A 280,000-nucleotide genomic window follows, 5' to 3' on the forward strand; every position below is an offset into this window, starting at 1 on the left:
GTTCCACGAGCGGGCCCACGGAGGAAGCACCGAGGTAAACGAGGCGGCATTCGGGTCAGAATGAGGACGCAACCTTACCGTCCACCTCTGCCAAGCATCCTTCTTGCCAACATCCAGTCCCTGGAGAACAAGATGGATGAACTTCGAGCGAGGATTAAATTCCAGCGAGACACGAGGAACTGTAGCGTCCTCTGTCTGACGGAAACATGGTTGAACCCACTGGTACCGGAGGAAGCCATACATCCAGCCGAGTCCTTCTCCGTGTTCCGCGGCGACAGAACGGGGGAGTCGGGGAAATCCAAAGGTGGAGATGTCTGCCTCATGGTAAACAACCGCTGGTGTAACCCCGAAAACACCAAGTTTCTCTCCCACTCCTGCTCGCCGAACCTGGAACAGCTGACCATCCTATGCCGTCCATTTTATCCCCCCCGGGAATTGATCATCACAGCCGTTTATATTCCACCACAAGCAGACACCGACGCAGCTCTGTCGGTCCTGTACGATTTGTTGTGCGGATTTCAAAACAAACATCCCGACGCAGTTGTGGTGGGGACTGGGGACTTTAACAGGGCCAACCTTAAAAAAGTTCTGCCTAATTTCCACCAACACATCACGTGTGCCACCAGGGGAGATAGAACTCTGGACCATTGCTACACACCTTACAAGAACGGATACAAGACCGTCTCGCTACCTGCTTTCGGGAAATCTGACCACGCCACGATCTCGCTGGTTCCCATCCACGAGAACTGGTGGTGACGAGGGAAGTGAAGCGGTGGACGGACCAATCAGAGGCTGCGCTTCAGGACGCTCTGACTGATGTAGACTGGGACATGTTCCAAACAAGTTCAAGTGACTTCAGCGAGCTTACAGAGGTGGCAGTAAGTTTTGTGACTACGCTAGCAGATAATATCATTCCCACAGTGAAAGTTCGGATATTTCCAAACCAGAAACCGTGGGTTGATAAATCCATCCGCTGCGCTCTGAATGCTCGCACGGCCGCTTACAATGACGGTCTTGTATCTGTAAATATGGACAATTACAAAGCGGCGTCGTACAATCTGCGGAGGGCAGTGAGGGACGCCAAACGGGCGTACAGAGAGACCGTGGAGCTACAGATGGAGCGGGGGGACACGAGACGCTTGTGGGAGGTGCTGCGGACGATCACGAACTACAAGAGCAGCCCCTCCCCAGCCACGAGTGTGGACGCCTCCCTAGCCAACGAACTGAACTCCTTGTATGCGCGGTTCGAGTCTGGCAACAGCACCGCTAGCTCGCCGGCTAATTGGAGTTACACCGCTGGGGATGAGCGCGCACTCTCAGTGTCCGTGCACGAGGTCAGGAAGGCCCTGAGGCGGGTGAACACCAGGAAAGCTGCGGGCCCAGACGGCATATCTGGGCGAGTACTGAAGACCTGTGCTAACCAGCTAGCCCCGGTGTTCACCACAATATTCAACATCTCCCTGGCTGAATCAGTGGTCCCGTCCTGCTTCAAGAGGTCCACCGTCGTTCCTGTCCCGAAGATCGCCTCTCCAGCCTGCCTGAATGACTACCGTCCGGTGGCCCGCACCTCGGTGGTCATGAAGTGTTTCGAGAGGTTGATTAAGGATTACATCTGCGCCTCCCTCCCCCGCACCTTGGACCCGTTGCAGTTCGCGTACCGGCAGAACAGATCCACGGATGACGCGGTTTCCCAGGTACTGCAAACCACGCTCACGCATCTGGATGGCCAGAAGGGGGCCTATGTGAGAATGCTGTTCATCGATTACAGTTCAGCCTTCAACACCATAGTCCCCACCACACTGGCTGTCAAGCTGAAGGAGCTCAGACTGAATGCTCCGCTGTGCGCCTGGATCCTGGACTTCCTCACAGCCCGCCCCCAGGTGGTCAGGGTGGAGAAGCACACATCAATCGTCCTCACCCTCAATACAGGATCCCCCCAGGGTTGGGTCCTCAGCCCCCTACTGTACTCCCTGACCCCAAATGACTGTGTGGCCAGGTCCTGCTCCAACACCATCATCAAGTTTGCTGACGACACCATTGTCGTGGGCCTGATCACCGACTGCGACGAAAAGGCCTACCGCGAGGAGGTGGCTGACCTGTCACTCTGGTGCCAGGACAACAGCCTCCACCTGAACATCAACAAAACTAAGGAGCTGATTGTGGACTTTAGGCGAGGACCACAATCGAGGACGCACGTGCCCTTGGTGATTAACGGGATTTCTGTTGACAGGGTGAGCAGCTTCAAATACCTGGGAGTCCACATCACAGAGGACTTAACATGGACTTTAGAAACAGACACTCTGGTGAGGAAGGCGAGGCAGCGTCTTTACCACCTCAGGCAGCTGAGGAAATTCCGGGTCTTGGTGAGGATCCTCAAGTCCTTCTTCTGCAGTGGAGAGCATCCTGACAGGCAACATCACTGCCTGGTTTGGGAGTTGTACTGCTCAGGACAGACGGGCCCTGCAGAGGGTGGTGCGTTCAGCTGAACGTACCACTGGAACTACCCTCCCCCCCTTGCAGGAGTTATACACCAGGAGGTGTAGTAGCAGAGCCCGCAGGATCATGAAGGATCCTCATCACCCCAACAACGGACTGTTCCAGCTGCTGCGGTCAGGCAAGCGCCTCCGCAGTCACACAGCGAGAACAGAGAGACTGAGACAGAGTTTTTTCCCGCAAGCCATTAAAACTGCCAATGCTGACCTCACCAGGGGTCCTCATTGAGCCATACACATAGGCTCCACTACCTACTGTACTATATGTAGCATACTGTACCGCATACTGTGTCACTGTTCAGGGTTGTTCATGATGCCGTATTGCTGCGCCATACTGTTGTATACTGTGCTGTATTATCCCAAGCACTACCTCACTTTATCCACATGCCACTTTAATGCACATATCTGTATATACATAATTGCCTATTCCATATACATAAGAATATTCCTTCTATCTATTCCATTTTATCTCATTTTATTTTATGGTATTTTATTTTATTCTATATATTTTTACTTTATTCTATAAGTATTCGACTTACTGTATTACATTTTAGGAGTCAGTGGTCTATTAGAAAGAAATTTTTCCTAGGACATATTGTGTGTCATCACCAGGTACGTTGCATTACATTTCACTGCATATATGTATGAAAGTATGTATATGTATGTGACGAATAAACCTCTTGAATCTTGAATCTTGAATCTTGAATCTTGATAAAAAGTGCTCCGCCTTAGGGCTGCATGATATCCTGCTGAGAGAGAGGGAGAGAGAGAGAGAGAGAGAGAGAGAGAGAGAGAGAGAGAGAGAGAGAGAGAGAGAAGGCCAATGACTATGACTTGATTTACTTCCAACCACATGAGTTGATCAAAACACAAAAACAACAATAAAAGAAAGACAAAAATAAATGGGAACAAATTAAAAACAAACATAAAGGACATGATTATGAGGGAGTCACTTAAGCAACTATGGTGTGGGGATGGTGTGGTGAGTAGCCACACCTGACCTGGATCTAGGTGAGTGGGATCAGGGTGGCTGCATACCTGTTGCTCGTTGGTTGAGCTAACGAGCAACAGCTTAAAACCCCCATTCCCACACACACTCAGGATAGGAGCCTGTGTCATGACATGTTCTATCTGCGCCTAGGCTAATTCCAGCTAGCCCACTCTCTACAATATACTGGTGTTTACAACCCCCTGTCTTCTGTGTCTCTGTGCCTGAATGCCCTGAAAATGCCACTTGGAGCGGGGTGTGGTGGTGAAACTGCCACAGCAATCATTATCATTTTGCTGTCTATTTAAAAGTGGGAGCAAAAAAGATTTTCCTCCTCTACAGAACAAATTGCGTTGGAGTAGCACCGCTTGTTGTGTAAACTCATCAAGGCTGTTCATCAGTTTGTGGAAATTGGAGTCAACCCTGATCCGGGCCCTCACTAGAGCTAGAAAGAAGATGGCTGCTCCTGGGTCAGATGTGCACTCCACAATTATCCGTCTACTCCTACAAGAAATTCAGCAGTTGCCTGTTTTGTAGCAGTTGATTTTGTTGTATCCTCTACCATAAATAAAAGAGACATTGGACCATTTCTCTCTAAGGGCAACAAATAGTTATTTTAAAGTCACAAATAAAGGTTTTAGTCTCAAAGATTTAATGTAACAGTGAAAAAATTGTTCTGTGAAGTCACAGAAAGGACACTGTTTTGGAACAGTTGGGTTCAGAACATTACAAATCCCCAGGTACTCTCTCCACACTACTGTCTTGCGCTGTCTTTCCTTCTATGTGTTATTTTTGCAGTGTTTGTAAAGTACCTTACCCTTCACCAAGTACAAATCTATTCATTTTGTCATTTTAAAACCTCCTACTGTCTCTTTAAAACAATCTAAATCTAAAGCACTGAAACCAAGTTCTGGCAAAGGGTCATTATTGCTTGGAAGTTCAGGGGCCGTGGAGCCGTCCAGTCACCAGCACACCGTAATAAATTGGCACCTCCCCTGCGGAGTGGAGCAAGTTGAATTTTCCTTGAAAAATTGAGCCATAACTAACTGGACAATTAGCTCCTTGACATGGTGCAGCCGGTATGCGTTGAATTTTGACACCTCATTCACCTTTAGGTAGTCTACACAGAAACGGATTGACCCAGCGCGCTTACCTATATGTATAGGGCTATATAGGGCACTATAGGGCTACATCAGTCACTTGTGGACTCCTATCACCCCCATGTTGAGCATGGCCTTCAATTCTGCCTGTACAATTTTGCGCTTATGCTTGGGCAGGCGATACGGCCAGGAATGCACTTTTACCCCCAGGGTCGTCTGCACATGGTGGTTTATGAAGGATGTGCAGCCTGGCAGAGGGGAGAAGGTAAGAATTGCTGTAACGCTGCTACATCAGTGCTCTGGCTGGGGGAGACATGGTTACTGGAAAGGGCCGGGGTGGGATCGGTCACTTTTGGAAGCTCTGACCCCAACTCATCTCCCTCGATCACTGCGGTGGCCAGAGACACGGACCCCAGCTCCTTCCAATGCTTTAGGAGGTTAAGGTGGTAAATCTGAGTCGCCCCTCCCCTGTCCAACTGCTTGAGCTCATAGTCGACCTCCCCAACCCGCCGTGTATCAATAATGGGCCCTTGCCATTTTGCAAGTTGGACATAGGAGCAACACTCACACCTTGTCTCCCAGTGCACATTGCCTTAGTTGAGCCCCTCTGTTATATAACGGGCGCTGACATTCCTGGGGGCAAATTCTCCCATGAGTGGCGCCCCAGCATGTGTAGCTTTGCCCGCAGGTCCATAACATACTAAACTTTGTTCTAACTGGTACTAGGCCCTTTCTCCCAGTTTTCCTTAATTAGGTCCAGGATCCTCCAGGGTTTCCTACCAAAGAGGAGTTCAAGGGAAATTCTGCCTGGGCGCAAGAATTTGCCATTGATTTTAACTACCCACTCAAAGGCCACGCTTAGGGTATCGTCCCGTGACTGCTTGAGTGAAAAATCATCCCTGGAGGAGACCACTGGGACTAGGTAAGACCCCAATGGGTACTCCTCCGCTCCCGACCCCATAGCAACCACTAACGACCCCTCAGTGTCTTCACGTGCCATGCAACACTCACACCACTATCAACTGTGAGCACGCTCCCCCAGCCTTTCTCATGAAAGTGTCAAACCCTGGCCAATCTGTACCCAAAATCAGGGAATGCGACAGGCAGGAACTAACCGCAGGCTTCACCTTATGCTTTTTCCTCTTGTAACGAATTTCAAGCCGCATCATTGGATACGTGTGGATATCCCCATGCAAACACCGCTTCCGAGCACAGGCCACTGCAGGCGGTGCAGAGCCAGGTCCAATCAGGTCCTCCCAGGAGACGGAGGAGAGGGAGACCCAGGGGCTGGGAGCTTTACTTGCCGCCATGGGTCCGCCATGTCATCACGGGAGCTCACTCCAGCGATGAAGCGGTCCAACTGGCAGTAGAGGAAGTCGTGCTCGCCGTCTCTACCCACAAACACGGTGTGGCAGCTTCGCCACTATACGCCACCCAAGTGGCGTTTTCAGGGACCTCCGGCACAGAGACACAGACAGTGGGGGGGGTTGTAAACACCAGTTTACTGTAGAGATGAGGCTAGGCGGAATTAGCCAGGAGCCAGGGCACCCATCCTGACTGAGTGTGTGCACAGGGTTTTTAAACCTGATGCTTGTTAGCCCAACCAACGCGCATCAGATGTGGCTACTTAAGCCACCCCATCCACCACACGGATTCACAGAGGGTGACAAAGATGGTTGGGCAGTGAGGTGCCGACAAGGTGGGTTTTTATTTAGAGTCCAACAAAAAGGTCCGCTGCCCAATGTAAATATAAGGTAACCAAATTATTTAATCTGCAGGTTCAATCTGGTTGTGATTTGGTCTGCAGCCCCCTGCTCCTGCCCCACGCGATCCTTACTGCAAGACAGACACATATGAAAACCCTCCCAGCCGGGTTGGGCCTATCAGCGCAAATGGGACTGATTGGGCCGACCTGTCCCTTAACCACAGACCCTTGTCTAAATCGTACATCATAGCTGGTCTCACTACTGTTCTGTAGACCTTCCGCTTCACTCTTACAGGAACCCTTCTGTCACAGATTACTCCAGACACTCTTCTCCACCCACTCCACCCTGCCTGTACTCTCTTTTTTACCTCTCTCTTGCACTTTCCACTGCTTTGGATGGTCGACCCCAAGTAACTGAACTCATCTACCTTCTCCACTTCCACTCCTTGCATTCTCAGCTTTTCGCCACTCTCCCTCCCATTCAGGCACATGTATTCTGTCTTGCTCCTGCTGACTTTCATTCCTCTTCTCTCTAATGCATGCCTCCACTTCTCCAGACTCTCCTCAACCTGCTCCCTACTCTTTCGCTACAGATCACAATGTCATCCGCGAACATCATAGTCCACGGAGACTCCTGCCGGATTTCATCTGTTAACCTGTCCATTGCCACTGCAAACTAGAAAGGTCTCAGAGCTGATCCTTAATGCAATCCCACCTCCACTTTGAATGCCTTTGTCACGCCTACTGCACACCTTACTACTGTCTGACTGCCCTCATACATATCCTGTACCACTCTTACGTACTTCTCTGCCACCCCCGACTTCCCCCGACCTAATGCAATACCACACTTCCTCTCCACATGCTTTCTCTAAATCCACAAAGACGCAACTCCCGCTGGCTTTCCCTGTATTTTTCCATCAGCATTCTTCAAGCAAACATTGCATCTGTAGTTCTCTCTTCTGGCATGAAACCATACTGCTGCTCGCTGATCCTCACCTCTCCTCTTAACTTAGCCTCCACTACCCTTTCCCATAGCTTCATGCTGTGGCTGATCAATTTTATTCCCCTGTAGTTACTACAGCTCTGTAGTACACTTCTTCTCCACTCTTCCAGCATCCTCTCCCTTTCCAGGATGGTGTTAAACAGTCTCGTTAGAAATGCCACTGCTATCTCACCTAAATATTGCCATGCTTCCCCAGGTATGTCATCTGGGCCAACTGCCTTTCCTCTTTTCATCTTCTTTAATGCTGTTCTCACCTCATCCTTGCTAATTTGCTGCATTTCTTGATCCACTATCCCCACATCATCCACTCTTCTCTCCCTCTCATTTTCTTCATTGATCAACTTCTCAAAGTACTCCTTCCACCTTCTCAACACACTCTCCTCACTAGTCAGCACATTCCCATCATTATCCTTCATCACCCTAACCTGCTGTACATCCTTCCTAGGTTGGTCCCTTTGTCTTGCCAATCGGTATAAGTCCTTTTCTCCTTCCTTACTGTCCAACCTCTCAGACCACTCGTGGTATGCCTTTTCCTTTGCCTTTGCCACTTCTCTCTTCGCCTCACAGAGCATCAGCTTGTACTCCTGTCTACTTTCTTCATCTCTCTGACCATCCCATTTCTTCTTCGCCAACCTCTTCTGCTCTATGCTCTCCTGTACTTCCTCATTCCACCACCAAGAGTCCTTGTCTTCCTTCCTCTTTGCGCATGATACACCAAGTACCTTCTTGGCCGTCTCCCTCACCACTTCTGCAGTTGTTTCCCAGCCATCTGGTAACAGTTCATTCCCACCTATTGCCTGCCTTACCTCTTCCCTAAAAGGCATGCAACACTCCTCCTTTTTCAACTTCCACCATTTTATCGTTGGCTCTTCTTTCACTCTCTTCCTCTTCCTGGCCTCCAGAGTCATCCTACAGACCACCATCCAATTCTGCCTAGCAACACAATCCCCTACCACCACTTTGCAGTCGCTAATCTCTTTCAGATTGCGCCTCCTGCATAAGATGTAGTCCACCTGTGTGCACCCTCCTCCACTCTTGTATGTCACCCTGTGTTCCTCCCTCTTCTTGAAATACGTATTCACAACAGCCAATACATCCTTTGGTGAAATCCACCACCATCTGTCCTTCCACATTCCTCTCCTTGACACCTTACCTACCCATCACCTTCTCGTCACCTATGTCTCTGATCCCTTCGCCAACATGCCCATTGAGATCTGCTCCAATGACCACTCTCTCTCCCTTGGGGACGCTCTCCACCACTACATCCAACTCACTAAAGAATTCTTCTTTCGCTACCATCTCACACCCAGCATATGCACTGACCACATTCATTATCACCCCATCAATTTCCAGCTTCATGCTCATCACTCTGTCGGACACTCTCGTCACCTACAAAACACTCTTGACATATTCTTCCTTCAAGACCTACCCCATTTCTCCTGCCATCCACTCCATGGTAGAACAGTTTGTACCCGGCTCCGATACTCCTTGCCTTACTCCCCTTCTACCTGGTCTCTTGTACACATAGTAAATCTACCTTCCTTCACTCCATCATGTCAGCCAGCTCATTCTCTTTACCCTTCATAGTGCCACGTTCAAAGTTCCAACTCTCAACTCTACTCTCCTACCCTTCTTCCTCTCCTGCTGTCTCCGGACACACCTTCCCCCTCTTCTTCTTCTTTGGCCGACAGTAGCCCAATTTCCACTGGCAACCTGTTGGCTAACGGCACCAGTGGCAGTCGTTGTTAACCCGGGCCTCGACCGATCCGGTATGGAAATCAGATTTGTTGTCCGCATGTTTGATTTGGCATGGTTTTTACGCCGGATGCCCTTCCTGAATTTTCTTTAATTTGTACATCTTCTGATCACTTCTCACCACTTCTCTCTTTACTCCTCATCTGGGTTCTGACTGAGGCAACAAATAATTCCATGTATTCAAAATATTAATATATATTATACAATATATTATACAAAAGACTTTTAAGGTCTTCTGTTTTTTTTTGTTTTCTGCAGGAACTACTTAATTTTATCAATGCTATTAGTTCCTCTGGTCTTACGGTTGCATGGAACCTTGTCATCAGTGGTCTGACTCGCTCTCAACAAGGTCCTCCTCCATACTGCAGTCAGGCTCAAGTTGTTTTCCCTTTGCTTGTCCTGTCACTTCTTTCATCGCTGAGCCGATGTGCCTATTGTTTTCCCTATTTAGTGGAGGTACAGTAAGTAGGGACTCCTCCTCATCCTCACTGCCTCCTGCCAGCACTGCTCTGGCCACAGTAACTGCCAGAGCACCATCCTCCATTTCTCCCTACTTCCCACCTGCACCCTTTACCTCAGCAGCTTCAGATGAAGCTAGCGATGCTTCACCAGTTTCATCTGAAGCTGGTGATGTTATGGCTTCTCTCTGTCCTGCTGTTCACTCGCTACTTGCTTCTCCTTCCTGCTTTTCCTGACCCACCTCGGCCTAGGTCTGACCCTGGGCTTTCCCTCCATCTGTCCCTGCTGGTGCTCTGCTCTTCTCCCCAGACACAGAGGCCTTTCCTGGACAGGCTCTAATCAGGTGGCCCTCCTCACCACAGCCGAAGCACTTTGTGTCTCAGATGTAATGTACAGATAGTCATCAAAATCATCCACTCTCATTATAAAACATACATGGAGATCATTATTTTTATTGAAGATCATTTGAGCCTGTCTCCTGTTAGACACAACATGCTTAAGCTCAGATGCTTTTCATTCAGACTACACTTTTTTAATGGTGGAAACTATTTTTTCCATGTCATGACAGTTCCCTGAACAGAATGTCTGATAAATCGTGGGACACCTGTTTCACTTCAGTTGCGAAAGGCAGCACAGAAATGAACGCCATGTTCGCTCTGATGCCCCATTCAATTACCATGTTCACATTATCCACAGAGTTAAAAAAAATCACAACAGCACTATTCCTCCTGGCTGCAGATTTAACGCTGCCAGGAACGACAATCTGCGCCACAGCCAGCACACACTCATCCACAGTACATGGGGAAGCAGCTGAAATCTTAATGCCGTGCTTCTGTGTCAACCTAGTGAAGTCCACCATCCTGCAGACCCACACAAACCACCAACCCCAGCACCCCCCACCCACTGTATCTACATACCACGACTAATAAAAAACAATATCTGTCACCAAAATAAATTCAAAACATAGAGAGAGATGAAAAAAAAGTTTGAAAGTCACTCACTCCATAGAGATCACGACACACACTCATGCCCACATCCACCCATAGAGAGTGAGAGAGAGAGACAGAGAGAGAGAAAGAAAGAGAGAGAGAAATGAAGCGGTTTCATGGAAGAAAGGCCCCTGGTTTGTGTGTCCATGTGGGTGTGGTCAGCCCCCTTATCCAGTTCACATCCAGTATGTCTTTCTGTCGGACATACTGGATGTTAATGGTATTGTAATCATTTATATTGTCATCACACAAGCTCAAGGGATAGGGATGTGAAGACATGTTACAAGAGATTGAGAGAGAGAGTTAGATAGAAGGGGAAGTGTCCAGTGTAACATTTCCCCGCGGGGGTGATGGATGGTACAATTTGACTTCACTCCTGTGTGTAAAAACAGAGAATTACTCATTGATGTACTGCTGTCATTGGGGGCAGCGGTCAGCATCCACCAAAATCATTCAGTGTGCACGCAGTGTGCATGCTCATGTTTTTTTACATCTAATTACTGCTTCTGACTTTGACTTTTGCAGTATAAGCCATGAATCTCTCTGCAATTTGCTGAACAAGGATTCTGCAACACTGAGATAAAGGCATCTCAAGGCACTCTCTCTCTCTCATCTGATATGTCGGGAATTTTGTTGTTATTGCCTTTGTCTCATTTTATTAATATGCAGCATGATGAAGTGAGCAGTGGTTGAACCCTTTTTGAAATTATTATTCTGGTTACAGCGAGGAAGATTAATGAAATTATGACCTCTACTCTCACTCTACTCTCTTTCTCTCCCTCACGCTCTGTACAGATTCTAAAAAGAAACACACACACACGCGTGCACGCACACACAGACATATGGAAGCAATTACGCATACTGTCAAGCTATGGAGTGAGATTATGAGATCTGCCAGTAACATTAGATGGGTCACTAGAAAAGTTTATCAGTTCCTGTAATAATTAACCAACCGCTGCAGACCGGAAGGGCCCCAGACTGCCACACATGAGCATACGTTTAAATGTATTATGAAATTATAATTATTGGTTTAAGAATATATATTGTATGTCAAGTTCAACAGAAACTCACAGGAACCACCAGGACTAGAATGCAGCCCATTTTAATCTTCCCAAATTAAAAATCTGAGAAGATGCATGATACAGTGTTTTCTTAGAGTGCTGAGCATGTGAACCTTTCTTGGCAGAAAACCCCCTGACTCACTCCACATTATGTTTGAACGTGGGGGTTCATGGAAGTGGTTACTAAGAGCAACAACACAGAGGCCGTGATTACCACAGCATGCTGTGTTTCAAGCTGCTGTGGCTCCAACACAGAGAGAGCGAGTGGGAGGCCCATATGAAATAAATGGATTGGCACGCTCACTGTTTTCCTTGCGGGCTGTTATCCATTGTGTGCCCGTGGACTGGAGTGATTTAAATGCAAATATAGGGGATGTGGCTAATCTCAGCCCACAGTCCTAGACTGATGACAGTAAGCTTCCCTGACCACTGGTGGGAGAAGAGGGTGAGGAAGAGGAGTCGCAAACTGTGTAAGATAACATTTTATGAGGATGAGGAAGAAGGCGGAGGAGTGTAAGGTGTGGTGTTCTTTAAACTGGGATCAAAGGAATCTCCATGAGAATGCATTTTCTTAAAGGAATAGCTTGGATTTTTAATTGTATTCCTCATGTAGTATGTAGGTAGGTTTCATTTGTGTGTCTTAAACAATAGACCGGAACTACATTATGAACAGATAATGAGAAAACTTTATTGGACATGATTAAATTGCCTACGTTTCATTTATAACATCTTAACTATACAGTATAAACACTACTATTTTACAATATAAATGTGCTATATAAATTGTACTATCTAAAAATTGAACAACAAAATATCTTAACTCCTAACTTATCATCTTAACTAAGGAAACAACAAGAAGAAGAAAACAGGAAACTACTGTATGTTTAAATGGTAAATGTAACAAATCAACAAAAACAAAAAGAAAAATTCAGGAACTTAAGTTCTAAATCGTCACTTCAGCTGGAGTGTAGCTCCGCTCCGGTTAGAACTACGAACACAAGGCCTTCTTTTGGTCACAGGCATTTGTTTTGCACATCCATGCTGTCAAACATGCCGGGAGAACTACAGGTACTCCTCACTCCTCACCTACCTCTTTAACGACCGTTCGGACTAACGAACGATTGTGCGCTGCGTACAATACCGCAGCGAACGCTCTGCGTACGCGCAGCGTCTCAGCGTAGCATCTCCTCGCGCATCACCCTTTATACACTATATACACTCTATATATATATACTATATACAGTATATATGCTATATTCACTATATATACTATATGTACAGTATACACTGTATACATCTCATCTCATCACCGTTCTATGTCTCAGTCTCGTTCCCGCACTCTGTCAGTATTCACGGCACTAGGGTTCACAATTACCACTTCCCCTTACTGTGAAATAACTTGCTTATCCACCAATTTGTTTAACGACCTGGTCCTAGGAACGGAACTCGGTCGTAAGTGAGGAGTACCTATACATAAAACAAAATACAGAAAATCCCCAAATTAGTCCAGTGCAATACCGTTATTCACACAGAGACTAACCGTTAACACAGATATCTCACAAACACAAAATTTAGCTTTTATAATCCGTTAACTTTGAAAGCTATTAGCTGTTAAACTAACGGATAATCAGCTTGCAAAACTAAATTCACTGAAACGTAGCTATCACGTTGCTATCATGTGACCACCGCTAGCATGTGTGACCCATCAAAGACTTTAGGTACATTTGGTGGCTTTGACTTTTTTTCCACAGCATTTGAAAGTGAAGAATCAGAGCTTCAAAACAAGGTGTCACTTGTGCAAATCAAGCAAATATTTTAAAAGCTATGACTTGCTAATGACAAGGATGTGGAAAACTGTGTTTCTGCGATAATCACCTTCAAAGTTTTCCCCACACTTCATTCAGCCAGCTCCCAGAATGCAAATGGTGGAGGACCAACACAGCCGCATGGCTACTTGTCACATGGCCACTTGACACCCTGCTGAATGGGGACTTGACACCCTGCTGAATTGGGCAATCTCTGCATTGTTCTTGTGTTTCGAAGGAATATTGACCAGTGTCATCGACACACAACATCTTTTGTTTTTAAAAAAAGCTTTCATTTGACAGTAAGAATAAATGTTTTTTATAAAAGTGGAATTATTTAGGAGTTTAAAAGTGCGGACAACACGACAAAATGTAGAGTCTATCAATAATATGTATATCAGCCTCGGTGTGTAATTTAATTAATTAATTATATTTAATGTATATAAATGTGCGTATGCCAAATATCTTCAAAGTTCTTGGAGTTATTATGTGGGCTAAACTCAACCCTACTCAATTACACCCTGAGAGCTTGTTTGGGGCCTCTTCTCATTTTCTTTTCACCCCTGGCTGCATTTGCAGGTAAACTTGAGAATCTTGTCCATTGCTACTTGTTCATAATCTGCATCACCAACCTCAACGGACTTCATCACGTCATCAACTTCTTCTTAACAACAATGGGCATATCGTCAGTCTCCTCCGGTAGTTCTAGGAAATATTCAGTTTCATCATCACATTAGGGTTGAAATCCGCTATTTGAAATGTTCTTCAAGTCCGGGATAATTGCGGTATCGGATTCAGCGTTGCTGTTGTTCTCTGCGTCGCTGCTGGAGAACTGACTATCATCGCGGAAAATTTAGTCCAGTATGTGCTGTTAACACTGACTTGGCTCCATTGCACTGGTCAGATTAAGGTCTGCGATATGATTTACAGTAGATCCGCCACCCACTTCTCATAATCCATAACAACACAGAGATTAAAGTTTTCAAAGACAGTGAAAACCTGAATTTACATCAGCATAACTTCTTCGTTGGTACACAATAATGTCCCCGTGTGTGTGTGTAAAAGTAGTACGATTCAAAGGTTAAACTCTTTCAAAACGGTTTCACATTGTGACTTCACATCACATGTTGAGATATAAAAAAAACTACAAAGGAACACGAATCTGGAAAAATCAAATTTTCCTCCTAGAAAGGTTTTTTCAACTTATTTGGCTGCTCCTGGCAATTTAAAAAATGCGTAACATAGCAGATTTTGCTGAGGTGGGTCACATATTAGTTGTTAGCTAGACTGTTACATATCCAAAAGCTACAAGCACGATGAATTCCAATCTTCATTAACAACACTGTACAGCGACTTAAGACATTATCCTCCGCTCTGCATCTGTAGTGCGTAGTGTGCAACCAACAATAATGACCCGCCCCCACTGCCACACAATAACATTGGTATCGCTATGGAAATATTAAGCTGCTTCCCACATTGACATGGATGGATGGATGGATAAGGGATAATGTCCGGACCAGATTGTCCGGACAATGTCTGGGTAGCAAAAAAAACCCCGAGATTGTCTGTGTCAGATGCGTTTACAGTACCTGGAAATACTCTGTTTGGTTAAGACGAGGGTCAGAGCCTGCGTAGAGATTGCAGCTTAATTTTCAAATAGCAGGCAGGCTGTTGAAAGAGTGGGGAAGTGGGGAGTTAAGGAGGGGTCAGTGGAGATGGCAAGGCTATGAGAAGGGTTCCTCCATGCGTAATGTTACTAATTGGCACCTTGGAGTAACTGTTAGCTGGCAGACCCTCCATTAGATTGGCAAGAGATGGCGTAGGGACACGCCCACCCAGCGCTGCTGCATGCCAGACACTTACAGGGTTTGGGTGAGAGAGTCAGAGGGGGTGTGGATGAGATGATAGAGAAGGAACTGGGGATAAAAGAAGTCAAGCTTCTCTGTATGGATTTAATGAAGCTTTCCTTTTTCTTTTTTTAAATATTTTTATTAGGTTTACACAGAAGTACAGAAGCGAAAAACAAGGTGTCAATTGTGCAAATCAAGCAAATATTTTTAAAGCTATGACAAGGGTGTGGCAAACTGTGTTTCTGAGATAATCACCTTCAAAGTTTTCCTCCACTTTTGGTTCATTCAGCCAGCTCCCAGAATGCAAATGGAGTGGCAGACCAACAAAAGCCTCCTCCTACCTGTAGAGGTTTTTTTTTTAAACATTGCCTCTGTGTTATCAGGAGCCCCCCAGAGTTGATGTAAAGAGAGATGTTCTTTCTCTTTACATTGTCAATTCAAACATTGAAGAACCAGATCACATTTCGTCCTGTTTACCTCGTATGGAGATGAAGAATAACTCCAGGGGACCTTGAAAGATCATTGTAAGGGATATTAGTCTGCGTCTGCCACCAAACTGTGCAAGTACCTGTAAATTCACTGTTTGAGGGTCACTCCTGGAGAACACCTTTGGGGCGCAGTCTTGTAAATGACTTCTGACCAAGGTCACACCTTTTGTTTTTGCATAAAGCCTTCTTCATCAGAAATAGCAACAGACTGGTCAGAACACTGCTTTGGAGCAGTACTGAATCTTTCTCTTTATTCTGCAGAATAAATATCTTTAATATTCTCAGTTTTTGTTTTCTTGTAGCGGGCAGATTAACTTAATGCAGAATAATGCAGATAATGCAGAAGAATTTCTTCCACAATACGTCTTGGATACGAGTGATTTCTGATGGGATTTTAGAGTCAGAGGGTCATCCCCATGACTGGTTAGTAGGGAGGGAAAGGGCAGCATGGAAAAAGAGAGGCAGCATAGTGTCTAACTTGAATCCTAAGGGTAGACAGTACCACAGGGCTACTTGTAAGGCTGGTAGGATGAATGGAAGGTGAGTAGGGCCATTGGGGAAGATGAGGAACATGATTCAATCTCCAACTTATACCATAACGACCCCGGAGGTTTAAGGAAATTGTGAATACGTGCTGACCAATAGTAGAGCAAAAAACTGGGCCAGGGACGTCCACCACTGAATTTAAATTTTTGCAATTATGATCCACACCCTGGGTGACTTCCCACCCCATAAAAAGGTAGTTAAGTTGGTCCACATATTAAAAAAAAAAGTTTAGGCAAAAACAAAGGGATACATTGAAACAACAAAACAGAAATTTAGGCAAAACATTCATTTTTTACTGCAATAATTCTGCCTATCAATGATCTCATCAATGATGACCAATGATCAATCATCTATTTACCCTCTAGCCCTCTAGCTTTAGAATTGAAAGTTGAGTGAAAATGAACACCCACCCTTGGACAACTGAGTCTGAAAATATCTTTGACCACTTAACTGGATTGTATATACATTTAACATTTCAGCTCAAGAACAGGAACCAGTGACCGGATTTTGTGTGGATTAGTGTTGGGCATCTAAGCTGTGACTTCAATAGGAAATGGAAAGAGGGCAAAGCAACTGACTGAGTCACCCCCAAAAAGGGAAAGAGGAGAAAACAAACCAAAAATAATTAATACATAAATAAATAAATAAATAAATAAATAAATAAATAAATAAATAAATAAATAAATAAATACAGAGACATAACCCAACACCAACAGCCCACCCAAACCCTCCCCCCACCCGCACATCAAGCGTCCCCATCCCGAAATGATAGGAATAGCAGTGCAGACTCCGACAGGCAGCATCCTCCTAAGAGTGGTGCTTTCGACTATGTAGCTCAATCTAACAGGTATGTCCTTGCAGAGAAGTGAACTTTAAACATTAAGTGTAAGGCACATGAAATTAGCAGTGTGAATCAGTACAACTATTAAGAAGCTAGGCAATATAATATAGCAGTCTAAAGGGCATCATCACCTCTAAATCAGTAATAAGAAAACAACAAAAAACAATGATGTTAAACCTTTTTCACATTAAAAGAAAGAAACAAGTTGATGTAACTGCCCCCAAAAAGTTGACCGAACATTAGTCGACGAGATTGGTCGCAGGAAAAAAAAACCCTCCATTCGGGAGCTGCTCCTTCTCAAAATTAACCTCAAAACCTATATGGCTGGACGCTAGGGGGCTTTGAAACCTTTTGAAACAATTTTTAACAAAAATAAATGTCCAGTCTCCTTGCTTGTTGTTCCGAGACATTTAGAAGAATAATTACAGATTTGATGGGCGTCTTTTGCCAGTATTTAACAGGCGGCTCACTTCATGCATGCTTGCCACGCAGCAATTGTACATTTTATTTATATTTAAAGGCTGGTTATGAGTTATTGTGTTACTGATCAATCAACAAAATGTTCCCTTGCTAGTTGTTCTGAAAAATTCAGTATAGGGATGTTCTTAACAACTAATTTCCCTGACGTTAAAATTAAAATTTTAACTTAGACTAGTCGACTAGTCAAAAACAAAATGATTGTCAAAACAAAATTGTGTATATAATTAAAAACATTGTGTATATAAGAGCCATTTGAAACCATTCACAATCACATTCTACTATAACCAAATTGTATTTTAAATGCCCAGCCTGCCTCCACAACGGGAGGCCAGGACGGCGAAGGCACAGCAAGTATGCGAGTCCGCACCCCCAGGAACTGGCGAGGTCGGGGAGGAGGGGCGCAATAAAGCCACTGCCGGGGATCCCAGACGGGGATCCGCAGTCCCCGGAAATGCCCCCGACTAGGGGTCCCTAACGAGGGGACACTGACACCTCCAAACGATCTTCCTGTGGAACAATCTTCTGTATGTCATATTAAAGTGCAAATTATGTCAATATGTAATTAAAATGTGTACATAATAATGAAATAATAATAGGGCCGAACTGGTAATTAGGACGGCTCGCTTCCTGCGTGCAGCATTTGCAAATTAAATGTATATTTTAACAGTTATCACATTTTGTATTTATCTGTAATGTTGCACAGTTTTAACAATGTTAGTTATAACATTATTTCTTGGCCCTGGAACTCAAACCATTTTCTGATGCCCCAAAAACATACTTGGAAAAGTCCTTAGTCGGGGGCAGCCCTAGGTGTAACCGTAAATAAAACATTATCTTTACAGATCGGACACTTCGTAAACCAGTGTGAAACATATGCTGTATAATGCCTATAATAAGAATGATTTAGGTAACACAATATGTGAAATAAAATAACCATGAAACCAAATATGACACAAAAAGTGATATAAATAGTACAAATAATATTGAAAAACAAAGGGAAAATATTGACTGAGGTGTCTTGAGCTGTGTTATAGCAAAACCCAGGCAAAATGTCAGATGTAACAGAAAACCTGATGAAACAATATAAACAATGTAAACCCCTGGCCCCTGGCCCTAACCAATGGGTTTAAGTGTATCGCTACAGTCGGTGTAATAGTGCAGCTCGGCCGCTATAGCATGGGGGCGTTTGGGTTTAGGCATCTGTCCAACAGCAGCTCCTTCTCGAGTGTGAAAGCCTCCTTCAGGAGTTGAGACACGCTGGCGGTGGATGAGGAGGCGAGGTCGTCCTCTGGAACACCAATTATACAGATGTTGTGACAGCCAGCTCTGGACTACAAATTCTCACTTTTGTCTTCTAGCCTGATAACTTCTTTAGACAAATGTTCCACTCTGATTTTGAAGAGTACTAATGTTGTTAGGTCCTGCAAAGTCTGATTGCTGGTGGATATGCTGCCAGATAACTCAGTTTTCAAAGACAGTTGATTAGAAGATGAGTAGTTATTAGGTACTGGTACAAAGTTTTAGGAACATGCGCCAGGGGTCTGTTCTAGAAGAGAGCCCCAATCTCTGGGGGTTGGCTGGGTATATGGTCTCTGTGGTGACCTTTACTGGCAGATGTCACAAAAGGTGCAGTTACTGTCGATGGCGTAAAAGCCGAACATTGCTTTGTGACACAAGTTGACGTTCAACAAAGATCATGATGTTCGGACATCGTGTGCAACCTGCACGTAAGCCGCAGCACTGATTATGAGACTAGATAACACCCTATATGGTTACATGGAAAGTGAAAAGAAATGGGGGTAAGTGTGATGGTCCATCATTATTACCAAAAAATGGCATCATTTTACATCACAGTTCAGTCTTAATACAAGAGAGAGTATCGCCCAAAAGCTGCCTGAAGCTCAGCTTTAAATACTGCTGTGCCATCATGGCGAAGAGCAGCAGAGAGAAGTTTAGTTTTGAGCATGGTGACATCTGTAGCGGGAGGCAACATGCTGGAGCGGAACCACTGTGGGTCGGGGAGCACCCTGTGCAACAGGCCACAGGATTTTTATTAACCGTAGGTGGCATTTTAGTAGTCGAAAAGCGTAGTAACTATGTAAGATGAGAGTTACTTAAAATTTAAGCCTAATGGCGTCGAGAGAAATTGACTCAACGCCACTTATTCCATGTTTTGCTGTGAAATTGCTATGTTCAAGCAGCTCACATCAACACAACAGGCAAAATAAATGATAAAGCAATACAATACAAATATTAAAAAAAAGCATTTCCAGCACTCTTCCACCTCTGTTTACTACCTTTACTATCTAGTTTCAAGCGGTTACTACTTTAACTGTCTGCAGATATTTTAAATCGTGGAGGCCTCATGTTTAAGACCCCGATCATATAGTTTGTCTGAAGGTTGGTGGGCTTGTGAGACAAGGAGCCTTCAGTGTTAATTGTGTTCCATATGTTTGGACAGACAGATGCCCAAAACGGGATTATTTTTACTGTCACTACTTGTAGCCGGGAGCATCAGGACAGAGCCGTCACAAGCTGTCACACCAATCAGCCGTGTTGGTTTCTGATCTGCAATATATATATTTTTTGAACTTCTCTTACTCATCTCATCTTCTCTCTTCAGTTTTTTTGTTCTTATATTCTTTTCTAAGCTTTTCTCTTAGCTTATGTTTCCTCGCCCTTTTTTAGCACACCTCTCTCTTCCCCTTCACTCCTCTCTTCTCCTCAGACCTGCCAATCCAGCGATGCTTCTGTTAGGCTGTTTGCACACTATCATTATCTCAGGACGGTGTACAGATATGTGTGTGTTCTTGACCGTCTGTCTATTTGGCTGTCACCTGTTGGGAATAACTGCTAATAAGCCTCAGCTCACATAAGCACACAAACACACACACACACACACACACACACACACACACACACACACACACACACACACACACACACACACACACACACACACACACACACACACAGCCACAGAGACTTTGACACAACTATTGGCAAAAGTTATGGACAAATGAACACTCATGCAAACACTAAACACTAAGACACTAAGAAACAGCTCCCTTCTCCCTCTCTCTTTCTCTCTCACCCACACGCACACGAATGTTCCATCCAATCCAATTTTCCATCTGTTGTCTGATCGATTGATGACTATGGGCACAGCGGGGGTGTATGTGTCCCCCCAAGCAGTTACTGTGGCGACGGAAGACCCCAACCATGTCAGGCTGTCGCCGACTGCAGCTCCTGTTGTTTCGCTGGTCAATCCCTCCACAATTAGCCCAGACCAGGAGGGATCTATCTGACATGCACTCACACACTACATGGTCTTAATACGCCAGAACATGGAGAAAGGATGTTGCATGTTTGCGCTATCATGCATCGGTTGTTGATTAAGTGCAGTGTGTCTCACCTTAGTTTTTTTTTTGACAAGCTTGTTCTTTTTTAAATCAGAGGCTTGGTGACTTGAAATGGATGGAGTGTTAGAGAGAGAGAGAAGGGCCAGTGACGTTCAACTCCTGCACCCACGGCTGAGCCACATCACTGTTTCAATTGTGATTCTCCGACGATTTGCTGAATACTGATTAATGTGCAGGCACACTCCACAATTAAACAAGGTTGCTCTTCCTCTCTTTTTCACACGTCCCCTCTCCATCTCTCCCTCGCTCTCCCTCGCTCTGTATTTCCTTCTCTGAGGGGCTTGTGAAACAAAATCTGTGAAGAGGCCTGTTCAGACGCCTAGTACTTGATCTGAAGGAATACATTCAAATGAAAGCAATCTTTATGGTGGAGATAACGAGAGTCAACTTGAACTCAGTTATTTGGTACCGTAGATTTGATGGCAACAATTAACTGTGGGATCTTGAATAATATTCTAAGCAGCTTTTTAGATAGAGATAACCCATTATCAGACTATCTGGAAAATAATTGTAATTGATTGATTGCGTGATTCAAAATTTTATCCCGGTTCAGTATCAGTTGTTTTATTTTATCCACCAATTTGTTCTGTAAAGCTCGTTGTGGTAGTGACTCATGGGAACACTCTTTTAAGAGTTTAAATATATATTTTTTATTATTATTATTATTATTATTATTATTACTATTGTTCTTTTCAAAAGTACTTTTTTTGAAGGGTCCCGGCCATAGTGGATTAGCTGCTACTGTATGTGTTTTATTTGACCTTACTGTAGTGCCAAAAGCAGTAAAGTGAAAACATTCAGAAAGCAGCAGCCTTGAGAAGTTAATTTAAATAAGTCATTTGTTTTGGTTTCCAGACGGGGAGACGTTTGAGCTGCTGGATAATGAGACACCATTAAAAGGCTCCTGTGATAAGAAATACCAAGTCACTTCTTGAAGCTCATCGACATCTGTAGATGATTCAGAGTTGTCATTGATTGGTGTAATATTAAAGCTTAAAAAGTATTTTGCTGAGAAGTTCATGTGTCAGTGAGTAGTCAGAAACCCAACGAATAATGCGTTTACTGATTCAACACAGGCCAAGTGGGTCGAGTAACTGTTGAGTATTGTTGATTAACAGTATGAAACTATGGAGAGTTGATTACACACCTCTGCGACACCACCTTCTGTGAATTACGGTGAGAGTGAAACGGATAGATATTTCTCCCATCAGAGAGCCTGACCTATGTGTGGGGACGCCTCGGAGCTGTGTGGGAGGAGAGATTACCCACCACGGATCACCAGCGAGCATCAGCAAATATTTCGCACTAACTACGGACATCACTTACTGCAGCTCACTGCAGAGTAGGAGTAGGCATTTTGGAGCCATTTTCTGATGGCTTAAACCAAATCAATCAAGTTGAAAAATGACAGAAAAAGACTTCTTTCCTTGTTAGAGTTTACTGAGACACCCTGGATACTTTTCCCCAGTTTGTTATAATGCTTATCTAATGTTAATAGTTTTTACAAACCATCGATCGCGATAATGTGTGTATCGCGTGCGTCTAATGTGCGTCTTGTGCTGTAACTTGGAATGTCTGAACTGAAAATAATGAGTTTTCTAACATTATGGTTTTGTTGAAAACTTTAATTTCACCGACTGCGTCCACTGTTAACAAATCCCTCCCAGGCCTTCCCTAGAATCTCAAGAATGTATTACAATAAATAGCAAAGTCGCTGACACACAGTGCAGTGTTTTACATCAAATTATATAAATACAGCAGATTGTCACAACACAAATACAGGAGAATCTTTCTTTGCATGTTATGGTGTTATTATACCTATACATTATATGTATCGATTGTAATTTTATGTCATATCTTAACTCAAGTGACCTAGGAGAAGTTGTTTCACACAAACACATTCAACTCTCTTCCTCTCTCCCTCTCTCGACAGATGGCTAATAAATAATTTACCCATATCAATTATTCACCCTGGCCAAAGAGCAAACATTTAGTTAACTGACATATACACTACGATAACCGTCAAACACAAAGCTCGGCTCAGTGTCTTAGAACTTCCCACCGAGATAGCATTGAATGAAAAAAAAAGTGTGTGTGTGTGTGTGTGTGTGTGTGTGTGTGTGTGTGTGTGTGTGTGTGTGTGTGTGTGTGTGTGTGTGTGTGTGTGTGTCCCTGTTTGTGTGTGTGTGTGTGTGTGTGTGTGTGTGTGTGTGTGTGTGTGTGAGAATGATGCACACACTGATTTTTGTTTTGAAGACATACAGTATATAATCCCAAATCCTCCCCCCTAAAAAAACACAGTTGTCGTCGCTTGTGTATGTCAAATCAAGGAGAAGCTCTGGAAACATACTTCAGTTCTGTTTTTGTTTTTACTTCTCGAGGAGAAATTATGGCAAGTCAATCCAAAAATACAGTTCTGTTCCTCTATTGTGAGTCGTGCTACCACTGTTTTTCCTTTGGAGGATTTTGTTTTAGACAAGTCACATTGAAACTTGCTGAAGCACTTTATAAACGTTTACTTAGTGTTAAGTTTGTACTGTAAAATTAGAAAAATAATGTATTTAATTTACCGGCAATAGGCTTGATCAGTTTTTGATGTGATGATGAAATCAAGAGACTGTCTGAATTTATATTTCACACAAATGGAAGACCGAATCTGCTTTACATAAAATATCAATAAATATGCAAATAATAATATACATATAAATGAAAAAATGCACGAGAATATCAAACATAGAAAAGAAGGGAAAGAATACACTTTTTGTATTTGTTGACCTTTCTATCAGTTTTCTATATGTGATTCCGATTCCAATTATGACTACGCCGACCAATACTGAGACACCTCATGTTTTGTTGATATATTGTCATATTATCTCATATCTCATACTTCTCATATTAATGTGTTGCTTGACACGGACACGGGGCATAAGCCACAGTGTTAGAACTATCACGGTACAACAGTTGTCATGACAGATCAGTCACACGGAGAAGAGCTGTCACCTCCGCAGTATATGTCAACGTTACTGTTATCAGCACTGACAACACCAAATAAGGGACAAACTGAGCTTTCTACTGTGGCTTCCTGACTTCATGTCTCGAGAAAAAAAGAGGTGTCAAAGGAGTGAAAAAAAAATCTGTTTTATTTCTCTGTGGTGACTGGTGCATTGGGAATACCTGACTAACAGTATAAGGTGTGTGGTTTAAATAGGAATGTGATAGAAGTTAAATCTGCTCAAGGGGATTGGGTGTCAGTCAAAACCAAGTGGGAACCATTATGGCTGTTGAGACGTTTTAGAAAATACAGAAATTTTGATTTAGAAATGATTGTACCATGAAGAATATAATAAGGCTTGAAGAGGGTTATGTTTGAGGCTGCGGTTGCCTGAATTGACAGGTCTCTCGTTCTTGTTCGGGCGAGTTGGACGTGTCTCCTCCTTCCCCCAACTGTCTGGTGGTTTCACTGGCCCCGCTCCCAGCACGCCGAGGCTCTGCCCCGCTGCCCAAATTTTCCCAAAGTTTTGGTTGTCAAGTTCTCTGCCAAGATGCCGATGAGCGTAAACCCAAACTGGAGGCTTTAAATGGTTTGTTCGGATACCAATGGCTGATGTGTCACAAATGGCAGATTTTTTCCATCGACTATGGTTACAACCACTGACACCAGCTATTCAACCTAGTGTGTCTGTGGATGTGTGGATGTGTGCTTCTGCTTGTTGTAAAGGGAGAAAGATAGAGAGACAGGCCAGAGAGCGAGGGTAAGAGGGGCAGATGTCTTATGACAAACAGCAGATTAAATCTGGGAAGGCCATTTTTTTTTTCCATCACCTGGTCTCTATAACAACCGGAGGGCCGGCAGGACTAGCTAATGATTTTGAGAAAGGATTGGATGTGGAGTAAGAGAGATAAGGTGAGAGGTGGATTGGGAAGCCAAAAAAAGGACATAATGGAGCCAAGGGGAAGGCAAGAGGAAGAAAATAAGAGTGAGAAGGAGGAAAGAATGAGAAGGGGAGTGTGAGGCTGTACGAGTATCTCAGATGGGGTAATTCTATTTCTATATCTCATGACCGTGAACTATTTTAATAACTCTCTCTCTCTCTCCACCCCTATTTCTGTCCAAGTTTCTCACACTCTGTCTCTCTCTTCTCAATATCCCTCTTGTATGTATTTTAATTAAATGAGATGACACCCAACATTGCCTGACGACATGTGAATCTGACTGAGTCTCACCATGACACTACTAGAATGTAATTACGGCTACAGCTGTGTGTAGCCTAATTTGGGTCGATTTGTGCTGAAACACATTACGTACGAGGGATGACGTAATCCCCTTCTTGATCAACTACCCTATCGAAACATTTTTCTTGACACTGGAGGTCACTCAAGGTTCCCCTCTCCCATCAGTTTGGGAAATAAAAGCAATTGAGCTGCACTCACATCCTGAATGAAAATAGAGCAGCACATTCTGAACCATCAGTAGTTCAGACGAATACCTCCTCTGTATATCAGTAAATATACATATTACATACATATTTTTGGGGATGACTTAATGCTTTGATATATATTTAAATATAGATAAACATAAACATAAATATACGTACATAAATACGTAAATATGCATACTTGTAAATATTCACACACAAGAAATATTTGAGAATTCATTAGTATTGTGAATATTATGACCAAGCAGGAAGAGGCATTGGTTAGAACCGCGAGACCAGTCTATGAAGTTCATAAAGTTGCATTTCGGTAACCTTTCTGAAGCCTTAAAGACAATATTAAACTATATCATTAAATTACGATCTAAATCACAATCCCAGACATTATGTAGTCTCATATCACGCTATCGATGTTATATTGATATATCACCTAGCCCTACTTCAGTGTAAACTTTGTTGACAGCCAAACATGTCCATCTGTCCGTGTTCATGCATCTGCATCTGTGCTTGTTGAAAAGAATGGCTTGGCCTACACTTGCGATGTGCAGGCGTGTGTGTGTGTGTGTGTGTGTGTGTGTGTGTGTGTGTGTGTGTGTGTGTGTGTGTGTGTGTGTGTGTGTGTGTGTGTGTGTGTGTGTGTGTGTGTGTGTGTGTGTGTGTGTGTGTGTGTGTGTGTGTGTGTGTGTGTGTGTGTGTGTGTGTGTGTGTGTGTGTGTCTATCCCTGAGCCTCTTGTCTCTGCAGTCTTAGGGTGTTCTTCCTTTCCTGGATGAAGCAGCTTCTTTTGTTCCCTTCCTAAATAACAGTTGTCACAGCCATCCACCCACACACAGGGAAACAGACAAAAACCTAGAAAGCTTTGTTGCTTCCTCTGCTGGCGTGGTCACCCTTTCTCACTCAACTCATCGCTAACCAGAATGTGTATGTGTGTGTGTGTGTGTGTGTGTGTGTGTGTGTGTGTGTGTGTGTATGCTTATACCGTTCATAATAATTTGTGGATATTGATGTTTGAATAGATGAATGTATGTCCACACACAGCTTTGTGTGTGTGAAATGACAGGAGAGAGAGTGAAAAACACAAGATATCATGTTATGTCAATTTGAGCTTGATTCTCTCTGTCTGGTGTGTGTGTGTGTGTGTGTGTGTGTGTGTGTGTGTGTGTGTGTGTGTGTGTGTGTGTGTGCTTTTAGGATCCTGGCTAAAGCAGGAGCTCACATGAACATACCCGTAGACCTGAGGACGCTGAGGGCGGTGCGAGTACTGAGGCCGCTCAAACTAGTGTCAGGCATCCCAAGTGAGTACTTTACTGTATGTGAGGCTTGTAATGTTTTTATCCATAATTAATTTGTATTGCCTTTTTAAGAAGAAGAGGATAATCACCAACAGTGAAAACATCAACCATATGTACGAGGTTTTTCCAAAAAAACACAAACCAACAATATGGGAATAACAGTTATAACACTCACAAAGATAATTGAATATAAAATGGAATTTTGTTTTATGCACATGCACATTTGATATACTGCCCCTCGCACTAACTATTCATGAGATTATCTCTGCATATACTTCTTTCTAGATGTGATTACCCTGTATCTTAAACATTTGCTGCTTAAAAGTTGTCATTAACCTGCAGGAGACAATAAAGTGTCATCTAAGAGATAATTATATGTAATAATTCTAATCGAAGAAAATATGAAAATAAATTACTGTTGAATAAAAGAGCATATCTCCTTGTGAGTTTCATTGATAAGGATGGACATTTTGAGCACTAACTGTACTCTGATTAGTTCCTCTACGCTGTTGTCTGTTTGTTTCTAGGTTTACAGATTGTCCTGAAGTCCATCATGAAAGCAATGGTTCCTCTGCTGCAGATCGGCCTGCTGCTCTTCTTTGCCATACTCATGTTCGCCATCATCGGCCTTGAGTTCTACAGCGGCAAGCTGCACCACACCTGCAACCCCCAACCAGGGATACTGGGTAGGAGCTACTAGTGATACCACAAAATGATGTATACTGCAGCTCCATAGGTGATGTTTCCATACATACACGCACGCACGCACACATGCACGCACGCAGGCACATACGCACGCACATACGCACACATACATACATACATACATACATACATACATACATACATACATACACACACATATACAAACATACATACATACATACAGTACATAGATACATACATACATACATACATACATACGTAAGCACATAGTATACACAAGGAAGCACACATACAAACATTTGTACAAATTACCAGCTTCAATAATGTGAATTTGTTGATACAGTGGTGTATGCTTACTGTTCATTTTTGAGGTTTATTGCCATTCTGTTTACTGTTTAAATTTTAAGTTTATATTTTAGGTTATATTTTACTTGTTTTATCATTTAGTTTAGTGTCTAATGTCATATTTTCTTGTGCACAGTTTACTGTTTTTTCACATTTTTCCATATATTGTCATTTTGTTTTTTATATCTTTTATTCCATTTCTTCATTATTATTGCCTATTTTTCATGCAAGCTGTTGCTGACGCTGCAATTTCCCTCCTGGAATGAATAAGATACAAGATAAGATAACATAATATGGATATATACTGTATACACATACAGTATATATACACGCATACAGTATATGCATATACTGTATTTGTCAATATGCTTGCTTTTTGTGTGCACGTGTGTGTGTTTAAGCGATAGTGCTGATGTCATCGCACACTAACAATGGGTGTCGCAGGCTGCACCTGCCTTGATCAAACTGACCTTGCCTCTTGTCCAGTATAATCAAACACAACAATGCAGCGTGCCACAACAACACGTTGTGCCGTCCTGCTCGTCATTAACCTTCTGTGGCCGTCACTCCAGCGAATCTGCCCCTGGATTGATTGAAGTTTGTGTTTTCGCCATCACAAGATGATTGGGTTACAATTCTCATCTGTGCTTTGTTTTTTCCCCCCTGTTCCCCCAGTTGTTTATTTAGTATTTAAATATCCTTCTCATCTGACATTTATATTCCGTTCTATTATTCTAACAGAGATTGGGACATGGCGGTGTCGTTTATGGCTCTGACAAATATTACATTTTAATCCACATACTGTATACTACAAAGGGACTCCTGTGATTGTTATTGCTGTGGTCATATAGGAGCATATGGCTGAGAGCAATAAAGATTTTGTTTGTGTCTTCCCGGCCTGTGTGTGTTTTCAGTTCGAATAAAATTGCTTTGTGTGTTTTGATATCACATTCCAATATTAAAGAAACTTCTCTGGGTTTAACCTTCACATCAATCATTCGTCCATTTTCATTCCTTGTTTCTGTTGGGGGTAAAGAGACACTGGAGCCTCGCTTCAGGCAGCGAAAGGTCCCAATTCACCTTAAGATGAGAAAAACACTGAAACTCCAGATACAGTAGGAGCCTAATCATCTCGAATCAAACCTTTACGTTTTTATTTCGTTCTTGGGTCTGGTCAGAAAATGAGACGGTGGACTCGTCGGAGTCTGAGTTCCCCTGTGGCGTGCGGCGGTGTCCAGATAAATATGACTGCAGTGGCACCTGGATCGGCCCCAACGATGGCATCACGCAGTTCGACAACATCCTGTTCGCGGTGCTCACGGTCTTCCAGTGCATCACCATGGAAGGCTGGACGACCGTGCTCTACAATGTAAGCCACAAATACACACAATTATATATATATATATAGAAGTTTGTTGGTATCTAAATATGTTATAGTGTATAATATTATTTGTAATAATATACTGTATATATAAGGAAATCTACATATATATATTTTTTTTTTTTACATTTGGGACATCGTAGTTTAACACTGACGGTAATCTGGGAAATCCATTTGTAGATTATCTGATTGAGGATGGGCCATTATTTTTTTGTCCTTAACCATCATAACTCTGAATATTGTTTTAAGCCTATTAATTTCACTGAGGTGATTTCAAATATAGAAAATAAATTTAATTTAATTAAATTAAAAAAGAAGAACATTATATTTGTATTATTTGTATCCATGTATTCACAATGTCTTGTCCAGTAGGTCTGGAATGGACTGTAGTAATAATGGCTTTATTTTGCAATGCAGTAATTCTTCCCCCAGTGCTACAATGAAAGTATCTACTGGTGCAGAATACGTTCGCTGTGCTCCATGTCTTCTCTCCTCTTTCTTTTAGGCCAGAGCAGAACATGTCTCATGCCCGTGATGTCTCTGTTTAGTGCCTTAGCTTGTCCCCTGGCAGATGACTCTTAATAGTCAGCCAAACACAGACATTTATTTCTAATCAAAATGGGTCTTTGGAAAACATCTTTGGATTGGATTTCCATGATTGTGGTCAGAGGTGATTTTTTCTGACCAGAAATAATCTGTTCTCTAAGCCAATGTGTGTATTGGGCTGGCTGTTGGTTCGCCTCCAGTCTTCCTGCAATTAATCTGAGTTTTCAACAGCCTGGAAATTAGATTAACATTTTTGTTGTTTCAGGCCAACGATGCCTTGGGCCCCACATGGAACTGGCTCTACTTCATCCCCCTCATCATCATCGGTTCATTCTTTGTGCTTAACTTAGTGCTGGGAGTGCTCTCTGGGTGAGTTCACACTTAAAGCGCTATTTTATTATTCTTATATGTCAATTCATATTCCCTTTTCACATGTGATGTAGTCCGTCAAAATGATTTTCACGTTAATTCAACATTCATCAGCTATGAGATTTGTCCCGAATAGGCACAAGCTTCATACAGCTTCAAAATGAATACCTTTAGGTGCCTATTGTGGGAGGCTCTACCAACATACCCCCACCGCCCGACTTAGTGCCAACTAGCACTTCTCTGACCACTGGACCGGATCTGGAGCACCCTTTCGAGTTAAATCAGACGAAGGACAGATTAGCTCCAAAAAGTTGGGTACAAACCTCCTTAAGTAGTTGGCAAGCCCTAAGAACTGCTTCAATTCCTACTAGGTCTTGGTTCTCGGTGTGTTTGCATCCGTAGCGGCTTTATTAAGCTGCAGTCAGGCCTTCACCCAAGCGATATCCCAGATACTGTATCACCCTCCACCCCATTGCAAACTTCTTTGGGTTAGTGGTGGGCTCCCAGGTGTCGCTGTGAGTGATGACATTGTCTAGGTAAGCTGCAGTGTATGCTACATGCGGACGCAGGACGTGGCCCATGAGTCTCTGAAAGGTCACCGAACAACCCGAATGAAAGTGTGCAAATGTAACGCACCGCAGCAAAACCCGCTATCTGCAGGAGCAGCCAAATAAGTTGAAAAAACCTTTCCAGAAGGAAAATTAGATTTGTGTTCCTTTGTGGGTTTTTTTTTATCTCTCAACGTATTTTCAAAACCAATTTGATTCGTAAACTTGCATTCTTTTCCTTAAAGCAACCGTCCAGGTAAAGATCATTCCTCCATATTCCATGTGATGTGAAGTCACAATGTGAAACTGTTTTTATAGATTTCAACCTTTAAACCATAATACTTTTACACACACACTGAAGCATCATTGTGGAGGGGGTATATCCCAACGTATACCAACGAAGAAGTCATGCTGACGTCACTTCCGTGAACAAGCCGAGGATCCGGTTTCACTTTTCAGTGAAAACTTTCATCTCCGTGTTGTTATGGATTATGAGAAGTGGGTGGCGGAAGATCTAAACCATATCGCGGACCTTAATCTGACCAGTGTGATAGACACTTGTCACATAGTCAGTAAGCAGGGCATACTGGACTTCATTTTACGCGATGATAGTCAGTTCTCAGACAGCAATGCAGAGAACAACAGTGATGCTGAAACTGATACCGCCGTTATCCCGGACTTGGAGAACATTTCAAACAGCCGATTTCAGCTTGAATGTGACGATGAAATGGAATATTTTCAAGAACCACCGGAGGAGACCAACAACCACCCGTTGTTGTTACAACGGATGAAGTTGATGACGTGATGAGGTCCATTGAGGATGGTGATGGAGATTATGAACAAGTAGTAATGCACAAGATTCTCAAGTCTACCTTCAATTGCAGGCAAGAGCCTTTTGTGGTCATAAGGCGGTTTGTAGAGGTCAATTATGAGATTGAACATTCTGACAAGCAGGGGTGATGCAGATTTATCATCTGAACCTTTTAAAAGAAGGGAGGGAGGGGGCATCTGCAGCTCTGGCCATAACAGTTATTGAGCGGGATGAGTTGGGTCCGGAGGTTCCAAAGGTGGCCAATCACACCACGGCCCTGTCACACCCCCTATGGGTCCTGGGACCCAGGTATGGCAAACCCCTGATTATTGTCCTCTGGAGCGGACTCGGCACCTCCTCCTCCCTGTGGCGCTCCTGCCTCCCAGAAACTGCGGTAGTGCTATGGCGGCACCTCCTCAGGGAGACCCTGAGCCTGGGGCCGGGAGTTTTGCGGAGGAAGTGCTCCTCAAGCTTGGCGAGTCGCTTCTCCGAGTCCTTGATCAGGCGGCACCTGTGGGAGTCTACCCACTGGTAGGGGTTTAGGGAGGGAGACAGAGTCTTTCTGCATTGGGGCACTGACATGGCATGAGTTTTTATAACAGAGAGGAACAGAAAAGCTTGCTGGCCCAAACGATAAGCAATAACAATAATAATAATAGCAATCAGTCGGGCGCAGGAGGAATGACCGCTTCTCCAGGTCCAGGGCAGCTGACGAGCCCCGATCCCCCTCTAAAAGACAGACAAACATTAAAAAAGCGCCCTGCCCCAAATCCAACCAATCAGGCAATAATTTGGCCGATTCGGGAAGGCTGTGCAGCCGCAGGAAGGCAGCCCTGCAGCCACAGCTAAACCACGACCCTTGGTCCACCACACCTATAATGTCCCATTGGTCTATCGTAGTCTATGTGTTTTTCCTCACTCCCCTCTGTTTGGGAAGCAGTGTGTTTATTACACCCAAATCTCTATTTTGCATTTTTGTTGTCTGTGTTTGCCATGTTGGCTTTCACAATGTTATCTCTAGTGCCAACATACATTTACACCAATCGATCTGAACGGCTTTCAGGCTGGTTTGCTGACTGACTATCTCTCTGAGAGGCTGACACCGAACAAGACAGCATATCCTTATTTACTACGCTGCCAACTGCGTGACAGGCCGCTGTCGAGCCTAGCGGCTTTGTCTCCTCCACGGTGTCAGAGTCCATAGAAGTGAATGAGTTTAGCAGGAAAGGTTAATCCACCGTCATTATCTGCACAGAGAGAGGGATGAGATTCCCTCCCTCCCCTCCCCTGTCCTTTGTCTGCTCAAGGCTTTCTCTCTCTCTCTCTCTCTCTCTCTCTCTCTCTATCTCTCTCTCTCGCCCTCCTCTTTTACCATGCCATCCCTCTCTCTCTCTAGTTGTACGCCCTTCTCTGCTCTCCCTTTTCTTTCCCTTTTCCTTGTCTTCTTTCTCTGTTCTTACTCCTCTCCTCCTCTCCTCTCCTCCCCTTAACTCTTCTCTTGTCTTCTCTCCTCTCCTTCTACCTCTCCTTTTTCTCCTCCCCTCTCCTCCCTCTCCTGTCACCCCTCTCGCCTCATCTTTCTCTTCTCCTCTCTCTTATCCTCTCTCGCCTCCTCCTCCTCTCCTCTCCTCTCCTCTCCTCTCCTCTCCTCTCCTGGCCCTTCCCTCTTCCTGTTGAATGATGAGACAAGGTCAGTTCTTGACAACAATGGCTCCCTGCCTCACAGCAGATTATTAATCTAAATGCACTCACTCTTATAAATTCCAATGAGATCAGAAATAAATGATTGCACTGTTGGGTTTTGTTTTCTGCAGGGAGTTTGCCAAGGAAAGGGAACGGGTGGAGAATCGACGGGCCTTCATGAAGCTCCGGCGCCAGCAGCAGATTGAGAGGGAGCTGAACGGCTACCGGGCCTGGATTGATAGAGCAGGTGCCATTACGGCCTCTCACTTGGGGTCACTGGGAATTTATTAGAAAAGGATTTTTGATTGGAAAAACCAACACAAATCCATCAAGGGGTTGATGATATTAATTATGTATAACTCTAAATACACAGAAATAAAAAACGAATTGTGTCTGTTGTAAAATAATTATTAATAACAAGAATACAATATAAGAAATATATTTTATTTCATTTTCATGCAACACTATTTTCACCATTTAGTCAACAGTTGTATTCGACAAGAGCAGTTTTCTGATAAAAAAAGTTGAAATTGTTTCCATAATTGAATGATATAATTCATCACTTTATCAATATAATAACAGTGAATTCTAAATACACAAACGCATACTTTAATTTGAAATTGCAAACCCCTGTGAACATCAGTTTATGTCCTTCCTATTTTTTTTATAGTGAATTTCCCTCCCAATGAACCATTTTATTTCACCAAACTGAAACACCATAGAAAAAAGCTCATTGTCAAGTCAAGGACTCATATATATAAATATATATGAGTGTCCGATATATATATATATTGAACATTGTTATTCCTCAGTTTGTCTGAACCCCATTCATCAAATGTTTGTGTTTCCAGAGGAGGTTATGCTCGCTGAGGAGAATAAAAATTCGGGACCTTCTGCTCTGGATGGTAAGAGATGAAACCCCTGCTGCTTCTGCTTCGCCTGGCCAGTGTCCTCTATCTGCGCTCAGACTTCTAATCTATTTTATCGAATCTATCTATCTAATCTAATTTATGATGGTATGTTTAATATCTATTGCAAATCTGATTTTTATGTGTAGATCATTTGGTTATAGGCTATTGTATGTACAGTATTTTTGTATCGTGACTGTTCGGTCGACCATGTCTTTTAATTTTATAACTTTTTCTTCACATACAATATCTTTCAGATCACGATTCTATAGGAAATAAAGTGGTAGTCAAGGTTGTTAAGGCTAATGATTCTATTAATATTCAATTCCTGTTTATCTATGCTGTTATTGTTTATCCCAGAGGAACATACATGAAATTAAATCTTCAAACCTCGAATATCTTTTCCGTAACTGTAGCCGTACAATTTCCATCCATTTTCTACCAGAAACAAAAAAGTTATTCTGTTCCATCACAGCAATTGTTCATGTCAATCCAAAGCGCTGTTAAAGATATTGGTCGATTTTTCAACACGCCGCGCACGATAAGCACCGACTGTGAACCTCTCATCTCTAGTCTGACCTTTTGTTTCCAGCGAACCAACAGGGTTTTGTTTTTATTAAATGTTGATTGATTGACAGCTCTCAGGAGGCTCCCAGAGTGTAGTGCAGGTGGTAACTATGGTGAGAACCGTCTTTTTGCACGGCTACCACGCACGACCTCCACCGCACAATGTGACTCAGACACACCCACACGCGATGCAACGCAAAATGCATTCAAATTCAAATAATTCAACACACATGCATGACCTTCTGATAAGATGTTCAACAAATAGTTTCCTATCCCATGAAAATGAAGGGTAGTGTTACCCATCAAGGCTAAAATAAACATCTGTGCCCTCGTGCTGAATATCAAAAAATCCCCAGTAGAAGTAGAAGCAGACGCGGCAGCAGGCTCAACTTGTAATGGAAATAAATGCAGTGATTCTAATAGCTTTAATTAAAAAGAAAAGCGGCACATGCTGTTGCCTTAGCAACCACTGGGCTGAAATAGCAGCTGTGTGTGTGTGTGTGTGTGTGTGTGCGTGCGTGCGTGCGTGCGTGCGTGCGTGCGTGCGTGCGTGCGTGCGTGCGTGCGTGCGTGCGTGCGTGCGTGCATGAATGCATGCATGAATGCATGGGTGTGTCCATGTTCAGGTTGATAAGACACCATGTTCCTTCCTTTAGCAAACGCACCCTGTCCGCACCTTTGTTTGTGTGTGCTTTTGTGTTTGTGTGTTTGATCGGTGCCTTATTCAAAAAAGTGTCCGAGCAAATATTGACATCTCTAAATGATCAAAGGAGGGAGGGAGGAGGGGTAGGATGGGTGAAAGACATGAACTTTCAGCGAGAATGTATTTTAGTAGAGACAGTCAGGTATGCCTGCACCGCACTGCACTGCACTGAATGGGAATGATGTGACAACCAGGAAGCATGGCCTGCAAGTCGCCCGTCACTCAGCATGGTGTTGTCGTATTGAGATGTTGTCGCACAGTAACAGCAGATGGTTTGCGCTCAAATTCAAAATATCACGATACTAAGATCGAGTGATCATTTTTGACGTCATTTAAACAATGGGGCTGATGAGCTAAAGACTTTCCTTTTGGCTAAAACTTTGCTCCCGCTGTGTCTTCATTAACTCCTTCATCAGTTTTCTGAGACACCAGATGTGCTTAGCGCTGACTTAGTAACTGTGAGGTTGACTCTGAGGTGGCAACACATTGGGAAATCCTTTGGGCAAAGCAGGTATGCACCAGTGCGACCAGCAAAAGATGACTACTTTATATGTGTGTATGAATCTATTTATTTTGTCTTACCCATATTCAATATGTTTGTATGTGATCACAGAAAAACACAAATGCTGGAGGAACTGCTTTACCCAAAACAAGTGCTGAAGTGTATCATGACCTTTGTACTGTACTCCATCTATCTCGTATAATAAATAGAATAATCACAACTTTCATTAAAGGAATGATCACGGATCTTAGATAACAATAATGGATTTGTTATTTATTATAATTATTTGTAACTGAGTAGTAAATTATGAGAAACTTCCCTGATTTGTAATTGTATACTTTCATATCTTGTTTGATCATCTTTTTTTTTTTTTTTTGTTTTGGTAACACTTTTTGTTTATTTAAATAACGCCTTTTTGTACACAGTTTTCATCACGTTTTGGAGTAATGGGATTATTAATGATGTACTTCTCAGATGCAAATATTTGTAGTACGATAACTTGTTAATTAATTGTCATCTAATTCATCACAAACTATTCATTTTTTCATACATGCAAACAGGCATTATCCTCAAGTGTGACAAAATATTGTTCCTTAAGATTTTTGTACTGAACTGTTTGAAGCTGCACATTCAGAGTCGTCTGTGTTTAAAAACACTCCATCCACAGTGATAAAGCGAGCCACCACCATCAAGAGGAGAGGGATGGACATGGTGCGCGGGGACCCGTCGGAGGAGGAGCAGTACGGAGACATTTCCTCTGTGGGTGAGTGTCTGAAGGCTCGGGAAAAAAAGCAAAACACTCGGTGTGCAATCGACCAAAGCCACATGTTCCGATGTTGTTTTACACCTGGAAGGACGAGTGTTACAGAGTCACTAAACACAAAATTTAAAAAAGCAGCCCTACTGCAGTCGTTGTTTGTTTGAGGAGGTCGTTTATGTGGTATTCCCAAATCCATATCATTTATTTGTTTATTAATTTTATTTGTTTTTATATTATTTTTTGCTGCTGCGACACCCGAATTTCCCCACGGGATAATTAAAGTTTTATCTTATCTTGTCTTGTCTTATCATTTTTATAAGCATGCTCAACAATAGTGTTGCTGGTGCATTGTTTAACACAAAGTTAACAAAGGTACTTGTACTTTGTTACTGTGCATATCTATATTTTTTACAATCAATCCTCAATGCTCAATACTCCTCAATCCTTAATTCTCAATAATCAATACTTCAAACACTGTCATGTTAATTTAGTTTCAAAAAAAAGAGGGGGGTTTATATTTCAAAAGCAAGATTTGGTTTTCCCTCCAGCTTTTACCTATGACACCGCATGAATATTTTTTTAGTAAATCAGGATAGCTATATCAGAACTCTGAATATGACGATATGTACTGAAATACTTTTAATACTTTAAGTACAAGTACTAAGTTCTTTTGTAATTTTTCTTATATACTATTAATTGCTAATATGTATCTTTCTCTTGGCTCTCATTCTGATCTCTATCATGATTGTCCATGTAACTCCACCACCTCTCTCTCTCTGTCGCTCTCCATTACCGCCAGGCGTTGCCATGACCAGAGCCAGCACCAGGAGTTCTAAGCGAGGTCCCATGACATATTTCCGTCGTAAGGAGCGGCTCTTGCGCATCTCCATCCGCCGCATGGTGAAGACGCACACGTTCTACTGGACGGTGCTCGGCCTCGTGGCACTGAACACACTGTGCGTGGCCATCGTGCACCACAACCAGCCGCTCTGGCTCTCCACCTTCCTGTGTGAGTTGCACCTCCTTTCAGCTCCGCACGTCCTGTGGTTGGAGGGTCACGTGGGCAGTGGGACATGCTCAGGAACATATGCACAGCAATTTTTACCTCTTCATTATAAAATTTTGTATTGTGTTACCACTTTGAAAGACATTCCTAAGACAGTCCTGTATTTTAGAAGGGCATTCTGCATTTTATCATAATTTATATATTTTATGATTTATATCGACTAAAGATTTTTGACCTGCTGTTTTCAAGGCAATGTGTGATGTCAGCCTTGACAAACATGCAATGAAAAGTAGGATATGTATCTTTCAAATGTCAGGAAAGTGAAAGGCAAAGGTTACATACAGATACTTGCATAGAAATGTACTCGAGAACAAGGTCTATCCTGTATTTCCTCTTGTATCCCAATCCACTGAGACAGGATGTGGTGTCTGGACTTAAACATGTGGAGGGGGATGGGGATGCCATTCTACCTCTCTAACAAGCCATTTGAAAGTTCCACCTCCAGAGACCAGTGTGACTGTATTTTTCCGCCCTGCGTGTCGTTGTATCTAGTGTGTTTGTGCTGATGTTTAGTCACTGTGGCTCCAGACTATGCAGAGTTCCTGTTCCTCGCCCTGTTCCTGATCGAGATGTTCCTGAAGATGTATAGCCTGGGACCTCGCCTCTACTTCCATTCCTCCTTCAACTGCTTTGATTTCAGCGTCAGTTCTCCCTCTCGCTCTCTCATTCCCTCTATGTTGCAACAGCAATGCTAAAAATATGCAAAATCAGTTTGTGTCACCCGTGGGTGTGTTTACACATTAGAAGCTTCTTTATCTGAAGCCTTTTGAGGAAAATGATATGTACAATTGTTGGAGCATCAATGAATAGACATACAATAGACATACAATAGACATACCCTCCAGAAACAATTCTATCAGTATTTGCTTGTTTACGTACAGTTGGATCCATAAAGATAAATAATATGATATATATATATATATATATATATATATATATATATATATATATATATATATATATATATATATATATAAAACATGAGCCTGCGCGTCCTGTCAGTTGCATTAAAGTGGTTTTCAATTTGTATTTGGCATTTAGCATTGCAAAGTAACTCACCATCATAGCCGGTGGGGAAAGGGGAAAAAGATAAGTTAGTTTGGTGACCCATAAGTGCAGAAGTGAAGTTTTGTTCTGTACTTCTGTATTGGAACGGACGTACAGGTGATGATGGGAAGCATCTTCGAGGTGCTTTGGGGTTTCTTCAGGCCCGGGACCTCATTTGGTATCAGTGTCCTGCGTGCCCTCCGTCTGCTCAGGATCTTCAAAATCACCAAGTGAGTCCCACCGTGGAACCCTGTAACGACAACGTTTCCTTGCTTTACCTTACACATTATTCCACTAGAGCTTGCCATTAATACAATATTTGCCCTTGTTCCTTTTTTCGTCGTATTGTACTTGTCAAGGTACTGGGCCTCTCTGAGGAACCTGGTAGTTTCTCTGATGAACTCCATGAAATCTATCATCTCCCTCATCTTCCTCCTCTTCCTCTTCATCGTGGTCTTTGCGCTCCTCGGCATGCAGCTCTTCGGGGGGAGGTAACCTTAAATACAGATACAGGAATGTTTTTATTGTCTATGTAAGTATGTTCCCTTTTTTCAACACTGATTGCACATTTGAATGATGTTTAAATCTGTCTGGAGCCTGGAAATTACAATTTAATTTCCTAAACAGGGACAGTAAAATATAGAATAAAATTGAATTAATTAGCAATAAATGTAATGGCATTGAACTGAATTGATCTAAATGTAATTTATCCGAGGAGATTTATTTAGTCCAAGGGGAAATTCCCTTAGAAATGTTGCTTTCCTCCAGAAAATCGGGTATATACGTATCTACTAAGGGCCAACATCTACACATTGATTTACACGAAATTGGGCTGTAATGAAGCTTAGGCAATAGATTCACACAAATACGTAGGTGTGAATTCAAATAAAGGTGCTTCCATTAATTTTCTAAATCCTAATTGTAGACCCCAAATCCATTTCCAGCCCTGTGTGTGTGTGTGTGTGTGTGTGTGTGTGTGTGTTCCTATTTTCCACAAAACGACTCTCCCGCAGTTGGCTTCTGCTAGAATCAAATATTTACCAACAAGAGGTTATTCTTTTCACACCTACCAATTTTTGTGTTCTCCTTGAATTGAAGGCTCTTTCTGTGGAATTGTCACTTCAGTAAAGGCCAAGCGAGGCAGACAAGCTTGGCTTTGTGTTTGAACAGACCTCCAGATAGAACGCTGAGCCGCACGGAAAATTGAGCCGCACGGAAAAAACTCCATCAGCCTGCCAGCCGGAGGAAGAGGAGAATCTATGTGTTTCACAGAGAGAAAATAATCGGAGATCCAACACCTGCCTCGTGTGTCATGTGCTTCTCCCAGGTTCATCTTTGAAGACTACACTCCCACCAACTTTGATACCTTTCCTGCCGCCATCATGACTGTCTTTCAGGTTTGTCTCTCTAATCCTGTTTGAAATTTGCTGTAGTAAACTAATCCCACACAGTCAAGTAGGAAGTACATTTACAGAAAAACGGGAAAGAATGACTCTAAAATTTGAAATGAAAATTTCCATTGTTATTCAGCGCCGTGTTTTCTTTGTGTCTGCATATTAGGCTATTTCCCATTGGATACAGGGCAAACTGGGCTATTTGTGTGTGTGTGTGCGTTCTCCCAGATCCTGACTGGGGAGGACTGGAATGAGGTGATGTACAATGGGATTCGCTCCCAGGGGGGCGTTAAGTCGGGCATGTGGTCTTCCATCTATTTCATTGTGCTCACCCTGTTTGGAAACTGTATCCTTCTTCATGACGTCTCACAGCAAAACACAAGTTCAGACTCAAAACTCAACTCAACTGCCCACACACAATCAAGTGTGTGATCCAGTCATCATTTACAGTAACTTGACGTATATTCAAATGGTTTCCTGTTGGATAAATCTGTTTTCATGTACATGTCAGGGGTTATGCACTCCTTACGTGTCCGTGTTTATGTGAACTTAATCAGGACATAAAGCCACATCTGTTGAGCAAAGTTATATTGACATGAAAATACCATTCATTTGTATTTGGACCAATAGCGATAATACCTACCTATATTATCTACCTCATTGAGAAAGAAAGATTATTGTAATGAAGTGAAAGCAGAGATATTCAGATGCTTGTGATTTTTTTTGCCTATTATCCGTGTGTGTCCTTACCAGCAATGACCAGACACTCTGCTGAATGTCTTCTTGGCCATCGCAGTGGATAACCTTGCCAACGCACAAGAACTGACCAAGGTGAAGAAAAACAATATTAATGACCCGCTGCAGATTTTTTTATTTTCTTAAGAGTCAGCATGTCTGATTCCCTTAACAATATTTGAGGTGTTACATTTTATAGTAATTTGCTTTTCTGCTCTGACCTGCTTTAAACAATGTTGTTTTGTTCCAGATATTTTCAAAATCCCGCTTAGCTCTGTGGGGTCTAATTTTCTCTCATTTTTAGCAGGTTGTTGCCCCATTGATGTGATATTTTTGTGCTGATTTTCGTGTCAGTTGTTCTTTCCTGACATTTTTTAATTTTGGCTGGTTCATATGTATATCTATTTTTTTCAAGGTATTTCCCAAGGTACTTTCACTTTTGGAGAACTTCATACGCTGCTGGAAGTATTTGTGAAATTCGGGTTGATTAGTTGTATCATCGACTCATGAATATTCTATTGAATCTCAGACTGTTGTCTCTCCTCTCTTATCACCCCCTCCTCCTCTGAGCCTTCTCTACCCTTCTCCTCTTCTTCACCCCATCTCCCCTACTCTCAATCCTCCTCATCCTCTCCTCTGCCCAGGATGAAGAGGAGGCAGAGGCAGCATTTAATCAGAAGCACGCCCTGCAGAAGGCTAAGGAGGTCGGACCCATGTCCTCCCTCATGTCTTCAGAGTAAGTGTTGTATGTGCAGCCACTCACCTCGCCTGGCCTCCTTCTCCATCTCTCTCTTCCTCATTACCTCCCTTCCTCTCTCCCTCCCTCCCCCGGGGAATATCTATTTAACATTACCTAGGGCCACTAACCCTGAGCAGGAACGACGGTAGCCTCTGGGCAAATGGCAACACTATGGCTTGATGCAGCCGTTTTGCTCGCTGCTGGAATGCGTCACGCGGGCAGAACAGTCAGGGGTGGTATCCTCGGGTCAAACGTTTAGACCAGTTGTAAAGGGTTGGAACCAGAATCGGACTCTTCTATTTTTTAACGTCAATAGATTGTGCAGATCCATCCGGGTGGTGACTGGGGTTTCCACAAGAGTGGTATTGATGCTTCTGCTCTGACAGGTCTACTATCTCCGCTCCTTCTTCACTCCCAGCTCTATAATTTGTTCTAAATTGAACTCTTTGTCGCTATGGTTACTGGCAGGCTTCCCAGTTTCAGCAATGGGTTTGGGGAGGGAATGGTTTGCTTATATCGTCGCCATGGAGCCAGAATTACTTAATGTCCGCATTAATATCGTGGATCAATTACGGTAATATGGCTCTGCACATAGCGAAGACCCGTTTCTTCAAAGGGAATTTGTTGCCAGGACACAGAATAATGCAGCAGAACAAAGTCTGACTGAAGCTTTCCTCTGTGTCCCCTTTTCCCCGACAAGAGGCTGTAAAGAATTGATCTTTTAACTTATCAAACAGACTGTTGTCACTGGGTTAGTGTGAATCACACGACTGCACAGTTTTAGTGCAACAGCTTTAGGTGGGCATGCGGGGTCATGGACAGAGGAGAAGCCAGGTGGTTCTAAATGCAGGGCCACATGTTTCGATGCATTATGCACTTTCAACAAAGCAATTGATTGCACTGGAATTCAAGATGAGGTTTGGGAAGGTTACTACTGAAATGTAAATCGTTGGAAATTCCCGATTGCCTCCTTAAAATGGTAATTTGTGATGATAAATTCTCAGATAACTGCAATTCTGTAACATAATCTCAAAATGTTGATGGATTGATACGGTGGGGGGAGGTTTAAATGCTCTGTAGACCGGACGGTTTCAGGTGTCGATGCCTTTATCTGCATGTAGATTCTCTTTTGAAATGGACATGTAGGCTTGTGCTGACTGTAATTGCAATGCTAGCAGGTACAATTTGGGATGCACATTTTGCATTTGAAGCTAAGTAGTAAGTAATTACTTATTGAGTGTCTTTATTCACCTGTGTTTTTTGAGGGACCACAATCTTTTTGAGACGACATTGACTATAATCCATGTGTAAATAACGTAAGGGAACATATTGAATTCATAAGCCATTTCTAATTTGTGTACGCAATAGTGGACATGGCACTCTTAACCAAACTGCAGCCAGAATATAATCGCTGACATAGGTCTGTTTTGCTTTGATTGGCTCTGGAAATGAAATCTCGGAGTAATGTTGAAGTACTTACTTTGTAACTGTCTGATACTTCATTATAAAAGAACACAAGTTAAAGTAGTGTAGTACAGAATTTTTAGTTCTTCTCAATAGAGCACATTTTCAGGTGAAAACACTCAAGGGCTGAGAGTAGTTGTGACTAGTTACTTTCCACCGCCTTGTAGGAGGCACACGTACGGTAAACAAAATCAAATTCAATTTCTACTGCTTCGACCGGGGATTGCTTTTTTTTCTCTTTCTGTTTGATGTCATACCGCTATCAGAAACCTCTCTGGTTTGAACGAGGCAGGAAGAAAACGATAGGTGTGTCTTCTTAAAGAAGCTGGCATCCTGAGGGTCAGGCACTTGTCAGAGTCGATAGAGGGGAGTAGGATATCACATGATGCTCTGGGCTGGCATTGGTATTCAGAGAGGACGGCGTCTGAACATTGGGGGCTCCCGCTCTCTCATCTCTGAGGTGAGGGATGAGAAGATCTGCCCCCGTTGGCCTCGAACAAACCTGCATGAGGACGTGACGTGTGCTCGGCGAGAGCTGGGAGCGGCATGTCAGCGACTTGTGGTGATTCAACTTTGGCAATGCGTGCATGCGTCCGACCTGCATGACTAAAGAAAGAAAACTTGTGTTTTACCCTTTACACCCCAACTGAGAATGCTTTTTTTTTGTATGTGATTGCAAGTGATTAGCACTCCTGCAGTGACATATCTGGGTAATGTGTTCAGAGAGTGGAGAAGCTTTTCTTCCACCGTTGATCCAATTCTAACGAAGTATTTGGTGATGCTGAAGCATTCCCAACTTTGAATTATTTAACATTGCAGCACGTTCACTTTTATATTCAATCGCTGGCATGATCAAAGCAGAATGCGAGTGCAACACGACTCTGAGGTGGCATCGGTGCTCAGAGATGCATCCCGACATGGTTTTTGCTGTTCAAAGGATTTCTGAACGATGTGTCTTTCCCTTTTGGCCTGTTCGCCGATGGAGCCCATTTCTCTGTGTTTTATTCCTGTGCCATACTGTAGCTTTAACTGTTTGTAACATCTCAGTCTGACTGAGGACAGTCTTCGTCTCAATGTTGCGCTTGTTGTTTACTGTCGATGAATGTTGTTGGAATTGTTCTAACTCTGCGAACTTGTTTGTGAGTGTTTTGCTTGGCTCCAATGAAGACACACAGCAAAGGATCAAGAGTCCCAAATTGCTGACAATATTGACAAAATTATGAAGCCATTTAAAAAGAGATACCAATATTTTATCTTTTACTGGCCATCTTAATGCCATTTTAGGCCTGACTAAATCTATCACGCCCAGTCACTCAAGTCAATATCCCTTAAAAATATTTTTTAAGGGGTATTTTTATTTATTTTGTTTATTTTTTATTTTTTAACATATATCATATTTTCCTGACTGTTTTGCTGTGTGTCTCCCGGCTTGTTTTGTCTCTGCTCACAAAAGCACTAATGTCTTGTTTTCAACCAATCGCTCATTGATAACACGGACCGCACAAGAGTCCAGGCACCAGTAAGTAACACTGTCTGTACAGCTCTCTCTCTCTCTCACACGCGCCTGTCTGATTTCCTTTGCTGGTAAAATGTTCCTCTCTCATCTTCATGTGTTTCTGTCTGTTCATGGATCTTTCTGTACCTCTGAAGTCTGAAAAACTCTTTCTGATTCTGCATTTTGTTTTATATCTACTCCACTGGCTTCATTCCGCATCTTTCACTTATTTTCTTATGGTTGCGACAACTTCTCCTGGTTTGGTTAATCTGTCACATGACATCTTCATTGACTCAACAAATTATTTCTTGTCAAATAGAAGTGCTTAGAGTTGCCATTCAGATCATCATATCAGAGTTCTAGCGGTGTCACGTGTTTCTTTTGCTAATTTACTTTTTATAACAAAAAGGAAAAGAAAGAAGAGCAGAGTAGCAATGCTAGTGGATGAAAACCTTTTTTAAACAATGTTAAGTGACTGCACAGAAAGAACTGAGAAAGCTGTATTACAGATGAATCAATAAGTACTTTAATCTTTAGACTATCTAAATCTCATGCCCAGTGTGTATGTTTTCTCTCTAAACTCTAACTGATATTGCGTCTCCTCTGTCTCTCTCCCCAGCGGCAGCAGAAGGAGGCGGCCCTACCTGTACAGGAAAAGAGCGATCCATCGCAGCCGACCCGCCTACTCCTATTCCCTGGAGGAGGCCCAGGGCAGCATCAGGGAGGGCTGCCCGCCGCCACCTCTCAACCCCTCTAACTCTTTCATGTCCAGGAGGGAGAGGAGAAGAAGGATGACCATGTCCGTGTGGGAGCAGAGGACCAGCCAGTTGCGGAGGCATCGCCAGATGTCCAGTCGAGAGGTCCTGTTCAGCAGTCCCAGCGAGGAGAAGGACAGGCCCCCTACCTCGGCCCCGGCCCCGGCCCTGGCCCCGGCCCCGGCCCCTGCCCCGGCCCAGCCTGGACACCCGCTGTCGCTGCACCACAAGGCCGCCCACAACACGCCTTCAGGCAGCCTCAGGCGCCCGGAAGACTCTCTAATGCCCCCGACTGACCCCCAGGCTGATGGCTCCTCTGCGCCCGTGGATTCGGCGACATCCGGTGTCGAGCCTCCTATGTTGGTGGTGGCACCAGAGTTGTTGGATCCCAGCAGCATGTCCATATCAAAGCCTTCTATGTCCATGGCGGTCCCAGAGCCTCCCGAGTCGGAGCCTGTGTCAGAAAGTGTAAAGTTGGCAGTCAACACGAACCGCAGCCCCCTCAATGGGCATCGTAACCCGAGGCTGAACGGTGAACGGCGACAGCGAGCCGTGAAGAAGTTCCGACCGCCAAGTAACAGTGACACCTTCACCCCCGATACGGGGGGTCATGGGGGGATCAGGGGCAGGAGGGCGCACCATAGCTGCGACCTTCAGACCGGCGTCAGAGCTCAGGGGTCATCTCTGGGGAACTCGGCCAGTAGCTCGGCCAGTCGCTCGGCCAGCCGCGAGCGGAAAAGGAACACAGAGGAGGAGGAGGAGGAAGGGAAGACAGAGGAGCGGGAGGAAGAGAGGAGCCAGCTGCAAGAGAAGAGGTGAGATGCTGTGAGGTGTATTTATGCATTTGTGTGCTACATAATCACCACCATAAAATACCATCTGCCAGCATCACTATCTCACCTTGCAGCTGTTTCTGCCTCCCTGTTACATTTATTTGTACACATTCTGAGAATTGTTTTGCCGTCTTTTACTTTATATCTTAGTTATTTATTTATTGGACCTGTATAGGTACTTTTTCTATATTCTTCGTCTGTGTACCTACAGACAGAGTGGTCAGGATGGGGACACAAGCCTATCAGACAATCAGGCCCCGGCCCCGTGCCCCCAGAACCAGGAAGAGCCACCACAGCCGTTAGAGCAAAACTCCCCGCCTGCCCTCCAAGACAACAATGAAGCACAGGACCACAGCACTGCCGTGTGCCTGGGCCAGAACAAGTCTCAACTCGGTTCCAGCGTCACCATAGAGATGCCCAGCGTACAGTCCTCTATGGAGCTCTCCACCATCACAGGTAAAACCAGATGGCTCATTTATAGTTGTTACTTTGTTAATGTTTGCTTTTCTTGCAGTTTGTTCACATCCTATCATCACATTATCCTCTACTCTTTTACTATCCACTTACCCACCCATCTGTCTCTCCTCTTCTTCTCCTTCTACCATCAAACTTCTCTTTTTCCACGCATTATTCTCTCCCACCACAGTTAAAGATAAGGATCCTGAGGTCTGCAAGTCAGAGAAGGAAGCGACGGAGGACAGCAATCCTGTAAACATCGTAACCCCAAACAGCATGTTCATCTTCAAACCCGACAACCCGTAAGTCACTACAGGCTGAAAGGAGGCTGTTAGCTAATGACATGATTTATTTTTTTCGGTCATGACCTCTAATATTGAATTATCGTCTGTGTATATGAATAGAAACATGCTTAAACATGTCCATGCAAAGAGTGGAATTTATTTAACTCTTATCTGTACTTCGAAATGAACGGTCTTTCCTGTTGTGTGTAGCGTCCGGCGAGCGTGCCACTATGTAGTGAACCTCAGGTACTTTGAGATGTCCATCCTTCTTGTCATCGCTGCCAGCAGCATCGCCCTGGCTGCAGAAGACCCTGTAGCCACGACCTCAGACTGGAACAAGGTGCGTTTCCTGATGCGTGAGTCAAAAAATGTGCACACAGGCATGTCTGTAAGTCAGTGTTGACTTCGACTACTACTTGTCGAGTGTTCTTGTTATTTTATTACTATTATTATTACTACTACTACTACTACTACTACTACTACTACTACTACTACTAATAATAATAATAATAATAATAATAATAATAATAAATATAGCTGCAGGAAGAAATACACAGGGTCCAGTTAAGTTGTTTTAGGTACTTATTACAGTTTTCTGGGTTCTGTAAAACACAGCACAAGTTAAAAAAGTTCCAAACACTATGGACTTCTGTCTGGACCCATCAACGTGCACTCATGTCACTGCATGTTGCTCTTGTGGTGTTCAGTTTAAATATCCCCGAAGAACGGTGTTTTAAGAATTACGACCGTTTCTGGATGATGTAGTGCGGACACAAAAGAAAAGGTTGGTTGGTTCTTAGAACTTCCTGTGGTGCGAAAATGTCTTCTTTTGTAAAACGCCAAACGAGTTACAGTTTTCAGAGTTTCCTTTAAACACAGCCCCAGCTCAAGCTATCTGTAGAGTTGCTTTCACACATGAACTCTGGACAATGTCCGAATAATCAGGTCCAGACATTTTCCGGAGTTTCCCTTTCACTCATGTAGCACACAACCGGAGATTGTCCATGTCAGACCCGTTTACACAACCTGGAAAAACTCTGTTTGATTTAGTCGATGGTCAAAGCCTGGTTAGACACAGGACATGACGCAATGACGCATGACACTGCAGAGTTTACAGGACACCCAAGATGGCGGACGAGGCTACGGACTTATCAGTAATTGTGATTTTTTTTTTGTGTCTCCATGTGGTTGGAAATATCCGCAATATAAACGAAAGAGGGTAAAGTGAGTGTCGTACTCGCAAGTGGCTGGGGGGAAATGAGCTCCGAGAGACAAAGCTTAGACTTATATAACTTGGGATGATGATGTCACTTAGTGGCCCATAGATCAATTTGATTAAACTCGAACGACAACACGTCTGAAACATCTTGGTTCTAATGAGACCTCAACCATCTCTATGCGTTCTGCCGTTGTCATGACTTTTAACTCGAAAAATGCCAAGAATAGAAAAATAAAACCCCAACGCAATAACAATGGGCCTGGACCCCTAATAATAATAATAGAAGGTTTAATTGTGCTTGTTTGCTTGTGCTTATCCTCGATAAGAATTCCATCACCATCAATTTGTGCCATGGGTGCAATACTTATTTTTGTGTAAAAATGAAATTAAAGGCCAGAATGTCTTGCAAAACATCCCAAGTGACTTGACGGGGGACTTTTTGAAAATGAATTGCCGGTGATCAAGGCAAACCAAATCTGTATAAGCTGTGTTCTATGATACTATTTATTATTATCATCAATTCAGCCACAAGCTGGGGAAAAGAAAATTAAAGGAAATTAAATGTCGAATGAATTAACACTGATGAAATTAGTCTTTATTTGTGATCATGAACATGTATTCTCCCCTCATTATCTTTATCATGTTTGTGGCTGAGTGTTTCTTTTTGTTCCTCATATCTTCCAGGTTCTGCGATATTTTGATTATGTGTTTACTGGAGTCTTCACATTTGAAATGATTATCAAGGTGCGTCCTTCTGTATTTTAAACATGCATTCAATAAATATATAGTATAAAATAAATGTCAAATTCAATTAAAATAAATTGGATCTTTGAAAAAAACACAGTGTATCATTGATCTCTCGCTAACAGCCTTCTTCTCTTTTTTTTTGAAGAGAGCAAGGTAAAATCAAAGTGAGGTATATTTTTCAATTGTTTCGTCCCCAGATGATAGACCAGGGCCTCATCCTGCACGACGGCTCCTACTTCAGAGACCTCTGGAACATTCTGGACTTTATAGTCGTGGTCGGCGCGCTGGTCGCCTTCGCCCTCACGTCAGTTTTTAGGAATCTGTCATAAGACAATCATCCTTTTTTTCATGTGTATGTACAGTATTATAGCTGCTGATGCACATGTGCCTCTCTCTTTTTGTCTCCTGTTGCCTCTACTTTCTCTATGTGGATGGTGGCCTTGCGGCAATGACCTGCAGTAATGTGCTGGGGTAAAATCTCCAAAAACAAATTCCTCCTTTATCTCATAAATGCACTAATCGTCACATCACAAGTATGTAAGAGAATGCATCACGTACAAATGAATGAATAGCGTTGGGTGCGCCACCGTGAGGCCAATCCATTGATGAAAACGCTAGAAAGCCGTGTTGTGCTGCGACGTGAGGCTAAACGGCGCCTTTCCCACGTTGCAGAAACAACAAGGGGCGGGACATTAAAACCATCAAGTCTCTCAGAGTGCTCCGCGTCCTCAGACCTCTGAAGACCATCAAGAGACTTCCCAAACTCAAGGTCGGTCTTTGCATTTCACTAACCGTGCATTTCCCTTGAACCACGTGTTACGTGTCGTACCATATTGTGTTCTCTCAACACAATAGATAATAACTTCAACGCTGAATAAAAAGCCTTGAACCTGTTTACTTGAACCTGCAGTGAACTATGTATAATTTTTCATTAATTTCACTCCTTGACAGTTCATGCCTTGTGTGTGTGCGTGTGTGTGCATGTGTGTGTGTGTGTGTGTGTGTGTGTGTGTGTGTGTGTGTGTGTGTGTGTGTGTGTGTGTGTGTGTGTGTGTGTGTGTGTGTGTGTGTGTGTGTGTGTGTGTGTGTGTGTGTGTGTGTGTGTGTGTGTGTGTGTGTGCGTGCGTGCGTGTGTGTGTGTTTGTCTGTGCCCACACCTGTGACTCCATATCCATATCAATGTGCCTCAAGGTGTGCCTACGGCTCAAGAACAAAGATCATTGCTAAACAACAGCACACACACACTCACACACACCATACACAAGTACAGTAACATGCACACACACCCATTCACACGGTTGCACACCATTCTTCCGATGCATGTTCTGTACACCCAAGAACGAGTGCCAGAACAAAAAATAAAATGAGTCAAGGGAAACGCGGGGATAAAGGACAGAACGTCTCCCTTTCATTTAGTGGGAGAGGAAAGATTTACAGGGAGGGGTTGGGAAGTTGCTGAACACAAACACCCTCAAACGAACGCCGTGACGTAACACCGCAGAGAGGCAGAATTTTATCACCTTTGATAAATCACAACAGATCGTCGTTTGTCGTGTCCCCTACACAGTTCCCAAGCATACCCGAGCTTGTGCCTCTTCCCTGTACTTCCAGGCTGTGTTTGACTGCGTGGTGACGTCTCTGAAAAACGTCTTCAACATCCTGATCGTCTACAAGCTCTTCATGTTCATCTTCGCCGTCATCGCCGTGCAGCTCTTCAAGGGGAAGTTCTTCTACTGCACCGACGGCTCCAAGGACACGGAGAAGGACTGCCAGTACGAGGCCTTTTCACCGCTTCACTTGATTGAGATTTAGTCCATTTATTCGGTCTGATTGGCCGTCAGTACATCCAATTTTCTGTTCCTTGATTTATTCAGGGGTTGATGGCTGGTTGGCCCCTTTTTTTTCCTCTCCCATCACTTCCTGTCTTCCTTCTTCCCTTCATTTTCTCTTTCTCCCCATTTTTTTCAATTCCTTTTTTTTATTTTCAATGCCTCTATTTTGTATCTGTTCACATTGCTAAAGGTACCGTTCACTCTTGTAGCTTTAATTATTCATACTTTCCATTCTGTCTTTAATTAATCATTCTTACCGTAATTAGATTATAATCCGATCTCCGTGCGTTTCCCGTCCAGGGGTTATTACATCGACTATGGGAAGGATAAGAAGGAGGTGAAGAGGAGAGACTGGAAGAGACATGAGTTCCACTACGACAACGTGATCTGGGCGCTGCTCACCCTGTTTACGGTGTCCACTGGAGAGGGCTGGCCACAGTGAGTCCACGCAGAGAAATTGATCATAACAAACAGAAATGGAATCAAGTCTAAATATCTATAAATATCTATAAGTATGAATAAATTATATGTTGATAGTGCTAATTAAATAGAATCAAGACTTGACAGGACTTTTCAGGATTTTGTGGTTTATCAGGCCATTAAACATTTAACTTGGCATGATGTTCTTCATTGGGAATAATTTAACACTGTTAATTAATAAAACATTAATTAAACGTAATAAAATGTAACAAGAAATGTGTAAATTATTTATTGTCAGTACATGGATAACATTAATTTAAAATATATATTTTATTGGTTTAATAAGTTAACCTTAATATGTTAAACAATGTTGTTTGTCAAAGTACTAAAAAGCTATTTTGCAGCTTAAGAAGTAAACATACAAATACAGTTAATGAATAGTTATAGAATTAATGGTTATAGCTACAAAATTTTTCAGTTGAAGCAACACTATGTAACTTTTTACCTCAGAATAACAGCTTCCAAATCATTTTGATGGTACACTGACTTGCAATATGGAGAATGGCACCTCTTTCATTACCTGGTGTCCGGGAATAATGCTCATACAAAACGTAGCCGCTCCACCTCCCCGACGGCGTGGATGAGACGGGCCAGTGGTGCACCTGTCACCTGCTCTTCAGCCCACCTGCCCGCTGGCCCTAAATTTCATTGCGCCACCGAGTTTGTTCTGCTCGCGCTTGCCAGGCGATCTGCCAGGCCGAGCACATCTGGTACCCGTCCCTCCCCGTGCCCTCTCTTTCTGTGGCTCCACCGGAGCCCAGAGGTCCGTGCATTGGGCCGCTGTAACCTAGGTGTACATTATATCTGTGTTTGTAACACATCAACAACAACTGTTGTTGAAACGTGACCGATAAGGTTCGAATTTGTCCAGTAAAATTAATTATTTTCGGGCACCGGAGAGAGTTTTACGACAATGCTGTAAACATGCAATTGCACTCGGAGACTGTAGGGGCGCCAGATCCCAAATATCAAAAGTTACATAGTTCAGCTTTAACACTGATAATAGAGACAGCAGCATACATGTGAAGTTATTTTGGCTTCTCAGTAGTTTTGACTTGTTTTAAATGTGCTAGATGAATAAAAAGGCATACAATGCATACCTGCACACTATACCAATTGTCACAATGTCTAATATGCAAAACAATATGCACAACTCAGTCTGAAATGACCGAGTTAATATTGTAAAATAGTAGTAGCAGTCAGCCTCAGAAGTGGTGCTATGCTGTAATAAATGCACTAGTAGATGTGAAAATTGTATTTTCATTAAAACCATTATTTTCTTTATTATTATTATTATCATTATTATTATTATTATTATTATTGTTTCTTATTAATTTTGTTATCTTTGTGGCAGAGTGCTGCAGCACTCAGTGGACGTGACGGAGGAGGACAAAGGTCCGAGCCGCGGCAACAGGATGGAGATGTCAATCTTCTACGTCATCTACTTTGTTGTCTTCCCCTTCTTCTTCGTCAACATCTTTGTGGCGCTCATCATCATCACCTTCCAGGAACAGGGGGATAAGATGATGGAGGAGTGCAGCCTGGAAAAGAATGAGGTGAGGGACGGAGGCAACGGAAGCAAACATACAGACACATACTATACCCCACAATGAGTTTGTGCAGGTGATTAGGCCATTACACAGGTCTCACACATACACACACACACAGACACAGTCACACACATACACATACACATACACATACACATACACACATGCACTCTCACACACACACACACACAGACACACAGACACACACACACACACACACACACACACACACACACACACACACAAACACACCAGTTTCCGTAGCATAATTGCTCGTATGTGGCTCTCAACCAAAGTACCAGATGAATATGATTTATTGTCAAACACGCCATAAAGTACCGGTAAGTCGCAGTTCAGTGACGAGGAGATGGACCAGCTCCAGATCAGGAACTGCCTTTTCCTCAGCTTCGTTCGGTGGAATGTAACACGCTCAACGCAAAGCGCCAAACTGTCTACTCCCTCCAGGCCTGACAGACCAGTATGTTGGGGAGAAGTCATGTGGAAACTTTACGGTACCTAACATGACCATAGCACAAGGTGATCGTATCTAAACAGCATGCATGGATTCACCCCCCAGTGGTTTATGAAGGACGGTAGCTCTTCCCCACTATAAAAACATATGATTTCAGTGTTTTACTTCACCCGGTTAGTTGAGCCCTTTTTTCCCGTCTTTGTTCTTACGTGGTGCCACCGCTGCCCTGTCTGTCCTCAAGCTGTGCAAACAAGATGAGTCCTTTGAAAACAAGCAGCTCTGCAGAAAACATCTGCCTCCTTCCAGACCATGTAAAGGAAAGAGGAAGCAGGAAAAATACAACGGATGATCCCTAGAATGTCATGCTGATTTACCGTTACACTCTCCTTTTGTCCCCCTCTCTCTCCCTTTATCTTGCTATCTCTCTCTCTCTCTCTCTCTCTCCATCTCTCACTTGCAGAGGGCGTGCATTGACTTTGCCATCAGTGCCAAGCCTCTGACCAGATACATGCCTCAGAACCGACATACCTTCCAGTACCGTTTGTGGCACTTTGTGGTGTCGCCGTCCTTCGAGTACACGGTTCTGGCCATGATTGCACTCAACACTATTGTACTGATGATGAAGGTGAGGAGGATGACCAAGTGAACAAGAGAAAGAATGAATGCCGAACACAAACCAGACTTCTTCGGATTCATGGAAAGATCATAATGACCGTCTCTCCTTCATCACTATTGAAAACCAAGAGCAGCACAATTAACCAATCAGCTTTCGCACGTTGACCACATATTTGCATCCAATTACACACACTTTTCAGCCTTTGCCCTTTGAGTAATACATCAGCATATCCTGTCTATTATTGTAATGTTGCAACACAACAGAACACAACAGTCTATTAAAGTGGTAATCCGTAAGATTATTTTCTTATAATATATAACATGTTTGATAGGATAGATCGGCCACAAGCAAGAAGTGAAAGGCAGCCGTGGTGAATTTGATAGAGCATAGTTAGGTGTGGTCAGTAAACTGTCGATATGAATGAACATTCACAAAGAATACCAGCGGGTCCCACCACCTCATGGAACCAAAGCCGCGTTTCCACCCAAAGTACCTGGAACTTTTAGTCACAGGAACCTTTTTCCAGGAACTAAGAGGTTCCTTCAGCCCATTGTTGTCTGCGTTTCCACCGTGGTCTAAACACCCGTGAAGATTATGCAAATTTGTCTGCTGACGTATGAAAAGCTACACAACAAACTGCTCCGTTCCAGTCCAGTAATTGGCGGTAATGCAGAGGGCTACAGGCCAACAAGAACAATAAAATGGATAAAGAAAGAAAAACAAATTCACTCTCACACACAAGATTTTATTATTAAGTTTGAAACCTATTGAAAAACATGAGTTCACACACAGGGAATTGAATGTGGGTCTTCTGTGTAGGACGGCAAAATCTTACTTGTTACACTATACGCATCATAAGTATGTTTGTTTGTTCGTACACATATATGTATATGTTTTTTATTGTCAAAAAAACGCCCTTTCCGGTTTTTTTTTTGTACAAACGTAACAAAAAATAACAAATACAAACTCTGCATACAATCAACTGCAGATTTTATAAAATGGTGTTCGAAATAAAATGCTGCGAGTACTCGACCAATCAGAAATGTTCAGCACTACAAGCCCCACCCCCAAAGTGTCTGGACTTTTGAAAAGTACTACCCCCAAACGGGGACTTTTTGGGTCCTAGGACTTTGTCCCCGGAACTAAATTTAGACCCTGGTTCCTGCGGTGGAACATACTGGCCGTTTCTCAATACCAAGTACGCGAAGTCCGGACTTGCGGACTTGGTAGTTCAGACTTGGCAAGTTCGACTCGGGAGTACAGACTCCCGGGGACCATTACCATTACCACCCCTTGGTGCGAAATGCATTCTGGGATACTTGGCTGTCCCAAGTCCACACAAGTCACCACCGATGCATCCTCGATAAAAAGGGGCGGAGCAAGTCCACATCCGGGCATTTGGACAGGACTTGGCTTGATGCGGACTTTGAATTGGAACAGTACTTGGGCTGTGACTGATGACGTTTCACAAGTCCACAGGAACACAAGTACAGACAAGAACGCACATTGAGAAAGGCCTACTGAGTTCCCCCAAAGGTTCCTTGTTCCTGGGGAAAGTTCCTGCGCTGGAAACGCTCCTCAAGAAAATCAGAACGTGGATAGAAAGTGAAAGTGGATTTTGAAAAATAACATGGAATTCTGCGAAATGCAGCCACTTTAACTTAAGTGCTAAACTAAATACACACAGTATTCCATCTTGTGGTTAATATATTAGTTAGGACGTAACCCAATTCCTATTATCCCTCACTGGAAGACTAAACGAGTGGAAGCAAGCACTACTCCCACTGGGTGTCATATTTGCTTGAAATCCGTTGATCTCTCTTTCAAAGTCTGCCCCTGACTTCCTACGATGGCCTTTTTTGGGGGCTGTTCAGCAGTGCCAGAGAGACAGACAGACAGGCACGGGGTGACTCAGCCTGCATTAAATATTGATCTCTAATATCCAGCAGCCGCTATTTAGCATGAGCTCATTAGCCGCAGCTGCCGCCCCCCAGAGCAATGGTTCCTTTTATAGTTTCATGGATGAGAGGTGCTGGGGCCAAAGGACTATTTATGGGAGTGAAGGAAATGTTCCATCACTCTTGAAATGATCTGTCTTATTAAATCATTTAACCTCATACCGAGCAGTCGTAAAATCCATTTTCCCCTAGAAACACACATCTGTTGAGGTAATTTCTTTATGGTTTCAAACCAAAAATAGCCTTTTTGGAAAATCCTTCGATGGGTCCTGTAGATTTTCCTTACCTCGTCTGATGGCTCTCTTGTCAGATTCATGTCTGAAAAACAAGGTTTATGACGTACAGTAGTATGTGTGTAATTAACAATATGGATTATGTGCAGGGATCAATCTGTGGATCGCCTGTGGATTTTGTACACCATGTATCTCCATATACTGTATGTCTGCTGTATAAGGGATGTGTAGTACCCCTTTCCCTCTGTGTTTCTTGCAGTACTATTCAGCACCTCCAGCGTACGAGGCCGTTCTGAAGCACCTTAACACAGCTTTCACTGTTCTGTTCTCCATCGAGTGCGTCCTCAAGATCCTAGCTTTCGGGTTCCTGGTGAGACAAAAAAAAATTCAAAAGAAGAAGAGGCCACAACCTCTTAGACTCAGCATCTTGTTATTCCTTTGTTTGTGTGTATGTGTATGTGTGTGTGTGAGTGTGTTAGACAGTGATTTGTCTCTCCCCCTGTTCCTCCAGAACTACTTTCGAGACACGTGGAACATTTTTGACTTCATCACCGTTTTGGGAAGCATCACCGAGATTGTGGTAGTGCAGGTAATTATAATAATAATAACAATAATCTTCATGATTTCAAATCTCTCCGCGAAAGGGGGAAATGGCTGTATTGCGCAGACTGTGCAGAGAAAAATTACATTATTCATGATTCACTTCCTCTCTCTCTCTCTCTCTCTCTCTCTCTCTCTCTCTCTCTCTCTCTTTCTCGCTCTCTCTCTCTCTCTGTCCAGTCTGACGACTCATTTAACATGAGCTTCCTGAAGCTGTTCCGCGCGGCCCGTTTGATCAAGCTGCTGCGGCAGGGTTACACCATCCGCATCCTGCTCTGGACCTTCGTCCAATCCTTCAAGGCTCTGCCCTACGTCTGCCTGCTCATCGCCATGCTCTTCTTCATCTACGCCATAATTGGCATGCAGGTCAGGGAGGAAGCGTTTGCAAATTGATAATGTACAGCCAGACGGTCATTGTCACGGAATAACCCCCGACAGGCGTAGTCTTAAGAAAAACAGTACACAGGAACGTAGCTGTACCAGCACATACTGTATGCAATTGACATCTTCCACATTGCCAGGAGAGATGCCGTTGTTTTCTGGTGGGTCACGTTAGACATCACGAACATGCCAGAAAGGGGCCGTGTCCTGGTTCCAGATTGATTGGGAACAAAACAGTAGAGGAGACAGCAACTTAAACAAACAACAAAACTGAAAATCTTGAAAAACATTATTTTGAGCCGTTCAATAAATGGGATTACAGTACAGTACAGATTACAGTACAGTGTGGGATTACAGTACAGTGCACGCACTGGTCCTTTGGTGGCGGGGAGCGGGGACCGGTGGGGAGCATAGAGGTTCTCCGCTGTGGTCCCCACAGTGCCATCCCTACACTCACAACATTTCATGGTCCCCCATGCGGAAACAGTCAACAACTTCTGAGTTTGGATTCTAAATAGGATACGAAATGATTGGATGATACAGGGATATTCCTGTGTATTTATACGCCAGCGTCCGCCATTTCAACGCACGTCGCATCGCGCCGGTAAAGTGGCCAAAATTAGTGGGTCAACCCGGGGGTTCCTGTTCACATCAGAGCCGATCCAAGGTGGAGCCGATTAAAACCCGGGTCTATTGCCGGGTCATTTGACACGGGACTAAGACCCGGGTTTTTACCTTTCCGACTGGTGACAAATTCCGCTGTTACCAGGTTTTTGGTGCAGTGGGAAAGGGGTATAACAAACCAGCGGTCATTATTCAGAAATAACTGACTACCGATTGCCTTTATTGACCAATCAGAATAAAGTGTTCCAGAGAGCTGTGGAATAAGTATGTATAACACTTTCAGCCTGTATCTCTGTGTCTTCATATACTGTATATCTGTGTTGTTTTATTTCACTGTATCTTTTATATCTGTACGTTCAAATCAGGTGTTTGGGAACATTAAGTTGGATGAGGAGACCCACATAAACCAACACAACAACTTTAAGACCTTCATTGGTGCTCTAATGCTGCTCTTCAGGTACTCGACTTCTGATCTTTGGTCCAATTTTTCAGGTACAACACCCAGTCACCTGACCAGGGTGTCCCTAGACCATTGCTTCTCACACCTCTTTTTCTAGAGAGTCACTTTTTAATACTGACAAACCAAATTCTTCCAAATTTGTTATAGGCGACCCAATTACAACCCAGACTTTGAGGCTAGGCTCACAAATTTAACCGCAAGGACTCAACCACATTAGGTCAAGTTGAAACCCGAACACAGACCTCCGTTTGTCAGTTCTGCAATCAAACAGTTAAATCAAGCAGATCAGTATATTTTATACACTGTTAATCATTTTGCCAGGTTGTGTTTAGACTAGCTAGAGACAGAAGAACAAAGAGGAGATCAAATGGTCATTCTGTGTCATGATGGGATTCTTGGTGCACAACCACAGGCATCCTCTCGACAACTAGAAGTTGCTCCTTGAAAATCACAAATCAAGTAATCTCAAGCACAAATAGTGCTTGAGATTACTTGAGTGTAATGATGAGCATGAACATGCTGAGTACTTCCAAGTGGCAAACTTTTCACTGAGGACTGCTTAGTTGGTTAATTGGGTGTAGTTACAATTAAGAAGGGGGAAGTGGGTGTACCATCCTAATGTCAGTGTTTTTAGGCTGGCAGCTTAGTATACTCGGTATGCTACGTATCCTTGTGCCTCCACTATGCCACTGGGTTATCATAATTCTCCCAGTTGAAATCTCCCACTAATCCCAAATCTGCGCTTGCGTCTAGGAGCGCTACAGGGGAGTCGTGGCAGGAGATCATGCTTTCGTGTCTGGGTGGACGACGGTGCGAGACGGACCACTCTCTCGACCCCGCACTGCTGACCACCGACCACGAGGGGGGCTGTGGGACAGAGTTCGCCTATTTCTATTTTGTCTCCTTCATCTTCTTCAGCTCCTTCCTGGTAAGGCACACCGTCTGTCTTTTTCTCACCGCCTATAACCATCTTCCTCAAGTCTTCAGCTTGGGAGATGAATGGCTTCCTTAATTATAGTCATTGATATTTTGTAATGCGTGGCAACAAATTTTGTTTATGCATGTTTCGAATGTCTAAAGGCAGAACACCGTGGTTCAGCCTCATTTCCTCAGCCTCAACAAAATCTTCCTTAATCTTTCTCCTTCATTTTATTGACACTCCCTCAATGCAGGATAAGATATGTCAAAAGATTTCATTTGTTTATGCATTAGGAATGAATGAAAAGATGTAAAAACATGTATTAGTATTACAGTGGTACCTTGAGTTAGGAGTGCACTAACATACAAGTTTTCCAAGTTACGAGCCGTCGTTCCGTCAATTTTTTTTGTATTGATTTGCGAGCAAAGATTTGAGTTACGAGGAGCGAGCTTCAGGTGCACCGCCGCTGGTGGGCATGGCATGGTGGGCAAAAGAACAGGGGGATGATGTCCATTGACTTAAAGCGCAAAATAATAGAAAAACATGATCGAGGTGTGCATGTGATGGAATTGGCGAGGCAGAACGAGCGTAGTACTTCTACGATATGTACCATACTGAAGCAGAAGGAGACGATAAAGGGTGTTACGCCAGCCAGGGGCGTTAAAATAATGTCTAAGCTGCAGACCGCTGTCCATGAAAAGATGGAAAATCTGCTGTTGGTGTGGTTGACGGAGAAACAGCTCGCAGGAGATAGCGTGACGGAGGGTATGATCTGTGAGAAGGCAGAAGAGAAGAGAGATCTACACATTCTCTTTCATTATGTTTTATTATGTTTTTATACAATATTTGTTATTTATAAATACATTTTTCTTATTTAAAAGCACGTAACAAAAAAAAACAATTTTCTTTTGGGGGGCTGGAGCGGATCAACGGCATTTCAATTCATTTCAATGGGGAAAATTGATTTGCTATACGAGCAGATTGAATTACGAGCTCTGTCACGGAAGGAATTAAACTCGTAAGTCAAGGTACCACTGTACTTCTACCTTCATAAACTGGAATTCTTACTCAGCTGTTGCTTCTCGGTCCTCTGCTGTTTGTTGTCTGTCCAGATGCTGAACCTCTTTGTGGCTGTGATCATGGATAACTTTGAATATCTGACCAGAGACTCGTCCATCCTGGGACCGCATCATCTGGATGAGTTTGTGCGGATCTGGGGGGAGTACGATCGCGCTGCCTGGTCAGTGGCTTTTGTCCTGTTTTACGCCAACAATTTATCCAAATACAGCTGTTATGGTGCACATGTAACTTTGAAATATGAAATCCACATCATCTAACAGAATGGGCCTGACTCATCCAAACTTCTGAAACTTGTTGCTGTGTTTTCTTAGTGCCTTTAAACTGGGCTGGACTAAATTAAGTCAACAAGTAAAAACAATCATTTGAAATGTGCTTTTGTGACATTGGTCCATTAACATAAAGCTGACTAACTGTGAATTTAAATGTAAGTACTGCTGACTTACACTGGAAATCTGGTGTTCAGAGGTCAGTTTTTCTCAACAGCTTCTTAGATTCCGGCAGCACAATGGACAGCATTGCTCTCCGGCAGAGTGCAATGCTGTTGAACTGGAATTGGAAATATAACTATATGGTATAAAACTAAAATATGAATAATTTCAGTACTAGCCAGTGACCAATGAAACCTTATTACTGAAACACCTTCTCTCACATCCTGTGCCAAATTTAAAATCTGCGTGTAAATTCATTTTCATTTTCGTTGCACATTTGTAGGAGCAAAATCACTGAGAAGCTCAACTTCTCCTTTCCTTGGACGCTCTGTCACAGTTTCAATATTCCTGTCCTATTCAGCACGTTAGTAATATGTTAATAGATTAGAATGACGCTACCACATTCGACATTATGGAACTTAAAAATATTTACAATTTTAGCCAGCTTCAATGGTGAAAAGCAGAGGTGGACAATACAGTGTAACTCTATTGTCCTGAGGCGTCACTCTGCCCCACAGCTCTGCTTTACGACTTGTCCGCCCCAGGGGAGAAGCAGCCATGTTGTGGACTGTGCTTTTGTAAATAACTGACGTCTAAAATCATTTATGTTCTTTCCAGCGGTAGGATCCATTATAAGGAGATGTACAAAGTTGTTCGCACTATCTCACCTCCACTCGGCTTTGGAAAGAATTGCCCCCACAGGGTGGCATGCAAGGTTTGTTCTTTCCAGCGGTAGGATCCATTATAAAGAGAGGTACAAAGTTGTTCGCACTATCTCACCTCCACTCGGCTTTGGAAAGAATTGCACCCACAGGGTGGCATGCAATGTTTGTCCCCCCCCACATACAGTACACACACACATACACACACCTCACCACCAATCTCTTCTGCTCTGCCCCCCAAGTGTACGAATCCCCTCATTCCTCACCTCTTCTACTCTCCCTCTCCTCCCATCACCAATCCTCAATGCCCTGGAGACCTTGCGGGGCCGTGACTCACTTTTCTTTATGGGTTAAAGAATGACCAGCACAGGGTAATGAGACGCAGGACTTCCCTAATGCATCCAAGCAAGCAAGCAAAAAGACAAAAAGAACATTTGATTCTCATGCCGTCAAAGTTATTTCGTCTTTGAAAAAGCTTGATGCGAGGATTTGGGAAACCCTGCCCCTTTCTACCTGTTGGATCTGGCCTCAGGCGGCTGTTCTCACACATCTGCACATACAGTAACCAGTGTTGTATCTGCCACAGTAGGTGAGTATCTGCACCAGATCCAGTGAGGCTGTCATTCCTTTGCTCGCCTGTCTCAGGTTTCCTCCTTCCCGGATTTCTATGCTCTGTTTGGCAGCATAGAACGAATTCAGCTTGTTGTTGTTCTCCCCCTCCTCTCCTTTTCTGTCGGGTCACATGAAATAATCCTTTCTCTTTTTTATCCTCTCTCACTTTTTGTGTTCCTCTCCCCTCTGCTGTTCCTCTGGAATGCACACCCCGACTTCTTCGCCTTTAATTTCTCCTCCTCAACCTGCCCATCATCCGCCCCCTTCCTTGCCCCTCTCCTTCCTCATCCTCATGGCTGCCTGGTGCCCCCAGTGGTCGCATCCATTACACTGACATGTATGAGATGTTGACCAACATGTCACCACCTCTTGGCCTTGGCAAGAAATGTCCCTCCAAGGTTGCATATAAGGTAGACCAAACACTAAAGACGGGCAGATGCTCTGGGCAAGCATTGCCATTTTGTGTTTTACACACTGGATTGGCTAAAGCTTTTTTTTTCTCTGTTTGTTCTATGACTGAATAACGCTTGTTGTAACAGTTTTATGTTCCAGTGTTGTTGTGGGTTTTTTTTCACTCTTTAGCCAGATAATGAATGCTGTAGACATGATTTGACTGTTTTGGCATTGTCAGCATTATTTGTTGCAATTCAAAGCCAGCAGGCAGGCCTTGTGTTGTTGAAGCAAGTTGTTAAACATCCAAAGGCTCAAACCTTTTGTTTCTCTTACGTTTTGCTGTAAATGGTTGATGTTCATGAAATGCTTCAAGTCTTTCATTCCTCATTCTGTGTTTCTCACGTTTTCTGTTTGCTTGTCCCTCCTGCCTCACCTGGACGTTTGTGTTGTGATGTGTACGTGGGTTTATGCGCATCAGGTGTGTGTGTGTGTTTGTGGTGATGCGTTATTTTGTGTTTTAGTACAGAGCTTTCATGCACTGCTGCATGCTGTGGGATGGAGGTACGCGTTGCGTTGTTGTTTTATAACATAAATCAAACTGTGGTAGAACTTTTAGATACAAGATCCCTAATAGATTGCTGTGTCGTCAACTGTCAGTGTTATTTGGTAAATCTCTCTCCTCTCCCTGCTGTTCTCAGAGGCTAGTTCTTATGAACATGCCTGTGGATGAAGGGATGACGGTGCACTTCACCTCCACCCTCATGGCGCTCATCCGCACGGCCCTGGAGGTGAAGATCGCCAGAGGTTAGTGGCAAACTCAAACACACAAAGACGGTAGATAGAATAGTTGAGATGACAGTTGATGATGAATAGATTTTAAAAAATCTGTTTGGTTTCTGTTTATCTCCCTGTCCGCGACATCTGTCACTGTTTGGTGGTCGCATTACATGTGTTTGTGCATGACTCCAGGGGGAGAGGACCGAGGTCAGATGGACATTGACTTGCAGAAAGAGATCGGCATCATCTGGCCTCATCTCTCTCAGAAGACGTTAGACCTACTGGTGCCGCTTCACAAAGGTAACGTGAATATGACACACCCCACCATGTTGGAGCAGTAGCATAGTGGTTGAATCCCCCTTACTGTTCTAGAAGTAGTAAATGCACATAAGCATTTTTTTTAAACCTTTTAAAAACCTGCAAATTCTCATCATGTGTTATCTGCTATTGACATTTTTAATTTGTGAGCAATTTTTCAGCTGAAAATGTCTTCTGATGTGTGTTTTCCAGCCAGTGACATGACCATAGGGAAGATTTATGCTGCCATGATGATCATGGACTATTACAAACAGAGCAAAGCAAAGAAGCTGCGGCAGCAGCTGGAAGAACAGGTGATGTGCAGCCAGTTTCTATATCTAACTGTTTATCCCAGTTAGAACCAAATGAATGTGCCAGTTTGGTGCAATGGCACACACAATGGGTTTCAATCCCTGTTACTGATTTATTGGTTTAAAATTATATTAATAATTATTTTTAAATTAAAGTCACAATCTTTTATGTATTTCAAGAGCAGTGAGCATAATGGATTAGCCGAAAGGTTAAAGTATATAAAGCCATGAAGTATTTTCGGAAATAACTATGTAGATATAGACATTATAAATTATGCACATTTACGGTAAATATTTTCTCTTCCTATAAACCATTTTTTCTTTTTCATCTGTTTACAAACCGATTCTAACAGGCTTTATTAATTAATTATGGATGATTAATTTGCTTATTAAGCATATTTTAAACTCTCTCTTGTTTTTCCCAACAGAAACACGCTCCGATGTTCCAGCGCATGGATGCGTCCTCTCTGCCGCAGGACATCCTGTGCAGCGCCAAAGCTCTGCCCTTCCTCACACACAGTGCTGGATCCGCGCTGTAAAACACTCACTTTTTTAATCTAACTGAATACATGTACATGTTTCTAGATATTATCAAGTTTAATAGTCAACAATAAGTGTTGTTAATCATGAGTCTTCCATGAATCTCCCTCTCTCTCCCTCTCTGTCCCTCTCTCTCTCCCCCCAGCACCAGGGGGGGTTTCGTGGCTCTGAGCCCCGTCTCCCCCCAGGAGATGTTCCTGCAGCCTCTGGCTCACACCATGGAGGAGAAGGAGGACGTGGATGACTATCATCACCTCCCCTACAGCCACTACCACCACCCGCTCCATCAACACCACCACCATCACCACTTACACACACTGGTAAAGACCATCCCACACTTTGCTTCACAAATTTTTCTGTCACAGAAGCAAACAATTTTTTGTGTGCATCGCCCCTCAGCATCTGATCACATACACTCAATATACAAAAATAAAATAAAACCCGTTTGAGGAAGAAATTCTGTTCGATAACATTTGTGTCAATCAGTGGATAAAAGGCTACCTCATTAGACTCATTAGCCACCTTATAAACTCAAAACAGATAAAGCGTAAATAGTGTTATTTTCTAGGTTATAAGGAATTAATTCAATCTGCTTAAGAAAAACATTTGCATTCACTTCAGGGATTTCTTTACATTGCAATTAGTAAAAACTTGCCACATTTGTAATAAACATCTTAAAAGCAATATGTAATACATTTTGCCACATTTTGTAATAACCATTCAGTGGTTAAGTATAACTCTTTATGATGAATATATAAAAATGCAATGAATTATAACAAACAACACTTGCTGTCTTCATTCAGCCAAATATTTCTCTAACCACCACCATATCATAGGTTATTACAAAATGCTGCAAAAACATATGATGTATTGAGTTCAAGATGTTTATTAGAAAATGCAGGTGTTATTACATAATAAAGGTAAAATCGCTTACATTTTGCCAAGTTATTCCAAAATTTGGGAGGAGTGAATACTACTGTCTGTCCAGGTTCCAGAGGTTTTGGAGTATAACAGAGTGATGAACCAGCCTGCGAGGCAGGACGCCTCTGACGTCAGATCACCCAGGAAGACAGCTTCCATCAGAGCATCTTCCATGCCTAGACTGGCTGTTGTTGATGCTCAGGTAATAAATAATAAGTAACTTTTAGTGATGTACAATGTATAATGAGTAACGTAAAGTGCTCTGAAATGTATAAAATGGTTCAGAAATATTGGAAATTAGAAACTGGGTACAGACTCTGTTTTCCCTCTCAACTTTAATTACACAGCCTCAGGGAATTTGACAAGAAACTGCATTGGAATGGAATGATTACGGGAACTTATTAAACCAGAACTTACGGTCTTCAGTTTTTTTGGCTCATTATAGTTTTTGAGTTTCGGTGTGAATTTGGTTTATTTTGTTTCTCTCTGTTCTCTGCACGCAGCCCGGGACGGTGGCAGACAGTAAACTGATGAAGCGCTCCTTTTCCACCATCGGGGACCAGTGTGTGAACGGGCTGTGGCAGGAGGAGCACTCTCTGGAGAAGATCAGCCCCGACCACATGCACAAGCCGCGGCAGAAGAGCTACAGAGGTCAGCTAAACACACTGCAATCTGCAATGAGATATTTTGTCATTCACGTTATATTTTTTATCTTGAAATGTGTTGCTGAGTTTTCTGTATTCTGCATACCAGTTGTACAATAGGCCCCCATAAATAAGCCTGATAAAATCATTTTGATATGATTTGAAAATTATTTTAATTGTTTAATTGTATTGTTCAAATGAACTTGGGAGTAGCTCAAGACCAATAATTCAATAGTAATAATGATAAAAACTGAAACTGAAATTAGTAGAGTAATACTTACTTATTTTTTATTGAAAGGCATTTCATTGTTTTGTTTTGACTATTTGCAATATCTCTGTCCTCTCAGGGACCAGAGTAAGCCACAGAGATGCCGGGGATCACGAGAGGGGACGCTCGAAGGAACGTCGCCACCTGCTGTCTCCTGATGTGTCGCGATGCAATTCAGAGGAGCGCAGCCAGGACCAGTCAGGAGAGAGGAGACCGTCCCGGTCCCCGAGCGAGGGACGCGCACGTGACTTACAGAAGCAGGTCGGTTTGCAAGAGGAGAAACCAAAACTGTGCTTAGTGCTTACTTTTAGTCACAAATTACTTGGCTTGAAATTTGTTGTATTTTTATCCGTAAATTTGTACATATTATTTAATGAATTGATATTGATACCATCCCATCCCCACACCACAGAGTGATTTGTTTGTTGTGTGCACATGCATGTGTGTAATTGTGTGTGTCTCAGGTCAACACATCCGGCAGCCCCGCCAATTCCAGTGCCGACTCAGCCACTCCTCGCGGTCGGCGTCAGCTCCCCCAGACGCCTTCTCGCCCGCGGCCGCACATCTCCTACTCACCCCTCGTCTGCCGAGCCCAGCCCTCTTCACCACCGGCCGCCTCCCCCGAGGCCCAGCCCCCACCTCAGGATGGCCCCAGGACCTTCGTAGAGACCCCGTGGAGGGCCGAGAGGGAGGGTAGAGGCATGGGGTCGTGCGGCGGTCAGGGAGCCCAGAGCTCTGGAGTGAGCCACCCGTCCCCGCACCGCTACATCTCGGAGCCCTACCTCCCGTTCCACGAGGACTTCCAGGGCGGGGAGTTACGAGACAAGCAGCAGACTCTCACCTTCGAGGCGGCCATAGCAACCAGCCTGGGGCGGGCCAACGCCATAAGCTCCGCACCGCAGCTCAGACACTCATGGCAGGTTCCCAACGGGCATTTCCCCAAGCACCTGGGCCAGGCGAGTCCTTCCGGTGCCACTGAGCTGCTGAGCGACACGGACGAGGATGACCGTTGCTAAGGAAAGGAAGAAACATATTAGAAAGAAGATCAGCAGAAAGACTGGTCACCATCAAGCAGCTCCTTCAACTTCAAATAAATTTTAAGAAGCAAATATTCTACACTTCAGAGAGGTTCTGGCCCTTCTGTAGTACTAATAAACTTAATAAACTCTCAGTCGTAGCAGCTTATGAGCCAGTACTGAGTCCTGTCTGTACTATTCAGTCGTGCGGTTGTGTATTACAATGTGTGTGTGTGTGTGTGTGTGTGTGTGTGTGTGTGTGTGTGTGTGTGTGTGTGTGTGTGTGTGTGTGTGTGTGTGTGTGTGTGTGTGTGTGTGTGTGTGTGTGACTGTGCAGGTTAATACAGTGGTGTGCAAGCGTGCATGCACATGCATGCGTGCGCTTGTGTGTATAAAGTATGCCAAAAGTAAAGAAATTAATGAACAATGCCTCAACAGATAAGTATATAAGTCAAACAATGGCAGACCACTTTTGGTTGACTTTCCCTTTATGAGCATATGGAGAAATAATTAAATAGGCAAATACAGAACTGAATGAAGGAATCAATTTTACCAAATTTAATCAAATAGGACACTAATTAATAGTGGTCATTATTTACAGATTCTAATCTGTATGTATTCATTTTACTTTTTTGTTTTTATTTATTTATTTTAATTTATACCCTATTTGTGTTCAAGTGTATTTATTTATGGATCTTTATATATATAGCATTTTATTTATTTACTATTTATTTGTTGAGGCATCTATTTACTCATTTATTTAGTTGTATCTTTTTGCAAATCTGTTCCTCCACATTTATGAGTGTGTCAGTATGAACTGTGTTTTCCAAACCACGAGAAATATAAAGACACAGTGTCATTTACAGTAGGTGGCTCGCTGCAGTTGAACCCACACAGTGCCAGGCGTTCCCACATACAGTAATTTGGTGTTTTGATTGTCATTTGAACAAAGTTCAGTGAAAGGAAGGTTCAAACGTGTCTTAATGAATCGTGTGTAGGCAAACACACAAGTAGCATGTGAAACTATGAGGAATGTATTTTAGTTTATGACTTTTATTGATGGGCAATTCCAGAAGGTTGCTATTGCCTCTTAATTGTGCATAGTGATGGGTAGTGACGAAACAGGGATCGATTTTACGTACGTCTGGACACCAGCTATCTGAAAACAGTTGCTTTGAACAACAGGACATCCACACGGTCTGTGGGCATTATTTTCAGACTAATGAATAAATACTCTTCATGATGATTTTATAAAATTTTCCCCCTAGCAGAAAGAGATGCCAAAGCAAACTAGAATCATTTTCAATAGGACAGGTACAACACAGGAACAAGGTGACACTAGCATGCACAACATTCGACCGGCCAGACTCTTCTCACGTTTCCTCCAGACACCGGACCAACGGCTGCTGTATGTCATGTGACCGCCATTGAAATCTAAGAATAGTATCATCTCTGTCCACAAATACAATGCATTTGGCACCAAAACCTGAGAAAGGACAGGAGACTCGCATTCCACAGCTCCATTGGACGAAATGGACTGTGCCAGGGAAGTCTGTTTTGTGAATGGATCATTAGGACCTTGGCCTTGGAATACGATGGTGTGGGCTCTAGTTCTGTGCGTTCAATGTCCCTGTTTTAACGTTCACCACTGTTGATGTCGTGCGCTGCTGGATAAAGTCCAAGAGTTTACTTAAGCCATTTACTTCCTGTAAATAGAGCAGAAGGTGTGTCTCTTTCAGGATATGTTGCCTTTTGTGTGACGACAACGACGATGATGATGATGATGATGATGATCATGATCATGATGATGATGATGATGATGATCTGATGAAAATCTACTGTCCTTTATACATGTGATGCAAATGATTTCAATGTTGTGGATGTTTTTAGAAATGGGAAAAGATTGACAGGAGCAGGGTGCTGTGTCTATATTGTTAACTGCCATATTACTAACTCATCCCGTCTCTGGGTGTCCTTCCCTTGGATCAGATTCTATGATGTGTGCTGTATTCCAGCTCGGACCTGTTCCAAATCTTGACACAATACCGAACACAATAACAATGCAACGACGTTGCTGTTTGCTGCTGAGGATGATGTTGGATGTGCCTACTTCAGAGCTACCGGATTTGTCTTAATTTTACTGTAGACAAAATATCATATAGTATTCAAAAACACCATTCCACTTACACAACAATTATCCAACAGAGTAACACAGCTTTTATTTGAAACCCACGCATTCATGGTCAATATGTTTGAGCATTCCAGCTTTTACATATATGATTAGTCACCCTAAAAAAAAAGTTTATGTATATTTGTATCATGTGCTGTGTTGTAATATGTTGAGTTAGACATTTCTGAAATGTGAATATTGGGCATACCTGGGCTGAGACATTCCATACACATCACGTAGCTGGCTGGTATTTCACACAGATGGCCCTTTTTGGACTTTTACATTAAAGATTGTTTGGTGAAGTTCAAGGTTTAATGTGTAAAGTCCATAGATTAGGGCAGAACTAAGACCACAGCCTCTAGGACCGTGTTTAGCACCCGCAGTACAGGACATCTGTACAGCCCACCTACTCTGTGCCTGGAGAGTCCTATGGAATCAGTTTCCTGTTCAGCCTGGCTTGATCTCCTGAATAGAGAACCTTTTAGCTAGATATGTAGGATAAACTGTGTCAAATAAATTCATGTAAAATTTATTGCGCTGTTTATATTGTAATTCAAACTTGATACCTGTCTTTGGCTTTGAAAAAGAAGTGTTTGCATATGTGTTTAAAGGCCCATTAAAGACTTGGTTTAATGAATGAATGTTTGCAATAGCGTAAATGAATAATGAACAACCTTTATTCTAAATTAAATAGATCTTCTGTGGAATTCTATGAAAAGGGAGCTCCACTACCCGGCAGCATTTGTGGTCTTGTTTTTGGAAGTTGGATTAAAACCAGAAAACTATTTATCTGTAAAGCACTACAGCCTATTATGGGCTTCATAAAGCTGTTAGATATTACACATTGAATTTTAATTATACATATGGATAAGAAGCAACACAGATTATCCTCTGGCTTCTTTGTCATCACCAAAGTTCGCATTGCAACCGACTGAGCATAACTGGATGTATCTTTGGGGGATTAACCACTTTGCGGGACTGCAACCATGACCAGTAATGGATAATTACATTTTGCACAACACTCAAAAGAGAACCTGAGCCAATGCTTGGATGATTAATGTCAGAAATGCTTCAGATGCTGCGGTTCATATAGCATTGTTTTGGCTGAACTTTTGGCTTTAAAGTCTCCCCCCCCCCCCCCCCCCCCCCCAATAAATACCCAACTAAGATAAATGAGGTCGGTGAAAGCCACAGGGGGGAAGTTAGCGAGATGTGCAGGTTGTGCAAAAAAAAAAACAGTGATTGCCATGTACAGTATGGACATAATGTGTGCAAGTTTGGAAAGAGAGAATGGAGGTGGGAGAACTGGGAGGTGACAGTCCATACCTTCTGCTCCTACTTAGCAGCAGCTGCTTCATCTCGTCTCCAGCAGAGACGCTCTGCCAGTTCCAGACCGCTGGGTTGCACATGAAAGGAGCTTCTGCAAAATTCAACATGGTCACGAAACTTCCATTGGGTTACGTTTGTGTAGAGAAACCTCCCGGAGATTCACACACTCGATTTAACTAGCGCCTGCTGCTTGTGTTGCGGGTGAAGGTCAGTGTCTGGACTGAAGCAGAAACATTGTCTCACAAAGGGCCTTCACTGTGGCGATGCTTTGTGAGCATGAGCCGCGCAAAGAAAAGCCCTAACCTAGATGGTGAGAGGCAAGGCACCAGCCACTCAGCATTGCTGCCCCAATCCGGGTGCCAGCCAGATATATCCATTCATTCCATTCAGATAGGCACCGACCTGTCACTAGCCTGTGACGGACCAGCAAGCAATTCTAGGCAGCTGCATCTGTAACAGGTATTAGGATCAATGCTGATAGGATGTTGTTGTGAAATTATGTATGAAACATCCCCAATGGACCAGAGTTGTCCTACTTGCTATTTAAAGGTTTAAATGTTTCGTGGTGCATGAAGAAACTGTTTGAGCTGTAGCTGGTTGAGCATTCTAGCTCTAGACTGTTTTTGAGAGTATTGCTTAGTTAGAGGCTCAGCTCATGCTCTGGTGATGACCATGAGCTACATTTCAGTGAGTTGCAAAACAGTCCTTTTTTCTATTTAAGAGCATTGCTTGGCAAAATTACAATGAAACGTGTGCATCCAACATCCAAATTTAGAAGTTTGTGCTACAGCTATCATCTGTTTTGTACATTTTCAATACAATCTCAGTGGAATGAGCATGTGTTGGTGTCTGGTTCATCAACCTGATTCTGGGGGGCTAATGTTAAGGCAGAGCTTATATGTCAATTGGGACATGAAGCAGCCACCCCTTATTACAGATGGTAACCGTGTCTATATTCAAAAAATGTGTTTTGGAATAAACCACCTCTCACTGCATCAATTTTTGACACTAATCAAAACTATACATTACGCTTGACACGTTCTCATATATTTTCCTCTGAATTATTTATATTAGGCAAATAGACACAATCCTTCAAACTGACAACTACGCTCATGCACTATTAGACATTTTGAGAACTTAAAACCAATTCACTCTGGTGGCATTTCTGTTACCGAAAAAATCTTTTTTCCATTGAGCTGCATGAAATATTTATGGTCCGTTGTGTGTTTCAACCAGCGACGCACAAAAGAAAACCAAAGCGCACACAGATTGCCCCAAAGAGAATAAAGAAAACTTCAACTCCATTTTTCATGCCATTTTCATTGTATTCGTTAATCACATTTGACTTGACTTGACATTTGGAGTTTTGATAAGGTCAACATGATTTGAGTAAACCAGGGGCTTATACTACAAAGCAAGTTTAACATACCCAGGATATCTTTTCATTAGCTGGCGTCACTCAACCTAACAACTCAGTCATGGATAACAACGCAGTCATGATGGGTGTCACAACACTGGTTATCAGCTTGGTTAAACCAGGCTAAAGGCAACAAAGTTGCTGCTGCCAAAGGCAGGAAGGAAAGATGGCAGAAAGTTGCAGACAGTGTGCATGCACGCAATGCAAGGGTTAATAGGCTTTTCAATATCACCCTATTATTAAGGCACGAATAGATCTGACTATAATAACTACAATTGTGTATTCCATTAAATTAATGTGTTGCTTAGATGTATTCTTGTGGCGTGTAAGACAATTCTAGCCTGCAACCATGGCAGTTTTAAACGGTCTTGGGGGTAAATAAAGAACAAATATAAAAGCATAATTCAAACCGGTAAGTAGGCTTACTTGCAAATCTTATAAGGTCAACAAGGACGAGGCTTAAGTGCTTTAATCAGTCTCTGTTTTTCGGATGATATCGGTATACAAATGGCTTTGAAATTGCTCGCAGGAAGCAAGGAAGAATGGCGCTCTCCCCCGCAGGACAACACCACAGCTGGGAAGAAGGCCCTCAACAAATAATCAGGATCGCCCTTTAATGGAAGGGGTGGAAGGCCCTGTATCATCAGACCCTGGTGGAACCCAGGGTCTGATGATACAGACCCTGGGCTCCCAACAAGGAAAATCTGTACAGGGTATGTTTCAATCAGTCAATGTTAAAATACTGGGTTGCTAATAAAACATAATTATATAATATAATCATTATTGTAGGTGTAAGTAGTAAAATGTATTTACTTTCTCTGCAGTTGATGGGGAGACATTGCTGTTGCTGCCACCACCAACTTACATACTGTACCGCTGTACCATACGGGGGTAACAGTGAAAGCAACCTGTCATATACACTGGCATGTCATCTGTGGTTTCTGAATCATGGATTCAAGAGACGATTTACATTTTGTATATGTACTTATGTGACAAATAATCTCTTGAACTTGAACTTGAACTTGAACATTTCGTATTTTCTCAGGTGGAAGCCCTTGCCCAAGAGACCGTATGCTCAGAGAGAACTTTGGGGGTGCACTTTAGACTTTTGCTAACAATTTTATCCAGTTATCAATTTTCCCATCTTTACACAGATGGTAATAGTGTGGAAACTTGGCTGTAATTGATTTCTCTTTAATGACTTGCTAATGGTAGTGGTCTGCACATGGGACAAATAACTGCTTCAAGTGCTGTCGATCCAAAAATGAATCAGTTGCTTCCTTTACTATGATGTTAATTTTACAGGAAGAGGAAAATCCCACCGTTTAACCTACATTTAAACAGGTCAATCAAAGTGACATTTGCATGTTTCTTCAATTTGTATCTTTCTTGGGCCAAAGGGACAAAGGCAAATGGACAATGCTTACATGTTAAAGCAACTGCATAATTTGTTTTATTTGTTTCAGGTTGGAGCAGACAATGTGAGGTCTCTGGACAAGATTACATTAGAACTCGAGATTGACTACAAAACAATTCACATCAAAAAAGTGAAGCTCAAAGTAGAATAGAATACGAAAACAAGGTATCTCAGTAACGTAATTTATTTCCAGGCATGGGTTACAGTTGCACTAAAACGTATTTTTCAAAAATAATTTAAAAATAAAGACTTATAAATGGAAAAAAAAGGCCTGTTCTATTTTCCTTTTCTTTGGCAAAAGATTGCTTAGTGATAGCCTCTCTCACTGCCCTCCCTCTAGGGTCCCTCTGCTGAGAATCGATATCTTTCATACAGATTCTCATCTGGGAAAGCCAAAGGGTTTTGTCGATCTCTAACAACTCTAGCCCTTAGAAGGGAACCCTCTCACTATTTGCTCACCAACGTCCACAGGATCTTCTAGGAATGGTGATGCCATTTTCCAAGAAAATTGATTGGTCAGTAGGTGGTACTTTTATATGTTTTCATCTGTTATCTCGAACATAACCTGCTCCAGAGCAGGTTCAGTGTGCAGCATACTGTGAGAGAGAGAGAAATACTCATCACACAGCATATGCACCCATGCGGAGACGGCGGCCAACACACACACACACGCTACAAATAGTGGCCGGTGCAACTTATTCTCTGCATTTAACCCACCCCGGCTTGTCCTTAACCCAGGGGGCAGCCAGAAGCAGTGAGCAGTGTACAGCGACACGCCTGGGAAACAATTCCAAACGTCCATCATTGGTCAGATGATGATCTGCATGTTTTTGGTGGGGGTCCTTACAATGTTATAAGGAGGAAACTCCACGTGAGCACGAGGAGAACATGCAAACTACACACAGAAAGACCCTTAATCAGGAGATAATTCACCTGAGCATGGTGCCAACAGCACCCCAGGTGGGAACCGAACCCATGACCTTTTTGCTGTGAAGGAGCAGTGCAAGCACTGTGCCACCAGGCCTACGCTAAGTTACCATGATGATGTACCGCGGTAAAACGTGAACCACTGTTGTGACACTGAAAAGCCAGGGTTAAACCTGAACTTATCTTTCCCCAAACCTCAAATACTGCTTCGTAGAACAGACCTCTGTTGACCCGGGACTTCCTTCCCGTGAACTGTCGGCCAGGGGGAATTTAGCTAATGGTTTGGGTGTTAAACTTGACCTTGAACGTTTATACATTAAGCGGTTCCCATCTTCTATCAGTCTGTCAGCTTTGTGGTGAAGTTTACGTTGCCGTGTGAAACTGCTCCGTATGAATCCAGTCTGCGGAGCCCAGACACTCTGTCGGCCTCAAATCCATACTTCTACACCTAAACTCATTTCACGTCTAACCAAGTCCACTGCACGGTGTGTGTGTGTGTGTGTATGTGTGTGTGTGTGTGTGTGTGTGCGCGCGCGTGTGCGTGTGCGTGTGTGCATCTGGATGTTGTATATCTACGTCCACATGAGTATAAGATGGTGTCACTCTGTCTGTATATCTGTGTTTTTTATTTGTCGCCTTGTGCTGTTGTTTGCACCTTAGGTTTCCATATGAGTGAGGTCTTCTAATATAAGGTCTGATGTATCTGTGTTTTGGTCAGAGGAGCGGACACTGTTTGTTGTTTTTGGGGCTGGAAGTGGAGGATGTTCGCAGATGAGGTTCGAGCCAAGATTCTTCTATGCTCATTCGTACAGGGGATGAGTACTACCGATGGAAAATCATACTGTGTATGCATCCAAAAGCATCACACAGTGTGTGTTTCTGTCCAGTCTGGAGATTGGACTCTATCTATCTCGATTGCTGCTGACAGAAGAACGCCCCCTGTTGACCACCGGGGCCCAGGGCCACAATCCAGCACCTGGGGCCTGATGCTTGTGGGAGGAACTTGACGACAACATCACCGCACACCCTTTACGGTAAGCTAACCCCTCCACAACCCTGTTTGGGCACCGGCTCCTCACTCTTCTGACCCCTATGTCACATTCCTCACCTGGGCACCAGTCCTCTATTTCCCCCGACCAAGCGGAAAAGAGAGGGATGGGGGGGGAAGGAGGGAGAGCTCAATGTAAAGTTTGATGGTAAACAAAGAGGAAAGAAGTAGTTGTATGCAGGATAATCATACTGTAAGTTGTCATTTTTCATTGCCATTTGTCATCAACTGATTAAGGAGAGCTCACCTGCAAGGACTATATGGACTACTCCAATCTCCATGCGTAAAACTAACATGAAAGGACATGACTAGCTTAATTTGGTTAGTCAGAGCAAATATTAGATGTGGGGACTGTTTCAACAGTTCTAAGTATGCAAGTCAAGCGTATTTGCAGTAGGTAGCTCTAAATCACAGCACAGTGTCGGTAGGGTATAGTCTGTACACAGTACAGGCTGAAGAAGTCTTACTTCACTCACAGTAACCCTTACAGTGACCCATGTGCAGACCCATCTGTAATATTTCCGAGGGGTTTTTCCCTAGCTGTGAAAAGAGGTGTCGCAATGACGAGGGGGTCAGAGAGAGGTTGGTTTACAGGATAGGAAGATATAATTCCTCCACCCAGACCCACGTCAGTGACAGGCCCTACAGATAAAGAGGCTTCTTCTTCTACATAGTCTCCTCTTCACCCTCTATCTGCCCTGCTCTGGTCATCTGGACCGGATCATAAGGGGACTAATATCTAAAACAGATCTGCTATCTATCTAATAATATCTGCAGACGGCATTAAGGCAACACACTCGAGTCACTGTGAAAGTTCTTTGTAAACTTCACGCCACTCAATGATCCGCTGCCGACTGAGGGAAGGATATTTTTCTGAACCCGCCTCCCGCCGTGTGGACACAGGAAGCAAAGACACTGTCTGGATATAATTCTGTGTGTGTGCACGCACCGTCTCACTGAGTGTGCTTTTGATTGTACAGTATGACACTGTAGCCTCACAGCATCTAGGTTCCCTTTGTTGTTTTTCGCCGTCGTTGCTATGGACTGTAAAAGTGTGAGCAGCAGGGCAAGCTCTGGGCCCAGTCCACCAGGGAAGGGTATGTTCTTCTAGATACTGATCCCGGACCAGGGATCCCGGACCGGTCCTCATTGTCCCTCTACCGCCAGAAGAGTCTGGAAATCATCCTTTATCAGCAGCCATGCGTTCCACTGTGGCACTGCTGCTCCTCATCTGTGTAAGTCTGATTGAATATACAGTGTGTGTCAATTTGCTCTTTCTTATGGAAATATTGTCGATTTATTTGTGGAAAATTATTGAACTTGGTTGGTTCTGTTTGGTCCAAAACATTAATCTATGTTGTAAATGCACAGGACTATATTTGAAATAAATAAATGTTTCCGATAGTATATATTGAGTGGATGCAGGAAATCAGAAAGTTTGATTTTTTTGTCATCTCCAAAACTGCTATTTTCTGTGCTTTAAATAGGAGGAAATCTCTCACCCGCTTTCATTTATTTTTCTATGCTTACTCCAGTGATTAAAAGGGTTTTGAGTTTTAGTTCCAGTAAACGAAGGCAGTACGATACAGCCATGAACCACTATCTTTACAGTATGTGTTTTGTACACGGTGTTATCGCCAGTGGCTCAAATGTCATAGATCAAACCTGGAGGTTTTTTACATGTGCGTGTGAGAGGATGAGGGACAGGGGAAGATTTTCACGTTGGAAAGGCAAGTCTCATAAACTGTTGGGTAGAAAAAATCTCCCTCTTTCTCACCAATATAAACACATACAGCATTGCACCCAGCATTGATCCCTGCAGTGAGAAGTGTTCAGCAGTCGAAACTCTCGGCCTTAACCTTGACTTTGTTCTCAGCAGCCGCTCACTGAGAGTGAGACTGAATATTAATTTAAGCAGTGGTGCATGCACGGCCGAAGAAATTAGTTAATATTGCTAACAGAGTTACACACCAACTCCTGCCTTTTGTTTATTATACCTACCGGACTATTAGCCGAGACGATTATAGTTGAAGGAACTCTGTCATCTCCGTTAAGTCAGTTCTAATCATCATCATCATCATCATCATCTGTATCTGTATCACATTATACATTATAGACTATCATTTTGTAATTTTACAAGATAAAATGCTGTTTTTTTCACTATTATATACTATAATTATTTTATAATAGAAAATGCTATTTAACCATTTATTTTACTGCTTTGACCATAACAAGCCACCAGTGCTTTGGACTACTGAAGCTAATAATCATAAATGGCGTGCTAAATAGTTGGCTTATAGTGCTGTCATTGCAGCTAAACTAGTTTTATTGCTTTTCTTCCTGGATTTCTATATAGATTTTTTGATTAACTAGTAATCCAAATTTTTTTTATTAAATAAACATTACAGCATTTTAATAGTTCATTTCGACAAGTCAACAATTTGTCCTTGTTACAGCCTCCTAAGTAGCCTTGGCTCGTGGTGGAAGCTCATAACGTATGACGCCAGACCAGATGCAAAAAGTCTACTCAAAAACAAGCCAAGGACAAATGGAGCCGGCCAAAATAGAAGGAACGCTAAAACATTAGCCAGGCCAACCATGCAACCAGAAAAAAAAAAGACCAGATCCACTTAAATATTGCAGTAATCTCCATGTACGTGTTGTTTTTGTAGGGCACCATCCAGCACATGGTCTTGGTCTTGGCGGATCCCACAGCAGACAAGCAGCACCGTCCAGACAACCTCACCTCATCTTCATTGAACACCGAGGTAAAAAACTGTCAACTAGACAAGCACAGAGTATTTTCTTTTTTTTAATGGGTTTTATGGTTCAAGCATTCCTGCCTGTCTGCAGTGTAACCGAGAGGACACTGAGAGGGCTGTTATGAGAGTGCCAGCTTTTGACCTCGTAGAATGTGATTTTCTTTTGGACTGACAACACAAGGCCCATTGCTCTCGTGTTTGATTGTGTCATGCAGCTGGTGTACCCACACCTTTCTTCTCGTTTAGTTACTTTTGTTTATAGCTAATGGTCTACTTTTAATCTTCTACCTAGAAGGAATTCTATGATTTCTTGCACATCAGTTTTTCATGTTTTTCCTGTCAGTAGTATTTACGCCCAAAAATCCCTAAAATAAAAACATAAAATAAACATAAGACATAAAATAAAAAATCGGTACCGTCAGAGAGGGAGCGATCGGGGAGCAGAGCCCGCCCTGTGGGGCTATTTCAGACTGGGGGCTATTCGTGGCTAACGCCGCCACTGAGTGGGCTCATACATAAGAACAATAAGATACGATAAAATGCACAACGATACAATAAGATACAATGCACAATGTCTTTCCTCTCATCTCTTTTTTGTAGGAGACTGTGTGCGAGGTGAAAGTTCAGCCTGGGATCAGGGTACCATCCATACCAGAAAATTCCTATCGAAAAATGTCTCGTTCCCCAAGAACAAAAAATCAAACAGGAACAAAATGGGAACCAGGAAGAAGACCTTCCCATCTGACTCAGTCAGTTAAGTCACAACAGCGTTGTGAAACTGGGGACAAAGTGACAACACAGAACAGCAACGGAGACTGCTCAGGGTCTGTAAATAGACACATGGGAGGTGGAGTGTCTTCACTTAATGACAACAATGCCACAGGCACAGTAAAGAGTTATATTACGAAACAAAGAGAGCTTGGCAGAGGGAAAGGAGATGAAGGAGAGTTCCTCTCCCTTACATCTGCTAGGATGGCTGGAAATTCAAAATCTGGTTGGGAGCCCCCTAATTCAAACCCTGAGCCATCAGGAACATTGACGAGGTCATTGGGTACGGAATGTAAGACTTGTAGGACTTACATTAACAATCTCCCTGATGCAGACCAAGGTGTATTCACATTTAGTGAAACACTTGCCATGGAACATCTTGAGACAGTCATATCAAGCCCTACTACTCGAGTGGAGAATCCCACAGCTCCAGGCCTCCAGTCGGGTTGGATAGGAGGAGACGCTGAATCTTCAGGCCCGGAAACATCTTCTTCTGGGGGGCCACAAGACTCTCAGATGTCTCCTGGAGTTACTCACATCTATGGTTCAACCACAGAATCTCTGTTGCGAACTCCAAACATGAAGTTTAAGACAGAGAGAGGAGTTGATGCGGAGGAGAGGCCGGAAGTATTTAAATCAATGGGGACAACTTTGCCTCCAGTGTCCCATCAAGAGAAGCGTAGAGGGGCAGATATATCATTGGAAGGATTTGCAATCGAGGACCTTACAACACCCCAGGAAGAGTCTACATCTTACCTGACTCAAATTTCTCCCACATCCGCAAGTGGTAGACTCTTCATCAGAATGGAAGCTGAGGCGAGGGACGTTTCAGAACCAAGGGCAAGTGCAGAGGAGAATATAGGGGACATGCTGTTTGGGGTTAAACCCGAGGAGCCACCATCGCTGCCATCTCTTTCAAAAGGTGAAGGTGAGAGAGGGATAGATGCACAGATTGATGACACAGATGGAGTGGAATTAGATTTGGAGACAGAGGAGGATTTTGAAAGATTCCCTGGCTTGGAAGAACCGGGTTATGAGGAAGACTTTGATGACGGCAACAACGTGCCAGCACTAGATGGTGCCATCCGGTCCAGAGATTCGGTAGAACCTGAGGACAGCACGGTGTACGCTAGCCAGCCAGAGACCAGATCTCTTCAGCAGAGCGGCCACACACATAGATATGCACACTATAAGGCGGGATTCAGACCTGGGATTAGAGGTCAAAGGGTAAGGCACACATTACATGCTGCAGTAAGTGTGAATCCCAATAAGCATTACAGCCTAATTTTGTTTTGTTACTTCATATTTACATTTACACAACCATAGAAGTAGTAATAAATAGTAGTAAACTCATTGGCAGTGACATTGAAAATAAAGTACTTTGTTGTTGTTAAAAGCACTTTGCTGTTAAAGGAACAACTACAAGAACACTGTGGAAAATGTTCATCAGTTTTCTAACCTTGAGATTAAATTGAGTTTCTATGGCACTGATTTAATCACTGAGAGGGCATGGTGTGCATAGGTGTCAACCTGGAAAACTGGATGTGTGTTAGGTTAGGATGTGTGTTAGGTTAGTGTAGCAGTAGTTATAGAGACATTATGTTCTTATTAACACCGATATCATCATCAAATCTCTAATTACTTAGCAATTTCTGGTCAATCGCTCCAGTAGGCAGAAACTGATGCAACACATGAAAGAAAAGTACAACTGCATTTGTATAAATCAACATAAAAAAATATTATAGTGCAATAATAGTGTGTGTGATTCATTTTAAAATGTTGGGTGCCGTCATTGCGTCCACCTATTTTGACTAAATATACTGTAAACTATACAATTTGGTGACGAGAAAAAACAGCTATATTCCACAACTTCTTAGTGAGGGGGATTATGGAAGCGTTATGCTGATTTGGCTCTCTCTCATTAGGGACTTCAGGGACTGCCTGGGTTAACTGGACCACCTGGACCTAAGGGAGATAAAGTAACTGCTGTTTCCATTAAAATTCAGCACGGTGAAATCCAAGTGAGTCTCCTTATCCATTGACTTATCAAATGTCTCCATTTTTCTTCATTTGTTTCCTTTAAAGGGCTATACTGGGGTTATGGGCAGGACTGGGAGGACTGGATACAGAGGCCCCATCGGTCCTCCAGGGATGCCTGCAATTGTTGTGTTCAAAAATTCTGAGGAAGAGTGGGAGGCTTTCAAGGTAGGCCCAAGACCGTATCTATTGGGATATTTCCTACGTTATCTATCTGTCGCCCAAAAATACTCATTCCTGACTGGTCAACAGCGGCAATCAGCTGTCAACGCTCTAGCGGCGCCATCTTGTGACGCTACATAGAAACTACAACAGAAGCCAATGAGATGTATTATGTCTAATTTGAGCAATAACAGTGAAAAGCTTTCTCATATTTATTGCAAGGTTGTTTTTTTTGTAGGGCGTATTGTTCGCTACGTTGCTCTGCACTTTATTCTACTTATTTTTTCCAAACGAGGGATATTAGTTATACAATCATTTCAATCAATCATTTCAAATCAATATTCCGTCTTTTTCTTTGTAATTTTGTGATATTGACCGTCTGGCTGCACATTATACCTTACATATTACCCATTATTATCTACTACCTAATTTACTATTTCAACTGTTCAGACAATAGGAACACAAATAAATGCATTACCAATGCTTTTATTGTTGCTTGATTTATAACATTTTGAAATGGAATTTACTTTGGTTCAGCTAAACTCTTTTTATGTCCCATGTTTTCAATACGTTTACTTTGAAGTATGGATTGAAGCATTGGGTTCAAAATGACTGGTTTCTTCTCTGTTCTCTTGCAGAAAAAGAAATTCTACAAAAAGCTAGTTTCATCTTGGCCGGTAGGAGATGAGTTCACACTGCCAACATGTTATAATAAACTTGTTTAACTGAACAAAAAGCTTTTCTACCAAAATAACGAATACGTCCTAATTATTTAATGTTTTCGAATCACCACATAGTGATGAAAGCAATTATGGATTATAATTTTTCATCCCCAGAAACTAAAAGGCCCACCAGGACCCACTGGACCCCCTGGGGACGACGGACCCATCGTGAGTGAAACAAAGTGGACACAGTTGGAGACTTCAGACAGCTGATTTGAGATTTTATATACTGCAAAGCAATAAGAACTGTTACAGGGTGCAATTGTGGTTATCCACCAACCAATTACAGCGGCTTCTGTTGTGTCCAGGGACTGCCTGGGCGTACGGGGAAGCAAGGATGGAAAGGAGATCAAGGGAAAATTGTAGGTACCTCCGACCTGTCTGTTGATGATCAGAGTTCACAACTGGGCTGGTTGTGCAACACTTTTAGCCCAGGACAGAAGGAAGCTGGTGTTGGAGATGTGATTGGCCTAATCCAAGGATATAGGAGTAAACTACTGTGGCCACTTGACAACCCGCGTGACTTGCCTGTACTCACTAGTACCGTACACAAACCCTGAAAACTAGCGTAGGGAGCCTGCTATTATGGCTGTCCCAGGAGAGGTATTTGTTCAAAGATGGAAGAAATAATCATTATCATTGTAATGCAATGATTTGATGTGCCTTAAAAGATGGACTAATGACGTTACAATACTGTACATCATTTAACTCTGTATGCTCAGGAAAAGCTTGCTTGTGTTCCAGGGAAGTCCTGGACCACACGGTATGCCAGGACCTCAGGGCAGACCGGGTAGAGAAGGGACCCCTGGGCAAAATGCTGACCCAGGGCTTCCAGGCTTACCTGGTGAACAAGTGAGGCTCCAGACATGTGCATGGGAGAATATTTACACCTAATACTTTTTTAAATAGTTATTTTTGAGATTGAATAAGAGTCTTGTGTTCTTGATAAGAGACTCACAATGTATCACTTGAACTTATACCTGTTTCGATCCCAGGGTCACAAGGGCTATGATGGGGAGAAGGGGCGCAAAGGGGAGCTGGGTGAGTGGGTAAGAATGGCTAACTTCTAATGTGGTTATAAAATATTCTTTCAGTGGGGGCTTGTTGGCGTTTTGGCACACAGATGCATGCCCATAATTTCCCTTTTGGATTTATACAAATATATATTTTGGCGTCCTTGACTTTTGTTTTCGCTGTTAGTGCTTCTATTCCGGTAAAGAACTGAAATCATCCTTTGCTAAGAACTTATGTCATGGACACATTGAACCAATCATAGAAGTTGCCATTCCTGCGGTATTGATCAGAAATGTAGTGCAGGTCTAGAAGAAAACATAGAAAGGGTGGTGGTGGTGTTGGGGGCTGAAAAACCTTTTCGATTTTTCTTATTTTCTTTCTCCCTACTGTTAAAATAGGTATCAAATAGGTGATGTCCTTTCTTCTCTCTCAGGGCTACCAAGGGGAGCCTGGTCCACATGGAAATAGAGGGACCAAAGGAGACAAGGTCAGATTCTGTATCTATCACTAACACACAGACACATGTACAAGCAAAGATACACATACACACACAATAAACCGATACAAGTACTCGCATATTCTTAAGTACAGACAAACAAACAAAATAAGGCGATGTGAAGGTGTGGAGGAAGAATCATTCGGATTGTCTATCTTTCGTGTATTCAGGGAAATAAAGGACACAGAGGACTCACAGGAATCATCGGATACATCGTAAGTAGTAATGATGATGATAAAAGAATTCTTTAAATTCAGCTCATGAAAGTGGTCAAACAGATATACACAAAGTAACTCATGAAGTTTCCCTCTTTTAAGGGTGTGCCAGGAACCAGGGGCCCACTTGGTTTCCGAGGATTTGTAGGACCTCTGGTAACATTTACGCCCCATTGTAATTACTCAATATCCCCATGACTTAGAGAGCACCCTGCTGTCTTACAGGAACGTTTATGGGTTTGTAATGTTTCTGCACTGTATGTTGTCTCAATTTAAACCTGGTTTATGTTTCAGGGAGAGATAGGAGCATCCGGGTTTTCTGGATCACCAGGTCCACTGGTAATATCACTCATCATACAGGAAGAAATATGATTTTCATAATAAAAGTTAAAAATACTAACTTCAGCCAAATAAAAAGAAGGATTTTATTATTGTTAATGCCTGTGTTGTGTAACCTTTATTTATCTTATCTACAGGGCAAAACCGGCCCCCGGGGAGCAAAAGGTGTCCCAGGAGTCAATGGAGCTCCAGTGAGAAAAATATATGTATTTGAATCAAGATTGAAATAAAAATAAAATGTATTGCTATCAAAAAAGTCATTATTTATATTCAGGGTCAGCTGGGTGAACTTGGCCTTAGAGGACATCCAGGACCACAGGTGAATTTTTTTTACGAAAAATATCTCTTACATAATAATAATAATAATAATAATAATAATAATAATAATAATAATAATAATAATAATAATAATAATAATAATAATAATAGTAATAGTAATAATAATAATAACATACATCATAACATAATAATAAAAAAAAATCTTCCTATTAATCTTATTTCTGTCTTCAGGGAGAGTTTGGTTCTGAGGGGGTGGTTGGATTTCCCGGTGTTCAAGGCCCTCAGGTAAGGGCTGTAGACATGCTACACATTCACTTTTAAACCAGCCATATGAAATCAATCAGCTAGAATTTTAGGAATAGAAAATGGTATTCAGAGTATCATGTCTTTGTTATAGCCTTATAGCCTAACCGAATATTAACCAATCATTTTGTAAGATGATCTTTCATACAGTTACCAAATGATTATAATAATAATCTTACACGTCATACAAATCAGTTTAATGAATACAGAAAGTTTAAATATAATCTGTGTATTTCCTCCAACAGGGGAAACCAGGGCCAGATGGCCCTCCTGGCCCTAAAGGAGACAATGTGAGTTGCTTGATAAGTCTTTTAGTCAATTCAATATATAATTTTAAGACTCTGAGGTACCAGCGAAATCACAGTCGGGTGTAGGGCTTGATAGTCTTGCCTGGTTGCCCTCAGCAACCACATGGGGTCAATTGGCAACCATTTTGTGGCCTCTGTTTGGCCCCTTTGGACATCGCTTTTTAACTTGAAAAAATAGGCACAGCAAACAGCAAAACGTGCAACCCCCTCCAAAAAATGTGTTGTAAATGTGTTTCATTGTGATATTTAAATATTGCTGCGGTCGGAACCAAAAGGCTGCACGTGGGTTGGTGCGTTTACTCACATGCTCAGTGGTGTGAACAGGCACCAGTTGACCGCAGTAGAACAAGGTAATTACAGTCAGGGATGCAAACCACACACTCTTCATTGAATGTTGCTTTTTTTACCTCAATTGGGGTGACTTCTTTGACTTGTCCAAACCGAGCCAAAGAGTTGTGTTTTGTTTCGGGGGGGGGGGGGACGACACCATCCGTGATCGATTAACTAGTGGACTCGTTCTCTGATATTAAGTTAGAACTAAAGATGCAGACACCATCCGGGTCCACCCTGGTTGAAAGCGCGCCAAAGCGGTGCTGTGTTCACGGGCTCAGAAAACTGTAATGCATGTCGAATGTTTTGCATCCTTGTATAGTTAACTAAAACTACACAAAAAACTAAAACTAGGTGTACTTAGAAAAAGAACAAAAATAAAATAAAAATAAAAACAAAAATAAAAATAATAATAAAATATACAGGAAATACATTTAATTTTAGTAATTTTTCGAGTCAATTTGGTCAAATTTTTAACATATAGCCGTGACAATACAATAACCAGGTCTTATCTTTGTAGACAGATAGCATTCATAATAAGCATGGCTCAGACCTCATCTGGTGGAGAGCTACTTTTAAATGGAAAGACAAAAATGCAGATGCAGATGCAATAATATGTCAAAATATAAGGCGACTAAAAATGGCAACCATATTTTCAGTTTGGGCAACCAAAAGCTGATGTCTGGTTGCCAGCCTGGCAACCACTTTCAAAAGTTAGTGTTGAGCCCTGAGATGTGAGTGAAAATTCAAAGAAATTTACACAAAAAGTTTTAATGGTGGCATGGTCTTTAATTTTGTTGTTTGGCCTTCAATGGTCTGCACTCTACTTAACCAGATAGACTCAGATCTGGCTGTGAGCTACATCACATATGATCACGGGAAATGTATATTCCTTATAAAGGAAGTACAGCCAGTGTCAAATATAATATTATTATTAATAACTAAAGAAATTAATAACCATTTTAAGAACTAAACAAAAACAAAATGGAAATTAATTTGGTTGTTCGATCTTGCATTATAATAATTATCCTATTGCTCTGTCCCATCAGGGTGGCCCTGGGGATGAAGGCGAGATAGGAGAGCCTGGGCTTTCTGGACCTAATGTAAGACCTGTTGCATTATTTTCCACAATATACATAAATGTATACCATGGATGATTAGTGTTTAGGTACATAGACTATGGGGAGAATGAGGTATATTTTCTCTTATTTCAGGGAGTCATTGGAAAGCCCGGCAATCATGGACCATCAGGTGATCCCGTAAGATTACTTCAAGCAATTTCCTTATTAACCAATTTTCCTAGATTCAAGATTCTTTATTGCCGAATGTAACAAGTACAATGGAATGCTTACTCTCCATTTACTCCCGCAGTATCCCTTCTAAAGGGAAATTATGAACAATAACTAAAAGTCATAAAACTAAAAATTACAGTAAAAAAAAAGTGAAAGTTATAAGAACTATGGCAGACGGTGCAAAGAATGTAGTAAAGTGACCAAGTGAAGTAGGTAGAAGGTTGAAGCAATTGTGACAGTTCCGCCTGCAACAATTTCAGGGCCCTCAGACACAGTCGATGGGATTGAAAACACACCAGTTTTATTGTAGAGAGTAGGCAAGGTGGAACAAGCCTGGAGCAGATGGAAAGTATGTCACGATAAGGTCTCCTCTACTGTGCGTGTGGTGAAGGGGGTTTTACCGGTTGCTTGTTGATTACTCCACCCTGATCCCGGGCCCAATTACCTAGACCCAAGACAGGCGTCACCCACACACCACAGTAATGATAAAGTATAATAATAAGTGATAAAATAAACAGAGCAGTACAGTACACTAAGAGTGCCTGTGTGCAATGTAGCCGAGTTCCTAGCGCAATTATCCAATTATCCAAGTCCAATTAATGAGGGATTAACAGTTCAATAGGCCTGTTTGTAGAAACTGTTCTTGAACCTGCTTATCTTAGATCGAATGCTGCGGTACCGGTGACCATACTGGCACCCCAGGGGAGAGAACAGGGTGGTGCCCAGGGTGATTGCGATCCTGTATGATGGAGCTGGCCTTTTTCCGACACCTGGTCCGAAAGATCTCCTCGACGGATGGAAGTGCACACCGCATGATCTTTTCCGCCGTCCTCACGACCCTCTCGATGGCTTTCCTGTCCTTTGCAGTGGTATTTCCACATACCACACACTGACACCGCCCGTCAGAATCCTTTCTGTGGTGGTTCACCAGCCATCCTGTGCTTATGCCGCATTCCCGAAGCGAGGTAAAGGCAGTAGGGGGAAGATGCACCGGTATGCCTTATTGAGCATGACCTACATGTTATGGGTCCACGTTAAGTCGTCGGACATCTGAAGTCCTAGCAAACGGAAGAAACAGATGATTTCCACCGGTGTCCCGTCCAGGGCGATGAAGGAGTGGGTCCCTCTGTGGTCCCTGAAGTCGACAATGAGCTCCTTAGTCTAGCTGACATTCAGTGCAAGGCCATTGTCCTTGCACTATCACATCAGCTGGACATCCTCATCTCTATACTCCATCTTGTCGTCATTGCTTATCAGGCCGATAACAGTGGTGTCATTTGCGAATTAAGAAGAAGAAGAAGATTCTTTGTATATCACAGGGCACACACACCACAACACATGCACTAATGCACTCAACAGTCTTGGTGGAAATGCATTCCTCCACCAGCCTGTTAATCTGTCCAGCGACGTGATCTGCGCACACATCCAGGTCAGTGGTCTTGAATATGCTCCAATATGCGCCATACTCACTGTTGTGGGCGTGGTTTTCAACTTCTGTTTGTAAACAGGAAGTAGGAGCACAGAGTTGTTGTCTGACTTGCCAAAAGCCGGTCAGGCAGTAACACAGTAGGCATGGCCTATCGTGGTGTAGCAGTGGTCAAGAGTCTTTCCGTTTCTTGTCTGACAGGGGATGTGTTGATCGTATTTTGGCATTACCTTTTTTAAGTTGCAGTGGTTGAAGTAGATTCTGAAGTTTGCTAACCTTGCGATTGCTCAATGCAGTGGTAGCATCAGCTCGTGGTTGAATGTAAACTGCTTTCATGAGCAGAGATTTCCCTCGGTAGATAAAAAGGGCGACACTTGATTGCCAGTAATTCCGGGTTAGGTGAGCAGTGTTGTGTAAGGACCTGAACGTCTGTATACCAGTGTTATTTATCAAGCAGCAGTCGCCCCCATCTTTGTTCTTCCCCATTGACTCAGCTGTGGCTGCACTGCCTTGTCAGGTATCACTGAGGTTAGCCACAACCCTGTTCGAATCATGGTGCAACACTCCCTAATGTCCTGCTGTAAGGCGATACGACAGTTCAGCTCGTCTGTCTTATTTGCCAGAGATTGAACGTTTGCCAGAATGCTAGGTAGGGCTGGTTTCCATCCCCTTCGACGTGACATAACTATTGGAGACTTACTTGCGGGGTCGTCTGCTCCTGCTCCCTGGAGCCTGACGGCTCTGATCGGGGGATGGGCACCCCTCCCCCTGCTGTAATCCATTGTCTTTCCGTACCTCCACAAGTAAGTCCTTTGTTAAATTTTCTGTTGCGGTATTCTAGTCTGCATTCCCGTAGAAATCTGTTGAAATGTTCCCCAAGTCCAAGAGTGTTTGACGATTGTATGTGATTGTATGTGATTGTATGTCTGCTTTCGCGCACATGGTAATAAATAAAACTACTTAAAAACTACGTAAAATAAACACAAAAGACATAAAAATAGACAAAATGCCTAGAGCTCATCGGGACGTGTCCACTCTACTCCAACACCACCGAGCAACCCTTTCCTCCACATGTAGAAATGTATCAGACTATAATATCATTTTACAATGACCAGTTGTTTTTAAGATATCACCAAGCTGCTACACTTTTACTATATCTGTTTTTAATACTGGTGGTCTGTGTGTGTGATTGTGTGTGTGCATGTGTGTGTGTGTGTGCGTGTGTCCGGTGTGTGTGTGTGTGTGTGTGTGTGTGTGTGTGTGTGTGTGTGTGTGTGTGTGTGTGTGTGTGTGTGTGTGTGTGTGTGTGTGTGTGTGTGTGTGTGTGTGTTGGCCTTCTTCTACCAGGGGACCAAGAGCAAACGTGGTGAGAAGGGTGAAACAGGTTTTAAGGGAGACCAGGTGAGTTTCTGTTGTGATCTACATCTCTTTCTATCTTACGTTCCCTCCATCAACCAGTCAGCCTCATTAACTTGTTCCTCTCTGAATATTGACATGTAGGGACTTCCTGGATCGCCAGGCAAACAGGGATTTAAGGGCCGCAGCGGACCATCTGGCTTAGAGGGATTAGAGGGACCACTTGGGCCCCCGGGAGACCCTGGACCCAGTGTATGTGTGAGAAGCATGAGAAGCTCATGTGTTTGAGCCCACCAAGGAGTGATATTATACAATAATTATACATCATGCCACAATCTTTTGTCCCTGTCTCTGTTTGCAGGGGTTTGACGGAATCATTGGAGAGCAAGGAAAACAGGGAAAAGATGGGCCCAAGGTGAGAGTTTTGGAAATTCTGTATTCAGGGTTAGGATTAGGGTAACGCCGGGACCAGGGGCGTTGCTATTCAAAGATGGGGGGCTTAGCCCAAGCATACTCCAGCCATTTTGCTGCACGAGGAAAACTGTTGATGTAGAGTCCCTATTACGGTGCTTGTTTCGTTCCAAAAGGAAATTAAGTAAAATAAATAACCTACATCTAAAATAAAAACACACTGTTAGGTACCCTGACTGTGGGACTATTTTAGATTGGGGGCTACTCATACAACATTCGGGGCTGAAGCCCTGGACACGCACCCCTAACGACGCCCCTGCCTAGGACCATCTTTTGACTCGTTCGTTTGTGTGTTTGTTTTTTCAGGGAGACCGAGGGCCAACCGGTGTTCCAGGACTTCTGGGACTTAGAGGTGACAAGGTAGGAAGGAAAATACTGGGTTAGTTGTTTTAAATCAAAGAGGGATGTATGTGGCGAACTAAGGAACATGGTCATGCACCGGCTGCAGACGACAACACTTTCCCGCGGCCGCGAAGCTGTCTCGAATTGGCCGAAACAGCACCCATGCAACACTGCCAATGTGTGTTGTAAGTGTTGTAAAAAATCGAGCCATGCCTAACCGGTCAAGGAGATCGTTGACCCGGTTCATACGATACGCTTTGAATTTCGCTACCGCATTCAACTTTTGGCAGACTACACAGAAGCGGACCAACCCAACGGGCTTACCTACCAGCACGATGTAACTACACCAGTCACTTGTAGACTCCTCTGTCACCACCATGTCCAGCATGGCCTTCAAGTCTGCCTGCATAACTTTGCGTTTCAGTTCGGGCAGGCGGTACGGCTGGGAGCGCATTTTCACCCCCGGGATCATCTCCACATGGTGGTGAATGAGGGATGTGCAGCCTGGCAGGGGGAAGACATCATAAAACTGCCGTTGTAATGCGGCCGCGTCCGCGTTCTGGACGGGCGAGAGATGGTTACTGGAAATAGCTGGGGTGGTCTCTGTCCCTTTTGAGACCTCCAGCCCCAACTCATCCCCCTTGATCAATGCGGTGGCCAGAGACACAATTACCCTCTCCTTCCACTCCTTCAGGAGGTTCAGGTGATAAATCTCAATCACCCTGCCCTTGTCCAACCTCACAACCTCACAAATAAACCTCCCCAACCTGTCATGTGACCACAAAGGGCCCTTGCCACATTGCGAGTAATTAAGAGGGGGGCGTAGAGAGCAACACCAACACTCCGACTCGAGGCAGGGAGTTTTCTTAATGTTTGTTTGTCCTACAGAGGAGATGGGCGCGCAAGCTCGTGAGCTGCCCAGGAGTGGGACACCGTTCCTCCTGCGCCCGAGAGGACTATTATTCACAATCATTCAAATAAATCCTCAGATATATATATAATTGTGGCCTGCGTGCCGGAAATGAAATGAGCAAGAAAACTCTCGCCATGTCGGCGCACCACGGCCAGAAAGACTCCGCCTTTCTCCCGAAACCCATACCTGTGGGAAGAGACCTCCACAAGTCCCTGAGGCGGAGGCCGATAAGAGGCAGCCTGGTGGCCCTTGGTGGAAGGGTACCGTGCTGTCGTCTGCAGCCGGTGCTAGACCACGCCCCTTGTCCTCCACAAATGTCTATCGTCGTGCACAAACTTACGAAACATGTTCCTCAACATTTTATTGAACCGTTCCACCAGGCCGTCGGTCTGGGTCTGGTACATGCTGTTCTGAAATGAGCGGACGCCCAACAGTTCATAAAGTTTAGTGACAAAGTGGAAGTGACACAAATTAAGTGCCCTGGTCGGTCGGGATTTCCTTTTGGAATCCCGCCTCGGAAGATTACCTGAAACAGGATTGACTCATTGGCACTTGGGAGACTCCAATGACACAGGGCGCACCATTTACGCACATCTGCCCAAATGCCCAGCCAATAGAAGAGGGCCATTAATCGTTGCAGTGTTTTATCATTTCCGAGGTGACCGGCCATCGGGTTATGGTGCGCCCTCTGGAAAAGGATTTCTCGCCGCTTTTTCAGTACCAACAAGTGGGTCATTTCATCTCCTGACTGAGTGTCACAGCTCCCTCTATATAACCTGTCCATAATCACTGAAAAATACGAGTGAGTGAGCCTGGTGTCTGGGCGCATAAATTTGCCATCAATTTTAACTATTCCGCTCAAAGGCCACGTGTAAGGTAAAGCGGAAAATCATCCGTGGAGGACCACTGCGACCAGGGAGGACCCCAGTAGGGACTCCTACACTCCCGACCCCGTAGCAACCACTAACAACCCCTCAGCGTCAACGTGCACCATGCAACACTCACATTTCCCTACTGATCGTGAGTCCACTCCCCCAGCCTCCCTCATTCAAGTGTCAAACCCTGGCCAGTCCGTATCCAAAATCAGGGAGTGCGACAAGAGGGAGCTCACCGCAGCCTTCACCTTATGCTTTTTACCCTTGTAACGAATTACAAGGTTACAGGGGAATATCCCATCTACACATCCATTGTCCACCCATGACGCCTCCACCAAAGCCAAGGGTCGAACCAGGCGTTGCTCGACCATCGTCTGAGAACAGACAGAGTCCAGCAAAGCTGGTGTCTACCTCCTTGTACTCTTATCAGTACATTATAGGTCCCTTCCCGACCAGAGGAGGGGCCCGGCCCAACCTCCATGGGGCAGTCCTGCCGAGGTCCTCCTCGTCATCACAAGCTCATGCCAGTGATGATGCGCTCTTGCTGGTAGCGGACGAAATGGCGCACGTCCTCCAGCTCAGCGATGTGCAACCGCAGCGAGTTGTTCGGCTCCTGGGGACGCAGGACGCCTTTCATCCGACGTCCTGCCTCTCCCGTGTCCCTGTTCAGGTGCCATTTGTGGGTGTCTCAACCCACAGGTATGGGTATAGGGAGGGAGACGGAGTCTTTCTGGCAGTGGGGCGCCGACTTCTCTCATCTATAGATTCACATCACATTAATTACAATATATACGTACTCTGAGTTTTGGTACATTGCAGTAAATGACATGTGATGCAAATGTGAGTTATTTGCACTCGAGCCCTTTCGAATTTAAATGAGAGGAGGTGGATTTTGGGATTTAAGTCCCAATGAATATGAGAAGACCCCTGTGTAGCCCATGAATGTAATTATTTTGCACCTTGGCACGGTGGCGCAGTGCATTGCACTGCTGCCTCACAGCAAGAAGGTCCTGGGTTCGATTCCCGCCTGGGGCGCTGTTGGCACCGTGCTCCGGCGGGTTATCTCCCAAATAGGAGCCTTTCTGTGTGGAGTTTGCATGTTCTCCCCGTGTTCACATGGGGTTTCCTCCACCTCACGTCAGTAAGGACCCCCACCAAAAACATGCACCCATCATCGTCTGACCAGCGATGGACACTTATCACCTGGTCCCCGGGCGCGTCCACGTATGCTGCCCACTGCTCCTGGCTGTGCCCCCGGAGGAAGGACAAGCCAGGATGGGTCAAAAGCAGAGGAGCCATTTCACCGGCCACCATCAAGCATGTGCATGTGTGTGTGTGTGCAAGCATGTGTTGTGGAGTGTCGTGTGACGATTAAAGACTGTTTCTTTCTTTCTTTTCTTCTATTATTTTCCATGCCAAGAAAAAGTCTTAAATCGGGTCCTTGCTACTCATAGTTTTTGTAGTTGTAGAATTACCTTAATTCCTGGTGAACAGCACAATACACTACTATACATATGTAATGTATATTATATGCCTTAAACTATATACAGTATATAGAACGTCAATTGTTACTATTTATTGCACTGTTTGAACAAATAGGGTCGAGAAGGACGAAGAGGCTTTGCTGGCTTGCCTGGTCCTTTTGTAAGTATTGGTGACCTCGATAAACTTGAACCACAACCCTTGTCATCTTTAACTTGTTTGCCGTTCCTTTGTATTTACTGTGACTTTTTTAATACCAAAACATTGAAATGATTTGCACCAGTCCATTTTTACCCTCTGTTTTTTGTTGTCAGGGAGAAATGGGGAAATCTGGAGAACTCGGCCGTGAAGGAGAACCCGGTATTAAGGTTCCTATGTACCCACACTTCTTTGTACCATCATTATAAGGATGCAATACTTCACAGTTAATCTTTGTCTGGACGGAAATAATAATAAATAATAATAATAACAACAATATACCTTGTTGCCAAGTTTACATTATATGGCATGCTATAATTTTTTGAGTATATAATAACAGTAAAAACCTTTGGGTTGATTTTTTTGCAGGGCAGGCATGGGATGCCAGGTGTGACTGGACCAAAGGGCCTCAAGGTGATCACCGCTGATATACATGTACATACTGTAGATACAGTATGTATGTCAAATTGAGTTTTAGTCTGTTTACTAGTCAGCACCCACACATTTTACATTACCCCTGTCCATTTTCCTTATAATATCTCACAATTATAGATTTTTTTTATTTTCTCTATTTTGGGTTTTGGAAAACCCAAACGATAGGGTGAGAAACCTTCCTTAAAATTATCTCATGGTCCCTTCGATGACAGTAACATATTTTTGTCAAAGCTAACTTATACAGGGTCTATTATGTTTTTTTGTAATTGTTAAAGCAATGAGGCTTCCACCTTTTCAAATGGAATTAACAAATATGGCAAAAAAAACAAGTTCAATAATATACAGGCAAAAACTAAATTTGAAAAAAATACATATTATGAATACAAGCCGTGTTTCACAGGATCCTCCTCGGTCATGTCTTTGCATAACTACTGATCTAGAGATCAAATATGTATTTGATCCAAACTATGTGAACATGTCTAATATCTGTCTCCCCTCAGGGAATTCTAGGTCATCTGGGAATTACGGGACAGGATGGAGTCCACGGAGCACTGGTACAATCCACATCTGCACTGTACAAAATAAACATGACAAGGTGGCAGAAATCCACTGTAGACTTACACGTAATAATGTAATCTAAAGATGAATAAATTATTGAATTATACAATTTAATTTCTAAAGATGAGTGACACCGAGCAGTAACAGCTGCCTGCTGAAGGGAACTAGAAATGAAGATTCATATTTGTTTTCATTTGTTCGCTGACACTGACATTCATGTGAATGCCTTGCTCAAGGGTGATCTAACCTGTGTTATAGACTTCTTGTCCAAAACTTTTTCACAACTCCCAACGAATGTTTCTAAAATGTTCATCCAACCGGGATTAACATATTTAGGGACCTGTTGGAGTAAAGGGCTTGGGAGGAGACACTGGACCTCCAGCAGAGAGGGTAAATGCATCCCATTGCATAAACACTTCAACTATCAGAACTAGGCAGGGAGGATTTTGATGAGGATTTGAATATTTGTTCTAGGGAATACCCGGAAAGACAGGAGCTGTGGGTGTCCAAGGTCCAGTGGGAAAGAGTGTGAGTTGTATTGACAGTTATTTTCAATTGTTATTAGTATTAGGCACACAGATAGAAATTGAATTTACTTCACTAAAATACTGTACAGTAATGTACTTACATACATTACTGTATGTACAAATGTAATGCTTTTTTCTACTACAAAATGAATATTTCAAAGTAAATATTTAACATTTTATCCCAGTTTCTTTTCACATGATATTGATACTTGGATACTTATTACACTGCTGCTGACACACCTGGAAACCACCCTGAACTTACTCAATACTGTGATGCTATATGAAGAAGTCAAACCACGGAAACTCACTGTTTGTATCTATTACAGGGAGATGCAGGTGGAAGGGGAGCGGTGGGGGAACTAGGAAAGCCAGGAATTAGAGTAAGTAACATGTTGACCTTTTTTTTTGCATCAGCCTCTCTCTAAAATTCATGCAAATTGTTTTACAATAACCAAGTGACAGAGGCTTGATAGGCTTAGAATTTTATATGTTTACAATCAAGATCGCGTGTCTGTTTTTTAGGGGGTGAAAGGTAAAGAAGGCCCTACAGGAACTGCTGGGAGCTCTGGCCTAAAGGTGCAGTATAACTACCAAACAACACAATAATATGTTTTCTGTATGTTCTTTTATATTATTTACAATTAATATTATTTTGTTTGCTTTCTCTTTGTTCCCCTATCCTGTAATGTGATTTGCAAATATTCTCTCAACAAGTGATAAATAGAACACTCCAAATTCTTGTATGTGACCATACTTATGAACAGATTGTGATTCTGATATGCTGTATCCCTCTATCATAATAGACCATTGGGTTCTTTTGATTATTTGCTGAGGTTATGCTTCACTTTTTTGTGACATATTTGTCTGCTAAGGGGAACAAAGGTGAAGATGGACCAAGGGGCAAACCAGGACCACCAGTAAGTGAATGATCTCAAGTCAAGTCATCACAGTCATCACAGGCTGGCCCTCCCTATAGGCCACGTAGGGAGCAGCGGCATCCCGAGGGGGGCACGGAGAGGGAGTGATCAGCATGCAATTTGCACACCTGTCTCCCTCTACGACGGTGCCTACGGCGTGCCAGTGATGGGGCGCCCGCGCTCTGACGGTACCGACATTGCCAACCCAGGCGTGATCGGCGAGCAAAACAGTGTTTTTCATTTTAGATGTAGGTTATTTTATTTTACTCTGTTTCCTTATGGAACGAAACAAGCACTGTACAAAACAAGCACCCCCGACCCTGATAACAGGAGTGGAATTGGGTGTGGTCAATTTAAGTTTTTAGGCAAGGAAAACTTGTCTTACATTTGTGTCACTTTACAGGCGGGGATGGGCATGTCTGGTCCAAGAGGACACAGAGGAATCCCTGTAAGATGTCATTCACTTTCATAATAGATAGATCTCAAACATGTCTATATTCATTTTTCCATCCACCCATCAAGGCATCCATTATTTCACCTCATTGTTTATTCACATGTATTCTACAATTATTGCAATTGCAATAGAAGAACCCTTACTCCATCTACCCTATGAACTCGTACTGAAATACAGCAAATTAATGATTCACTTTATTTTTATGTGTTGTTTTCTTTTACAGGGTATGCAGGGTAACATTGGCCTTTGGGGAGGGACAGGTCCCCGAGGCCTTCCAGGTGATCAGGGGCCTTTGGGTCCAGCCGGGCCCCATGGATTCACAGGTTACCCAGTAGGTCCTATTTTCTTATTTATTTATTTATTCATTTAATGTATATATTAATTTATATATTTTTTATTTGTTATTTGTAGACCTTGTGTTTGTTTAAACAGCATGTCTCCCACGCAACTGCACTGTTGCTTTCAGAATCAGTTTGCCATATAACCAAGCCTATTATTATGTGTCTGCTCCAATTGTATGTTTGCAGTATACTGTATTTTAACAATTTTTGGTTTAATTGTTTTGGGGCTGTTGTGCTGTCCACGGTGCTGAACACTCTCTCGTCAGAGTGTAATTCTGGGTCTGTGTGATGGAGGAGGGTGTCTGTCTGTGTGTGATATTGTGGGGTGGGGGCCCAAAATAAAGAAAATAATGAGAGAAAAAAGCTGCACAATAATTACATTGCGATTTTTTAATTTTTTTTCTTTTTTTAAATATGTACTTAAAGACATTTTTTCAACCGGTTAACCTTGCCAATAATTTTCCAATAAACAAATTTTGGAACACATACCCACAAGTACAAGTACAAGTACATCATTTCAAATCACCGAGCCTGCAACAGTGTGCAGCACTTCACGGGAAACTATGAGTAGAGAAGTTGAAGCCCTATGATTTTGCCTCTGGAGTGCCTGAAAAAAACAGCACCATAAAATTTGAATTACTTCTCAATTTCTTTTTAATCAAGGGTAAAGATGGGCCTCTGGGACTAGGTGGAGCAGTTGGAGCTAAAGGCGATGAGGTAACGTTTGACCTCTGCTGCTGAACTCACTTCAAACTCCAGAAACCAAAACCCCACACAGGAAAATTGTGTTTCAAGTTGTACTTATTTAGGAAGTATTTCAGAAACATTTTTGGCACTGCTGTTCAGACAAATGTAGTTTATAGCATAAATTCAGGCTGAGGAAGATGAGAGGAGAGGTCAAAGATATCTTAAGATTCTTGAGTGTGGCATATTCACAGCTGCAAGTAGTCTGCATTGACAATGCTGTTCGGCTTGACTGAATATAATTTATATTCTTGGGTACCTCCTTCTAGTGATTTTGTTGTCTATATGTCTTTTCAGGGATCCATAGGAACCTTTGGGCCGAAGGGGGTTGCTGGTGTCGATGGTGAGGAGGTAGATTGATTAGACCGTATTGATTATAGTTCAGCTTGCATGGGTTTTTGGTTTACTTGATTAGATGTTTATGTAGCATTATGTTTTGTAAAAAAAAAACAAAAAAACATCTGGCATTGCGTTGCTTTAGGGTCCAATTGGATTGAGGGGATCAGAGGGGCAAGGTGGACAGAAAGGAAAATCTGTGAGTAACTTAATGTCAGACTGTCGTTTTAAGTTAACTTGACTGTGAATAGCTAGAGATTATTATAACGTTTACCAACTTGTCTAATTCATTTAAGGGTGAGAAGGGAAGGATTGGACCTCCTGGACAAAGAGGCGAAAAGGGAATTCAGGGAGACGGCGGCCATCACGGGGCTAAGGGGCCAGAAGGACCACCGGGGAAAGAGGTTATTTTATGAGGATGGTTTGAAGACTGAGTTCTGTACCATTTTAACTGGGGTGAAGCAGGCTGCAAGCTAATTGCACTCCAAGGGTAATCTGTATCCATGCTGGAAACAAATGTAAGCGTAATTGCTCAATACTTTCCCTGTGTTGTTGGTAAAACAGTAAATATTTACTTGCTAAGTGTGCTTGGCTCTCCACTCACCCAGCACCAGCAATAAAACTACCGAATTCCAGTATGAGAAATGCTCTGTGCTTTCTGTCTCTTTTACTCTTGCGTTCCTGCTTTTTCCAGGGATACAGGGGTGCATCCGGGGACAGAGGAAATCAAGGTGTTCCTGCACTTAAGGTCAGTCATTTCAGTTGAAAGCAGTATCAACCACTATGGAAGACACTGGAAAGACGGACGGAGACAAATTGTTGGGATTCCTTGGACTTCCTTGGTTTTAATGCCTCTCCATCTCATCATAATTGAAAAAATACTTTTTGGGTGATGCTAATACAATGAGAATGATAATATGCAAAAAACTCTGGCAGGGTGAGTCTGGTATGAGAGGTCCATCAGGGCTCCCTGGACGATACGGACCTGGAGGCAATACTGGAGTCGGAGGAGCCAAAGGGGAAAAAGGACTCCATGGACACAATGTGAATGGATCTTTTATATGTGTACAGTACATTAATTAACCAATCTCTAAAATGTTTACAATATGTACATGTGTAGAACATCTTTTCTGTCCCTGTTTTAAAATATTTAGCCCAGATGTACACTGGAATTTCCAACTAATGTTTTTATGTATATTTAATATTCTGATTGTCATTCAAGGGCCCGTCTGGCAGTCTTGGTCTTCCAGGGCCAATTGGGCCATCAGCACCAGTGAGTTCTGGTCAACTAAATTCAACTTCTATAAATGTGCTATTACCAAAAATAAACACCCCACAAAATTTAATTAATATGTTTTCTAATTCAAATGCATATTCGAGTTATAGCTTTTTAATGTACCAAAAACAAAATTATTTTGAGTTCCTGTTTTTCCAGGGTTTACCAGGCAAAAGTGGGGCTGATGGGAAAAGCGGACTTGCTGGACCAAAGGTGTAATGTATCATTCATTCATTCATAAATGTATTCATTCATTCTGTTGCTCTAAAGGACCATCTTCAATCACATGTGGTATTATCTTGTTTTTATTGATGTCTGTGGTTTGTGATATACTTTTTAGGGGGAAAATGGTGAACTGGGTGAGCTTGGCCATCCAGGCATCAAAGGAGCCACGGTACGTGTGATGTATCTTGTTGGCCGCGGGCAGTAGTCCTGTATACAATACACATAAGGATGAAACTGCATTGATATAAACTCTCTGTGCATTGTCTCTTTCCCAGGGCTATAGTGGTCAAAAGGGGGCAAAGGGAGAACCTGGAACACGTTGCACAATCGTAAGAAATGTATTCATGCTAGCAATAAATGAATGTCACTGAACACTTTACTATTGAGAAACGCACCGCTCTGCTGCAGCTTCTCACTGTGCTTAAATGCAGTCCCACCGGGCAAACATGTCAAATCTCCTTCGAAAACATCACAAATATAAATTATAGGTCAGAATCCATTTCATTCCTCTCTAAAAAAAAGTGTAGATGTTGTAGAGTGGAATATATTGTTGTCCGAATTTAACTTGTTTTTTCCAGCTTTAAAAAGTGAGTCAGGTCTAATCTAATCGAATCTAATCGAATCTAATCTAATCTAATCTAATGTTTGCTTTATGATGGTAGGTGAATACTTTTACACTCGAGGATATAGTTCTCCAGTGTCCATATGGCTTCAGCAGAGTTTCATAAAATCAGCTCTAGTTAGATTTTTGGGATTTATCCCGACAGCAGCCTACACCTCTTCTGGTTACGGATATGAATCAAATATTTTTTATCATCAATTCTATAAGTCTGAATTAATTGAGCAAAAGAACTATGAATCTGTTGAATTAAGTGTGTCTTCTACTTGTTTCAGGGGACGGCCGGAAAGATGGGGTTCTCGGGCTCCCCCGGGGCTAAAGGTCACACCGGACCCAGAGGCCCTCTTGGTCACCCTGGAACTAAAGGAGCTCAAGGCTTTAAAGTATGGAGAGCACATTGCTGTGATCACCCAAAAAAGCCAATTACAATACATTAAGAAGAAATGAGTAATCAAAGTAATTCTAATCCAAATGATGAATAGTTTGACGAGTTGCTTGGGTGAACATGCAAAATCAAAACCTGGCTCTCCATTCACGCTGAAATATTGTCAAAACAGCAATGATACAGCTTTTCATGTCTGTGTTGGGATCAAAGACCAATATTTTATCCTTCTCCAAAACTAGGGTAAAAGTGCCAGTAATGTACGAAAAGGATCGCAAGGTGCTCCTGGAAAACCTGTAAGTTTTGTTGATAAATATATCATGAATTAATAAAATAAGGCTCTCTTACGGCTCTCTCCAGCCTACACACAGCATATCTTAATCATATTTCCTACCTCTTCACAAGTTCCATTTTTTTACATATCAACCATTGATCACTACTTCTCATCAAATTTAAATATTTTTTTGTAGGGCGCACAAGGTCCCCCGGGGAGGCGTGGCCCAGTGGGAAGTCCTGGAAAACTTGCAAGTATCACCTGAAAAGATTCTGATGATTTTTTTATTTAATGCTTTTAATGCTTTCCTAGCTTGATATTAATGTTTGTTTGTCTGCTGGCTCGCTTGTTCTGGCTTTATTCTCTCAGGGCCTTAGTGGTTTGGATGGGTTACTGGGAGTTGAGGGAACTGAAGGTGATCCGGTAGGAGAATATCCTGAGAATTGTTTAATACTTGAATAACTGCTTAATCTATAATGAAATATATAAACCTCCATTGTAACCTCTTCAAACTCCACAGGGTGATATTGGCTACCGTGGAGCTCCTGGAAGACCTGGAAGGATTGGAAAAATAGTGAGCTAATGCACGCTTTGTAACATCCAGTCCTTAGGATATGAATAGTGCAGTGTTGTATCTTACAAACTGTATACATACATCATGATTTGATTCTCAGACTAGTGCTGTGCCAGTTAAAAACATGCCTGTTCGGAACGGGCTGCATAGTAGGGGTGGGCGGATCATTAACAAAATTATCAATACTTTCGATACTACGTCTTGTTTTGAAGATCAATTCTAGCGTCAATAGGATCGATACCAAAAAAGGGATAGCTTCTCTCATTATATTTCCTCACCTGCGCTTGCACAGCGGTGTGCACTGCTGCACAGAGCAAAGCAACTCGCTGTTCGCTTGTTTATTTAAAGTTTATTAATATACAATTAATTAATTAATTATAATGTACCAAATCAACACTATATATATATATATATATATATATATATATATATATATATATATATATATATATACATATAATACATACATACATACACACACACACATATGAATAGTCTTAATTTACATTATTCCCTTTCAGGGTCAACTCGGGCAAACTGGAATCAGGGGAAACAATGGAGTACAAGGATTGAAGGTAAAACCCTAATTATTGTATTTCCAACAAAGTATTTGTCTACATTTTTTCCCCTGACATATGCATTTCCTGTTTAATTTGTGCTTTAAAATCATGTGATTGTAACTTCCAGGGTAGACTTGGACAAAAAGGAAACTGTGGACCTCCTGGACCAATGGGGCCAAAGGTATTGGATTTTTTTGTATTTTGTTTCACCTTCATGATGAAATGATCTCTCAAATCAACAACTTTCTTTTTCTGTACACCACTGCACTATTTTCCAAACATAGGGTATTCCTGGACTAGGAGGAAAAAAGGGGAACACAGGAATTACTGGCACGAAGGTAAAGATTCAGGTTATGACGAGATTGCTATCTATTAGACAGGATTTGTGTATGTAGTCGACTAATAATAAAAACAGTACATACTCCAAGTTCAGATACTACGAAACATAACTGACTTGATAACATTTCGCTATTTTTTCTTGGTATTATTTTCACCAAACTCTTGGCTATGTTTAGGGTCTCCGGGGTGATCGAGGAATATCAGGGACAATTGGACCGCAGGGCCCAAAAGTGGGTAGAAATGATTTGAAACACAACGTTTTTAAAACATATAGAAGCTCCTAGAAAAACATTATACCTGAAAAATGTTGTCCGATTGGGTTATTTATTTAATTGTTTCCTGAAAGGGGGATCAAGGATCACAAGGTTCGAAAGGCCGAATTGGTCCTAAAGGAACACAAGTTAGTTGGATTTTTGTTATTCTTTTTAAATACCCGATTTTGCCCTGAGGATTGACACGGCTGTTTCTGTATTTATCTATTTCAGGGAGATATTGGACTTCGAGGTCCATCAGGGCAAAAAGGCCTCCTTGGAGTCTCTGTATGTAACTTTGAAATTAATTGTGATACTGTATTGAATATTTTAATAAAGTTAACTAATTCCCATTCTAATCTTACAGGGCATCTTTGGGAAGAAGGTAGCATACAATTCCGTTTTGTTTTTTTTATTGTTTTATTTAGTCAAACTTTTTTTACAAAAAGTTGATTTAAGTGAGCTTTGATTTATAATATTATATTATTATTTAGAATTGTTTACTTTTCTGCTTCTGGATTTTTTCCAGGGAATGAAAGGTTTACAAGGAAAGAAGGGACCAAAGGGAGTGAGGGGCCAACGTGGACTACCAGTAAAACATGCTTTTCACAATTTAATTGAACAAATGAAACGTAAATGAAAAGTTACATGGAGGGTTGTGCAGCCTCATATTTAAGGGCTCTTATTAACGAGTTAAAAATAGTATAATGAATCCCAATTACAATAATTGTAATGACATCACAGTTACCAGTAAAAAAGAATGTTTTCACAGTTCAATAAATGCTGTTTTTGTTATTACCTCCTTGAAATATTTTGTAAATTTAGTAGCTCATTTTGTTACAAACAGTGTGTATCTGGTGTCAGTGTCCAGCGGACCTTCTGGAAGTAACGTGCTCTAAGAATGCGCCATTGCTTTGAGTGCTGATCCTATGACACTCTATAAAAGGTCTAAAAGCACCACAATCCTCTCCGACAGGGAAAACCGGGTGCACCAGGCGCACGGCGGTCTGGACCAACACATGGACACGAGTCACAGCCTAGACAAGGCCAAAGAACCGGGCTAAGGACAGGAGCAAGATCCTCTGTGGGACCTGGGTTGAGAACCAGACTAAAACCAAAGATGCCACCCAATCTAACGCCACAAAGAAGAGGACCAAAAAAAGTTGGTGCAATTTTTCATCTTATGTACTTAATTTTCTGTCATTGTTGGTTTGCTGAATGATTGATTGATTTATTGACTGATTAGTTGATTGACTGATTGATTGATTGGCTTATTAATTTACTTATTATTTCACTTATTGGTTGATTGATTAGAAAGCATTCATATTCTCTGAACATCTTAACAATGGATTACTTTGCAGCAGTCTAGGCCAGTGTCCAAGAGACGGTCAGTATTTCCTGCTGATAAGGACTCCTTCAGCCAGCCTCTGGGTACCAAGGAAAGCCCTGCCACAACCTGCCATGAACTAGGACTCATACACCCGCATATAAACAATGGTTTGTTTCTGAGCAGGTTTCTAACTATCGATATCAATGATAGCATAATATAACATCATAGTTCTGAATATCTAATTTATGGCTTCATTTGTCATGCAAGGTTATTCTCTTACTGGTCATGTAATGCAGTCATAACTAAAGTTACACCCAAATGAAAAACTGGACCATCTTTAGGTTACTACTACGTGGATCCAAACCAGGGCTGTCCCTATGATGCGGTGCAGGTATTCTGTAACTTCACAGCAGGTGGAACAACCTGCATAACACCTCTACAGTCGCAGGTACGCTCCAAGGCTCCAAAATTTGTTTTCTGTCATATGTTCTTTAAATATATGATATTTAAAAGAATATTTTTAAGGCTTGGTTGTGAGGGTCCACGTCTCCGAGCCATAGAGTAGAACCGACTCAATCGTGAAGAGCAACAGTGAGCCTTTGAGTCTTGTGCTGAGGGTCGACGTCCACACCTACCTCATGGTGTGGAGCGCCAGTCCACGCCAGTCCTCGTCTGGTCATGAGGTCTTTCTCACTGGAGTCTACGTAGGCACCAAGATATTTAAAGTCGGGCGTGATTTTGAGCAGCCTGCCATGTCCGGTGTGGACGGTAGTGTCGGTGGTGTTACATGCAAGCACTTTGGTTTTCCCCGCATTGAGTTGAGCGTAACAGAGTAACAGTTAAATCATTTCACTTCTTGACATACACTATTATAATATTTTGGCTATGAAACCGTTAAAATGATGTAAACCAGTGTGGTGTACGTTAAGCCTCTCGTTGATAGATTACAGGAAAATGGGAACCACAGACGATCAAATTGAGAAAAACTGTTCAGTGGCTCAAAAACCAAACAGATGTTAACAAGGTATGATTGACATATTCATTTGAATGCATTTAATTTATATATTTTTTTCTTTTTCTATGTTGGATGACAAGTGTCCTCCAAGTGAGAACTACTTTTGACTGACGGCAATCATTCCATTTTCTTTTAGTTTGAGTACACCGGTCTAGATGTTGTCCAGCTGAGGTTTCTACGGTTACGCAGCCACACAGCCTTTCAGAGTGTGATCCTCAGCTGTCCAGCCAACTACTTCAGTGAAGCGTTCATAACAAACTCATCCAATAGGATTCTTCATTTGGTGGGGGACTCCAATGAGGAGATTGGTTCACACGTTTTAACAGTGTCCAGGACAGACTGCCAGGTATGACTACAGAGCTTGCAGTTAATCGAAGCAACTCAGGACAGAAAAAAAATAAAAATGTATTGTGACATTTTGTTATTGATACTTTAACCCAGTAGATACATGCTTGTTTGTTGGTCAAACCACCAGTCGATATCTTCATGCATCTTCATTGTGTTTTGACCCTCTTTTAGGTGAAGGCGACAGTGAGGGTTCGAGGAAGTACAGATCTTCACCGAGGGGATTTGAAGCTGCTTCCCCTCAGAAACCTGGGTGTGGAGATAACAGGGCTGTCCCACCAGTTCCCTGAGATCACCGCCATCCTGGGATCCCTCTGCTTCTTATAGTGTGTGTGTGGTGTTTACATGGATGTTTCTATGTCCCAAATAGCACCGGTTTCCAATTTTGATGTAAAGGATAGGTTCGCTATTTTTAAATCAAGGCCTTAAAATGTTCGTAGAACAACCTTGCTGAATGCAAGTGAGAACAAGTGAGAAACTTACCGCTCTGCTACAGCTGATGCGGCACAACTTCTTGTTTCTAGTCCCTTATGTTAGCACAGATGTCGCCAATAGAGCTGATTTGCCGAAGTGCAAATGAGTCAATAAAACCCTGAAAAAAAGGTTTGTAACCATTTATTGTGACAATATTATAAGCTTCTGATTTTAGAAGATATGATTAAACGTGTTTTTATGGCCTGGGTTGGAAAATGGCAAACCTAGTCTTTAAAGCAGCACTATGTAACTTTTGGTATTTGGGATTGGGCGCACCTACAGTTTCTGAGTGCAATTGCAGATCGGCTCGCACACGTGAGTCAGTTGGTGAAACAAAGCCCGGGGCACAATTTATGTGAGGACTGGCCGGGTGAGCCACTGGCCCATCTCACCCACGGCGTCAGGGAGGTGGAGCGGCTACATTTTGTATGAGCATTATGACTGGACATTTTTGAGGGTAAATTTATTATTTATCTGGATTTTTTTTTAATACATTTTACCAGGCAAAAAAACTGTAATTACTTGAGCTTAACATTGAAGTGACATAGTGCCGTACAGCGTGCCTACAGGGTCCCCATGGGCAACTCTTTTCTTCTAGTCTATTCGTGCCATACAAACTTATAGATTTGGTTTTTCACAGTTTGCAAAACAAAAAAAATGAATGATTCAATATTTATACATTTACTGTGCCCCAAAAAACATTGTAGCAGATAATTAAAGGTTTTACACAATTATTTATTGTGATTGTACTTTCTGTAATGTCAGGTGGTCATGCAGTTTCTTATTAAGCAAGCCAAAATTGAATTACATTTTTAGTAGCTAGACCTAGCAAACCAAGCAGTAGAGTTAAAGCTCTGGATTTATTCAGTATTCTGTTCAAAAGAGGAAAGTGAAACATTAGTCATGTGCAGGCGTGATGGCTTTCCTGCTTCACTGAGCCCTGCAGGTCTCTTACAGTCCTGTCTCACAGGATCTTCAGCAGGTGAGCCAGGAGCAGAGTTCATTCTCATCTGATTCCTCTCTTTGAGGATGGTCCGCATTTTTCTGGCCCACTTCGGTGCAGGACCGTATACCACTTTCTTATTTTTCTTCTTCACTGTAACTGCTGTGTGGGTGCAGATGCCGATTCTCTCATCCTGTTTGTCCGGTCCATCAGTTGGGCGCGGCATGAGGGTCGCCTGCTTGTGTTCTTCCTGGTCCTGAATGGAGTCTGGTACTTTTGTCCTCCTCAGAGTCACACTCAGATTCCTCTGTGCGCCAGGGTTCTGCTCCAAAGAGGGAGGCGGAAGGGAGGCATCTTTCATGTTTTTGTCCGACGGCTTTCCTGCTTCACTGAGCTCAGCAGGTCTCTTGCAGTCCTGTCTAACAGGTTCTTCAGCAGATGACACCAGGGCAGAGTTAATTCTCATCGGATTCCTCTCTTTGAGGATGGTCCGCATGTTTTGGGCCCACTTTGGCGCAGAACCAGATAGCACTTTCTTCTTCGTTGGGGTAAGTGCTGCCTGGCCGCAGATGTCGAGTCCCCCGCTCTGGTTGTCCTGTTCATCAGCCAGGCACGGTATCAAGATGGTCTGCCTGCGTGTTTCCCGGTTCCGTATTGAGTTTGGTACTTTTATCCTCCTCAGAATCAACTTCAGCGCGTCAGGATTCCGGGGATTGTTAACCGGGATGGAGATCCAAATGTGTGATCTGTCGTCATTGTCCTCGTTGTGCATTACATTTGGATGGTAGACCTTCTGAGCCGGGACCAAACGCAGCAACGTCCTCACACCAATGCTGTGGTTGGGATCCCTGATCAGAGTCGAGGTCCAGACCAAGGCATTGTCTCCTTGATTATGGATGTCCAGTATCTATGAAAGATGATGGAGTCTCATTTTTGGTTATTCTCTCAAATCCTTTTTGTTTCTAAATAAAATACTAAATCAAGTAAAACAGCATCTTATCATCGATAACAACAGCAGGTCTTCGACAATATCTTGAAAGTTTCATCTTTTCCTTAAGTCCTTGCCTGCCTCACACTTGTTGGCCTACCTGCTAAAGTAACTTACCCTTGTTTATTTATTCATTTATTAGTTATTAGTCATTTCTATAACTAGTTTAGGATTGGATTATCCACCATCCTGGGAGAGCTTGTGTTTGAGGTAAATAGTGCCTTGTGTTTCACTGCACTGTTCAGAATCAGTTTGCCATTTAAGGCAAACTAAATAAATCAGACATAATGTTTTTCTATTTAAATTATTATTGTTTTGCTCTTACAAGCAACTTAGTAAAATACTTTGTATTCATCACTAGTCTTGGGCAGACCGAGTCCTTTGGAATCTGTTGTAAATGTATTGACATTTTCAGGTTTGTGTTTCTGTTTCTTTTTCTTGTATTGGGTGTTATCTACCTTTAGGCCACCATGGGGCAGAGCATGCAAATGTTTTGCTATTGATTGAGTTGTCCATGTTCGGTATTATTTTTTTCATTATGTTTTTCGATGTAGGTAAGTAAAGTTTAGTTATACAGCACAAATCTAGAACAGCGACAAAGTGCTTAACAAGAAAATATCGATTTTAAAAGTTTCTAATCGCATTCTTTTTTTCTTCTCATTATTTTAATGGCAACTTGTGTCCAGTACCATTGCATTAACAGCCTTGTCTTGTTGTTTTCTTGTATTGATTCCAATTGTGCATTTTAAACAGTATGGTGAGAATATGAGAAATTGTAAATCAATAGTAAAGGTGATTTTCTTATTAAAACCTGGTGTAATGTTGTTTGAGACAAATTAAAAATAATATCTTAAGGGTCATGTTCATTTGAGTCATCAGTACATCAGTGCACAGGTTTGCACCAGGAGGGTTGGGTTCAGTACATGACATCAAGTCATATATATCGATGGGTTTGTTACCGATAATGAATGCAGCTTTTAATTCTTACAGTCTTTGCCATCTTTGGCAGTTCATACGGTTTGTGCTTGGCTTGTGATTGGGGTGTGAAGAGACTTTTGAGTGGGAGGTTCAATTGAAGCAGGATGTATCACTGCAGGCCCAATACCTTTTGACATCAAGAATGATTTGTTTAAACGTATTAATTCATAATGATTCGGTCATTTTTGACCGGTGAACTTAATAACTCTCCATGTCCATATAATATTGTGCAAATGCATCACAATTATAGTGCAAATACATAACGCAGATAAGCAAAGGTTTTACACAATTATGTATGTATAGAGAGTGCTCAGTAATATGTCAGTCTTGCAGAAATGTATCAGACTATAATATTATTTTACTATGACTAGTTATTTTAAAGATATCACCAAGCCGCTACACTTTTACTGTATATGATTTTAATACTGGTGGTCTGTGTGTGTGTGTGTGTGTGTGTGTGTGTGTGCGTGTGTGTGTGTGTGTGTGTGTGTGTGTGCGTGTGCGTGTGCGTGTGTGTGTGCGTGTGCGTGTGCGTGTGCGTGTGTGTGTGTGTGTGTGTGACTGACGGCACGTTGAGGACTGCCCTCCACCCTGTGTCCTCCCTCACCAAGTTGAGGACGGAGCAGTTTATGAAATGTTCAACTTTTGGGGATAAAATCCCTCTGGTAAAATACAGTGCATCAGACATTTTGTCATTTTGCCGTACATTTCTGTCTCGCGACAGATCCTTCAGTTCTTCTTCTTCTTCTTCTTCTTCTACTTCTTCTTGGTCAGTTTTTATGGGAGCTTGCATTCTGTACTGTTGCATTTCTGCAACACTCCTTTTAACTGTTCTCATTGCCTGTGTGTGTGTGTGTGTGTGTGTGTGTGTGTGTGTGTGTGTGTCTGTGTGTGTCTGTGTGTGTGTGTGTGTGTGTCTGTGTGTGTGTGTGTGCGTGCTTGCGTATGTGGCTGTGGCTGTGGCTGTGTGTGTTAGAGTTTTGTCTACATTTTATATAACTATTATCTATTCCTATCACTAGAACTAGTCAAGCAAAGGACTACAACTACAACTACAACTACAACTACAACTAGTTGTTGTGTTGTTTGTGTTGGATACAGCAGTGTGTGTGTGTTTGTGTGTGAGCGCGCGTGCATGCGTACGAGCGTGTGGTTGTGTGTGTGCCTGTGACTGACGGCAGCTCCTGCTGCCGTCCTCCCACCTTCTGAAGTAGATCTGAGAAAGAACTTTTTTATATACGTGTCAGAATTCCATCTGTTGCCATGACAACCCTTGCCTTTCCCAAGTTGGAGGCCGGACTTTCCCGAATTCAGACGCCAACTGAACGCAGCATCAAATAATTTGTCTTTGTGTGGAACACGGGCTGGGGACACATCAGTCCAGACCAAATAAACACAGTGGTTGATAAAGGTTTTGTGGTTTTATCTCCTGGGACAGTCTGTCTGACTTGAGGAGATGTTTAGCGTCATGTTTTGTAAAACTGCTGTTCAAATGGGGGACTGATGGGAAAAGTGGACTTTCTGGGCCAAGGTGTAATGTATTATTCATTCATTTGTTCAAAGAACCATCTGCAATCACCATTGGTATAAACTTGTTTTTATTGCAACCTTTACACTACAACTGCAAACCTTCCCATCATCATGTGCCTTCCTCATCATTGGTGACCGGCAGCAGTTTGACTAATCTACAAGGATTAAATTGTGAATTTAGGCCGGCGATTATAATTTTTGGTTCTTCACTTTGCATCCACAAGCATTAAAAAAAAGCTAATTCGATTAATTTTTCAGTGTTGCATGACACCTCACTGTTGCCTCGCTGTCAATATTTGAATAATCTGTGGCCATGGTCAGCTCTCACGTGGAAGGATTATCATTGAAGTATGTGAAATATTTTGAGAAGATCCCCAATTCTTTCTTTTATGTCAATTAATCAATTAATCAATTAATATCACTATCCTGCTTTAGCTTGGAGACGAAACAGAGGACACGATTTGATCCATTTATGATGGGGGGCGGGTCTCCTTTTTTATACGTTGTGTCCATAAAGGGGATGTATTTATTAAAGTATTTTAACATTAACAATTGCGAAGTAATGTAAAATTATTGATCTAAATATTTCTAACTAATATTTCACTAAAAAGCAGACATAACGATGTGTCTTCCGCAAGGAGCAAGGACCCCTCACGACTGGATTAGATCTGTGAAAAGGATCGATTTCGACTCGGCATCAGTCGACGCACTGGTGAGCGAGGGAGGGCTTCCGTTGCACGCTGAGCGAGCGTTGACAGAATGATATTATTTTAGACGGAATGATACAAACTGTGGATCCGAGACATGACTTCCAGAACCTCTCCAAACTATTACATGTTGCACGAAAATACATTTATTTTGATGGAATGTGAAAACGGTAAATCAGCCAGTGACGTAGGGGGGGAACGAGACTTTTCAACCAATCAGCAACAACTTCTCATTTACCGTCGCCTCAATATTTACTCCGTGGCGCTGTGCGCAGCCCGGTTCGCACTGGGATAGAAAACGAGTCGAGCTGCGGCCAGTGGACGTTGACTGCGCTGTGGAAACCGAGACATGTAGGTGTTGAGACGTGTTGTCTGTCCGTCTTTATTTTATTTTTTTATTGTGTCCGCAACAGTTCCCTCAACCTGTTTGCTAGCAAACGGGCTAATTTAATAGGCACAAACCCGTCTTGCTCGTGGTGTAATTCAGGTTTAAAATGGTCTGTTTGTCTGACTCGCGTCAGGACTAATGTGTTGGAATCAGCTGTTCACTGACCATGTGTCATGTGTACCCGGGCTTGCTTTGTCTGCTTCCCTGGTGTTGTCTCTCTGTCTCTCTGTCTCTCTGTCTCTCTCTCTGTCTGTCTGTCTGTCTGTCTGTCTGTCTGTCTGTCTGTCTGTCTGTCTGTCTGTCTGTCTGTCTGTCTGTCTGTCTGTGTCTTATGTATATGTACAGTGTTTTTCAGGGGATGATTATGATGATAATAATGTGTGGTGTATTGTGCAATGATGCAGTTCGATAGACATATACAGATTGATATGCTGCAGATGAATACACATATTTACTGTCCATATATGAAGTATGTACACATCAATTCTGCCACCGTTCTTAAGACTTTGAGTTTTGTAAACAAATGCAAAGCTACTTTTTTTTTTTTTTTTTTTTTTTTGTCTATCCTTTCACAGGACGGACTGTAAGGATGCCAGTGGTCCACGGTCCCGGTGCCGAGCCATCCCCAGGATGCACAACTTCCATGAGCTCAATGGCTCTGCTGTGGAGGAGAGCAGCCCGGCACAGGAGCCGCAGAGCAATGCAGGCAGCCACCTCCACAGCAAGGGTATGGGCATTATTTTTTTGACTTGTCATTTACACAAGCATGCACTTGTCAACATTCTTGAGAAACTTGTTGAAGGTTGTTGAAAGTCAAAAATAAATAGCATCTCACAAGCTTTAAGCAATAGTTTTGACCTTTTTGTTTTTAATATTGTGTGAAATACTACTGAGAACTTACTACAGTGTAATCCTGGGACTTGGCAAAATATGATGGTACCCTAACGTCAACCGTTAGGATAATCTCAATTGTTATCTGGTAGGTGGTAAACTGGTGTTTGCATTAATCTTGGCTATTCAAATGAACTAAATCGTGTGTAACTTTTTGTCTTGTTGACCGTGCTGTTTATTCCTGTGGTCAGGCATAACACCAGCCATGTGAGTTTTACATTTTTGTTTTGTGTCCTCAAACTGGCTCTATTATGAACAAATGGAAAGTACAAATGTAGGTTGTTGGTTTCGCAATACTTGGATTTCCTTGAGGTGGCCTACTGAACTAAACCACATTTGAACTTTACCCAGGATGCAGTATCCTGGGTATTATGGAGTACCGTGTGTAACTTTGTCTTGTTGACAGTGCCTTTATTCCTGTGGTCAGCCATAACAACCTGCCATGTGCTTTGCCTCAGCCATGAGAGAATACAGGTTGGAAGTTATGTGGAACTGGCGTTTCATTTTGTGCTTGACCTGACACTGTTAACTCAATGTTTCCTTATCCCAGGTCTTTCCTGGTCAGCATAGTTTTTCAAATTGTGTTTCCTGGCAATGACTTCTGTTGGTTTTGGTGTGTCCAAAGGGCAAGCTGTGACACAGTCTTTATTTGATTACGATACCTTATCGTACCTCATAAGATTTTATTATGCATTTGCTTGCTCAATATTTTCTCTTTTTTTATTTCAGGAAAAATAGAAGTAGAATATATGATCAGCAAGAAACTGCAGCTGAAGAGGAAAGCAGAGGTTGTACATTAGCCTATCTTTTTTTTTTTTTTTTTTTTTTTTTTTTTTTTTCCTGTTTGCATGGGAGGGTTCTCTCCAAAGAAATTAACTTTTCCTCTTTAAATTGGAAACACCAAACCCCTGCTTCCGATCTAATTTTATTGATCCTCTTGGTTGGCCCAAAACTTCTAATTGAAAGGAACTCAGAGCTTTTATTTTCATCTAGGCGGTACTCTGTTCCTTATCAGGTGTCATTCAGACAGTTGACATTATTAAATATGAATTGATTAAACCTTCTGTGACAGGACACTCTGTGATAGTCAACATATTCACGCGGCTTACAATGTCATGATGACAACTTTGGGTTTTATGTTAGTTCAAGGCTGCTAAATGGGTAAAATGCATGGAAGTTTTATATTTTGTTCCTATTGGTCAGATTGTGGTAACCAGTTTCAGACTTCACTTGTTTGGCAGTTGTAATGCCAATTGTATTGAACAGCGTAAGACCTAAGAGACAGCTAGTCACTCAGCAGAAGAGATGGGTGCATGACCTTAAGTTGATTATAACTTGCCACAGTGGATCACAAGACGTTCAACAACGTTTTGAAGAAGTTTTACACAGCATGGAAAATTGCAAACAGGCCCTTGGCTATATGCAATCACAGTGGCAGCAACTCGATTCTATTTATGATGAATTCAAAGCAATTTATCTAGCAATCATAGCAAATCCCTGTCTGCACTTATATGCATTATTCCCACATCTATAATAGGCAGGGTTATATACAGTAGGTCCTTTACAAAGATACTGTAGATATTGGGGATAGACTGATATTCATACTTGTATCGGATATTGGTTCGATACTGAGCTTAATTTTTTGCAATTAGATATCTCTAATGGGGAAATGTGTCCATAAGTCAGTCTTTATGCTTGAATGACAATTTAATCGAATCCTATACTAGTTTTTATGAAATACGGTGTTTAATATTAGCTGATAATTAAAGTTTAGGATTCTGAATCTGAGAAAGTGGTCAATTCCTGAAATGAATTTGTACAGACTATTCTTACAAAATTCCTGGTGTTCTCGCTTCTCCTATTCAGGTTTTATATTTTCTTATGACTGTGCACACTGATTCTCCAACCCTTTCTGTGTGCCTGGCGTCTGTAGTATCTGAAAATTGACCTGATGCGTCAGTTTGACGGCCAGGTCAATGAGCTTGTGGACAGTCTGATCGAGGAGTCTGCCAGCCTGGAGCCGACCCTTGTACCTGCCGGCTTCTCCCCCCCGCTGTCCGACAAAGAGAGGAGCAAACTCGGGTATGGCCTTTTCCCTGCTCTAGTCAGATTCTTGTTTGTCCTACCAGCTTTGGAATTAACCTGTAAACAGACCAGACACTGCAGGAGTTACCATAATGGGACAGTTGCGTCCATGTCATCAATAAAATTAGGTTTGTACCGATATTGGTCACATGTAAACAAAATATGGCAGACTGTATCCCCAAATTAAAAATCCAAAGCAACCAAAGACAAAGAAGAGTTGGCCAGTTGGCTCAGGGTCAGTGGAACATAATGATCATCCAAATAATCAATTTCTCTCAATTATAGATACCCAAGTGTATACTATCCAGTCAAAGTAATTGATGTCATTGACAATTTTGCTTAAGAATCCATTCGTTGTGAAGAAGGGGGTACTGGTCCATATCTTGGTAAATATTACAATCTGAGATTTACTTACTGTGATCATGCAACATTTTGGAACTATTTTATTCAAGTTGTATGTAAACATGTCACAATAGACAGTTTGTATGTAAGCTCAAAGAATGTGCAAACGGAAAGCGCTTCAAAGAATCACAACTATTGAACTCCCTGACGTCTGGACAGATCCTACATTAGTTTTCTTGCTGTGATGGAACAAATTGCATAACTAAATAAGTTATGTTGAGGAAAATTTCTGTTGATGGGTCATTCCCATCCAGGAAAGGATGGGGAAAGTCCTACTGAGTCATTTGGAATAAACATCTGCACATACTATGAAACCAAATATTTAAAATGGTCATTTATAATAGGCTATTTCTCATTTTCACAAAATAATTTCCTTTGAGATATTTTGTTCACATAGACGTCAAGACAAACTGAGGGAAACAAATAAAGCAGAAATAATGATTTAGTATTCTTTGAACGGGACCTTTCCCTGCAGCTCTTATATTGTCTTTTATTCTTTCCACTGCTTCCACAGGTATCTCCGGCCGCCCCATGGCGAGGGAAAGCAGTTTGTCAATCGCAGGTCCCTGCTGGAGTAAGTGGAGTCAGGCATATACATTTAAATACTGCGTTAGGACACTAAGCTCTCTTGTTCTTTCAGGGATGCATGCCTGCAAGTTATGGATTTTCAGCATATAAAGTGTGTTTAAGTGTTATGCAGCGTAAAAATGTTAACTGCTAAGCAAAGAGTAAGGAGTAAAGGATTTTAGTGATAACATTGCAGAATATTTTTTTTTTATGGTGGAATGAGTGCATTGCTCCACCACCTGTCCACAGTGAGCTGTTTGAAGTGAACCACATCAGGACCATCTACCACATGTTCATCGCTCTGCTCATCCTCTTCATCTTCAGCACACTGGTGGTGGACTTCATCGATGAAGGCAGGTAATGTAAAATCCACAGCTCACTTGATATTGAAAATGTATGCCTCTTGCTGGCCACAGGACTAGAAAGTGTGTGTGTGTTTCAGACTCGTGCTTGACTTTGACCTGCTGGTGTATGCCTTTGGACAGTTCCCCCTGGTGGTGTGCACCTGGATCTGCATGTTCCTGTCTGTGTTGCTGGCACCATTCACTCTGTTTCAGGTTTGGGCACAGAGTCAGTGTGGCGCCAATGGCCACCCCAGACTGTGGACCTTGCTGTTTGGTTTTCTCTTTCTTCTTTACCAAGCTGCTGGTCTGGGGTTCCTACCTACCTACGTGGTGGTCAGCAACAGCTTTCCACCTGCATCCTGCTTCATTATTATCCTGGAACAGGTAACTCACTTGTATAGCTGCCTCTGGTTTGTGAACACTGAACGAAGCCCAAGTTCACATTTGTTTTTCACTTGTCTTGATTGTCTATGACATGTGTCAGTGGTAAACGGTACAAAACTTTCACTCAATAGCAATAAAAGTTACGAATCATGCCTCTTAAATTAATCTATATCGGTTATGCTTTATTCCAGGTGCGTCTGATGATGAAAGCACACTCATTTGTCAGAGAGAATGTCCCTAGAGTCCTGTCCTGGGCTAAAGACAAGAAGAGTACGCCAATTTAAAGACATACTCTATACGACCTTGTTCTTTCAGTTTCCCCCTCAGCCCAGCTCCTACCTCTCTAAAGCCTCCCTGTTTTACACTCATTTAATTTCTGTCTTTCACTTGCTGTCTAATTGATAAGTCATCTGTCCCATCTTGCCAGATCCTCGTCCAGTAGCCCCACACGTTTCTCAGTACATCTACTTCTTGTTTGCACCTACTCTCATCTACAGAGACAAGTACCCCAGGTAGAATAAGCTTTTCCTTTATTTGATTGCTTTTGTTCATATTCATCAATACAGCTTTTTAAGATAAAAATATCATAAATTTCTTATTTCTAACTATATGCAGGAATCCAGTGATCAGGTGGAGCTATGTGGCCACAAAGTTACTACAGGTACCAACCTGTTTTATGTTGCCAAACCTGGCAGGACCTAAGTTGTAATCAATATTTCCCTTTAAAGGGCTGATTTATTTTTTTTGTCTCACCAGGTGCTTGGCTGTCTCTTCTATGCCTACTATGTGTTTGTGCGGCTGTGCATCCCTCAGTTTCGCAGTATCAGTCAGCAGCTGTTAGACCTGAGAGCCATGGTGCTCTGTGTCTTCAACTCCATCCTGCCAGGTAATGCCAGCCTCTTCCAGGAAGCCCTTTGTAGACTCATAAACCACATAACAATGTGTAGTTATTTTTATTTAGACTGAGTTGATGTACAGCATTTTGGAGGCATCTCCAAAGATAGTTATGGTGTAGATCAACAATCCCGAACTATCAACAAGGTCCTCCTCTATAGTCCAGTGGTTCTCTATTCCTCAGGACTGGCTCTTCCTCTTAGCGGTGCAGAAGGGATGGATTGAAGGGACTAAGCTCTGTCTAAGATGCCCCCACATCCAAAAAGATGATCTATATTTAGCTTCCTATAATATACTGCTGTGTGGCTTAACATTTTACTGAAACAGACAATGTTGCCAGTCTCGCAACAAAAACTCACTATTATAAATTAAAATATGTTTTTGTTGGGGGGGGCGGCGAGAGCACCACCAACCCTTGGTCTATTAGGGGTGTGTGTGTGTGTGTGTGTGTGTGTGTGTGTGTGTGTGTGTGTTTTGGGGTAAAGGTACGGTTGTGGCATTTGTGTATTTAAGAATTTTTTGAAAAGGTGTAAAAATGGGTTTTGTAGTACGGTCACAAATAACTAGTGTGATGGGGGGGGGTGTGACAGGGTTCAAATAAAAGTTCAGTCAGACCAGTGCGTGGGTACCCTTCGCTTTGTGAACCTGACGTGACAGTGGGTGCGCTTCTTTTCAGCCAGGGAACCACTGAGGGAGGTGCTTAGGCTATCTCTTAAATGGAAGTGGAAACATTTGCTGGAAGCAGGAGACGGCAACGTAAACAAATAACACGACATAATACTGTAAAACTTGACAAAAAAACGAACGGCTCATCACCCAGGCTAACTCGGTTCTCTTCATTCCAACAAAAGAGCCATTAACACAGCCAAAGGGTTATTTTCCAACTGGACGCCTTGATTGCATGCTTTATGAAAATGTTTTGATGTCGTTTTATCCCCCTTTTCTATGAAAGGATGCATAGCCTCGCCCAGTTAAAATAAATAAATAGACCTTGCGCAAAAATGGAGAAATGCTCTACTCAGACCCCGCATGACTGACGTAGCCGGTGGCACTGCAACAGTGGATTCAATAGGAAGCAGCGCTTGACTGCACCGTATCCGGTGGACTTGTACCATGATGCTGTGGTTAACGTGTGCGGATTGAACCTTAGGGGGCGTACCAACCAGTTTGATAATGTACTGTTGCATCCCTAGGCTATACTACACAAACCACATGGTGTAAACTACATAACTTTTCCCATTTAGTTAAAGTGTTTTTTTGGGGGGGGTTTGTATAGATGCAAGGGGTGAGATGATATTGTGATGTTCCATGAACCTGTAAGACATGTTGTCATCTTCTCCTTTGTAGGAGCGTTGGTTCTCTTCCTGGCATTCTTTGCCTTCCTCCACTGTTGGCTTAATGCGTTTGCTGAGATGCTCCGCTTTGCTGACAGGATGTTTTACAAGGTACTCTAAAAGGATTAATTCAACAAAGTTCAAACCAGTCAATACAACGTACTTTGAGTTAGATTGGTGTTTATCTGAATTCTGTTTTTAAAAATTTAAAGGATTGGTGGAATTCAACCTCCTTTGCCAATTACTATCGCACTTGGAATGTCGTTGTCCATGACTGGTTGTATTGCTACGTGTACCGGGACTTCCTGTGGGTGAGCACTTTGGCCATTAACTCAGTGCTTAATATCTGATACTAGCAAAGTTTGGAAAACCAGAGTAAATATAGCCTCATGGTATCTTTAAATGCTGATAGAACTACAATATCCAGTGTTAAAATTGCTGAATTGTTGCCTTTTTTCTCTCTCCGGGTCATTTCAGATGTCTCAGAAGCGCTTCAGAGCAGTGGCTATGTTCTTCGTATTCATGGTGTCTGCTGTGGTCCATGAGTACATCTTAGCAATTTGCTTTGGCTTCTTCTACCCCGTCCTCTTCTGCCTGTTCATGTGCTTCGGAAGTAAGGGGAACAAATAAATACCAGCCTTTGACAATCAAATCATGTAACCGATGCCCCTGTGACAAGATCAAACATCTTTGGATTTACACAACTCAAACCTAAAATCTGTCAACAATTTCCTCCAATCCTGAGTGGTCATTGCCTCTTCTCATCCTTTTCAAAGTGATGTTCAACTTCATCCTTCACGACCAGAGGAAAGGTCCCATCTGGAACATCATCATGTGGACGTCCCTCTTCCTGGGTCAGGGTGTAATCATCTGTCTGTACTCCCAGGAGTGGTATGCCCAGCGCTACTGCCCCCTCAAGGAGGTGCGTGGTTTGAAGAGGTCATGAACATAAATAAGGAAGGTTACCGTGTTTGCCTTATTGGGTTTAAGCTTCGACTCAAGTCTAATATATTCAAGTGGTTATTTGTCATAAACATGTGGTATGTGAAATAGCGGTAGGTGAAATGTCATGACACCTGGTGATGACGCACAATAAGCTCTAAAAATGTGCGTAATATTATCTGTTTTGTTTTTCCAGCCTTCATTTCTAGAGATGCTGAAACCTCGCTCCTGGAGCTGTCACCTCCATAAAGAGTCAGTGTCAGATGTTGAAAGGGTCTAACCAACTGCAATTTGCACTGACAACACAGACCAGTGACTGAAAGACTACCCTGTTGGATCAAGCGGTTCACATTAAATCAAATGTGAGCTAGTAATGCTTATTTGTTTTTCAATTCCTTTTGACGTGAGCAACTCCCTGAAACTTGATCTGGTGCCATTGTGATAATCATTTTACTGGACGCTGCTTGCAAACAGTAACACTGTTCTCCCAGATATGCAGTAATTATTTAGATTTGCCCAAATCGGGAGATTCTAATGTAAAAGTTCTACACGTTTGTCTTACTGATGTTGTTAATGGATTTGTGTAGCTGATGACATCTTTACAGGCTACTTGGGAAGGACAAATACCCCTTTTGCACTAATATACCAATTCTGAATAGTATCACTAGATATAGTGTATGAATCGAATCCTTACTCTTATTGAGTAGTATACACTGAGTTCAGGGTCATTAGAGCAGGATGATTGTTGTATAATCCATTTTGCTCCATCAGAAACCTCTAACCTGCTTCTCTCTCTCTGTCAAAAAGCAGAAAATCAAGTCACTTTTATCTGTTTGGAATTTGTAAATTCAAAGACCACTGTATCCAGTTAAGTCTTTGTGTGACTGCTGAATGTACTGTAGGTTGTTTTCTCATTGATTTGTTTGCACATGTAGAAAACTTATGTGAACTCAAATGATATGTATTTTATCTAAGAGGAAATGGTATGAGAAGTCCCTGTATGTGACAATGACTACTGCTGCATTTCTATTGTTGGTTAAGATTCAGACTAACTTGAAGGGTGGCTGCTTCAATGTTAACTTTCATTAAGCTGTGATGTACTTCAGTAACAAGCTTCACATTCTGTCACTCTGTTGGCTAAAGAGTACATTAATTAACATGGTGTTTTGTTATTAAATATTTAAAAATATGTAGCTGATACCATATCAAACACATGGTATCAGACAGTGTAATCAGATTCTGGAACGTGTGACACTGTTTAAATGAATGTATTTATCTGCTTTTGTAAAAACGTGTGTGTATATAGATATTTGCACATTGTACAATCAACAGTGCCAATCTCTTTACTCACTGGGTTTAATTTGGTAAATTGAAAAGCACAATGCAGAACAAAAACCAGCAATAAAACGTGGCGCACTTCCAGAAGTTTGCAGCCACACGGTGGCGCTGTTTTGTAAGGTTCAAGTGTTCCTGGTTCTTCGTTGAACTCGATCGTTTGTCTGATTTTCCCTTTAAATCTTTTTGACGAACTACATCACATACGTAATTACCAGCAACTCATTTAAAAAAAATATCACTACATTTTATATATTTATACAAAAAAATCTATTTCGATCCTTGCACATTGTTAAAATGTGGCTAGTTGATGTTTTTCCTTGCTTTCAAGGAATTTATTTTGGGGTTTTCTGTTTATTCCCCCTTAATTGCGCTTCAATATTTCATTTGACAGGAACAGTTTCTCAACATACAGACGAGATGCTGAAGTAATAATGAACGTATTGGAGCAGAGATTCCCCTGGTTCTTTGTTTCCCTTATTTGTCATTTGCTTTAACTCTGTTCGTTCCTGTATTTGTTGTTTTTTTTAATAAATGAAACAAATGGTCAGAGGAGCGTAATAGTACGTGATGGATTACGAAATGTGTGTTATATTTGATTCATAGTTGTATTGTTAAAATGTCATTTAGAAATTTAAATATCGTTTCCAAATTAAAATGTGCATCCGTATAAATGTGATGATCCTAAAAAAAAAGCATGTTAAAATGTCAAGTCAAATCCAGTGGAAGTTCCATTTCCATATGATCGCATTCTGGATTGTTATTCATGAAAGATAACAGGTTATTAATCCCCGGTGGGAATTCAGGAAAAGCGAACGCAAAGCGGATGACTGAATCACAGGTTTTTATTTTGAGCCCAAATTTGCTCCCGTAGCTGATGTGTGGTATAGAATGAGATATATTGACGCGTGCATATAGTGTATACAAAACAAAAATCTATACATGTACTGTGCGTATCAAGGTGGAAAACACAAATACTTGTATACGACATTGCAAAATGCTCCTCTAAATTTCATTTAAATATTTGCAATTACACTCACACCCCAACACATCTTGTTCTTCCTGACGAAAGATTCGACCTTTTTTTTTTTTTTTTTTTTTTTTTAAAGATTCGGTTCCTGGCTTGTGATTCCGAAAAGAGAGTCGTTCGATCGTCAACTCGTCGTTCTGTGCGTCCAGTCGGCGTGATGCATGCTGAACGATGAATTTTAATTCCGTCAAATTAAACGATTAATGCGGAAGAGTGCAATGTGTGTATCTCAAAAATATGTTTTTTTCTCATTCTTTCCAAAATGATTTGTGGGTGAATTTAATCGCAGAAGTGATTTACTTTGGACCAAACTACCCATTGTGGTGGAGTGCAAAGTGGAAGTCAGTCACATTCAACATGGATTGTGCCAAGTGTCTATTTTTCCGACATGGATGTTGACCTCGCGGAACACAACCCCCAAGGGAGTGTTTTGGGCACGTTGCTCTTAGCGTTCGCGAATCAACGTTTGGGTCGGAGTGAATGTTTGACTGGCTGCAGATATCCAGTGGCAAGTCAAACGAAACGAACCGACGGCTCTTTAGACGGTCTAGACTGACTGAGCGACTCATTTAAAGTCGTTTAAAAGATTCGTTCACTACGAACCAATCGTTCGCGAGTCGACTTGTTCTCCTCCGCAGTAAATATGGCGGCGTCAGAGGGGGCGCGCAGTGGTCGGAGAATGGCGAGCCGCTCCTAACGGTCTGCATTTTTACTGAATCTCGCACGGCGGGCACCGCCACCATCGGCACGGTGATCCAGCGGGCCGCCGGAAGGAGTCGATTAGCGCCACAAGCCTGGCTCTTGGGGCTTTATTGTTAGAGGCAGGGTGGGTGGGTTTCACTGGGGAGCGCTAGTGTTAGCTCACTGGCTAGCAGCTAACTGGTTAGCCGCTAGCAGCGAAGCGGGTGGAGGAGGAGGACTCTTCAGAACAGGCCGCTCCGCTTGGGGGGGATGTGATCCAGGGGGTGGACGTGGGGGTTTGCTCGCTTCGTTACACCAAACCGTCGGGATGGGACAACAGGTAGGCCGCGTCGGTGAGGGCACATCGACCGGAATCCAGCCTCCCCAGCCTCAGCCGCAGCCCCAGCAGGGCAAGGGGACCCGGGGCAGCGGCGCCGGGAGGAGACCCCGGGAGGCCGGCTCGAGCACCGGGACGCCGCCGGGCAGGACGGCCGCCGTGACCGTCCCCGACCCCGGGATCAACATATTCACGCAACATTCAGGTAGCGTTTGGAAGGGTTGTTTAACAATGGGGTTGTAATTGAATGTGTTTTTTTATTTGTTCTTCGTTTCCCCGACAATAGACAATAACGTTCCTCAATTTCGATATCCTCTGCTTGTGAGTTGACTTCAACGGACACACACACACACACACCTTCACTTCCATGTGTGGGTCACATACAGGATGTCGAGATGGTGTGTGCGTGTCTTATGTCGCATGTGATGAGGGAGGGAGAGAGAGAGAGAGATCTCGATCAGATGATTCCTCAGAGACACATGGTCGACAGTGTCGTGGATGCGGAGGAAGAAAGAGTTGCTTGAGAGTTGCCCAGCTGTGCTCCGCCTCAGGGGGTACAGGCAGGCAGTTAGCCAGCCAAACGCACACCCAAGGCCGATCATTGTGACGCTTCTCCTCCTAAACAATGACTCTTGCCGCTGGGCGACAGAGCAGCAACTGCATTAACTCACTGTAACAGTTATCAGAAGCTGGGGGGGGGGTCACTTGCAACCGCTGTCTGATGATGTCGACCTTTTCGACACACTCAGCAGCTAATGGAGGTAGTGACTGGAACACTGCATCATTTGAGCCTGTGGAAGGCTTGGTAAATAATTTAAGTTGCCTCTGTTCTTGCCTTGCCTTGTATGAGAAAGGCAGAACGAAAGATGATGAATCACCTGATTTATATATTTGAGTGTTCACTGTAGGCCAATAAGTAGTTATTATATTGTCTTTTTTCCGATGAAATATTTCAGATTTGAAAATGTGTCTTGTTATCCCATCACATAACCTGGCTGTAGATACAGCCTTGTCAGTCCTCAACGGATACTATTCCAGATCTACACATATCCTCCCCCTGAATCAAGGAGAAACAGCCAAGCTCTGAATGGATTGCGCACACACACACACACGCATATATACAGCTTTTTGCTTCAGGCAGGGTGAGTGGGCTTTGAGTCTGATTTAGATGACAGGTTGCCTGCACTCTTCTACTGGATGGCTTGTTTTAGTGTGCTAACCTTTCTTTCTGTGGATTTGTCATATTCTCTGTTTAGCTTGATTTTCCATTTGATTGATTGATTTCTGTATGTCTGCACTGCAAACTACGGGAGGGATATACTGGAGCTGTGGTTTTCATCATCAAGGACAAGGGAAACATTAAATGATTAGGGGACAAGCATGCATGCGTCTCCCCGGCTGTCATGTCTCCGCAGCACATCCTCCCAGTTTAAGGCACGTAGAGGCAGACAGGCTTGCAAAGTGCAGCACTACTCGCTGTCTGTTCTGTTCCCTCGACTGCCAGGACATGACCGGACCTTTTTATAGCAGCCAGGGAGCAGTCCACATAGCCACTTCGCAGAGGGATGGCTAACTCCTGAAAGTCACAGAATAGTGGAACAATGACTTAGTGAGGTGGCTTGGGGCAGAGTATCAACAGGAGTCCATTTTATCAGAGGATGTTGTGGGGGGGTGATAACAATATGGAATCACTGTGTGCTTTTTGTCTTATAATTGTTGGGCATTGAAGGTTGTTGTGTTGAGAGAGTTCATTATCGTCAATTTGATTAATTGCTGTTATCTGTCCTTATTTCAAGACTGGGTAATTTAAGGGGAAATTTGAGTTGTACATTTCATTGTTTTTTTTTTTTCGTTTAATTTGTCTGTGGGGATTAAGTTGTGATCTCAGAGCTTAACCAATCTATCCTACTTTTTTCCACTGGCATGGATATTTTTCCTATTTAATTCTGTGAGAGATTGGTATGTTGGAGCAGACAACTTAATCCAGCTTTATACTGTTTGGTAATTGAGAACCTAGGAATCAAGGTGAAAATAAATCAATGTGGCCCTCTGCTTGGATGAAATGGAGAAGGCTGCAGGTCCTTCCAAGTGTTTGTGCCTCTGCGGCATCATTTATTTGAGTTTCCGCTGCATTGAGTCCGTTACATTGGGTGACAAAGATAACAAGCGCAATACATTTTTGTCAGTGAACTGCAGATCTTCTTGGGGCGTCATGTCGTGTCCCCTTCCCTGATCCTTTGTCTTGTTCTTTTCAGTAGTAAAGTATCTTGTTGGTATCTGTACATTCCTTTGTTGGTTCTGCCTCTTTGTCTCCCCAGGCGAGGTGAGTCAGCTCCCATCTCCTTCTCAGGTCACCCTGTCATTTTCCTCCACAGTTCATCACTAATTCAATGTCCCTGTCTCCCGGTGTAACACCCACCCACCCACCCACACACACCACCAGACACAGTCCACAGAAAAAACTGAGTAACAGGATCGGTGTGGGGCATGTCGTCCCGATGCTGATCCAAAAGGTGCCAGTTGGCCGCCTCCTTAAAATATTGGGTTGAGTGCAGTATTTAAGCGGAGACGTCTGTCTATTGGTAGGTTCCAGGCGATTTTTTTGGCCGTGTCAGGAGTTCAGAGAACCCCGCTACTGCAGTAGGTTCATCTGACGAACACTGTGGTGGGAGGATATATCAACCTGAGAAACTATGCTTGTAGATTTCAACTCCCAACACTTAACAGCTTTTTATAATTTTTTTTTTTTATTTTTTTTTTTACACTAATCACACCATGCCTCACTTACTTGATACTAGTGAATGAAACCCACATTAAATCTGGTTAGTTTGTGTGCTGTGGGTGCCGTGTTGGTCATTTGTATTGGCCTAAATTGATTGAAATCTGGTACCTGCATCCTACAACAGAATATTTCCAGGGTAGGTTTTTTTTCTTTTCTCCTCTATGATCTTGTAAACAAAGCAATAGGCCCATCTATTTCTACTCTCTTGGATCAGCCAATTGGGGGCAGATGAGAGGATTTAAGTATTTGTTTGGCGGCTTTGCATCAAGTGGTGAAATTAGTTTAGATGCCAATCCACTTTCCTATAGTATATATGTGCAAAAGCCACAACAATCTGGATAATGGCACCGTGGTGCAGTGCATTGCACTGAAGGTTCTGAGTTCTGTTCCCGCCTGGGGCTCTGTTGGCACCGTGCTCCGGTGGGTTATCTCCGAAATAGGAGCCTTTCTGTGTGGAGTTTGCATGTTCTCTCTCTCTCTCTGTGTGTGTGTGTGTGTGTGTGTGTGTGTGTGTGTGTGTGTGTGTGTGTGTGTGTGTGTGTGTGTGTGTGTGTGTGTGTGTGTGTGTGTGTGTGTGTGTGTGTGTGTGTGTGTGTGTGTGTGTGTGTGTGTGTGTGTGGTCATGTGACAAATAAAGATTCTTAATTCTTAAACGTGAAACAGCAGCCACGGTAGTCGCCAGGGGGAAAAGCGTTTCAAAGCATGTGGTGCATGAGCTTTTAACAGGTTTCAAAAGAAAGTGCATAGGAACAATGATTGTATCTTTGTAGAGTAAGCCACTCCTACTGGCCAGCCCATGCCACTAGGAGGTGCTATGGCCACACCTCCTAACTAAAACTGTGGAAATAATACCAGACTGAGTAAAAATGGGAGGAAAGGGCACTGGCCCGAGGGCTTGAATGGGCACGTCTTTTGGTCTGTTTGTAGAATGCGTTGAGTCAGTTTTGCACTTTAGTGTTGGCTTGTTTAATAATGTGTCCTGTGCTTTATCTCTGCCAGTAGTCTCTGCAGTCCACCAGCTATTCCTTTCTCACATTCGCTGCATCCCTCTCTAGTATGCTCTCACTGTAGCCTCTGTCCTCAAACTTATGTAATTCTGGTAAAATCCAAACAGTTCATGCTGCTTCCTGAAAGAATGGTCATAAGCTTTTGTTCCGAATTTTGTTGCACTCTTATTAGCCAATAGATAGGGGGAAATTGTACCGTTCGAGACAGTCTCATCTGCCCATGATGGTTATTAGATGATAAAATAAGATAAAGGTCCTTTATTAATCTCCCAAGGGAAATTCCAGTGTTACAGCAGCAATGACATACATGACAAAACACACATAAATAAATAAATAAAGCTTATCCAGACGTAATGAAAACATTGTGGTATAACTCATTCAAGTTTCAGACATCTTCAAGTTGAAGGACGGTGTTTATGCTCAGTGATGACGAAGCTTCGGCCTCCAAACCAGCTGTTCTTTAGCTGACCCTGCATTTGGTGTAGCTGGGGGACAAGTGGATGGATCAAAAACATTGTGACTTGGTGACTATCTGCCCCCTGTCACAGCCCCCATCCTAAGCAGCTTCGGGTCTCAGATAGATGCTCCATGCCTCCAAAACTGTGTTCTGAGCTCATCCCATATCATTAAAGCGTGAAGATTAATTACATCAGAGGCGGTCATTGATTTCTATCTAAGTTGCAGAACAGATGGTTCAAATTGTACTTAAATTTGCATTTGTCTGTTTGGTTTAGAATTGGAAAAAAACATCCCTTCCTGAATGCCACATATCCAGTCCATATCATCTAGGGATGGATGATACCAGTTTCAGCTGTTTTATGTCCTACAGCCCGAAAAGAAACGCATGAAGCCGAAACTACAGTGCTCACATTGGATATCGACTTTGCTTTAATTGAAAGACAATTTTACAGTTAATGCAAGATTTGCATGACATAAATGACAAATATTGTGTGTCAAAACTATGGTTGCATGCAACAGTTGAACAGATAACTTTTAAGAACCAAATTGTTAAAAGGCAATATGATGGATCTACTCGTTTCTATATTAATCTGTTAACAATCAAAGCAGGTTTTTGGCGATATGAAGATTTTACAGATTGTATCTTTAAACCCAGATAGATGGGTAATGTTAGTTTGTTTCTTCTAGTTGTTACAGGGGAAGACTTTAGTTGTAATGGTGCACTGGGGGGGAAATTAGATGAATGCCAGGCCTGTTTAGTGTTGATTTGCTTCCAGGATCGTTCCTGGGCTGCTGACATTATCACTGCTGCTTATCTGCTCTGTTGCAGGCTGGAGACTTGGCCTAAATTGTGTGTGCACCAACCATTATACATGTCCACATACACACATGTAACCCTACACAGAAAATCCGTTGAGATATCCCCATACACACACATTCTGTTAATCTTGCAAGTGAAGTTGTTATAATTGAGTGGAGCTCTTCCTGGGGACTATCCTGTGATACTCTCCTTCAAATTCCTGGAAGCTGTGATCTAGCCATCCTGTATGACTGTCTCCAAACAACACTCCTGTAATCTGAAGTCACATACTGTCTATTAGAGAACTATCTGATAATTATTAGAATGATCTGTTTGATTATTTGATTTGTCATTGATACCTAATGTCATCTATATTCTTCACTTTTTACCTCTGCAACAGATTGCCAAATATTTTTGGTATTAATTAATAAGGAAGGATTAATTAAGTAATGGCTCTTCCATTACTGAATTATTCCATTTCTTATTAACATATTCAATCATATTACCTGTAGAGGTGGTTACTTGCTTAAAAAAACAACAACCTTAAGTTGGGCAGGGGTTTGACAGTTTGCCTGACTCAAACAAGTGTTGTCAAGTTAAACTAAAACTCCTCGGCCCACTACAATTCTAGGATTTCCCCCACAGATGTAGTCATTTTCCCATTCAGGTAATAACTTCATTCACCATTATAAAAGTCATAAATTAAGTACTATCTTATGTTGTTAATTGCCTTTTGTGAGCGGTGGGGAAATGGGTTGCTTTAAAGAGGTGATTTAATGCAGCAGTGTATTTGCAAGGATATTGCATGATGGGGTGCCATGTTGATTTAGCAAACTTGGGCTCTCGTCTGTCTGGCGGAGTATTTCACTGTTCTGTAGATGTTAAATCCTTTGGTTTGAGCCATTGTTTGTCTATTACACTATGAGGGAGATTAAACCCACACCACACACAGATTAGCCTGTCAGACACCCATTTTAGCTCAGTATATGATGTAAACCGTTCTCAAAAAAGAGAAGGAGCTCCTGGCTATCTGGTTGTGGTGAATACACCTATGTCCCCTCTCTGTCATTACAGGAATTATCAGGGACTGATCAAATTGTTTTGCGCTTTCAAGTTAATTCAACAGGAATGGACGGATCTGCAGTGAAGAACACCCGTTTTACTGTAATCATGTAGATCGATACTCTCGAGTCTGATCTGAATAGGTGCCTGTCTGCCGGAGAGGAACAAGGGGTTTCAATCAGGCTTTGGGATTGAGCAAGACTGAAGTGGAAATAACCATGTGACACAGTCATGCCCCCACTTTCCCTCCCACCTCAGGATAACTGTCTGACTGTTCCCTGCGCTAACACTGGCAGAGATTATTAACGATGTGTAGCTGGTAGGCGTGTCTGTACCAGTGCCTTTGGATACTTGAGGAAGTACAAACGATACATTGCATCCTGTCATTTATATGATAAACCATTCATTCTTTACTAATAAAATTCATTTTGGAGTTTCACGTCAGATAATCTGTAAGAATTGCTAAAATCGCTGCAATCGATGCCGTTGTTTCCCGTCGCCCAATACTCATTGGACATGAATGGCTTCTGATGTGAGCGCAGGGTTAACGTCCATGCATTATGCTCCCAATTCCTGATGGTATTGCCCATGGTACGTTCCTCAGAGTTACATTAAGCGATATTTCAGTTTAGTACATATTAATCCGAATGTGTAGGATAAAAGGATTGTAACGTGAAGGATTTTAAAATATTGCTCATCACCCTGAGAATCACCTGCCCAGTCTACCGCTGCATATGCTTTGACGCTGTTTTCTTTTTGACGCTCCATCAGAGCTAATAGGCTATTCTCCCCCCTGCTATTAAACTGTGGCCAGGAGCACAGGACTCCATGGTACCTGTTGAGTGTCTGTGCTTGAGTAAACAAGTGACTGGTGAAGAGAATCTAACATCTAATATACCCAAAAATGATTTGTAATATTAACAAGGTCAACCCCCTACAGACAGCAATCTTTTTGAACAATTTTCTGTGATATCGTACTTTCCTGCAGCATGACAGGTTATTACACTGCTTTTGCTTGTGCTGGTGTTAATCAATTGATTCATTCACAATGACTCCGCGTTTTCAGTTTTCTAACTGTAAAATCCACTTATTGCAAAAGAGCTTGAAGAAGTGGGGGCGGGGGGGGCAAAAGTTGCCATTTATTTATGTCAATCGTTAATGCAGCTTTTAGCGTAGGCACCAGTGTGAAGTTGTTTGGGGAGCTACACACAGAAGCCTCGTTGAGACAATTATCGGCAGAGGTTTAACATCAGGTTCTGTCTGGTATGATTTGTATATATGTAACTTGCGGAAGGATGAAACATCCTAAAAGTCTTCATCTGGCGCTCATCCCCTTTACTGTCACATAATACAGCACTTAGCCATGTTGTCGGTACGCCTAGAGGGAAGCACTTAGAGCCCATTATTATCCCATAACAGGCCCTCAGAGGGTCGAGCTGGGCAGGGCTGGCTGAGATATAGGTTAGGGCTCCATTCCTCTCCATTCCTGGCTGAGCGACTGGCCCTCAGGTCCTGGCTGGCTATAGTCCACTCCCTAATTGGTGCGTTTCAATTGGAGCAGCAGACAGCGGGGTTGTATGGTCAGGTGCGAGCGGAGAACATCCACGGGCGTCCCTGGCAACCACCTTTTATTAGTACATGTGTTTGTTCACAATTGTTTACTCAAAGGTGTGTTGAATGAGTTTGAATCTGCTGTTGTCTTGAACGGGAGTTTATGCGAGAAAATGAATTTGTACACAACCAGAAAACAACTATAATGACTATACTGGCACCTCTGACGGTCTGATTTGAACAGTTTTATTAGACAGTGTGTTTTCAGCCCGCAAACGGACTGCTTGGCATTGAATTGACAAAGTGAATATGAGGTCCTTAGCAAATACTGAGGGCTCTTCGACACACACAAACAAACCCATGAGCATGATGTGTCATCAAGGAGGCTATTGTCCTGTGTCCTGCACTCATTAACAGTCGTTGGCTCTTATCTTTGCCCACATTGTCAAACCATAGACTGCTCAGTGAATATGTTTTGCATTTGAGATTTAATGAGCTGCTGTTTCTACCAACAAGTGATTAATACAAAGCTAATACAGCTCCAAAACGCATTTTTATGGCGATTGGATCAAATAGTGCCTGTATCGCAACAGGAAAATACTTCAAAGTTGCATTCTGTTGTTATAGGCTTGAAAAAAAAAAGTTAGTACGTCCGTGTGTATGAAAGGTCATTGGCATGACGCAATTTGCCATAACTCTGGTCTGTTTGAGGGTATTGCACAATGGGTCAAGTTGAAAATATCTGAACTCAAGTGAAGACTGTGTCCAGCAGTAGCCAATCACTGTCGAGCAGAGTGCCTCTGTATATCGTCCTCTGTCGGTTCTTTGGGGTTTCCTAAATTGCATCATGCTACTTTATCGACATACAAAGTTGTTCAATGTTTCTGTTGGTCATTGGTAATTGGCACTGCATTAACTACAACATTACGTAGGCTCTGTTGTGGATAGCAGGCTTACGAGCAACAGTGTCTCGACAAACTGCTTTTGCTGTTTGTCTTAACGAAACACTTAAGGATTTGTTATTTCTTGATGGACAAAGTCTAAAAGTAATGACTAGTGCCACTGATTGGGGGGGAAATATGAGGTTTATATTTTCTTTACTTTTAACCACCTTAGTCATACCTTTTTATAATAACATTAATATAATAACAATAATATATAATTTTATATTTATTTATTTGTTTATTTTGCTGAATGCTTATCGAAAACTGGTTAACTTGTTTGAGGGGTTTTGCTAGCCTGGCATCACCAGACCAATTCGCAAACGCGTATTAGTCTGAAATCTGTCAGTTTATTTTCAATTTCCAAGGGGCATTACCAACCGGTGCAGACGAAAATGTCTCTGGACATAGTTGGATAGACCTGCAACGAATTGTGTGACACAGCGCTGAGCGAGTGAGTTGGTAAATTAAACTTTTACCGAATTCTAGTACGGCAAACACATCTTTCTTATCAACAAAAGCGTTTTAGAGAAAATATACTATCCAGTTTGTTTATTACTGTCGCAGCAGCAGATTCAACGGACCGTTCCACATGTGTCTAAATCCAGATTAAACCCAGCAAAGATGAAAACAAATCTGTTTAATCTGTTGTTGACCAAACCATCCAGGCCCTAGCCGTCCCCTTCTTTTGACTATCTGTGAATTTCCTTTTTATTTCTCCCTGGCCTCCGCCTCCCCTTGCTGCCACAGGATCTGGCGTACTCTATAGGCTTGCATAACGTCTTGTTATGTACACGGCTCTCATCCGTGACATTGTCTGGGCTCATTGTTTGGGCTTCCTCCAGCCTTTTATTCCCAAACTCTGATCACTTATTTTCTGTGTGGTCGTTTCTGAATGTCATGTTGCTGTGTTTAATTCCCCTAGCAGCTAAAAATACTCCCACCTTCTGCTTTTAGGCAATGTTACGGATATAGCCTGTATTGTTTGTAATTGGTGTGTGTAAGTGATGTTATTGCTTTGCTGTTGATATCAATGGAGTTTAGGCTTTATAATGGACACACACGCACGCGTATATGTTAGTGCTTGAATGTTATCGCCGGGGTCACCTCCGTCCCAGCTGTCCTGGAGAAGAACAGCGGGCTTGGTGCTGGAGGCTTGGCCTGCCAATCAGATTCTCGAACACACTTTGCCCACCGCTCTCACACAAAGAATCAGTCTCTCCCTATCGCACATGTGCTAGACTTCACAGTGCACACACACGTGTACAGGCACACAGGCGGGCACACTTCGTACCCCACGCATACCAACTGGTATGTCAATCAAACCTCTCAAAACATGAGTGGAGCTTACTGAAGTGCAACAGTGTTCAGTTATTTGCTTTTACCAGTGACGGACCAGCTTTAAGAAAAGTTTTAACCCTAGAATGGGGCTAAATGACCCAGATGATTATATTCTTGCTTTATTTGTGAAACAAGAATATTTGAATCATCTCAAATTCCAGGAATTCCTGAATTAAGGTATTTATTCAAAATAAAATATAGAAGAAAAATGTTGGGTCATTCAAGGGCCGACATAGCCATTATAGGGCTAAAAGGGGTTTACAAAGTCTTGTAGGGCAAATAAAATCTGTATTATTGGTTCCTTGGCTGGGATTCAGGTACCAGTTTATTCATCAATTAACCTTCTTAATTTAATTTACTTACTGGAAGTATGCATTTCCCAGTATGGAAGTGGTTGAAATTGGCGTGACAGAATATCAGTATTTCATTATAACAACATTCTCTGGGACAGTGATACGTATGCAAGAGGAGGAACAGTTGGCCGAGCCTGCATACGACAGTTGTGGAGAGAGACACACACACACACACACACACACACACACACACACACACACACACACACACACACACACTAGTATTTCCCCTCTGAGACTGTGTGGGTCAAAAGGACCTCTCCCCCTTAGTAGAACGAAACCAGCCATCTGCTGTGGACCACAAGACCTGCTCACACACACTCTACGAGGACCAGACACACACACACACACACACACACACGCACGCACGCGTGCAACAGAGTCAGCTCAACTTTCCTCCATACCATACGCATGCCCGACCCCGTACTTCTGTGCCCACATGCGCCCTCCTCCCATGCGCCTTTACGTTCTCACTCTCTCCGACCACAGCGTTCGCGGTCCCTCACAGTGCATTAAACCACAGAGGATGGCAGTCATGGCTCCCTGCACTTCCCAGATGGACCTTGGAAACCCTGACTCTCCTAGGCCACATCAAAGCCTGTGGCCGGCCTCTTTAGCCTAGACCTTAGTGGGCTCAACAGACTCCTACTCAGAAGGAGGCGGCTTGTCCCTGCTGGCACCTCCAGGCATTGAGGTGGTCTGAGCCGTGGGTAAATACTTTGTCTGGGGGGTCTCGTTCCCGCCGTTCCTCCGACTCCGGGGAAGATGGTTTGAAAAAGGAGGTTTGTCTTTTTTTTTTTTTTTTTTTTCCTCTTTTCTTTTTGTCTTTCTTTCACTTTGGTCAGTAACTGTAGAAGCAGATTTCCAGATTTTTTTTATTTTTTGGATACTGTGCCTGGTGGCTGATCAGACAGAAGATGTACTGGGAACTGTGGTTAAGCCAAGTTACCGCCACCGCAGCGCTGCAGTGCATGCTGGTGCAGGACAAAGGTAAGAGAGTGCCTATTTAGGTCCTTACTTGTCTTGAACATCGAGTGTCTAGCATGTTGCTACAACATGGTATAGGCTGTGAATCTGTCTGATGTCTCACGATATGATTCTATATCAAGTCAGTGTACAATCTGATGTTCATTGCAAAAATATTTTGCAGAACAAATTCAGTGTAATACATAAATTTGATGTTCAAATTCATTTGTGACTATGGTGGTGGTTAATTTAAGCGGAACATGGATGCATAGCTTACGAAGTAATTCAGAGATTCAAACAATAGATATTATAGGAGTATACCTTTTTTCAGGTATCTTATGTTCTACATCTAGTACTCTTTTTTTTTTTTTTTTTTTACACAACTGTCAATTTCTCAATAAAGTAAGAATTCTCATAGACTTCAGCATCTGTTCTCTGTACCTCTGGTACAACACCCTGCTCTCAGCAGCTGTCCAGACATGTACTGAAGATTACCAGCAGCTGCTTAGTTATATTGTGTCTGTCTGGGTGTGGGTGTGGGTGTGTGCACACTTGCAACGATTTGTGTATTTACCATTGAGGTGTTGTGACAGAGTACGTTTCGCAGTGTTTCACAGCTCCTCCCCAAACCACCTCCTCTCCTCAAATACACTCATACACACATCCTCCGGCCACAGATCATACCTGAGGCAGACAGAGCAGCTCTGTGTGTGTGTGCATTTTATTAGTGGTAGCAGCGTCTCCAGGCAGTGGGCTGGTTATCGTAATGCTTTTGAGGTACTTGGGGACCAGCAGCAGCTTTGAGGATGAGTGGGCGAATCTGACCGGTCTGCCCCAAGTAGGGTTCAAAGAGGTGAATGAGCCCCGACAGACAGGTAGAGAAACCATTTCAGAAACATTTGCTTTTTGGGATGTTCTGTGAGGTAGAGGCTTTAGTGGTGGTAATGTAAGGTGTGGAGCTTGCGATCCTCTGATTCCAGGATGGTCTTTTGAGCTGTTTCTCCGAGTCAGCCCTTGTTGGCTGCCCGCGTGTGCGTGTGTGTGTGTGTGTGTGTGTGTGTGTGTGTGTGCGCACGCGTTTATCATTTCTACAGGGACTTCTAGTACCATCAATCACAGGTACGTCCATTAAATTCACGCTATTTTCTTCTTCCCGGTCTCCCTTCTTTCCCGCAGAAGCTCTCCATCGTCCGTTTGGTCTGGACTCTGCAGCGCTGACGGAGGCGGTGCGCTGGAGCTCCAAGGAGAATCTGCTGGGGGCGGCGGAGAGCGACCCCAACCTCTTCGTTGCACTTTACGACTTTGTAGCCAGCGGAGACAACACGCTCAGCATAACCAAAGGTACGCCAAGAGACTGAAGTACCCATAGAGCTTTTATGTTCGTCGAGCCTTGATCATTGTTCTCTTGCCCTCCCGTTCAATGATGCCGATTCCAACATAGATTTATTCATCATATCGCATGAAGAACTACTGCAATAGGATTTTAATTAGGTGTGAATAAGAATTTTTTTTTTTTTTTTTTAATTTGTCCTAAGTGTTCATCCGAAAGGTTCATCTCTGTTCCGAAATCAGTTCACCTTGTGGGTGCTAAGATTTGCTATTTACTCGCAGTATGATCCATAAAGGTTTGGTAAATACACATGATCATCACAACCATCTGGACTGTAACCCGACCTGGTGCCCGGCAGGCACAGGGAACCATGTCATTTTCAATAGTTTGCTGCACGTTTGACACGTTCGTTTGTGCATTGCAGCTGACATTGTAGCCGACTGCTTAGTTTTGATAAGTGAGGTTTAGATAGAGGAGAGCGAAGCAGCGTCTATTGATACGGCAGAAACCTGTTGTGCCGTATCAATAGACGCTCCTTTGTGTCGTCGCTCCAGGCAACGCCACCCAGTGTAGTGTTGATGATTCCATAGCGACCTCTCTGCTTTGCTTCATCATCCTGAACCGCGCCTAGCTGAACAACACCACTGGCATCGATGGTTGGCGCGAAGGGCGGTGTTCTGTAATAGGCCTGTTTGTTCTCAAATATTGGAATGATTTATTCTGTTTGTTTTCTCTGCAGTGAAAGGTTCACTATAACTCCTGGTATGATCCTAGCTGATTTGGCCGCTTGTCATTTCTTCTCTCCAGGGAGGACTGAACTTACCATATAGGCGTCATTGAAATTCTATCTGTATTGTCGATGTCACAGTCATGTACGGATTGAGAACGGGTATTTACGATGAAGGACAGTGTTTAATGAGCAGGAGTGAATTTTCACCATTGGAATGTTGTGAAGCAATAGTAGTTACCCGATCACCTCTTCCATTTCATCTTCTGATGGCAGCTGTAGCAGCGGCCACTCCTCCAGCCCAGGATGACTAGCTAAAGAAATCCAGTCTCCCTCCCAGTATTGTTCCCCAAATACTTTGATACAATACTGTAGGTTAAGAATATTCAAAGCTTTATTTGGCAAAAAACTGTAATTTCATTGTGGTAGCTGATGGGTTTGCCTGAATGTGAATGATCCTTCCACCTTTGACCCTTGTTTGTTCGTTAATCCTCTCTCCGTCTAGTCTACACCTCTTTTTGGCGTCTGACCAGCACTTAACCAGTGGACGGGCTAACCCTCTGAGTAATGAGCTTAAAATATCCACATAGTATCATCCAGAGAAAGGCAGGCCTGATCCTTAACTGTTCCAAAGTGTTAAACATGGTGGAGTGTGTTAATTGTCCCTCATTTTAATACTTCCACAGCAGCAGCTGTGGACGGAAGTGATTCTTAGACCCTGACTCATTGAGTAAATGTTAGATTCCTGCCACCCCCCCCCCCCCCCACAAATGCATGCACAGATTCTCCACCCCTCCCTTTTTTCCCCCCACCTTTTCTCTATCACACAGAAACAGGCACATCACCATGCCTCTAATTCTGTGGGACTCAGGTCTGTGGTGAATCTCCAGCTCCTCCGCTCATACGCCGGCCGGTCGCAGCTTGTCTGTTCTTCTGGGAGGCTTGTTCTCTGACATGACCGGGTTCTCCCAGTTTTTTACTGTGTCGCGCTGTCGTATTGCATTCCTTAGTACTTAGTGTAACATTTCACAGAGTGGTTAGGCTTCCCTTTTTTTTTTTTTAATTTTTTTTTTTAATACGTGCTTTGGAATCCCTTGACTTGAATATAGCCACTATAAAAGGAGACTTATATGAGCGCTGGTTTTCTGTGTTTTACCAAAACTTGTCCTTGTATTCCGGGACACACACTCATTTTAAAACTGTAGCCTCGCGTCAGTGAGAGGAAGCGACTTAGACAGACTGACAGAAAGAGGATGCAAAGGAGAAGATGAGTGGGACCAGGGGTCAACAGACAGTTTCCCTCCCAAGGGAAGGCCGTCCTGTTTGGTTTCTGCCTGGCTAGCTCACTGTCACGCTACTCTCTCCCCGGGAGCGGGGCACTGATTGCCCCTGCTCTCAGCTCGCGCTCGCGCTCTCTCTCTCTATCTCGTACTTCCCTGTCCCACGCCCCTTCTCTATTCCCCTCTTCATCATCTCCTCATCTGCTACTGCAGCTAAGATGGAATAAACAAAAAGGAAGATAAGCTTTCCCAAAAATTTGGGACTTTTTTTTTTTTTATGTCACGTTTTACTGACAAACTGTTTGATGCCAACAAATGCTTTACGTTGTTTAGCGGGGATGTGTTACGTTATCCTTTTTTAGCTTTAGCTCTTGTTCTGTTTTTGTGGGGAGTTTTTTTGTTTCTTTTGCTACCATGTTCTTCTACATTTTTCACCGTGCTGCTCCCTCCTGTCTCCGGTGCTGACGTCATGGACACGCAGACCAAGTTGCAACATGTAAAAGCAAGCAGGACCCGTCATTGCTTCACAACTTTTGATGTTGCTTGAGTAACAGGAACATAACATTGTCTCCTCGGTCTCATGTGATCTTAGCAATGCGCCACGACAGGGGCGGGTAATGGGTGATCATCATCCTCTCATATCCTGTATTGAAGCAGTCTATTTTTTATTTAATTCAACACCACTTGAAACAGAAGCGAGAAAGCTCAGTATATAGTACTGAACAAAAAAATAGTTAATAGGTCAATGAGTTGGGAAATCAGACCATCAGCTACAGATATAGTTTTACAACCAAGTAGGTTTACCATTTTCCGACCAAAACACAGGAGTTAAAGCCGAAATAAAACTCGATCTATCTCTGTGTGGCATGCTCTAGCAATATAAACTCCCCCCACGCAAGGGCCGGCGGAGAATCCCGAGAGTAATTCCACACTATGTTTTCGCTTCCCTCGAAACCAGGTGAGAAGCTGCGCGTGTTGGGCTACAACCAGAATGGCGAGTGGAGCGAAGTGCGCTCCAAGAACGGCCAGGGGTGGGTGCCTTCCAACTACATCACGCCCGTCAACAGTCTGGAGAAGCACAGCTGGTACCACGGCCCCGTGTCGCGCAGCGCCGCCGAGTACCTGCTCTCCTCGCTCATCAACGGCAGCTTCCTGGTGCGGGAGAGCGAGAGCAGCCCCGGCCAGCTCTCCATCTCCCTCCGCTACGAGGGGAGAGTCTACCACTACCGCATCAACACCGCCTCGGATGGGAAGGTAACTCGCTTAGCTCTGGAGAGAAATGCAAGAAAGTCCTTCTACTTACCTGTTCGAAGTTCTTTATGGGGGGAAAAACTACTGGTTCGATTTATTACAATTCCTAATCACTCACCATCCTATCTGACCAAAAGGGAACATCTATTTCATATCCTACCCTATTTCTACCTTAGACTAAGACAATTAAAGATGATTTGTCCAAAAATCGGTAACAGTTAAAATTTGGCTTAAAGCAATACATTTAATTATCTGATCCCCTGAAATACCCTGAAAATGTAAACAATACCTTCCAAGCAGATCAGTATGTTGATTTAAAATTTTCAGCAATATTGATTATGTTGAACGGCTTTAAAACTATAATTCTCTGATTTTACTTTCGGAAAAGTGTTAGTCTTAGTGCAGGCTTTGTAAAACATTTCCTCTCTCCTTCCCCTCCCCCCCCCCGACCCTTCCACCCCTCCAGGTGTACGTGACGGCAGAGAGCCGCTTTGCCACGCTGGCGGAGCTTGTGCACCACCACTCCACTGTGGCCGACGGCCTGGTCACCACACTGCACTACCCGGCGCCCAAATGCAACAAGCCCACCGTGTACGGGGTGTCTCCCATCCACGACAAGTGGGAGATGGAGCGCACGGACATTACCATGAAGCACAAGCTGGGCGGGGGCCAGTACGGGGAGGTGTATGTGGGAGTGTGGAAAAAGTACAATCTCACAGTGGCTGTCAAAACACTCAAGGTCAGCAGGCCAAAACTCGCAGAGCTCATCCCTGTTTTAGATCCTCTGTCTTTTTTTTTTGTTGTTGTTCTGTTTTTTTTAATCTATTTTTTTGATAAAAGATTGTCCTATTTCTTGGGGGGTTAGGTCTCTGCTTGGTCGCAGCTCTTTTCCATATGGACAATTACTCACAGTGGCTGTAGGTTGCCACCTGCAGGTGTCTTTTGGTGCTGCTTGCAAAATAATTCCAAGTGTGTGCTATGTTAAATCCTTTTGTTTGTCTAATTCTCTTTTTATTTTCACGTTTTGCCAATAACAGGAGGATACCATGGAGGTTGAAGAGTTTCTTAAGGAGGCAGCAGTCATGAAGGAGGTCAAACATCCTAACTTGGTTCAACTACTAGGTCAGTTTTCATGGATAACCCATGTTGTGCTGGTGAACCCATGTTTGTTTATAGGATTTCAATTTAACATGCCACCTCAAAACCAAATCTTGCCACGATTTCTTTCCAATATTTTCTACGTCTTCTACTTTTTTCCTACGATTTGTCTTTTGATATTTGAAATGCCCCATTATTAGAGAGCAAAAAAAGGTTTCCCTGCTATATTTACACGTGCTTATTGACTCCATCCCTTCCTTTAGGTGTGTGTACATTAGAGCCTCCGTTCTACATTGTGACTGAGTACATGCCCCATGGGAACCTGCTGGACTACCTAAGGGAGTGTGACAGGGAGGAGGTAAATGCTGTGGTGCTGCTCTACATGGCAACCCAGATATCCTCCGCCATGGAATACCTAGAGAAGAAGAACTTCATACACAGGTGTGTGTGTGTGTGTGTGTGTGTGTGTGTGTGTGTGTGTGTGTGTGTGTGTGTGTGTGTGTGTGTGTGTGTGTGTGTGTGTGTGTGTGTGTGTGTGTGTGTGTGTGTGTGTGAGAGAATTATTTTTGGCCTAGTATGTGTGCCTTCATGTGTTGGTGTGCGTGAAGATATTTCTGCACATATTTAGGTCGCCCTTCATGTGTCTTTTCACCTTCTTTCAGGGACCTAGCAGCCAGGAACTGCCTGGTAGGGGAGAACCACGTGGTGAAGGTGGCAGACTTTGGCCTGAGCAGGTTGATGACTGGAGACACCTACACCGCCCACGCAGGAGCCAAGTTTCCCATCAAATGGACTGCACCAGAGAGTCTGGCATACAACACCTTTTCCATCAAGTCTGATGTCTGGGGTGGGCACACACACATGCTTTTCACAGACGCACGCACCACTTCCACATTGTAATTATTATTATTTTTTAATTACCCTGTTTGAATTTATTTTTTTTCTTTCCATGACATGTTTTCTGATTCAGCATTTGGGGTGTTGCTGTGGGAGATTGCGACCTACGGCATGTCTCCGTACCCCGGTATCGACCTCTCTCAGGTCTACGACCTCCTAGAGAAAGGGTATCGCATGGAGCAGCCCGAGGGGTGTCCTCCTAAAGTCTACGAACTCATGAGAGCATGTGAGTAGCACCTCACTGGAAGCTTTCACACCAACTAAACACATGCAGACTTGCCAGCCTGTATGCATTTTTTTGTACCGACCATTTAATTCTTGGTCAGTTATGCAAAAAAAGGAGAGAGGAGGGAGGGAATCTGTGCACACCGGATACTGTGCTACTGTACTCGTAAAAATGCTCGGATAATCAAACCCGATACCAACTTAATGGAACGTATTGCATAGTTGGCGCTCAAAAGAGAGCGGAAGAAAGAAAATGACGACTGTTTGGAGGTACTTGAAGATAAACGAAGAAAATTAGATCAGTTAAATATCCATCTCCTGACAATATTCTAAAGTTGTGCAGACTGTATCTATCGTTGTCACTCCAGCGGAGCATCTGGTCTGGTTGTTCATAGTGCACGTCACGAGCTCTGCTTGTGATCAAAAGGTTTGACCCTTCTTAGACTTTACGAGTCACTCAGTAAAATGAGTCATTCGATTTGATTCATTTGGTTTAATGCACTGTGAGTGAAGGAGGACTTCAGTGAACGAGAGTGAGAAGAGTCGGCCATTTATTATAATAATTTTTTATTTTAGAATGGCAAGTACCTTTCTACTATATCAATATAATAGAAATGTACTCTTTATGTGCACTTAAAACTCAAAGAGACTTAATTTGAAGTTTGAACTGGTCATTTCCATGTTAGTTATATATTGTGTCCTACTAAAACTCAGTGAGAGTTATAGGTTGAATTGGATTGAAACTGTGTGACAGTCCCATATTCTATTTTACTGGAACTCAGTGACCGTTCCACGTTTTATTTTATTGAAATTCAGGGACAGTTTCATGTTCTATTGTTGTTCCATAGTGAATAATGAACAATAAGAAACGCACAATGTCAAAGTCATCAATCTCACTATTGTGGAAATTGAAAATTGCAGCGGTAGTACATATGTGCAGCTGTCCTATCAGGTCAGCGTGATCAGATCACATAATGTATTTGTCATGGAGGTACAGATATACCCAATGAAACAAAATGATAACAAAATTTAATTTCTCCGATCACGGATATAAACCTAAAATCATCAGACGCCAATGTAAAAGATATTTAATAGTCAATGTTTTATTATGAACATACAAATGAATGAAAATGGGACAAAATTGAGACTAAACAAGATGATGCATTTCAAGGGGTTTAGATTCAAGATTCAAGATTTTTTATTTGTCACATACATATACATACTTCCATACATATATGCAGTGAAATGTAATGCAACGCACCCGGTGATAGCACACAATAAGTCCTAGGAAAAAGTACAAAAATAAAATAAAATAAAAAGTAGAAAATTCCTTTCTAATAGACCGACTAACTGACTCCTAAAACGTAATACAGTAAGTGGAATACTTATAGAATAAGATAAAAAATATATAGAATAAAATACAATAAAAAATAAATTGAAATAAAATGGAATAGGTTGAAGGAATATGGCTATGTATATACAGATATGTGCATTTAAAGTGGCATGTGAATTAAAGTGGCATGTGAATGTGAATAGTGTGAGGTAGTGTTTGGGATAATACAGCACAGTATACAACAGTACGGCGCAGCAATACGGCATCACGAACAACCCTGAACAGTGATACAGTATGCGGTACAGTATGCTACATACAGTACAGTAGGTAGTGGAGCCTAGTGTATGGCTCAGTTAGGACCCCTGGTGAGGTCAGCATTGACAGTTCTGATGGCTTGAGGGAAGAAACTCTGTCTCAGTCTCTCTGTTCTCGCTGCGTGACTGCGGAGGCGCTTGCCTGACCGCAGCAGCTGAAACAGTCCGTTGTTGGGGTGATGAGGATCCTTCATGATCCTACGGGCTCTGCTACTACACCTCCTGGTGTATAACTCCTGCAAGGGGGGGAGGGTAGTTCCAGTGGTACGTTCAGCTGAACGCACCACCCTCTGCAGGGCCCGCCTGTCCTGGGCAGTACAGTTCCCAAACCAGGCAGTGATGTTGCCTGTCAGGATGCTCTCCACTGCTCCAGAGTAGAAGGACTTGAGGATCCTCACCGAGACCCGGAATTTCCTCAGCTGCCTGAGGTGGTAGAGACGCTGCCTCGCCTTTCTCACCAGAGTGTCTGTATGAACAGTCCATGTTAAGTCCTCTGTGATGTGGACTCCCAGATATCTGAAGCTGCTCACCCTATCGACAGAAGTCCCATTAATCCACAAGGGCGCGTGCGTCCTCGATTGTGATCCACGCCTAAAGTCCACAATCAGCTCCTTGGTTTTGCTGACGTTCAGGTGGAGGCTGTTGTCCTGGCACCAGAGTGACAGGTCAGCCACCTCCTCGCGGTAGGCCTTCTCATCGCAGTCGGTGATCAGGCCCACGACCACGGTGTCGTCAGCAAACTTGATGATGGTGTTGGAGCTGGACCTGGCCACACAGTCATGTGTGTACAGGGAGTACAGTAGGGGGCTGAGGACGCAGCCCTGGGGGGATCCTGTATTCAGGGTGAGGGAGCTTGACATGTACTTCCCCACCTTGACCACCTGGGGGCGGCCTGTGAGGAAGTCCAGGATCCAGGTGCACAGCGGAGCATTCAATCCTAGCTCCAACAACTTGACAGCCAGTCTGGTGGGAACTATGGTGTTGAAAGCTGAACTATAATCATCCTAATGAGATCAATGAGATGAGATCAATTTGTATATATTTGTTGGCAGGTCTGCACATGTTTTCGACAGCTGTGGTCAGCTTCATATTTATTAGAGGTGATGTTCAGGATCAACAGCCTGACTGTCCTACTTTGTTTTAAGGAAATATTTATTTATCCAATGTTGACTTGAGTTGTTGAGTAAATGATGAAAATCATGTGGAAGTACCACCTTTACTGTCTGTGACTGGAGCTATATCTGTGTCCCTACCAGGCTGGCAGTGGAGCCCTCTGGACCGGCCTTCGTTTGCAGAGACTCACCAGGCGTTTGAGACCATGTTCCATGATTCTAGTATATCTGAAGGTGTGTGTGTGTGTGTGTGTGTGTGTGTGTGTGTGTGTGTGTGTGTGTGTGTGTGTGTGTGTGTGTGTGTGTGTGTGTGTGTGTGTGTGTGTGTGTGTGTGTGTGTGTGTGTGTGTGTGTGTGTGCGTCCCCTCAATTTTCAGATTGAAATCTCTTTTCCATACCTGATAACAAATATCATGTTTAAAAAAGGCCAATCGATGCAATTCTCATTCACACAAATGACAAGTGTTGTTAAAAATTCAACAATTAAACCTTAAATCATCCAAAGGAATTATAATTTTGCATGTTCAGAAACTTTTTACCATTAAAAATTGCACATTTTGTATCTGCGTTATAGAGTTTTTCATTGTCTCCTTTCCTCTTTTTCCATCTCAGAGGTAGCAGAGGAGCTGTGCAAGACTGCCTCCTCTGGTCACGGGGAGCTACTGCCCTCCTTTGGCCACGACATGCCCTTACTGCCATCAAAATCCCGTACCCTCCGCAAGCACACAGAAAACAAGGAGAACATTGAGGGGGGGCTTGACGGACGGACAGACCAAGGGACGCACGGTCACTCAGGTACAGGCGGCATTGCTTTCCCCAGTAACAATCTTATTGCCAGTAATGCTCCTTCAGGTACAGCAGACCGCGCCCTTTCAGGCAGCCCTCAACTGCAGCGTCGCAGAGCCCGCCGCCTGAGGAGAAGGGGAGCGATCTTCCTTGAAGACAGTGTCAATCACAACCATTGATCGGCTTCCAATCAACCCACCAGCCTAGAATCTCACCTAGTGGAATAGCATACACAGAGGAACTCGCCATATCGCCGATTATTACAAAATTATTTAATGTCAAGTATCAGTTAGTATTTGTGTATGTTAATCTTTGATATGTGTTGTTTTGGGGATTGAAGGTTTGTGTCATGTCTTTTATTACTAATTACGTTACCATCATGGATTAAAAATTATCAATTGCATTTGCATGACAGTGTATCATATTTTATTGAATATGATTGGTTTTTATGTGAAAATAAACATTTTTTTTCCATTGTATTCTTCCCAAAGAAATTGTATTTGCATCCCCTTCTAACCTTGCCCTTGTCTCATAAGCTGCCTTGTTGTTGTTCATGAATGCAAACTTTCAAAAATGCTATGAACACACTGCAAACCTGCCTCACGTCACAAGCACCAGTAAACAAAGTATTGCAACAGCTAGATTTCTACATACAGTCATGTAATCAGAAAGGAAAAACAAAATGTTAAGGCTGAAATCAGTATGCATTTTTAATCGTTATCTGTTTTAATACTTGTAGGTTTGCATGTACGGATATAACAATGCTGTCTTCTATACCCCTCTAAATTCAACATTAAATTATAGACATGGTAATGACTCAGAAGCGTGGCCATCAAGCTCATTTGTTTCAGATTTGATCAAATGACATTACTTTGGTGGGGTGGAATTTACAGATATGGCACATATTTGCCGGCCTTTCCCATCATAGTTGGAAGTGTTTGCTAGTGCACAAGCCTGCACTCATAACCATATGTCTTGCCAATTAACTGTTACTTGCATCTTGAGTGAAGTTATCCAATATTTCCACTAGCGATGAACAAGCATATTTGTTTGTTTTTTGCATGCATGCTTGCATACTCATTCCGGAAGTACTTAAATGTTTCTCCCTGGGGTATATGCATCATCCCATCTTCCACAAGCTTAAGTTGTCTTTAATTGTCTATAAATGTCCCCTCCCTTTTTACTAGATGCATCTTCTGTTCTCTTGCAGTGAGCAAATAGAAACTTTAGTATTCATATAAAAAGGACACCATACCCTGAAAGAACAACTGACATTCGTTTGTAAGAAAACTGAAAGGCTTCAAATGACCTTAGCTGATTTATATCTGTTGGATGCCCTTAATGGAATGGATGCAAATTCAAGATTTAAGAGATTTATTTGTCACATATGTTCATACATATATGCAGTGAAATGTCTTTGCAATTGAATTTGCAAAAATTTTTAACAGAAGATGAATTTGTTTGCCTGTCAAATATAGCATTCCCTCACCATGTTGCCCTTGTGTTATGTTTCCAGGTCTGGTATCCGCTCTGCTAGGAGGGGACGGTCGATCGGGCAGCTCCCCAGCTCTACCCCGAAAACAGCAGTCACGAGACAAGTCTCCTAGCAGCCTGCTGGAGGATGTGCAGGACACAGGCACATTTACACGAGACCGAAAGACCGGCTTCTTTAGTTCCTTCATGAAGAAGAAGTCTTCCAGCTCATCATCTTCACCATCCTCTCAACTCCAACAGAGTCTCCCTACGCCCCCCAAGAGGAGCAGCTCCTTCCGAGAGATGGAGACGCAGCCTCATAAGAAATACGAGCCCACTGCTGCCTTCAGTGCACCTCCTCCCTTACCACAAACAGATGGTCTGGGGGGCTTCTCTGCTTCCCCTTCCCACTCCCACGGGGAATCCACCCAGACACAATCCCGTTGCTGTGGTGCCACATTTGGACATAAGCCAACGAGTGGGGGCTCTGGTTCTCAGGTAGCTAGCAGCAGCAGTAGTTGGGGTAGCCTGGCTGGCTTCTTTACCCCTAGACTGATAAAAAGAACCCTGGGGCTACGAACAGGGAAGTCAACTTGTTCAGAGGATGGTGGTAACATGGTTGGGGGGCCCAAGCCCTTCCCCAGGTCCAATTCTACCTCCTCTATGTCAGCTGGGCTGCCTGACCTGGAGCGCATGGCTCTGACTTTGCCGAGAAACCGCAATGCTAAACCCCCTCTAGAGAGGACTGCCTCCACCACTTCCCAACCTGAGAATGGTGCCGCACGACCCTCGGAGACCCTGCTGAGGAGGATGGATGAGGGGACGGCACAGATCAGGGAGAGGCCTAAAGCTAAGTTGCTGCCCCGGGGTGCATCAGGGGGGGTAAGGGGGCCCGGGGTGGGTAGCGAAGCAGGTGAGTCGGACACACTCTCCCGGGTTAGGGAGAGTAGAGAGGAGAGCGGGGACAGGCAGCAGGCGTGGTCTTCTCCTTCCAAGACTTCTGGTTCAGGGGGGGTGTTGACTGCTGCCAGTGCTGCCCCTCACAACCACAAGGTCCCCGTCTTGATCTCCCCCACGATGAAGCACAGCCCAGCTGACGTACATCTTGTTGGAGTGGATTCTCAGGGGAACCGTTTCAAACTGCTGTCGGAGCACCAAGGCGACAGAGACCGTCCGCGGCTGGTCAAGCCCAAGTGTGCTCCCCCTCCCCCTCCCACCCTGCGCAGCATCTCACACTCTTACAGTGGGGATGGTGAGGAACAGATAGGTGTACCTGTCGAGGTTAATGGAGACACATTGAAAGGTCATAGATCTGGGAGAACGTCAGGAGGATCCGGGGTGGGTAGACCATCAGTGCCACCACCACAAGTGCCTCCTGCACCTTCTTCCTCCACATTTTCCTCATTGTCTTCTGCCACCAATAACAACACTACTCCCACCAAACTGGCCAATGGGGCCACCACCACTGCCTCGTCCTCACACACAACACTCTCGGCGGGCTCCAAAGTGGCCCTGCGACGGACCAGGCAGCAGACTGAGAGGGTGCCTCTCAAGCGGGTGAGCCGCGAGGCACTGCTGGGGTGCGCTGAGTGCCTGAGCAGTGCCCTCCATGCCAGCTCAGAGAGCCCCTCCAGCAGTCAGCTGCTGGATACCGGCCACCAGCTGTTAGACTACTGCTCCGGCTATGTGGACTGCATCCCACAGATGAGGAACAAGTTTGCCTTCCGGGAGGCAGTGGGGAAGCTGGAGCTCAGCCTGCAGGAACTGCGAGCCTCCTCCTCTGGAGGTGTAGGGATGAGCAGTCTTAGCTCCAGCCCTGCATTGGACAACCTGCACAGCTGTATTAAGGAGATAAGTGATTTGGTGCAAAGGTAGCCACTAAGAGGAGACTGGCTGGGCCCTTGCCCTCTCAACAGCTCGGCTTTATTCACCCTTTTCATGTTCCGGTTCTAATATACGCTTTTTTAGGGGGACAATGTGAGAGGAATCTCTCTAGTACCTCAGAGAAATCACTACAAATGTTTGTTTTTTTTGTTTTTTTTATTGTTTACAGAGAACTGTTCCATAAACATGCCAGTGTGGACGCTAATGTTGCTCTGAACTGTACACGTACAAAATGTTTTTCACCAAACTTTATATAGTTTGAGTTACATCATGAAATGTTTTGCCCCTCCTGATTCTAAGCCTTTCTTGATAACCGAATGTGGATTGTATCAGCTATGTGTAGCCTGTCCAAAGAGTAGGTAAAGAATAAGCTCAATGTATTTACATCAGTATGTCCTACACTGAAAATTGAAAATTAAGGTGCCAGTTTCGCAAGCCAAGATCAGTGACAATGCTTCATTATGTATCTGTGGGGATCATCTGATGAGTACTTTGCCATACCTACAGTATTTCAGAGCCCCCCTAGCGTGAATTTTCAAACTTCTAATTTCGACTTGCTGGACTCGACCGTGTCTTCACAGATGGATCTAAAAGTTGTGTAGACCCATGTGCAAAAGTATTTCTGAAGTTGTAATCAGTAGTATTTATTGATGTAATAATTCAATCCCGAAAACAAAAAAAAATCTGATTCAGAATTATATTTGAATGACCCCTAGTTTGACAATTCTGATATATTTGCATCTGGGTGATGGCTTTCAGTCTATAAATAATAATTTCATCGTGGAAATTGGAGGGGTGACATTGGAAAGCTCCATTGAATGGGCTGTTTATACATAGGCAAAAATGAAACGTAAAAAGTTTAAAATGAATGAATAGTACATACATGATTGTGTCAGAATTGTGGCTTAAAAGATCATTTGTTGGGGGGGGGGGCATATTTCAGTTGAATATTGGGCCATTTTATGTGTTGAATCCGCCGCAACCCTTTTTCTGATGTGACTTGACTAATGCTCTCACCACAGCACAGTGCCACATGTCTTGGGAGAGAAATCCCCTATCTCATAAGCATTTAAAGATATTTATTTCCTATTTCCTTGCACACTACATAAAAGGAAGAGTACAGTGATGAGAGAGCACAGGGTAGCACATGGAGAGGTGAACTGGGACAAGTAAATCTAAAAGTGTCCTTGCAAGTATGGACAGTGCTGGATCCCCTAGAGCCTTGTCGTGGCCTCAGTGCCTCATATCCTGCACTGCAAACACACACTCACTACTCACAGGAATCACACAGTATCGATCTCTCGACAAGCAAACTGCAGTATGTCTTCAGCACATGAGCGATTTGTACATTATTTGGTTTTTAAAAGATGCTTTTTAGAATGTCTATGTAAGAACTTGAATTTTAAATTATTGTTTTGTTTTTTAAAGCACAGACCTATTTTGACAACAAAATGTTATGTAAATATTTGATTGATTTCATATCCAGGAAAGAAAGTTTTACGTGTGGTCGGATGTTTGTTCAGAGCAGTTTTTTGTCGACTGAAGAGACCATAAGACTGAGGCCCGTTCAAGCCCCCATCTCAATATCTGTTCTATGAATGTATTATTTTCTTTTGTTCTGAACCCAGTAGAATTTTTTAACAGCATGAGTCTATATTTCTTCTGTTGAGAAAGGAGGCGTCATTGTTTTAGTCATATTTTTGATCCATGGTTCTGATGCTGGTTACACTATGTATCATGGAGTTAACATTTGGGGTTTTTTCTGAGCACATATGGGGTCAGCATTACCAGTATACAACATTTTACAAACTATAATTTGCACCATGTTGGTGACACGCATGCCAATTTACAAGCCTCATCTTTCTCGACATCAATTTTTATTAATATCTTCGACAATTTGGCTCAAATCTAAACGTACACTGGATATGGCCTCAGCCACATTGCTTTTTGGACCCATATGGCATCAAAATATTTTTGTTTAATGTTTAAACATAGCCCTATAACACTTGAAATGTCAACATTATTTACTTTCAATGGTCAGAAGATTTATTCATACATTTCCATGACCGTTTTTAGAATATTTATATAGCATATTTAAATTCTGCTCATTAGATCAACTCAAATCAGCAAATGTGCCTCTAGTTGATGAAATGCTCCTGCTCTTTCCAAACAAAAAATTTTAATATTTCTTTTTGCTGTATGGGTTAAATAACTAGACATGGCATTTTGCTGCCAGGGCCCCCCGATAGCAATTACCTTATGATTCATTGTGCCTTTTTTGAGAAAGAATGGTTTGATGTTCAGTGCACTATTAGGGCAAGAATAGTTATGGAAACGTGTAATACACCATGAAAACATCTTATTTGTGATTTTAAAAATAATCAAAACATTGTCTGAATGGTTTATGGTCCAAATCCAACTTGAAAAGGAAAAGTGCAATTTGTCTACTTTTATTTGGTAACTTATTTGTGGACATCAGATTGTTTGTAGAGAGACCCCAAGCTGCTCCGTAGTCACATAATCTGGTTAAAAAACAAATCTGATTAAAAAATATCTGCCTCGAACTATTGATGTCTGTGATATTCTTCACCATGGCCGAGCACCAATTTGGCCACTTGAGATGCCTTGTTACGCTTTGTTTTAATGCATCTTTAGTTTTCCAATACTATATCTAGCCTCATTGAGGGCTCAAACACAATTCCAGCCACTTTGTTGTAGAAGAAGTTAAATCTGATAAGATGCCGACCTTGAAATTACCCACGAAACAAAGGTTCTTGAAAGGAAAAAAAAAATAAAAAAAATGTAAGGCATAATATATGTAGACATTGTTTCTGATACCGGGACCCATGGCATATATAATATTTGAGCCGACCACAAATTGATATTCTACTCATTCTGAGGATCTTGGATGGATGGTGTTTATTTATGCTGCCTGTATTTATATTGTAAATCATACATCATGATTATGTCATGTATTTGTTGTCTTTATCTCCTTGTTTGGTCAGAACAGTACTGGAGAATATGTATGTACTATACATAATACCAAAGGCCACTTCTTCAGTTGTTTGAGTGCAATGAGAACATAAACACACACAATAAAATATGTGAATCTAAACAGGGATGAAAAATGGCAGAGATGTTAACATATTAACTTTTTTATTGTACAAAATATATATATTTTGTGTGTGTTTTTTTTTTATTATTTAAAGCTCACATAATATGTTATATTACTGTGAAGTTCTCCTTATCAGTGTTAAAACGATTGTAAATAATAAAGATATTGACAAATAATATGTGGTTTTTGATACATTAATTTGTGTCTGCCAAATGTTTCTCTCTGCATATTTTATCAAAGAATTTTAATCGGATTTTGTCTCAGTTTGAGAAGATGCATATTGTTAGATACAATTTAGTCCAAATTCCCATACCTGCTTATGCTCTTGCTCGAGAAATAACAGATCAATTCTGATTTAAAAAAAAACCCCAAACAGTTATTGTACATTCTGTAATTGAACCAATGTCTTGTAAATGAAATAACGGTGATGTTTAACTCGTAATTTTTTCTGGGCACCCCCTGCAAACTGCTTGGAAGGGCCCGTGGGGGTCCCCGGAGCCCATGTTGAGGACCACTGCTCTTGGTAAAGGTGTATTCCACATTAGCCAGATATGGGTGTGATTATTACATCGTTTATTTATCATTCCCTATATAGACACCCACCTGGGATCGTCGGGGACCTCCCCCCGGCCTCTGACCCTGGAGCAGCAGCAGCAGCAACAGCAGCAACAGCAGCAACAGCAGCAGCATCATCATCATCAGCATCATCATCATCAGCATCATCATCATCCGCCCTGCGCCGGGCGTCCGCTCCTCAACCCAAGTACCGACGAAAGATGGAAGCGTTTTTCGCGAGTCACTCAGTAAAAAGAGTCGTTCAATTGCCCGACTCTGTAGTGATTTGACTCGGTTGCTATAATAAAGCGAGAGTCAGAAGAGTGGATGGGCTCTGAGTCGTGTATGGACTTACCACCAGAATGATTTGATTCTGTCCAAATTATCATTATTATTATTATTATTATTGTTATTATTTTGGAGGGGGGGGGGGGGGGGGGCTGACAAACGCAAACTGGATCCCAGACAATTCTCTCAAAATAATTTGTGTGCGAATCCAACATTTAATTTACTTCCGTCAAAAATGATTTATTGTGTGTGTGTGTGTGTGGGGGGGGGGGGGGGTGCAGCGTGGAAACAAGGTCACACTCTTCCATGAGTTATGCCAAAGGAGCTTGTTCGGGTGAGAGGGAACCCGGCTGCGGTTCGCGAGGAGCGAACGGGACCGCTCTTTCGCCGGCGTCACTCCCGACTCATTAAACATTCGTTCGCTACGAACGAATCGTTCCCGGGGCTCGCACCGCCCCAGTGTAAAAAATGGCGTCTATCATGGAGGGGCCGCTGAGCAAGTGGACTAACGTCATGAAGGGTTGGCAGTACCGTTGGTTTGTTTTGGATTACAACGCCGGCCTACTGTCATACTACACGGTACGTGCTTCTTGTTTTTTCTGCGATTGTCGAACTAAAAAAAACAAAAAAACCGAATAGAGAATATTATAGAAGTTGACACATCGAACCAGGGCCTAGTGTTACTCAGGAGTTGGGACTTTCACCTGGCAGAAAGAGGCGGGCCTAATGGCTGACGGATATCTGTATTTACCAATCGTATCGATGCCCGACGACCAATAGACCAATCAGGGAGCGTATTCTCTCCTGCTTCCTGGATTCGAGGTTCCAGACATCACAGCGAGCTAAGCTAGTGGAGGAGACCTTTAGCCATAATAAGGTTGGACTTTTCCCTCCCGCTTCCTCGTTCTAAGTAGTACCCGACATTCTTCAATCATGGCTGGGCCTGCACGGTATAATCAACCAAGTCCAGGCGAATATTTGGGTGCGCCCTGCCCTGAAACAATACATTTGGAATGTGGGGGTGAGATCCAAGCTCGTTGCTAAGCTAACCAAACCTAGTAGAGAGAGGTAGATAGATACTGGATAATTTCCACATCCCCGGAGTGAAATTGCGCCGTGGCAGCAGCTTACATCAAAACAATATGCAATAACGTTAAAGTATAAAGACTTAAAAGTGAGAATATGTAACAACCCCCACCCCCTCCCCCCAAAAAAATAAAAAGAGAAGAACGGCAACCTAAAAATGAGCACCAAACCTCTGTATCAATAATTAACATTCTGTCAAAAACAGGAAATTGTGCACGTTTGATCACATACATAGAAAATAAACTCTGAAAATATAGAGTGTGCACCGGGGTGGGAAACAAAATGGTTACAGCCCTAACCCTCATATGACGGCGGTGGATTCAATGTGAATAAACAGTGTCACATGTTGCAGGATGAAGGAATCTAGTGTCAACGGTCCGAACTGTAATCTCAGCTGTATTTGCGAGTTATCGCACACTTGTCACGTAGCCGTTAAATATCCATTTCCCCAAGTGTTGCAATGTTTTTGGTGACTTTAACAAGCGTAATATTTAGTTACACATGTAATAGTTTACTGCCATGAGTGCCATCCTCAGGATTGATACATTTACAAACAGATAAGAGCCGTATTAATCCTGTATTTGTTTTCTTGGCTTTTGCAGTCAAAGGACAAGATGATGCGAGGATCCAGAAGAGGTTGTGTGCGTCTCAGGGTAGGATATTAAAGTCCTCAAATTTGAAATTTTATGACCAAAAAAAGTATTTTATTTTTTATTTGAAACCATATGTTGTCATTGTTATAACTTTCCTTGCTGCATTGAAGTACATCTGGAGTTTCTGTGACGGTAGATGTTGTGTGTTGTATACCTCAATAATGGCGTATTTACGTTGGTTTACAATAGCAGTGTAATTTATGTATTTCGTTAGTAAAGTTGAGTTCAGTTTTTTAGTTGATTACATTTTCAGTAAGTTCCGTTTCCATGAAATACAACGAACATTATGATATTTAATTATATCATGACTACAATTATTGTAATAATTATCAAATAATTACCATTGCACGGCTTCTATTTTTCTGACGCCACCTTGGATTTTGAACTCATCACTGAGTCGCACATTACATTGTTTTCAAGGGACGCGCAGACTGCATTTCAAGGATTATTTTCTATTAATTTTTTCATTAATCCGGCAAAGTGATGCGGACCACGGATTTAAAATATCAACCAAACAGATCTACTGACATCTACCAAGTAAGAAGCTATATGTACACGTAAATGTGACAAATAATCTCTTGAACTTAAAATCGATAGTTTGGTAACTTCTAAAGACTACAAAGTGACCGAGTCCGTGCAGCCCAGTGGACACAGTCCAAGTGGATATTCTCAATCAGAATCTGTACATTTATAGTTAATAATAAGATGACATCATAAAGTGTCTTACTGTTAATCTTATCTCTTCATTTTTGAATGAGACGTGTGACATGTCAGTTAGCCAAGACCAACTCAATATTTTGGGCCAGAGTCGTTTGGTCTTCCACTAATATCTGCTCCGTATGTGGATCACTTTGGATGAAAAATTGTAACCATGAGATCCTTGTTATATAGCGTTTAAAATGATACCTCAACCGTGTTTCTAGCTTATGCCACAGTATGTCTTCCAGATAGTTTTAGCCGTGTTGGACATATTTCAGACTGGCGTAATATCTTCTCCGTATGTGGACTGATTTGGATGAAACTTCAACCACGAGGTCTTTGTGACAGCGGTCTGGTTGTCTTTGCGTCTTTGGTATTGTTTAACCTAACCCGAGTGACCCGACAGCAGTCTGTTGAATCTATTCTCTCAATACTGGATCAACATAAATATTATCTTGATTATATCACTTGGCTTGACTGCCAGTGATTGATTAGTTCAATTGAATTAAGCATTCTTTCCAGAAGCCCAAATCTTAGTTTCATCTTTGCTTTAGTAAAATAATAAAAACATTGCATCTGTCTAAAAATGTGACTATCATTTCGACATTGTCATTATGGGGTTTACCGTGTTGCTAATTTAACAAGAAATAGAAGATAACTTAAATTCCCCCCGGACTCATTGGATCAGAGATTACTAATTTAGTTTCTTTTAACATATTTCAGGGGAGGGGGAGAGAATGTGCTTTCGTTAGCCCTATGGGCGTTATTTTCAGAGCTTTTATGTATGATAATTTTATTCTGAATAAACATGTTTAACTACGCAATTTTGAACCGGTTTGTCAACCTTTCTGAACCATATTTGCATCTAATTATTCTGGATTTTAATGTTTACTACTTTGGTAACATTGGTTATGTTAAGTTTGGCAATTATAAAAGATTTTTCATTCTTGATTTATTTTAAGTTTCACAGAAAAGTACAGTTGTTGGTGAAAACTATTGGCATCCTTGCATTGAATTCAAATAATGAACCATTTATTGCTGAAAATATTTTAAATTATCATTTATTATCATTCACATACACTACTCACAAAGAGTTAGGGATATTCGGCTTTCAGTTGAAATTTCAGGATGAACCTAAAATGCACTATAACCTTTACAGGTGAACTTAATTTGGCCTTCTCTAAACTTTTGAATGCACATGTCCAACTGTTCAATGTTTCAGTACTTTTTGCACAACTTGCTGTTCTCTAACAAGGAGCTGAACCGCAAAATTCACAACAGGTGTTTGATCCAAGAATCAACCCATACATTTCCTGGTTCGATTAGAATTGGTATTTAAACAGTCCTCTTCATCATGCTGTTCACATTTTGACATCATGAGACCAAGACGACACCTAACAACTGATCAACAGTACCTCGCCATTGTGAGGCTTCAAACAGGATGTTCTCAGAGGGAAGTGGCCACTGAGCTTAGAGTGTCAGAGTGTCATCAGCAGGTTGCAACAGAGATACAGAGAGACTGGGAGAGTCACAGAAAGGCATAGAGGTGGACGTCCTTTGGCCACATCCCACACTGATGACCGCTTCATTGTGAACAGTGCCCTGCCGAACCGGATGATGAATGCCACTCAACCCCAGGCACATTTAAGGGAGGTGAGGGGCACCCAAGTGTCACGTCAGACCATTCGAAACCGTTTCCATCAGCGTGGTCTGCGTGCTAGACGACCTGCAAGGGTACCTGACCACACCACCAGGCACTGGCATCATCTTTTCATGGGCCAGGGAGCTTTTACGCTGGACGAGGGACCAGTGGCCTCGGTGCTGTTCTCTGATGAAAGTTGATTCACGTTGAGCAGAAATGATGGTCACCAACGATGTTGGAGACGTCAAGGAGAGCGCTATGCATCAGCCACTGTTGTCACCAGAGGGCTGCTGGAGACTGGGGTACCTCAAATGGAGTGGCCTGCACTTTCTCCAGACCTGAATCCCATAGAAAACCTATGGGATCAGCTGAGTTGCCGTGTAGAGGCTCGTAACTCTGTACCCCAGAACCGCAATGACCTGAGGGCAGCCCTTTAAGAAGAGTGGGGGGCCATGCCTCAGCAGACAATAAGTCGACTTGTGAACAGCATGAGACGTCCTTGTCAAGCTGTAATTGATGCTCAAGGGCACATGACAAGTTATTGAGACATTGAAATTTTTTGTTGTGGTAAACCCACCACTGTTGTTGGCTTTTGTTTCAATAAATTGTTTGAGATGAGGAAATCACCATTGCATGCTTCTACTTAAATGCCCTACTTTCATGATCTAATATCACTGTAGCGTGAACTTTTTACATTTTCCATAAATGTCACCCGAAAGCCAAATATCCCTAACTTTTTGTGAGTAGTGTTTATGCATTGATGGTTTGCAGTGGAACAAATCTGCTTGACTTCTTCCAAAAATAAATCCAAAAATGTCAAGGATCATAATGTTGGCAGCTTTTCTGTTAAATTGTAAGAAATAATGGGATTGCAATCTAACAAGCACTCATTCAACCAGTTAGAATGGAAAAAGGATCCTAAGGCACCAAGTTCATTATCTCCAGAGAACCTCATATTCCTGTATCCTCCATGAGCAATGTTTACAAGAAGTATAAGGCCCATGGCGCTGAAGGTAAGCAGCCTCTCTGGATTTGTTGATCGGCGATTACAGCAAATGATTATTTGAATGATGGAGAAAATAAGGAGAAGGCAACCTTGAAATCTGAGAGGTGGGGCAGTTTGGAAAAGAACGAGCCAAAGTGCCAGTAGAGAGGTGCCGGATCTCATAAATTAGGAACCACTTACCTTATATTCAGTTGAGGGTGTCAATAAATTTGGCTTATGATAACCTTTTTAAAAGGATAATTCTTGAATCAAAAACAGTTTCTGTACTATTTACAGTTTAATAAATAATTGTGGAGACCAAGTACTAATTTGGAGAATATTTTTGAGAATATTGTGAAGGTTTTTGTTTCGTTTTTTTAATGCAAGTGTACCGACATTGTCGGCTATGGCTGTATCGTACAATAAAGTTTATCACTTTATTGCTTTAATGTATGTTTGTTGTTTTTCTCATTATTCAGAGGATCATGCTTGGCCAAATACATATTTTATACCTATTCTTTGTGGTATGCTGAAATGTATTTACTGTACTTGTATTTTTCTCTTAAACCCAGTGTGCTGGAGAGATTTTCTTTGTCCTCCACTCATTTGCTTCTCTTTGAGTAATCAACATTTTATTGGCTCGTTTTATGGAGCCAAGTCCACTAGATGGCAGCAAGTGCAATAGCATCTGCTACTTCTTACTTATATTGTGAGATAGCGATGAAGGCCAGTTTCATGGGTTTGCTTTCAGGTTGGTTCTCAACTCTACATTTGGGGGTGGCTGTTGAAAAGGCCCCAATGAGTGGGAACAGAGGTATGTGTTAACAGAGACTGTGAAGAGTGATTGATTAAAAACAAAACACAAAAAAATAAATATATACACTACTCACAAAAAGTTAGGCATATTCGGCTTTCGGGTGAAATTTCAGGATGAAGATAAAATGCACTATAACCTTTACAGGTCAACTTAATTTGACCTTCTCTAAACTTTTGAATGCACATGTCCAACTGTTCAATGTTTCAGTACTTTTTGCACAACTTGCTGTTCTCTAACAAGGAGCTGAACGGCAACATTCACAACAGGTGTTTGACCCATGAATCGACCAATACATTTCCTGGTTCAATTAGAATTGGTATTTAAACAGTCCTCTTCATCATGCTGTTCACATTTCGACATCATGAGACCAAGACGAAACCTAACAATTCAGTACAGTACAGTACCTCGCCATTGTGAGGCTTCAAACAGGATGTTCTCAGAGGGAAGTGGCCACTGAGCTTAGAGTGTCAGAGTGTCATCAGCAGGTTGCAACAGAGATACAGAGACTGGAAGAGTCACAGAAAGGCATAGAAGTGGACGTCCTTTGGCCACATCCCACACTGATGAGAGCTTCATTGTGAACAGTGCCCTGCGGAACCGGATGATGATGCCACTCAACTCCAGGCACATTTAAGGGAGGTGAGAGGCACCCAGGTGTCACGTCGGACCATTCAAAACCATTGACATCAGTGTGGTCTGCATGCCAGAGGACCTGCAAGGGTACCTGACATCATTACCAGGCACAGGCATAATCCTCTTGCATGGGCCAGGGAGCATTTACGCTGGACGAGGGACCAGTGGCCTCAGTGCTGTTCTCTGATGAAAGTCGATTCACGTTGAGCAGAAATGATGGCCGCCAACGATGTTGGAGACGTCAAGGAGAGCGCTATGCATCAGCCACTGTTGTCACCAGACGAGCCTTTGGTGGTGGTGGTGTTACAGTGTGGGCAGGTGTGTCTAGTTAATACCGAACTGCCCTACACTTTGTGAATGGTACAGTGACAAGCCCATACTACCTGAATGACATCATTATTCCAGTCATTGTGCCCCTGCGTGAACAACACAGGCTTCATTTCATCTTCATGGACGACAATGCTCCAGCTCATTGAGGTCGCATCATTAGGGAACGGCTGCTGGAGACTGGGGTACCTCAAATGGAGTGGCCTGCACTTTCTCCAGATCTGAATCCCATAGAAAACCTATGGGATCAGCTGAGTTGCCGTGTAGAGGCTCGTAACTCTGTACCCCAGAACCTCAATGACCTGAGGGCTGCCCTTCAAGAAGAGTGGGGGGCCATGCCTCAGCAGACAATAAGTCAACTTGTGAGCAGCATGAGACGTCGTTGTCAAGCTGCAATTGATGCTCAAGGGCACATGACAAGTTATTGAGACATTGACATTTTTTGTTGTGGTAAACCCACCACTGTTGTTGGCTTTTGTTTCAATAAATTGTTTGAGATGAGGAAATCACCATTGCATGCTTCTACTTAAATGCCCTACTTTCATGATATAATATCACTGTAGCGTGAACTTTTTACATTTTCCAGAAATTTCACCCGAAAGCCGTGTGTGTGTGTGTGTGTGTGTGTGTGTGTGTGTGTGTGTGTGTGTGTGTGTGTGTGTGTGTGTGTGTGTGTGTGTGTGTGTGTGTGTGTGTGTGTGTGTGTGTGTGTGTGTGTGTGTGTGTGTGTGTGTCAGCCACAACATTAAAACCGCTGACATTAAGTGAATCACAAAATTGCTCACAATGGCACTTGTCAAAGAGTGGGATAAATTAGGCAGGATGTGAACAGTCATTTCTGGAAAAATTGGTAAGCGTAAGGATCTGAGCAACTTTGACAAGGGCCAAATTGTGATGGCCAGACGACTGGGTCAGAACATCTCCAAAACAGCAGGTCTTGTGGGGTGTTCCTGGTATGCAGTGGTTAGTACCTACCAAAAGTGGTCCAAGCTTCCTTGGTGACTTCCCTGACTGGTGACAGGGTCTTGGGTGCCCAAGGCTCATTGATATGCGTGGCGAGCGAAGGCTAGCCTGTCTGGTCCAATATCACAGAGGAGCTACTGTAGCACAAATTGCTGATTAAAAAAAATAATGTTGGCTATGATAGAAAGGTGTCAGAACACACAAGGCACCGCAGCCTGCTGCGTAATCGAAGACCAGTAAGAGTGCCCATGCTGACCCCTGTCCACTGCCGAAGGCGCCAACAATGGGCTAGTGAGCGTCAGAACTGGACCGTGGAGTAATGAAAGAAGGTGGCTTGATCTGATGAATCAACTTTTCTTTTACATCATGTGGATGGCCGGGTGCGTGTACATCGTTTACCTAAGGAAGAGATGACACCAGGATGCACTATGCGAAGAAAGCAAGCAGGCAGAGGCAGTGTAATGCTCTGGGCAATGTTCTACTAGGGAACCTTGGGTTCATGTGGATGTTACTTTGTCAGGTACAACCTACCTAAATATTGTTGCAGACCAAGTACACACCTTCATGGCAATGGTATTCCCTGATGGCAGTGGCCCCTTTCAGCAGGATAATGATTCTGCCACACTGCAAAAAGCATTCAGGAATGCTTTGTGGAACATGACAAAGAGTTCAAGGTGTTGTCTTGGCCTCCTAATTCCTCAGATCTCAATCCGATCGAGCATCTGTGGGATGTGCTGGAAGAACAAGCCTGATCCATGGGGGCCCCACCTTGCAACTTATGGGACTTAAAGGATCCGCTGCTAACTTCTTGTTGCCAGATACCAAAGGACACCTTCAGAGGTCTTGTGGAGTCATTGCCTCGACGGGTCAGAGCTGTTTTGGCGGCACAAGGGGAACCGCAGGTGGTTTTAATGTTGTGGCGGATCGGCGTAGAGCCACAAGTAATTGTGCATCTGCCACTTGGTGAGAGCCAGTGTCATAGCAGTGCACTTACTATTAAGTAGCTGCAGCAACCGGGGATGTCACTATGTGATGTCTTAATGATGTCACAACTCTTCCCATATAAAGCTGCAGCAGAAGCTGCTAGCTGCCGCAAGCTGCAGGCTGCCGTTAAAACACAAGAAGTTAGTCATTTTACAACAAAGAAGGCACTTATACACACATCAATAAAGAAGGTGTACCATTTCGCTATCATAGCGTATCATTGCGCTATCATAAGTCATCCTACATTTTTGAAAAGGTGATATCTGCAGCTTTTGTGTGAATTATTTTATTATTATTATTATTTTTTTTACAATTATTGTAATATATTTAAAGTATCGGCTATCATATTTGTTGACATCTTTAGAGTTGGACTGGAGCTGCTGTAGTATCAATTTTCCCTTTTATTCTTATACCCTACAAAACGTCACTATTTACATAACATGAGAACACCTCAATGATCCCCGGATGGAATTCATCTACCACTGTTAATCTTTTATAACAGGCATATGCAACAGACTATTGGCAGGAATATTGGAAATTTCCAATTGCTGGCCATAGGTTGTGTTTCCTTGCATTATCTGGTGCATAAATTCATGCCACAAGACATTGGTAATCCATTGTGTTGCCACAATTACCTACTTAACATCATATTTGACTGCTGTTGTTGTTTTGTTTTGTTTCCCCATAGCCCTGTAGCACATTTTTGTTCAAAATATCTGCATTTGTTACCAGAGAATCATAATAATGACTATACTCGCTGAAGCTCATGGGAAATGCAGTGTTTATTCTGGGAATATGCTGCTGCTCTTCTAAACTTGAATTAAGGGAATGACGTTTCCATAAAGCATCTTTTGTGTTTTTGCTTTTTAAATTGCCAACAAATGTGTATGGGTTAGTTTTTGTTAGGTGGGGGCTGTTTTGTTCATTTCTAATGCTTGAAACTGTTGAAACTGTTTGCCTTCTTGTATATAGCCTGTATATATATCACACACTTTTTCATTTCAAGACCATATAGGGTTGTTACTTAACTACAAATGGCTGGAGGGAATCAAGGTGGGTTTTTTTCTGGTTGACTTTATTAGATGGGTCTGAATCTCTCACAGACACATACTGTACACGTTTGCTGTTGCTAGCTTTCAGTTCCCAGCCAGCCAGGCTAATTGCCAGCACTCTGCACCTCTGTTCCGGCTTTTTTGTGGCTAGCTACTGGTCTCCGGCATCTACCTCTCTCCCTCCACCCTTCTCTGTCACTCCCTCCCATCCAATCCCAAACCCCTCCTCCTTCAATCCCTTCCCTCTCCCGACTTACGGAGGTTTACATTTCTATGGCACAGAGAGAAATTGTGTTGAAGCAAATGGAGTACTTGGCTGAGGAAATTTTGCCTTGGTGAGTGGGGATTTAGATGGAGGTCATAGAACGACAGAGGGAGATTGAGTTAAAGAACATACGGAGAGCAGTGGGACGGGAAGGGAGAAATGGAGACTAGCGTGTGACGTGTCCCTCTGATTGCCTGCCCCGGGTTTTTTTTTTTTTTTTTTTTTTTTTTTAATCCACTCTCTGTGACTCTCTAACTCTCTCTCTCTCTCTCTTCCTCTGGTTCTCACATTTCCCAGGGAGCTGTGATCGGCATTGATGACGAGGACGACAGTACATTCACCATCACCGTGGACCAGAAGACTTTCCATTTTCAAGGTGAGATGTCCCTCTCTTGTTTTGACTCACTTTTGTCCCTCCACCATCTTTCTTCTCATCGAATCGTTCTTGTGCCTTTCTTCGTGCCGACACCCTGACCCGTTTTTCCTTTTTTTGATTTGCTGTGCTTCCATCACTACTGTTCACGTGCTCACATGCCCCCCACCCCCAGCTTTGTAAAGAGGAGGGATTGTGCTTCTCTTGTGCCAGGAGACGCATCCATACAGACGTATTGTTTCAAGGTGTGCGCGGCATTTATTAGAGCTGTTCAGCTGTTCTCTTTCCTCTGATTCTGTGGATCTCTGATGTTGATCTCCCTTCGGGAGTTAAGCCGACTGCTGGTGCCACATGGAATACTTTACTACGGAGCAACAAGATTTGTTTCTCTGCAATTGCAAGAGATTTCTCTGGAAAGGAACAAGAAAGCAAGACGCTGGCTTTTCTTTCTTCTTTTTTTACTTTTTGTCACCGGTGGTTGAGGATCAACTGCTGGTTGAATTTCTCTGCAGCCAAGCCTCTGTGAATAATAGGAATACTGCTGAGCTAGAAGCTGGGCTGTCCTCTGTTTGCCGCTCTTCGCTGAACCGCCACTACTCTCCGGCAAGCAGCCATAATCTATAGAAGCAGGATTGGCTCCCTCGCAGTATATACCCCCCTTTCTGTTGACCCTTCCAAATTCACCCATCCGCTTATTCCTGTTGACAGGGGGGTGTCCTGTCCACCGTGGATCTCTTCTCTCTGTCTCTCCACACCAGGTCTTAAACTATCCTCCTCCACCTCCCTTTCACAACCCGTCATTCGTACCCATCCATCTACCCCCCCCTCCGCCTGCTCACCATTCCTTCACTACCAGCATCTTTTACCGCCTTCTCCAGGCACCAGTCAGAATCCATGGGCGCACTGCCCCTCTCACTTCCCTCATGCCCTCTCCCATGTCTGTGTTCCGAAGCTGTATGCTGTGGTTCTACAAAAGGAAGGGTAAGGAGATAACAGTGCTCTGTGTGCATGTTAGTCCTCGGCAAGACCGTTGCGATGAAGGGACATGATGAAAATAAGGTGTTGTCTGCTCGCCCGACAGGAATATTTACATGGTAGTTTCTGAGGTGTTATTTTTCCGTTCAAAGGATGGTACATTGTTGCGCTAGTGATAATTGGCATCCTTCTTTAAGGAAGAATGGAAATAATAAGGGTTGTGAAATAGCTATTTAGTATCAGTTGATGTTGGTGTGAGTTAGATGTCTTAGAAATGGTTAGCTGTTTTGTTTTGTCTGTTTTAAATTTGTTCCTAATGGACGATAAATATGCTGATCGGTGGATGAAAAAGCTCATCATAGTCTACATTATTCGGGCCTGGTTTTTTATTGCAATTCCGCAGGAAAGGTATTGTTGTGTGCAAATTATAACCATATGTAGTTAATCATGTAACTTAGAGAATATGGGTACAGTATTAGATCAAGGGTAGTAATTAAATTAACAATTTTATTTTTCTTTGGTTTTAGCATTAGCTGTTTTTTTTTGTTTGTTTGTTTTTGGCCTATCTGATAATTTTTCGATAAAAATGTATCTGAATTGATTGAAATGATCTATAACAAACTTCTTGAAGCAATAGTTTGGTCAGCAGCTGTTACCAATATGTACTGTTGTTTTCAAATTTAGACCTCTATATTGTGAGAAATGTTAGCTTTTCCTTCTCAAGATATGATGATGGATGAATTTAATCTCCAGCATCACTGAAAGCTGATACATACTTTGTGAGATTATTACCCAGTGAGGACTGGGTGATAACCAATATCAAAGTAATTACATGACAGTTTCCATTCATAAACATGATTACCCACAGGACTGCTCTACTGTTCCCCATATCACAACACCAGGAGCTGGGAGATAAGTCCTAAGCGTGTCTTATACTTGTGACGCTGGATATATCCGGTTGATGTTAGCCTAGAGATATAAACTGATGCAGCGGATGTTGGGAGAGATGCATTTACTCTGTTGCTGTAAAGTGATCCTTGTCGAGGGATCTTATACACTTAGGATACACAGAGTCAGAGATGTATGGCTGTGTCCATGTATCCTTGTCAGATGTGCACGCACCTTGTAAAGCAAGGTGGGCTTGCACATGATGGAAGGTATGTATTCCATGTGTTTGCTGGTTAATGGTGGCATGTTAAACCTATTAATATTCAGACCACTCTTCCAATAAACATAAAGTTTGATTGTGAAGAGATTGCAGAAACTACCAAATGTCAAATATGAGGGTTGAGGAGAGGGAAAGTGCTAGGGTGTGAAGTATAGTTATTAGCTGGCACGCAAGTGACAAAGCTGGCAGGAATGTGTTATCCTGGGATAAATTTCTGTTTTGGGATGGCTGGCCACTGAGCCACATGGAGAGTAGCTCTCCTCTGTTGTCTTTCTATTTAGAGAGCCATCTATTATTCATTAGTCTCCATCCCCCTGCGGTGCATCAGAGCTGCCTGAGAGCCCTTTTAAACTCTGTCTTCCTCCTTACTGTCTCCTTCTACACTCATGTCCTCTCTACTCCTCCTCTCCGCTACAGAAGCTAAAATGTCTTGTGTAGCTGCTACTCCCTTCTCTGTCAGGCTTTCAAGCCATCCTGTGGCAGCCAGCTTGGATAACTTATCCTTCTCTGTCTTTTCCTCATCCTCATACTTCCACTATGTCTCAGCCTTCACCCCTGACTCCTGTAGCAAAGTAAAAGCTTAAATGTACCTCTGCACGGAAACTTCAGGGAAGGTACACAGACACTGAAGCAGGAGGTAAGCTTAAGAAGACGTCAGAACAAAGACGTAAGAACCACCGGAGAACGTGCCCCAGAATACCGCCGGCAGACTACTCAATAACAACTCGGCCATGAAAGAAGCTTGAATTCGACACCAAGAGAAAGAGGCAATGGCTTTGCTTTACATAAAGATGGGAAAAAAAGGTGTCACACAATGTAATTTATTGACAATACCTGTATTTCCTCAAACAGTGACTGGGGCTTTTATTTACCTCAACTGCAGAGGGCACCAAGCTTTTATTGGAAGCAGGATTTTATATCTCAAACCAAATCAAACCAAATCCTCTCTTTGAATTTTAAATCAAACTTCCGTCTGGGTGCCGTGCTCCTCAAAATAGATGCATCTAAAATAACGTGCATCATTTTTTTTCTACTGAGACACTGGACGTACAGTGGACCAGAGATCGCTTTCTCTCCATAACGTAATCCACTGTCCTAATCCAAAGCGGAACTTACCGTAGTTGGGTTTAAAATGTTCGTATCATACAAGTTGAAAATAACAAAAACAATAGATTGAAAATAAAAATACTTGTGTACAAGCAATGTGTACTTATACGGATATGTTTACACACATCTTTCCTTTGGGTAGTTTCGGCAATGAAGGTCACAGTTGCGAATGAGTCAGTCAATGCAAAATGAATGGCTCCTGCTATCTTCATCCTAATCGGTTTTGCTATTATGAAAGTGAGTATCTTCAAATGATTGTCATTAGAAGACAAGGCCTAGATTAACAATATACATTATACATTCTAACCATTAAGCTAACACTTAAGCCACTTTCACACATGGAATTCGTAACATTGCTGGATAAAAAATATCCGACAAAGGCAGTAGATAGTCATTCCCACATAGCCTCTTTTGCGGAAAGGTTCCATATGGAGTAGAACTATGGCAAGACAGAAAATGCATATTGGTGGAAAGTATCTTAATTGGATAACCTATTACTTATTAAAGACTTTGATGAGTAAGACTGATGTACAGTCAGTTCAACTGCTGATGACAAATGAGATGTCTATCATATGAGATAGCACTCACATGATGGAAACACCACCGGTCCTTTCAGTTAAAACTGCTGAGCATAATTGTGCTTGCCATATGTGTATGACTATGTGGTTAATGTGAATAGGCCCTGATGTACATTTATTTATATGTTGGTTTCATTCTCCAGTAACATAAGATGGCACATTATAAATCCACAGGTGGAATCCAGATTTACAGCAGCTCGGCAAAGAAACAGTAAGGCTAGAGAATTAAGAAGCACGAAGGCGACAGCGATAGAAGGTCGCCGTGGCTTCGCTTTACATAAAGATGGAAAAGAAAGAAATAGTGAAATCAAACTCAATGTCATTAATTGACAGTACCCACATTTCCTCAAATAGTGACTGGGGCAATTACTATATTTACTTCAACTGCCGTCTGGGTGCCATGCTCCTCAAAATAAATACATCTAAAATAAACAAGCATTCATTTTTTTTTTTTTTTTTTAACCAGATCACCGCATCAATTTGTTCTTGTCTTGTTCTGAAGATGTCTTTTTGGTCCAAAACTTCGATGATGGCAATTTCAAGTTTTATGGAGTTTGTACCATAACTCCTGGACTTTAGAGCGTTCTCTTTTTTGCTGCTGTTATCTTCAGCAGTGTGAATGAACCTAAATTAGCTTAAAGCTTCTTGTGCTGCTTTCACACATGCACTACAACAGCTGAAATTATTGGGACATTACCCGGAGGAGCTGTATGTGTGAACGCAAATGTCCAAAACATTTGGACCTGACATTATCCAGACTTTACCCAGCCAGCACCCTAGTAAATAGTGTGCGTAATGTCGAATTGAGCAGTATGTGTGAACAGAGCAGGTGATGGTCCGGATCATTCACAGCGAGTGAGTCGGTGTGTCGCGTATTGTTGACATCTCTATCATGCGACAGTTATTTACCTAAGTGTGGATCTTCGTGCACAGAGCATAGCTGCTCCTTACTCCTTTCTGCTTTCCTTTAAATTTATTTCTACTCTTTTGTTTATATTACGTCCAAATACATGAAGTATCAACACCAAAAAAGTTAAGCCGGTAGCCTCGTCCAACATCTTGGTTATGCTGTAAAACTCTGCAGCGTCATTGTTTCACGTCCTGCCTCGTGCACGCTCTACGCAGGCTCCGCCCCTCGGCTAAACCAAACCGAGTATTTCCAGTAAGTTTAACCGCGTCTGTTGTGTGCTACATGCGTGAAAGGGCAACCTGATTCGGACATTGGGTGCATGTGTGAAAGCAGCTTTGGTTTACAAACGAATCTTGTTTGGCTTCACACCGGTGGCACGTGTCAGCCACACAGTAGACAACGGCATTTCAGAGATGTTCATTTGAAATTTGGCTCACATGTTTTCCATTAAAATCTGTTATGCTAACCGGCCAATATGAGATCACTGATTGAAAGTTTTTGAAAGAATATTGGCCAATGTCCAATCGATCCGAGCATCCCTACTTGCCATCTTGGTATGATAACTAACATCACTTGGCACTCAATTTAGCAAATCATATAGGACAATTGCAACAACCTGTGAAATGTTGAGTTTTAGGGTATGGTTATACTTTAATGAGGGTTTAGTAGCTCAGTTGCCAGCGTTGGCAGTTATCTGCTATTTTGAGATTCTTTACATTGCTTACTCTGATCTAATACCATTTGAGTATTTTGCCTCTTGTCCTTTTTTCTTTGAAGGATAGGTAATAGGTATAACTAGGTTTGACTGCAGCTCTACTTCTGCCAGGTTGACTGAGAGGTTTAGCTCAGAAGACGACTGTTGTCTGACTGTTTGTCCCCTGATGTGATTAACTGGCGAAAAAGCTGGCTCACGATGTGTAAACAAATATTATGAGTGGACTTAGCTGTCTGCTAACAGCTACCTTGGAGCTAAATAGTCCACACAAGTTATTTTAATACCAGGACAAAGATTAGACTTGCAAGATGATTGGGTTGCATATGCAGGTGATGTATTTGTATTGTTCTTGTTCAATGGCCCCTATTTTTGCATTGCATTTGCCACATAATCTCTGCCTCTGGAGAGTCTGTGTAGCTGAATGGAAAATTAGATGGTAACAGGCTCTGGCTCTGTGGATTGGCCTGAACCTCGACTGCCTTTAATGTTATTAAAAGCTTCTGTGTTGTAGTGCTGCTCTGCTAGTGCCATGCATCTAGTGTTCACCCTGTTCGCAGTGCGTTGAACCTCACCCAGAATGTAGTCATAGGCAGCCATCTAATTCAAAAGCACAGATTTGAATACATTTTAAATCATAGCTTTCACATACATTTCACAACATTTTTTTTCTCTCTGTTGTTGTCCTCTACTTTGTAATTGTACTATTAAGTGAATACATGCATTCACTAAGATCATTCTAAAATCGACAATACTTATTTTGTATGTAAAATGCTTGTGTTTACATATCCATGTGTATGTGCAGCATTTGCACATAAAACTTGTTTTCCTTAAGACGCAAGTTACAAGTTCTGTTTCTTTGCGTTTGTGTGCCTTTGACACTGAGGTGTAATTGTGCCTCTTTCACCCTCGTATGTATGCTATACATGTTTTAGACCGTTCTCTAGTAATATCGCTGGCTGGCTGCCCATGTTTGTTTTGTGTCTTTGCTATGAAGGTGCAGCCCAGTCCTAACTTGCTTGTCCTGTCCGGGTTCAAACCCAGGAGGCTACTCAGCATAGAGTGCTGCAGGGATGATATATTTTTGTAGGCCAACCCGGAAGTTGGCATCGCCCTGGTTCCCTTGACAAAAAGCCAATGGGATTTTTCCATTGGATTATGGATTATTGCAGACAATAAGCTCTGTGGCAAACAAAAGTTTATGATACTTACACACTTTGTTCAGCAAGATAGTCTTCACAAATGAACACCATTTCTATAATTCTTGAAGCGTAAATGCAATCACCAGAAGTAAAAAGTTAATGTTAGGCTAAAAAATCCCCATTAACTTCAGGACGAAGGAACCAGAAGTGCGAAAATGCTAACTAATTCCCAGGTTTAAGGAATCATTCCTGCAACACTCGAGCCTCATTACTTTTAACATACTATATATTGTTCAATTTATCCTTATGCATTTTTTTCCTATCTCTTGCTTTAATGGTAGCCGTTAGTCTGCTTCTTTGAGCACAAGCCCTCTTGAATCCATGTCATGTTTTTAATCGCCCCCTGAAGCATACATTTATAGTTTATAATTTGTCGTGTTTTTTTTTTTTTGTCATATTGTCTTTTTGATGTATTTTCTGAATGTAATTTTTATGATTTTATTTTTTTTTTTCACTCTGCGGGTATCTTCTTTTTATAACTTATTCTACATGCATTTTCATTTTGGATAAATACTTGAGAAGTAGTGGATTCTAAAAGTAGGAAGTCTTATTATTAATACATTTTGATGACCAGTACTAGTTCTAATTGTAATAATAAATTCTAACTGCAAAGCAAGATGATTTGAAAATTGCCTATTTGGCTATTAGGGAATTGCTGTCATTGTGGGTTAAAGTTTTTAAAATCCTTAACATGGTTATAAGGATCTGGCGGAAAAATTTTAAAATCATCAACCAATGTCTTTAAGCCAACAAAGCGTCATTTATACCGAGCTCCTTTATGGAAATCCTGGCTCACTGGGTGTGTCCTGTGTGCTTGTCCTCTCAGCCCGAGATGCAGATGAGCGGGAGAAGTGGATCCACGCCTTAGAGGGAACTATCCTCCGGCACACCCTTCAACTCAGGGTTAGTACACCGTGTGTGTGTGTGTGTGTGTGTGTGTGTGTGTGTGTGTGTGTGTGTGTGTGTGTGTGTGTGTGTGTGTGTGTGTGTGTGTGTGTGTGTGTGTGTGTGTGTGTGTGTGTGTGTGTGTGTGTGTGTGTGTGTTACTGTAGAGAAAATCGGACAACTTCTTCTTCTGGTAAGAAAGATAGAGGAACCGATCACAACACAAAATAGTCACTGTCTTTTATTTTGTTTTGTTGAGGAACTTTCAGGTTTCTGGCCTTTGGTTAAAGAAAACATATGAGAAAGATTTAGGCTGACTACGACAGTAAAGATCTAAAATCTGGCAATACGATGGGGGTTATGGGGGTTGTGTGGGGGGGGGGGGCTACCGACACAAACTACAGTTTTCTGAGTTCTTGTGAACGCAGCATCACTTTTGACATGAATTAGAGTTTTCCGAGGTCCCATGAACGCAGCATCACTTCCTGCTGTCTCTCGACCTGATACAAACTTCTTCTAACGTAATACCAGAGACAAGTCCACTAGTTAATTGATCGCGGATGGTGTAGTTCTCTAGGATGGATAAAATAATAAATATAAATTCTAAAATGAGTTACCAATATACTTTGGTGGCCGTTAATATACCAGTGCAGCCAGCCAAAGTAAAGTCTATGTTTTGGGAAACACTGGTTTATGCTCTCCTATCACACTATATGACAGGATATCAATCTGAACCTGGTGACATAGCATCCCTCTGTGACTGCTGCTGCAGCAGCAAGGCCTGTAAAACTGAGAATGTAGAGCGTTAGAGATAAGACCAAGATATCTACCCCAACTCCTTGATTCAATTCTCCTTGTTTTTATTTTATGATCCCTCTTTTGACTGTGTGAGTGAATTGCCTCCTGCCTGTGAGTGTTTCTGGGCTTAACAGTCGTTATTGCCCTTGCTTGCTTTTCTTCTGCCTTCCGGGTGTTTGTTTTAGCCAACCTACCCGTCGGTTCTTCGTCTGACTCACCTTCCCGCTTCTTTTGCAATTTACATGTCGTTCCTGTATCTAAATCCTGTCCCTTTCCTTTTTTTCGTCCTTCCCCTCCTTCTTTGCTGTGCCTTTCCCCACTCTAACAAACCCTGATGACAGACTGCATGTGCTCACTTGCTTGCAATTACACAAACATACTCGGATACACACACACACACACACACACACACACACACACACACACACACACACACACACACACACACACACACTGTGTTAGGGGTAGCGTGATGCCGTCATACTGCATATCACCCAGCAGTAGCCAATGAGAGCCCAGCTTACTCATTCAGACGGACATCTGTTCCTTCTGGCTCAACAAATCAGAAGGGTTCTTAATGGCTATCCTGCTCAGCACTGGCTGCTGTGTTGCCCCCCACCCCCCTTTCTGCCTGCATGAGAGGAAGTGTGTGTTTCCTCCTAGGGGAGGGTACAGGATTAACTTGACTCTGTCTGCTTTCATACCGCTGCTCAGCTGATACTAGTGTGGAGGGAAAACTGTTGGCTAGCTACTGTAGCAACGTGAAGCTGTCTGTGGCGTAGTGTATACATCGGCAGACTGCATACGAAACCAGAAGAGAGGTTTGTTGTATGTTTTCCTTGAGAGGAGGGGACGCTGAGCCTCTGAGTGGCTGAGAGCTGAAGATTTGTCGCTAAAGGGCGGGGGAAAACAGAGCATAAAGGAGACTGAGACAAAAGAGCAAAGAACCTTAGCTAGGCCAGTGAGTCGGCCCAGTTAGAGAGAGACAGTAAGGGCTGGATAAGGCATGTCTATTGGAACAAGGCACCCAGTAAGTGAAACACACACACACACCCCGTATACACCATTGTTTATATATATATATATATATATATATATATATATATACTGTACCACTGCAAGAGTTTAATGGCTGCAATGTGCTGTTGTGGCAGCAGCATAATCTAAAGTGGGTCACAGCATGTGGAAAGACAAACAGAAAATGTAGGGGAGGGGTGTGGGATGACACTGTGTTAGATCGTGTGGACTAAGCATACAAGCGTTTGAGACTGAGCAGACTGCTCTAGGAATCAGCACTATGCAACACCAATGAGCACATAGTTGTCTTTTTGTGTCTGGAAATGCGTCTTGAGTAGAGGGACAATAATCACATCATCTATTCTTTTTTTTTTTTTTCTTTTTTTTAATCCATGACAGTGAAGTGAGTACTGTGATACAGTGGACTACCTTCCTCTTCTTACTTTATGTTTCCAAGTGTTTCCACACTAACCTCTGTTTGGAGTGTCGGGATAACAGAGATATTGTTTGCCACACAATAATAAGAGCTCATTTTTTTGTACCATTTTTTGTTTTGCTGATTGCATTTTTAGGACTTTAGTAATGGAGTAATCTCGGTCTGGAGTCCGGTGTAATATTATTATTTTTTCCCCAAACTATTGCCCATTTATTGACACATATATTCAGGCACAATACTGTAGTATACATTTTCTGTTTAACTCATTGCTTCTGATGTAGTGCAATTGTTCAAGTGTTTACGTGTTTATGATCACAATTAGAAAAGGTGTGTGTGTGTGTCAGATCTGCCGCAATCTTGGTAAAAATTTGCAGATAGGAAATACCAACTGAAACCATGCAAAAAAAAAAATTTGTAATTTAATACCAAACAGTACTGTACATTTATTCTGTATTTAAATGACATCCCTCAGATTGGACCAGATGCTACGACCTTGTGCTTGTGGTTCTGTAACCCCTCCCCTCCCTCTTCTCTCACTCACTCAACATCCACTGATACGCGGCTTAGCAGTACTTTTATTATCCACCGAGGTGCAACGCTGCATTAATGAGGAAAAATGGGAAGTGGGGGAGTAATAATCAAGCGCAAAAATGTGACCGTAATCTTTACATATAATTCGTGAGCGATCGGCCGGTTTTCAGCTAGATCGGCCAGGACAGGTGACCAGCCAATCCGTATCAGATATATCTAATTCTGTACCGTTCAGATTTACACGCCTGTCACTGTGCTCATGTACTCATTCTCGTAGAAATGCTCCAATACTCAAACCCAATACCAATACAATGTAATGTATTAATCCATCTCCTGACAATCTTCCAAAATTGTGCAGACTGTATATCTATTGCTGTCACTACAGTGGAGGATCTGCTCTGGTTGTTCGTTGTGCACGTCACAAGCTCTGCTTGTGATCAAAATGTTTGACTCTTTTTTTCGAACCTTGGTTTTTGACGAGTCACTCAGTGTAATGAGTCGTTCTATTTGATTCAGTTGGTTTAATGGACGGTGAGCGAAGGAGGACTTCAGTGAACGAGAGAAGACTCGGCAATTTATTATTTTTCTTTATTTTTTGCTATGATTGCAATTTATTTTGTTTGTTTATTTATAAGTACAATATATATATATATATATATATAATTGAAAGGTATATTTCCACTTAAAAGTGAAAGACACTTTGATTTGAAGTTTGAACACAGGTTGCATTATACTGTAACTTGGTGGCAGTCCCATATTGTATTTTATTGGAACTCAGTGACTGTTCCATGTTGTGTTTTATTTTATTGGAATTCGGGGACAGTTTCAGGTTCTATTTTTCTTATGCCATAGTGAATAATGAACAATAATAAACACACAGTGCTAAATTCAGCAATCTCACTATTGTGGTAACTGAAAATCGCAGCGGTAGGTGAGCGGGATCAGATCACGTGATCTATTTGTCATTGGGTACATACCGTGTGTGTGTGTGTGTGTGTGTGTGTGTGTGTGTGTGTGTGTGTGTGTGTGTGTGTGTGTGTGTGTGTGTGTGTGTGTGTGTGTGTGTGTGTGTGTGTGTGTGTGTGTGTGTGTGTGTGTGTGTGTGTGTGTGTGTGTGTGGCCGCCTGCAATCTTGGTCAAAATTTGCAAGTTAGGAAATGCCAGTGTGTTGCCAGCATTGCAGAAGCAACCCATTAAAGGTTTTACTGTACTCAAAACTCCAGAATTTATGTCATTAATACTTCTACTCATACTAATACTCGTTAATACTAGGTGAAAAAATAATGGAAAAGGGGAAACTTGTCGATGTACAGTGTTTTGTTTGTATTGTTTCCTGAGCTACATACAGTGGCTGGCTGTGAAGTGCAATCTATGTTATCAAAAGTATCGCATACCTTTGATCCTTGGAGGAAGTTGGGTCAGCTTGGCCTTGTGATTGGTGAGCAAATTCAGACTTTGTTCTCTATGAAGCGAGTAGACTTGTTCAGTTAAAGTTTAGTCAGGCTGTGGTTGTCGCTGCTGCTGGTGGTTTCAGGTTTTTCATGGCCTTTCTTCACATTCCGATGAGATCCACTTTGGCAAGGAGAAAGGTCCCCTCCTTCTTGGGGTGCGCCAGGACTCCTCATCGCTCTAAAACCAAAGCAACAGTAGCACCACAAAAGGTTTTAAGAAGAGTATTTATTTATCAGATGAATGAAGCACCAGGTAGTTGAGCGAATTGGTCAATAAGCGAGGACCCCCCCGTGTTATTTCAGGGTCAGGGGGCGCAGCGATTGGGAACGCTAGTGTAGTGAATACTGACTGACTGCGTGAATGAGACTGAGAACGATGATGAGATGAGATGCTTGACGCTTAGACGCCACACTCACGCCGCGGTATTGTACACAGCGCACAATACCGACTGGTCGGAGAGCTGGTCGTGAGTCCGAACGGTTGTTTAACAGATCGGTCGTTATGTGTGGAGTACCTGTATTATGTAAGTTTGGTGTCTAAAAGTTTGCCAAAATGCTATGATATACATATGCTGATTTTGCTGTTGCTATGAAGACGTTGAAGCCAGAACCACCAAAGAATCCTCACTAGGATCTTAATGTTGGGTAATCTTTCTTGTGTCCAAAGACATCTGTAGCACAGAATAGAGTTCAGCATCGTATTGTCATTTTTAACTTGTTGATTGGATTATTCTTGAGCCAATGTTCTCTGAGACTCGAGTACTTATGAAACTATGAAAACTAGTACGTACACATGCCATAGCCTTTTGGATTATTTTTCAAGGAAACCCCCTTTTTTTCCAAATGCCAGTTGGTTGTAACAGTGATTGATGTGTTCAAGTTTCATGCTCATCCATTGCTTGTAACTCAGCCTTTCAAGTCACATTGTCTATGGGGAAAAAATAAGATTTTCTTTACATCCGTAATTAAGACCACCCAATATAACCGCACCCAAGCCAACAGTATTGAATTCTCTGCTTTCCCCATTTATTCTATATTGTGGTGTTTTTTGGTCACAGCGGCTAGTGTAAATGTAACCGGTGTCAGTTGTGTTACTGTCTGATATTTGCATAAATGCATATTTGTTACTTTGTCATTAATGCTGAGTGATGTTCCCTATGGATGGGCGCAGACATTCAGTGTTAGGGATGTGTTGTGTGTGAACAGTTCTTAGTGTATACACCAGGTGGAATGTTCTGGCTGATATCAGACTGATTGAGACTTATGTCTGGTCATGTCTGAGTGGCCAATGAATTAGTAATGGATTTTAATGGATATTATGTAGTGTGTGCATATGTGTGGCCGAGAATGATATTCATTAATGGACGGGTCTCTCTGAAGACACTGTTGGGTATTCAAGAAATATCAAAGAAATCCATGAAGACAACTCTGCTTATTGCTTATCTTTATGTAACGAACATCCACTGTCCACTATGAACACCTTGACATTTTCTAGCGTCCAATGCTTTGATCTCTCTTTGCTAAAAGATTCAACTTATACCTATTATCAGGCGGGCAGGCAGGCAGACAGACAGACCTAGCCTTTTATCTAGGTTAGCCTTTTAACAATACAGTTCATCACCACGGGGACAATACAGTGCTGGAAGATTCTCCTGAACCGTCGCTCATTCTGTACACCATTTTGTGTTACAGTGTAAAAGCCTACCTGGTAATGTGTTTTGTATTTTGAATTGCTTTAGTATTTTTTTGACTACAATGTAAGTGACACGACTATAATGTAAGTTCTTGATTTGTTTCATCAATAATATTGTAATGTAGTCCATTGTCACGCCTAGATATAAAGTATAGATGTAGTTAGACACTGTTCTAATGCTTTGTGTTAACTGTTTCTCTCCATCTTCAGGAGGCAGAGACTGGATTTGTCCCTAGTGTCCAAGACTTTGACAAAAAGCTAGCGGAAGCTGACGCCTACCTACAGATTCTGATTGACCAGTTGAAGGTAGGCTCTTGTATTCATCCGCCTACTTTAGTGTGGTATCAGCCCACACCGAATAACAACTCATTTGTTTGCAGAATAGTTGTAATATGTCCGCCACTCTTTTTAAATGTATTGTGTGTCATGTATGTATGTTTGTATGTATGTATATAGAGTATATACGGATACATGAATTTATGGCCATTTCGATGGCTCAGTGGAGAAAGCTTGTGCTTTTACATGTGACCTCTATGTTTAAAATTTTGAGCAGTAACCTTTGTCATGTATCCTCTTTCAATTCGTGTGTGTGTGTGTGTGTGTGTGTGTGTGTGTGTGTGTGTGTGTGTGTGTGTGTGTGTGTGTGTGTGTGTGTGTGTGTGTGTGTGTGTGTGTGTGTGTGTGTGTGTGTGTGTGTGTGTGTGTGTGTGTGTCCCCCACTGCAAGGTTTCGTGAAGTGAAACTCGGAATCACAAATTGACAAAATATAGTTACAGTTGAAACACCTGTAGAAATGCAGTGTGAAATTTTATTTTCACATTTACAATACAATGTCCAGGCTGTTTTTGCCAATGACTTTGTTATCAGGACTCGTGCGCTCAATCTCTGGTTAGAAAGCTCATTACAGCCACCACATTATCCAAAGCCATACCATCTGTATGGATCCATGCCCTCCTTTTTGATGCTACTCCCCCCCCCCCCCCCCACCCCCCTTTTTTTTTTTTTTTTCTTGTTCTGTCCATCTCCCTTTCGTTATCTCACTCTCTCTCAGCTCTTTGATGAGAAGATCAAGGAGTGTAAGGAAGATGAGTCACGCAGCGTAAGTACGAGCAGCTCTCTCCCTGCATGTCTATCGCTGCTCTCCATGCAGCATGGAGATAGAGTTGAACTGTTGGATTGTTGCATTATTCCCCATTTTAACACACTTAGGCTGATTAATAAATGATAATGTGAAACTCCCCAAAATGGCTAAATGACATGATAATCACAAGTTGGTTTACATAAGAGGTTTTGAATCTCAAGCATGAGACCCAGTGTCAAAGACTTCCCCAAAAATAGATCCCACTTGGACATTTTGCTAGCATTCATCAGAGCAATAATAGCCCAAAGACAAACCGATTAAAGACTGCAGCAAGGGAGTCACAGAAGCCCTGTCTGGTTTAATATAACATTTAATTTCGAGTGAACGGGCCATGCTAGAACTTGCAATTCAATCGATCATAAGGCCGAACAAAGGAAAGCATTATTTACGCATAATATTAACCTCAAAATTTGTTGTTGTGTTCTATATACAGTAAGTAGCTATTCATGAGTTCAGCCAAGCACATTTTTTTCTATTTTTATTTTATGTAATGTGTCAGTGTTTTTTGTTTTGTGCCTGAAACTGTGAAGTTCACTTCCTTTCTGAGACTTACCCTGTTCTGTATGATATTTCATCCTGATAATGAGCTAGTATATTTTTTTCATTGTTTAACATGATTGCCAGTCCATGCCTCTTTGTAGTTAAATGGGTGTGCCTCATATTATGCTCTAAACTTGAATTTTTGTAATTAAAATCTGAACATTTTATTGGATTATCTGTTTTGTTTTTGTCTTTTCTATTTCAGAAAATTGAAAATTTGAAGGACACCACTTGTGTAAGTCTGGACAAAAGAAACATATTTTATGTTTTATTTAAACGGGACCTTTTATGCAAAACTCACTTTTTCAGTGCTTGTGCACATATATTTGGGTCACTGATGGGCCTACTAACACACAAATTGTGAAAAAAGACAATTCAGTCAGTTTTTTTGTGAGCTATGTCCTTAAACGAGCCGTTCAGCTTTGCTTTCCTATTATACGTTATTGCAGTAATATACGTCACTTCAGTAGAATTAGAACCGCCCCCCATCTGAGTAACTCCACCCAAGCCTGGAGCGCGTACGGACCCGCTAGCATCGAAGCTAAGAGCTAATCCTGGGAAGTGCTCTGTTGTTGACTGCAGAGACCAGCACAAATCTTTTTAAAGAAAGGAAGTAATATCAACTGTCCATGACAAAACTGCAGAATGTGTGTGTGTGTGTGTGTGTGTGTGTGTGTGTGTGTGTGTGTGTGTGTGTGTGTGTGTGTGTGTGTGTGTGTGTGTGTGTGTGTGTGTGTGTGTCTCCGTCTCCACGGTAGGACTGTACTGTAGACTGCAGAGCGTGATCCGCTCCACATTTCTCTAAACAAAACCGTAGATGTATTTGTTTTATTTTCCGACGTTTCCGTAATTTTATGTAACAAAAAAGGCCCAAGACCTGCTGTATCACGCAGTGCTTCAAGCTCCACGCTGCTCCGGACACCACGGTGAAACTGTCCGAACTAACTTTTAAATGAGGCCTTGAAGATCTTATATGAGTGAAGATTCAGCAACTGGATTGCTTATTTCTAGCCTCAAATTTTTTCATAAACATATTAAGACAGGGTGGATTGGATGCATGTTAGAATGGCTCGGTGGCATATTCTGAGTGGTATTTTCACCAAAACACTGTAAAAACATTTTGTGGCCCCAGAGTCCATATTTACTTGGTGAAAAGGAGCATAATGTGTCCACTTCAAGATTTCAAATGTGTGTTTACACTCTCTCATTCTGTTTTTCAGAGTATGGTAGAGTCCATCAAGCACTGTATTGTATTGCTACAAATTGCCAAGGTAAACACTTTATTAATACATGCTACGTTTATTTGTGACATCTGGCACTCTTTGTTTTTGTGAGATGTCATCACGGTGCACAGCATTCCTTTCCAAGTAGTTCCCCACTTGGAGTTCAAGCTACTCTGGGCTGGCAGTTTATGAGGGTGTGTCCCCGGTATTTATTTCATTTACATGTTTAATCCACAGCTTTGAAAGGAAGTGCAGCAACCCTTTGTACTTGATTTAGGCATTTGGCATTTTGAATTCTCAGAAGCAGGTTTCACATAAAAGAGGCTACAAGTCTGGAAACGGGAGTATTATTTTATTTACATGCAGTTGATTTTACCATGTGATGGAGGGTTGATTACATGGGCCATTTTTCTGGATGTAATGATTTTTTTTTTCTTACAAGGTATAATCACTACTATGAGTAAATTATTGAATTTTCATCAGCAAGTAGTCTAACAATCTCTTTTCAAAATTTTAAGGACCAAAGTAACGAACAACAACACGCAAACGGACTTATAGTAAGTTCAACATTCTCTGTCCATGACAGAAATGACATCAGCCAAACTTCTATTCTTTTTTTTCTGCTCAGTGGACTCCACGTTATAGAAATGCGGATGAACGGAACTTTTTAGTGCATGCACTGTAATTTTGAAATAAGCTTTGTTTCAAATCACTTTCTCTTCTGTCAACACTTATTTCCCTTTTAAATACTTTCTGCTCACGGCTCAGTTCTGTAATCCTTCTAACTATGGTTGGGAAACTCTTCTGTGTCCTTCAAGACAAATCATTTGTGGGTGCAATATTTGTTCAGCGAGCATGGATGTTTGTCTGTCTCTTCATAGAACGTTTGTTTCTGCATGTGCGCATGTGAGAGCTTTTTGGTTGACCTTGCTGGTCGCCACTAATTATAGCACACTAATTCAGCATCAATTTATCCATTTACACTGTGCCTGCATATTGACCCATGAGGGACTAGATGTCGGGCCAACAGGAAGGCAGTTGAGTGGCTGTGCTGGCCTTCTGTATTCACATGTTTTAAAGCAGGAATCACACTGGATCAGGGCAGCTCAAAGAGCTACAGTGCACTTGCAACATCCCTAATCTCACAAGCATCAGCTTTACGGAGTATTAGTCAGACAGCATAAGCTATATCCTCACATTCAATTGCTTGTGTTCTTCATATAGGATGTACTATGTGCTTAACATATCTCAGCAGCTTTAGAATCACTTAATGTTTGGAGGGCATTTTGCTGGTAGATTTAAAATATTGTTGTTTCTAGGTCTTTGCTTGTCCTCGCCAGTTAGCTTGACTCAAGCTGCATGATCATTATGCACAGTTAACAAGCATGCTTATAGCCGTTTCAACATGTCTGTAATTAAAATTGTTTGTATGTATTAATTGTTCCAGGGCCCACTGTGCTGCTTGAGATAACCGCTTTATTTATATTGCATTCAGTGAAATAATTATGTTGAATGTTAGCTGCTGTTCCCTTTGCCCAACTACCCCCCCCCCACACACACACACACAAACACACGCACCTCCTGCTTTTTCTTTCATCTCACGCTTGCAAGGCCCCTGTCTGGTCCCACCATGACAGCACAATTTATATACTATATACTTGGCTGTAATTAGGACCCACAGCCCTAGTAAGGGAGGGGAGATGGACGTGGCTAAACAAGAGCTCGGGATGGTGGGATGATAACAGATGAAAGAAATGAGATTAGGGACAAATAAAAAGAAGAGGCATATTCTTCCCCTGAGATTTCACTCAACTGTTAACTGTGTGCCATTTTACCCACTGACCATGTTTTCAGTGTGTTGTTTTTTGTTTTTTTTAAAGATGCCCTTGTGGCGGATTCCTGGAGATAGCATGAGAAATATCCAATTCCATTTAAATTGCTGAACCAGTCAAGATATTTTCCAGGTGTCAAACTAAGAGATATAAATACTATTTCCCTTTCTGAATTGCATGCATACTTTATGCTAGGGTCATACTTATTATACCAGTGTATTTCAGCAAAAGGAGGATCAAGTATCAAGCATGAGTTTTACTCCAGTTTTTTACTTTCAGGCATCGTCAATTGTCATGCAACTTGCTTACCATAAAAATCTTGGCAAATATTGGCAGGCAACATAAATGGAAAGCTTTGTCTGAATAGGTTTATTTCAACGTATTCTTATTGGTAATTGCCCAAATTCTATGACAATGGCTAATGTAATCTAGTGGATCATCAGCCTCAAGAAAGCTGACAGTTGATTAATTGTGCGATATTGTTAACCCTATGCCAACCTGGTATTTTGTTACTGGATCAGAAGCTTTTTCTCCTTGAGCTGCAGTGACCAAATAATCTGCAAAACGCTTCCATAGAACAATTCAGTACTTTCAGATTGACTGAAAGAGCCTTGGAGTGTAGCTGTTACTGAGGGTAATTTGTGTATAAAGCACTGGCTTGTGTTGTTGACAGAGTTAAAGTCAGTCAGGTCAGTAGATCACCAAGGTCGATAGACAGGCTGCATTGTATTTGTTGTGATGTGTGCAATGGCACGTACATTGAGCATTAAAGAGGTGATGATGAAGCCACGCCACAGCCGTGTATACACATCTCTGCAGATTTTCATCAAGAGGGATTTCCATATGCCTTAAAGACAAAACATGTCACACTTTCAGTCTGTGCCCCAGTGGAGTTAATTAACACATGCTACTTTGGAATCCTGTAGAGAGTTGTTATTGTCTAAAGCTACTGCCTGTTTTATTGTTACAAGCCGTCTTAGTTGCTTCATATTGATCACGTGAATGCTATCTGGTAATTCCACTCTTTTCAGGAAATGGGGTGAAAGGCAATCAATCTACTCAGGCTAGGTAGTGCATATTTTATTACATGGCCGGCCGCTGCATACTAATACCATTAAGCTATAATTTACAATAACATGTGATCTGAATATGCCGGATGATTAAATCTGCATTGGATATCAGAGGGACAGTAGGGAATGTGGGCTATGTGACTGATGGCTGAATATCTAGAATTATTATACCTTGTGTAATTATGCACACACCTTTTTAAAACCTCCAAAAAATCTATGTGATCATTACAGAGAAGACAAGTGTTGTTGGGATGTTACTTTGCATGGTATTTGTTGAGTAACTAATGTTGCTGTTGTTGTCTTTGTTTCCTCCAGAGCACCATCAACCCTGTAGATGGGATATACCAGCCTCATCTAGACACCACTGTAGTCAACACCACCATGCCAACACAAACCACACTACCTACAGGTATGAAATCACTTTCTGGTATTCACACATCCATAAATCTACAGGTTACAAATAATAATAGATGTTATGCATTAGTTTTCGGTTCAGCTTATGTTGGAAACAGCAGCCCCTGGTGTCCATATTGTCTTTGAACACTGATGCCATCGCCAACAGTTATGCACTTAAGAGTTATATACTTGTTCAACAGAGGTCAATCTGAATTGAATCTCTTCCTTGAATTAATCTTTAAACCTCATTCACAGATGACTAAATGTTGTCACATTCACTTTGGTTTGATTTTCTGAGCATGGACTCCAGGCCTCAACACTGCTTTCATGTGATTCATCTTCATTCAGAAACAGAGCTAACAACATGTTGTTTACGTTCATCTTCCTCTAGACGATTCTCAGCTGTGCAAGTCAGACCAGCGGCCCTCCACACTTCCGGTGGGCCCTGTCGTCACGGTGATGGGCAGCCTACAAACCCCAACACCCAACAGCACAGGTGAATGGGCAATGCCAACTAGCATGCCAGTCAAAATCTCATACTGCATTTTCCCCTGGCACATATGTGGTCACAGTAGCCAAGGTGCTTTTTTCCTTTAATAATGTGCATCAAAGTTGTTGTGGGAAAAATAATTGTTTGTCTGCTTTTCTTTTCTGTCCATTACAACAGCAGATTTATAGAATATTTATAGTAAGATAAAAATGTACAATAAGAATAAGCACTGTAATCGGTTCTTCTACACAGAAAGCAGCTTCTGTAAAAACATATTTAAATTAAAAGGGGACAGTAACAATGCAAGCAACAACAAGGCTGAGCTTTCCTGCTTCTTTGTGTATTTGCTGAGGCAGCAGTACTATAATGCTGTGCTCTGCTGTGCTCTGCTGTGCTCTGCACTAAGGAGTGCTGTAGTGCACTGTCAAGTGTGCACTGCAGAGGAACTCGCTCGATCACCACCTTCCACCTTGGTGGAAGCACTGTGTGCTGCATGGGAAAATATTCATGCACTGACCACATAAGACATGATGACATCAGCAAAATAGGCCGGTCGCCATATCTTTGCATTCAGATCTTGGAGTAAAATGGATTTAAGCTTTCAGCGACGTGCTGACTTCTCTTGAACAGAAATCACTGAGGGGACCTAATACTATAGACTCTTTATTACTCTGAGTGTATTTTAGGAGAAAGCATTACAAACAAGTACTGTGTGTAACTTTCTTCTCTACACATCAGAGTCCTGCGATTTCTCCTGACCACCCCTCCCTCTCTGTCTCTCCATCAGGGAGCGGTCCGTCAGGCCCGAGTAGCAGCATAGCCTCCCCAGCCCACATCCCTCTCCCCTCCCACGCCGTACCAGACTTCTCCTACTCCTCCAGCGAGGACGAGTTCTACGATGCTGACGAGTTCTACCAGAGCAACACCTCCCCCAAACACTGCATAGAGTGAGCCCCGCCCTCATCGCACACTTCAGAAAGAGAGTAAAGTGTTTAACCCAAGGGTCTCTTACTGAAATGACAGGTTGTCCTCTCCTGGGGGGATGCGTTGATAAAGCAAAAGAAAAAATCTGTCCCCAGTGCCTTTTTGAATTGCATCATAGTAATGTGTCTGTTATAAATAGACATGTAATCATAAAAAATAAAAACGTTTTATATTATAAAAATTTGAAGTAAAATTGTGTGGATTAATTAAGTAGGATTTTGAATTAAATTTGTGGGCCACATTTAACAATATATTAACATGTAGCTGGGATGCACTAAATCATTTCGTTGGCTGAATGTTGCCCCCTGGCCTGTAGTTTGAGACCCCTGGTTTAATCCTTGTCCCTAAGCACTGCATTGAGCGTCCCCTGACACCTGCACATCGGCTGTTGTTGAGTCCATCTCAAGCTAATAGTGTAAAAATCAAGCAAAGAAGCTACTTCAGCTAAATACATCTAAACTGTTTTAAATATAAGATTTTATTGAGATTTTATTTTATGTTTTTAACTTTCTTATTTTTCACCCTGTTGTGTACCAGCCCCTCGGGGCAGCCCGCTAACTTGCCCCTCGTTAATGAGGAAACAGCGCTGAAACGACCGCACACAACTGAGTCCCTCAACTCATCCATGTCCAATGGAACCACTGACGCAGGTAAAACACAACACACAAATGAACATTTGAGATTCCAAACCTGGGGTGACCGACCCCCACATGGGGTGCCCTGAAATCGCAGTGGGGGCTTGGACAATTAGAGACGTACGTTCAAAAATCATTGTTTCAAAAAGGTTAAATGTGTCCAAGACATCTACTGAAATATACTGACTATAAGTTATGTAATGTGTGCCCTAACAACCTTGCTCCCTCTACCATGAAAATTGAACCAATTCTGACAAACATCTACAGCTTGATTTAAAAAAAAAAAAAAAAAAAAATAATAATAATAATAATAATAATAATAATAATTTCAAAATTTTAATACAAAAGCATTCCTTCTCAGGTTTAATGTTGTAACTGAATCGCTACAACAGGTAAATGTTTCCCATATGCTGTGTGTCATCAGACTTATTTGACAGCCATGACGATCGAGACGATGAAGGTGAGGGAGAGTCTGTGGAGGAGCACAAGAGTGTCATCATGCATCTGCTGTCCCAGGTCCGGCTCGGCATGGACCTCACCAAGGTAAGGGGCCGGGCAATAACTCAAAATTAGACGTTCACGAAATGAACACCTGCTCATAGCATGATACAGTTTTTGTCACTAAGTTTAATGTAGAGAAGATGACATGTGTTTTTTGTGGTTTTAATTCTTTATCATACATGGATTTCCACATAATGTGGATGAGCCGCAGTTTGATTGCTACACGCAGGAAATAGAATTCATAAGCAGAAAAGTTTGATATGTCTATTTTGTGTAAAACAATAGTTCACAGTCCAACTCCTGAACAGTCCTGGCTTGACATTATGTGAACGTGTTTATACGTGATCCCTGCCCATTAATCATCTCTTTTTGTTTCCCAGGTTGTACTTCCTACCTTCATCCTGGAGAGGAGGTCTTTATTAGAAATGTATGCAGACTTCTTTGCACATCCTGACTTGTTTGTCAGGTATGCCATCTCAACTCATTTCTTCTTTTTGTGCATAGTGCTTTGTACATGTTTTTTTCTTTGTCTGGATTGGTTGAGTGGTGGAACGCTTTTCTGTTTTTCTCTTTTAAACATTGTTCATAGTGAATCACAGCTTACTTTGGAGCAGCTTGGGATAACAAAAATATGACATAATAAATAATAGATACACATGCCCTTAACCCTCCAGATTACATTTCTTTGTTAAGTAAGTACATTTAAGGGAAACAAGATTGACCACTGTGCTTTACAGCCCCTGTATAAAATATTAGAGGTGGTCAATTCCACCTATGTGTTGGGTAGTTACAGCTACAACAATAAGAAATCGTTTCCTCTAGGAGTTGACCCAGATCTAGTATTATTTTAAGACCTTCAAGTGTCCTAAAAACATCAAGCATTGCACTGTTTCAACTGACTTTAAATTGGTGCCCCCGTCCTCACAGCATTGCCGATCAGCCGGAGCCTCGGGAGCGCATGGTCTACATGGTGAAGTGGTACCTGTCAGCGTTCCATGCAGGGAGGAAGGGCTCGGTGGCCAAGAAACCCTACAACCCCATCCTCGGAGAGGTCTTCTACTGCCACTGGGACCTGCCACACGATGCGGAGGAGCCCACCCCCCCAACAGTCAGACTCCTAATTTATTGTCTGTCGGTCATTTGTAAGACACAGTCTGACAAATCTCTTTATCACTTCTGTGTCATTGTTATTGTTTTAACCTGAGTAAAACTGAAGCATACCAAACGTACCATTGTTCAGACCTAACCCCGGAAGGAAAGATGGAAATGCATGTATACGGCTTCATATTAGTAGTATGTCAAAACTCTGACATATTAAGACTCACTATGCTTTTTCACAGTGCTTCAAATTTCCATAATCATGCAAATAGATGCACTTGCTCCTTTTTTATTTCAGTATTTTGCTTTGACTTTAAGGCCTTGTGACTTCAGTAATATTGAATAAACAGCTGACTTTAGTGACACTTAATTCTGATTAATTATTGACATTGGTGAGGATCAGAAGCAGAATCCTATTTTTAGCCTAGCACATCCAAGAAGTTAATAGATTACATGTGTAGTGAGCATCACGGGAACACCGTGTATTACATTTTGATGGAGATGTCACTGTGTGTTGTTGGTGCCTCCAGCTCCATCTTATCTATTATCTTTGCTTCCTTTCCAGGAGACAATATCGGAGGGTCCCATCCCTGGCTCTTCATCAAATAGTGTGTCATTCGTAGCAGAGCAGGTCTCTCACCACCCACCTAGTGAGTGCCTCATGTTACACCAGTAATTGAGATATTTTATGCCATCATTAAAAAAAAAACAAAAAACAAAAAAAAAAAAATTATTGACCAGATCCACACGGATACACACATTCTATGACCAAAGAGCAGGTAGAATGAAATGTATAAACCTGCCCTCTTTCATCCAATGAACATTACAAACATGCATAACAATATAGAACATAACCATCCTTTCTTTTACAGCCTCTAAAACCAATTAACCATGTTTAATGACAAGATAATATAGCAACACATTCTAAATAAGTCTTTAATATTAAAAGCTTTTTAAGTTGAACGGTTTCATTTACTATGATATTCACAAGTATTTTGAAGTTATCTTTCATGCTCATTCCCGGAAATGTGATCGATTTAATATAACGAGTCCTCTTCAGATTTTTGGTTCTTATGCTATGGTCGTCTTTGTATAATAAACAATAAGCTCATCATCAAAGGAAGAAAAGAGTAAACAAGTTACCAATGCAAAGGTGTTGTTATTTCCAAAGGAACCTTCAATTTGGTGGCCCTGTTATTGTATACACACTATGTGAAATGAATTAACAAATCAACCATGTAACTAATGAACTATTTATTAATGAATTATAGATGCAGCCATGGATTCTAATCGAAAATGCTTGTTTTTCTCTTTCCAGTTTCTGCATTCTATGCAGAGTGTTTTAGTAAGAAAATCCAATTCAACGCTCACATCTGGACCAAGTCCAAGTTTCTTGGGATGTCAATAGGTGTCCACAATATCGGCCAAGGTATGTTTATTCTTTAAACACAAAATATTAGTCATTTAAGTTGGTTAGTTGGCTTTACCACTAGTCTTGGGTGATCGTGCAAAATTCCAATAGCCGATCACTGGGGGGGCAGCGATCGCCAATATACAATATGAATATACAAATATACAAGCATACGAATATACGTGCACAAGGGTTGTATATTCGTAACGCGCGCACATAGAGCATAGTTGAATGTTGCAAATTCAGTCTCCCTGTTCCAAAAGTGAAGGATTTATTATTTACAAGTAAGGTATTTACCCCAAAAAAATCCAGTTTCTACTAAATTAGGTCCCATAGCAATGGAAAGCAACGGGGAGATGTGTGTCCCTAATGTCCCAACAGTGGGGCAAACATTTTTTTTTGGAAAGGGACGGAACGGGACAGTCCCTTAACTCAGTTGCGTTTAAAATGTTGTCATACATGTAGGAAACAAATAAAGATAAATAGATCTAAAATAAAAAGACCGGTACGGGAGCCTACGCACTACTGTCTGGAGGAGAAATTTTAAACACTCTGCTCCAGTTCTCTGAGTTAGGTTTATGTTTTTCATTTTCCATACAAGTGAGAAACTAAGGAAACAAAATAAATCTAAACCTTGCTCTATGAGATTATCTTATTATGTAATCACAGGATTTGCATAAAGAACGGCACGCGTTGTGCCTGGGAGGGGGGCAGGGTCTGGTCCTTTGCCCCTTGATGCGTCATGAACCCCATGGTGCCCTTGTTATCAGGTGTGGGTTCATTTTAAGCATGAATGGGCATCGAGGTAGCGGATTGTATGGGGAAGATATATATTCGTGCGGAACGTGTCCTCTGCGCACCTGCGCCTGGTGCGCGTCGGGATGCCTGTTATCTGCGCTCTGCTGTGCTGCTCAGTTTGCCCAGAGCGACAGAATGCCTAGACCTGGGGGTCCATGTGCCGTTTTCTTTTTTTGAGCACCTGCCCCTTTTAAAGTCTCTGCACAGGACTGGAGAGCGTAGAGGGCTAGAGCCTCTGTCCCCTCTCTCCCCCCTCTTCCCCTCTCTCCCTCTCCTCTCCAGTTTCAGAACACGGTAAACTGCATTTACACTGTTTCAATGCTTTGATTTTTACTGGTGGATAAAAAATAAAAATCGTCTGTCATCAATGTCAATCGCGATCGATGGAGTCGATAGACGATTTAATCATAACTCTTCCCAATCCTATTTACCGCTTATCTTTCCTGGTTGGTTTCCAGGCTGTGTATCGTGTTTGGAGCATGACGAACACTACATCCTCACCTTCCCTAATGGCTATGGCAGGTAATAGTGTTCCGTGTTTGCGTATTGGGTTGGATATTGGATATTTACTGTATGGTTTACTGACTCCTGAGCCTCCGCGTCCAGGTCTATCCTGACAGTGCCGTGGGTGGAGTTGGGTGGGGAATGTAGCATCTCCTGCTCCAAGTCAGGCTACAGTGCCACCATCGTGTTTAACACCAAACCCTTCTACGGAGGCAAGAAGCACAGAATCACTGCTGAGATATTGTAAGCAATGGAATGTGAAGCGCTGTGCCAACACAATATCAGTTTTCAGTCTTTACACCAAAATGCTTCCATCCTCCTTGTGACTGTTTTTGTCCCTTTCTTTCCTTCTCGCAGTGCGCCCAATGATAAGAAGTCCTTCTGCTCAATTGAAGGAGAATGGAATGGAGTGATGTACGCCAAGTGGGCGTCAGGGGTGAGTGCACACAGACACCTGTCAAGCACTTTTTGGCTTTTGGCTGGATAACTGGCAAGCATTTGATGGGTTCTTTAACCCAGAGTGAAGTATCCCGATGTATGAAGAACTTTTTCGAAAAGTATTTGCTGAATATGACTGAATGTGACTAGAACCGCATGTAATCAGAATACTGTGTTGTATCTCGAAGGAGAACTCCATGTTCATAGACACTAAGAAGATGGGCATCATCAAAAAGAAGGTGCGGAAGCTTGAAGACCAGCTGGAGTATGAGTCCAGAAGGTGAGGGCAATAAAAACCTTTCTGTCTGTCAATACTGGATGTGGGTGTGTCTGCCCACATGGAGGGGTTTAGGGAGGGAGACGGAGTCTCTCTGACAGTGGGGCGCTCATATGGCAAGAGTGTTAATGATAATTGGAAACAAAAGGCTCCCGGGCCTAAACGAGGCCAATAAAATAAAAGGATCAAAACTCTCCCAGCTTGTTCCAACCAATAGGCGCTATAGAGGCTGACCGGGCAGAGCCAGTATAGCTGCGCCACAGCGCGAAGATGCCAGCACAGTCACCTGCAGACCGTGGCTTAACCACGCCCCCGCGTCTGCCACGCTGGCATTTCCCCCAACCATCCCCTACACCAATATCTGTACTAGTATTATCTGAACTAAACCATTCAAGAAGCTTCCCCTGAACATTCTCCACATTCATCTCAACAATTATTTGGTTTGACATGCATCGAACCCCGACGTGTGCTCTCATACCACCTGCTCAAAACAATGCCCTTTCCCCCCTTAGACTTTGGAAAGATGTGACGCTGAACCTGAAGCTGAAGGACATCGACGCGGCAACGGAAGCGAAGCACAGTCTGGAAGAAAAGCAGAGAGCTGAGGCCCGAGAGAGGAAGGAGAATGAGAGGCAGTGGGAGACCAGGGTGAGGAATTTGATTCATATGTGCATGCATTCAGCCTCTGCATTTCTCTATCCATCTTATGTGTGAGTGCTTCTCCACCGTACACTGACTTTTTCTTTCTCCCCTTTTCCAGTTATTCCACGAAGACGGCGAGTGCTGGGTCTACGATGAACCTCTATTAAAGAGGACAGCTTCCCAAAGGCACTGAGAAGATGGCACTCACATACACACACACGCACACGCACACGCACACACACACGCACACACGTATGCAAAACACATCCATATGCACACACACGACACAGAGTCTTTATAAGAACTCTTTTGCACAGCCTTGGAATGACAGACTGATGATTGAATATCTACACAGCTTTGCATTTGACGATAAAACCATACCGAATGAAATCAATGGGAAACATTGAAGGTCTGTAATGAAAATTTGGTAAAAGCCCCTCCCCTCGATTGGCCGCCACCACCGATACTCCCATGTCACTCCACCCCAGCCCACCCCGTCAAAAGACTAAACAAAATGGAGCGTTGGGGAGACAGAGGTTTCCACACACCCCTTCTCTTGGACTCCACAATCAAGACTGTCACCAGTTCTGTTTTTCGACAAACACAACGGCGTTCTACATCTCAGGGAACCTGGTGACTGAGGAAGGAAAGCTGCGGTCCCCTCCGATCATCTGACGGCCTTATGTGACGATGGAAGGGAAGGAATCGGCGAGGGGGGAAATAACGTCTCGGCTTCCTAACTAGTTACAGCTGTTGTTTATATATAGATATACATATGGTGGATATATAAATATAAATATATATATATTCTTTTTTTATTTTATTTGACCTCTGTTTATTTTTTCATTCTGGCAATAGTTTCAAATGTTTTGAGAATATGAACATGATGGCTTCACATTATTAAGTAGTCATTCCATTTCCATTTTGTTCCCATTTGAGATCTAACAATGCCTCTGTCACCTATCCGAAGCTTCACCATCCGTTTGCTCCCAGAAGCGAGCCCTACATAGGCAGTAGAAATGACACATATTTAGACTGAGAGACTTGTGTTAGATATGTTAAATATAAGCAATATAGAACAGTTTTCACAATTTGGCCGTCATCTCTCTACACAACATTTAGAGATCAGGCTTCATGGACTGGGCCCTTAAGGTCTTTGCAATACGATGATGGGCACGAGTCGGGAAGCGTTCCTGTTTCCCCGTTAAGGCATTTATGAACAAAAGAATGTTTACATGTTTTTGTGTTTTCCAATCATTGTACAACTAAGAGATGCATTTTGGGAAGGATTCTCAAGACTTTGTCTTGCTCTGCTCACCCCCCCCAAAAAAAAGACAGATGCGAATCTCGACCTTGGGCGAATCTCACCCTTGTGTTTTTGGAGGGCAGGGCGAGAGGGACCAATGGTATATTTCGGAAACACTTTTTCATAGAGGACTACCAGAGTCCAAACTGTACCCTGTCCTGTAAACCTATGCTATGTTTTTATAAACAAGGAACACGTACAAGTCAAAAAATACCTTACTGTACAGTTCTTCCTTCTCTCCAATAAGTCCATGTACAAGATATAGTTACAAATCAAACCCTTGCCGGAATGACTTGTAATTATTGATATGTCAGGAGAAATGTATTTTATCAGTCATCTTTCATATACATTTGGCCGATATTAACAGGTTAATACAATAAAATTTAAACATGAAAAATGTCTTTGGGCCTTATGAAGGGATGCATGAAGAATTCTCAAAATGTTCACTCTACCAAATTGCACCAGTTTCCTTTCCCCCTGAACACTTTTGAACGTTCCCTTTAGAATAACAAAATAAAATTTGCTGAGCCTAACCAAACCAAGAGCCATGTTTATTTCTCCATTCCATGTCTTTGTAAATTTCAATTCAATTGAGGCCTTGTTATCCATTTCAGTATCACTCAGCATTGCTTAATAGAAGGCAATCAAAACAAATGTATTTTTTATTTCATTCTGATCATAACGATTGATTGTGTCAGATTTTCATGTTTATTTATGCATATTAAATCTCCATTAGTTTACTCCTGAAAGTTTTTGCAGTAATTATTTTCAAAGGTGTAACAGCGGATAATGTTATCAAAATGTTAAGCCACTATGTAATGAGAGTATAAGACTATTATTAGATTTTAAAATAAAAGTTGGTTCATTGATTCTGGTCATATGACGGGTCATTTTGTGGGTGTGAAGAGTTTTGAGTGAGAAAGAGAATATAAATAAAACCAAGCTAACCAAGACAAATGATTAATATATTTATTTATAAATCCAATGTGTTTATCTGATTGTCTTGGGCTTTGATGGCTGGACTGAGGAGACAGTGATTAGAAGATGAGTATTTATTAAGTACTGGTACAACACTTTAAGAGCATGTACCAGGGGTCTGTTCCGGGAGAGAGCCAGAGAGGGGGGTGAAAGAGAGAAGGAGGTGGAGAGAGGAAGGGGAGAGCGAGAGAAAGATCTCTGGGGCCCCGGCTGGTTTTACAGTCTCTGTGGTGACCTCCACCGGCAGATACGACAAAAGGTGTAAAGGCTGAACATTGCTTTGTGACACAGGTTTGACGTTTCAACAAAGATACGACGAGACTAAATAACGTGAACCTATATGGTCACATGGAAAGTGAAAAGAAATGGGGGTAAATGTGATGATCCATCATTGATAGCAAAAAAAAAATACATCATTGTACATCGGGCTTCACGGTATTCTCAACACTAGGTGTCAAGGTTTGGAGTTGAACTGCAATTGAGGACATTAGTGATGAGCCAGAAAAATGGGAGGCATGAACGAGAATTGAAAGGAAAACGGCAAGAGATTACACTTTGGCTTTGTGATGTGCTTTATTCAAATGACAATTATAATGTGTCAATCTTATTAGATGGTGATATTCCGTTTCACTATGCATCAAGCCTCCCAAATATATATCAATCCATTGTGTACTAGTACATTTCCATTCCAACCCGGCTGCCCTCGCTGCTTGAAGCTGACATCGGCCCTTTCTCAATGTGCGTTCTTGTCTGTACTTGTGTTCTTGTGGACTCAGGGTGCATCGGTGGTGACTTGTGCGGACTTGGGACAGCCGAGTATCCCGGAATGCATCTCGCAGAATGCCCGTCGTCGTCCTCCCGTGCCCGGGAGTCCGTACTCCCGAGTGTGCACTACCAAGTCCGCAGGTCCGGACTTCGCGTACTTGGTATTGAGAAACGGCCATAAATCCACCAACAGGGGGCGCTAGTAAATGACGTGGCGCCCTATTTCTCTACCCAGAGTGCCTTGCGACACGCTATAAATGGGTCCTCCGCCCGCCATCCTGTCTCATTGTCACTGCGCTGGTAAGTGTGAGCGTCGCCCTCTCATAGAAGCAGTTTAAAGCCTGCTTCACTTTAGCAACACTTTTTCTTTATCTTACGTTTCCGTACTAGGAGAGGTACTAGTGCGTTGATTTAATCCTCGACGGAAGCTAGAAATGATCTTTCAGCCTGGCTGGGTCTGGCTTCAGGCCGCGCACGTGTCTGCGCTAGCTGCGAAGCGTGCCCGCAGTACTCGTAACGGCTTCCAGGTTTATATGTGACGTTTTTATTTACATCTCACGCGTAATGATGAACAAATGTTGGTAGGGACATCTGATTAGCGTTGAGGAAACGCCAACCTTTCTGATTGCGTGAGATCGACCCCCGATGTCCATAACGACTGGCTACATCAAACATGGGAGTGTATTTCTGATTCGTCTCTGTTGCCCTCAGGACGGTCAGTGGCTCAGCAGTGACGATGGCGCTGATCATCGGGTAAGAAGCCCTCAATGGCCGCTTTAACCTATTCGCCGGGGCCGATGTTTTCATAAGGATTGTGGACAGAAGTGAAGAAAGTTTCTGAAAACATTTTACGGAAGCTTTTAGGAATATGTTCCATGAATGGGAGGTTTGTCTGACCATCTTTTCTGTTTCCTTAGGTTGACGATGCGGTCACAGAGTTATGAGTGCCAACGCGTGTTTCCATGGGTGATTGTTTTTTTTTTGTATTACAAATAAATGGGCAAACTATTGCAAGTCAATGATTATTCATGTATAAGAGTAGTGGACAGAATGGTTTCTGACAGATTCATCAATGAGACTTGTCTTGGATCTATATTATTTGAATAACTAAGTGTATATACTAAACGTGTGGTTTGTCATTAGGAACTGAAGAAACCAGGGGATGGCTGAGAGGTATTATATATTTAATATTAGTTTATTTTCCTGAGTTAAGATCTGCTGTGCTACTCTGATGACGACTATTTGCTACTCTTGACAAAACTGGATGATGAGTCTGCAACCACCAATTGCATTCTCTGAGGCACAGATTGTATTAAAACTCAAATTCAAACCGGAATGGCTCCATTGTAATCGATACTATTTTTACAGATGCAGGCCAATGGCATTCTAAATCAACCCACCTCAAGCGCCAGGACAGGTACTTGTTCTTTTCACTATGCCAGAATTATGGATGTTAACTGTTGGTGATGACTTTTTGTTTACAAAACAATGGGAATCTCTCTGAAAAAGAATGAAAGAGGCCTTTTGACTGATACAGTGCCAGGCAATATTCTGCCATCCGTCCATTTTCTGCCTTAACTGACTGTAAACACATTTTCAGGTGGCTTTGGTGTTCAACCAGTTCTTGGTGAGTCACAAGCTTATTTTAATGTTCACCACAACTCAATACAATGATGAGCTCATAGTTCAGCGGATTATCAATGAAGAAATGGGGATATTTGTCTTTCGCCCCTATCTGATGTATTGGCCTTGCTGGCACACATGACCCCCGATCTGTAGGAAAGAACTGAACCATTTTTGTTCCATAATCTTCTCAGAGTCTAGACTGGCTGACGCATGGCTCTTCAAAGTGAAGGTGAGTTTTATAGTAAAGCAAAAGTATTGCATAACAGATACAATGATGATATCATAGTTCAGCGGATTATCAATGAAGAAATGGGGATATTTGTCTTTCGCCCCTATCTGACGTATCAAGCGTAACTTACTTACTGTACAAAGTTGCCATCTTCAAAGCCTTACAGTCTTCCTTTCACAACAGGATTTGAGAGCTTGTTCCTTCGTCAGTAATACCAGATGAGTGACTGGTAAGTGCCTGTTCCAAATTATCGTTACACTGTTTTATAACAATCTAATGATGCTACTGAATCAGGTCACTTATAAAAAATGAGGAAACTAAAATTCTGACTTGGATTGATTTGGGAAGAACTAAAACCTAATTGTTGGTTTTCAAGTTATTAAGACTCTTCTCTTGCAGGAAGAGATGCTTTCCGAGGGCCCGTCATGCACAGACGATCGCAGATACATGGTAATTATGTTATGTAAGACTTAGTCATCAAGTAATGGCTGAAAGCTTCCTTGTCAAAATCATAGTTGGGCCTGTGTGATGACAAACTAAAAACTGACACAACCATGGAGTCAGCATAATATTAGCTCTAGCTGACACGGCCTGAATAGAAGATAATGCTGTTGCCTGTTCATATTTAATCTCATGTATAACTTTGTCCACAGATGGGGTCTTCTCAGGGCCCTTTCAACTCATAAAGGTGAGGAAGTTCCCATACCTTAAATTGTTGGCCTTTCTGGGTTCAGTGATGTGTATACAAATGTCTGACCTGAATATTTATGTTGACATTATTCTAACTGAGTAACCTAATGGAACAAAAATATTTGGCTCTTATTTCAAATATAACATGACTTATTTTTCTTTTTTCAGGTAAGACTCATCGAGATGATCAGACACCATTTAGGAAATGTTGTGAAGTAATGGTCCAGTAGTAAACTTCTGTATAAACTGGAATTATAAAGATTAGCTTCTGGACCTGACTTCCCCTACGCAACCTGTGATGAGGATTCTGCCAAATGATTTCTCTGATTATACCCCTACCGTTCCATAATTTACTGAGGTTGTGAGATTTGTACACAATGCATTAGTTGTTTTGTACTGTAAGTCGCTGAAAGTTTCTGTCTTTGTAGGTGGAACTGCTGCTAGGATTGTCCCAGGAGGTTGCTAAAGAGGCTACATTAAAGGCTTTGTCTATGAGCAAGTGGCTTTTACACTTGATGATTTTCTTTGTATTAAACTATTTAAGTCTTTCTACCTGAAGTGTAATCTGTTATGACCTGATATCATTGCTGTTGCATACTGATATTGAATTGTGCTTCATGGAAAGCTCTTCTGTTGTACTCTTCCTTGAATCTATATTTGAATAAACTAAACACTCTGAAGGTTTGCTTATTTTTTTTTTTTTCTTTCCCCCCTTGGGGCTTAGTATAGTAATCCTATTATAATTTACGGAGCACCAAAATACAAAGTCATTGTGGTACTACAGCAGATTATGGGAAGAGGTACTCCCAAATGTCTTGTATTACAGGGAATATTTCTATTGAATTTACCGAAATGACTTGCGCTTTGCTCAATTAGTTTTGAAAATTGCTTAGTCAGGCTAAACTTTTTTTTTTTTGACCCAAGATAATCAAGCGTTTTAGGTGTGATTGGGGAAAAATTAGGAATGTACACATTTGAGTAGGCTGAAGCTCAATCCTGTATAAACTGCTTTGCGGACGGGAATTTGTCTGCTTCCACTGGTCAAATTAAGATATTCCAGTGGGTTATTTATCATGTTTATATGCAGTGTAATGTCTTGACCCGGTTTAAAATATATATAATACACATTCAGAGGCTGAAACACCGATCAGACATGGGTTTGCGGGCAAGTGTCCTTGAACATTCTTTTTACACTACCCCGGATATCCCTACGCGTTGCCGTGACATCGGCTGGACGTCACGGCCCCGCCCAGCGGTAGACCCCGAATGGCACCGGGAAGCCTCTCCGTATCATCCAGCCTTTCTCTCACCACGGCAACACAACCGCATCGCCAATGATTTTCGTCTCGCTCGCTCCGTTCCTGTGGGCCGTGTCGGCGAAGGCGCATTTCTTTCAGTTTGACAGCCTCTCCAACGCCTCCACCTATTATTTCAATTACATTTATTGCAATATATGGGAAGGGGAGTGTCAGCCCAACCAGGACGATGCTGCCCAGCAAGGTAAGGAACGCGTTATTAGTATTAGTATGGATTGATATTTTATTTATGCCAGAGGGAAACTGCATTGTCTCAACAGCTCAAAAGCGAAACTAGCAAAATTAAAAAACCTGAAAAAGATTTTTTTTTTTTTTTTTACCGCGATATATGGAAAAGATGGAGCACATACAATAACCCTAACAGTTAACTATCCAATAAAAATATGGCAATATACATTAAACCTAATGATAAATTACGAATATAACATACAAAAACCGAAAAAGACCTAAAACATTAAAGGTCATGTCCAAAAATTAAATATCTGGTTCTATGTAATGTGTGCACCAGAAGGATGAACCTAAGATATGAATGCTGATGTACAATCAACCTGACATTAAATATGTATTGGTGAATGAATGCTCAGCAATTTAGCACAACACAGTGGCAATTCAGACCCATTGCACCCTTTATTATTAAAAGAAAATCACGAATTCCTTTTTTTATTTTTATTTTTTAGCTTGATCAGAGAATTGTTTCTGTAATTATACACAGCCCTGGATAACAAATCTCTCAAATCTTTCTCTCCACAGTTCCTACGAGGGACCTTTGGGAAGGATTTCCCCAAGACTACATCAACCTGCTGCACCAGTGGTATTGTAGCCTGGGCCAGTGCTGTGACTCCGGGGACTGCAGGATAACTAATAATATCACAGGTAACAAAATCCCACTGTCAAACTTCAAAGCAACGACCACCTCAGATTTAATGCAAAGGGTGCTGAATGCTGCCATTTACACAGATTATTCATATAATTAATTATAAATAAATAAATGAAATAAAATAAAAAAATTCCCATAAGTGCAGGGAAGATTTCTTTGAGAGCCTCACTCAATTTAATTTGTGAAACAATTATAGTTAAGAGTTCTGTTAAGAGTTTTGTGTGAGTGCATTATTGTGCAGGTGTAAACCACAGGACTGTGCTGTGGGGTAAATGCGTATTATAATACTTTCGCCGATTGTAATTATACGCATGTGTAGAATGAATAAGATTGTAGTTATACATTTAAAAAAAGGAAAGCATTTTATAGAGTTATTTATTTGGCACCACCATTTAGATGCTCTTTATTCACTCTTTCTTATTAATTTTCAAGGTCTGGCCAGGGATCTTCAGCTGAAGCTCCACGGCCAGCACCTGACCCAGTCTGTGGTTCTGAAGGCCGTCCAGGGTTTCATTAACAACCCAGAGTCCAACAAGCCTCTCACGCTCTCCTTCCATGGCTGGTCTGGCACTGGCAAGAACTTCGTGGCCCGCATCGTGGCTGATAACCTGTATCGGGACGGGGTTAAGAGCGAGTGCGTCCGCCTGTTCATCGCCCCCTTCCACTTCCCTCATGCCAGGCTGGTGGACACGTACAAGGTGAGATGAGCCCGTTTGGCACCGGCATGGACATTGATAGTACCTTTGGTCTTGCTTGAATACATGTTTCAAAGCAAACACTGGTGCACCAGCATCCACGCAAAACGAGCTTGCCTTTTGCACTCGGGCCTGCATCCAAATAGATTATGCAGACTGCAATCTGGCCCATCTAAATACATTTTTACACAATCGCAGGTCTGGGTTTGAAAGAGGTGATGACATTGGCCTATTTCACAACCTTATCTAGATTTGCCAAATAAGGATTTGGGGTTTTGAGCCAAACTGGATAGAACTCTGCAAACCTGCGAGAAGATTCTGTGGTCAAAAGCAGCTGGAACCTTTCTTTTTTCATGACCCCCCCAGGGTTCCCACCAGTTCCATCAGTCCTCCCAGTCAAAAAGTCGTTTTTGTCACCTGAACCTTGTCTCTATTGCTCTGTGGACTTTACTTTATTTCCTCTTTTTACTTTAATTTAAGCTACAGAGCAAACAGCAATAGTGCATCTAAAAGTTCACAATAAGTCTACACATCGATCTCCACCCGATTGGAGACATTTGCGCTTAAAAAAAAACCCTGGCTCTCCATCTCCTGCAGGGCCAGTTGAGGGAGGCCATCCGGGACATGGTGCTACGTTGCCCTCAGACGCTCTTCATCTTCGACGAGGCGGAGAAGCTCCACCCGGGCCTCATCGACGCCATCAAGCCATACATGGATCACTATGACAATGTAGACGGGGTCAGCTACCGCAGAGCCATCTTCCTCTTCCTCAGGTGAGCGTAGAGCGTTTGTCTCCCTCCTCCTGCTCCCTTACAGTGCGGCTTGAATCAAACGCTTGATTGTCATTTGAAAGTGTTGAAAAGACCTACATTACTATTCCGAGGGATACCTTCAGTTATTTAGGAGGTGAACGCAGATATTTGACAGTGGTCATTACCTTTTGTTCCCTCTGCAGTAATATAGGTGGAGTGACGATAAATGACGTAGCGCTGGACTTTTGGCATTCTGGTCAGAACCGGGAGGACATTGGGATGGAAGACCTGGAGCATCGGTTAAGAGCGGAAGCCATGGAGTCTCACGGTAAAAAGCATGATTGTGAACTGTATATATATGTATATAGAAAAATACGATTATAAAAAATACATGAATGCCTGCTGCAGTGGACTGGACGGGCAAAACAGAATTATAGTTGTGAATGTATTGCCGAAAATATCGCTCACATTATTTAATTCTCAAATGATCGCTCGTCTATTTTTCTCTGTCAGTGTTGTATTACAATTCCAACAAAAGCAGTACTGATTCAGAGAGTACAGCGGCCTTCCCGTGTGAATGTGTTGTTTTATCAGGTGGCTTCGCTCAGAGCGAGCTCATGTCCGGTCACCTCATCGACTTCTTCGTGCCGTTCCTGCCCTTGGAGTATCGTCACGTCAAGCTCTGCGCGCGGGACGCATACGCCGCGCGAGGCCTGGAGCCCGACGAGGGCACGCTGGACGAGGTGGCCAAGGCCATGCTCTACGTCCCCAAAGAGGAGCGGCTGTTCTCGGCGCAGGGCTGCAAGTCCATTCCCCAGAGGATCAACTTCTTTCTCCCGTAGCCAGCCGGCGGGGCAGGAAGTTCTCCTGTTTTAGGGAAAGGCAGCGTGTCCCGTCCTGCAGACACAGACAATGCAGCGGGGAAGGGGGTCGCCATGTGCTGAGGGGCAGCTTGACCACTCCACTGCCCGAGTTCAACCCACACACTGCCGAGATGGGGGGCTGCCGCTTACGGTACTAATAACTGTGCCTTTTTTAAAAATCCCGGCCAATCAGGAAACAGCGAGACATGCAGAGTCATTTTAATAATATCACACTGTTTATTTCCTCTCACCCTGCTCAAAGATGAAGATGCACTATTTCAATGTTTAATTTATCTAATTGGGGTAAAAAAAGTCGTGTTTTGGTCATTGCATGCTGTACATCGTGGCTTTGACATCGATTATTTCTGTATTTTTATTTGAGCGTATTTATCTCTACAAATACTTTTTATTGTTACATTGCATCACTTGCACTTCTGTTGAATTGTGTGAAGTAGATGAGATCAATTGCTGAATACATTGAAAGAACTGGGGTATGTGTGCAACTTGGCAAAGTCATGGAAAATATGTGATGTTACTGGAATCATTTGTGTGCGAAAAAAAAAAATGCACTAGACGTGCGAAAAGGAACGAGTCCGTTTCAAGAATTGAAGTTCTATGATTAGTTTGTATTCCATGTGTAAGTTCGATCACACCATGCGGTGAAGAACAGGCTACCTTCTTTCAGGTTGTAGTGTATTAGGCGTAGCTACGACCCAATAAAACGCATTCCAGCGTCCTGGAACCCGCTGTAGAAATTAACCCCTGCTTACCTGCTGCCCGCATCCTGCGGATGGTGCCGCTCGGGCGAGACTCCGGCGCGCGCCTCGGCCCCACCTTGCTCCTCCCTCTCCGTCTGACAGGACCGGCCATCCCCGACGTGTCCACGGCTCCTGGTGAACGGTTACGAAGGGGAAGCGGTCGATCCGAACAGGGACACGGCTCCCTGCGCTGAAACCCGTCTCCGGTTCCCAGGTGTGCTCTGGTGACAGTGACGCCCGTGAAGCTAAAGAATGAAAAATCTGCCTCAAAACCTGAACCACTCTGGAATCCTTTTATTCAGTCGAAATGGAACAACTAAATAGAACAAAAAAAAAAATGAAATGGTCAAAACACTTGTTTTGTTATCTTTGAAACCCTTTAACTTGCAGTGGTGGAAGAAGAAGCACTCAGACCTTTTACCTTGAGTCAAAGTAGAAATACCCTCACACAAAACGACTTTATTAATTACTTTCCTACACATTCAGAATTGTACTCCAGTAAAAGTATATAGATGCTCTTAAATGTACTTGTCATACTCAGTGCCTTGACATTGATATACGTGCGACTGTCATGCATATTGTTATGACAGTTAATAATAAAATATTACGGCACTGGGCGTAATGCTCGATTCGTTATGAATCGTATCCAGTCCATGATTTTGTACAAACTAAAATAACGTGACTGTTACATTACAGTAAAAAGTATAGACACTTGCTTGCAAATGTAGTGGAGTAAAAGTCGACAGTGTGCTTAACTGAATAGATAAGATATTGAAATAATGTACTTCAACACGGTGACAAATTACTCGCACGTCGTTCCTCGGCGCCACCGTTCATTCGGTGACTGTATCGTACGCAGCGCGTCGCCCTTTTCTGGGGGCGTGTATCGAGCGAACGCGTGGTCTTCTCTGATTAGCCACAGCCATGTGTCAATTACGTTTGGGTCGATTCTACTGGTCAGACGCGGCATCGCTTCCGGGTTGAGCTGACTAATCAGAGGCAGACATCTGTTCCGAGCCGAGAGGAGAACGCCCGCACTGAGACGGCGGCGCCGCAGCCAGTGGCTTTACTTTATATTGGGCGAAAACGCGCGTCCCGCTGTATATTTTGAGTTAGTTTAACATTTTTTTTTTTAATTGAATTGTATTTATTTATTTATTTATTTTTAGTTTGCTAGAATGACAGCGTTGTCGCTGTTTTTTGTGGCCGTATCGGCCGTGTCTGTGGTGGCAGGGTCCACTGTATATTTCCGAGAGCAATTTGAGGATGGGGGTAAGATCCTGCAAGGAATGATAATAATATTCACTTTAGGTTTATAAACAATATATACGGTATCATATATTACGTGCATGCATGTCTACCTCAACAGTTTTAGTGTTGCTTATGAAGCATGTCAGAATGCACGACGTGATTATTGGGCTAAGTACATTTCCATATACAGTACAAGGGGTTGTCTTGGTAAGGGTTGGTGCATTGTTGACCGGACGATTAGCATAAAAAAAAAGCTTGATAGTCTAAAAATGCGAAATAAAAGAAAGAATATCCAAAAAAAATTGAAATAAAACCCAATGAATTTACATTTCAGATGCAAGGGCAAATGAAGATAGATAAGGAGCTTGTGGACCCTTTTGAATTAATATTCAGCTTATTGTGACGTATAAAGTGTTGTTCTTTTTTTTTTTTTTTTTTTGGAGATGCCTGGGAGAGCCGCTGGGTGGAATCCAAACATAAATCAGATTATGGCAAGCTCGTCTTGGCGGCAGGAAAGTTCTATGGTGACGCAGAGAAAGACAAAGGTAAGGGTGAATACTTAAAATGGTGTGTGTGTGTGTGTGTGTGTGTGTGTGTGCGCGCGCGTTTTGAGTAAAACATTACTAGGTCCCCTTTGATTTTTTTTCTATTTTGATGTATTTTTATTTTTTGCGGAAATTCGACACAGTCAGGTTTCTCTATTCTAACATTATTTCTCTATTCCAGGGCTTCAAACCAGCCAGGATGCCCGGTTCTACTCCATGTCATCACGGTTTGAAGACGTCAGCAATCAGGGCCAGCCGCTCGTCATCCAGTTCACTGTGAAGCATGAGCAGAGCATCGACTGTGGCGGAGGCTACATCAAGCTGTTCCCATCTGGCCTCAACCAGGAAGACATGCACGGAGACTCCAACTACAACATCATGTTTGGTCAGTGGACCTTATTGTCTTATATAGCTGGTGTTAAATTAGGGATCAGTGTTTCAATGCTTTAGGGTTGAAAGTAAAAAGCAATCATCAAGATTCAGATTCATCTTCATCAGATTCTGTGTTTAATTGTATGTGTGTTTCCATTCCAATGTTAGGTCCTGACATTTGTGGCCCTGGTACGAAGAAGGTTCACGTGATCTTTAACTACAAAGGCAAGAACCATCTGATCAACAAGGACGTCCGGTGCAAGGTGTGAGAAGCACCACATGGTTGTTAATTCACCAAGATTGCGACTCAATTCAAGATTAGAAAAATTCCTGTTTGAATGGAATGAAAAATCCTTTAATTTGTTTTATTCTTTCACTTCATAATTGAAAATGTCTTTCCGGTTATAAACGTCCAGTTTCAATGTGCAAAAGCAGGAATTATATGCTCATTACATGCTAACTATTGCACATTTAGAAATTAACTAAAATATGTTTTGCATATAGTTAATTTGGTTATATCTCACAGGATGACGAGTACACTCACTTGTACACTCTGGTTGTCAACCCTGACAACACGTACGAGGTGAAGATCGACAATAAGAAAGTGGAGTCTGGCAGTTTGGAGGACGATTGGGATTTCCTGCCTTCCAAGAAAATCAAGGATCCTGAGGCCAAGAAGCTGGACGACTGGGACGAACGGGAGAAGATCCCTGACCCCGACGATAAGAAACCTGAGGTTGGTTATCGAAACCATAAAGTTTCTTCTTTTTCCATTGACTTCCATTCAGACAGAGGTTTCCTGAAGCAGTGCCTAGTGGCCATTAGCTGGACTACAGTTTAAGCCACTTCGGCATTGTCTTCAACACTTGGCCATAATGGCTGCCATGTGGCCTAACATATGTCCCATATTTCTTTATTGCTCTCTGTCAGGACTGGGATAAACCTGAAAACATCCCAGATCCCGATGCGAAGAAGCCTGATGACTGGGACGATGAGATGGATGGAGAGTGGGAGCCGCCCATGGTCACCAACCCTGACTACAAGGTAAAGCAGGTTTCATTACATGGTCCTGACACCAGCACTTAGCAGGAATTCACAATTCAGGCCTCAATTACAAGAATCATAATTGTACTTTATTAGTACTGAGTTGAACAATATTAATGTCCATTACCATAGAATCGCAACTTGGAATCTAGTTTCTCTATATTTGGCCTCTTTTTGCTCACATAGAATTGAAAGTTAGTAATGCAGCTGTTTGTCAAACAATTTATTTCCCATCACCCACTTCCTAATTGCTTGCAACAGATAATCAGATCTACTGGTATTACCTTTTTAATATGAATGAATGCTTTGTGTGTGAATTTGCTTTCAACAGGGTGAGTGGAAACCAAGAGAAATTGACAACCCTGATTTCAAGGGCAAGTGGGTCCACCCTGAGATTGACAACCCAGAGTACACGGCCGACCCAGAAATCTACAAATACGAGAGCATTGGGGTGATCGGACTCGACCTGTGGCAGGTAATACGGGCTACTGATCACTTGCTGGCCAAAAACATTATGTCCATTAAGAAAGACATTATATTTAGTATTAAAATAATGATAATTGCATGTCTGATATTATATTCAGGTTACGGCAATATAATTATTATTTTGGTTAATAAAATAGATATGGTGATGGAGATATTGAGAATATGCTTGTATTGATTCAAACTTGTCTTTTTTTGGTATAAAGCGTATCACAAAAAAATAGAGTAATTTTCCTTCTCCTGATGCAGGTGAAGTCTGGTACAATCTTTGACAATTTCCTCATCACCAACGACCCAAAACTGGCTGAGGAAGTAGGCGCTGAGACGTGGGGTCAGACTAAGGTGGGTGTATGGCCTCCAACTCCACCCAATCGCTTAAACCCTTTTTATTTGTTATAACACATTATGTTTGTATAAGTGTTTGGTTTTTTTAATCTTTTTTTTTTCCAGTATCGGTCCGATGTTGTCTTTGCAACAAGTTCATTGAAACCGTTTGTCTTCGCAGGACCCAGAGAAAAAGATGAAGGAGAGCCAGGAGGAGGAGGAGAGGAAGAAGCGTGAGGATGAGGACAAGCAGAGGAAAGATGAGGCAAAGGAAGGGGAGGAGGGGGAGGAAGAAAAGGAGGAGGAGGTGGATGATGATGATGAAGACGAGGAGGAAGAGGAGGAGGAAGAAGAAGACGACGAAAGGGAGGAGGACGAGGAGGACGAGGACGACGGCACAGATTCTCAACTCAAGGATGAGTTATAAGCTCCAGGGCAGGAACTTTGACATCAGAGTAAGGCTGAAACATGAAACAGGGCTGGAGACCCTGTTTGGATATTGGGGGGTGGGGGGCTGTAGGACTTTTATTTTGTTTACTGGACACCACAGTAGGTTGGGGGGTGAGGGGTTGGATTGTTGAGTTAAGTCATTGTTGTAATTGATCCGCGAGATGGTGACACTAACGCAAAGAAGGAAGGAAAGGTATCGTGGAGATCATCCAGATGAATCCAGATAAGAATAAAAAACAAGTAAATAGCCCATTAAAGCTGTTTCTCCCAATATAATGCAACAGGATGTAAAGCAAACCTAAAAAAATCACGTTCTGGACAATGTTGAAACTCTTACGTAGTAGCTTGTCTTGACTGCATTACTACAGGAGGTGTTATGGTTTGGTTGTGACCCTTACCATGACATGTCGTTTTGTTTTACCTCATGTGTTTCCTGTGTTTTTTGTTTTTATATGTCGTGTTTCTGTTGTTTTGAAATATGGTGTGTTCAGTTCGCCACTCAGACCTAAAAGTCATGTGCATTAAGGCGGCATAGTACCACACCCAGACTCAGGCCAATGAAAAAAAGCTCCACAAAATGAAAATCGCACTGGGGCGGGAGTAAATTCGGATATAATTTTATTTGTGATGTAAGGTTAAAAAAAACAAAAAACTGACGTTGCTCATAAGATAGTGAAACTCCTTGAGCTGGAGTCTTGTGTATAGTCTTATTCAGTATACTGGAGGAATTTTCTTGTCATGAAGATAGATTTCTACATAAACAATATATTTTCTGTAGTTTTTGTGATTTATTTTTTTGCTTTATTTTTTTTATTTTCCCTCGTCAAGCGTTTAATTTTATCTGTTAACGTTGGTGTTAACGTGTTTTCCTCTTGGAGGTCATCAAGTTCTTGTTTGTTATCGTCTGCCTCATTTCCCTACTGCTGTACCCTCACACCCCGTCACTAACTGAACGCTAGTCCTTTTGTAGAAGACAAATTTTGTACTAATTCTGGTCATGAAAGTGGGAGTATGTATTATTTTCTTGTGTCAAAAAAGAGGAGCTGTGTCTAATTAATAAAACCAGAAGAAAGTGAGTTCTGAGTGACTTCTCTTTTTTATTTATTAACCTTTGAGTGATTTTTTTTTTTTGCCTGGAGAGCAGTCTAAATGGGATTTTCAGATTACGTATTGGTTAATTTAAAATGATTCCGAGCAATATGATTTAAAGCAATTGGAATGTAAATCACATAAGATGCAGCATGCTTAATATTTATGAATTTCACCTTAGCCATTCATTTTCAGTGTGTCTAACACAGGCCTACTGGGGGCAGGATCTGGACCTTCATCAATCTTGAACCAGGGCTGCCTATGAATCTAGGTTTCTGTCCCATTTAGCTGCAGCTATGGTCCATCATTATCACTAACACATAAGTGATAGAATCAATGTCCACGTTGTCCGTTTCATCTTGCCAACTAGGGCACTGCAAATCAAATATAAGGAAAGCTGATTCAATTTGAGCAAAAGTCCTTAAATACAGAAGATAAAAATGCCATTGTCTGGCCTTAAATGGCATCACACTAAGTTTTTTTGGAAATGATGTGTAAGTAATTCCTATGATTTTGAAATGAAAATTCCTAAATTTTGAATGTTTTCTTGGTGAAATATCAACTATCATATACTGTACATATAATTCAACAGGGGTATCAAACCTTACCTCATAGAAAGCCACAGTAGGAAATTATATATATATATATATATATATATTTATTTATACAGTATATAGTGCATTCAAGTTAAGGCTGTTCATTCGAACATTAATTACAATAATGACAATATAATAGAAAAGGATAATCAAAAGTGAGCACATTAAACAGCACAACAGTAAACATAGTAAAGACAAATAAAATACACTAAAGTAAACCAGACATTACACAGGGCACATAACATACTGATAAGAATATACAGCGTATCCTGAGTGAGATCTTTACTATACTGTACACTTCTAAATATATATTTTGATAGATAACTAAATAACAAAATACACAAATAAATAATCAAACAAATAAATAAATACAGTATATATATAATTTTTTTATTTATTAAAAAAAATATAATAATTTTATTAAAATTGTATTAACAGTATTAATGTAATTTTTTTCTTGTTATATTATTATTATTATTATTATTATTACTATTATTAGTCTTATAATAATTATTATTATTGTTATTTTATATTTCTAAATATATTTTAATGCATTTATTTGATAATATTCCCAAATAGAAGTAATAAAAATGTTGCCCCCTCGAGCCGGACTCCAGTCCCAGCGCCGGGTCTTGCAGCGCCCCCTGTTGTCCGTCTCAGCAGAATGAAGGCGGTGGAGCAGCGCTATGGCTGCCGCTCTGTCCCTCACTCAGGTAACTCTGCCTTCTAACTCATATTCCACACCGAGCAGCAGCCTCGCTCCTCTGCGACTTTGTCGAATGAATTTCGACAGCGCCGTCTACTACAGGCGTGTAAAAGCGTGGGCGCATTGCGGTGTTTTCAACCCTCTTTTCGGGGACTTTTCTCCTGCTGTGACTGGGAAAAGTTTCTGCCTAATCTCTGTGGGGACTGCGAAAGGGCGTAGCTAGCCAGCTAGCCTGCTAGCTAACTAGCTTAGTGCTAGTGTGTGTGGGGGTCTGTTTTGGACTTTTTCTTTTGCGATTTAATGGAAAATTGAAAGGTTCTGTGTCTTGTTTGGGTGTTGTTCTGCCACATTGCACTGCTAGTGTTTATTAGCTCCTCCATGCTGCTGCTGTGTAGAGGGTTCCTGCACGTTATCTGCTTTCTGGATGCTTATGCTCACCAAGAAGTGCATTTACTTTTACTGTTATTAACCATTTAACTATAAGGATTATGGTTTTCTACCCTGGTGCGCATAGTGTGTGTGTGTGTGTGTGTGTGTGTGTGTGTGTGTGTGTGTGTGTGTGTGTGTGTGTGTGGACACACACACACATATATATTTTATATAATTGCATAAAAACTTTTCCTATTTTTGATAGTGTAAAGTGTTGATACCGTGGTTTATTGTTAGCTTTTTAGCTTTAATGTAGGTGTGGGATTCTTTCATTTAGTTACTCATTAGATTAATTGTATATTGCCAATTCTTAATTATTTATTTTGATAATATGATCTATCTATCTATCTATCTATTGTATTGTCAAGTCTGGACTGAGTGGTGTTGTTGCACATGACCTCTGAGAAGCAGTCTTCTTATTTTCTGTGAGTTTTGCGCTGCCCGTGTGCAGCAGACAGAATCATCCTCACCAGGAACACACTTATTTCGAGTTAGAGGCTTTGCCCTCAGTTCAAAGATGTGCACCTAAATAACCATAATTTAACTAAAATATACATTTGCTGCCGGCTACAGTAATACTGATTACTTTTAACTGGGTTGCAGCCACAGACTTGTCATCCGAGCCACTGTCTGAAACCAGAAGAACAGTAGCTGTAGTGGTCATCTCTTATAGGTGTAAATTAATACCTGCCAGGGGTTTAAACATAAACCTGGAGAAACCAGAAGTAGACCTCACAGAACCTACAACCTCATGTACTTGTAAAGAATCATCGTCTCACGTTTCACAGATGTGGGCTGTGACCAGGTAGATTCTAGTTCTGCAAACACAATAAGATGGAGTTTTCTAAATATCTTTTTAAGGATGACTTTAGTAGTATCTTTGTAGTGTAGATGAACCTAACTTGTGTTATGGACGGTCTTCCCCTGCCATTAAATTTTAGCACATCGGGCATTGCTGTTGGTAATGCTATGTTTCAATGTTGATGATGTAGTTGTTGCAGGTGGATTAGAGAAAAGAAATCTCTGGAGCTCGTCAACTCCTCCACTGCAATGTATGTGGGTGATTTGCCAAAGCTCGCTTGTCGATGATTGAGGGGTGTTTTTTCAGCGCTGGGAAATTAAAGAGTCACCAGTACAATACCCGCAGTGTTGTGGCCGCCAACAGTTCCAGGCACACTATTGTCTGCTGTAGAAAAAGTGGCACGAGCCAGAGAAACATAAATGTGTGTGAATAGTAATCTGATAATGAATTGGCTATTGACATGGCTGACAGTAAACTACGTGAGGCCTCACACTCTTGTCCATGCTATGTACAGTATATTTACCAGTAAAATGTAAGTGTAACTTAAATCTTCATCTCAGTAAATGATCATCTTTTTTGTTACAATGAGAATGGTTGCCTCACAAAAGTAAGCTTTTACTTTCTGATGGAATTGCCACTCCCCACAATTTGCTGTACATAGGTGTTTTTCACTGCACCTACGGGTTGTAAGAGAATAGATAGAAATCTAGTTTTGACGACAGTGAGAGAAGTCCTGATTCTCTTCCTCTGCCGTCTGCCCGATGCCTTAAGTAGACCTTCACATGGCTGAAAAGAGGAAGCGTTAAAACAAAAGAAAAATAGGAAATGACAAGTCAAAACTAGGTGTTGTATGTGGAAATGTATCCAGTTGTTGCACTGTTTGCGACGGTCAGGAGCCGGAGAAAGTGCAGTCTTTTATAATGTGTAGTTGTACTACGAGTCGTAGTAGTAGTAGTGTAGCATATTATTAGGTGAGAGTGAGCTCAAAGGCCATAGTGCCCTGGCTCAGACATCTGCACAAACCTTGTTTTGGCAACTGTAGGCCAATGTGTACTGCCAGGAGTGGCCTTCCTAAACCACCATTAGTGAAATTACTCAGGCTAACACCATCATGGCGGAATTGTTGTGTTGCTTTGTCCTACCCAGACCTGTATTTTGGCTTTTTCGAACTGAATGGGTCCGAACACATAGAGAGGAAAATGTTTGTGGTGCTGCTACAAACCTGACGGCACAGAGACTGTTGAAAATAAACATTTTGATTGGAGTCCAAGTGTTTGCTTCCTCCATCTGTAATGGATATGCCTTGTATTTGAAAGCCGCTCTGGCACGTGGACGTCGGGCTCGCTCCATCGATTGAACAAACACCTGTTGATCATTTAAGCCCGTGCACTGGAAGGCTAGAGAATGCAAAGCATTTCAAGTAGGCACCGGGTATGAAACCCAAAATCTGTTTTCTATTTGACCAGGATCAAGAATCGACTCTGGGATCATTTAATTCCAAAGCCCAGGCCTAAACGAGTCGAATTGTAGCGAGAGGAAAGTGCAGATGTTTTAGTAGCTGAAATAAAACTTTTGATGTTTTGTCTATTTTAATGTATAATTCCTTTTCTCCCCAACAGCTTTCCAGTGGAAATCCTGTGTATGACAAATACTATCGGCAGGTAAGAGTTCTATTCTATCAAAGAGCCTGGGTTCAAGCAAAAGTTAAAAGTCAAAAGTTTTATTTCTAGTCTTTTTTATATTTAAATCCTGAATGGCATCTACTATGCATGAGTCTTTTTGGGAGTAGTGGATTTACATTTTATTACAACCTCTAAAACCTTCACTAGGCTACATGATTATTTTACACCATAAATACCATCAAAATAAACACCATAAATGCTAGGGATGCACCCGTTGCTGATGCTAAATTAAGATTTCAGTATGATCAGCCACAACATTAAAACTACTGACAGGGGAAGTGAATAACATTGATCATATCGTTGCAATGGCACTTTTCAATGGGAGGGATATATTAGGCAGCAAGTGAACAGTCAGTTCTTGAAGTTGATGTGTTGGAAGTAGGAAAAATGGGCAAGTGTAAGAATCTGAGCTACTTTGGAACAAATTGTGATGACTAGACAACTGGGTCAGAGCATCTCCACAACGGCAAGTCTTGTGGGGTGTTCCTGGTATGCAGTGGTTAGTGCCTACCAAAAGTGCGCATGAGGAGCGAAGTGTAGCCCTTCTGGTGTGATCCCACAGAAGAGCTACTGTAGCACAAATTGTTGAAAAAGTTAATGTTGTATTGATAGAAAGGTGTCAGAACACACAGTGCATCACAGCTTGCTGCGTATGGGTCTGTGTAGCCACAGACTGGTCAGAGTGTCCATGCTGACCCCTGTCCACCACCGAAAGTGCCTACAATGGGCAGTTGAGCGTTAGAACTGGACCATGGAAGAAGGTGGCCTGGTCTGATGAATCACGTTTTCTTCTACATCATGTGGATGGGTGGGGTTATGGTCCGGTCCGATCCGATCGAGCATCTGTGGGATGTGCTGGAACAACAAGCCTGATCCATGGAGGCCCCACCACAAAACTTCCAGCACTTAAAGGATCTGCTGCTAATGTCTTTGTGCCGGAAACCACAGGACAACTTCAGAGGTCTTGTGGAGTCCATGCCTCGATGGGTCACAGCTGTTTTTGTGGCACGAGGGGGAGCTGCACAATATAAGTGTTTATTAGTGATGGTTTTGATGTTGCGGCTGATAGGTATATACCCAATTCAAGAGTCTGATACACTGTCAACAAACGTGTAGGTAAAGTGACTTGATTTTCAGACTTTTCAATGCATAGAAACATTTTAAATATCTCTAATGGGGGGAAAATAGATGATACAACTTTTATTTGCATGGAATATGATGCAAGTCCTAATTCTTGAAAAGCCAGAGATAAACAACACGGCCGCCGCTATATTATCCCTCCCGGTCGTTCCAGCGAGCAGGGATCTTTCTTCTCTCCTCTCATCTCAAATTCAGTCTCGGTGTCCAGAGAGGAAAGCTTCTCTATGAATAAATGATGGCTCTCTTTGCCAAACCTGACAGAGAATCTATCTGGGAGCCTTGTGAGAGAGGACTAAGTGAAGAGGTTATTCTGAAGACATTTCCAAACAAACAGACCGCTGAGGAAAAGGCTCTGGTTTATTCTTCCTGTTGATCAGACGCTCTCTAAATCGAAACCTCACACTTGGCCTTTAATTGTGTCCCCCTTTTATTGTTGAAAATCTGTTGGTCCAAATCGACATACTTAAACCCATAGTCCCACTGAGCACTCATTAATTCACTCTTAAGAAAAACTGAACAATTTGCTGGTTTCACCGCGAGTATCATATGCATTTCACTGCAGTTTATCAAACTGAATTTACTCTTCATTCATTATTTTTTGTTGAGGTTGATCCCACGGGCAGCGGACGTGTTGCAGCAGCCGATGCTGCTCTGTTTCTCAAGAGGTCTGGTCTGGCCGACCTGGTTCTGGGGAAGGTGAGCGTTCGGCAATGCGTCCGCACCGCAGCACTGCTTCTCTGCCTGCGGTCTTTCCTACTTACGGCTAATGTGATCCACAAATGCACATTGTCTTGAATTTCTCAAATGAGAACCACCTTTTTGTCTTTGTAGATCTGGGACTTGGCGGACTGCGAACGCAAAGGGTGCCTTAACAAACAGGTAGTTTGTTTTCGTGTGTTTTTAGATGCAGTAGTTTACATTGAGTGAGGTTGTATCACTTACCATGATCCGTGTACTTCTCAGCAATTCTTCATAGCTCTCAGATTGGTGGCCTGTGCTCAGAATGGCCTGGAGGTGGCGCTCAAGAGCCTTAATCTGGCTGTTCCTCCCCCCAAGTTTGTAAGTTTCCCTTCACTTATCACTCATACATTTTCATGGATGTTTGAGCAAAGGGGCCAATCAATGTTACTTACCTACCTAGTTTTGGAAACACTGTAAAGTCAACTAAAGACAGTAATCATCATTGTTATTTTCTTTCGCTACTGCAACTCATCAGATGCTGACAGTGTGAGTTGATTGACCTTAGTTTGTTTTTTGATGTTGGATCAGTATAATGTAGATAGGTCAGAGTAATATAGAGGCTCCCCATACCAGGTTTAATAGATTACACTGTAATTTCATCTAAAATGTTAAGTTATTTTTTTCCCGACAAAGGGTCTTTCTTCTTCTGTATTTGACTTAATTATGTATTCTACCTTGTCGTACAGAACCTTCGTTATGTATGCTGTCTCTTGTGTTTGATTTAAGTTTTTTTAATATTAAAAACAACCACTTTATAAGTTTTATGAAATATAGTTATACTAATCTAAAAATAATACCTTTAATCCGCAGCATGACACAAGCAGCCCGCTGTTACCAGGGGGAATGGCCATCGACAGTCCCTGGGTTGTCAAGGTGAGGGAACTGGAATTTAACCCAACACAACTTTTCAAGTATTATTAGACTGTTAATAAAGGGTTCACACAAAGCCCTCTCGCATAGAATTAAAATGGAAAAAGGAGTAGACTTAAGCGCTGCTTAAGTCAAATTTATATCAATTCAATCCCTGTATTTGAACAAAAGCCTTTTCTGATTTGATTTCAGAAGAATGTCAAGCTGTTATCCTCTCTCTGTGTTTTCTTTTCTCAGGCTGAGGAGAAGATGAAGTTTGACGCCATCTTTGACAGCCTGGCTCCAGTCGGAGCGATGCTAACGGGAGACAAAGTCAAGCCAGTTCTGCTCAACTCCAAGCTTCCTGTAGACGTTTTGGGCAGGGTACGTCCAGCAGAACCTCTCTTTTCTTGCGTTTTTGTCAGTGAATATCAAGGCGAAACAAAATGGTAACTAACTGAATGAAACCTTGAAGAAAAAAAAAAAAAATGATCTTCATGTTTTTAAGGTGTGGGAGCTCAGTGACCTTGACAGAGACGGGATGTTGGACAGAGACGAATTTGCCGTGGTAAGAAATAGACTGCATTCATAATGTATGGGGTTTCTGCCTGATTTTATAATCACTCTCTTGGGATTTGTTTCAGATATTTTAAATTAATTACTAAGGTTAATTACTATATATTTGTCTGCACTCCAGACAAAATTCCAGGTGGCCTGCAGGTCCTTAAACATACGTAAAATGTCCTTAATTCAGTTTTACAAATATTAGGTATTTTAAAGTTCATTAAATAGTCTTATGTCTTAATTTTACATAAACATTTGTCTGATTTATCCATGCAAAGGAGTCAGTCAACATTTCTTAATGTTTATAAAATGGAAGCTTATAAAACCCTAAAGCTGAATCTAATACTTGTCTTCATACGTACATGCCTGCTACACGTACCTGTTCCAGATGAACCAAGTAGGGCTGCCCCTGAAAGTCGGCCATTCGGAAACCCGTCAGTCGACTGGGATAGTTCAAGTCGTTTTTGTTTTTTTTGGTGAGAGAGAGAGAGAGAGAGAGATAGGGATAGGGAGAGAGAATTTAGCGGGGCCCACGGGATTAGGAAGTGTCGGATTCGCACTTGTCTTCCTCTCCAAGGAACAGATGTGTTGCAGGGATAGGGTGCCCGCGATCCACAACAGTGTGTTTTTATTTTATGGAAAGAAACTGTGCGTAATGGGGACACTTTCTCTGAGACTCTCTCCCCGATCACCCCCTCTACATGCATTACACAGAAAATAATCTTAACGAGTCTACGAGCCGTGCCCAGTCCCCACACTGTTTTGGTTGTTTTATTTGGAGAAACCGGGTTTGGCTCTCCGTGTTGGTCTGAGCTGTTTTCACGTCCGGACGATTCACACATATAAAAATATATTTAGAAGAAGAATCTTTGTTTGTCACACGACACACCACACTACAACACATGCATATATACGCACACACACACACACACACACACACACACACACACACACACACACACACACACATGTTTTTGGATGGTGGCCGGTGAAATGTGGCCTCTGCATTTGACTCATCCTGGCTTGTCCTTCCTCCGGGGGTCAGCCAGAAGCAGTGGGCAGCATTCGACGACGCGCCCGGGGACCTGGTTCCATATGTTAGATGGAGGAAACCCCATTTGAGCACGAGGAGAACATGCTAACTCCACACAGAAAGGCTCCTATTTGGGACATAGCCTGCAGGAGCACGGTGCCAACAGCACCCCAGTCTTGCTGTGAGGCAGCAGTGCAATGCACTGTGCCACAATTCCCCTATATCTTCCCCCATATCCCTGTGTGTGTGTGTGTGTGTGTGTGTGTGTGTGTGTGTGTGTGTGTGTGTGTGTGTGTGTGTGTGTGTGTGTGTGTGTGTGTGTGTGTGTGTGTGTGTGTGTGTGTGTGTGTGTGTGTGTGTGTCCTCATAGACATGTTATCCCTATGCATTTCGTAAGCGTCTATCTGTTTTATCCTGTTTTTGTGTAATTCGCACTGACTGACAAAAAAAAACAAAACGGCTGCTCTATTTTAAGAATCTCAGTCAACTGACTGATTTCTGACTGATGTTTTGCTCCGTAGACTTTTAGGGGACAGCTTTATAATTTTTTTTATTTCCGTTTCCTAATTGAACCAAACAAAAAAAAGCCCTGTGCGTCATGCATGGCAGCTAAAAGTTTATTCCGTGCATACGTTCTGTGACCTTTTTTTCTCCCTCTGACCAACTGGATCAGCAACCTCTCTGTATTCCAGCAACCCCTGATTGCCAAATTAAGCACTGCTTAGATGTAATACTTAATTTAATAAGGCAAAGATGACTTCTGTATTTGTCAGATAACGGTCTCATAAAGGTCTTATAAAGTATTACATTTAACTGATATCTGCTGACACCCTGGATTATTTAATCTGTTACGGGTAAACTAGGGGTATGTTGTCTGCAAGGATTGGCAGAATAGATTGCCCGATGGCAAATGTGAATTAAAATAAAACCTTTCATTGTGGCAATTATGTCAGTCATTGATTATTTGCTTTGTTTTTGTCGGTCATTCCCCAGGCGATGTATCTGGTGTACAGAGCTCTGGAAGGAGAGCCTGTGCCCATGTCTCTACCACCCGCCCTGGTTCCTCCCTCAAAGAGGAAAAAACCCTCTGTGTCCCCTGCAATGCCCTTGTTACCGTCACCCCCCTCTGCCAAAGATACTCGCTCCTCCCACTCTGGGTCGAAGACCATACCCCACCCTCCTAAACCAGCCCCGGCTCCAGCCCCAACTCCAGCAGCCGTCCCCGTGAGTACTGGGACTTGGCAACAAAGCTCTCAGAGGGGAGGGGGGTCTTTTCTGATAAAAATTGAACTTGTAATGAGACATCTTCAAAATGATTTCGAGTTGGTTAGTCCATTGTGTTTTTCAAAAGAATAAACAGAAAGGTAAAGTGAAGGTAAGTCAGTTCTTTGATGGGTCGATGGGTAAGGAAGAAGTCTAGTCCAATTATGTATGGTTTGTACAGTAAATGTCTGTGTGAGTGTGCCTGTATATACGTATATAGAGATTGTGCATATTCATTGATGTCCCTGTATGTTCCCTCAAGAGATTCCAGGGGCTCCCCAGCAAAAGTATTACTAGTTAAACTCCACCATTATTTCATTAACAAGATGTTAGCACCATTATATTAGGTGCAATAGGTACAATAATGACCGTTTTGATGCTAGTTGTGCTGTTATCTGCCGAACTATAGTATAGGCAGGTGTGGAAGTTTAGACTAAATCAAATCTAACAATAAAAATCCCTCGTCAAATGTGGCCTAATGTGTATCAGATTGAGTTGAAAAAGTTAAGCATCACTGTGTGACTGTAGTTAATGCCGCTGTATGCATCCCTCTCCTCCGCCTAGTGGGTCGTCTCCCCAGCGGACAAAGCCATGTACGATGAGCTGTTCAGCAAGACGGACGGGGACATGGATGGCCTGGTGTCGGGGCCAGAGGTCAGAGACATCTTCCTCAAGACCGGACTGCCTTCCGCCACACTAGCACGCATCTGGTGAGTAACAATAAGAACAATTCTTCAGCCATTTATCTGTGATCGTTTTTAGGGCTGTGACATAACCGCAATGTCGCATCACGTGACGTCACCGAAGGAGGGGGGGGGTGTGTGTGTGGCCCTTTTCAAGTTCAAGAGATTATTTGTCACATACATATACATACGGTCATACATATATGCAGTGAAATGTCATGACACCCGATGATCACCCAACTTTTTGAACTGTGGAATCAGACATTGTGTTTCACATCTGTACCACCCCCTGGTTTTTACCTTGGTGGGACACAATGACTGTTTGGTCCATCTGTTTATTGGCTTCGCAACTAATGAGCATAATGTTCATTCCGTATTCAGAAATAGTCTTTGCCTGAGGTGTAAATCATTACTCGGTTATGCAACTTTTGCGTGTTCCATTGTCAGGGAGCTGTGTGACATCGGGGACATTGGGAAGCTGACCAGGGAGCAGTTTGCCCTGGCGCTCCATCTGATCAACCAGAAGCTGTCCAAAGGCTTGGACCCTCCCCAGACGCTTTCCCCCGAAATGATCCCGCCCTCGGACAGACACAGCATCAAACAGGTGAATTCCACTTTATAACTGATTTCCAATCAAAGCTCTTTCTGAGTAATGTCAATCACACTGTATTAGACAGTTACAGTATTATGTATAACCACAGCTAATTTTAGTAAACATACTTTATATGAAGCATTAAACTATATTACTATATACAGTATTAATGTTATATTGGAGTTAGGATATTAATCATTCAAGACAGTGGTGGCCAACCTGGTTTTGAACGCTGGCCACATGTGTAGAGCACTACTAGCACAAGGTATTGCAGTTATACAAAGCCTTAATATTTAATTAACCTTATTTGTCCAACGTGATAAAGAAAAATCATAAAAGTTTAATTTGAGACATATTTTGAAATCGGGTAAAAAAGGTTAATATATTTTTTTATTAATTTAGTTTAGAATAACTTAATTTCTTCATCTGTTGGTGGGTGTACGGGCCATTGATTGGCCACCACTGATTTAGTAAAAGCGTTTTGTATATGGAAATGAATCAAGGGATACTTCTGTCAATGTATCCTTGTTTTCGATTAGCTTGTATTGTTAAGTCGCATAGTGGCTGCTTTTCTGTCTTTACTCTGATTAATTTGGACTTTACTATGCTGGCATCACCTGCATTGTTAGTGTCGGTTCAGTTGAGTGCCATTTTGATAAGAAATGTACACACATTATTTTTATGTTAATAACACTTGTGTGTGTATTGTTTTAAAGCTTGCGATTGTCTGTTTTCTGCCTCCCTTCTATCTTCCTGCTGTCTACTTTTCATGCATCACGCGTCGCACAGTTTGCATGTTGGGATTTCACTAGATTGGGACCATCCTAAGTGAGTCACTGCTAGCGGATAGATGGGGCAGTACGCTAGAGCCTTTTTTTGTGGCCTATTCCAGTAGAAAAGTAATTAAGGAGTTAGAAAACACAAATTTAGGAGTCATAGGCTTGCAGCATTGAGAGACCCCCCCCCCCCGTCTGGAGGATAAAATCGCTCAACATATTCTTTAATCTATTTCAGCACAAAAATTTAATGAAACTCAAGCAAACTTCGACCTTTTGATTTTCTTGAACTCTCAGGAAATCCAATTACTGGTTTTAGCTTCCCCACTGAGTTTCTTATTTTGTGTCTTTGTCTTTCAATCAGTGGTATCACTGTAGTCTGAGTCAGTGTCTTGTCTTGGACGTTATTTTTAGAGTTCACCTAGGGTGGGTGATAAAACAATCGAGATAATTTTCATGATAAAATCTTTAACGCTAACCATGCTACATCTATGAGATTTATTTTCCGTTTTTCCTCTACCTAGAAAAGACAAGACATGAACAGTCAATCGTACAGCAGAAAAACAAACATGTCACACGAACAGCTGCGAGCTCGTACAGCAGGAGCGCCGGGACTCCCTCCACTCTCTCCCCAGCGCTGGGGAGAGACGTGGCGGATCTTCCTCAAACACCGCAACTTGAACTCAAACTCCCCAAAATGGAGAAGTTCGATGCAAGACTTGCTGAGTTGATTCGCTCGTACAGGAATATTTACAACCCGTCTTGGCGCAAGTTTGATATTTTTTCCAGACCTATTCCTGAATGCTCCTTTTCAACAAGTTAATATTAGTCCCTGAGATCCCCAAAACATGTTTTTGAAGTTTTTGCTTAAATTACCACTCTGATAACGCATTCTAGCCCTTCTAACATGCCTCTATAACCCTCCTGTTCTTGACGGGCTGTTTCAGTGTGTGCTGCTTTAAATGTAAATGAGTTGCCAGGCCCCTAGATCTGTGAGCCAATGAGGTTTGAGCACAGGTTCCCAGTTCTGTGAGACAATGGGGTTTGAGCGCTTCTTCCGGGTTCTGTTGTATTTAGTCCGTAAGCTTACACTGATTTCACCTTATCAGTCCGCCAAAATCTTTTTCAGAACAGATTTGAGGCGAGAAATAAACAATCCAGTTGCTGAATCTTCAATCATATTAGATCTACAAGGCCTCATTTAAAAGTTTGTTCTGACTTTTGTTGCCTTGTTTTGTGTAAATGTCGGAAAATTAAATAACATAAATACATCTATAATAAAAGCACACAATTTAAATTTGTTTTGTTTGGAGAAACACACAGCGGACCACACCGCAGCTACAGTCTATCTCCAGCATAGTTTTCTGAAATGGACAGCTCACAAAAAAATGACTGCGTTGTCTTATTTCACAGTTTGTGTTGTGCACAAGCAATGAAAAAGTTTGTTTTTCATAATAGGTCCCCTTTAAGTTAACATACAACTGGGTTTCTGAGAAAGATGAAGTTTGACCTTATTTAATCAGTGGTTGGTCTATGTCGGTGTAGTATTTGGCCTGCCAAAGTGCATTGTAACTCTCTTTTCTTTTTCTTTTTTTTTGCCCTTACTTACTTGGTCACCAGAACAATATGGTTAACCTGGCAGCTGATTTCTCTGCCATCAAGGAGCTAGACTCGCTCAGCAACGAGATCGTCGACTTACAAAGGTAAGAATACTGAAATAAAACCTGCACAAAAAAAATGTGAGGATTTGCATGCTCGACAGATGGGTGGGTGGCTTGACAAATAAGATAATGGAGGATTAAAAAAACCACATCTGTATCCGTCTTGTGCACACGCTTAAAGGGAAATGCCCACAGCTGTGTCTTTTGCTGGAGGGTGGAATAGAGACGCAATAGAGCTGATTTATTTATGGCAGAATTTAGGTTCTTGTTTTCATTGGAGAGACTGCTCTATGCAAGATGTAGAAAATATAAATAGAATGTTTATGATCCAAATGAACAAAAATGTATACTCTTAAGGGCATTTTTTAGTGAAGAAGTAAATTAAGTGAATCTTATATGGAGGAAATGTGTTGGTTGGTTGGTTGATCCCCTATATTTTCATATTGGACCTTTTAGACAACTGAAAGGTTTAATTTGGGTCACTGCAAAGCGGGAAACCTGAAGTACTGGGGGTAATTCTCCCTACGTATGTCACTAAAACTATCTTAAGACTGTTCTCGGTTGTGTCTCTATCTTCTCTTGTACCAGTGATGGATAGTGGATAGCAAACAAGGATAAGAACATAAAACAAATAATCAATTAATCAAAACTTTATTGTTCCCAAGGGGAAAGTTGTCTGGCAAGCAGAGATGACATCTCACAACAACTGTACAACACTGATAGAAACAGGGTAAAATACAGACAAAACACATCAAATGGCTGAGACAATATGAGGTGTTTTAAAAAGGATTAAAATTGTCTTCAAATATAACACAACATTAATTGCTTTGGGGACAAAAGCATTATTATTATAATATATTTTTTGCTCTATTTTGATTCTCTTTGACTTCACTCTTGGAGCTCTATATTGCCGTCCAGACGGCATCCGATTAAACTCCACCCAAGGAGGTTGCCCCCGGACGGTTCCGGATGGACTTTGCTGGCTGTTTTCCACTAGGCTCCCTATTTTAGATTTACTGCTCACACCAAGGTTACCAAACCAAGAAAGAAGCAGGAAAACATTGCGTTTTGACTTGGTTTGTGCAAGCTCACTGCACAAAATCTTCACCAGCGTCTGCCCTTGTGCAATCGGTGCAAGTAATGCATGGTTGGTTGCAGCACAATTGACTGTGGTTTGGAGGGGGGGGGGTTTCCGGTTCATTTCCTCATGTGTGTTCGGGCACATGTTCGCAGTTGGTGTTTTTTTTCCAAAAAGTTATTTCATCATTTGTAGCCTACTTTACAGGGTTAATTGTTTGAAGTAGTACCACTTCAACTTCCTTCTTCTCAAGAAGAGAGGAAGTAACCCCTCACTGCGTGCGTACACTCATATAGAAAACACAGATGGTGATGGGGAGGGTGGTGGGGGGTTTGAAAGACATGCAGGAGTGGAGAGTGTAGAGACTGAAAGGTGTGAGGTTGTGAAACACAGTTAACAAGGAGGGAGGATGATGATGGGTTTTAGTTGCTGCTTCAAGATGAGGGAGCGTCCTGTCTCCAGCGCGAATGATGATGGTGATGAAGGGTAAGATGAGAATAGAAATTGTGCTCTGGTTGAGTTGGCTGGACAGGAAGCTGCTTATATCATTCAAACCATTGGAATTTGATCTTTGTTGAGTTGGAGCTTTTATTGTGTTATTTTTGGCTGACATTGAACAGGGTGGCTGGGAGGTGGGGTTTTGAACTACTTTAGAACCACTTTCTTTGACTACATTTACACTGCAAGCCCTCGTGCTCAATTCGGATTTATTGCTCAGATCTGATTTTTTTGTTTGGCTGTTCACATTATTTTTTTAAATGTGGCCAATGTCAGATTCCAGTGTGAACTCGTCATGTGCTTTGTGCTATTCACACTGTTATAAAAAAAAACAAAAAAAAAACAGATCTGAATCCCATATGAGCAAAAAAGATTTGGGCCTCTTTTGCCTGCAGTGTGAACGTAGCCTCTGAGTCTGTGCCACTTGTGCAAACAGACCATATGGGTGATAGTGACTGATCGTCCTTTACCACTCAGTCTGTCATAGATGGTGTCAATCAGCTACGTATGCATCATGGTTCCAGCATTCATTCTTTTTCATAAAATCTAGTTATGCAATTCAATTTCCTGTAATGTAGCAGCTAGTGGTTGATAACATTTTTCTGTGATTTAATTCCTGTGTACATGATTTGAATCTTTGTAAAACGAGTCTTTGAATCAAAAACGCCAGAAACAACCAGGATCAGTTTATCATATGTGCCCAAATCAGCAAATAAATAATTATAACATGTATTGAGTGAAATTTAGAATTTGTAATGTGTCACTTGGATAGGTATATTTTTGTAATGTAAGAAAACATTAAGCTACCCATTCTAACTTTTTTGGCCTTAAGAAATATGTTATAATTCTGTAAACCATGACATTGATTGCAATCTTAAGGCACAAATACTCTTAATAATGTTCTAGCTAATATTGTTCAAATAGTTAAAATCTCATATATGAAAACGTATGGGTTGTGCTACAATCCTGGTTTTATAAATGAAGAACTAGAGTTCTTACGATGTCTTTGCTTCCAGACAGCTCCACTGAATAAAGCTGAACGCCCCTTTTAACCAACCAAATCTCTTTTTATCACTCATATGTCCATTACATGGGAGTGATAAAAAGCACCCAGCACCCACAAGAGGTCTCTGGATGGACGTACCTGCTACTTTATAAACCAGCGTTACAGGGGTCTCATCCTGAACCGACCCGGTGGGACTGCAGCTGAGGCAGCCGCCATCAAGCCTCGCAGGACCATAACCTGACCTCCTTGGCGACCCTGCGCAGGGACGGAGTCAGTTGTGCACGCACCGACCGGAAGTTAGGATCGAAACCCAAGTACACAGTGCGCTGGTCTCGATCGCTGGTCGCGTTATTTTTCCCAATTCACCAGATAGATTTGATAGATCAGATCAGATAGAACAGATAGATGTGTTAACATTCGAAGAGGGAGCCTTCTGAGTGTTTTGTTTAAAAGTCTGCGATCGAGAAGTGGTCTCAGAAGAGCCTTTTTTTTTTTTTTTTTTTTTTTTTGGAATGAGGAAATATCTGCTATAAAAACCGCAGTTTCTCTCTCTGTCAATACCGGACAAATGACGCCTTTCTCCAGCAAGGATTACATTTGAAGGACGTTAGGTCCAAGACGTCTGTGTCACTCCTGCAAAACCAGTGGACAGAGGGCGAACTGCAGCACATAACCCTTTATCGTCCTCTCTACCCAGGGAGAAACTGCGCATGCACGTCTCCACACACTCACACAAGCAGAGAGGCATCCACTGGTTTCTGGCAGTGATGGCACCAGGGTGGATTCGCCCACAAATTGAGCCTCAGGTCGCATTTTCTGTGCAGGCAGACTTTCACCTTTGTTCATGTGTTTGATGACATGTCCCAGCCTCACCTCAGGCTTTGGGTTCATATTTTCTTTTCGGGCGACGATGCTCATGTCTCTGAGTGGACAGGGTGCCTCCATAAACACAATGGAGGGAGGAAGGGGGGGAGGGGAGGGGGGGGGGGGGGGAGACACATTGACACATTGTGCACATTAACCGCACAGCTTTTGCTGGCATGGCGCTTGGTACAATAGAATGTCTCTTTTTTGCTAAAACTCAAGGTCGAGCAGACAGTCCAGCAGGACAAATCCCCTCTTCATAGTGACTTAGGTTCTCCGGGCCTTTCTGCCCCTCACTGCCCCTCAAAACGAGGCCCAAGGATGAGAGAGCCGCAGTTTTCTCCTCTTTGCCCTCATCCAAGATGCTCATTGGCCATTCGGCACTATGGGGGTGATCTGAGGAAGTCAGCCCAGTGGCGGATGACTCAGAGCTGTAGACTTCTGCTGTTGATGCAGAAGAACCGGCCCATCTGTGCGCACATGGCCAAGACAGCTGCGCACAATGAGTAAGTGTTGATGCGGGTCATGTGCTCGCTGCAGCACACACGTCTCCACGTCCACAGCCAACATAATTATTCTTTTTATTCTTTCGTTCCTCGAGAGGGCTTTCATCCTCAGCGGAGAGCGAAATCGCATAAGAGGAAGCATGACAGGCAGTGTATATATACTAGGAGCAGATCTTATGATGTGTGCCCTAGTGGCCCAATGACAGGCCAAGTGGCCTGTCAGGACCAAGTTGAGATTTGGTTGGTTAAAAATGGCTTTCAGCTTCATTCAGTGGAGCTGTCTGGAGACAGCTTAAGGCAGATAAGAACTCGACTAAGAAATTAAGTAAAACTGTGACGTATAACTACACAGGACCCATCGTGCATCATTAGATCTGAGCCAAAATGCTCCCCAGAATCTTCCTTTTGCTCCACTTTGTTAGGTGTGGACAAATCATGTTTCTGAGCTGGGCTCAGCCGTCTCCCAGCTCATCCCGTTTCCACAATCAAGGCAGCCATCTGCCTGGTGCTTCTCATATCCCACACAACTGAACGGGCAAGCGCACTTACATTTTCTCTCTCTCTCACACATGCACACACTCTTCACAGCTGCGCACATCAACATTTTCTCTCCCCACTTCCAAACTCCAACCCTCTCCAGTCCTCGTCATAGACTTGCTCTCTGCTCTCGAGCGTCAGCTGGTCTGTCGGAGTTGTCCTGGAGTTGCTGTTGGGTCAGGAGCAACATGGTGGCCCAGGGAGAGGAGCTGGTGGCCGACCTGCCAGGCCGAGGGGGATCAGGGTCGGGCTGGCTGGGTGGACTGGGTGGTCTGAGGCTGCCCTCTCTGTCTTCAGTGGCTAAATACTCTTATCTGTTGTGCTGGACCACCAGAGAGAAGACAACCGTGGAGCAGGAGATCAAAGAGAAGGAAGAAATTATCCAGCAACGATCCACTGAAGTGCAGGTAAGACTGGACTGTCCGTCCATTGCTGTCCCTCTATCGCTATGATTTAATGTCATCTCCCCTCAGTTATGGTTAATGTCTTTCTCTTAAACACCCATTTTCCTTTCCACACAACAGAAAAAATTGATCCTGATTCTGTTGTGTTTTTCATTGTTATTTAATGGCAACATAGGACAGCTTTGGGGAATTGTTACAGATTTTCCAGAAACGCAGCAGTGCTTTGGATGTCTCAATAAAGTGCGCTGTATTTGTTCTGAGACATGAGAAGACAGATGCGTAGCAGGAAAACCGCTCAAGTGTGTTTTGCTGCAATTAATCTTTTATGACTGTGACGGTTCCATGATAAAAAATAAATATAATAAAAATTACATTTGAGCAACAGATTCTGATGCTGAGAAAAACTCATTTAATAATGCTTGAATAGGCAAAGAAAGAAATTAGGTGGGTGGGTGGGGGCTCAGAACCAGCCACCAGGAAGATAGTCCTGCATAAAAACACTAGCCTCTGTCTGAGGCTGACGGATGGACTCTATTTTGGGAGCTGACTGTTTAAAGGAGTAGTCCTCTGCACTCTCGGAGCCTGTATATGACGTCAGTGAGGTGGTGGCTCTCTCTGAGGAATCTCTGATTGATGTAGAGGATCTTTTTTTTCCTATGCATGCTATGCATTCCTATGTATACGCCGCCTCAAGGCTAAGTGCTTTTTGTCCATTTATATTGTCTTTCTAAGGTATTGTGCTATTCGACTGTAGTGATTCATCAGCTGTGCACAGGTGCCTCCACAACACCTATCTACTTTTATTTTTTACTGTTTAGCATTTTAAGCCAAATAAAATAACACCATTTTCTTGTCCCATCCTTCTTTAGGCATAATTAAATGCAGACTATTACCTCAGTTCGACAGTCATTTGACCGTTGTTGTGCTATAGGGCTACACCTCGATTCACAACCTTTCCAAAATAATTAACATTGATACTGATGATTTATTTTGCTTTCCTTGTTCACTCACATCTCACTAAATATTTGTCTCAACCTTCACTCACCATTACCCTTATTCTAGTATCCCTTCTGCTTCCTTTGTCACCTACTCATGCCTTTGGCCTCCAGGACCTCCAGGCTGAGGTTGCCAGGGAGACCACAGAGCTGCAGCGGCTCCAGGCCGAACGGCAGCGGATCCAGGAGGCTGTGGACGAGCTGGACCAAGAGAAGAGCTCCCTGGAGGAGCAGCTGGGTCAGATCCGCCAGCAGACTAGCCACGAGAGCCAATTGGTACGGATATGGACCCCAACTGTTTGGCTATTTGTTCAGTCAGTAAAACAATCAAAGTGTAATGAGAGGATCCAGAGACCGATGCATTGGGCAACTGACAGACACCCAAATTATGTTTTGGAATACTTTTTATTTATTTATTTTTTTTGATTTGCATTTTCAGATCATCACCACTAAATTTAAAAACAAATGTACAACAATCAAAAACACCTCATGCAATAATTCTATAAATGCAAATCTATGTATAAAATAATTGTGGTTATTTTAAAGTAAAAAGGACAAAGCTGATGGATAAATAATACAAAATCCAGTACCATGACATGAAAATAAAAAAAAATAAAAATTGTGCAAAGCCTGTTACGTGCTAAATTATTGTTTGTTTAATGCAACTTACAGGCGGGTTTGGTGGGGTTTGTCGTGTAAGTTGGCTTATCTGGTGCCATCAAAACCTCACCCATCTGCAGCACCAAGTTAAGAAACGTTAACAATTGTTAGCAGCTGCTGCTTATAAGATACCCACCCAGAATCAAGGGTCAACGGGGCCAAAAGGCCCTTTTAGGGAGTCACTTGCAGGGAAAAAAAGTTTTTCCAATAATAACCCTTGTAAACGTGCACCATACAGTGCTCCACAAAAAGGTGAGATTACAATGTCTGCAAGCACAAATGGTTGCCTTTGACACAATGTCTTCTGATGTAAGTGCTGCTATCTTTAGCGTTCCAGATTTTGCTCCGCTCCATCCTGTGCATCTCAATGGATTTCTCTGTCTAACTGACTGTACATCTGTGTCTGTCCTCTCTCAGATCTCCTCTCTGCAGTCAGAGCACGAGGAGCAGGAGCAAACAATCTGCCAGTATGAGGAGGAACTAGTGCAGGCCAGGGAGGAGCTGCTCAAACTGCAGGAGGAGACCAGGAGGCTGGAGGAGAAGGTCCAGGCTGCCCGGGAACAGCTGACGCCGCTACAGGAGTCTGTACGTGACTCCTACATTCAGGTCGCACAGGTCTGTGTACACCAGCAAAAGTTTCTCACTCAATTCTCAGCACTTGGAGGGAGATGATCACAAACCCCTCTATTCCTCCCTTGTCCTGTTAGGTACAGCAGAAACTCAATGACCTTCAGGTAGAGGAGAGGTCAGTGACAGCCCAACTCAGCTGGAAACGAGCTCTGCAGGACGGCTCCCCGGTCATGGTCAACGGCTCAGCGGGTCCCACGGTGGAGCTCCACAAGGGGGACCTCTTCGAGGAGGACCAACCCAAGGAGCTGAAGGAGGAAGAAACACCAAAGAAAGAGCCGTCAAAAGAAGCACAGAGGGAAGAGGAGGATATGAGAGAGGAGGAGGAGGAGGAGGAGGATAAGAAGGAGGAAGGGGGGCCTAAGACTAGCACCAACCCAAAGCACGATGCCTTTGATGACCTCTATACGACACTGGCATCGAGTGACCTCTACAGCAGCCTGGCGATTTTAAGCAAGCCACAGGAGGACGCTGTCAGGGTAGGAAATATACATAGATCAATATTTTATTTACATGGTGCTGCACAGGACATCACTTCATGATCAACTTCAATTCTAAAATTCCTATTGATCTACTCTGGTTTCCACAGGAACAAAGTAGCCCGATAGCTGAAACATCAGCAGAAGTGGCGGAAGAGAGAAAGCAATCCCCTGAAGCAAGCACACCAATGGTCTTTAGCTCTTCTAGGCACTTGAATATTTCTAAATCCCCCAAAAATGCAATTCATCCCCAATTTATGACCACTTTCCACCTAAAAGAATAGAATAGGTCACATACATTTTTCAACCCAGTCCTTTGTTTAAATGAACATTTAAATGATGGTTCCCATCATTCATAACGGCTCATAGCACAAACCCACTCAAAGCTTTACCATTGAGAAAATTGCCACTTTGCTGCAGCTTCTCACTGCAGTTCAATGGGGCAAAGGTAGTCTCAAAGTCTTAAAAAAAGTTAAATATCCTTTTTTGATACCGGTTTGTCCAGGAGGTTGCCTCTCCAGACCCAGAGAGCGGCGAGGAGCCAGAGTCTCCTGAAACCAGCCCCTCCGCAAACACCCCACCCCAAGCCGACACCGCACCACTCAAGGCCAGTGCCCCTGCTCTGCCCGACCTGGGCTTTTTCCAGTTAGACCCCTTCACAGACAGTGAGTATATGCGCGCGCACACACACACACACACACACACACACACACACACACACACACACACACACACACACACACACACTCACCACTACCAAAGAAACAGTGTCATTCCAGACTAAGCATACCCATGATTTCTATAGGGAAAATGTGGAAATTAAACATATTCTACACAAATATAAACATTGTTTTGTTATTGTCAGCCCCAGATGACGTTTGCAGAGTAGGCTTAATTATTTTTTTAAATAATTAATTCTATATCACAAGATATATTACAGTATTCCATTTTTTATTGTTAAATTACTAAGGTAGTCTGATTTAAGCTACCCAGACTCAACAACAACCTCTATGCTGTGCTGTTAAAAACAGATTGATTTATTTTTCATCTAGATGATCCTTTCAACGACGATCCATTTGGAAAAGTAGATGTTTCTGGTGAGTACTGTGATTACATCACCAGATAAAATGTGAGGCTCAAAATAGACCTGGTAACTAATCATATCTACTCATCATTTAAAACACCATAGATTGAAAGGTGATTGAGCGGTTAAGGAGGTTTACCAATGCACTTTATTCAAACATTTGTTGCTGCTGTCGTTTTCCAGCAGATCCGTTTGGGAAGGATCCTTTCAAAGGCACAGATCCTTTTGCTGCCGACTCTTTCTTCAAACAGCCCTCTGAAGATCCCTTCACCAACTCTGCCGACCCGTTCGGTACAAGCGCCGGTGGGGCAGAACCCGACCTGTTTGCAGGCCAGCTGAACAGCGCAGCGGCGCCAGTTGCAGCAGCAGCAACAGCAGATCCAGATCCCTTCGCTGCCAAACCTGCCAGCACAGCAGCAACTGCAGCAGTATCCAACGATCTCTTCAGCTCCACAGGGAACAGCATGGCCGATTCTGACCCCTTCGGAGCCAAAATGGACGCACACGGGGAGGTGGATCCATTTGGAGGTCAAGGCAGCGGAGGCCTGGATCCTTTCAGCTGTTCTTTGTCAAACACAGAATTGCCGGTGGTGAGTGGATCTGTGGGTACTGGTAAACATGCAGCACTACTGTGTTATTCAGTTTTAAATTGACTTGCTGTATCCTCTCTCTTAGAAGGACTCCACAGTGACAAACGATCCATTTGCCCCAGGAGGAACCCCAGTGAACGCTGGCTCTGATGCGGGTAGGACTAATGCAACACCGCCGCTGGGGGGGGGGATATATCATTGCAACGATTAAACTTTATATGTCAAAATTGTTATTGTTATTTATTTATTTAAAATGTTATATAAGTAAAAACATCCTCTTTTATATGCCTTACAGATCCATTCGCTGCTGTCTTTGGTAATGAATCTTTTGGAGGGGGCTTCGCTGATTTTAGCGCCTTATCAAAGGTAATTTTCATGTCTAATCCAGTGGGTGCAGTTGTATCAAGGCACTAGAGTATTGTTTTAAATGACATTAATAGCTGTCGCTTCACTTTGATACAAATAACCATTTTTTACATTTGTTAATGCCAGTTATGCCACCTTATATTTACCAAAATCACTCTCAAGCGCATCTTTTTAACCTTCAATTACTTCGTTTTTGCCATGGCTCTTTGTTGTTTTTTTTTTTCTAGTCTAATGGCGCTGATGTGTTTGGCACCAACAACAAGAACCTCTTCCAGGACGACAGCCAGTCTGGCAGTGCGGATGTGCCGCCGGCCCTTCCCCCCAAAACGGGTACACCCACCAGGCCTCCCCCTCCTCCCCCAGGTCAGTGGACTTAACTCACATCGCCACCACCAGTCACTAAACAATCAATATAATCTGTGTTCAATCTCCGTCTGCCTCCGGTCCAGGTAAGAGATCTTCCCTCTCCAGAACAGAGTCCTCAGACTCCTTCCATCGCCGCGGACACTTCCCACTGCAGGGTCCCGGAGACTTCTCCACCTCCACCTCCTCCTCTTCCTCCTCCTCCTCCTCCCTACCCGCCAGGGATCCCACGGCCGACCCCTTTGCCCCGTCCTCCCCTCCTCGCAGCAACGCACCGGAGCCTGATCGGTTTGCCAGCTTTGACAAAGTGAGCTCCTCCCTTTCTCCTACGCCCTCTCCCTCTCTTGCACCTGAGTCTCAGTAGCCTCATACTCATCCTGTTATTGTTGTTTTGTTCTTTTTCCTGCTCACTCATAAACTTAATATTCAAAACAGCCACGACTGCAAATTATGTAAGACCGGTCCTGAGAGTCCCTCCATCCACTGCCAATCATTAGAGCAGATTCGGTCTAAATCTAAATAGTCACTCGGAATGCAGGTGCTTGGTGTTGGGTTTTTATGTTTGTTCAATGACTACGTTGGCTTCGGTTTACTATTAAGCTGACTGAGCTATTGGATATCATGTTTTTTTATTTTAATTTGGGATTCTAACTGCTGCTTGTGAATATCTTAAATCTTTTTTTCTTTTTTTCCCCTAAATACAATATCTCTTTAATTACATTTTATTTATATCTGTATTTTGTGTTACTTATCTTTATTTGAAATTGCACTTGAGTTCAGACCTGATTGACGTTGCACTGTTTTTACTCTATGAAGGATTGTAGGACAATACATTTATGGCTACTATAGATTAATATAGAAATATAGATTAATATATACATTTTACATGTACCGCACTGTAGTCTTCATACATAGAATTCTGACCCTCTTGGCAGTGGATGGTGGGATAAGATGCTGCTTGCTATTCACACAAGTCTCAAACCAGCCCTCTGCTATTATAACCTGTGCATGTATGAAAATCACGTGAAGCCAGATTAGACATATTAATCAAGGTCCCATTAGGAACAAGGAGATCTATATTCTACAAAACAATCAAAACTGTGGATGGGGGATTTTCTATAAAAAAACAGACTTGTCAGATAATTAAAACAACATTATGCATGACACTACAATACATCAGCAGAGTTTTTTGCCTTCAACCTTAATTAATCTGGAAGATGTTGATCAACCCCAGTTACTAGAAAATAATCTCATTTCAGAGAGTATCACAACTTTCCCAGATCTTGTCCCGAGACTGTTGCACAGGGCAGGCTGTAATGTCAATGTCGGTTGTTTTTGGAGATTCTGCATCAACATGATCATGTGACACAAATTTAAATTGTCTGATCGAGCCCCTGCACCCTCCATTAGATGAATCCTGCATGTTCCTCTGAACCACCAACCTTTGACACCATCTCTACACACACACATACACACACACACAGGCACTAACAAACAATGTCCTGCGTTTGATTGGCCGGCTCCCAGTGACTTATACTACTGCTTTTGGCATTCCTGGAATCACCTTTTTTTTTTTTTTTTTTTCCCCTTCTCCTCTGTCAAAATCCTGGCAATCGCCCACTTATGCATTCATCAACCCGTTCACCCTTTCTTTCATCTGCACCGTGGATGAAATTACACCTCAACCTTTCTGTCTAAGATGTTGAATAAAAGAGTTGAATCAAGGGCATCATCTCTGGCTTCTATGTGCATCTGTGACATGTCCATCCCAGCACCTACCCCACCTTCCGCTTATATTTATGTATTTATGTAGGAAGCTATAAGTAATATACCATGCAGCAGATACCAGGGTGTTAGCAGATTAGAAAAAACGTTTTAATTGATATAAAAATTCAGGTTTACTTATTTAAAGCATCCAAATTGAATAGTGTTTTTGAATAGTTTTTGAAAAGTCTGCGGTTATAAACAAACTTATTCTGAATTGGCTGTCATCAGATTTTTACAAATTAGTTTAAAGGCTTAAGACTACGTGTAAAAAAAATAGAGATTCATTTAATTTCCACAATGTAATGGATCTCATGGATTGATGCCTTTTCTTTACTGATGATGCTGTAGATCGGAGAGCTACTCTGTATTTTCACTGCAAATTTCTTACTTTTCCTCAAAAAAAAAAAAAATAATAATAATTTGAATAACCTAAAAAGTCTTGGATTTATTTTTGGGATGCCTGTAGACACCCTGGGTACTGAGACAAGTTTATTTAGAGAACATCTTCTGAGAACAGTCCTTAGACAGCAATCCCCTGCAGATTGCTTGTAAGTGAATACGTTAAAATTCACTAGGATTAAAATACAATTATATCAACCACACATCCCAATCTCCGTGTGCATTTTTCCATGTGTTCTAATTGTGCATGTTCCATCTAACTGCATGTTGTATGAATAATATCTCCACATTACTGTCTCTCATTTTCCTTTTATGAGGGTAAGCATAGCACACCATATGTTTACCCCTCATTCATTCATTCATTCATAACATCTCTGATCACCTTGTGCATGTTTGTGATCCGGCACCTGAACACTGCTTCTGCCTAGTCCCCGGGGTGATGCCTCGCTCCTCGCATGCAGAGATGTGGTCTGTCACTGGTTGTTTTCCTCGTGTTTACTTCACTCTCCATCGCGTTGTCTCATCCCTTCCCCAAATGACTGTGCTAACTGAAGTGTCATAATCTCATAAAACATAGCTCTTTTCAAAGACTTTTCTTTTGATGACGTTAAAGACGATTTGCATGCCTTGTTGTTTTTCTCCATTTCATTGAATTATGAAGCGCGGCGTGACTGATTTTTGGGTCACTCTGTTTATTGTCTACAACATGAGCTTACAGTCATTTTGACATAGAGACAGCGTATCGGGCACTTAGCTGATTTCCATGCCATTGTCATGGGGTTCTGAAGTTGTCAATCCAGCAGAAATGCCACACACTGAATGGCCGCATTGTTCAACCTGGAATCCACTCCATCTGGACAACCAGCAACTTAAAGTCTTAATCACCTTTGTTTTCAGAAATACCTTTTTTCAACATTTTTCGTGTATTATTGGAATATTCAATAGTACACATCTGTTTTTTGCATTAAAAACTCAGACTCAAATGGCGCTTTGTCAGTCCTTCGAAGGAATTTGCATTATTATTTGAGATTTTTTCCTTTGACTGTAGACTTGGATACATGTCATTAAACTTTTTTTTTTTTTTTGAAGCATGACCATAAAAAAACAAAACACAGTGCGCCAAGAGGTACTGGTTAGATTTATTCCAGTTCCTAATCACTTACCTTCCGGTCTGACCTAGAGGAAACTGTTCTAATATCAGTTCATAGAATCATCTTGTTCACAACCTCCCCAGTTTCTACTTCATACAGTACATACCTCTGTTCTGTACCACATATACAGTATATTATGTACCTGCAAGGGAGATGATTTGTCCAACAATCTGTCTCAATTTTCATTAAATATCACCTAAAATGTATTAAAGTATCAAGATCTGCAGACACCCTAAATAAGAGCCTTCCAGAAGCCTTATAGGTGTGTGTGTGTGTGTGTGTGTGTGTGTGTGTGTGTGTGTGTGTGTGTGTGTGTGTGTGTGTGTGTGTGTGTGTGTGTGTGTGTGTGTGTGTGTGTGTGTGTGTGTGTGTGTGTGTGTGTGCGCGGTGTGTGTGTGTGTGTGTGTGTGTGTGTGCGCGGTGTGTGTGTGTGTGCGGTGTGGTGTGTGTGCGTGCGCGTGCATACTTTTTCTGCTCTTGTTTGTATTTGCGTGTGTGTACGTGGGGCAGTATCCAACAGAGGAAGACATGATCGAGTGGGCAAAGCGAGAGAGCGAGCGAGAGGAAAAGGAGCGTCTCGCCAGACTCACCCAACAGGAACAAGAAGACCTGGAGCTTGCCATCGCCCTCAGCAAGTCTGAACTGTCCTGAGGAGGAAGAGGAGGTGGTGGCTCGGCCGGGAGTAGCACAGCACACACCAAAGTGTCCAAGTGGGGGAATGTCCTGTAGTGACTGCGCCGTTAGCGGATTCTTCACACCTTGAGATTTTATTTTATTTTTTCCATTTTATATCCAGATGGTTCCAACTACTCTCGTATCGTGCCGTTTTATTTGACGCTGCCGGTCGGTCCGGCTCGGGCGGTATCGAAATGAATTCAACGCGAGGGGAGGAGGGAATTTTTTGCTTTAATTATGCAGTGAATATGGCTAGAGTTATGTTCGAGTGCTTTCCGGTGTCGTCCCTCGCACAGTGTCCCAAACCAACCTTTCCACGCCGAATTGTAGATGACTTTTATGGTTCATTTTTATGGTTCCGATGCACAAGGCTCAATTCAATTCTGGAAAGTGTTCAGTGAGCTCTGGGTCGTTTGTTTTAGGACGGGGACACTTGTCAATGTTTTTTGTTTTTGTTTTTGTTTGTTTTTGTTTTCCCTCTGAGATGCAGCCTGCCATGTTGTACAGTTCATCTTTCGAATCCACGGCACAAAAAGGAACAAATCAGTGATGACCACAAGGCCCTGAACTCTTTCGCTCTCAGCATTAATATCTAGTTCTGCCGGTGTTAGAACCTCTGTTCGGTGTGTTCCTATGTTAGGAATGCAGAGGCAGAATGTGACACTACAAGTTTTACATTCAATTTAGTGGGCACACTGCGATTCAACAAAGCCCGAGACTTGAGTTTTTAACTAAAGTTTAATATGTTACAAACACAGAGGATATATTTTCCCACCATTTAAATTGGTGCCTCCCCCTCCAAAACAGTCTAATTCAAAAATAATATTCCGTCATTAAGCTTTAGATCCAGAGCTGTTACTGGGAGCTCTGGTTTTAGACCAACCTGTCCAGTTCAGTTGCTCCTCCATCTCCCTAGTACATACCTGTAAACGTCTCAGAGGTTACACTGTAAAGCAAAAAAAAAAAAAAGACTTTGATTTAAATTCACTAGAAATAAACTCAATGAGTGAATGTTGATGAATGTTTTTTGCTATGCTAATTCTTTATAATTATTGTTTTGGGGTTTTTTTGTACACCCAGTGTACTGTATCTTTAGTGATCGGCTTTAGTAACAACAGTCCCTGTGTGTCTGATCAAACACAAATGCTAATTGAACAAATGATTTTGGGGTTGACGAAACCGTGTTGAGAAATCAAGAATGTAAAATAAAAAAAAAAACGACAAAAAACAAATACGAACAATGTATAATTGTCAGTGACATTAGATCATCTGGTATGAAGACATGAAGAGACACAAAGGGCTGTGAAGTACATCCTACATTTGCGGAGGAGAAATGCTTTGTAACTCTGCTGTTAAACTCCCAACTTTTCTTCTTATACTTTTTTTTTTTTTTTTCATGCTCTCTGGGTGTCTCTGTCTGGGTGTATGTCTGTCTGTCTCTCTCTCTCTCTGGATGTTTGTCTGTCTGTGTGTGTGTACGTCTCTCACTCCCTGTGTGTCTGTGTCTTTCTATCTGTGTGTATGTCTCTCTCTTGCTCTCTCTGTCTCTCCGTCTGCCCTTGTATCTCTCCCTCCTGTTCCACTGAAGTGGTTATATTGTGTTTTCTTTTCAGTCAGACTAGTGCTGAAGTGAGCTGTGATTCTTCACTTCCGATGAGGGAAGGGCCGGGTGTAGACACAAGTGGACTTTGCTTTTTCTCAAGTGATATCTGACCAAACAATGATGCACAACCTCTTCACGCCGCTCTTCCAACTTTGAGTATTTTACCAGACTCATTTAGAATCAACATTGGTAAATGTTGGCTATTGATGTGACTGTAAATACACAGCAGGGTCTTTCTCGTGTGCGTTTCTCCTGTTAGGCTGACAGCTTCACACGCTGTCCTGTGATTCAAACCATTTCCTGGTATTTAAAGGCCTTCCGGATCCCACGCCCTCCGTGTCATTTGTATAGACTCCTATTTTACAAATAATTTAAAAAAATTAATAAATAAAAAAAAAAAAAAGAAACCACTTATATTTCTAGGCTGACATGAAAGGCTTTTTTTAAGTCGACGTAATTGTATTTTATTTTGAAATTTCTAACATGTAAGAAGTCACTATTTAAAGGCTCCGTCAAATATGTTATGCATTTAATTGAAGACAATAAATATTAACTGTTTAACCAGTTGTGTATTTTATTGTCATGCTTTTTCTGTATAATTGTTATTTTCTTCCGGTTTTTTTCACAAGTTGTATTTCATGACAAAAAAAGAAAATCCCCCTGAATAAGAATACAGAGGTTCACCATTAATTGTGAAGGTGCGCCATCCCTTGGATTAAACCAAGCACTTACATCCGGGTGTTGCGACCAGTGCGGAAACGCTTTAGACTGCAGTCCAGCGAGTGGCCGCGAGATGCCAGAAAACCTCCGAATCAATGTGGAAACGTTTGAATCCTCTCCCCGGAGATGCCACCATCCGCTCCTCACCAGAATGGCTTCTTCTCGTCGTTTCCGTGACATGCTCGTTTGTTCTTTTACGGGGTGAGGTTGTTAACCCCACGCCCAGCCCCCAACCTGGAGGCCCGGGTGCTGACCCACCCGTGTTACAAAGGCATTCTTGGCAGTGCTGACTTACCCGTGTCACAACGGCATTATTATTATTATTATTATTATTATTATTACTGTTTTAATTATTATATATTTATAATAATAATAATAAGTTCGAGCCGTTCCGTCAGTGATCCGTCCATAGAGAAGGGGGCCGCGGCGAGCTCGTAGACGTGGTGGCGGAGCCCGGCGAGACTCACCAATTCAGTCGCGTTTTCCACAAGGCCACCCGGGTGTCAGTATATCAGTCAACGCCGTCTTATGGGTGTCTGGGTGTCTTATGGGTGTCTGGGTTGTGATTTTTGAAAATGTCAGTTCCGTTCTAAAGATATTAAGGCTGAAGGACTTGTATATTCGGGGGCTGGTGGCCTTGGTTGACAGGTACCTCCCGGTTGGGCGGATGTTCCTTCCTGCTTTCATTCGCCCCGCCCCGCCCCGCCCCGCCCCGCCCCGCCCCGCCGGCCAAATTAGGTAGTTGTGTCAAAGACGTCGCGTTACCTTTCCGCTAATTTAACTTTTTTTTTTTTTTTTTTCCCCTCTCTCTCTACAGTTTTGTTTATTTTATCTTTGATTCGATCACTGTTGTGATGTTAGGATATGGTTTTCACAAGCCCAAATGTAATTTGACGTTTGTTTTATTCGCTGCTGATTTTTCTCTGACATTGTATGATTTTGTTCAGTTAAAAAAAAAAAACACATTGATTACAGCGGCTGTCGGCTGTTTTTTGTTTTTTTTATAAATAAATACAAATAAATAATAAGTCGGAAATCAACAGGTACGTTTTTTTTTTTTATAACGTTTATGACTTGAGAGAAAAAGAAGATTGATTGAAGCCAGCGGGCACTAGGACCCGGAGGCCATCAAGTTGCGGGGCCACATTCCATGGTATTTAAACGCTTGTTATTATTATTATTATTGTTATTATAATGGCGATGAGACACCGCACACACCTTGTCGCCGTGGAAGGAGGAAGACCGCTTGTCTGAGGCGCCGCTGGGATTCCGACGTACCGCTTATTTCTATATGTACATCCCTCCGTCCGTGTCCTCACACCTCACCTGACCCCAGGTAGTCGCACACATCTCCATGCGGGGATTGTAAAAGTCCGCCAGGGGCCTCCGTTTGGCCGCGCTCGCCGCCGTGGGATGAGTTTCATTTCCAACTGGCGGAGAGGCCTCAAGAAAAACGACACCGCAGAGTGAGTAAAGTGAATTATTCTAACTTGTCCTGTCCTCCGTGCCACGGCCCGAGCCGCCGTCGCATTCCCGGGAGCGTCGCTCCGAGCTCGCGCTGATTCGGGGAAGGGTTTATCCGGCGGGCGAGTGGGAGCCTGCTCAGAAAACACCTCGACACACAAGTGTTGCAGCTTGTGCAGAATCTGTCCATTTTACGCTTCACCTTCAAACCCGTTTCCCATGGAACCATGTCAAGTAAAGCATGTCAACAGAACCATAAGACAGTTCTGCCTACATGAGCCGACGAGCGAGGCAGGTGTTGTTCTGTTTAGGGTCGATATCGTCAGGTGGATCCCACTCAGTACAAGACGCTTCCTCGTAGCTTTCAAGCTTTAATTGCTTTTTTTTTTTTCCATCCCCACACACGTGTGCCGTTGGAAATTTGTTTTTATCTCGTGCGAATCGGCGCGATCTTTGTGTCCTTTTTTCTTCTTCTCAGATTTCACTTCAAGTTTTGTTTAAAAGACAAAAAAGCAATCAGTCGTTTTTGTACTTAAATTAAATGGCGTTCATTCAGGCGACTGGTTTCCCTATTTCCTGATGTTATCATGAGGCCTCTTTGCATTTTATTGCTGTTCAGATTAAACAGTATTTTGGAAGCTCAGGAAATGAGGTGCTATTTTTTCAAATGTGTTTTTTACAAATTTTATTCATTGTGGGTTTAGCCCTTATTGCAGTTTTATGCTTTTTGTGTTTTTTAACATGCTCGGAAGCCTGTATGTGGGTTACTGCACTATTTATTTTCTGAGATAAATTAGAAAGGTTGAAATCTTACAGTAGGTTTGGCTCATGACTTAATGGTTTAATGACAAATCTGGAAGCAGAGGGTCTGGACCACTTGAGAACCAGTGCCCTAGACCCATTGTAATATCAGTCTCCAACGACCTTTGACCTCTCTAGGGATGTCGTGGAGGCGAAAGAAATCTCCGACGGTCCCGACTCCCCGAGCAGGTAAGGTCACATACTCAATACATGCTCTGCAGAGCATGAAACCCATCCAAGAAGTTTTAATAACTATTTGCTCCATTTTTGTTAACCTGTTGGGTATGAAAGATTGTGATTGTCCCTTTATATAGGTTATCAGTCATTAATACTCCCGAAATGGATTCCATAATCACAGACTTTAGGTAAGAATCTTTTTTACACTTTATACAACCTACTCCTTTTATTCACCAACACATCCGAGGTCCCATTCCTTTTTTCAAAATGTGAAAGCAAAATGGCAATAAAACACAAACATATTTCACTCCACATAGTGATTTTAGGTGATTTAAAATGCTTATCCATGAGATTGTCTGTGATGATGGATTACAGTACAACTCCCAGAATTCCAATTAAAATGGCGTTTCTTTTTTTTTTTTTTTTTTCAACAATTGTTTATTTTCTTCTCTGTCACGGAAATACAAACAATGCCAGTTAAAAACAACTATAAAATTTGAGCATTTTCATTAAATTAAATGGAAAATTTAATGGAAAATAATCTTACAGAGTACCACTTTAATGGATAATATCATCCTACCTGTGTGTGTGTGTGTGTGTGTGTGTGTGTGTTGGTTGGCGTGCCAACCAATTAATTCCCTCGAAAAGCAAGAGCAGTTACTAACAATTACGACATTATTGTTTTATTATTGTATTATTATTAACAGGTAATAGGTTGTGTAGTTGGTTTTTCGATGCTGTGTGCAGGTTTCTATGGCTTTATGGACTATCATATTCCTCAGACAATCACCCCATTTTTCCAGTGGTTCACACGCCCCAGGTTCACTGTCTCTCTCTAAATAGCGTCGCTGTGGTGCCTGTGTTTCAGGTTACAGTTACCAGACACTGAGGATAATGATGTGGAATCAGTGACACTGTCTAATGGGTAAGAGTCTCCATAAAACCTGGTAACAATTCAAAAATCAACCCAAGGGAATAAACATTTTGTTCTGTTGATCGTTGAAATTCATTGAAAACTAATTATTATTAGTTTTTACTTCTGGATATTGTAGTCCTAATGCGGATAGATTTTTTTCTGGGCAGATGTGAAATAGTGGTTACAACAAACTAGCGTGAACACATTACGCGTTCAGTAGGAATATGAGTGAAATGTCGCTCATATTTGCAAAAGGCAATGGCAGGGATGTTGGCATCCACACAGCTTCTCCCCGCTGCTCGCCGTATCAATAATTCAGACCCAGAGGAGCTGAAAGTAACGTTGAGCCTCTCAGTCAGAGTCATAACTGAATAATTACAGCCGAGTGCTTATACAGGAGCACAATACACGTGTAGTTATATACCGTCCAGAGTTAGGGAGTTACTTCGCTCTGAGAACTAACAGAAAGGAATCCCTGAACAGGATGGGAAACTTTGGCTGTGGAAGACTTCCTCAAAGCCGTTCGCCCTTAACCCAGGCACATTAGACCAAGAGTGATCCAGTTGAGAACAGCAGTTATCAGCGAAAAGAACATTTATTCATTGTGTGTTTATGTTTAAATGCAAAAATAGGATATTTATCACAAAAAAATAATGTACTGTAATGCTCAGTAAGCATTGCCTTTTAAAGAATGAAGGTTAAAAAACTCAACCCCTGCAACAGCTTGCATGGTCACTGTTGTAAGCTTGATGACATTAGTGAAATTCCCCTAAAAATTAGGTTTAGAGTGGAAAACATGCACCACCTGAGTCTCAGCTATTGGTTGCTTAGGATAACTAATTAACTCCTGCCAACCATATAATAGACGTTTGACGAGTGGACTTCCCCCACTGTTACTGAGGTCAGGTTATTTCTTCTTTTTTGTGTGGTGTGTGATGTATGGAGTGTGTGTGTGTGTGTGTGTGTGTGTGTGTGTGTGTGTGTGTGTGTGTGTGTAATAATTAATTCCTTCAAAAACAACAGAATGAGGGTCTGCTGGTCAGCCCTTTAAGAGCCATTTCCCCTGCACACATCTGTACATATACGTACCTGCAAGCATTAGAAATAGATAGATAGATAGATAGATAGATAGATAGATAGATAGAGCTTCATTTTCATTCCTTGATAAATACCTCCGGCTCTGGATCTGTGAATTATATCTCTACACTCCTCTGCCGTCCTGCCTGTCTGCTGGCCCAGCAATTCCATTGTATCGGTACTCCTCCTTTTTTTTCACTATTTTTTATTTATTTCCCTCTGTTGCTCACTCTCCTGCCAACAAGTAAAACACACAAGGAAGTCCTAACTCATTTTCTCTCCATATCTCTCCTTCAATGTCTTCATCTGTCTGTCCCTCTGTCTGTCTGTCTGTCAGTCTGTCTGTCTGTCACTTTTTATGTTTGTCCTCCTCCTGGTTTATCGTTTTTTTTCATCCTATGTAAAAATGCCAGAGCCATGACTTATGTACATTAGGCCAAGCCCCCTATCCTCTGCATTAGCCAATAAGGGTCCAGACTGCATTGTGTAGCATGAGGGCAATGACAGAAAGGGGCGGGGTGGTGGGAGGAGAGGAGTGTGTGTGTGTGTGTGTGTGTGTGTGTGTGTGTGTGTGTGTGTGTGTGTGTGTGTGTGTGTGTGTGTGTGTGTGTGTGTGTGTGTGTGTGTGTGTGTGTTCGTGTGTGTGTGTGTGTGTGAATACGCAGATAGACTGTTTTCTCCCCCTATGTGTCATAGTCATCCCAATCTCATTAAGGGCTGCTGTTATGTTCCTCCTCCTCTCTCCATCTATCTTTCAACCCTCCCTCTCTCCCTCATTCCCTCTTTTCGCTTCTTCTCTTTTTCCGGCTGCCTACCCTCCTCCTGCTCCTGCTGCTGCTGGGAGAGAGAGAGAGAGAGAGAGAGAGAGAGAGAGAGAGAGAGAGAGAGAGAGAGAGAGAGAGAGAGAGAGAGAGAGAGAGAGAGAGAGAGAGAGAGAGAGAGAGAGAGAGAGAGAGAGAGAGAGAGAGAGAGAGAGAGAGAGAGAGAGAGAGAGAGAGAGAGAGAGAGAGAGGAGAGAGAGAGAGAGAGAGAGAGAGAGAGAGAGAGAGAGAGAGAGAGAGAGAGAGAGAGAGAGAGAGCGCGCGCTGTAGTACATCATGCTGCACTACTGAGGAGGCCCAAGGCGCATATTTATGTCATTCTCTCTATCGGTCTCTCTATTCTCTCCATCTTGTTCACACACATACACACACACACACACACACTCACATTTTGCCTGATGAAAATGTCAGGAGAGGAAGAGACTCATTCAAACGGGTAAGATACTTCCTTAAGTTAGTGTGTGTGTGTGTGGTTGGCATGTGTGTAGCTGCGAACGCTTGCTTTGGACTCTTCATTAATCTGAGTGTCTTTACGTGACCTTTTCATGATCCGTCGTATGTCAGAGCTTACAGCACAGGTCGAGTGATTGTTGTCCGTGTTTGGGTTTAGCTGAGTGCTACGTACGTGTGTTGTCAACTTGTTGTCGTCAACGTGGAGAGGCTCGCTGGCTACACAGAGTTGGAGGTGTCTGCGCCGCGCTGGGACTGAAGCATGTGGACAAACAGGACAGACCGACAGGAACAGCTCTGTCATCTCAGAGTCCTAGATTGTTTACTGCAGTGAGGCCTGCGTAGCATCTGATACCAGTGGAATATAATAGAAAGCTGCGAGAGTAAATCTTGGTTTTGTGTGTGTGTGTGTGTGTGTGTGTGTGTGTGTGTGTGTTGGTTGGCGTGTGCTCAAGAGTGGTGTGAGTGTACGTACGTGCATTTATGTGTCATTGCATAATTCTCAATTTGCATGTGCAGTGGTCTGCATGCATACATGCGGTGTGCGTGTTTGTGTGTGTGTGTGTGTGTGTGTGTGTGTAATTATGCTCATTGTGCGAGCCGCCCTCAAGAGAAATCAACCCTGTGTTTCAGCCGTGCTGACTTAAAATTAGATTAGTCATCGGAACAATGTGCGGTATGCACATCCTGAAGCGCCTCGTTGTGCTGGTTCTCAGGCAGTTCTTTCTTTCATTCATGAGTTAATCATTCTATTAGGCTTAAGGGACAGTGTCCAACTCTGAGTGATTATCTGGTTCCTCCTCATGTATTATCTCAGATTGTGTCATTGTAAAGTTGAGCTGCATCTCAGAAGGTTTACGTTAAATCCGTGATGCTGTGTTGCCAATCTGATTTCATGTACATCTTCTACGTAATATTTTGTAAACCAGTCTTTCAACTGATTACTTTCACCTTTTTCAACATGGCGAATAACTATATCTTTGTACAAATTATGCAACATTAATGTTTCATAGCATCATCTGTCAGAATAATTGAAACTGTTACATTGTTATGTCATTTGTAAACCTGGGTGCGCAAATTAGCGCACCCAGGTTTACACCTGCAATAGCAGAAAAGAACACAAATAAATATGGGCATCTACACACTGTGCTTTGCACTGTTTCTATTTGGAGACATTTAACTGCTCCAGTTGATAAGAATATCTCACTCTGAAATTAATTCACATAACTGAATTCAACAATGACCTACAGTAAGTGTATGTCACTGTGTTTGTGAGTATTTATAGAGGAGGTTTACAGAACTTTACACCTGTGATTCTCAACCTTTTTCATCTCGACCTGAGCTTCATATTGTAGTCATGTTTTCCTGCAGCTCTGGCACAAGGTTTCACTTATGTAACTTCCTTTTCTGTTTTTGGGTGGCGCAGCCAAACTCTGGTCATACGGTTGACTCCCTGGTCATCCCCATGTCATTAGCAGCGTCTGCGCTGGTGTTTGTGCTGTCAGAAACGGTGACCCTAAAAAGTAGGCACAGCCGACACACTGAGTTCCTGCCGTGTAGGTTGAAGCCAGTCTGGCTCTACCTTGCTGTTCCGACTGCAATATCCCGCAAGGCTTTGAGGTTGTACCAGCCAATCAGATTTAGCCTGTGTTTGGGTGTATATTGCTAAACGCCAATAAGTTTCCACTTTGTCGAGAGCAGCTCAATTCATGACATCACATAAAATTGTGATGGTATTATAAGACATTTATGAATGATATTGCATACACTATATACTATACACTGGAGAGCTTAAACATTTTTCTAAACTGTTTCTAAACATCATTGCTTCTAAGTGGTGTAAAGTGTGTGTAAAACCACTTTTTCATTTACATACATATTTGTTTGTACTGTAGGGAAATAAATGAGCTTACGTGTGCTGTATTATCTCAGACAGATATGACACTGTGAGATTGAAAGCAAGAATAACAACTAATAGGGTAAATACTAAGGCAAATGAGGGCAGTTCTATTAAAAGACATATCGAAGATGCAGGACTCATTTAAAGAATATATATTGACGTGGCTCAAAAATTCCTGTTTTTTAAATAAAAGGCCTATAATTGATGGTTTAAAACTCTGTGTGTGAGCGCATGTGTGTTTGTCTGTGTATGTTGGGCATAGAAGCACAGTATAAAGAAAGAAACATTCCAGTGTTTCTCTGATTTCTGATCACTCTTGTTAGATACTGCATACCACCTCTCTACTGTCGTTTTTTCTCAGCTTTGAACGTAAAAACGCTCAAAACCATCACACTTTCCTAAGGAGTGATACTTGTCCATGTCTCTTCACTTTAGGATGTATCGGAAGTAAAACAAATAAAAAGGTTAACCGTTAGGAAAAAAGAAGCTCCGCTCCTTCATCACAGACTCTTGATGGTGCTTGAAGTTGCAGACGGGTACTTTGTGGCCTGTGCATCAAAGTGCTCTCACTTCACTTCAATAGAACGGCCAGTGAACGCTGTGTGCTCTGCGGTCGTCATGTGCGGGTCACATGCAGCATGTAATAAACTTAAGGAGAGTGCACGTCGATGCTTCTCCTTGATTAGTCATGTTATGTCTCTTTGGGCTGCCCTTTGCATTATGCTCTCATCATTCATCCCAGGGAATCAGCATTTTGTCAACCCGAGACATGAATAACTCATTTTCTGCTGCTATCTGTTAGCTTGCACATTTGAGAACAAGTCGATATTCACAGATAGTGACAAATTGAAACTTGATGCCCTCGATTATGTTATAATATTAACCTTTGAAAATGAGAGCAAGAGAGTGTTTGTGACATAAACTCTGAAAGTGAACAGGACAGGACAGGAAATAGATGTGTTAAGAGTGTCTGGAGGACATTTGGAGGAGAAGTTGTACTAAGGTGATTGTTGTTTTCTTTCGGATCCTTGTAACCAAATATGTTGTTCAATCTGTTCATTTCCAACCAGAAGGGAAGTGGAAATGGTAATGGCTGGGGGGGAGAAAATAGAAGCGTGATCGTATCCCAGACCTAGTTGCTTTCCCATAGGGCAGAGCTTGCAGGTCTGCTGCCATCCTCTGCTTAAATAAGGACAGAAACACTGCAGCAAGGGGAGGGGGGGAGAGGGGGATGAGTCAGAATGAGGTAATATTTTTCAAAACCATTGTAACTGAATTTTCTCTTATCTAAATTTCCTGGTGATCATTTTTGTCAAGATTTGTCATACGCTTCATTGTCATATACTGTATTCAATAATGAATAAAGTACTATAAATAAAGATCTATCTGTCTGCCTGTCTGTCTGCCTGTCTGTCTGTCTGTCTGTCTGTCTGTCTGTCTGTCTGTCTGTCTGTCTGTCTCACAGTCTTTTCTTCAGCTTGACTTCCTAATGTAACCTTCACAAATGAACAGGAAAAAGGGAAATACCTATTTCTCTAATTGCTCAAATTGTATTAATATATCAAATGTCAATGTATCAAACACACTGGGTTATTATCAACCTCAAAGTTTCCAGTCTCATAGATCTTACTGCATTTTAGCTGGTCACATTGCTTTTCCTGGAATAGATATTTCTACAGTGAACCTGCTGTTCGAATAATTCAAAATCTATGAATCCAGTCTATTAGACAAGCGATTCCCAACCTTTTTCATGTCAAGGACCCTCAGATTGATACGCATGACGCTACAGACCACATTTGATGAGATTTTGTCTCTGGGACCCCAATCTGAGAAGATTTATCTTACCTTATCATTAGAGATGATTAAGTCCCAAATAGCATATCTGCGAATACTAGTAGTTAGGTCGAAAACAGTGAAATTAGGATCAAAACAGTCATTGTTGTACATTCTCTAACAGTGCTAACGTTTTCTTAAATGAAATAACGGTGAAGTTGAACTATTAATGATTTTGCTGGGGGACCCCCGGAAACCTCGTGAAGGACTTCTGGGGGATCCCTGGAGCCGATGTCGGGAACCACTATCTTAGGAAATGCCTGCAGTACTTTCATCCAACCATCCGTCCTCATCTTCTTTGTCGGTGGTGTCTCGGTCTCCCAGGTGCCCGGGCTCAGACCTGTCGGTGGCACTGGAGGACTGCATGGCCGCCCTCGACCTCTTCCTTAGGAACGACTTCGAGGAGGCGCTGGCTCAGCTCAGAACACGGTAGGAGCCCAATCAGAACGACTCTGCACAGAATCAGAACACCTGAAATTACATAGCAACAATTCCAGCTACAATTCCAACTAGAGGTTTTATTTGGAGGGAATTCCTGAGATATATTTTACAAACAACTCTCCCTAGAATAAGACAGTTATTTATTAAATAGAATTAGAGTATTCAGGGCGTTATGGCCTGTAATGACATTGATGGAAGTGATTTTATTTCTGGATTAAAAATGTAATTTTACAAGACATCTCAAATTTCACTGAGCGATCCAACATTTCGGAACGGTGCAAATCATCAGTTTTTAGTTTTTACACTCTAAAGTTCTAAATCAATATACCATATGATTTGATTTTGATACGACAGTCTTCACTAAAAAGTCCTGCGTTGCTCGCATCACTCCCTCTTGTGCTAGTCCACATCCTGCTTCACGGCGTCAGGTTTCCTCATTGTTCGCAGCTGATTGTCGGACATTATCGTCACCTTTTTCACACCAGGGCGGGTATTCTTCTACATTCTGTATTTTTGTTCAATAGACGAACTATTAACCCAGTTTCTCCTCCAAGCTTTTCTGCTCTGGGTGGCTTTTAAAACCCGGAGAACAAGACTCTTTAACCCCTTCTATTGTACTTCTGCTTTTGTGTTCATAAAAGACTGTCACTCCGTCATAGCTGCATAGTATTCGGCATTATATGGTATTTTTTTGGGTTAGTATGTGTTCACATTTTGAAGTGGTAGAATTTAGATAACGCATTGTTGTTCACGTTTAATATGACAAGTAATAATGTCTTCCTGTCAGAATAAGAGAAAGGATTTCTGACGTCAAGGAAGGATTTCACTCCTCCGGCAATTTTGTTTAAATCCGCCGTGGCTACATCACTTCCTAGCGCTGCAGATACATTAAAACCTGGCTTAAGGGTTTGTGGAACTTTGAGATGATACATAACCCATAACAATCCCCAACTCTTATGCAACGTCGTGCCACGAATGTGGCAGGATGTGAGCTGACATGGGTGACCATTTTGATATGATTTTCAAAAATATAGCGAAGAGTAGTATAGAACTACTTTCAAGACAACTGTTAAAGGGAACACATATTGATAAATCCATCGCTCCCAAGGATAATTTATGGAATATAGCATGATATACAGTGTACAGTATCTACTGTGCTAAGAGATGTTAAATAGTAAAAGCATCTCCGTCTTTTTCTAGACCCCTGATGCTAGGCGGTGTGGACAACCTCATGCTCATTCATTACAACATGGAAATCCTTGTAACATTGCACAATGCATTCTATTAAACTCTATTAAATGAATGTACATTTCCTTCTCAAATGACCATGAAAGACACAAAAACAGTCACAGCACGCCGCATTCTTCAGATCCACAGCTCCATTCAAGAAGAAAAGCTTGATGTATTCAGAAAGTATATAAATAGTTAGAGCGTTACCAAGTAGCGTGGGAACCTCTAAATTCCAGGCTTTGGACCTGTACGCACACACACACACACACACACACACACACAACAGACCAGCGCACTGTCCAAACGTGCAATGGCCACAGTGTCTCTCTGAGGTTCTTCCCATCCTTCCCTCATCACAGTTCCTTTTAAGCCTCTTCCCATTCAGGTTTTGGTTTTTGGTCTTTCCTTTGCCGTCTAAGGGCTTAGGCTCAGCCTTTCACTGTAGGCTTGCAAGGCCTTTTTTAAGACTGTAACTATGATGAAGGGCTATACAAATACATTTGACTCTACTTGACTTGAGTCCTCTCCCTCCAGATGAGGGAGGGTGCTGGGAGTGTCCTGTGGGTGCGGATGTGTTGATGCACGGGCACTAAAATAAGAGGCCTGTTTGCTTAATGTTGACGCCAAAAACACATAAGAGGGGACAACGTCAGGTGTGTTCCTCGTCCTCAACCTTTCTGCTTGTAAAAAAAAAAAAGTAAAGAAAAACGTCCTCAGGAACTGTAAATATAAAGGATAATGCCTGGAATCCTCTGGTAGGATAGAATGTTTTATTAAATGGTCAGGTTTTGGGATAGATCATTTTGCAAGAAAATGGTGATTTCTGTATCCACACGTCACAGTTTATGAGAAATACTCTCCCGGTCAAAAGCTTTAGAACACCTCCATTCTTGTAGTTTTTATTAAGGTGTAGGCAGTCCAATGTCTCAGTGTACTCTGAAAAGCATAGAACAAATAAACAATTGGAGATAAAAAGAAAATCATGTAATTGTTTTGTTGGACAAAATTTGATCTAAATGTTTGACTCATCAAACATTTAAGAATAACAGCGGAACACACAAAATTCTTTCTACAATGGAAATCAAATATTGTTGGGGAAGTTCTTCCCAACACTGTTGCAGAATTTCCTTAACGGCTTAGATTAAAAAAAAAACAACTGGAAAAATTGGGGTGTTCTCAAATTTTTGGCCAGTAGTATACATATTGTGGCAGTTTCAGGGACCTCTGGTACAGAGACACAGACGATGGGGTTGGAAAACACAGTTTATTGTAGAGAGTGGGCTCATTGGAATAAGCCCAGGAGCAGGTGGACACATGTCACGATAAGGGCTCCTCTCCTGAGTGTGTGTGGGGGTTTTACCTTTTGCTCGTAGGACCAATTAACGACCAACGGGTATGTAGCCACTCTGATCCTGGGCCCGAATTACCTAGACCCAGGACAGGTGTGGCTGCTCAAACCACACCATCCCTACACCACACATATCTTGACAGGAAGTTCTATTCTGATCATGTCTGGAACTTAATATCTTTCAATTCGACACCACATTACTGTCAACATGTGCAGAACTGATGACGATAGACTGCGCCCTTGTTCAGGAAGTGTAGGCAGCTCCGCCCCTCGCTTTACAAAGCACAAAAAGCTAAAAATATGCCAGGCGCCCAACCGGCCTCATTAGAAAAGGGAAAGAGTTTAGAGCCTTTCTATTCGGCACAAAGCTGAAGTGAAAATTCTCAGGGTGACGCAAAATGTTTGGAATTCTCTGCCAATTGTCAACACACCCCCAGAAAATCAAAATCACTTAAAACTCAGAGCTTTGTCTTCAAAGCAAGACAGTGAGTTATTATAACCTCAAACAAGGTGCTTTTCCTCCTCACATCAAGGGTGGGGGGGCACTCACTCACACAGTTGGAATGTAGAACAGATGATAATGAGAGATTTTTATCTGTTACTGCCACACACACACACACACACACACACACAAATTGATAAAAGGCAAGAAACCAGAGTTGACTCGAGGCAACACCTCCAGTAATATCTGGTTTATCTTCTCGTATTCTCCATATACCTGAATAATCAGTACATAAAGTGATGGCTATTCATGTAAACCTGTTATTTAATCCACTCTAATGGTTTAAACTCAGACTGACGTGGCAGTAGCTGGTCACATGAATCTCTCTCTGGTAAATGGCAGTGAAATGCCAGTAATGCAGATCCACAGCATTCCACTCCAGACTCCATTGTGTGTGTCTCCTGCCAGTATTGTTCCATCGTTCGTGTGTGTGTGTGTGTGTGCGTGCGTGCGTGCGTGCGTGCGTGTGTGTGTTGTGTCACAAGGTGAAAATACATGTTTCCTAATTAACCACTATAATGGAAAAATGCTGAAATACTAAGCAGAAGCGGTTTTAAAATGATTATTGTGTATGTAGACATTTGTGTATTTGATTTTTAAGATATCTACGGGTGTAATGTAAGCCTGACTAATTCAGACTTTCGGGGTTTGACAGTGTTTGAAATGAGTTGTCAGTCACACATTTCTGACGCCGGGAGAAATCGGATTCCTAAAGAACTTAAAATCACAGCTATCTTATTTGTATAGTGTGTCAGAATCAGAATCACAATGTTGTGTTTATTGGGTACAATATTAAATTATTAAGTACAATTTTCATATACAAGGAATTCGTCATGGTATAGCTGGTGCATTGCAGTGCGAAAAGCTAGAAAATGAAAATGAAATCAGACAGCAGTAAAGACACTGATCAAAAAAATATAAATTACAATATATCCAGAATGTACCAAATATTCCCCTTACCCAGATCAACATTTCTTTGCATGATAAATAAAATAATAAATTGTATGTATACAGCAGTATGGGCACGGCCAATAACGAATAGGTTAGTGATAACTTAATTAACTAACTTGACCAACTTATTTTGTGTGTCAACATACAAAAGGGCATCCTCTTATCATCGCCGCTTTGAGAATGACGTTTCTCTTCCATTTCCAGTCGCATGGACAGAGACGTGTGCCTCTAAATACTCACCTCTGATCATTATCTCTTTGCAGAACCAAAGACAGCATGTACCACGCTCTGACCTACGCCACCATCCTGGAAATGCAGGCCATGATGACCTTTGACCCCGGGCACATCCTGGCAGCAGGACACACAATGAAGGAGGCTCAGGCCGTCTGCCAGCGGTGAGATGCTCTGGCCTCTAGCCTCCTGTGGTCTTTTTTTTGCATGTGGTTGATTTTTTTAAAAATTATTTCCTAGTTCCCTTGGAAAGTTATAAAACGGGTCTTAGTCACGTGTGAGTGATATTTACTTTGGAAAGTCATTCATTTGGACAAAAAGTTATGTTCCTCTATTGAACATTATATTTTCTGATCTAATTCATCATTCCTCAATGAATCAGGGATGAAATCTTGAATTTTGAAAATGATCCGATGCAGCGTTTTTTATGAAAACAGGAGTAGATGCCGACAGAGAAGTATCCATGCAGTCAAACACTACGTATTATATCTCTCATACCAAACCATACACAGTAGACAGGAGCTGGTCACTGTTGCCGGCCGGTGGAATTTTGGAGCCGTCTGCCACTCACGACCTATCTTGGAGTGAAAGCGGGGTCTCCAAACAAGCATTCCCAGTGAAGTTGGCCGGACATTCCACATTTAAATTCCATAAACCAAACTACACCTACTCTGCCCTCTAACCCCCAACCTCTACACACACAAACACACACACACACACACACACACACATTCTCCATTCTCCATCGACACTGACATGTAGTCAGAGATGCATTTTTCCCACTAGTGTACAGTTTTAGGATTGTATGTAGAGCAGCTGGTGCTTATGCTGTGTCACTGATTTGCACAAAAATGATCACATGGGTAATGCAATTCATGACTCAAAGTGGTTGATGAATGATCATGCACGCATGCTGGCATGTGTGTCTCCATTTCACACTTGTGTTCTAATTTTGTGTGTCTGTGTTTATTCTCAGATACCGGAAAAAGTCATCATTCGCAAACAGGAGCTTAACAGAAGGTCGGTATTCTTTCCCCACAGGCTGAATCCCAAAATCATCTAACTTGTTCATTTCCATAACCCATTTAGTTGTTTAAAAATATTACAATTATTATTGTTTTATTATTTTAAGGTAAGATATGATAACGCTTTATTAATCCGCAGGGGGAAATTCAGGAGGGATATTTTCTTGTCCATTTCTATTTATTTGATTTTTTTATTTTATTATTTACTTGTTTATTTACTCTACCGTTTTATTATATTTATTAAATCAAGTAGAATGGAGTTAATTATGAAATAAGACAATTTCTCCCTAGCATAAAAATATACATCCTATGAAAAATAAATATTGAAAAAAGGTTCATTTGCATTGGATATAAGAAAAAACAATCTCACCTATTGAGAGATTATATTCACTGAAAAATATAAGAAGAGCAGCAGCTAAATAAAGACTGGCATTTTTCTGTGTATTTTAGATGCCATTATCAGATTGCCATTTTGAAAGTGTGTGTGTGTGTGTGTATGTGTGTGTGAGTGTGTGAGTGTGTGAGTGTGTGAGTGTGTGAGTGTGTGAGTGAGTGAGTGTGTGAGTGAGTGAGTGAGTGTCTGTGTGTCTGTGTGTCTGTGTGTCTGTGTGTCTGTGTGTCTGTGTGTGTGTGTTCTATCCCCGGGCTCAGTCTAACTGAGAATAACTGGCATTTCACTTCAGAGGAACTCCATGCGGAAGTGTGCTATGCTGAGTGTCTCCTGCAGAGGGCAGCACTCACCTTCCTTCAGGTCATTGCCCACATCCAAAAATATTATTACATTTTTTTAAATTACACATAATACTCCCCTCCCCCTTATTCTTCCTACTGTATTGAGTCTCTTTCCCTGCTCTCTCGCTATCTCCAGGATGAAAACATGATCAGTTTTATCAAAGGAGGGATCAAAGTGAGGAATAGCTACCAGACATACAAGTAAGAATCCTGAACTCCCGAAAAGCCTTTCCTCTCTAGCCTCCACCAAAAAAATAAAAATAAGAATGCATTTTGTTTCATCTTCTGGCCTTACTTTGAGTCAAACCAAATCTAAGTCAAGTCAAATGTCGTTGCATAGCACTCAAAACTCCCCCCCCCCCCAAAAAAACAAAGCAAATCATTGCAAGGACAATGCTCTTTGAAATAGGAGTCAAAATAAGAATACACCTTCTAGGATGACTAGGTGTTTATTAGGGGTCAATGCCTGGCAAACAATGCCTGAGGAGGGACGGACAGACAGTCAAGATGGATAAAATGATGATGAAAAAAAGATGGAAAAAATATACAATAAACCTAAAAATTAACAATAAATCACCAAAGGGTTACGTGAATCACATAATCTTTAGCACACTAGTGTGATGCCCCCCAATCCTATGGAGGTTTTGTATGTAGGTTCTGAAGATGTAAACACAAATTTGTCAACGCAATACAATTCCTGGTATTAACAATTTGTTGTTAGCTCTGTAATCTGTGTAAATTGTGCATTGCAGCTACGTATACAGAACCTGCATACAAAACTTCCACAGGATCTGGGTGCGTCACACTCGCTTACGAACCCTTACAACTATTTAAGGGGGAGAAAATGGCATTTCACTTTGAGGAGATTAATAAAAAATATATAACAAGATAATAATTAATTACATAGTACTCTTTAGACACTCCTCCCATCATTGTTCCGTCTTGGTGGTTTCCCCTCTCCCCGTCTGACAGAGAGCTACACACAGTGCTGCAGTCCACCAGCTACACTCATGGTGACAACCACGGCCACTTTGAGGGCGGCGTCAAACTGGGAGTTGGAGCCTTCAACCTGGTGAGGAGAGGTCTCAAGTAGTACGAGCGCCATGTTGAAATCAGACAGGGCTGTGAAAAAAACAGGACCCACTGAAAAGTGCAGGAACACTAGTTTGACTTTTGGAAACTTTTTTTTAAAGCTTTTTGCTGAATTAAACCATTTGTTCGAGTTTGTTGGTTGTTTCAGTTTCAAATGATTGATAATAAATCTTTTATCCAGAGTATAATTCAGTGTAATTGCCAGCCTATTAGTTTGTGTGTCTCTTTTTTTCCTCCTGTAGATGATCTCCATGCTGCCCACACGGACCCTCAGGCTGCTAGAATTTGTGGGTTTCTCTGGAAATAAGGTGAGAAGTTGAGAAGCATCTAGCAGTACTGCTGACACGGGGTTGGTGTGGTTGAGACAGAGGAAGCTGAATGGTGCATGACGCTGTACACGGTGAATCTTTGCACTCTGTGCAGAAGATTTTCACCTTTTTTTTTTTTTTTTGTCAGGCCCAAAAATAAAACCGTGTCTTTCACGCCGTGGCAATCTAGCTTTTTGACATTTTCGACTGCTCCTCATCAATACGTCTTTTTCTCTGTCACATTCGCTTACTGTGTGTGTGTGTGTGTGTGTGTGTGTGTGTGTGTGTGTGTGTGTGTGTGTGTGTGTGTGTGTGTGTGTGTGTGTGTGTGTGTGTGTGTGTGTGTGTGTGTGTGTGTGTGTGTGTGTGTGTGTGTGTTTTTTGTGTGCGTGCGTGCGTGCGTGCGTGCGCATGCAGGAGTTTGGTCTCCAACAGCTCCAGGAGGGTTGTGCAGAGAACACATTCAGGTCCTTCCTGTGTAACATGCTGCTGCTCTGCTATCATACTTTCATGAGCTTCATATTGGGTGAGGACACACGCGCGCACACACACACACACACACACACACACACACACACACACACACACACACACACACACACACACACACACACACACACACACACACACACAAACAGACATTCTCAATCGACACTGACATGTAGTCAGAGATGCACTTTTCCCACTAGTGTACAGTTTTAGGATTGTATGAAGAGCAACTAACAACTAGCAACTAACATGTAACCCTCAGAAAATTAGACAGAAGAACCACAGACCAGTGTGGTTCTTACAGCTTGTTGTAGGTAGCAGTCAAAGAAAAATGCAATTGAAGAAAGATTAAAACCAGACAGTGTGAATAAAATAAATAAATGAAATAAAAAGACAAATACAAATGAATGCAAATGAAGCGGACAAAATCAACAAGGGTAGGGCTTCGTAAAAAGGCTAACTGGTAAAAAATCTGGTTACTTTTTGTCCCTTGCAGGCACCGGTGAGGGAGATGTCGCAGATGCAGAGAAACTCCTGCAGCCTTATCTCAAAAAGTATACAAAGGTATGACAACCGGAAACATAAAATAAAATGGAAAGTAAGTAGGCTGTGTACTAGAAATAATGAAGGAATTTAAGGAAAGAGAACCACTGGCAACCACCACCCTACAGCGAGGAAATGCAGCGGAAAAGAAAGCTTAATGCGGCTTGAACGCTGGTGTTGTGTCTCTCCCAGGGCTCCATCTTCCTGTTCTTCGCTGGTCGAATAGAGGTCATAAAAGGCAACCTGGATGCAGTGAGTCTCAAGCATTTGTCATATCTTTTATATCGCGCATTTATGGTTTATGCTTTTGTATGTGGATGTGGCTGCGTGCGTGGTGACACATACTAATCTCAATATGAAACTGTTTCTATTTCTACCAGGCTATTAACCGTTTTGAGGAGTGCTGTGAGGCCCAGCAGCAATGGAAGCAGTTCCATCACATGTGCTACTGGGAGCTGATGTGGTGCTTCACGTACAAGAGGCACTGGAAAATGGCCTACTTCTACGCTGATCTGCTCAGCAAGGAGAACTCGTGGTCCAAGGTAGGTAACCTTGGGAGTTATGCAACACTCAGTTTGTGGCCAGGAGGAAGATTATATGGAACGGTACAGACGTGGTTTGTAAACAGAAGCCAGCAGGAGCCAACAATATGTAGGGTTTATTTCTTTTATTCACCAGTTTAGGAGGTAAAGCGTGTGGTATGGCAGTTGCAGGGTTGCTGTTTCGGTTAGTTTCCTTAAGCCCTTAAGCAACATGCCGAACCACAAATACCTAGCCAAATTGCACCTCACATGGCCGTGTTTGTATGAACGAGGGTGCATTCATTGTAAGGCGACCTAAGAGGCTTTATAATTCACTCAAGAACTTTATGACTGACTCCCACCTTTTACCAAGCACCATACACAAACAAGACATATTAAACAGGCTACTGGCTAATTCATGGACAGAACTACAAGTGTGTCTCCATATGAATAGAATATTTTCTCTCTCACTCTCTCCTCCAGGCTACCTATGCGTATATGAAAGCAGCCTACCTCAGCATGCTGACTAAGGATGACTGCCTCACATTTGGAGAGACTGAGATGACTCTGTTCAGGTAGAACGTGAAAAGGGAGCAGAAGGATTAGAAACCACAGAAACCGATCACAGCAACCGCAATGAAACAGGAATGATTCACTCGCACCGCATAGGTGATATCAACAGCTGCTCGCACTGGAGACAATGTTACTCTTTCTTTATTGAATGTTTTAGTTTTAATCACAAGCCTGCAGTTGAAGGGAAATTAGATCAACCACAACATTAAAACCACCACTAATAACCTCTAATATTGTGTAGCTCCCCCTTGTGTCGCCAAAACCGCTCTGAACGGTCGAGGCATGGACTCCACAAGATCTCTGAAGGTGTCCTGTGGTATCTGGCATCAAGACGTTAGCAGCAGATCCTTTAAGTCCTATAAGTTTTGAGGTGGGGCCCCCATGGATCAGGCTTGTTGTTCCAGCACATCCCACAGATGCTCGATTGGATTGGACCCTAACCCCGGCCATCCACATGCTGTAGAAGAAAACGTGATTCATCAGACCAGACCACCTTCTTTACTGCTCCATGGTCCAGTTCTGACGCTCACTTTTTTCCGTGTGTAGGCGCTTTCGGTGGTGGACAGGGGTCAGCATGGACACTCTGACCGGTCTGCGGCTACGCAGCCCCATACGCAGCAAGCTGTGATGCACTGTGTGTTCTGACACCTTTCTATCATAGCAGCATTACATTTATCAGCAATATGTGCTACAGTATTTCTTCTGTGGGATCGCTCCAGACGGCTAGACTTCACTCCCCATGCGCATCAATGAGCCCATGTGTGCCCATGACCCTGTCACCGGTTCACCAGTTGTCCTTCCTTGGACCATTTGGGGTAGGCACTTACCACTGCATACCAGGAATACCCCACAAGACCTGCCGTTTTGGAGATGCTCTGACCCAGTCGTATAGCCACCACAATTTGTTCCTTGTCAAAGTCGATTCCATCACATCAACTTCAAGAACTGACTGCTCACTTGCTGCCTAATATAACCCTCCCATTGACAGGTGCTATTGGAACTAGATGAGCAATGTTACTCACTTTATCCGTCAGTGGTTTTAATGTTGTGGCTGATCTGTGTATTTCTGTGTATATTCACTGTATATTAACAGTGGACTCCTACACATGCATTATCAGCTGTGACAATACTTAACCTTGGCATTTTGTTTTGGGTTGAAAATGAATTTAATAATAATGGCTTTAGTTTATATGCAGTGTATGTGTTCAGTTAGACCAGTTTGGGGCCAGATTCATATTTACATTAGATTATTATTTCCAAACAATAGTGGGCCATAGACTACTTTGAACTGTTAATGAAAAAGTGTATTACTATTTACTTTTAACATTTTTAATTTTCTCAGTCATGGTTCCATAATTTCATTTTGGAAGTTATTGTTAAGATATGATGTCAATTGTTGATAAGATATGACTGACTACTTTTTCAAAACAGAAAAAATATAAATATATATCAATACATATCTAGCCATGTGATAGTGACTGCAACCTGAGCTTCCCCCACCTCTGATTTAGACAATCATTTCAGCTATAAAAACAATTCCAATTCTGAATGTATTCCAGGCAGGTCCCAGGGCTGAAACAGAAAATAGCGGGCAAGTCTTTGCCAACAGAGAAGTTTGCCATCAGAAAGGCTCGCCGCTACCTCGCAGAAAAACCGATTCCTCTTCCCGCTCCCCCTCTGGTCAGTGCTGCTTTAACCCGTTCGCCATGTCACACTGTTCCTGCAGATGTTATTACAGAGTTATCCTGGCTTTGTCACTTTCACTACTTTGTGGTTTTGTGTGTTGTTTAGGAGATGATGTATATATGGAATGGATACACAATCATTGGCAAACACAAAGACCTGACTGAGGGCATGTTGAAGACCCTGGACGAGGCGCAGGCTAAACTCGATAGCACCCCAAGTAAATAAAACCAGTTATTGTCAATAGTCTAATATGTGATTATATAAGTTTTGTATATAAATAGCCAATAGCCTCTGATATTTAATTTGTTTTGTTGTAATAAATAATGGATGAAAAACTTTAAATCAACATTTATTTGGAATAAGACCTTCATAGTAAGTTTTAGAACACTGTTTTGTGTTTGCCAGGGACTGAGTTCTCCATAGACGACCAGTGTCTGGTCAGCCTGCTGCGGGGACTGTGTCTCAAACATCTGGGACACCACGAGGAGGCAGAACACTATTTCACCCTTGTCCTCTGCAAGTAAGCCACTGTCAAACACACAAATATGCGTCTATGTATCTCTTGTAATGTCCCTGCACAATTCTTTTTTAATTTCTATGCATTGTATGTGTTCAGTTAGACTAGTTTGGGGCCAGATTCATATTTACATTAGATTATTATTTCTAAACAATAGTGGGCCATAGACTACGTTGAACTGTTAATGAAAAAGTGTTTTACTATTAACTTTTAATGTTTTTAATTTTCTCAGTCCTGGTTCCATCATTTCATTTTGCAAGTTGTTGCAAAAAGTTGTTGCAAAAGTTGTTGCACAATTCCACCAAGTCAAATGGTGTTTATGAAATATACACAATGGTAGAGAATGGGTTTTTTTTAACCAGAACAATCCATCTGCATAATAAAAGCTGTTTTGCTTTGCTTTGTTTTCCATTTTCCCCAGTGAGACCCAAATTAAATATGACCATTACCTGGTTCCTAATGCCTTGCTCGAACATGGCCTGCTGTGTCTGGAGCAGGGCAGAAGGGATGAGGCCGTCAAACTTCTAGAAGCTGCAAAGTAAGTTGGCCTCGCATACCAGCCGTCTGTCTGCTCCGAGAGTCACATTTGTTTTTATCGGGAACTGCAGAGAGGCTCGTTTATATCTCTGCAGTTTAGAGAAATGTTGCTTGTGTTTTCAACTAAAAATGTTGTACCCAAGTCAATGCCACGAGGTATGGCCCTCACTTTTCAATATGTCGGTGTTAGGGTGACTCCTTCTGTCATTTGTTTACATTAAGCCAAGTGCATTAGGGTACAACTTGGCTAGTTGAACTTGTTTGTAAAGCGTGTATTTTTTAATGGATTGACAAGATTTTATGATTTTTAAATGGATAATGCTTCCTCCTTTCAGGCAAAACTATAAAAACTACTCCATGGAATCAAGGACACACTTCCGTATCCAGGCTGCTCTGCACAAGGCGAGGGGTACGGGGGAGAACGGCATCCAAGTGCCCTCAAGTCCCTAAAGTCCCTCAGGTCCCTAATGCAAAGAAGAGGCCTGCACGAGACAGGAGACAGTTTCCTGTCACTGCAATCCAATAATGCACCACCCGGCCGGTGATTGGGTCTGGACCTTCATAGAGTACCAAACGCTACAACTGAATCACTGACACTACCTACACACAACCAGTAGTGAGCAGCTTTCTAACCAGATAAAGTAACCCCCCCGCAAAACTTGATGCTATACAGCGCAATGTCACACAAATTAAAACATAGGGAAAGAAATTGCCTTAAACCACGCTCATCTCAGTGGATATATTTTCGTTTACAACTATGTTTGCTTTTTTGCTTACTATATTTGGGTTGCAATCAACATTGCAAGTGAGCACAAGACACATAGTTTATCTAGGATTATCATTTTTACCATAAGCAGAGAATTCCAGGTTCAGAAAATAAAAATGCTGTTTCTGTGTTTTTGCTCCAGCCCTGCCCTAATCCATTTACTGGATTGATGCTAATTGGCAAATCCACATGGTTGACACAAAATCCCGGGGTTGAATTTTTCTTTCTTAACCCGGATTCCCCACCTCTGAATGTTCCAGTACATAATCTTCGCGTATTATTGTTGTTTAATATTTCCTAGTGATTCTTAATTTTAACTTTCATTCTCTTTCACTCACTCTCCCTGAACTTTGTGAACATATGTAATAACTTAATTATGCTGTATAGACCATTTGTTACAGTCTATCTGAAGACAAATCACTTGAAAATGTCCCTCCAGTGCTTTAAATGTTCCATGTGGAGGATATGACGCATATGGTACTCCACACCATGGATGGCAGTGCCGTACAAAGTGTTGTGCCAAATGGCCTCACTGATTGATATTGAGCTGAACAGCCTCTGCCTGGAGTGATATTGTCTCCCCCCAGAGAGCCCTCTATTAAATCACGACTATCCCTCAACTTCCGCATGTACAGGCTGGAGAGAGTCTTTATTCAGAAAGCCCTTGTAACAACATAACCCGGACCTTTCTACCACTTCATCCTTGTATTCACTTGCCTCGACATTAGTGTTGGTACAGAGCTGTTGAAGTCACAGCCTCGCAAACTCACCTGAGCCAAAATAATATGCTGTTATTGACTGGGGGGATTTTTTTTTATTAACTATAAATGATGCCTTTGACAAAAAAAGATGTCCTGTGGACATCAGAGGACAGATGAATGTGTCTTAGAAAGGCAGGCTCCCTCCTTTTCTCCTACTGGTGTGTGGGACAGGCTCCAATAGTACTCAAGTTTGAACAAACAGGCCTTTCAGGCAAACAGGGGAAGGCCGGCTTGCTTGTCTGCCTGTTGCATCATTAGTGAGTAAAAGAAAGCTTTGAATAATAACCAGTTCCCTAAATGCTTTTAAACATCTTTACTGCTCCTATATCAGCCGCTCTATATAGAGGGACTTGTTGTACATCCCTGTTTTGATCCTGTGTCATTAATAAGCTGCTTATGAGAAGTGATTATTTGATAGTATTGTAATGAAAGATGCTGTCCCTTTTTTCTCATGTTTGTGAGATTATTATTGGATTTCTGGATGTACAGTAAAAACCCAGGGACTCCCCGGTGTCTGACTTGTTGAAATGAGAGCCACGTTGATTTCTTCACGATTTTAAAGTGAGGTTTGGGATTTAGACAATTTAAAAGGTGAAGGAAATGAGGATGTACACGTTTTAGCGATGGTTTGTGTTTGGCATATCCCCATGACGAACGCAAATGATATTTTCAAATGACATCACGTCACCGTTCGGTTCCATACTTCCTGTGGCGTCATTGACATGAAGTGTGACGTTCCTGTGCACGCTGAATGTGTCTTTTGTGTTTCAGAGATGAAACATCAAATAAGTTACTGAGTCATTTGCTCCGAGAGCCGGAATTCTAGCACCAGCAGCGTAATTTGGCTGATCTCCTAGCAACCAAGTTGGCCAGGAGCCGAGTAAAAACTAAAACAACAAATCGAAGATAAGGAGACAGGGGTGGCTAAACTGTTTTCTAAAATTCTACACTCTAAAAAGCCACGCTTCAACGATGAAACTATTAAAAAGTGGAGTGGAATAAGTCATCTCAATGGAGAGGAAATCAATATAACGCCAATGGACCACACGGACGAACCACCTCCTGGGTTTACGTTGCGAGCGAACGACGGCGTGATCTGCGCCGTGATTGGCCGGTGATGGAACGCTGTCGGGGTTTGAACCAAGCTGATTGGTCTGTGTCGCAGGGGGAGGGGGCGGGGCTTGGCGTCGCTACATCACCACCTCCAGTCGTCGCGGGGCTGCAGAGTGGAAAGTCCCTGTGAGGGGGGCGGTCTCCGTGCTCAACACGGGAATTAGCTTTGTCATCCTAACAGAGAAAATTAGAAACATTCCGCCGCCTTCAAAGATCCCGCTGTCTGTGCGATTGTTTCACTCGTCGCTCCCAGCACCTCAAAATTGAAAAGCCTTGCTCGCTAATGCTAACCGGGGTTAGCTTGGGCTAGCTCTTTGTGTGGCTAGCTGGAGGATGATGAGTTGTTGTTCAGCGCTCCCTCTCTCTCTCTCGCTCCGGGGGAGAGAGCCTTCCCTAACTCGGTAGACAAGTGGACGCTCAACGAAAAAAGTTGCCCGTAGGAGCGACTTCAACAACAACAACAACAACAACAACAACAACAACAAAAGAATCGAGACCGAGGGAGAGAGGGGAAGGTTTTGAAGAGGACGGAGATGGGAAACTGTCTGAAATCTCCGACCTCCGATGATATTTCTCTGCTTCACGAATCCCAGTCGGACCGAGCGAGTTACGGAGACGCGGCTGACCCGGACCAGGAGCCGCCGCCCCCCTACCAGGTAACTTTTAAACCAGCGCCAGGACCTGGCGGCGTCGGAGATAACAACCCCGCTGTCTTCGTCCTTTTTGAGTTTTTTTTTTTTTTTTCCTGTTCTAGCGCCTTTACATCCTGTTGTGTTGTGTTTGCGCCCTCCTCTTAACTGTTCTTTCTGCTTCTGCACAACCGTACGGTGCAGTGACAATGATGTTAAAACGTCTGGGTTAAACAAAGTATGAGATAAGATAACGCGTGATCAATCCCGGAAGAGAATTTGACAGACTACAACAGCAACCAAAAAACAACAACAAAACAATGCCGTCGAGAAAAAACGCAATATACAAATTAAAACGAGATAAGAAAGGGTAGATATGCACACACACCTATCTATACGTACACGTTAACAGGCGGAAGCAGTGAGTTCAATATGAGCAACTGTCAGTCTGCAGCAAGTACAAGTTACAGTAGAGTAATACGATCTACTAGAAGCATGTATCTCAAAATGTATCGCTGTGATATATCAGTCAGTAAAATGAGTCGCATAAATGACATCACAATTGACCGCCACCGTCAAGCCTTAACTGTGCGTGGTTGAGAATTGTGCGGAGAACTGAATATACATGGACACTAAAGGCGTTTAACTCTCACTGATTTGTCATTAGTCGCAAAGTCATAACGTGCAAGGGGACGACCGGAGAAGGTTTCCACAGAGAAGAAACATTCAACATGCGTGACGTTCTTGTCAATTATCTTGAAATAATCACTCGAAAGTGCCTTCTTTTAGTTGTTGCAAAGCAGACGATCGCAGCGTTGTAACTTGTCGGCTGCTTGTTTAGATGATCGCCTGAGAACAACTTGGTCTATTGTCTGCAGTCATTATTTCTCAAATTAGATCATGCGTGGCAAAACGAGGCCAAACTGTCGCTGGGAGTATGATTTCCAGCCTTAGTGTCCTTTGTCTTTGTAGGTTTTTGTGTTTGCAATAAGTGGTTCGCTGTGTTATGTAAGCCTTGGCGGGGAATTTGTCTGTCACTGGGTTAAACCAAACTGTGCCTGTAGAGTTGGATTTGTTTTGTAGGGCGGGCACTGAGGTTGAACTGGGGTCAATTGATTCTTTCAACCTTTATTTATTCTCGAAACTCATTATAAATAGAGCATCAAATATGCAAGCTCCGTTATGGTTGATTGAAGAGAATTGCTTGATTGGAAATATCAGATATAAACAAACAGACCAACAAATCTGACATATCTCCTGTTTATAAAGGACTCTTTCAGAACAGGTTTTAATAGCTTATCATTAAGGAACTGGAAAAAGTAGTCCTTTTGAGTTTTGCATCTTTTGTCATCTCACAAAGGAGACGTCATCAAGCATATGTTGTGTACAGCCACAATTGTCAGAAAAGTACCACAGGTTTCCAAAAGATGCTTTTCAATGAATACTAATACCAGTGGGTATTATTATTTAATTGGCAATAAATACTAAGTAATTTCAATGGAATATTTCACTTTTCAACTGTAAAGACATACTGAATGATTGGAGGCTACAATGAAGCTGTTGGACCTATTCTGGGTTTGATGCTATTTGAAACTGACGCTACAGATGCTATTTGCAGCCGTCATTAATTAGCTATGGAACAACAATAACTGAATATCCAAGAAAACACCTCAACACAGTAACAGTAATAACTGTAATTTCAGACGGTGCGGCGTTATGATAATGAGGTTGAGCGTTACATCTCACAGTCCAAGGTTGGCTATGTTGTTTTTATTTACCTGTATTTGAAATTGCATGCCGACAGATGACTCGTAGAAGTGACTACACAAGTTGCTGTCTAACGTTGTTTTTATAATGGTTGACTTGTTGTGTCACAGCCTACTTGACGCTACATTATCACTGCGAACATGCTCAAAATACAGTTTGAGCTCCCACTCCATTGTGTGTGGTGTTGCTTGTTTGCAAAATCTCACTTTTGTTATAAAGTGGATGTATAGAACTCAAATTCTCAAACATTTTGTGGTGTTTCGTTTTGTTAAACCTGCCTGAATTTATCTCAGCAGGATTTCTGCCTGGCTGCATTTCCTTGGAATATGTAGTCAGTCTTAGTCTTGGTTTACAGGAGGTGGAATTCCGGTATGTAACAGCCTGAGCCATTCCTCCGCCAGACCCCGGGCTTAGTGATAATGTGGTGTAATTCCCTGACTAGAATAGCACAGAGCGTAGCCAGAGAGGAATTTTGTACTCACGGCAATGTTTGAGGTCTTACAAAGTAAGGGCCTTGTGAGGACACTGAGTGCCCTCTAAGTAGTTACAGTGACCTAACTTTACACTGGCTGGAATTGGTAATGGCAGGCTAAGTGGGTGAGATCATTCCCACTAAGACTGCTAGCTCATAGATCATTACGTCAAAATGATTTTGTGTGTGTGTGTGTTCTCCACATAATGTTCAAACTAGTCCACCAAAGGTTCCATTGCTTGTACGGGTTTTGTAGACTGTGGAGATTTAGAAAAGAGTTTGGAGGAGAGTGCTGACTCATCGTTGCAGGACTGGGCACAAGGAGATAAGGAAGGCACCCTTGTGTGTTTGTGTTTTACAGGTTTGTGTGTATGCTAGGGCTGGCCGATATGTCTAGTTCTACTATATTTGCAATAATCTTTAATCTGTAAAATGTCATGTCAATATCACAAAATTTTGACCAACATCCGAATGTAATACGTCTCTTTTACCAGCATTGCATTACTTTGAAAACTGAGTCGCACGTGAAATATTGTGTGATGCATTTTTGAAAACATTTAACACACAATTAATTTTTCTCATAAAATATACATTGTTTCCTTGAGTAATTCTGAGACTTTTCTGTAGCTGTTTACAGTTTACGATCTACCAAGACTAGTGGGTAGAAAACAATCCACCAGTCAGCAGGGCAGTAACTGCTGCTCTCATCTACAACAATCTCCTTTCAGATGTGTTGGGAGTCCTGGGGGAAACACAAGTATTCACTCACACAGTCTTGTGCAGAGTCTATCACCCAGTCACAGTGTGGAGAACATGCAGAGTCTTGTTGTCAACGGTGTGCTGTGAGCCTAGTCAGTCAGTATAGGTATTTTAGGAAAGAAGGTTTACTTCGGAGGGGGGTAACTAATGAGCTGTCAAAACTGGACAGGAGTGGGAAGATGAGGAGAGAATTACAAGAGGAAACGAATGAGTTAGCGGAAGATGAAAGCGAACGTTAAGGTTCCTAAGCATGTCGCTTTCAGGATTTGAGGATTTGAGTTGTTTTAGACAATTAATCTTATGCTACAAGCCTGCATTTAATATTTTCTGTTTAATTTAGTTTTTTGTTAAAGAAATTTGATTTGAAAACTAATAAAAAATGTGGTGTGTCAAGTTACCGTCACCACATTGCACTCAATGAATGTGGGGCAATGTATTATAACAGCTATATCACAATATATTCTTATAAATTCAAAATCTCCTTTAAAATAATCCTCCTGTGCTTCATCATATAGAATAGTTATGGCATCAGTCCAAAACTGCTTTCAAAAAAAGTCCTTCACACCTCAGATTTTGTTTAAATTGAAGGTAATTTCTTTTTGTCATTGATTTATTTATATATATATATATATATATATATATATATATATATATATATATATATATATATATATATATATATATATATATATATATATATATACACACACTGTATATATTTGTTTTTATTTATTATTATTAATTTTTTTTATGCTATTCAGGTTATGCTGCCCTGGCAGCAGTGAGGGGAAGCTAGGGAAGACAGATGAACTTCCTCATTTTGTTCAAGTAACTAGAATGGGTTGCTCAGATGAGAGCAGACAAAATCACTTTTGGGCACAGAGCAGATATGGTCCCATTTTTATCCATGTAAGGCAGCGTTATGATAACGAATTACGAAGTCCTGCTCAGGCAACAGGAACAGCTGGGGGCTTGTGGGGTAATGGGACATTGTACTGCAGGCCAATGACATTGTCCCCTCGGTTGCGGTTTCAAGCCTATAGGAGCATACTTTTCGAATACTCTCATTTTCCTCAGTCCTTCCCTCAGACTCAAGTTTTATGTACTCTCGTCTTCTGACTTGGCAATCCCCAGTGCCAGCTGCTAAAAGTCTTTGTTCTAGGAAGGTTGCTGACTAGACTAATCTGTAGTGATAAAAGAATTACAGAAAAGCTGTTGAGGTCTGTGGGCTCCAGTTTAGGCTCCGGTCTCTTAAAACCCCTGTTTAGAGTTTTGAGAGATTCAGCACACATATTCCTGTTGCGTTTTTAACAGCGAGCTCCAAAACTCTGCAACTAAGGTGTATTTCCCTATTGTCACAGGAGCTAGGCTAGTTGATTCCCTATGCAGCTTTGTATAACACAGTCGAAGCTGGAGTATCCCTTTAAATGCTTGTATGCCTGTCTGTACACCCCAAATAGGGGTGCCACAATTCCAATTCGAAAATGGATCAAAATGAGTGTTCGATTTCGAACTTGGAAATCACAAGCAGGTTAACTATTCTCCATGTATTTTTCTGGGTAATATTGCCCGACATGGTCGCCATTTTGGTCCGGTCAAGAGCTGCCTGTAATGCAGTGTGTGCTGGGGGGTGCGGGCCCCTCCGCAGCCCGCGGAGGGGCCCACGTTCCGACTTTCAGGAAATTTGGTTCGGAGTTGAGAGAGCTGTGGTCGGCTGCAGAGGGGTTCGCTGCAACGCATCCCTCAAAACACACTGCACCCGCCCGTCTGGCACTAGGGCTGCAGGAACAAAATTTCGAATAGAATTTGAATATTACAAAAAAAGGAACAATGCAATTCTATATATGTTCATCCAGTTTGTTGCAGAGTGAACACACATTAGAGAAAAAATCGCTCTGATGGGAGCTGTGGAGCTGCAGGGACTAATTTGCTTTTTACTACCTGCGTTCCCCCCTGGCAAAAATAGCATCCATTTTTCCACACTTATTTTAGTGAGTAACTTAAAAGTAGTGTAATAAGTAACGACTGTTCATTATTCTAAAGTCTAGTTTTGCTAAAGCTCTTAACTGTTTAGGTGTGTTGTTTAAATAAACTTGTTTTTTTATTATTTATAATTTCTTGTATTCAAATGAAGGTTGCTTATTGACAAGTAAGTGTTTTTTCTTAACAAATTAATACTCAAGTCTAACAACAGCATAGCCATCAGTGCTGGAAAAAAAAAGTTTAAATTTAATCGTGACCTTAAAATTGAAAGTCAAATCAAAAGGTGAATTTGGAGAATCAAGACACCCTGTATCCCAGAACATACCTAATCCCAAACATTGCAAGTTGTAGTTGAATTGGAAAAATGGGGCATGATAGATGATTCAACTTCACACAATTATGAAGTAAGCTTTGTAAACGTGCATGTCTAATTTGACAGAATCTACATGTTAAACATCTTTGTGTAGTGATAAACAATGGCCTGAAATGTGTCTGGCATAGGGTTTATTAAACCACTGTTTCCCCTAGGATAGGGGGGGGGGGGGGGTGGTGTGTGTGTGTGTGTGTGTGTGTGTGTGTGTGTGTGTGTGTGTGTGTGTGTGTGTGTGTGTGTGTGTGTGTGTGTGTGTGTGTGTGTGTGTGTGTGTGTGTGTGTGTGTGTGTGTGTGTGGATATAGTGGCAGACTATATCTATCCATGTATATTATAGTTGAATGATTAATCAAAACTTCTAAATGTGTTTACAGACTACACTATGTTCACCAAGGCACTGGTCTATGCTGGCATAGCTAGTGCATATAGGGGAAACACTGTAAAACGTGTAATTCAAGTGTTGTGTGATTGAAATGATGCTTCCATTTTTAAGAGATTCAGTAAGATTGTCTTTGCAAGCACAGCTGATGTAGACTCACTATACACTTTATTAGGAACACCTGACCCCTACTTATTCATGCAATCATTTAATCAGGCAATCGTGTGGCAGCAGTACAATGCATAAAATCATGCAGATACCGGTCAGCAGCGTCAGTTCATGTTCACATCAATAGAAGTATTTAGAGAAATATTATTTCTGTAACTGCTGATCTCCCGGGATTTTCACGCATAACTGTCTCTAGAGGTTACTCAGAATGGTGCGAAAAAAAATAAAAAATCATCCAGCGAGCAGTTCTGTGGACAGAAACACCTTGTTGATGAGGGAGGTCAACAGAGAATGGCCAGACTGGTTCGAGCTGACAGAAAGTCCACAGTAACTCAGATTACCACTCTGTATAACTGTGGTGGAACAACATCTCAGAATGCACAACAAGTGGAACCTTGAGGCGGATGGGCTACAACAGCAGAAGACCATGTCGGATTCCACTTGTCAGCCAAGAACAGAAAGCTGAGGCTGCAGTACGCACAGGCTCACCAAAACTGGACAGTTGAAGACTGGAGAAACGTAGCCTGGTCTGATGAATCTTGATTTCTACTGAGGCACACAGATGGTACCGAAGGGTCAGAATTTGGTGGCAACAGCATGAATCCATCTACCCAACCTGCCTTGTGTCAACAGTCCAGGCTGGTGGCGGTGGTGTAATGGTGTGGGGAATTATTTCTTGGTACACTTAATACCAAACAATCATCGCTTGATTAGAGCTTAACAGCGGCTGCCTACTTTTTGAACGACTCCAGATTCCAAAAGTGAATTTCCCATTCATTCACTCGATTGACGTGTCAGAAATATTCATCATTCTCATATTTGTTCTTATACAAAGAGTTTTAAGTATGGAAACAAGCCAACCAACTACTCAATAAATCATGAACATAAAACATTTGATTGAGAGCAAAAACAAAATTTGGAAAACAGAAAAAATGGCAAAGGCATAACACTGTACATAATTATTTAGGGACTATTCATCCCATAAACCATTGCAAATGATACCTTTCCAACTTCCAACCTAACAATAGTTTAGCGGGCTTCTTCTTGAATTTAACCCTTGTCATAGTTAATAGTGTTGTAATTTACAGAATTGCTCTGTGATAAACGTAAAACGATCGTAGAGTTCAGTGGTAGCAGTAACTCACTAGCCGACGTAAACATTTCCATGGTAACGGCGAGCTCCACCAATCGGAGTCGTTGCTGTTACACTTTAGGATAAGAACAAGGTTGATATCATACAGGCTTGTAGACTTGTGCTTCTACAGGAACATATACCATCCTTTCACAATCTCATAGCTTGTGGCAAGTCTACCTTGGGTGGTTATAGACATTATGGCTTATAATCAAAACCTTGATTTAGAATATGAATGGGGTTTTCACTTCTGGAAACTCACTGTTGAGCTCAATGCCATAGCCATAACCTTCATGGCCACAATTTACCCATCTTCTAATGGTTTCTTCCAGCATGATAATGCACCATGTCACAAAGCAAAAGTTGTCTCAAACTGGTTTCATGAACATGACAATAAGTTCAATGTTCTTCAGTGCCCTTCCAAGTCACCGGATCTGTATCCAATAGAACACATTTGGGATGTGATAGAACGGGAGATTCGTGGGATGTGGGAGGATTCGCATGAATGTGCTGCTGACAAATCTGCAGGAATTGCGTGATGCAATCATGTCAACGTGGACCTGGATCTCAAAGGAATGTTTCCAATATCTTGGGAATCCATGCCAAGAAGAATTGAGGCTGTTTTGAGAGCAAAGGATGGCCCTACCCAGTATTAGTATACAGTAGTGTTCCTAATAAAGTGCTAAGTGAATGTATGATGATGTAGTATGGTGAGGGCTTAGGGGGTGATTTGGGATGCATGGTATGTATGCGACTGAGTACACAGGCGTACAGGTGTCCGCTGGTCACATTTAAGTGTTTGGTTTCAACGCAGGTTTTACATTTCAAAGTTCGTGAGCACTTTAAGCCAAGGTGTTGTTTCCCCCCCATTAGCTTCACGCTCATGAAGCTTTAGTTGCACCAGTGTCTACTTTTATTCTCTATCACTAATTAGGCCAAGTAGTTAGTGTCTGCACTTTAAAGCAGCAAGTTGTGGTCCAGTTGCATGCAACTTTTCATTAATTTGTGCATTGGAACTGTGGATCCCCCGCTATTGAGGTTTACTATACACAATGGAAATTCTTTGTTATTATGTTTACTATGGTGTGGTTCTTTGAAGGAATATACTAACTTTACTACTACATGCTTACTCCAAATTCAATTCCGTAGCTTCCGTTGGACCATGAACCCGATGTTTTATTTCGCTAATTAAATGGTCCGCCTCCTCGAGAATTGAACTCGGCAAATATATAAGCTGTAAAGCGCAATTCGCGAATAGGAACTGGCAGTTAAGGTTAGGAAAGCCGCCATTGCACTGCAGCCACTCAGCTATGTTGTAGGGCTGCAGGAATAATAATAATATATATAAAAAATTAACACTGTTTAAATGTTGAAATGGCCATTAGATTGTGTATTTTTTTATAAATAAATAATTGATTATAAATGTTTTGGCTAACGTTAATGAATCAATTCACATGTGATGAGCAATAAGGTTCAATATAAGTTCATCCAGTTTGTTGTACAGTGAACACACATTAGAGACAAATATTCCTGGTTACGGTGTGCAAAGTCCGGGTCTGCGGAGCCTTCTCCCCCAACGTTTGACTGTGAGTACAAGGGAGAAGTGCGCCTTTGACCAGAATGATCAGTAATTCCACAGACGTGGCGATGAAAGTGGGAAGCAAATCCAACTATCACCCACAGAATGTCCTCTAGGACAGAGGTTCCCAACTACTGGCTCACGGACCGTGCCTGGCCGCGGTGTACAAATTTGAATGGGAGTATAGAGGAATATCTACAGCCCTAAACAACATGATAATAAGAAAAAAGAGCTCTGTTTCAGTGTCGTGTCGGCACATATGTATCAGAATCGGATGGGAACTGAAAGAGAGTGGATCGGTGTGTCTCTAACTTCGACATTGCATCAGACATTTTGACATGCTATAAAATTGACAGAGAAGCTTTAGACCCTTTTATAAGTAAACGCACACTAGGACTGAGTGCGTGAGTGTGTAATTGGTTTTTAATTTACTTTGCCAAATATGTTAAGGATTTTTTAACTGTCAGTTAATTAAAATTATTCCATAATAATTGCCACTATTCTTTCCTTCAAGACATGGCCCTGAATGTGAAATGTTTATGTACATTTTGCTAATCCTTAACACTTGGTTACACACTTTATGTTTGCTTGGCATGTTATTACGACATCCGCCACAGCAATAGTGCCCAGTCATCATGCTGTCTGCCTGTGTAGCTCTGGCCTGCGTTTCTACTCTGGCTCCAACAGCTGACAGCATTCTCTGACACGCACACACGCACACGCACACGCACACACACACACACACACACACACACACACACACACACACACACAGTGTCTGGGTTGTGTCTGGCAGCACCCCCGATTAACCATTTTAAAATGGGATTCATATGCAGCCACAGCAAACTCGAGGGCATGCGTGCGTGCGTGCGTGCGTGTGTGTGTGTCTGATGTTGAGGTTAGTATTGAAATTGTGGGTTGAAAGAGCTCTTTAAACCACTTCCTTCCAACTTGTTTTTTTTTTCATTTTCCTGTATTAGTGACAGATGAGTCAGATAAAGTAAATCTTCTTCCTCAGCCTCCCTCTAGTTACTCATCCCCACCCACTCACTCACCCACTCATCCCTCGCTCCATTTAGCAGCCTGAGGTCTGTAGGGCTGACATGGTCTGAGTGGATGGCCCAGCTGCCCATATCACGCCTGACACACAGACACCGTTTCTTTTCTCCATTATGTCCTTGGTCAGGCAGGGTTTGAGGAGGGAGACAAATCACAACAAAAACACTGCTGACTACTGAACCGACGAACCCACCCACCAAAAAAACAAACACACAGCACAGCCCCCCCCCCCCCCCCCCCCCCCAGGAATGGACGGGCGACGCTGCCGTCAGGAGAATGGCGGAGAGGAGATAGGGAGGGACAGCCCTCTGACAAAGCCTCAGCTGCTAAATCCACGCTGACTCATGGCTTTCAACGTGGCACTGCTCAGAGAGTGGCGGCCTGCTTGTCATTGTTCTACAAAGGGGTTACGAGCAGTGACACAGCTGCTGCAGGCTCACGCTTCCAACCTGTTGAATGCTGTTGGTCTCTTGTTCACAGCCACGTGCCCCCAGGCCAAAAGAGAGCACAGCTTTACCAACCAACACTACCACCTCAATGGCCACTCCCCGCTTCCTTGGTCTGGGAAATCAGCTGGTTCAACACTTGGAAGGCCAAAACATGGTCCGTAGGCCAAATATGGCCCTTGATCCTAGACTGGCCCCTTGAATACATTTGAAGGTCAGAAATAAACTGTATAGATGATATTAATGAGAAATACACGGGTAATAAAACAAAGCAAACATATATCTATGTAGAAGCAGAGTGTATGCAAAGGCCAAACCTGAGAGAACAATATAAAACATTTCTATTATTATTTATTATTATACTATCATTTTTATAGAATATCAATTCTTATCCATTAAGAAATGATTCCTATCTATTCTCTAGTTGCTTTATCCCCTAAATGTTGAGATAGTGTCAAGCAATAAGAGGCTGTACAACTAGAGGGCAGCTCCCAGGTTTAGTCATTGTGTAACTATATACAGAGCAATGTTTCATGATTCATATAATTCATTTTTCCATTGTTTAACCCGTCATTTATTTTTATTGTTCATTGTTCATTCTCTTTTGGCGCCATTTCTTGTAACATTGTGTTGCCCTGTAAACAGGTTACTGTATATACAATGCAACCATCCTTCCTGTTAATACAACATAAAAAATGTGTTGGGCTGCGTAATTGACGGCCTGGGCAGCAATGGTGCGTTTCCTGTAGCAAATCCAGATCACAGAGGTTAGATACTTGCTTCACCTGTTGTGAACTTGACGCAGTATGATAAATGATAAGGAAGGCTGGGTTGGCGCAAACAGCGTGTGTCAGCTTCAGTTTCAGCCCGTCCATCTGAGAGTAGGACTAGGATACTATTTCAGGAGCACATTTCTGACCTAGAAAAATAATCTGTGCTAAAGTGTCATAGGCCTGAGGTCAAGAGGTGGTCTCCTGCGCGTGGACAGACTACGGTTAATTGAAGGAGCTCCCTCCTGGTTGTCAGTAGAAGGGTTGTCGCATAATGCAGCAGTTCCCGATCCCCACACATTTACATCTGAGTCTTACTGCATGTCAGTATTTTTATTTTTTTGTACAGTCATTATTCTTAGCTGCACTGTCACTGCCGCTGATGCAGTTGTATGTAGAAAAGCCATTTTTCAGATTTCTAAAAATGTGTTGAAGCCTGTTGGGCATGGAAACAAGATGGCGACCTGGCAGGGGAATTTTGTCTGACCTTATTCATATGAATTTTGGGGGATTTCCAGTTGCAGGTCACAACAATGAGGAAGTGACCATTCAAATGTTTTCACTGCAAACCTATTTATTAAACTTATCTGTGTTTGTTCAAGCTGTGCATGGTAGTTTATGCAAAGGACTCCTCGGTGTAAAAACGCAGGTGGGATAACTTGTTTTTGGACTTAAATTGTCTAAACTTGTGTGAAAGATAAACCTGTGTTTATCTTTCCATAAACACAATAATCGAACAACACAAACACAAAAGTTGTAATGTTGTACTTTGCAGTCTAATATGTTGTGACTCTTGTGTTATTCACTTTCAGTGAATCTGACACATAGCCTTCTGATATTGAAAGCTTGTGTGTTGCTTTGATCCTATTGCTTCCCTTGTGTGTGTGAGACATTTACTACACAGCACGGCAAAAAAAGTACTGCTGATTAACAACACAACTCCATTGATTTGTCACTTCATTTTCATTTTGACACTGGAATTACCGTAGAGAATTTGGTGTGTTACGTTGTTCTGCTGATATGCACCACTCTTTCGTAAGGAGTTTAAGGTTTGTTCCTCGCTGCAGGTTTGAGGTTATTGGAGGTTTTTCAATATTCTATCACGTCTCACTTTGGCCTCACTGAAAGGCAGTACTGGTAAAATACTGCCTCCCTCTGGCGGCCCGGAATCTGTGTCAATGCTTTCCTCCATATATAAAATATAAACCCATTGTTGTGCTAATTTTTGGTAGTATTACTATTCTAAGAGTATTCTAAGTTTTATATTATAATGATAATCATTTTGTATCCATACTCACAAGTTTACTTTCTCAATTCCCATTCATTAGATGGAACCTTTTCTAAACGAATCAGGTTTTGGGCTCTTGCAAATTACATGCACCATTAAGGTCAACATTAATCAAAAAAAAATGCAAGGCTTTTACTTTTATTTTCTTTAATAAATATCTAGTTTTTATTTTCTCTCAAGTATCTTCTTTTATTTTCTTATGTATCCGCTTTCATTCTCTTTAATAAATGTCTTCTATTATGTCTGCGAGTATTATATTATCGTCATATTGCGACTTCCTTCAATTTCACAATTTAGCCTTTTTCCCAGCTTGGAGAACTAGTTTGTAGCCTAAAAAGCGTGACGGAAATACCTGATTTGAATGTCTGATTTCCTCTGTTGGTGTTGACTTCGTTATGGTTACACCCAATGAAACCGCAAATGCATGCAGTATGCTAAACTGTTACATGTAGAACTGCAAATGGTCAGTCAGCCTCCATAAGTCATCCTCCCATCACGTGTGCAGCTCGCTCTTGTACCCTATTAAACTAGAAACTAGATTTATGAATACAGAGCATGAATACAGTTTTAATTAGACATAATTCAACATGGGAAATGGTCTCAGACAAATTCCATAATGTCCCAAATCCAATACAGTCATACTTGTCATAATTTCAATAGGTGAGATTCAAAACATAGCTGTTAACTTGGTTATTATCAGAAAATATTGAGATACAGCGTTGAGCTGCATCTCAAATGATTCGTTGAGGTTCCAGCTTCATGGTGTGTGTGACACCCGCAGACCTCCTTTTTACATCGTTATGTTTAAAAGTTAAACACCATTTTTTTTGGAGGGGGATCGCTTTGTTTATTTATTTTTTTGTCAAATAATACAACATATTTCTATTGGAGTTTGCAAGTGTGTAAGCTTGTCATTTAGCAAAGGGTTTTTTTATATGTGTGTATGACATGGTAAATGCAGACTTAACAAATAACCCCTATATTTCCATTCTACTTCCATTGATTCTCAGAAATTCCTGATAATTCTCATGGAAAGTTTTCCCCATTTGAATATTGCTGAAATGTTGCAACCGTAGTTAAATGCCATCGAACTATGGGTAAAGAGGGTAGTGGACAAGCCAATTACAAATAAATAAAGCAAGCAACTTCCAGACTTTGAAGTACAATTTAAAGCATCAAGGAAGTTTTGCAGAACATTTGACTGCATCTGTTCCATACCCTGAGTGAAGGCCACATACTGCGTCTCATTTTCTCCGGTAGCTTCTGTCGTTGCGAATGAATATTTTCCTTTTCTTTTGCAAAATGATTAAAAAGAAACATTAATCTGATGGGAAATATGAAGCATCTTTTTCAAGATGACCACATTTGCACTCTGTGACACACTGTGGGCTATTAATTATAGATAAATACAGTATTTTTTGAGGGGCACTGTTGACTGTAAACAAAGCCAACTAGCTAGAAGCTAGAAGCTACTTGTTGTTCGAGTGCGTGAACAATAGTCCCTTTACCGGTAAGTGTGAGCCAGAATTGTACTGGGGAATCTTTTTTTTTTTTTTTTAACATACTTCTGTGGGAAGACAGTCTTTGTTCTAGACACATTGATTACTCTTTTTAATCAGTGTACGTCGGTTTCCCTAACCATCCTGCTAAGCGCCTGCTTCTCCCCTTTCTCTGCAGGAACAAATCCACGTGCCTGTGTACCATCCAACACCCAGCCAGGCCCGGCTGGCCACCCAGCTCACGGAGGAGGAGCAGGTCCGCATCGCTCAGCGCATCGGCCTCATCCAGCACCTCCCCAAGGGCGTCTACGACCCGGGACGAGATGGGTCAGAAAAAAAGATCAGAGAGTGAGTAGAAACCTTTTTACATTTACCCCCGGCTTATGAGATCAGACTTTCAGCTCTGTTTTGCTCTCAAGGCTTTTGTGAAAACAACGTAAACGAAAGCAGCGTCCCTTAGAATGTCTATATTAAACAGTGTTAGCTGGGGTATAAAGTTGGCATGTTTTTATAGAATTTATAGGTTTTTGCTCTGTCGATCAATTTATTTGACCCTTTTTGCTTTTTGTGGTGTTTCATTGTGGTTTTCCTGTGCAGGTGTGTGATCTGTATGATGGACTTTGTTTATGGCGACCCCATCCGGTTCCTGCCCTGCATGCACATCTACCACATGGACTGTATAGACGACTGGTTGATGAGGTCCTTCACCTGCCCCTCCTGCATGGAGCCCGTGGATGCTGCGCTGCTCTCCTCCTACGAGACCAACTGAAATGTGCATGTGGCGACACACCTACTACACACACACACACACACCTACATTCTCCTTTAGCCTGATTATCAGGAAATTTATACTCTCAACAAGGGAGGTGAAAGTCAATAAAATTGATTTCAAGGAGATGAGTCACGGTAGTGGAGTGAGGATGTGAGGGTTCTCATTCAGGTGTGTGCCCGAGCACACACATACCAAAAATTGAGCACGTGCACAACTGTTGGTATGTGCTTGTTTGTCCGAGTTCCTCAATAGGCCTGCTGGACAGGATTGTAATAGGAAAGTCATGTAGGTAGAAAGGTTTGGGGGGGAAATGAGGACTTCTCACAGGTGAGGTTGGAGTTGTGCAAAGAGTAGGAGAAGATGAGGTTAATTCTCGTGGCTTGGACACATTTTCAGCCCCCACACACACACACACGCACACGCACACACACACACACACACACATTTCCCTTATTCACTTTCGATCTGTAACGGCAAACTTCCACAATTTGCTGGAGGAGGGACTTCTCACAACAATCAACTGGCTGGGCTTCACGTTCCTTGGACCGTTGAAGGCTGACTACTAGTCCCTTGCAATGCAAGAGCGGTGAGTAGGGGGCGGAAATTCCTGCAAAAGGATTCCAGAATGTCAGACATTTGTATTTCCGGCCCTGTACAGGAAGAATACGACGGACTGTATCGCTGCAAAGAATGTATTGTAGCTCCAGTTCTGACAAGGAGTTAGACAACAGACTCTAGATGTCTGCAGACTCTGCAGAGTAAACCACAGGCCTTGACTCGTCTCTCTACACAGCTCTCTTATAAGAAAAAAACAACTGATTGGATGATCGATCAACTGTCCTGTGACTTTGTGAAATCTGTTCTGTAGTATTTCTGTCAGTCAGCATAAGGAAATCCGGATTAACCAACAACACTAAGAACAACAACCCTGACAATATCAAAGTGCTTTAATCACTAATTGTGTCAAGCTCTCAACTGGTCCTCACTTGTTCAGCAACAGCCAGTTCTGAAATTACTGGCCAAAGCACAAGCTGTTCTGTAGACAAGTCAAAAAATAAATAAAAATAAAAAGTTATGCACATAAATTGGAGGGATGTTTGCACATGTATATACTAGCAAAAAAAGGTCTAGCATATGCATTCAGTACAGTACTTAATGGTGATGTTTATGGTTTGTTTGACCTACATTCCCACTGATAAATTGACCCCATTGTTTTTCACAACTCAGTCATGTTACCCTGAACCCACTGAAATTATCGTGGGTAACATAACGTCAAAACAAACCTATTACATTGAAAATCGGCACCCCCTCACCGAACTAGTGACCTAACCTGTAACCCATAGGAGCCTTTGGTTTTGCAGTGAACTGAAAAGTTGTTTGGGTGTGTATACCCCAGGTGAAAATATTGCGTCAATGGAGCAACGTTCCTCATTGCACCCGCTTTCTGAGCTGCTAAGCTGATTCACAGGAGGAGAGTGCAATAGTCCTGGAATCAACTCGACACTAGCCGTTGTCTCTCTCAGGAAGTCGGTGACTAACATAGAGACTCTCTGTTAGCGACCACGTGATGTTAGAGGAGTGAATCAAGCCAGTGGCATTTCGGGAGTTAATTCATCTGTAACCATTCTGTAAAACATAAGAGTTGGGTTAAAAAAAAAAAAAAAAAAAAAGGGCCGTATACTTACGAGGAAGATAATTATGCTTTTTGTGAATGAATGTATTTTTTTTGGCCTATTTGACAAATTTAAGTTTAGTTATATACTTGGAGTTTGTCTTGACATTTGACTGCGTCCATGACCATTTTCATTTAAAACTACTATGAAAGCACAAGCAGCAAAATGTTTTCATATACATCTTCTGCCCCCCAAAGAATTCTGACATGCAGACGTGAAAAATGACTGTTTTGGCCCCACTGTAAAGACATTATTCCGATCACACTGAGTTTTAGAATGTGTGTGTGTGTGTGTGTGTGTGTGTGTGTGTGTGTGTGTGTGTGTGTGTGTGTGTGTGTGTGTGTGTGTGTGTGTGTGTGTGTGTGTGTGTGTGTGTGTGTGTGTGTGTGTGTGTGTGTGTGTGTGTGTGTGTGAAAAGAGTGAGTTTGAAGGGTAAAGATGACAGTAATCATCATGGTTTTGCACGATGCTTCACTTTACGTATGTTTGGTGTATGTTTTTCTCCACCAACATGGTGGAGCTTCATTGCTCGAGGTCATAGTTTTACTTGTGATTTAACATTGGCTGCTAATGTAGGGAAATAAAGTAAATGATCTCACTGAGAAATTAAGGATTGGTGTACCTCAGTTTACATTGGAAATCGTGCTTGCAAATCACAATATATACTAGGATTCATAGTTAAAACACAATCACTGTGCACATCATATTGTGGAGAGTAGGCGTCCTGTGAAAATGATCCACCTGCACCTGCCTCAGAAAATATAAACAAAAGGTCAGATTATTGGGATCTTTACTTCAGATTCCTGTTTAATAATCTGCTTTGTTCATAGAATTTCTTGTATGATTGCACTTTGCTTGCTGTTTCATATTCACCTTGAACCCACAGTGTTGGACAAGTGACCAGGGTGGAGATGGATTACAGTTTTCATGCACAGAGCAAAACAAAACATTTCGGAGAGTGAGCGGGAATGAGGCGGGAAAATTCTGTTCAAAACAGAATCCCGTGGCTATGATCCGTGTTCTAGAATCCAGAAGCCGTGGTTGAAATCTTTCTGGAACTACTTAATCGGCAATGAAGGATTCAACACTAATTTTAGCTTTTATATTTCTTTTGCGATAGTATAAGCTAACAAGCAGAATCCAGGAAGAAAAAGAAATGTCCGGAAATGATCCTCCGTACCAGTCGACAGCCACGGCATCGTTTTGCCATTCACTGACAATGAACCAGTGTTGGATTTTTTTTACTTAATCACTTTTCGGAACCCCGGCCTTTAATTTGATGACAGAGAGGAACAAAGTTAGGACAAAATTGTATAAAATCACAAGAATAAGAAAATCAAGGTTTAGTATTGATTTCTTTGTTTTTGCTTTATTTACAGGATTAAGGAGCGAGGCTTGCTGATATTTGTGTATGTTGGTATGTTTGTGTATGGGTGCTTGTTAGAATTTTTTTCCTTGTAAGCCTACATTTGGATATGATATGTATTACAGGAAAATAATAAATGGACAATGCAATGGAACATTATGAGAAGTTGTTGAGACTTATTTCCCGTCCTGGCACTAGAAATGGGAATGTTTCATTTGTCATGCTCCAAATGAGTGTTGTATTTCCAAAGCTGTTAAACACTTTTGTTTAATGCTATTGATGAGTTGGTATACTCCGGGTCATGAGGGTGAATGTAAAGGACTTTTCAACCAGTTTGTCGCAGAAGAGGGAAATAATGCTCATCAATACTCTTATTGGAACATCAACATTACTGTTCTCGTATTTCATCATGAGAGATTTGAATATTTGAGATTATTCCTACAAAGTAATGTTTAAATAGACAATTTCATTTTTTAGAGACATTTAAATCTTTTTTTTTTTTTTAAGTGTCGCTTTTATCTTATCGATATTCTGCCTCAATCACCATCCTCGTCGTCGTCTTCGTCGTCCTCCACGCTCTCCAGCTCGTCTTGCTCAGCTTGTTGCTCGTCCAGGGCTGCTTTTAGTGACTCTTCCTCCTCCAGCGTTGGGTCCAAGGCCTCTGTGGTTTCTGGTCCTCTGGGGTATTCTTTCTGTGGCACCGGTGGTACGGACGGGCTGTACCCGGTCCCAGCAAACTTAAGCCCCCAGCCAATGTATATGTTCTCAAACTTCCTAAATTACGAAAAAAAAAAAAAAAAAAAAACTTATGCCAAATACAGATTTTACAGCAATGAGCTTAACCTCTTGCTGTGTTTGACTTACGTGCCACAAGCATATGCATGTGCCCCTGGCCAGAGGTTGGAGCGCAGCACAGCAACTGCATACTGGGGGGTGAGAGCAGAGGACGACCTGGAGCTCCAGGGAGGAGTGTTGAATACTTCTGCGTAGTTTGAAATATAAATTGTGAGTGTGGACATTGCACCCTCACAAGCTTGAGATGACCCGTCGCCAGATGAGACTGACCTGCGTCCTCGGAGAGGGGCGTCAGGAGGGGAGGTCCCAACTCAGGCTCGGGCTCATCGAGCTCCTCATCCTTCTCCCCGGCATCTCCTTCCTCATCCAATCCGTCCTCTGGCTTGGTGGACAGGTTCACCCAGGTGCAGCGCCCCTAAACAAAACAACCCAACCATATTTGTCCATTTAGATCTGTGAAATTACCAGTTGCTGGAAAAATAAGGGGAAAACAGGGAGCTCAGAATATCATCAGTGTTTAGATGTTACACCTGAGGAGCTGCAGGAGAGTGATGTGCTGTGCTGTTATACACAAGAGCTAACATCTGAATAAAGGCAAGGTTGAAAAGAAGCAAACCTATGCTTGAATAATTTATTGTTCCCTTTTTTAACACATCAATTTTAACTGTGGAATGTATCTGTTTGTCTTTATTAACTTATACATTCAACAGTTAAAGAAATCTATTGATTTCAACCAGTAGATGGAACGACCAGGACAATATCACGACACAAGAGCAACCTGTCACCGTTCTGTTGAGAGTTGTACCTGCTGCAAGATGTGCTGAACGTGGTGGACCCAGGTGGACAGAGACTCTGCCATTTCAGCCACTGGTATACCCTCAAAGTCAGGGTTCACCTCGTACATGTCGCGGGGTCCCTCCTCCTCATCCTCGCCTTCTTCCTCCCTGAACCGGTAGAACCCCAGCGGACTGACTTGTGTTCCGGCAGAGATGCGGGTGATCTGCGCTCTCAGATAGTTGGCTTCGTTGCCAGGGAAAGGAGGGAAGCTTGAGATGGGAGCATCCAGCCGCCCGGTAAAGAACTTTCGTATCTGGCGAGCGGCCTTGATCTGCTCCGCGGTGAGGAGCGGGAGCTTGACCCATGGAAGTCCGGGCTCCTTGCACACGTAGTAAACAAACTTGTTAACGCCTGTTCC

At 42.3% G+C, this 280,000-nt stretch overlaps 10 protein-coding genes and 1 long non-coding RNA gene across 17 annotated transcripts in view; 10 read left to right on the top strand and 1 right to left on the bottom strand.

The window, feature by feature from the left end:
- The window catches only part of cacna1ea (calcium channel, voltage-dependent, R type, alpha 1E subunit a), a gene marked incomplete at both ends in the record, with an annotated part of 104,782 nt that extends 37,977 nt beyond the window's left edge, over positions 1–66,805 (top strand). Inside the window, 43 exons of the mRNA XM_079996616.1 lie at positions 26,608–26,711; positions 27,236–27,394; positions 28,898–29,088; positions 29,912–30,015; positions 33,189–33,304; positions 33,909–33,962; positions 34,604–34,645; positions 36,405–36,500; positions 37,297–37,506; positions 38,092–38,204; positions 38,728–38,840; positions 38,970–39,101; positions 39,938–40,007; positions 40,233–40,350; positions 40,768–40,835; positions 41,384–41,475; positions 45,057–45,923; positions 46,237–46,481; positions 46,672–46,783; positions 46,976–47,105; positions 48,669–48,728; positions 48,929–49,053; positions 49,404–49,500; positions 50,343–50,503; positions 50,864–51,001; positions 52,398–52,599; positions 53,526–53,690; positions 56,132–56,242; positions 56,384–56,461; positions 56,653–56,838; positions 57,843–57,934; positions 58,691–58,865; positions 59,969–60,096; positions 61,952–62,048; positions 62,730–62,835; positions 63,001–63,108; positions 63,319–63,419; positions 63,845–63,951; positions 64,102–64,276; positions 64,945–65,079; positions 65,381–65,528; positions 65,869–66,050; positions 66,254–66,805. Coding sequence (XP_079852742.1) covers positions 26,608–26,711; positions 27,236–27,394; positions 28,898–29,088; positions 29,912–30,015; positions 33,189–33,304; positions 33,909–33,962; positions 34,604–34,645; positions 36,405–36,500; positions 37,297–37,506; positions 38,092–38,204; positions 38,728–38,840; positions 38,970–39,101; positions 39,938–40,007; positions 40,233–40,350; positions 40,768–40,835; positions 41,384–41,475; positions 45,057–45,923; positions 46,237–46,481; positions 46,672–46,783; positions 46,976–47,105; positions 48,669–48,728; positions 48,929–49,053; positions 49,404–49,500; positions 50,343–50,503; positions 50,864–51,001; positions 52,398–52,599; positions 53,526–53,690; positions 56,132–56,242; positions 56,384–56,461; positions 56,653–56,838; positions 57,843–57,934; positions 58,691–58,865; positions 59,969–60,096; positions 61,952–62,048; positions 62,730–62,835; positions 63,001–63,108; positions 63,319–63,419; positions 63,845–63,951; positions 64,102–64,276; positions 64,945–65,079; positions 65,381–65,528; positions 65,869–66,050; positions 66,254–66,805 — 6,565 coding nt within the window. The remainder of the gene's footprint in view (positions 1–26,607; positions 26,712–27,235; positions 27,395–28,897; positions 29,089–29,911; positions 30,016–33,188; positions 33,305–33,908; positions 33,963–34,603; positions 34,646–36,404; positions 36,501–37,296; positions 37,507–38,091; positions 38,205–38,727; positions 38,841–38,969; positions 39,102–39,937; positions 40,008–40,232; positions 40,351–40,767; positions 40,836–41,383; positions 41,476–45,056; positions 45,924–46,236; positions 46,482–46,671; positions 46,784–46,975; positions 47,106–48,668; positions 48,729–48,928; positions 49,054–49,403; positions 49,501–50,342; positions 50,504–50,863; positions 51,002–52,397; positions 52,600–53,525; positions 53,691–56,131; positions 56,243–56,383; positions 56,462–56,652; positions 56,839–57,842; positions 57,935–58,690; positions 58,866–59,968; positions 60,097–61,951; positions 62,049–62,729; positions 62,836–63,000; positions 63,109–63,318; positions 63,420–63,844; positions 63,952–64,101; positions 64,277–64,944; positions 65,080–65,380; positions 65,529–65,868; positions 66,051–66,253) is intronic.
- A 44,372-nt stretch (positions 66,806–111,177) lies between these two features.
- soat1 (sterol O-acyltransferase 1) lies at positions 111,178–118,836 on the top strand (the record flags this gene model as incomplete). The annotated part of the gene is made up of 16 exons (XM_079996626.1): positions 111,178–111,182; positions 111,289–111,440; positions 112,334–112,392; positions 113,538–113,686; positions 114,606–114,665; positions 114,908–115,015; positions 115,101–115,386; positions 115,578–115,656; positions 115,814–115,898; positions 116,002–116,047; positions 116,143–116,272; positions 117,628–117,725; positions 117,827–117,925; positions 118,092–118,227; positions 118,391–118,536; positions 118,753–118,836. The coding sequence occupies 16 exons, from the start codon at positions 111,178–111,180 to the stop codon at positions 118,834–118,836; spliced, it is 1,722 nt and encodes a 573-aa protein (XP_079852752.1).
- A 3,094-nt stretch (positions 118,837–121,930) lies between these two features.
- abl2 (c-abl oncogene 2, non-receptor tyrosine kinase) lies at positions 121,931–150,189 on the top strand (the record flags this gene model as incomplete). Of its 4 annotated transcripts, none has more annotated exons than XM_080017947.1 (11): positions 121,931–122,144; positions 134,377–134,541; positions 137,496–137,791; positions 138,255–138,527; positions 138,826–138,910; positions 139,150–139,327; positions 139,549–139,733; positions 139,857–140,009; positions 142,912–143,001; positions 143,380–143,586; positions 145,070–150,189. In XM_080017947.1, the coding sequence occupies 11 exons, from the start codon at positions 121,931–121,933 to the stop codon at positions 146,899–146,901; spliced, it is 3,678 nt and encodes a 1,225-aa protein (XP_079874073.1). In that variant the 3' UTR covers positions 146,902–150,189. The 4 variants fall into 4 exon arrangements, with proteins under 4 accessions (XP_079874073.1, XP_079874070.1, XP_079874072.1 ...); XM_080017944.1 differs by having other exon boundaries at positions 143,380–143,562; XM_080017946.1 differs by lacking the exon at positions 121,931–122,144 and adding an exon at positions 133,012–133,224 and having other exon boundaries at positions 143,380–143,562.
- Positions 150,190–151,336: 1,147 nt separating this feature from the next.
- On the top strand, positions 151,337–190,946 carry osbpl9 (oxysterol binding protein-like 9; the record flags this gene model as incomplete). Of its 3 annotated transcripts, XM_080017996.1 has the most annotated exons (24): positions 151,337–151,447; positions 152,557–152,607; positions 161,272–161,350; positions 168,826–168,902; positions 175,021–175,116; positions 175,862–175,909; positions 176,697–176,726; positions 177,712–177,762; positions 178,233–178,271; positions 180,932–181,025; positions 181,404–181,508; positions 182,290–182,449; positions 183,024–183,136; positions 183,546–183,664; positions 184,003–184,088; positions 184,550–184,730; positions 185,286–185,370; positions 186,039–186,149; positions 187,388–187,451; positions 187,536–187,676; positions 187,791–187,869; positions 188,060–188,151; positions 188,661–188,796; positions 188,909–190,946. In XM_080017996.1, 24 exons carry the CDS (start codon positions 151,337–151,339, stop codon positions 188,981–188,983), a joined length of 2,223 nt encoding a protein of 740 aa, XP_079874122.1. In that variant the 3' UTR covers positions 188,984–190,946. The 3 variants fall into 3 exon arrangements, with proteins under 3 accessions (XP_079874122.1, XP_079874123.1, XP_079874124.1); XM_080017997.1 differs by lacking the exon at positions 178,233–178,271; XM_080017998.1 differs by lacking the exons at positions 151,337–151,447; positions 152,557–152,607; positions 161,272–161,350; positions 168,826–168,902 and adding an exon at positions 170,627–170,712.
- Positions 190,947–192,151: 1,205 nt separating this feature from the next.
- Positions 192,152–195,064, top strand: LOC307243317. Of its 2 annotated transcripts, none has more exons than XR_013844618.1 (10): positions 192,152–192,592; positions 192,757–192,805; positions 192,983–193,012; positions 193,208–193,256; positions 193,440–193,466; positions 193,657–193,694; positions 193,878–193,923; positions 194,094–194,144; positions 194,348–194,382; positions 194,553–195,064. It is a non-coding gene; the product is annotated as an uncharacterized lncRNA (long non-coding RNA). The 2 variants fall into 2 exon arrangements; XR_013844619.1 differs by having other exon boundaries at positions 194,813–195,064.
- A 654-nt stretch (positions 195,065–195,718) lies between these two features.
- On the top strand, positions 195,719–198,906 carry tor3a (torsin family 3, member A; the record flags this gene model as incomplete). Its single annotated transcript, XM_080018036.1, has 6 exons — positions 195,719–195,884; positions 196,451–196,573; positions 197,010–197,275; positions 197,870–198,045; positions 198,228–198,352; positions 198,619–198,906. 6 exons carry the CDS (start codon positions 195,719–195,721, stop codon positions 198,864–198,866), a joined length of 1,104 nt encoding a protein of 367 aa, XP_079874162.1. The 3' UTR covers positions 198,867–198,906.
- Positions 198,907–200,676: 1,770 nt separating this feature from the next.
- On the top strand, positions 200,677–204,149 carry calr (calreticulin). The gene is made up of 9 exons (XM_080018024.1): positions 200,677–200,917; positions 201,340–201,441; positions 201,623–201,826; positions 201,982–202,076; positions 202,340–202,549; positions 202,744–202,857; positions 203,189–203,332; positions 203,590–203,682; positions 203,846–204,149. Exons 1-9 carry the CDS (start codon positions 200,824–200,826, stop codon positions 204,089–204,091), a joined length of 1,302 nt encoding a protein of 433 aa, XP_079874150.1. The 5' UTR covers positions 200,677–200,823; the 3' UTR covers positions 204,092–204,149.
- A 2,331-nt stretch (positions 204,150–206,480) lies between these two features.
- eps15 (epidermal growth factor receptor pathway substrate 15) lies at positions 206,481–233,997 on the top strand. The gene is made up of 25 exons (XM_080017984.1): positions 206,481–206,512; positions 209,356–209,397; positions 211,165–211,254; positions 211,390–211,437; positions 211,522–211,617; positions 212,110–212,172; positions 212,407–212,532; positions 212,657–212,716; positions 214,739–214,969; positions 215,573–215,718; positions 216,139–216,295; positions 218,680–218,762; positions 223,544–223,616; positions 224,723–224,884; positions 225,686–225,883; positions 225,976–226,374; positions 226,485–226,565; positions 226,880–227,039; positions 227,427–227,471; positions 227,642–228,048; positions 228,134–228,203; positions 228,344–228,414; positions 228,642–228,777; positions 228,864–229,084; positions 232,605–233,997. The coding sequence occupies exons 1-25, from the start codon at positions 206,486–206,488 to the stop codon at positions 232,743–232,745; spliced, it is 3,333 nt and encodes a 1,110-aa protein (XP_079874110.1). The 5' UTR covers positions 206,481–206,485; the 3' UTR covers positions 232,746–233,997.
- Positions 233,998–244,871: 10,874 nt separating this feature from the next.
- On the top strand, positions 244,872–257,822 carry ttc39a (tetratricopeptide repeat domain 39A). Its single transcript, XM_080018048.1, has 17 exons — positions 244,872–244,960; positions 249,267–249,398; positions 250,211–250,254; positions 250,943–251,010; positions 251,128–251,192; positions 251,964–252,063; positions 252,326–252,391; positions 252,809–252,917; positions 253,377–253,444; positions 253,616–253,675; positions 253,804–253,965; positions 254,428–254,519; positions 256,077–256,197; positions 256,309–256,420; positions 256,609–256,723; positions 257,142–257,258; positions 257,593–257,822. Exons 1-17 carry the CDS (start codon positions 244,896–244,898, stop codon positions 257,705–257,707), a joined length of 1,611 nt encoding a protein of 536 aa, XP_079874174.1. The 5' UTR covers positions 244,872–244,895; the 3' UTR covers positions 257,708–257,822.
- A 2,198-nt stretch (positions 257,823–260,020) lies between these two features.
- rnf11b (ring finger protein 11b) lies at positions 260,021–278,159 on the top strand. The gene is made up of 3 exons (XM_079998938.1): positions 260,021–260,553; positions 274,378–274,547; positions 274,797–278,159. The coding sequence occupies exons 1-3, from the start codon at positions 260,431–260,433 to the stop codon at positions 274,966–274,968; spliced, it is 465 nt and encodes a 154-aa protein (XP_079855064.1). The 5' UTR covers positions 260,021–260,430; the 3' UTR covers positions 274,969–278,159.
- Positions 278,160–278,546: 387 nt separating this feature from the next.
- LOC307227358 (radial spoke head protein 6 homolog A-like) overlaps positions 278,547–280,000 on the bottom strand; it is a gene marked incomplete at both ends in the record, with an annotated part of 3,129 nt that continues 1,675 nt past the window's right edge. Inside the window, 4 exons of the mRNA XM_079996638.1 lie at positions 278,547–278,784; positions 278,875–278,992; positions 279,076–279,220; positions 279,611–280,000. The exon at positions 279,611–280,000 is cut by the window's right edge and continues 60 nt beyond it. Coding sequence (XP_079852764.1) covers positions 278,547–278,784; positions 278,875–278,992; positions 279,076–279,220; positions 279,611–280,000 — 891 coding nt within the window. The remainder of the gene's footprint in view (positions 278,785–278,874; positions 278,993–279,075; positions 279,221–279,610) is intronic.

Source organism: Zeus faber, assembly GCF_960531495.2.
Source record: "Zeus faber genome assembly, chromosome: 1".
NCBI lineage: Eukaryota > Metazoa > Chordata > Actinopteri > Zeiformes > Zeidae > Zeus > Zeus faber.

What these genes read in the sequence shown, in the direction of transcription:
- calr (XM_080018024.1), top strand. Translation starts at nt 200,824, where the DNA reads ATGACAGCGTTGTCGCTGTTTTTTGTGGCCGTATCGGCCGTGTCTGTG. An exon ending in TGACGCAGAGAAAGACAAAG is followed by an intron (nt 201,442 to 201,622) that starts GTAAGGGTGAAT and finishes TCTCTATTCCAG; the next exon opens with GGCTTCAAACCAGCCAGGAT. An exon ending in TCGGACTCGACCTGTGGCAG is followed by an intron (nt 203,333 to 203,589) that starts GTAATACGGGCT and finishes CTCCTGATGCAG; the next exon opens with GTGAAGTCTGGTACAATCTT.
- eps15 (XM_080017984.1), top strand. Translation starts at nt 206,486, where the DNA reads ATGGCTGCCGCTCTGTCCCTCACTCAG. An exon ending in GAGATCGTCGACTTACAAAG is followed by an intron (nt 218,763 to 223,543) that starts GTAAGAATACTG and finishes CTGGACCACCAG; the next exon opens with AGAGAAGACAACCGTGGAGC. An exon ending in ATTTTAGCGCCTTATCAAAG is followed by an intron (nt 228,415 to 228,641) that starts GTAATTTTCATG and finishes TTTTTTTTCTAG; the next exon opens with TCTAATGGCGCTGATGTGTT.
- ttc39a (XM_080018048.1), top strand. Translation starts at nt 244,896, where the DNA reads ATGGCCGCCCTCGACCTCTTCCTTAGGAACGACTTCGAGGAGGCGCTG. An exon ending in ATCTCAAAAAGTATACAAAG is followed by an intron (nt 253,445 to 253,615) that starts GTATGACAACCG and finishes TGTCTCTCCCAG; the next exon opens with GGCTCCATCTTCCTGTTCTT. An exon ending in TTCACCCTTGTCCTCTGCAA is followed by an intron (nt 256,724 to 257,141) that starts GTAAGCCACTGT and finishes CATTTTCCCCAG; the next exon opens with TGAGACCCAAATTAAATATG.
- rnf11b (XM_079998938.1), top strand. Translation starts at nt 260,431, where the DNA reads ATGGGAAACTGTCTGAAATCTCCGACCTCCGATGATATTTCTCTGCTT. An exon ending in AGCCGCCGCCCCCCTACCAG is followed by an intron (nt 260,554 to 274,377) that starts GTAACTTTTAAA and finishes CTTTCTCTGCAG; the next exon opens with GAACAAATCCACGTGCCTGT. An exon ending in TCAGAAAAAAAGATCAGAGA is followed by an intron (nt 274,548 to 274,796) that starts GTGAGTAGAAAC and finishes TTTCCTGTGCAG; the next exon opens with GTGTGTGATCTGTATGATGG.